The sequence below is a fragment of the Orbicella faveolata genome, unplaced genomic scaffold (genome assembly GCF_042242905.1).
Source record: "Orbicella faveolata isolate gen_17 unplaced genomic scaffold, um_ofav_v1 contig_13, whole genome shotgun sequence".
Classification (NCBI taxonomy): domain Eukaryota; kingdom Metazoa; phylum Cnidaria; class Anthozoa; order Scleractinia; family Merulinidae; genus Orbicella; species Orbicella faveolata.
Window position 1 is genome coordinate 32,781,076 of NW_028301540.1, and position 282,115 is coordinate 33,063,190.

General features: G+C 39.9%; 23 protein-coding genes, 1 long non-coding RNA gene, 2 other non-coding genes and 1 pseudogene across 36 annotated transcripts; 14 read left to right on the plus strand and 13 right to left on the minus strand.

Annotated features, from left to right (window-relative positions):
- Nucleotides 1-9,990: 9,990 nt before the first annotated feature.
- LOC110050029 (leucine-rich repeat flightless-interacting protein 2-like) lies at nt 9,991-21,872 on the minus strand. Of its 2 annotated transcripts, XM_020755895.2 has the most exons (14): nt 21,488-21,871; nt 18,994-19,089; nt 17,385-17,447; nt 16,705-16,821; nt 16,121-16,230; nt 15,855-15,915; nt 15,655-15,747; nt 14,822-14,939; nt 14,281-14,369; nt 13,765-13,855; nt 12,501-12,580; nt 11,411-11,464; nt 11,192-11,242; nt 9,991-11,030 (listed from the first exon to the last, which is right to left on the minus strand). In XM_020755895.2, the coding sequence occupies exons 1-14, from the start codon at nt 21,575-21,577 to the stop codon at nt 10,929-10,931; spliced, it is 1,215 nt and encodes a 404-aa protein (XP_020611554.2). In that variant the 5' UTR covers nt 21,578-21,871; the 3' UTR covers nt 9,991-10,928. The 2 variants fall into 2 exon arrangements, with proteins under 2 accessions (XP_020611554.2, XP_089141700.1); XM_089285574.1 differs by lacking the exon at nt 12,501-12,580 and having other exon boundaries at nt 21,488-21,872.
- Nucleotides 21,873-23,734: 1,862 nt separating this feature from the next.
- LOC110058691 (uncharacterized) lies at nt 23,735-29,511 on the plus strand. 4 transcript variants are annotated; one of them, XM_089285580.1, is made up of 4 exons: nt 23,735-23,861; nt 24,324-24,477; nt 26,050-26,805; nt 27,238-29,511. In XM_089285580.1, the coding sequence occupies exons 2-4, from the start codon at nt 24,463-24,465 to the stop codon at nt 27,697-27,699; spliced, it is 1,233 nt and encodes a 410-aa protein (XP_089141706.1). In that variant the 5' UTR covers nt 23,735-23,861; nt 24,324-24,462; the 3' UTR covers nt 27,700-29,511. The 4 variants fall into 4 exon arrangements, with proteins under 4 accessions (XP_089141706.1, XP_089141707.1, XP_089141708.1 ...); XM_089285581.1 differs by lacking the exon at nt 23,735-23,861 and adding an exon at nt 23,968-24,134; XM_089285582.1 differs by lacking the exons at nt 23,735-23,861; nt 24,324-24,477 and adding an exon at nt 24,654-24,726.
- A 1,404-nt stretch (nt 29,512-30,915) lies between these two features.
- Nucleotides 30,916-50,581, plus strand: LOC110049998 (telomere-associated protein RIF1-like). Its single transcript, XM_089285579.1, has 40 exons — nt 30,916-31,058; nt 31,237-31,394; nt 31,822-31,897; nt 32,788-32,873; nt 33,196-33,233; nt 34,354-34,457; nt 34,897-34,988; nt 35,126-35,219; nt 35,606-35,704; nt 35,877-35,969; nt 36,232-36,285; nt 36,840-36,924; nt 37,146-37,195; nt 37,303-37,410; nt 39,253-39,583; nt 39,697-39,810; nt 40,042-40,104; nt 40,210-40,304; nt 40,514-40,671; nt 41,090-41,194; nt 41,321-41,396; nt 41,785-41,889; nt 42,051-42,200; nt 42,374-42,604; nt 43,263-43,423; nt 43,775-43,835; nt 43,916-44,011; nt 44,159-44,265; nt 44,351-44,408; nt 44,605-44,637; nt 44,876-45,052; nt 45,475-45,576; nt 45,726-45,805; nt 46,195-46,284; nt 46,367-46,395; nt 46,731-47,737; nt 48,048-48,182; nt 48,356-48,559; nt 48,915-49,068; nt 49,388-50,581. Exons 2-40 carry the CDS (start codon nt 31,285-31,287, stop codon nt 50,242-50,244), a joined length of 5,868 nt encoding a protein of 1,955 aa, XP_089141705.1. The 5' UTR covers nt 30,916-31,058; nt 31,237-31,284; the 3' UTR covers nt 50,245-50,581.
- A 3,392-nt stretch (nt 50,582-53,973) lies between these two features.
- On the plus strand, nt 53,974-68,300 carry LOC110049973 (phosphatidylcholine translocator ABCB4-like). Its single transcript, XM_020755830.2, has 26 exons — nt 53,974-54,845; nt 55,758-55,956; nt 57,256-57,380; nt 57,460-57,576; nt 58,204-58,258; nt 58,774-58,887; nt 59,026-59,133; nt 59,387-59,512; nt 59,732-59,935; nt 60,141-60,311; nt 60,464-60,625; nt 61,190-61,235; nt 61,325-61,461; nt 62,157-62,297; nt 62,706-62,804; nt 63,029-63,106; nt 63,189-64,523; nt 64,818-64,895; nt 65,084-65,272; nt 65,616-65,716; nt 65,833-65,973; nt 66,491-66,635; nt 66,977-67,174; nt 67,275-67,481; nt 67,599-67,730; nt 68,097-68,300. The coding sequence occupies exons 1-26, from the start codon at nt 54,058-54,060 to the stop codon at nt 68,298-68,300; spliced, it is 5,400 nt and encodes a 1,799-aa protein (XP_020611489.2). The 5' UTR covers nt 53,974-54,057.
- On the plus strand, nt 55,492-55,564 carry Trnat-ugu (transfer RNA threonine (anticodon UGU)). Its single transcript has one exon. It is a non-coding gene; the product is annotated as a tRNA-Thr (tRNA).
- On the minus strand, nt 58,014-58,086 carry Trnat-ugu (transfer RNA threonine (anticodon UGU)). Its single transcript has one exon. It is a non-coding gene; the product is annotated as a tRNA-Thr (tRNA).
- Nucleotides 68,301-68,430: 130 nt separating the features above from the next.
- LOC110049974 (protein canopy 4-like) lies at nt 68,431-72,655 on the minus strand. The gene is made up of 6 exons (XM_020755831.2): nt 71,853-72,655; nt 71,160-71,256; nt 70,902-70,996; nt 70,186-70,313; nt 69,393-69,510; nt 68,431-68,846 (listed from the first exon to the last, which is right to left on the minus strand). Exons 1-6 carry the CDS (start codon nt 72,181-72,183, stop codon nt 68,737-68,739), a joined length of 879 nt encoding a protein of 292 aa, XP_020611490.2. The 5' UTR covers nt 72,184-72,655; the 3' UTR covers nt 68,431-68,736.
- Nucleotides 72,656-73,200: 545 nt separating this feature from the next.
- LOC110050059 (protein canopy 4-like) lies at nt 73,201-80,405 on the plus strand. The gene is made up of 6 exons (XM_089285589.1): nt 73,201-73,561; nt 74,590-74,716; nt 75,311-75,405; nt 75,916-76,040; nt 79,272-79,389; nt 79,881-80,405. The coding sequence occupies exons 1-6, from the start codon at nt 73,381-73,383 to the stop codon at nt 80,003-80,005; spliced, it is 771 nt and encodes a 256-aa protein (XP_089141715.1). The 5' UTR covers nt 73,201-73,380; the 3' UTR covers nt 80,006-80,405.
- Nucleotides 80,406-80,612: 207 nt separating this feature from the next.
- LOC149116002 (L-rhamnose-binding lectin ELEL-1-like) lies at nt 80,613-82,482 on the minus strand. Its single transcript, XM_089285591.1, has 2 exons — nt 82,293-82,482; nt 80,613-81,097 (listed from the first exon to the last, which is right to left on the minus strand). The coding sequence occupies exons 1-2, from the start codon at nt 82,399-82,401 to the stop codon at nt 80,778-80,780; spliced, it is 429 nt and encodes a 142-aa protein (XP_089141717.1). The 5' UTR covers nt 82,402-82,482; the 3' UTR covers nt 80,613-80,777.
- A 1,095-nt stretch (nt 82,483-83,577) lies between these two features.
- LOC149116003 (uncharacterized) lies at nt 83,578-98,067 on the minus strand. 3 transcript variants are annotated; one of them, XM_089285586.1, is made up of 13 exons: nt 97,885-98,067; nt 94,467-94,511; nt 92,752-93,039; nt 92,198-92,314; nt 89,645-89,932; nt 89,091-89,207; nt 88,627-88,743; nt 88,057-88,173; nt 87,292-87,417; nt 86,599-87,004; nt 86,022-86,201; nt 84,404-84,726; nt 83,578-84,119 (listed from the first exon to the last, which is right to left on the minus strand). In XM_089285586.1, the coding sequence occupies exons 1-13, from the start codon at nt 97,991-97,993 to the stop codon at nt 83,980-83,982; spliced, it is 2,373 nt and encodes a 790-aa protein (XP_089141712.1). In that variant the 5' UTR covers nt 97,994-98,067; the 3' UTR covers nt 83,578-83,979. The 3 variants fall into 3 exon arrangements, with proteins under 3 accessions (XP_089141712.1, XP_089141711.1, XP_089141713.1); XM_089285585.1 differs by having other exon boundaries at nt 88,627-88,746; XM_089285587.1 differs by lacking the exons at nt 92,198-92,314; nt 92,752-93,039 and having other exon boundaries at nt 88,627-88,746.
- A 1,036-nt stretch (nt 98,068-99,103) lies between these two features.
- Nucleotides 99,104-109,678, minus strand: LOC110049994 (uncharacterized). Of its 3 annotated transcripts, none has more exons than XM_020755857.2 (11): nt 109,399-109,678; nt 106,245-106,289; nt 105,946-105,990; nt 105,054-105,689; nt 104,484-104,600; nt 104,040-104,156; nt 103,034-103,159; nt 101,943-102,348; nt 101,049-101,228; nt 100,182-100,504; nt 99,104-99,861 (listed from the first exon to the last, which is right to left on the minus strand). In XM_020755857.2, the coding sequence occupies exons 1-11, from the start codon at nt 109,502-109,504 to the stop codon at nt 99,722-99,724; spliced, it is 2,241 nt and encodes a 746-aa protein (XP_020611516.2). In that variant the 5' UTR covers nt 109,505-109,678; the 3' UTR covers nt 99,104-99,721. The 3 variants fall into 3 exon arrangements, with proteins under 3 accessions (XP_020611516.2, XP_020611517.2, XP_089141714.1); XM_020755858.2 differs by lacking the exon at nt 109,399-109,678 and adding an exon at nt 107,481-107,587; XM_089285588.1 differs by lacking the exon at nt 109,399-109,678 and adding an exon at nt 106,465-107,156.
- A 7,074-nt stretch (nt 109,679-116,752) lies between these two features.
- On the minus strand, nt 116,753-135,799 carry LOC110049993 (uncharacterized). The gene is made up of 26 exons (XM_089285584.1): nt 135,677-135,799; nt 134,327-134,552; nt 131,581-131,634; nt 130,868-130,984; nt 129,556-129,675; nt 129,123-129,239; nt 128,730-128,852; nt 128,380-128,493; nt 127,451-127,567; nt 127,026-127,139; nt 126,048-126,373; nt 125,577-125,715; nt 124,971-125,296; nt 124,469-124,607; nt 123,863-124,188; nt 123,361-123,499; nt 122,755-123,080; nt 122,253-122,391; nt 121,647-121,972; nt 121,145-121,283; nt 120,539-120,864; nt 120,037-120,175; nt 119,431-119,756; nt 118,339-118,477; nt 117,527-118,098; nt 116,753-117,332 (listed from the first exon to the last, which is right to left on the minus strand). The coding sequence occupies exons 2-25, from the start codon at nt 134,445-134,447 to the stop codon at nt 117,527-117,529; spliced, it is 4,824 nt and encodes a 1,607-aa protein (XP_089141710.1). The 5' UTR covers nt 134,448-134,552; nt 135,677-135,799; the 3' UTR covers nt 116,753-117,332.
- Nucleotides 135,800-138,327: 2,528 nt separating this feature from the next.
- LOC110049935 (uncharacterized) lies at nt 138,328-146,567 on the plus strand. Its single transcript, XM_089285592.1, has 13 exons — nt 138,328-138,476; nt 138,640-138,718; nt 139,589-139,929; nt 140,551-140,689; nt 141,080-141,408; nt 142,109-142,274; nt 142,680-143,014; nt 143,315-143,453; nt 143,749-144,086; nt 144,276-144,414; nt 144,765-145,093; nt 145,600-145,738; nt 146,438-146,567. The coding sequence occupies exons 2-13, from the start codon at nt 138,646-138,648 to the stop codon at nt 146,455-146,457; spliced, it is 2,487 nt and encodes an 828-aa protein (XP_089141718.1). The 5' UTR covers nt 138,328-138,476; nt 138,640-138,645; the 3' UTR covers nt 146,458-146,567.
- A 1,799-nt stretch (nt 146,568-148,366) lies between these two features.
- On the plus strand, nt 148,367-151,239 carry LOC110050019 (uncharacterized). The gene is made up of 3 exons (XM_020755883.2): nt 148,367-148,623; nt 148,959-149,352; nt 150,267-151,239. The coding sequence occupies exons 1-3, from the start codon at nt 148,404-148,406 to the stop codon at nt 150,355-150,357; spliced, it is 705 nt and encodes a 234-aa protein (XP_020611542.2). The 5' UTR covers nt 148,367-148,403; the 3' UTR covers nt 150,358-151,239.
- Nucleotides 151,240-151,262: 23 nt separating this feature from the next.
- On the plus strand, nt 151,263-156,371 carry LOC149116004 (ZP domain-containing protein-like). Of its 2 annotated transcripts, none has more exons than XM_089285594.1 (6): nt 151,263-151,512; nt 152,125-152,166; nt 152,706-153,111; nt 153,792-153,971; nt 154,966-155,264; nt 155,749-156,371. In XM_089285594.1, the coding sequence occupies exons 1-6, from the start codon at nt 151,365-151,367 to the stop codon at nt 155,880-155,882; spliced, it is 1,209 nt and encodes a 402-aa protein (XP_089141720.1). In that variant the 5' UTR covers nt 151,263-151,364; the 3' UTR covers nt 155,883-156,371. The 2 variants fall into 2 exon arrangements, with proteins under 2 accessions (XP_089141720.1, XP_089141719.1); XM_089285593.1 differs by having other exon boundaries at nt 151,347-151,512; nt 152,128-152,166.
- A 1,591-nt stretch (nt 156,372-157,962) lies between these two features.
- Nucleotides 157,963-160,516, minus strand: LOC149116005 (ZP domain-containing protein-like). The gene is made up of 5 exons (XM_089283874.1): nt 160,326-160,516; nt 160,105-160,230; nt 159,349-159,931; nt 158,879-159,177; nt 157,963-158,683 (listed from the first exon to the last, which is right to left on the minus strand). The coding sequence occupies exons 1-5, from the start codon at nt 160,447-160,449 to the stop codon at nt 158,547-158,549; spliced, it is 1,269 nt and encodes a 422-aa protein (XP_089140000.1). The 5' UTR covers nt 160,450-160,516; the 3' UTR covers nt 157,963-158,546.
- A 9,505-nt stretch (nt 160,517-170,021) lies between these two features.
- Nucleotides 170,022-179,942, minus strand: LOC110050016 (ZP domain-containing protein-like). The gene is made up of 8 exons (XM_089285595.1): nt 174,533-179,942; nt 173,889-174,169; nt 173,276-173,476; nt 172,956-173,150; nt 172,717-172,842; nt 172,020-172,605; nt 171,609-171,907; nt 170,022-171,378 (listed from the first exon to the last, which is right to left on the minus strand). The coding sequence occupies exons 6-8, from the start codon at nt 172,568-172,570 to the stop codon at nt 171,242-171,244; spliced, it is 987 nt and encodes a 328-aa protein (XP_089141721.1). The 5' UTR covers nt 172,571-172,605; nt 172,717-172,842; nt 172,956-173,150; nt 173,276-173,476; nt 173,889-174,169; nt 174,533-179,942; the 3' UTR covers nt 170,022-171,241.
- LOC149116006 (uncharacterized) lies at nt 176,516-177,610 on the minus strand. The gene is made up of 3 exons (XM_089285738.1): nt 177,294-177,610; nt 176,916-177,133; nt 176,516-176,766 (listed from the first exon to the last, which is right to left on the minus strand). The coding sequence occupies exons 1-3, from the start codon at nt 177,608-177,610 to the stop codon at nt 176,516-176,518; spliced, it is 786 nt and encodes a 261-aa protein (XP_089141864.1).
- LOC149116007 (uncharacterized) lies at nt 179,157-179,823 on the minus strand. The gene is made up of 2 exons (XM_089285739.1): nt 179,611-179,823; nt 179,157-179,528 (listed from the first exon to the last, which is right to left on the minus strand). Exons 1-2 carry the CDS (start codon nt 179,821-179,823, stop codon nt 179,157-179,159), a joined length of 585 nt encoding a protein of 194 aa, XP_089141865.1.
- A 4,617-nt stretch (nt 179,943-184,559) lies between the features above and the next one.
- Nucleotides 184,560-192,358, plus strand: LOC110050017 (oncoprotein-induced transcript 3 protein-like). Its single transcript, XM_020755882.2, has 7 exons — nt 184,560-184,753; nt 186,304-186,495; nt 187,193-187,315; nt 188,269-188,635; nt 189,107-189,337; nt 189,860-190,275; nt 190,774-192,358. The coding sequence occupies exons 1-7, from the start codon at nt 184,660-184,662 to the stop codon at nt 190,905-190,907; spliced, it is 1,557 nt and encodes a 518-aa protein (XP_020611541.2). The 5' UTR covers nt 184,560-184,659; the 3' UTR covers nt 190,908-192,358.
- Nucleotides 192,359-193,529: 1,171 nt separating this feature from the next.
- LOC110050015 (uncharacterized) lies at nt 193,530-201,472 on the plus strand. Its single transcript, XM_089285597.1, has 6 exons — nt 193,530-193,673; nt 195,670-195,876; nt 196,771-196,896; nt 197,638-198,262; nt 199,355-200,007; nt 200,564-201,472. The coding sequence occupies exons 1-6, from the start codon at nt 193,613-193,615 to the stop codon at nt 200,713-200,715; spliced, it is 1,824 nt and encodes a 607-aa protein (XP_089141723.1). The 5' UTR covers nt 193,530-193,612; the 3' UTR covers nt 200,716-201,472.
- Nucleotides 201,373-212,245, minus strand: LOC110050021 (uncharacterized). The gene is made up of 8 exons (XM_089285599.1): nt 212,144-212,245; nt 211,911-211,973; nt 210,843-210,917; nt 209,366-209,467; nt 208,927-209,016; nt 206,133-206,254; nt 204,337-204,667; nt 201,373-202,670 (listed from the first exon to the last, which is right to left on the minus strand). Exons 1-8 carry the CDS (start codon nt 212,243-212,245, stop codon nt 202,560-202,562), a joined length of 996 nt encoding a protein of 331 aa, XP_089141725.1. The 3' UTR covers nt 201,373-202,559.
- Nucleotides 212,246-212,339: 94 nt separating this feature from the next.
- LOC149116008 (N-acyl-aromatic-L-amino acid amidohydrolase (carboxylate-forming) pseudogene) lies at nt 212,340-214,390 on the plus strand (annotated as a pseudogene).
- A 767-nt stretch (nt 214,391-215,157) lies between these two features.
- LOC149116009 (N-acyl-aromatic-L-amino acid amidohydrolase (carboxylate-forming)-like) lies at nt 215,158-216,690 on the plus strand. The gene has a single exon (XM_089285598.1). The coding sequence runs from the start codon at nt 215,211-215,213 to the stop codon at nt 216,222-216,224; it is 1,014 nt and encodes a 337-aa protein (XP_089141724.1). The 5' UTR covers nt 215,158-215,210; the 3' UTR covers nt 216,225-216,690.
- Nucleotides 216,691-219,993: 3,303 nt separating this feature from the next.
- Nucleotides 219,994-224,582, plus strand: LOC110047740 (sperm microtubule associated protein 1-like). The gene is made up of 4 exons (XM_089285601.1): nt 219,994-220,299; nt 221,032-221,131; nt 221,377-221,508; nt 223,721-224,582. The coding sequence occupies exons 1-4, from the start codon at nt 220,045-220,047 to the stop codon at nt 223,750-223,752; spliced, it is 519 nt and encodes a 172-aa protein (XP_089141727.1). The 5' UTR covers nt 219,994-220,044; the 3' UTR covers nt 223,753-224,582.
- Nucleotides 224,583-225,057: 475 nt separating this feature from the next.
- Nucleotides 225,058-236,222, minus strand: LOC110047741 (uncharacterized). Of its 2 annotated transcripts, none has more exons than XM_089285600.1 (6): nt 235,669-236,222; nt 234,046-235,546; nt 231,153-231,419; nt 230,606-230,770; nt 229,552-229,656; nt 225,058-228,493 (listed from the first exon to the last, which is right to left on the minus strand). In XM_089285600.1, the coding sequence occupies exons 2-6, from the start codon at nt 235,186-235,188 to the stop codon at nt 226,664-226,666; spliced, it is 3,510 nt and encodes a 1,169-aa protein (XP_089141726.1). In that variant the 5' UTR covers nt 235,189-235,546; nt 235,669-236,222; the 3' UTR covers nt 225,058-226,663. The 2 variants fall into 2 exon arrangements, with proteins under 2 accessions (XP_089141726.1, XP_020609143.2); XM_020753484.2 differs by having other exon boundaries at nt 231,153-231,422.
- Nucleotides 236,223-241,185: 4,963 nt separating this feature from the next.
- Nucleotides 241,186-242,461, plus strand: LOC149116010 (uncharacterized). Its single transcript, XR_016206182.1, has 2 exons — nt 241,186-242,134; nt 242,312-242,461. It is a non-coding gene; the product is annotated as an uncharacterized LOC149116010 (long non-coding RNA).
- Nucleotides 242,462-282,115: the final 39,654 nt, after the last annotated feature.

Genomic DNA, 282,115 nt, shown 5'->3' on the forward strand with positions numbered 1-282,115 from the left:
AACAAACTGCCCTGTCGAAAAACGTCTATTTTCGAAAATGGCGGAGGCTGGTAACATCGAAGCGTTTCAGAATCTTCCTCAACTCCTACCACTGCAAGAACATTTTAAACATTTCAGCCTGAGTGATTCAAAATCGGTGTATTTTTACGACATATATAAGAGATATTTAGAGGGTTTTTTTGAGATATTTAGAAAATTCTTTGTAATATTTAGAAGATTTTTTGAGAATTTCCGCAAAGATATTTAGGCGAGTTTACGTGATCACGTTTACATTTGCGTAAAACCGGAAATACGTATTTTAATGATTGAGAATGCAAAATGAGGTAAAATAAAATAATCAAATAATTTCCTGCTATTATCTTATTTCATTGTATTTTATTTTACCTTGTCGTTAATTTTCACCCCTTAAATATCACTTTTGTTTTACGTATTTTCGGTATTATGCAAATATCATGATCACGTAATAAAATTCCCATGGTACCTGACGAAGGCTGGTTTGGCCAGCCGAAATAAAGTGCACCTTTTAGAAAATCAAATAATAATCTTACATCATATCGGTCTCTCCTTTTTTTCTTTTTTTTTGCAATACCTTACATTACATTGCATACAAAAATTACCTACTACTTACAAAGTTAACGTAACTTACAATTTAACGATACTAACAAAACTTGCAATACTAACATTATTTACAATTTGTTAATATCTTACATTACAATAATGTCTTACATTACAATTTGTTAATAGCTGGTTTTCACATGACGTCACCAAAATTCAAAGTACAAAACTATTGATGTTTCTGAGATTTTACTTAAATGATGTATAAGAGCAGCTGAAAACTAATATTCATACAAATTTTCACTCCGAATGGGTTCTTGGTTTTGTGATACACTACGTTTGAATTTCTAAGCTTTTGCGTGACGCGGCATTTACATGACGACCTAGAGAGCTGTCATGATGGTTAAAAAAGTGACTTATTTCGGGGAACTTGGCTATCTGAACAGTTCATGTCTTAGAAAAAGTATTATTTTAACGTTTTAGAGTTCCTCGAGGGATAAATTCACGCTTTTGTAGCAAAACTCACTGACAGATGTTTCTCTTGGTTTCCGGCCGCCATGTTGGTGCCCATACGGATGGGCACCAACATGGCGTCTCCATACAAATCTCTATAAATTTGGGTAAAAAATTTCTCCGCATATCTCGCATAAGAAAAATTGCAGTGACCAGAATTTTGGCGAGAGTCTTTGCATATTCACCTTCTTTCATTTCCCAGATACTGGACTTTATCTATTGACCGGTTTTGATTTTTATTTTGATCTATTTTGAATTGCGTGACACTGAAAACCAGCAATATCTTTCATGTAGGTTAGCTACAATAGGAGGCTTTCTCACAAATAAATTTGTGACTTAGATTTATGTTTCTCAATTTTAATTTTGTTTGTCAAAATCGCTAGGAACGTATCGAAATAAAACTCTGCTTTTATATTCTTCATTATCTTATGATAAACCAGGAGCCCAGTGATGGGCTCTTGGATAAGTCCATTAGATTACTATTGATCCAGGTTTATGCGTGAAATCAACGTTGCTATGGTTACTTTAATACCATAAATAATTTCATTAGCCGACTTTCAACTCCTGTCTATTGCTAAAATCAGCATCATTATATCAACAAGCGACGTTTTGCAGACAGATATAACATAATGACAAAGTCCAGTATTTTCCTGTGATTTTATGGTCCCCTCTATAATTGTTGATTCGTTGCGTGACGGCGCCAGTTTCCGTTGACTCACAAATTTAATAGAACTAAAACATTTACACTGACTCAAAACTGCATGGTAAACATTTTCACACTCACTGGCATTAACGTTTAAGCGTAAAAACTAATTTGTAAAAGTATACAGTAAAACACCTATATTTAGAAGTGGCCACCCTCGTGGAAATGGGAGATGGCGTTTTCACTCACGTGGCCAGCACCCATGCAAATTTATTGAAACAAAAGAAAGTAGTTACATAAGAAAAGAGTTCATGTCCCACAGGACTGGTTTGGTACACCAACATGGCCGCCGTGTCATTTTTTTGAAAATGCTCTATTAGCACGAGGCTTAGTGGAAACGTCAATTTATTCAAATACAAACAATACTTGAAGGTTTGTGATTCCTAATGCACGCAATAAAGCCTATCACTGTTTTCCAGGTGCAATTGTCACGAAAAAACTATCTCCTTAAAACTCACCATCACAAACTTTCCGTAGCATGGGGTCATAGTTAGTAACTATGATGGGGTTAATTCCTAGATTGGAATCACGTCAAGACAATCTCTATAAATGTGTTTGATTGTTTTCATCACTCGTCTCTTTCTAGTAGGACTCTTACATTTCATCGCCTTTTCCAAAGCAAAGCCAAATTACGTACATGTATTCAAATTTTAGGTTGCCGCCTATAAATAGAAAACCTTTTTCGGGACGACAATAATTTCGGGACCAAGGTAACTGGCCAATTAATATCGGGTGGCCGCTTAATAGATGGATAATAGAGGTTCGACTGTTCTTTTTTTACTTGAGCTGGATACAGACTGAACTGTTTGCCAGTCGCCACTGGAACTAATCAACTGGATTTAATCAAAATACAGCCAATGAAATATAGCTGTTCTCACGGTTAACATCCCACAGCCAGGGCGATTAAAGTCGTGTTCGTGAACAGAGTAAATTGTCAAAAATCGGTAACAAAAGTCGTCAGTTTCGCGTTCAGACGGACGGAACAGACCACGTTTGTTTTGATTCATTGACGTCATTCAATTCCTTTACGTCAAGAAAATGCGACTTTATAATTATTCAACAGTCGTTCGTTCGTGCCCAAAATGTTCTCATGAACAGACGTTTTTAACACTAGCCATGAAGTAAAGTAAAGATCAACTATTGCCAAAAAGGCAAAAAAAGTTGTGCATGAGTTAACCGTGCTTGTTTTCGAGATAAGGCACAATGGAGATCATGCGTACAAAAAGCTTCCGAAGCTAATTTAGATCAGCTAAACGTACCCAATTCAACACAACCAAGTCTATTGTTTTGCAGCTAATATCTATCCTCATGGCAGAATAGGAACAATAGGCCTTGACAAAGAATACATATTTAGCGTCGCCCGTCCACATTCGGTCGCACAAGAGCAGAAAAGGCGAAATATTTGTCACTTCTCAAGTACAAACCTTTTCTCTTTTTAACCTGGAAAATATTTATATTTTCCAAGTTGTAGTGGTGGGACGATTTCACTCCATCACTCTTTCACTTCCTAATTCCTGTTAGACACTTGGAACCCAGAGGGATCTCCCATATGAGAACGTGAGGGATGCTAAAAGATACCACTTAAGGGACCGTTCATTTTTTATGAGGGAGGGGGGGCTGGTGGGATTTGGGAAGCACCATTTAAAAATCGCATGACCCCCCTCAGCTTACCAATTTTTTCACATGGCCCCCCCTTATAGCGGTCATTTTTTGGTATGACCCCCCCCCAAAAAAAAATTGAACAAACAATATTTAGATTTCAACTTTTTTAATATTTCTGTATTATCCCCCTACTTCACGTTATTGCGCTCACTATGAAGACAATATTTACAATCTCTATACGACAGAGAGCTGTTGTTTAAAAAACAAATCAAAAGAAAAAGAAGTCAATTTCGGATCTCGTAGTGATGGCTCGCCCTGAGCGTGTGGCATTTGGCCTCTCATTGGCATCTTCCTCATCTGAATTGATGAATGCAAGAATGACGTCACTTGAGTCATCTTCTCCCCCAGAGTCAATGGCATCACTGTCATACTCATCATTGTCACTTTCATCCGTTTCACTGCTGTCAGCACTTGCCCTGTTGTCATTTTGAGTCAATGTCCTGGCATTTCTCAGTGTTGGTTGGCCAGCTCTGAGAGAACTCTTCTGCTGCAAGCATGAATGTCTTACAATTGCCTTTACTTTCTCACTCTTGCTGCTTTTCAAATGCTGCTTCAGCCCGTGGTGGTTTGAGTACTTGTTTAGTTCTGGAACACGTAGCTTTTTAAGCTTGGTTAGATCTTCGCACAACTCAGTCCAAGGATAATCCTCCTCCCTACTTAACTTTGCCTTTTCTTCTGCTCTCTTTTTCCTTTTAAATTCCAGCACTTCGAGATGCTGAAGATAATCCACCACAAATTTCGATTTGACAATAAACTTATCTGCAAATAGAGAAACGCTCTCTGGGTCAGATAAAACCAGCCTGCCACTTCCATGCTCTTTCTTCTTTATATTGTTAATCCAATCGGGGAAAGAGCGCATTACTACATGAGCATCATGAAAGAGGCTCATTCCAAAATGCGCAATAATGGCGAAAGCGACGAGTAGTTTAAGAAAAGGTTTACAGCTGAACGATCCAGGCAGTTTGACATCTTACATGCAAAAGAAGCAATTTTTCTAGGTGCGGATGGCTGTTCAGAAAGGGCGAGTGAGTTTTCCATGCAAGGGTACCAGTTGAAGCCCAGTGATGGAAGAAAACTGAACTTCTCCATCAAAGAGCACAGAGCAATGGTGGAAAAGTTGAATGTCATATTGAAAGATGCAAAGGAACACGATTCCATGCACACTCTTTCAGTCCAATGGGCTTGCTTTAAAGCAGGGCGAAGAATTTGCGCACAGTTTTAATGTAAAACAGATCAAATGTACAGAAGCTAAGTTGACGAAGGTCACGCAGGACATGGAAGCACTAGAAAATAAGAAGAGCAATTATAACAGCATATTCAAAGGCATACTCAAACAGCACATCAACAAAAGGAGAAGGAAAAAAGAAAACTGCAGAAAGTCAAATGAAAGAAAGAGGAAGCGGACTGAAAACAACGTCCAACGAGTTTATGGAATCTGTGTTGGAAACACACTAGGAAATGATCTTCCACAATGCCTTGTGTACCCTCCTAGAACGGCCGTCCAGAAGAGTGTCTTAAAGTTGAGGATGTTGCCACGTCGATATTTGGAAGAGATGGGCCATACATCGCACAGCTCTTGGAAGGGAATTATTTCACCAATGCTGCAAGAAGCAGAATCACCACCAACCTTGAGCGGGAAGTGAGAGATTATGTTTACACCTTCATGTACCCTGAAGAGTACACTCTGACGGAAAGCATTGCTGCTTCTTGCAGCATTGGTGAAAGAGACTCCCATAGCAGCACAAGCGGCGACGAAGAACTCGACGACAACGGAGATGAAGATGAGTGCCAGTGAAAGTTGCATTCGAAAATAACAGTGTTAAATACTTCTTTTCAGTAGCTACAAATACTTTTTGTCGCCAAACGTTTTTTTAAAGCAGAAGGAAAGTTTGTAATAAATTTATATCCTGCCTTCTATGTTTATTCTATAGCAATTTTTTTGATATTCAAACATTATGCCATTTTAAAGTTTTACTAAAATATTTCACGTGACCCCCCCTTTTCCCTTATTTTTTTGGGATGGCCCCCCCTCAAAAGCCATTTTTTTTTCGCATGGCCCCCCCCGAAATCCCACCAGCCCCCCCTACCTTATAAAAAATGAACGGTCCCTAAACGGAATAGATTGGATTACTAGCCACTGTTCAAGAAAGGATCACGCGCGCACTTGTAGACTCGCGTACTCTAGAAATCAGCGGAAAAGAAATGAGAGCGTTTCTTTTATTGTTAGTTCTTCGAGTGCACCTTAAAGGATACTTTGACAGCTAAGAATGGTGACGTTTCGTCATCAACACCCTAAGTGAGATCAAGTCTCAATGTATAGTCAGACTCAATTCGTGCGAAAACTTTTAATCATTTTTAATTATGTTATTCTTGCATGTACTTTATTGTTCTTAAAACCATTTTTGACATTTTAATACTTAACATACTTTTACTTCTTTGTTTTATATTTATACTTATGCAAAATGTTAATCTTCACTCTTAAGCTTGATAATGACCGAAGTTCGGTCGAAACGTCGCGCGCTTTTACAGTTAGTTTTTACTTCAAACTGTTTTAAAAAACCTTTACATATCTACATGATTATACAAGAGAAAATGAGGTCTCTTGAATTATATCAATAGCTAATTTCCCGAAGGTGTCCTTATACAGGTTTAACCGTACTCGATTGCCGAAACCTGAGGAGATATTGAAAATCACAAAATTGATGAGCTGTATAAATATTAGAATTATGATTCAAGCCGTAATTAAAAATTTTGGACGATCAACAGACAAAAAAATTGAGAATTCGAACGAAGCGTTCGCCATGCATATGCATGGCGAAATGATTTGAACAAAATATTTGATAAAGAGAAAAAAAAAGACATTACACAAGACTGGGAATTCAGCAGTCTCTAATATCACTTTGGAAGGGGAAGAAACAAAAAAAGGGAAAAGAAAAAAGAAAACACAAGTTATTACAACACGGGGTTTACGTATTTGGTGACCCATCCAAGCATGAACCCCGCCGAGCAGGGCTTAACTTTGTTGAGCCACTTGAGCGGACGAGACGCAGTGCTGTTCTTGCGGTATTATGACTCTACGTTAGATATTTTTTTCCCTCTCAATAGGTAACAAAGAAAAGAAAAAAAAATCATTTTTATCGCCTGAGAAAATAAAAAAAACGAAAAAATAGAAATGAAAATGAGAATCCGATTATTCTTGCTTTGCTGATCGGACAAGAAGCGGTACTTTCTTTGTGTTAAAATGGAGAAAGTCGACAGTAAAGAAGCTAGTGATCTATGAGAAGAAAAGAGGGGGTCACCGACAATTAACTGAGAGTAAACTGCGAGTGAAGTTAACGCAACCGACCCCTGGAAAGAGTAGTGCTGTCTTAGATCTTTGCAGGACCCTTCTGAGGTAATGTTAGCACGTGATCAGCAGAACCAGGCGGAGGTCTAGCGGAGCACCATAACTACAGGAACAGAACCACATGCATGCATAGAAATAAAAACCATGCAACTCTTTTTTCATGGTTAACATGGCTAGCGGCATGGATCGCGGGCGCGTGTTCCCTACGACGACGAAAAGCGACGACATCGCGCAACGTGGCGGCCATTCTCCAGCTAATACCAAATCATGTAGCCTTGGTTTACAGCGTAAATCTTTAATATTGTTATGGTCAATTGACACCTGTCAAATCAAGGTATCCGCTGACCAGTATCACATGACCATATCGCGGGCTCAGGCTTAGAGCTGATTGAGGTCACATGTTTTTTAGGGCGATCGCTGACCGAGTATTGGGTTTCCATTGGATCGTGGGGTTAACTTCTTGTAATCAGGGCGGAGCCGGTCAGCGCTAACCCAAGATCAAAAATCAACCGACGTTAACAAATTTTTCTTGCTTTTCACTGCTTACGTTTTGTGTAGTTTGAAGTCATTCAAACTCAAAAGAGAAGGCCAAATATAATATTAACAGAAAAACTCATCCGGCAAAGTTACAAAACTCAAATCAAAATGCTCGCTGATCCTGGGTTGACTTAATCGATAATCTGGCTTTAAACAACCCGCCTCCGCTTTTAGGCTTGGCTAAATCTATGTATTATTGGATGTTAACACTGAAACCTGGCCTAGCTAGCAACTCCTGACCACTCCTCGACTTTCTCTTTCGGAGCGGTCTTGGTCCTGTCCATTTCTCTTCCACTGGATTTGTATCCGTGTGTAGTTTACAAAACTTGTCATCCGGATGTGCCTTAACTTTGACAAGCTGCAAGGTTGCGTCCGTTTTGTAAGTAATAGCGCGGTTTTCAACAGCGTTAGGTTTTTTCATCTTTAGAAGCTCTAACACAGCGTTTCCGAAGTGACGGTTCCTGAAGCAGTAAACAAGAGGATTCGCTACAGAATTCAACTGGAGGAAGACCTGCGTCCAGAGGAAGAATACACTTTGGCGTAATGTCGGGTCGCGGTGACCTCAAACTCCGATAATAATCGATGGAGTGCACGAAGACATCACGACTGAAGTCTTAGCAATTTTTCTCTCTTGCTGAACCTTAACAAGGGCAGACACCTTGCTGATTTGCTCCGTCTAATTTAAGACTAAAGACTTCGCGGAAGATCCTGATGTAAAAATATGCTATTAGGGTCAAGCAAATCGAAGATGGAAGGCAGAATATCATTATAGGCAATAACTCCGGGATCTTGTAGTCGATGCGGGGTGTTTCAAGCAAACAAAATTGCACTATTACAGTGAATATTGTTATCAGTAAAGCTATTCTCGCATATCTCTCGACACGGCTTTTCGTAACTGTAACTGTGTGTTCAATCTATTTTGTTACTGCCATATATCGTTCCCAAGCGATTACAGTCAAAAGGAATAAAGAATATGTACAAGTTAATTCTAAGAAGAGTGCAGATATCAAGAATAATGTACAAAAATTCATGACATATACCTTTTGGAGCACAATTACACCAAAAACGATCGTCAAAGGCATAGAAACAGTCCAAATTAACAGATCCGCTTCGGCTAAGCTACAGAACAGAATGTTGGAGCTCCTCTGCAACTCTTGCTTCTGTCGCATTGCGATGAGCACCAGGACGTTCAAAAGAATGGTAACCGGACAAGCAATGGATGTGACCACTACAGCGGACTGTAGAGCGGAAGTCGCCTGCGAACAGGCTCCCGGGGAGGACGGAAAAAATTTCGGCGAGCGCGAAACAGAAGAATTCGGAGCCTGTTCGCAGGCTAGAGCGAAGTGTCATTGAGGTGCAATATAAACCCTTGGGAGTATTGACACCTAAACTGCGTCGACGACGCCTGATGATCCTGCCTTGAAAAATTACCGGAGCTTGCATCGTTGTCTTCTAATCTCATTTTAATGCCGAATCTTCCGCTGAAATAATTAATTGCAGTTTCTCGAGGAGCTTTGGTCAAATTATTAACTTTCGCGCGTTTACTTTCTAGTTAACAAAAGTTCAACGAGCTCGAGCGACCCGCAGAGAAATACTGAGCTGAAGATGTACCCTTAAAACAGCTGCTGATTGGATATCGTTATCAAGACGCAAACTGCTTCCAATGTGCATGATAAACAGAACATTATTTGTTTTGCTCCGACGTACGCGCAACAGGTGTTTGTTTAGGACTTAGTTTTGTCGTCCGAAGACAGGAAAAGAGAACATTAACCCCTGACGTGACATAAAACAGGATGACGGAATCTCAGTTGGAAGGGACCAAGACAGAAACCGAAATCAAGCCGCTGGATTCCAATCGGGGTGTCATTTTACTTGCGTACTGATGAATTCTTTTCACGATTCCATGCGCGTAACAACGCAGCTGGAACTGGCTGTACGTTTTTCTCCCAATATTTACTATTTCACGGACCTAGGGCAAGATGAAATTCACTCTGTGGTATAAAAATTCATGAACTGTCCACCTCCTGTCCCCGTCAAAAAGGGAAAGGGGAAAGCGGCGCGGGCTCATTTTCCCCGAACAACGGTTGGTAAATCGAGCCCAACCTCAATCCAGGGTTAGAGACTGAAAAATTCCTTTTTACGTTGTCATCTCCAATTAATGCCCTAAGTTTGCGAGATTTCACCATCTTATTATCTGAAACGAGACCCTCAAGAAGAATTACATGTTCAATTTAACGTGACACAAATATAACGAGACCATACGCACGAAAATACGAAATAAACAAAAAACCTTTCCTGCGAAGTAATATATTCTAAAGAAACATCGTGCGTTTAGCCAGGCTGTGAAACAGTCTCTTTTTATTTTTTTTCTCGAGATGTCCGTGCGGGAATTCACGGTGACACGAAGCTCGCGTGGCAGGGGCACGAAATTCTCACACTCGTTCCAGATCCCATTGGGATCGTGGTTTGCCCAAAGATCCGAGACCATTCCTGTGTAGCTGTCAACAAACAAACAAACAAACAAACAAACAAGCAAACAAACAAACAAACAAACAAACAAACAAACAAACAATTTCCACGAGCAAAATCACTGATACACTAACACAATCAAGTTCCAGTGTTCATATCAAGCCCTCAACACTAACACTGTTTCGCGTGTATAATAACCCAGCGGTTCTCCTCACACCTTCTTTATTTATTAGTCCTAGGAAAATGAATTGACCACTACACGTTTTGTCAGTGTTCACCTTGTGAACAAGACGGTAGGAAAATTCCTGTCCGCTTTCAAGCCTTAAATACGGTTTATTGCCAGTTCCGCATTATCAAATAAGCGTCAACTTGGAAAGATAAACGGCAAGTACTTTTTGTGCTCTGAAATGACTGAAAGGGGAGCCTTTGAGAAAACGAGAAATTTACGAAACAAAAGCCCCGTCTAACACTTAGACAACTAAGGTCCTTTTTTTTTCACGATAGCTTCGAATGATGTTAAAGAAACATCACACGTGACTCGTCTAGAAAAAAACATTCGTTGTTCGTCATCCTTCTGAATCTTTCCCAATCTCATCCATTCTTGTTTCTTTTTGTTTTATTATTACTTCTTCGATGTTTTTCTACCTTAGTATAGTATTATTTTGAGGTGTCCTTCGATTTGAAACTAACTTTGTACATCGCAGAAAAGTGGCTTGATATATAGTGCCGGACATTGCTTCTTCTAAACCGAGCAAACACCGCATTGACAAAAATGCTATTCTTGTTCGAAAATATAAAATAAACTCGCGTATATAAAATTATCTTCTATAGTCCTTTTAACAGTTTAATTAAACAAATCAGCATCAGGGCTATTTTGGAAAATTGGTGAAGTTTTTTCGTATAAAGTTTTCGACCAATCAGAAGGCGCGTCATATCACTGCGACGCCATTAAGAGCAGTGGTTATCTGATAACGACTTTGAACCAATCAGGAAGAGCAAAAGATTCCTGCTGTTCTCTTAAATCAACTGGCCTGTGCGCCTGAGTTCAAACCATTTACTGAATATGTCAGGTCCTTTGATCTGAATTAGACATGGCAATCCTAACTGAATTAGAGTTTAGTAACTAGCGTGTATCTTGATTCACTACGTGTCGTCTTTTCTTTTACTCTTTAGTTTATCAAATCTCTTTTGGAGGTGATCGTTAACGGTTTGCAATTCGCCTATTTCGTCTTGTGCTTTACGAAGCTGCAAAAGTAAAAGAATAAATTTAAATTAAATAAATAGCTTAAAAATAAAATAAAGTTAATGTCAGAGTGAACGTCAGTCAGTCGGTCGGTCCGTGCGTCCGTCAGGTCAGTCAGTCAGACGAATGGACGAGACAAAAACGAAAAAAAGTTAGAACAAACCTCTCTTTGCAATTTTCTTTTTTCAGCCTTGAGTGAATCCTCCGTCGCTTCCTGTAAGAAGACAATTGTACTTGATTATCTTACTATGATAATCTATAAAAACCTAGGGTTTTTTGCATCTGAGCTTATTTGAAAATTAAGATAGCACTCTCGTTATCGACAGTTAAAGACACCTCTGACGTTTTAAAACAGTGAGTATATTGACAAGTCAATTCTTACCGCCGCCTCCGCCTGGGTTTTGTACCGCTTCACTTGACTTTCCACTCTCGCCACCTAAACAAGACAGTTATAAGCAAGTTGATAATTCACGTGCCATCAAGCTTGTCACGCAAACTACGTAACGCAACACGTTTACGGTAGCAAAAAAAGCAGGAAATGATCAGGAAAGTAAAATTGAACGCTTTTTAACATATAGGACTTCAAAGTTTCACAAAATATTAACTGAAGGGTATTTTCATTTGGTCAACAGTTATCACATTCTCTTGTTCCAGAATCTTAGATTTCTATGTTGTAAAGGAATTTTAAAGACGCTCACAAAAGTATGACAGATGAGTGTAAACACTCCAACAAAGCTGTCAGAGAGAGACGGGATGAAAACATTTGTTTGAGCAATTTAAAATTTGATCTTTTTTTCATTTGCAATGAAACATTTTCCTCCATGCTGTCAACAATAACACTTCAAAGAAGATTTTTGCTGAATAAATAATTTGTAACAGTTTACACTAAACTCTTCGCTGACCAAAACTTGCACAATTGAGATATGCTATGCCTTAAACAATAAGCATGTAAAACTGTATTTACATTAATCTGAAGAAGGCAACACATTTAATCAACCAGTCTCTCAAAATGTTTAGTGGATCAATCTTTCATATTGAACCTGATGTGACGGTATTTTGCTGTCATGCCAGCGCTAACCTGTTCCTCTGGTTACTGCACTCTTAAGAAAGATTGTTTAAGTTCCGTGACTTTATTTGTTAACTTGCCACTATAATGCAATAGATCAATAACTGAAGAGGTGATCAAGTTCCACGGACTGAAAAATTTGTATCAAGATTCATCATTCTCCCGTAGGAGAGAACCCAGTCCTGCAATGTCCTGCAGTTCTTTGACAACCCCTGCCCCCCCTCCCCCGTTTGTCTGTCTGACAGTGTGCACATCATCTCTTCCCTCAGATCTCCATTCATGAGAGATTTCAGTTGTCAGCAATTAGCGCTATTCAACTCATTGAATGACCGACTGAATAATAACTGATAATTGACTGAATCAGCGACATCTTTAACTATTATCTCAGTCCTTCAGTTCTACTTACAAGTCCTTCAAGTCGCGCATTGTCCTGCTCAGCTTTTTGTAGCTTTATTTTGAAATCATTTATTTGCCTACTAAATTCTCCTGGAAAGCAAACGGAAACATAGCATTACCAAACATGAGCCACCACGTTGCTGTAAAGGGATTTCATTAGGGGCCGGGCACTGGGCAAATTGCCCAGCTTGGAGGATGATTTTGCCCGCCTGGTTTGACCATCTTGCGGAAAGTTTTCCTTATAAAGAAGTTCAGTTCAAAAAGTTTTGTCCCACTGTGAAAACCAGTTGCTCTTCTGCTGAAAACATTAATGACACCCCTGACTACACTGCATGTGACTGATGGTTTAAATGTCTCAAGGTCTCCAGAGCAGTGCATGTTTAACACGGGTACAGAATGATCAAAGCTTTGGTTTGCTAGCACCAGGTGCACAATAAGGTTAGTAGTTAAACTGTTACAAATTTGTTACTCAGCACTCGGAAGATGTTGCATGATTATTTGTTATTTGACCACAGGTTTTAACATTAGTGGTTATTTTACACCTATTGAACTGCAACATGTGGTAAAGCATTATAGTGCATAATTTAAATATAAAATCTTGTGTCAGAGCTAAAAAAATGTGTAAAATAATATGATAAACAAGAAATGCTTTTAACAGAGCAATGAAGATGAAATGAGTGGGGTCAAAGAGTGGCGCCATTTTTTCTAGAAAATTGATGAAAATGAAAATTCTGAACAATAGTAATAATGATAATGATAATGATGACGATGATAATAATACAAAATAATGTAAACGCAATTTATTTTGCAAAGAGAGCTGTCACGAGCTTGTTATGAAGTGTTTATGAAAAGAGACTGATTTGGAGGGTGTTGGACTTTGTGGGGGACAGATAACTGGAGAACCCACTTACAAAGGTGGGTCCAGATAAAGCACTGTGACATGTAACTGTATAGTCACATAAATTGCCTGTTTTATTTCGTACATTTTTCTTTTACTTTTGCAATGACTTGTGGAATTGTGTATGTGTCTGGCCATAATAAGTCTGGTTCATGATGTAACGACATAAAAACTCCACAATATGACAGAAAAAAATAATTTTTCTAGTAATGTTGTTATGCTTACGCCATTACATGTATGTATTAACACAAGGTGTTTGTGTTAATGCTCTGACCCTGCTGTTATGTCACTAGTGTTGACCAGGAATTACAGACAAGATGTAATGTTCTTGAAAGGATAAAGGAAAAGAACAAACACAATCCAAGGTAACACATACTTCTAAGTTCTTCTAAATCAGCTGTAATTGCCTTGGGTGTTTCAGTATCTTCTCTCTTCAGTGACACTACTTCAGCTTGAAGATTCTTAATCTGCAGAAAAAAAGAAACGTTATTACTGTATATTGATTAGAAATAAAATTAAGAAAACCTTTGAACAAACTCGGAGGACTTGTTCTATTCAACGCTACAATAACTTACAATGAGCTTCAAAATGCAGAAAAACAAATGCCATAACATGACCTGTCTTTTAACACTTTGAGCTTCTAAATGGCATTTTTTTTTGGGGGGGGGGGGGTAGGCTTAACTAGATGCAGAACTTGTTACTAACTTTTTAACCAATAAACCATTGTGCATAAACTGAAAACATCATGAAATACAGAATGAAACTTCATGTTTTGCTTTGGACAAATTGTGCTGGCAAAAGAAAAGAGATATGCACACAGTGCCTCTAGGATGAATTCATAACCAAAAGTTAGGAGAGTGATGTAGAAAATAATAGTGAAAGATGTTCTCACCTGTAAAACTAATACATCCTTTTCATCTGATAAGGAAGGACGGCGACTGTTTGAACGACTCTTTGGTGGCTCTGACACACTGCTTCGGTCTAATATTATACAACAAGAAACAAAATACTCTCACATAAATTATACTGTTAAGTAAAAATTTATCTTCAAAACTATACCTGCTTTATAATACAACTTCTCCCACACTCAGATTTTAATTTATACAAACTTCTTCATTTCCCTCTTTTCACACAACTGCTTGGTAAATAGCCTAAGATGTTCTCATGATATGCCATGGATTGTCATCATCGATTCCTTCTCACCCCATGGGGAATAATGTTGTTGATGACTTAAATTTTTTAGATAGCTTCAGTTCTCGACTACTTTGAATTTGAATTGGGTGGGTTACCAGGGGTAGGACCATTCCATGGGCAGCACAACACCTGCTTAACAAAACCTCCAAGGAGTTTGTGAGCCAAAACCCCCATTGAGCATTTGTGTGTCGCATGTTGCAATGAGAACTGATGATGATGACAACATGACTTGTATGTACCTGAAGAAGTTTCATCAGGGACAGCCAAACTAATAGCATCTCTAAGTGAGACTGTGCTTGCTTCTCCATCTTCGTAATCCTTCAATTCCTGGTCTTCATAAAGGGAAAGACCTCGCTCCTGAGAGGACAAGATTAGTTACTAACTTAATATCAGAAATCCTCTGTTACACTCCAGGGAATAAAACAGTACAGCACAAGGAAGGGCTTCTTTCAATGTCCAAACTCTCTTTTCCTCAGCAAAAAAACAAAAAAACAAAAAAACAAAAACAAAAACAATTCTCTTCTGAATTTGTACATGCAAGGAAAAATAGCACTGTTGAAAAGAAGTGAGGGGGGATGAAAACTTTTTTTTTTAATGGTTCCCCTCTTGGCATTAAGGAGCAGTTGAAGTAAAAATTCAAAGACTTTTCAAGGACATTCCAGGCTAAATTCCAATTTTTCAAGGACTCCATCCAGTACAATACCGTTACAATGTGACACTAGATGTTCGGGTTTAAGGGATAACTGCCTCATTTGTTCAAGTATAAATCTTTTTTTTTAGTTCTTCCACAACGTGGAAACAGTCAAACAACAAATCTCAAGGTTTCTCAAGGACCCAAAGTACTTTCCATGGACTTTCAAGGCCATAAATTCTAATTTTCAACTTCAAGGACTTCCAGGGAATGCACGCAGACCCTGTATATAAAATATAATTCAATCTCTATTCTTATTTCAGTCCATATAGCATATTCTTTTAAACAACATTGGGACCCTAACCATCTGGACCTGGATCTGGATCTGGATCTGACACAGGGCTGACTGCAGTATTATTTTGTTCCTAAGCACAAACTTACCGCCAAGAAGTTATCTCTAAATTCAATGGCTTCATTTAGTCTCTTGATTTCTTCTTCATTCCCCTTTATGGTCTTTTGGTATTTACTGCATTCCTGAACAAACAAATTAATACAGGTCATTACTTGCTACCAGTCACTTATATGCTGTGCAAAATGGCAGTTTTTTTATCTTAATTTTTGGTCACGAAAACAGCATTTACCTTTGTTTTCTCTTTAAATTCAGCCTTAACTTCACTTGAGATTTCTTCCTCTTCAGCCAGCCTATGACATGAAAATTCAATGTCATTAAAAACAGGAAATGTTCACACTAGTGAGTCTGAGCAGCGGGCAAGAGTTCACGTAAGGACTTTTGATAATGCCTGTACCATAACTTGATAATTTTCTTCATTCTCATGGCATGCCTATTAGACTATGCGTTGATATTGCTAGGAGAAATTCCTGGTTGATCATGTTTGCTTCACTGTACCTGTCCTTCAGACAGTCCACTTGATACAACAGTGCCTGCTTCTCGTTGTCTAGTTGAGCAATTGATACCATTGCTTTCCTGTACTTTTCTTCTGTTTCTTTCAAATTGTCCTGAGAATTGAAAAAAATATCATGTCAGTCACACTTGAGACACTTACTTGACATCTGAATTGGTGCCAAATAATATTGCGTGGTTCCAGAAAATATCAATACCCTCACCACCGAGGGGATTGGAAATTCCAGAGGGAATTAGGGCTACTCCCTCCAGAGTTCCCACTAGTTTTTATAGTTGAGGGTCATTGTAACCCCCAGTGATTTGGGGGTTCTTATGGCTTTTCAGGGTTCCTTTACCTATTACTAAAATTTTTTAAACTCTTATCCTGTATCCTTGGGATGCACTTTGCCAAAAAACTGTCTTTTTTTTTGTGCGTACTAGACACATAAGATGCACACCAGTGCGTTAATGGGAACTCTGGCCTTGTGTGCCACTTTTTTTGTTCTTACCACACTTTGATGTCATCTGTGACCTATTACTGAACAGATGCACTGCAACATGGAATCTTTTGTTAAATAAATGACACAAACCTGAATGCTCTTCAAGACCTTTTCAGGCACCAGTGGTCCATTCATGTCAATGTTCTGATCCTTAGTGGTGGTATTTGTGCCTGATGATCCCGCAGAAATTGATCGTGCTACTGGAGCCTTCATGAAAACCACAAAGAAACTTGTGAATTTTTACAATAATATGGTACAGAATAGCTGCAATGACAAGATGTCTTAACCCAATAAAATGTTAAATACATACTTTTAACAGGAGCTGGGCACAAGGACATTATGGATACAACAGTATGCTGCATAACTACCTGCCAGTAAATTATCTGATACAATATCATACATATGGACTGGACAGTCATTCCAAACAATGATGTTTGGTCGAAGACATTGGTGCTTTCAATAAAGACTGACAGCAGAAGGTGCTCCAGTGGGTCACCTTTTGAGCATCATCAACTACATGTATACAACATTACTGGTTTTCACAAATTAGCCCTCAAGAGACCAAGTTGTTACGCTGCAGGAGTTATCATTAACATTTTAAGTTGGAGGGCAATGGGTTTTCACAGGCGAGCAAAACTTTTTGAACTGAACTTCCTTATAAGAAACATGGGCAAAATCATCCTCACAGCTGGTCAATTTGCCTTGTGCCTGGCCCTTGATGATACCCTGAGTTAACAATAATAAATAATGTCATCCAGTAGCCATCTTACCTTCTGCTTTCTTGCTGGTGGGATTGGTGGCTCATCATTTATGCTCTGGTCATCATCATCAACCTAAAATATGATACCAGTAGGCCATGTTCTATGTATATCGATATTCTAGCATGGCTCCGAGGTCTTCAGGACAAACTTCTATATTTATTGGTGTTGACTTTGTATCCAAGTCTCTTTTGGGAATTGAGCGACAAAAGAAACTTAAGAAATTGGCAATTTAACCTGAAAGCCTCAGAGCCATATTAGAATATTGATATATTGAACGTGGCCTATTTGAACTTTTAAATTTATATGTACATGTACCTTTAGTCAGATTTTGCTGGAACATTCTTATAGACAACAATAAAGTACTGCAGATAGGTTGACACAAGCCAGTCCAGAAAAAGCTATAATTTTATGGCCTTGCAGATGTACATTGCACACAATATTCATTTCGAATGTCCAATGTGTAGTTCCAGAAAATATCCAGACCTTCACCATGGCAGGGAGTTTCTCTAAGAACCCCCTCCCCTCCACGCCTCTTGAAATCCCAATTAAGCTTGATACATTTCTTAAAATGTTTTGGTCTTGGAGATCCCCCCAACTCCCAAGAAATTCCAAACCCTTCTGTAGGGAGGGGGGCAGAGTATGGATATTTTCTGGAAATGCACAATACAGAAATACAGAATACATGTGTAACAAGACATTTTTACAATTTTCCTACAAAATCAAGCTCAATAAAGGTGGTATGCTGAAATACTTATCGACTAAGTTACATGTAGATAACAGGACGATTAACGATGTTAGTCATTATGCGTGGACCATGGGGGTACTTTGTCTGTATGCCATGACGCAAAACCAAATGTTTGTCCATCAGCCTTAGCATAGCACATTTGTCTGAACTATTAATCACTCATATTGTGTGTGATATGAAAAAATTCAAGAATGCAGTACAGACAAATGTATGATCTGAAGCATATCCAATCTGCTACGTCTGTGCTTTAAAATTGATGCATTAACTTATATTTTTTTTCAAACTAGTGTATTTTCATCGAAGGGGAAGGGGGAGTCTAAAACCAATCGTTTATCCGACTAACAAATATGGGGAAATTTCTTGCATAGCCTAATGCAGGGCTGTCATTCAGTTTTGATTCACCGTTAGCCTTGATCTTCAAACCCGTAACAAATTTGTTACTTTATGGGTGAATTGTATCAACTACCAAGTTCACCCATAACAAAAGAGGGCCATCAAGCATGCTCAGCCGTAACAGATGCTACAGGTTATGGCCCTTATTGACAGCCCTGTAATGGAGATGAAGATGTACTATAAAGACAGAGACAGCAGGTATTTAAATCTAGGAGAGTACAAAATAGATAAAATCTTGTTGAAGTATGGTTAATGTGGGGGTAGTGAAGGGGTTGATACAGGATCCCGTTGGGGATATGGTAGGGTTAGAGACTGAGGGGAATGGGTATAAAGAGGTAACTTCATGAGTAACTCCCTGGGACTTGTGACTTGTACCTTCTTTGTAACTACTGGTTCTAGAGTGACCAAATTTACAGCATCTTTCTGCAGTAGATAATGTAAATAAAGCAACTAAACTCATTGTTGGCTATGTGGACATACATTTTCTCCTTCCTGTTGCTGGCGTTCAAGCTCTTTCAGACGAATACTTCTCGCCTCAGCTCTGGCTGCTCTCTTAGCGGCAAGACGTGCTTCAGCCTAAAGTACATAATTACAGCCATTATACACGACACAAACTTAAATCCAATCAAATCACATCTTTATTCACATTGTTTTAATCACAGAGGAAGAAAAAAATACAGAAAATAGTGGAAAACAAATGAAGCTTATATAACTAACAAATATATCAGTTTTAAATGTGTCTAGCATAATAAGAAGCGAGCTTCTGGGTTGGCTCAAAAGCCAACTCATCCAAACTGCTTAAATATTAATTTAGGCAAAGGAAACAGTTCACAGACAGGCAAAACAATTCAAAGACAAAGGACACAAGATTCATGCAGCAAGTTTGCATGTATGTGTGCTTCCATACACTGGCAGAAAATACAAAGGGGCAATATATTACACTTATTATTCTTTTTTTAAGAATTTGCCTATCAACAACTTCTCGAAAATCACAAGAAAATGAAATTACTGCCCATCAAAATACCATAGTTAAAGCACTGTGAAATATCTATGTCAGCCTATTTTGAAAATGACCAATCAATGAAGTGGTTTATGATAGCTTTCAGTTCCAGTTTGCAAACAGGCAAACATACTTTGCCTAACACCTAGAAAATACAAAGGGGCAATAGATTACAGTTAGTATTCTTATTTTAAGATTTGCTTAACAACAACTTCTCCAAAATCACAAGAAAATGAAATTGCCGCCCATCAAAATACCATAGTTAAAGCACTATGAAATATTTCTGCCTATTTTGAAAAAGACCGATCAATGAAGTGGTTTATGATAGCTTTCAGTTTGGGTTTGCAAACCGGCAAGAGTATTTTGTGGAACACCTAGCGCCGAATCCAGAACACCTAATGACAAATGTACTATTAACTTGCAATTACTTTCACTTATGTTTGCTTGTGATTAGTTTTTGTTTGTCAGAATGAGCCAAATACAGTATAATGCTGTCTTTTCCAACAAATAAAAGCTAACTACAAGCAAAAATGAGTGACTGCAAGTAAACAGTGCATTTGGCTTCTGTGTTATGCATTGAGCATTCAGCAATATACCCTTGCCATTTGCAAACACAGAATACTTCATTTTGTAACGACTTGTTTTCAAGAGATCATAATTCAAATAGGTTGGGTAAATCACTTTGATATTGAGTATATGTATCAATTATTGTCTGAAAATGAATTTTTAGCTCTAGCAGTTTGTACGAAACCATAAATAGACACAACCTTCAGATGAGATCAATGGCAAACTCAGAGATCTTATCCAGTTATCGGTAAAAATCAAAATTCATGGTTTATATTCTGAGAAACACTGCACTTGTACTTTGCTTCACAATATCTGAAGTTTAAACAATGAGAAATGTTGCAGAACTGAGATGTGTAGATATTAGGCAATATGATTATCTGCTATATTGTATTTTCCACCAAAGGGAGCAATAATTACTGAAAAGAGGTTAGTTAATAGTGGGACGGAAGTCTTATTTTAGAGGAGTAAAATTCTAGATGAGTAAACTTAAAATCTGACTCTGGTTTCAAAATTACTAAAATGACAAATAAGAAAATGAAAATAAGAAATAAGATAAAGTACGAAATAAAAGTAAATTGCACTGAGTGGATCTGGAATACTGCCTGTGATGGATAATCAAGAATGAATTATTTTCAGTAAAGTTTTACAAAATTAATTTCAGTGACACTGATTTTTCTTGCCAGTTATTTAAAACTTATTGTGTTCAACTGCAAACGAAGTTTCAGTGCTGCTTGGAACGAAAGTTAATGTTTTTTTAGTATTGTATAGTGAGTAAAGTGAAGATTATGGATTTTGGTGTTAATTGCCGTTAGAAGCAGCTGGAAGTCCCTCATAAACAGTTCAGAGACGCCGAAATTTAACAGGAAATGGTTTAGGTGGCCGCCCACTAGAAAAGTCAGTTTGGCAACAATCGTAAATTATAAACAACGACACACGCCCCGGCAAAACGTCTCGCGCTGAAAATACTATCGACGTAAAGGAAAAACTTAGTACAACTAATTAGACCTGCCTAATGAAAAAAATTGAAGACGAAGCAGCAAGAAAAAAACTCGACCTAAACTAATCCAAAATACGTGTTTATAAATTACTACCACAACATAAATCGTGACTTTGGCCCATTGATTGAAAAACTGCCACTAGAAATTGACAATTTGTACACGATATGTAACTTCCATCCAGAAATAGACTGACAAGAAGTTTGAACACGAAAATACAATGTTATCCAACGCAAGCAGAACTTTCCATTCTAATTCTTCATCCAGACAAATGAATGTAGCCAAAGCATTAAATCATTCAGCAGTATACGAAGGCTGTATTTCTCAATAGTAAAATTTCTGGTCCGGTAATTGGGAAGGTTGCGACGAATCAAAATTAACGATGTAAAGATTAACCACATGTACTGCTTACCTCACGAGCAATTTGATTTAAAGCTTGGTCTTCCGACGAAGAGGTTGTCCTGGTAAGCGGCCTTCTTCTTCCTCCGTGGGCCGAGCTCATTTTGAACGATGAAGTCGCACAAACACACACCTTACGATTTTCGAGCAATCAGCCTGTCTCGCCGCAGACTTGAGCTTACATCTGTTCTCACAAAACGTGCACAATGACTCCTAACGTTTTATATTTTTTCTACGAAGTAGCCCGCACAGCACAGACTGATTATCTGCTTTGCTTCGTTCAACACTGTTGGAATAATTCAAAAGCCAAGACAAATAATTTTCGCTTCGTAACACCACTTTTCCGCCATGGCCTGTAGCCCGTGGAATCTCCCGGATCAAAAGCAGCAGAAGACATGCGCGAGCATTTTGCAATGGTGTCTCCCGCTGACCGCTAGAAGGTTATGAAGATCAAGGGCGGGGCGTACCCCAGGAAAAGTGGTATGTAAGCGTTTTTTAGTAAGACAATCCAGTGATCCAGATTTCGCTATACGGGTATGGCTGCGCCTCGTGAGTCCACAACATTTTGAACACTGTGATGACGCGTATCGTTGTCGATAAGAGTACAGACCACGCTAAACCACATTCGATTTTTTAATTTAAGTCAGAGGAAAAGCGACGTCTTAAATTAGATTTGGAATAACAGGTATATAAAATAAAAATAAAGTCAGTATTCTTCACGTATTGGTGCCAAAGTGGTGTTGAAAATTAATGTATCCAGTCCCGTTGATAAACAAAAGAAATGCTTTCTTTCTTTTCATTCTTTCCAACAAAAATTCGTTTTGGGCTGCTACTTTATTCAAAATTACTATTATCTTCTTGGAGAGATTTTTGAGATGTGACAGGAAGAATTACTTTTTTCATCCACGACAACAATCGAAAGCACAACGTGTGTATAATCTGTTGATCAATCGTGAAAATTTCCCTCCACCTACCGAAAATCTCGGGTTGTAAGAGTATGGTTTTGACCCAGCGCCGTAAAGTGTAAAGCTGTCGGCTGTGTTTCAGTCCAAAATAATTTGCAATATGCTTCGCACCAGTAGTCTCCTTTATAAAATCAGTAAAATGAAACAACAACAACAACAACAATAAAACAAAACAAAAAAGGAAACAAAAAACAAAACCCTTCTTGTCCATTTTGCCCTAATTATTTCTCATTTCTATGTGCTACGGTTCTTTGGCTATATCTTTCTGAAATGAAGGCAAAATAGCAAGGAGTATGCGTCGATCACTACATGTATGTAACTGAAACACAATGCGGACAAACTTTATCCCGTAAACCTCTGAACGGCCCACGTTACTTTCGGACTGATGGCAGCCTTCGGGGCTCGTTACTTTCGAAGGGCCGTTACTTTCAGGGAGCAAAAGACGTTATGAAAAGTCGGTACGACTGGACTCTTCTTCCAGTTTAAATATACATTGCTGCCACATGAGTGAACTCCTCATGTCTAGACCATGTTGTCAGTGGTCGGCAGGAGAGCTAGTTAGATGTCCCCGGGGGGTCATCCCCGACGGTTGATTGATGTAACTAAATCACTATTGAGATAAAAAAAGAGACGAGAGTGGCCCTAAACGTCTCAATGGGTTGGTCTGTCACTTCAGTAGGAATTGAGTTCCACTCGGGTATAGTTATTGCATAAAAACTACAATCGGGATTTAATAGCGGCCACAGTTTTTGACGTTACTTTCGGGGGTCGCTACTTCCGGGGTGTAGTTACTTTCGGAAGTTTGCGGTAACAGAATATATAAATAATAGCCTCCAGCAAAAAGACTGCAAAAATGTTAAAACCGGACCTCTTGTTTTTTCTCTCCTGCCATTAATCCCAAAACCCGTTCTGACCGAGTTTCTTCGATCCTCAATTGTCGAGCCTGCTACTACATTTTCAAAAAACCATTTAAACACAATTTCTCCTGGATTTTCCCTTATTCACTTTGTTTATAAACCGCCCAGTTCTCAGCAGTACATGATATTGTGTGACAGGAGGTGGCCTTTTGATTCCTTTTCATTGCGCGCCTTTATGTCTCCTTTCGTTAATTCTTCCTGTTTGCCAGTTCACAGTTTCTGAAAGAGCTGGCCATGTTGAAAAACCATGTTGAAGTTTTCCCCACTACCCCTTTACCAATAACCAGGCGATATTATTTCTGCTGTGTGTATCTCTCTTTTCCGTTCGCGTGACCTGTACGTGACCACGGAAATACTTCTTGCATGACAATGTGGGAAGAGGGATGAACTGGGGCGAATGGATATGAAACATCGAAGTGCCCCATAATTGTCCTATTTTGTGCGTATTAGCGTGGGTTTCTCCAAACGTTGAATACCAGATCATAAACGAAGAGACAAGGAGAAGGTATTACTGTAGTTTCGCACTTAACATAGAGTAATCGAATGCTCGGGATTTTCATGTGACGCAGGGCACAGTTTCACCTGAGAATCCCGTGAACATCTTGTCAAAATATTTGTTCGCCATATTTGTGCATTAGCGTTCTTTTCTTCGGGTAAATTTTCGATCTGTAGTCATTTGCAAGAGAACGCGAGTGATAGATAAACATGATAAACAAGCTGACACGTTGTCTAAGTGTTAGAAAATGGTGTTTAACCGAATTTATCCATTGGATTTACGGTATGCGCAAGCTTTTATTATGCTTACAAGCTTGGTATTGAAGTATTGCTGTAAATTCATAAGCTCAAATGTCGTGGGCAGCTGATAAAATCGCTAACTTAGGCTTCCTGGCGACATCAACACAAACTTGACAGATGCCTGTCGTTTAATATCTGTTTTTGAATATTTCTCCCCTTCTATATCCTATAGGAAGTGGCTAGGACACTTAATCTTGTGAATTAACTTCAGCACGGACAGGCAGATATTTCTCAAAGGACTTGCTTGAACACCTATCTCGTGTGGAACACTTAATCACGAAGAAATATATATTGTGCTGACCTACACAACTATGGATTCAAAAACTGTAAGTTTTGGCCGAGAAATTCTGTTTGAAGTTTGAAGAAATGTTCTTTGACGGAGTGTTTACATGGACGAAAATAACTCCCTCTTGGTATTTAGGCATGCATTGTGTGCTGAAATTGATTATGCTTTGAAGCTCTCCTGCCTTTGTTCTGGTTAAACTAGTTGTCAAGTAACCGTTTCTTTTCCGGTAGAAAATATCTTCATTTGACGCTGGCGAAACTTCCCAAAAATTCAAGTGGTTTCGCTTCTGGTAAGGGAAATGTCCCGTTAATTAGATATCTACTGAGACAATCGAAAAATAAGAACGGAAGGCTAAGGTCGGGGGGTTAGACTGTATTTACCACATCATTGTGCTGGATAAGGTTTGACTTAGCGGGTTTCAGCGTATCAAACGAAACACGAACTGGTAGTGAAGAATTAATGCTAAATCATGATTATCAACAGGCTTTCTGCTCAATTTGCATGATATATAGCTACAACCTTGAATGAAATATAGCGCAATCAAAATTTAATTACGGTTCCTTAGTTCAGTGCGGAAACAAGTTCTAACAAATTGTACGAGTCTTTGGGAAGACTTGAACCTAGTGCGAAAGTATAGGAGATAAGAAAATTCGAAAAGGAGTATATCTGCAAAGTTCGATCCTTTCAGAAAATCATTGAATTCATTCAGTATTTTAACATGTATAAATGCCTCAATAATTATTATTACACATTAAACTAAAATTGCTTGTATTTCAGTTTTTCTGACCTATGTAGCTGTTGTTCTTGCAGGAATTTTTGTTTATTTCCTAACTACCTTTTTTCTGGATTTATACACCATTGGTTGATTTGTATTTGAAAAGTAGAGATTGAAGGGCAAATAAGATAACCATGTTGTGTTATTTCAGTTTTCAAATACTTCATGAAGGATAATTTGTTCTTGATGAGTCATTCTTTTATTCCTTTCAGCTCAAATTAGTGTTACTACTATTTTGATGATTAGGCTTTGTTCTTAATTTTTTTTTCAATGAATAGGAATTTAGTCCACACCCAGACCCATGCCACAATCTTGGACAGAATAAAATGGAACAATTATCCCCCATCCCCCCCAAAGCAATGATGAAGGCACGAAGGAGCAAAAGCGCGTCATTTTGGCATCATTGAAATGGGGGGAGGGGTGGTCCAGATGTTCCATTTATTTTGTCCAAGATTGCAGCCCTAAGGGTGTTTATTAAGGGCTGGGCACTGGGCAAATTGACTGGCTATGAGGATAATTTTGTCTGCTTGGTTTAACCATCTAGAAGAAAGTTTTTGTATAAAGATGTTCAGTTCAAAACATTTTTCCCACCTGTGAAAACCAGTTGCCACGCTGTTAATGAAATCCTTTAACCCTAATTGGGGCTGTATAGAATGTCAAGAAAATCCCATTTTATTTTAACTTCTGGTTTCGTAATCCAAGTTTTTGCTCTTGGTCTCCGAGGATGCTTATAAAATAACAAACGTTGAAATAGTATCGTCAGTATTTAATAACTTTCCTTGTCTTTGTTTTATCACCTTAAAGTAATTTTATTGTATTATGTCCTTTATTTTCCAGCTATCTGCTACAAGTTTGCCCTGTTTGAGCCCGAACAGTGTTATTAGTTCCTGTTCAACAAGACGCAGCCATTGCAATATTAGTAACAAACTTGGTATGGCCAGTGAACCGCTTTTACTGTCAACAGAATCAGATTCAGAAAAACTGGAAGCAGAAGATTTCAAATGTTCTAAGGACGTTCCGGAGAAAACTTCTGTCACTGAATGTCAAGGTCCTGGTATGTTAGTTATAGAGAGTGGTGCAAGTTCATTATCTGCAGGATACTGCTTCTTTTGCACGCAACAGGGGCCTGTCATAAAAGAGAATGTCAGTAACAGTCACAAGTCTAAAAAGAGAAAAAAGTCACAAAGTTTATTGGTATTGAATTCTGTTGGTTCAAAGAGCGAGAATACATCTCATTTATTACGTGACTCATGTAATAACTTGACCACGATCAGGAGTAGTTCAGCATCCATTCTAAGGAGTGCTATTTTAAAGGTTAAGCAGCCCAGCAGGAACAGTTCAAAAGATCAAAGCATTTGTTCGTCACTCAGCAAGCTTACTGAATTGCGAGAAAGTTGTGGCCTGATGTGTCGCATTTGTCACAGTGGTGATGAAGATGAGGAGCTCATAAGACCTTGCAAATGCACTGGAACTGTTAAGTATGCCCATCAGAGTTGTATATTGAACTGGGTTTCAAAATCTGGACATGAAAGCTGTGAGCTGTGCAAGTTCAAATTTAGGACAAAGAAGCATAGTGTGAAGTGCTTCTGGAAGGTTTGTTCTGATTCATTATAATCCATCAAATGCTTTTGCTCACATGTGACTAGTCTAAAAGTGTCACATAAGTAAATGTTCTCCGGCTAAAAGTGTGGAATATGTGAGTGTTGCAAAAAATATTTGAAGGATAATAAACACAATAGCCCCCATTTGACGTAACAAATATGCCCAGATATTTGTCCTGGGACATTATCATTCAGTGTTCCTTGAAGCTAGCAGTTTTCCTTGAGTATTTTCTCTCAGAAAGCTGTTCACTTCTCAGAATATGTCCTTTTGAGTGTCATTAACAGATGTACAAGTCAGAATCAACCATCTAGAATAGTAAATATTATATATTAACTGCTATTCATAAGCTTCTGTTCATATTAGTTCATAATAGTATGACAATTCCCTCACCTGCTGTTCTTTCCAAACTACTGATTTTTGCAGTGGAGTTTTCCTGAAGTAAGCACCAAAGGGTGGCTACACATTGGGCTTTTCATTGCTTTTGCAACAATGCTACTCACTTCCGTGACGTGGATTATCTGGTCACGTGTCAGTAGGACTCCATCAGCAATCGCTGAGCGAACCACTGAGGAAGTGAAGTTTGCTTACATGGTCAATGGTTTGTTCATCGCTTTGGCTGTTGGTGGTTTGTACTTTGACAGTTTGAAACATTTTAAACAGTATTCAAAGAGATGGGCAGCACTGAACCAGAATGTGGTGGTGGAGTGTTATGAAGAAAATGGCAAAGTCGAAGGGGTAGATGTTAACTTACCCCAAAGGGTGTGTCCCAGACAGTCCTCTGTCAGCAAAGCCATGGAGGAGAGTGAACCAGAGAGACTTTCAGTAGCTGTTCATACAGAGCCAGATGAATGTGTTGGCAGAAATGATTCTACAGACTGGGTTTAATAGTCTAGCCAACAAAATAATAAGTGTTACTCTCTATTATGTTACTTGTGTTTGTAGCTGATATGATGCCTGCTCTGATTGGCTAAGACTAGGGCATTATTCTCACGTAATGCCCATGGGCCAATTACGGACCTGTAAAACCCCCAAAAAAGCTATATAATAAACTGCTTATTAATCTCAAATGTTCGATCTGGATGGGGAGATCTTAAACCTCAGCCCTGCCGTATTGACCTCACTATCACTTGGTCACAAGGTTTCTGTTTGAGATTTTTCTGTTAAGACCTCACTCTCGGGTTAATAATAACTACGCAATAAATTGTTCATTGAATTATCTTGAGTATCAGTAATGGGAACTTTTAACACTGAGGTTTGTGTTATTGCTGGTGTGTTTTTAGCCTGCAGGTGCAGACGTATTTGACAGCTGGAAATACTTCTGTGTAATTTGCAGGCTAATTTTTTTTTAAAGAAAAACAAGTCCTTGACTGTTCATACGTAAACTGAACTCCATTATTTGTTTTGTTATAAAGTTAATAAACCTCTATTGTGGATAAATAATTTTGAGCTTAACTTTGCAGTGTTAAGTTATAACTTTTTTCCTGAGGAGTGTACATGGAATTTTGTAAATGTTTTACAGCAGATGCTGCCCTTCACTCAGGATCAGTAGATGAAGGCAGGGTTACAACATCAAGCAGAGAGTCTGCTTCACCTTCCCCTTCCACTACCTCTCAGAAACCTCATAAAGGGAGAGCATTGGTTAGTTTTAGCTGGTTTTCAAATAAATGTGTACAAAAGTGAGATTTATGTTCAAATTACTGTAACTATATTAGGTGCAGTGGTTGTAGACTAGTGTTAGACTTGCTTTTTTAGATAAAAGGTAAATTAATATAAAGTAGGTGGACATCAATATGTTGGTACTAGCAAATTATGAAAACATCCACATTATGACGTTTGCAGTTAGGGGAGAACTGTTCTCTTGGTCAAACTATGTTTAATTAAGCTAAATTTTCAATTGTAAGTCATTTGGGTTACAGTAGACTTTTTGCTTCAGTATTGGAAAGGTGTTCATAAAGGCAACAATGAGCATTAGAATCAACTGCATTCACAGCTTACTGCAGAGAATAATGCTTGCTAAGTGGAACGTAACATTGATGAATGCCAGACAAAGACCACATGCTGTTATGCTGTGTCTGAGTGTTTTTGATCATTTTTGCCATGACTTTTTTGGCATGGGTTATTAGTTTGGCTGAGGTAAAGACATCTTTTTGTGTCACGAAGTACATTTTTTTTGTTAAATAAAGATATGCCAGAAACCTCAAGAAATAATCAGCCTTAATATTTAGTCTTTGCTTTACAAAGTATATCTGAAATGTTATTCTGGACATTTTCAGTTTGTAGTGAAGGTATTTATGAACAGTTGCTTCCTATGCACAAGGGAATGGCATGTTAGAGTGAGAAAACAAAATATATTTGTTTGTCAAGAAACATAGACATTTAATCAGACAGTGACGAGAGCTTCTTGGAAAAAAGTTTTTTTGAGTAGCAGATCTTTTCTTTCCTGCAGGGATACAATATGCTCTTTCCAAAACCACAAGAATATCTAGTACTCAGCAGCAACTTAATGAATACCAGTGCTACAGATTGGAAATGCATAATTTTGTAAATAAGAGTATTTTAAGTACTAAATTACTAAATATTGTTCAAAATTACACATGCTTGCTGATGTTGAAATATCAAAAGTCTGATTTTCAGTCTTGATCATGATCAATCAGGAAGCTGAAACAACTATCCAGTAAAGGGAAATTATATCTGTTACGTGGCTGGTTCACTGGTTATATCATTACAAAGAAAGCTTCCCGTTGACTTCATTTACCCCTTCTCCACCATGTCCTTGCCTTATACAAAATTTATTTTATAACGAGGATGAGATCGTTTGGTAATAAATCTTAGCCATCATTGGTTGAAGGTTTCTTATGGTAACCGTAATGAATTATAACTGGCTTTTGCCCAAAGGATCCTAGAAATCCTACACTATTGAGAGCTATTGGTCAATCCTAAAAGTTTCTGGAACGGCAACTTGTTCCTTTGCCGGTAAATTTTGGCGGGGAACAATGCTTAATTGTAATCCAAAGAATATCTAGAAGAGAGAATGAAGAGAAAAGTGACTTGGTAGGTTGGGCTCTCGCTCCTGTTTAGAGTTTGTCGCGTATTGAGTGATCCTTAAAACCTGACGTTACTAATCGAACCAAATCGAACGTAATCACGCGATTGGGTTCGATTGAGTTCGGTAATCGAACAAAGTCGAACTCTCACAAAAAAATTTGACCAATCGAACGCAATCGAATGTTCGAGTGAGTTCGATTGGGCTCGATCAAGTTCGATTAGTACGATTGGGTTCGATTAGGTTCGATTTTACAGACAGTTTATTCTTTCAATGTATTTTCCATGCCAAAAGTCTATACATCAATAAAAATATCACTAGTTAATTATTCATTTGTAACTCTTACTTAGACAGACTGTCCAATTATCTGGTTGTAATAGGATGAATTTAAGATTTTCCTATTGTGTTCGATTGGGTTCGATTAGTTCGGAAATCGAACGCAATCGAACTCTCTCACACAAATTTTTGGATTCGATTTTGTTCGATTATCGAACTAATCGAACCCAATCGTTCGATTTATTTCGGTTGAGTTCGATTGAACGGTCCAATTAGTAACGTCAGGTTAAAAAGAATAAAAAATCCTAGTGGTACGTGGGATTTATGATCAAGGTTTCGAACAACCCACCCTCAAGAAGAAGAGACACATTGTTACGAATGTTATCTACCGGTATCTACCGGTATCTACCGGCATCTACCGGTATCGCGAAAGTATAAGCCCTCCGAAGGTAATAAACGAGGCTGTGAAAGTTGCGACCTCAGCGTAACCTGCCTGTTCCCGTAACCTCATTTTTGAGAGAGACAATGGTATTAATAGCAGAACATTATCAATCTTTAACGTGCGTGTCGCACTTAATAAAGACCGCAGTAACAGAACTACTGAATAAATGGTTTTCTCCTGCGCAAAATCGTATCAAAAACGATTTGTTTTGAATTAAAAAAAGCTTTTGTAATCACTAGCAGATGTCACGAATTTTTCGGTGCTCTACGTATTTGGGAACTAGCTACCGAACGATATCGAGAAAACCTGGGAAGGAAAATCAGCAACCAATCAGAGAACTGATTCATAAATTTGGCGCGATTTGCAGAGAATCCTTCGCGGCAGAACTGACCTGAAGACTCTTGAAAGTAGATTGGGAGGTGAAGAGTTTGACAATTTTCCTAGAATTTTCCTAGAATCTTATGAAGCAATCGCAGTATTAAGGTAAGAAGACGATTCACATTGAAGTCCGTGCGTGTTGTGGCTGTGCACGATCTAAATATTAGACTCGGTTTGCAGTTGAGATTCTCGACGCACGCAGCGTGCTGATCACTGTAAATTTCTGTGTAATATTGCATACATAAACAGAAGACTTATGCCTGTTCCTTCATTATTTTCGCAGAATTTGATGAACTGATCGTTTGAAGACCATTCAGGGAAATAAAAAAAGATGGTAACAATACCAGAATGCGAGGGACTAGTCGAACCTCTTCTTCGCGTTCTCGAAGACAACATGGCGGCTGGTGATGATCAAGTCGACGCGTATCTCAGAATGACCGAGTAAGTGGCAAGGAAAACTGCGTTAAACATATTTAGAGGGTTCAAAAGTGAAATCAGTAAGGTGGAATATAATTTCAACCGTTAGTTTTCTTTTCAAGAGCAGATTTTCTTTAGGTCCATGATCAGACCTATGAAGTCGAGATGATTATAATTGGCGTAGCACCTGCATGGAAAGTGTGCTATGATTCGAATACTGTCTAGATAATTATAATAATTGTTCTTCTACATAATTTCATGCCCCATTTTTTAGCTTGGTACGTTTAATATTTTCACCAAGCAATCGAGCAAAGCCCAGCTTTCAAGCTCAGTATAATGTGATTTCTTGACAGAGCATTGGGTGTTAGGTCTTAGGTCTTCATTTTAGAATCACCCCAATGCAATTAAGAGTGAGGAGAGGCCTAATTATACACTTCTTTATTTTTTTCAGCCGATTAAGAGAGGAAGAGGATGTATTTGTAAATGAACTCCTAAATTTTCTTACAAGGGTTGTCGTAGTCCTAAAGGTGAGTTAATCCTGTAATTTCCAAAAGTGAAAACTGTACTCTCCTGTACAAATTACAGCAGTAAATAAATTCAGCAACCTGCCAGAGGGGATAGAGAATTTATGATTGTGTATGAATTTAGTGTCCCAGATTAGTGCATGTACACTGAAAGACTTACATTATCAAGAATCAAGTTTGACCCATTAATTGATATTGTTGTGACATAGCTCCCAAATTAATAAGTTTATTCTCAAAACAGACATGGTATGGAATGAGCATAATATTTTGTAAGATAAAGTTGTACAGATTTACAGGTTAGAGGTTATGAGTGAGGTTTTGAGCAGGGCTCGAAAAAAAGTGCTGTCCATTCATCGGGGACAAGTAGATTTTCTTGCTGGATGAGTTACATTTCATTCTCATTTGCCTAATGGGCATGGGCCCAGGCAAGTTGTCCAACAACTAAAAAGAAATGATAAGCTAAGACTTGCCCAGGACAAGTAATATTTGAGAACTACTTGTCAGAAGGGCAAGTGGAAGCTGGAATTCAAGACTTTTTTGAGCTCTGGACTGGAGGATGGACATCAGAAACCCCAGTACATGATGAGTCATGAATGCCCCTCAGTCTCGAGTTTTCAAGTTAGGGTCTCGCTGTCATGGAGAATCATGGATTTTTCTTCCAATTGTCATGCTCTTGACTGGATGGCTGGCAGTTTTTTGCAAATGTCCACTGTCCATTCATTTATACACCAAAGTTTATTTGGCACTGAAGGGGGATGGATATTCTGAGCTTAGAGGGAGAAGGTTCAGGGGGGTGTAGGGGGCTAGAATAATTATTATTATGGGTTGACAGTCATTGCTAAGTAGTAAATGTTGCAACATCATTTAGATGTGTAATATTCCTTTTTCTACAGAGAGATATTCAGTCTGATAAGTCAGATCTCTGCCAAGCATCTTTACAGACTCTTGGGCATTGTCTGTATCAAGAGCAGATAGCTAGGTTGGTATACGGGAGCAATTAGTATGTATTTAATGACTGGATGGAAATGAATGTAAAAGCTTCAATTTGCAATGTCTCTAGTTTTAATGAACCCTACATGTACATAAGTTGCTGCTATTTTTGTGCCATATTATTAGAAGGCAATTTAGCTCTGTTATCTTAGATCGATTTGTTGCTATTAGTTATCTTATGGAACTGTGATTTCTCACATAGTATTGTCAAATTAATGTTAATACCATTTGAATCCTTGTTTTTGGTTGAGATATTTGTCAGTTAATTAAATTGGTAGAAACACTAATTCAATTGCAAATGTCTTTCACAGTTCAATTTGTCTCTCAGATGGTCAGGACCTCCTTCAAGGTAAGATGTTTCTTGTCTTTTACTTGCTTAAGAATTCTTAACTTCAAAATTAAAAGGTGGGCATATTCGCAAATTCTAAAAATTTAATTATTTGGTTTCTAAAATGTTCATGAACGCATTACCAAATAGAAAACTTTGGCTGAAGGAGCTCACTTTAGGGCACTTTTTTGGAAAACTGGAATACTTGCTAGAATTGTAGTTTAACCACCAGTTGTGCTTTGATGAAGTTCAGTATTATGCTGGATGATGCATTGTTCTGATGGTAAGTGGAATAACCTGTGCTCTGCTCTTGGACAAGACTCTTCACCTTCACATTGCTTTTCTACCCCAGGGTATATTATTTAACAAATAAAGAAGCCTCGACTGTGCTCTGTTCTGTTCTAAAGCACGCAGGAAGCGATAGAGCACGAAAGAAGTGTAGGGGAAAACACGAGACGTAGTCAAGTGTTTTGTCGGCGGGAATCTAGCAAAACTTGTTATTTTAGTATAGTTTTAACACTACTGTTGCTAACATTGGTCTCTGTGAGCCATATTTACTGCAGACAAATAGCTTGTTTCCATTGCGTTTGTCTGAATCACAGAGGATGTTTAATTTGGGCCAAATTTGTCAAAATTCCGAAGCAAAAATTTGAAAGCCAACTTACCATCATCAACCCGTGCTCTGCTCTCTGATAAAGCACACTCTTTCAGCCAATCAGAGTGCGCGTTATATGGAAACTTTATTATAATCAAATATAATTTTGTAATTCAGATTTGAACAAATGATTTTAATTAGGTTACTAGGTAGGTGTCCACGATTAGTAGAGGGGACTTCTCCCCTTGGCTACTGCCTTTTGACAATAATAAAGTTATTATTATTATTATTATTATTATTATTATTATTATTATTATTATTATTATTATGGATACTGAAAAGTTATTAAATAGTGAACTGACAAAACATGCCAAGGAGTAATGCAATGAACTACATATACCATGCCATCCAGGAACTTTCATGTTACGGAGAAACCAGTGTCATGTTCTGGTAATGATGAGTCACCAGTAGTCCCAGTGATGGATACCTCATTAATTTAACCTCGATCATGGCTAAATTCCTTGTCAAATATTTTATCCCCTGTAGGTCTTCTGACAAGAATTCAAGAGTCTGAAGATAAAGGAGTTTGTACTCGGGCATTATGGTGTCTTGCTAAGCAGAATTTAGACAGGGCAATAATAAACACCAAGGTATGGTAATATAGTAATGTTAATGTTTCATTTGTGAATTGCAGGGTGGGTGTTCTTGTATTAAGCCAAACTTAGCTTGTGGATAAGCTTTATTGAAAATTATATTCAAATTTTGAAAAAAATTAAAAAAAGTTACAATGAAGCTTGTAGTCCCATTTGTAAACAAGCATAACTGGTGAAGTTTCAAAACACTGAATGTTGCAGTTGTCATAGGAGGGAATAGACCTTTCCTGCATTCCAACAAACAATGGAGCCCAGTCTAGGTCAGGGTGGAGAAAATACTTGACGTCTATGAAAATACCCAGCCTGACCTCATTCTGGTGCTGTTTCTTGAATGCACCAAAGTGAAATATTTGAATATGTTTAACCAATTGATAATAGTTAGTCATCTCAAATTGCCAGGTGACTTCTCTGTTACAAGTTTTTATTTTATCCTCAGCTGGAATCCATTCTTATCACATTGGAATCAGTTCTCACCAAGGATCTACAGTCGGTAACTGTTGACCATGAGGCTCTCAGTGTGATTGAAAGGTAGCAATTCTGCACTGTATATCATAGTTCTATTTCATTTTGTTGTGTAATGGTCGTTGTACACATGGAAGGTGCACAGGCCTAATGGTTAGGGTTGAGGGTTTCTAGGATGCTTATTTTTCTTATTATTTATTTAGGTTACTACAGCAACTTCCCAAATCTGAAATGATCAAGAGAGTTGAATGCTGGGCAAAGTTGGTGTTTCCTCTGCTTGTTAGCTCAGCCATCAAGGTACAATGTAAATGTAGTTATAAGATTTTTTAAAGAGAAAAAACAAATGTCAGGGAATCTTTGTACACATTGAGTACACATTGAGTATTCCATCCAATCCAAGAAAATCAGCTGCAACCAAGTTGGGATTACCTTGGTGGTATGGGGCAGGGAGGAAGTTCTGTTGGGTGGAGGGGAAGAGGGACTTGAGAGGTATGTTGGTTGAAATTCATGTAGCTGAAGTGAAATTTATTACTCTGTGTAATTTAGTAATTACATCAACAATTTGTCATAACAGGACCTATTAAACAGTTCATTCTTGCAGTAAATAGACATATACTGTAGATTGTGGGTCGTCAGAAAGTTGTTTACTATGCATTTTTAAGGATTCACTTTTCATTTTGTAGGTGCGAGAGAGGGCCTTAGCTGTAATGTCTGCTGGACTGGAACACATGATGTCTTCTCAAGAAAAAGTTGTAAAACTTCTTGTTCCACTTCTGAAAGGAGTAAGTTGGACAGTTAAAATCTCCTAACTGATCCCTTATATTCTCTTTATTGATAGCTCTGAAAATCTGGTGTTGCATCAAAACAGCATTCCCAATATTCTTGAGTTTTCTTATTTGAAAAGTATTCTAATCAGGAGGTTCTCATGACTTAATGAATATATTAATCTTTCAGTGCTTGTTGAAGGAGTTTCCAAAATTGTTTTCTGAAAAGAAGGAGTTGTTTGTGCTCAAATGCTGGTGTTGCATTGTTCCTGTTTTAGGAGAGGTAAATGATATTTGGTTTTTGATGTGCTGACGCCAAGGTCGTATTACGATGTAATTTCCTTGTCCTCTGCTGTAGTCCACTCCAGTTTACTTGTCCAACTTTGTTTTGTTTGTCATCCCTACATTATGCACACTACCGTTCCCTAGGAACAGCAGTGTGCACGTGCATTGCAGTGTGCGGTGTAGTGTGCATTTAATAAATAAAATTAAGATAAATATATCAGTAACAGGCTTGGTATTTGACATCAGTTTCTCTTTTGCAGACTCTACACCGAGGAGGAAGTTTGATTAATGACTTATTAAAGCTTGTAGAGCAGGTACCCTCCAACATTGCACTTTGGTTATTATAAAAAGGCACGAGGCTCTATCTGAGAAACTTTGTTGACAAACAGTTAAGATACCATGAAATTATTCCTATTTAATAGGCTTGAGTGCTTGCTTTTTGTATAGACGGCTGAAATGTTTTATTGACTTGGTTCAAGTTAAGGGCTTTGACAGCAGGATTTTGTGTACATGTACATGTATCTGGGGTGGATCTAGGAGGATTTGATCAAACCCCCTCAATTAAATATAATTAGACATTAGAACATGGTGACTTGACCTCAGAATGTTGGAAATCCCAGTTCCGAGGACCTCAATTTTAAAAATTTTCCAGGGGAGGATGCCCTCAGACCCTCCCACAGGGGACAGCCTTCAGCATTCCATGTTTTGAACCCCCGTCTCTAAAATCCTGTATCCACCCTAGATGTATGGAACTTGTCTTATCGAGCTTCCAGATCAAACGGCACTACTTAGAGTGCTGATTTGAATGTCTGACTCAAAATCAAAATCAGTTTTGATCTCTTAATTTACATTGTTTTATTGTGTTTAGGGATTCTGCAACCCTTCACCAGAGGTCCAAGTGATGTCCTTTTCTGCATGGAATATCTTGATTGACAACTTTGCCCTCTCACCAGGTACATGTCTATGTAAAGACAGCTTCAGTTTCTGCCATGATTTTCCCGGGTGTCCAGGCCAGTGGCTAGTCTCACTGCACTTACAGTATGATATGTGCCTATGCCTAGGTTCCATTAAAGAGCCTAGTAGCTTAAGGGTCATCACTGAGCTCTGGTTTCCATAGCTACAATAATACAATGAATCCAATGTGACCACTCTCATAATATAATTATTATTTTAGATGTCCTTTGCAGTCCGAGGAGGGTCAAACTCATTATGACTCCATTAAGGGTATGTTACATAATTTCTATTTTCACATTTATTTGCAGACTCTAGGTATCCTGAGAGTTGAAGCACAAAATTGAATTCAATATTATGACATTTGTGTGTCATTTCAGAACCTTGCAGTCAAAGAGAGGAATGAGTCAGTTGAAGCAGCAAGACTTTCTGCTTGGTGGCATTTTGTCTGTTTGTTAGGCTCCAGAGTTCAAGAGCTATTTGATCAGGTATTATTTGTCACTACATGTAGTAACTGTCAGTTGCGGCAATTTTTTTTTCAATTGTGGCAATTGATACCACTACCGTCATCATAATAGTATTGTCAGTGTAGTCACTATTATCATCATCATTATCATGGATGTCAAAAACCCTATTATTGTATATTTTCCAAGGCTGCTGCCTAACGGGCGCCCAGTCGCCTGAGGCGCCTAACTTACGAGTGCGGGCGACTAAAGTTTTGTTCAAGGAGCCCGAGTGGGCGCCTAAACATGGAGTTTTTGTTTCCCATGTAATATGTCCGATGACTTAAATCTTCTCATGAAATTGGTCAAAAAATCGTTCACACAATAAATTAAACGGAAAACAACAGTTACTCTGGTCCTGTTTTGCTTTTATCACGAGAAATCTGGGCAAAAGCACGGCAACAAAGTCTCTGTCCGCTCACGAAACAGCCGAAAACAGCCATGTTTGAAAGTCGCCCTATACTGCATTGCAAGCTCAGTATTGAATAACTGTACATCATGTATGCCAATGGATTGTGTCTCTGTTGATGCCTTACTGATTCCAAGTTGCAAATTAACTACTTTGATAGCAAATATTTTTGGAATTGGAGTGATGATCCTGCTGACATTATATTTACAGTTGAAAAAAGATAAATGTGTCTAAATATTTGTCTGATACTTCAGAAAACTTCACTTAGATGTACTGAATGAATTTCTTTAGGTTCTGAAAGGATAATTCAAGTAACTAGCCACCAAAAAGAACACATCATTGCAATTCTCTTTGCATACTAGGGTTCTATATTTTAAATTATCAAATCAATTGTCGCGACTCCACCCAATATACAAGAATTTATTTTCTCCAAAGAAGTGGCCAATATTGCTGTAATGCTGCCTCAAAATCACCTTTAGTTTATACTAATGTCCCAAGCCCGGGGAAGGAACGCACATTTCAGTGAGGCCAAATTCAACCCCCCCCCCCCCCAAAAGCCTCTTTCATTTTTGTTTGTTTTCATTTGTGGCTTGCATTTCATGATTTGTACAATGTATTTCGTCTTTTTAAAATAGAATTGTAAAACTCAAAAACAAAAGCAGCAATATAAACGTTTATAAAAAAAGCTGTAGCACCTGCATGGATACACCAATAATTGAGTTTGACCAGAAATAGTATTCTTTCTCAGTCATGACCTGATCACTTTGCTAAATGCTTTATTTATAAAATTTGATTGATATTAGACCATATTAGTGTCTCATGGAAAATCTCTGCCCCAGGACCCCTCCCGAAAATTTACACAATTAACCCCCCCGCCATCTTCCTCAACCTCCTCAACCCCCCCCCCCCCCGGATTGACCACAGAGAATTTTACTTGGGCTCCTAAAAAAGTGGCTTGGGCTCCTAACTTTTGGTGGAAGAAGCCCAAAGGGCTCCTTAAAAATTTCCTTAGGCAACAGCCTTGTTTTCCATATCCACTGGTGAAGATACATGTATTGATGACAACATTTCCTGTCTTTTCGTAGTTGTTAGTGCAAACAGTCAGTTTGGTCAGTTTGTCTATGTATAAAACAAGTGGCTTGAAAACACGAACATGATTTTCTTATGTAAAAAAAAAAAAAAATTGACCACTTGAAAATAAAATTCATATCTTCATGCCACTGTGTAATATCCTGTAGTTATCTTTGTTGTGGTCATCATTTTGATAATTTATAACTGCCATCATCACCATTATCATTAATTAGTATTGCACTTGAGGAATTAACCTTGAGGCAAACGACACTGAAGTTGGATTTCATCCTGCAATAATATTGTTGTATCCACATAATTTCTTTTTTCCACTATTTTGTAAATTCCAGGTTTGTACCCCACTGCTTCAGTTTATATTTGGAACAGCCATTGATCAAGTTAGCGTACTGAAGACCAAAGAAGGACTTGGTGATCTCAAATGTCCTCCAACACCAACGAACAGCAAACTCTTGGCAGACATGATGGCAGAAACACCCAAATCAACCATCCGTAGATCTCTCAAGGAAATGGGTACCCCTAGAACTCCTACTGTGTTAAATGCAAGCTTTGCCAAAACAGCTAAACAGAAACTCCTTGCGCAAGGATGTGAAATATTGCTAGAATTGCTTATGACAGATGACCAGGAGATCAATGGAAACTCGAGTTTAATAGTCACACTAGGTAGGAGATTTCTCTGTTACTGTTGGACATTCGTGGAAAAATTTGACTGGTTTTTTTTTAATTTCTCCTTCCGCTAAAACTGATCGACTTATAACTTATAACTCATATCCTAGCTGAAAGACTGCAGACAGTGATTTTCAAGAGACCAGAAGATTTTAAGAGATATGCTTGCTTATTGACAAATGCTACAAGAGAAGGATTCAGAGCTCTGAGTACTGACCTTGCAGGTAAGAAACAGGATAACAGTTACCTGTACATGCAAGTCACAGCATAGCCAACACAATAAGAGTGTGATGCCACGACATCCCTAACAGGTATATGGTCGAGTATGTGAGTCACAGTCTACCCACACCTTAAGGGTGTGATGCCACAGGTTTACCAATAGGAAGGTCATTCTCCTTTGTTTTATGCATGCACACTTCTATATCTTACTTGCATTTCATTCTTTTCAACTGCAGAAGCTTTGGGAGTGAAAGTGTGGACCCTGCTTACTAAGAGAATACATGAACTACTAGAAAAAGGTGATAAAAGTTAAATGCAGTTGTTTAATCCTTTCGTGAGGCATTATCATAGAAATGCTTTTCTTTCCAAACTGACGACAATGAACTTTCAATTTTCTATGAAAGGCTCCTCGTCAGACTATGGAGAAACCTTACTGCCCTTGCTTGCCGTCATGCAGGACTTTGTGGACAATAGTCTATTGGCACCAAGTCTAGTACTTGTAAGTTTTCAGTTAATTTTTAGCAATAAACAATAAGTAATAATACCATCTTGTATGGGAGATGCTTATATGGTTAGTACACTGGTCAGACGTTTTTACTTGTTCTAGTTATAACCCAAGTTCTACTAAACAACCAGTGTTTATGATAAACATGCAACAAGCTATTAATTTAGATGGAAAGTGCTACAAGATTGATTGTATTCCCACAGAAAATGCTACAAGAGCTGTGCAGTCTGCCTCCTGAAGTATTAAGCCATCACATGGCATCACTGCATTCTAAAGACAATCCACAAGGGTCGCCAGCTCTTCTTCTTCTTCAGCTGTTGTTGACACCACACTTGCTGTCAAATATCTGGCAAAATGAAAGGTTTGAAGAATTAATACGTCACAATAAATTCATAAGCTTTCCCGTATTCAGTTAGATAATAATGGAATATCTATAGTTTTCAATCATCTAGCTTTTTTGTTCCCCAAATTACCTTCAGATGCTTGTAATAATTATTTTTCTTATGCGACATGAAACAAAGGGGTCTTGACAATTGCTTAATACATGTATGTAACACACAATTTTTCCCAGAATTGGGTCCAGATTGGGGCTCAAACAAAGATTCAGAATGGTGTCCAGAATGGAACTTAGATTGGAGTCCTGATTGGGTTCTAGATAAGAGAGTACCCAGAATGAAGGCTGCTTTTTGCACCTGGATTAAACAGAGTAGTGGCTTCATCTTATTTTTCAGCAGCCTCACTTTGCAGTTAACTTATCATGACTATTGCTTCATCTACAGGTTTCATGTGGCATTTGAACATCTCACTGCTTGTGGAATGTCAACAGCCTCTGGACAGTTGTTCTTCTTGCAGACTGTTTTAAATCTCCTTGCGAAAGCATCAAGGTACAGTGCAAGCAAAATTCAGGACACATGTGCTTACATTAAGGGTTCCAAAATTACTTGCCATGTAGTATGATTGTTAATATTTTATAGTAATAGCTCAAAGGATTTTTTTGTGTTGCTTTTCAGTGTTGTCTTGAGCAAAGATGCTTTGTGGAGATTGTGGTGTTGTATTGTGGATCACCTCAATGAGCACATCCAAAAGGTATCATCACTCTTATCTTGTACATTGAATGTCATTTGTCTGTGGCATGATATCTACAGTATTTAATGACTATGTTACATGCTCTACTGGTGTACGAACTACTGAACTAAATGGAAGATATGTCATCAAAAAAATCTGTGTGTGTGTGAACTGCAACCTAGTGGAGGGGTGGGGGTAGGTGAAAGATTTTGTTACCAGTGCTTGTCAGAAACTGTTTGGGGGTCTCCAACTTGGATCACATGACCTTCTGTAGGCTTCCATGTAAATTCAATCTAATTTACCTGCCACGTACAGTAATTGCCATTTTTGTCATTGATCAATATACCTTGATAATTTTAGTCATCAATATGACTGTTTTGTTCATGTTGGTCATCATTGCTTATTTCAGACCAATGATGTCAACCAAGGAGATGCTCTAGAACATGACTTCAGTACTCTATACTCAGCTCTAACATTTCCTGTTAAACATCTTCTGGATGCAAAGTTACCTCAGGTATTCTTAAACTACGCTGGTACACATGTCCTGACCTTACTTCGTTTAGTTCTAACCCTCTCAATAGAGAGATCTCTCCCAATAGAGAGATCTCTCCCAATAGTGTAGCATTGCGTGACAGGAAGAGCATATTTTTGTTTAATATTTTTTGTCTCCTACAGGAACTAGGCAAAGAGGTGAACAAGACTCTTGTGGAGTTGTACCGATCGTTCTCCCGAGCGGCTGCTCTTGTGCCCACAGCAGAAGCTAACATTTGCTGCGAGGAGCTGTGTACCAGAATTCTTTCTGTAGGCAGTGACTGGAAAAATAAGGTGAGCACAAATGTGGCAGACATGAGTATTTAATAAATTATAATAATTTTGTCCTTACTTCAATCCAATAAAAATAAGAAGAAACAATGGACATAAGCTAATAAAAGTCAACTGAGTACATAACTGTATTTCTTGCTTTTTAAAGAGAGAACAAATTCCTCTTTTTTCCCTAGGATCTCATCTTTGTTGACACCCTAGTGAATCTTATAGTAGTGGCTATTGAATGCCTTGACTTCTCAATCCCTGGTTTATTTGCTATGGCAACCACAGTGGCAGGAAAATCACCCAACACCACCCCTACTAAGTGGAATAAACGACTTCAAAAGCCCATGGGAAATTTCACCAGTGTGGTAAACTTGGCAGCTAAGTTGCTCTCAGCATGCGAGAGAACAAGCGACAGTAAGGTAACCGTGTTGACATGTCACATAACCTCATGTTCCTTTTTTAAACTGCTTCCTCCAGTGCTCTACTCCTATAAAGAAGTGCCGTGGGAACACAGTGCAAAAATTTATTGGAGGTTTCTGAAAACTCAACGTTTTAATCTTGACCTTTACCTCAAAATTCCACAGCGTCATACAATTTTTCTTAGCCTTAATATGCATTTCTATGCATCACATCTCAATCTACATTTGCTTCGAAATTCTCTGAACTTTCTTACGAAACTTTCTTCGTGAACTTCGCGAACTAACTTACATGCACACACTAATTCTCAAAAGAGTAAAGTTGAACGTACTTATTCAAAACAAAATGTCACGAGCACGCGAAACTTATCACATCAGTCAGATTCTATTGATATTCTATTCGATGGATGTTCATTTGGCTTGTCAATTATTCGAATTCACATGTTAGCAGGCATTCTTAAAATATTTTCGGTCGACACGCATGCAAAAGACACAACAGTTTCCTTGCCTTATCTAAAATGTTTGTTATTGTATATATGTTTGTTTTTATTGTGGTAAATAAATGATGTTGATGCTGATGATGATGAAGTGCCAGTTTTCATAGCAGTAACACTAAACACTGTCAATATTATGCCAGTTACATATTTTGTTATTATAACAGGAGTCGATGCAGACGCTCGGTATCCTGACAGCTGTTCTTACAAACCTGATTGACAAGCTTTCATACCTGTTTGTTCATGTTAATGGGGCCATAACAATAACTGCTGTTCTCAAGGCGCTTGCCCCAGCTCTTGTACGTTTCATAGAGAATGCGCACACGAGGTACTGTAACTACAAGTTTGTCATACAATATTTGAGTAAACTGTCAACTGACTGATTGATTTAATTAGTGATAATTAATTTAGTACACATGTTACTTCACCGTGATTGGCTGAGAGTAGGAAAATATATCTAAAGGTTTAAAATTTGCACTACGGTGCAAATTAAAACAGACATGTTCATTATAATAATTTTCTTTGGGAAATATTAAATGTACATCACATGAAAGCGCAAGCAATTTAAGGATTTATAGTACTTGTGATAATCATAATTTTTTGAAAATTCTTTCAAAATTCACTTGCCTAATCTGTAATTGCACTTGCATTTTGTTTTCAATTTTTTTTCTTTAAACAGTATAAAGATCACTAAAACCACTTTGGACAAGAGGCTTTTTACAACAAGGCTTATTCAAAAGGTAAATCACAATCAAAGATGATTCTGAGTGCCAATATTTTCATTCATATACTGAGTGTGGTCTCATGTTTTGAATTTCAGCTTGAGAAGCTGTGGGCAGACATTCTCACTTGTATTCAAAGTCGTCACTGTGGACCTTACAACTCTGATCTGTTGACCATCATGTCTCCACTTTTGGTAAGGTGTAACACATTGCATTCTGGCCTCAGCCACTTTTTACAAACCTCTTAACACCCCCACCCCTCTCCTTCGATATCCACATTATTTTTATTGTTGAATTCTACAACTGAGTCCTTAACTTGACAAATTATTTCCTTTTTACAGGAGGTGACGTTAGGTCATCCAAAAAGAAATATAAAGAACCATGCTGTCATGTTCTGGAATGCCACGTTTGCTCACTCGCAAACCTTGAAGTACCCAGAAAATCTGAGGTACGTTTTAATTTATTTTCTTCTGCAATTGGCTTTTCTGGATGTACTTTTCAAGTTATAACCGGTTCACTATTTCCTTTTGCAGACCAGTTCTTCAGATTGCTAAAGACAAAGTGCCACTTACTCTGCCAGGCTGGGAAAACGTAAGGGTGTGATTGTTCACGCAGTTTTTTTCAAAGCAATCTTGTCCTTGTTGTTACTTGGTTAACTGGTACCTCATGCCTAATGTTTCCTTCAGCGAACACGTTTGTCTCAAACTTCAGCTTAACAAATCCAGGTCAGAAGTTTCAGGGTGTGTTCTTTCACTCTTGATCACTGTTTAATTATTATTTTTTTCAGATCTCAGTTAAAGAAACACAGCTGGACCTTGAGGCAAGTTACTTCATATAAGATATTTCTGATCTTTAAGAGAGTTCAGTATGTCTGTTCAATACGTGAATCATTGCCTAGCATTAGCACTATGAACCTCTTGAAACAAACAATGCGTTCATAATTGATCAGTTTTTCATCAATTTTTGTTAATCTCCTAATGTAAAAAGTTTTGCTGCAAAATTATTTTAAATATACCAACAATTTTTTTTAGAAAAATCAATTTTTCGTTTTTTCTCAGTCTGAGGAACTCACTCAGCATGATAACCTCGTTAAACCGCTGCCATACGGTATCCTGGGCTCTCCTCAGAGGCGCAAGCAAATGGCTATTTCAGGGGGTTCCCCTCAGTTGAAAGGAAGTTTCTTACACAAAGCAGTGAGTGCCGAGAAAGCCGTGGAAAACGCGTCACCAAAAATGGTAAGAACTGCTGCGCATGTCACAGTTTGGCAGGCTTATGCAGGGGTGCCACAGGCCAGGAAATGGTCAGAGAAAAAAAAATTCTTCAAGGTCAGGGAAAAATCAGGTAATGTTATTTTGAGTGAGGGAAAATTGACATTTTGAAGAAAAGTCTGGAAAAATTGAAATAGTTTAAAACGGCTGATTTAATACCATTAAAGGCTGGGGTCATTGTGATCTCAACGATATTTTCCCTTAATGAAGAAGGAAAATTTGTTGAAAATTATCACTCTTAATGAACGAGGGGAAGAAGAAGCCGCTTCTAGACCTGACATTTTGCATTTCGTTGGTCAGGGAAATTTTATTTTTATCACGGAAAAGTCAGGGAATTTTGAAAGGGATGTCTGTGGCAACCATGTAATGGCACCTCTTTTTTTTTTCAGATTACACGATCACCAAAACTTGGACGTCCTAGAAATTCCCCAGCTAATATGCACGTCAGGAGAAAATTACCACTGTCCAAGTTTGACGATGACGACGACCAGGTTAGTGCATTGTTTCGTAGGGTTAGGACGGGCGGAACTGATGCCTGGTGGTATGAAACAAGTTGTTAAAAAATGTCATTGAATTATTCTTTCAGCAAGAACTAGTTTGCTTAAGTGTATTTTTTTTATATTAATTTTCTTGTTTGCAGGAATACGTTATGATCGCACCGTCACCGAAAAAGAAGAGAGTGTTGACGGAACATCAGAAAGAGATCATGCGCAGTAGAAGGTCAGTAAATCAACCTGTACTGCCTTTTCTTGTTTTTCCTGTTTGTTATTTTGGCCTGAAAGGAAAGGACTTTATAAACAATGTCGCTCATTAGCATACATAGAAGAGTTTAGAAAGCTAAAACCCAAAAAAAAAGTTTGAAAATCACCGAATGTTTTCGACTGTTGAGTCATCAAGGAGAATATAAAGAAGATGAATCAGTAGTCGAAAACGATTGGCGTTTTTTCAAACTTGTTTTAGGTTCAGTCTGTTAAATTGTCAGATAAAAATAGAGAAAGTTGACTAGGATTTTGAACTGTGAAGGAACGTGAACTTATAAATTAACCCTAATTTACATGTTTCTGTTTACCGTGTGATAACTGATTCTCGTGTCTTGTTTCCTATTGCAGTGTTGTTCCTGCATTGTATAACGCGCTCGACCAATCACAAGACTGCACTCAGTTTTCTCAGTTCACTCTGACGTCACAAGGAGAAGTCACGTGAGTTTTCACGGTTTTTTTTATGTGTAAACTACTGTCATCTGTCCTTGCTAGTTAACCACGATTTTTTTCCTTTTCACAGCCCGGACACGACACCAACCAGTACCCCTGGTGAGTTCTTTGTCAAGTCACTTCAAAGACAACGTTGATTTTTAAAAGAAGTGTCTTTATTTCATTTCGTAAACACATTCTCACGCGTAGCCTTCTCAGAAAGCGGAAAATCTTGAAAACTAAGCATAAATTATGCAGCTTATTTTATACAATATATCTTAACATTCCTCTTCATAACCGTTGCCGAGTTTAATAAATCGTTATTTCATGTTCGTTAAATGAACGAGAAATTATCTGTTTAGTAACTTGTTTATTTCCTGTTGATATCTGCTCCTTTCAGTGGAACTGGTGTCATTCAAATTAGTTTTATGTTTGCTTTCTCATTGTTATTTTAGAAGAAGAAAAGGATCTCTCCCTGGTACGAAACAACAATGGCGACGAGTTAACGTTGAAGAACAAGAAAGAGCTTGAGGCTGACCCAGTTTCGTCAGGTGTAGAGAAGAGTGAAGTTAAAGATAGCAACGAAACAACAAAGAAGACAGTTAAAGAACTTAAAACTGTAGACAGTGAAAAGGAAGTTGAGGAGGTGATGGAGTACGGTGCTGGCGAAATATCGCATGACGAAAGTGAAGACGATGCTGAAGAAAAAGTAAACGCTGCTACCAATAAAACAGCAGAAACGGTTGAAGATGTAACCACAATTGAGAAAGAAATGCAGTGCGGTGATGACGAATGCGAAGTGACGTCACCTGACGTCATACCTTCGTCACAGACGCCAAGTTTTGAGTCTCCGTTCCAGTCCCTTAGACGAATGATGATTCCGCTCGAGGCCATTTTGCCCAGTTCATTGGAAACAATGAGAAACAAAGGGAATTCAGAAAGAAAGCAACTTGAAAAAACGGAAGGGATTAAAGAAGATGAAGCAGTGCTGGAAACAAAGATGGATGTATTAGAGACAAATGAGGTTGACGAATTGTCATCTGTGAAACCAGAGGAACCACCCGCTACTAAAATGAAGGTGTCCCCAATCGCCAGGCGAACAAGGAGAAGATTGCAACGGAAAACCAACGTCGAAAAGAACCCTTCCCGCGAGGAACCCGAAGACGAACCCGGAGAACAAGAGGTCAGCGGACTTATGCACAAAGATCCTGAAAAGTCAAATGAACCAACCGTCACAATGAAACCCGCTGAACTAACTATCGCGGGCGTAACCAGAGATGCAACGTCGTCTCCAGTCCTCAGCGCCAAGAACAAGTTTCTGCGTCCGTTTGCAGCAGGTGGAAGTCCTTGTCGTGTGACATTACGCGGGAGAAATTCACCAGGCGTTTCACCGACAACTGGAATTTTAAAGAAGTGGCCTGGTAGTAAGCAGGCAATTGATTCGCCCTCTCCTCCTGGAAAGGTATTTTTGCCGTTCTTGATTTAGAAAATCAAAAGTTCATTGCACGATTTGCAAAGAATCAATGCATGAGCTCATTAGCGCTTTTGCCACCCAGAAATTTTACAGTTTTTGAAAGCCTTGAATAATATACCCAAAGATCCAAGAATTTCAACTATCACTAAGTTTCACAAGCTCTTTAAATTCGTACCTAGCATGATTCTTTCTCAGCTGCGCAAAGTGGTGTGTCAACTTAAACCATAACTTAAGCAACGATCGCTCCATGTCGTCATCTCTATGGCAGTTGGTTCATGAACATTGGTTTTCTTTTCAGGTGCGGAGAGTGTCGTTTGCTCTTCCTGAAAAAGATGGCAGTTCTGAAGAGTCACAAGAAAAGTCCTTAGAAACAAATACCACTGCTTTTCAATTGAAGACGTCCAGCTCTTCTCCTTTTACGGCTATTAAGCAGGTATAAAAAATCAAATAATTACACTGCTAGGTCTCCTAACCGAGCTAGTGAAAACCAGTCTTAAGCCACGTTAGTTTTAATTCCGGGAGCTGATGGGCGAAATAAAGTCTTTGTGGTCCGGAGAGTAAGATGTTTGACACTGAAGGAAGTTTGTTTTTCCCTTTACATTTCAGCGGCGACCTGTGCCTGTAAGCAGTGACCTTTGTACTCAAGACCTGACTGACTGTATGTTCCCGGATCTTGTGTCTTGCACTGCACCAGTTGAACAGATACTTCCTTCCATTCTCACCATGTCCTGGTCACGTGGTATGGGTCACTTGGTACGCGCGCAGAATATTCACACCATTGGAAGCTTGTCAGCTCTCAAAGAGGAACAGGTAACTAGGGGCGATGGGATGTTTGGTGACTTTTGTCTAGGGCCAATTCTTCAATTAAAACAGGTTTTCGTTGAAAATATTGTGTTTATTCATTAAAGCAATTGTTTCCAAACGCAATAACAGATAGACGCTGATATCTAGTTTATAAAATTCAACAAAAGATCCTTTCATGAGACGGGCTTTAGTCGTTTTAGTTTCAGTAGGAAGGCTCATTGCGTGCCGCGAATATTTAGTCACGAAATTTCAAATCGCCACAGTATTTTAACCGTTTTGGTAAATATACACCTCATGATACACAAACCTTTCTAGTTGTGAAAATACTAATAATTTGTTTTAAAAAAACTGTTGTTTTTAGGTGAGGAATTTGCCCATTAAATCGCCCAAGGTACCAACTCTGAAGAAGGCCTTAAGAAGATTTCACCAAAGTCAAAGAGGCAGAAATTCAAAACCACTCGCTGCGAAACTAACGGCGGAAGCTTCGCTGAAAGAGGAGAATAAAAATATAGAAGGTACGGTTGGTCATGTGACCTTTCCAATCAAAAGAAGAAAGTTAGCACTGAAATGGGTTGCCGGAAATAAAAAGAACGGGACCATTTTAGAAATCAATTTCGCCGTGTGTTCCAAAACTTGTTACAGAATGACATCATTTCTCGATAATTTCCGTAACGTTTCTGTAACTGACCGTAAAATTTTGGGTACGCTCTTTCTCGTTTTACTTCAATGTCGCCGAACCTTACTCCTTTCTCGACCTGAGTGTAATTTGTCCTCCAAAAAAAGGTTTCAAATTTGAGTGTGAATTGCTGACCCGCTTGCTTTCTTTTATCACAGAGATTGATGCCTCTTCTGAGCGTGCCCAGCTCCCAAGCGAGGCCCACGTGGTGATGGAGCCAATCAGCATGAAGGATTCTGTTGGAGATAACCTGGAAGCGACATCCACGGGTGAAGAGTGCTTAGAGACAGCCGAGGAGTTGAGGGGTGAAGAAACTGGGTCTACTGACGAGTGCGACTCGAATGAACCCGACATTGAAAGCGTCGTTGATGACGAGAAAGTGGGGTGCAACAAGGCCTTAGAGTCAAATGAACCCGAGATTATCACTATCACAGAGGGGGTGAATGTTTCTGGTGACGCCATGTGGGGCAGTAGTGAGGGAGGATCAGCGGACCATGTGAATGAACGCTCGGGCGATGAGGAGTCAGCCAGTCAAAACCGTACTACGCATGACTCCGACGCTATGGAAACATCCGCTGACATCGCCACCCCACAGCGTGAAACTTGCGCCCAGCCGACTAAATTATTCTCATGCGAGAAATCGGTCGAGCAGAGTGCGAGAATTGATGAAACGTCGACTCACGAAGAGGATTTATCAGGAGAGGTCAATGACAAATCCAAGCAAAACGAACTTACTGAATCAACGAAGGCGGCCCAAGTTACTAGTGAAGAATCTGCTACGCTCCCCTCGACTGCAGGCACCGAAAGTAATTTAGCTGTCGAAGAAGAAGGCTGCAGGGAAAAGGAGAAATTCTGTGACTGTTTACGTTCCCTAAAGGATCTTGCGTTACCTGACGTCTTGCGTGATTTGTCCAGTGAGGAGATTTTCGAAGCGCATCACAACCTGACGGAAATTATGTCAGAGGTTGTCCAAGCTTTGAGGGGCCGCTGGCAATCTCCGAGATCCAAGAAATAAAGAGACTAAGCGTTAAAAACTACCATGTCAAATTATTTGTCGGTAGCTCTTAAAAACAGCGGGAGAGTGATTGAGAATTATTTCTACTGGATTTGAATTCTCAAGAGCAGGTCGTTTGAAAGAATACTTCACCATTTTGGATTATGTTGGATTTAAGATATTTTAAAAACAATGTCTGGCAGTGTAAAAATGTTGAAAGACTACGTATTTGTTTAGAAAAAGTTCAAGATTAGTTTTGAAACATGCATATGTACAAAGAAATCTGCCAATGAGTTTTTCATTCCTATCAAATTGTAAAGTCGGGTTTAAGTAAGTTGTAATAAATGTCTTAGTCAAATATTTGTAAGTTGTCTTTCTGCGAAGCTCGGAAAAACTCGTGTACGACAGAAGAGCTTGAGGCGGCGGTATTCGAAGGGACGTTGCTAGACAACATGACGTAATGACGAAAACCTGACGAAGAGGTTTCCGGGTGGTTGGCGATTCTTATAATCCAATCAGAAACAGAGCGAGTACTCGGAAAATTAGAATTTAATGTCGCAGAGCAACGATCTTGCCCGATGCTGCGAGAGAAATCCATTGAAAACGAGTTTTTGAGCCTGCTGATATGGGAGCTGTGAAGAAGATAATGGAGGCTTCGACCGAAATGTAAAGTTTATTTTTATATCTCAATTACTACGCGCGCTGTGATTGGTCAGTTTAGTGGGCCGTTTTCTACTGTATACGGCCAGCTAAATTTTAAAGCTGTTTTTGTTGCCAAAATGTTTCGTGATTTATCGCTAGGTGTTCTTAAAACTCTCTATTCAAATTGTGTATTAAAACGTTCTAAGAACTCCACAACGGTTTCAAATTGACTCGTGGACGTGCGTTAGAAATTTGAAGCTGTTCCGCATGAATAGAAATCACCCTCGAACCCGTCTGACACACTGGAGAGATACAGTAAATATCTTATTAATCTCATCTGCTCGGTCTATACTGTAAGTTACCGATCCGCACTCTTCCCCTTTCGATATTTGGCCCGCTCGCTTCGCGCTTGGGCCATAAATCGAAGGTGGAAAAACTCGGTCCGTAGCTTACACTACGAACCGAGAAGACGAGGTTAGTAAGAGGTGTATAAATGAATTTTTGGAGTGGTGCCAAAACTTGGAATTTTGGGACATGGATGTTGCCCATCAAACGAGCTGAGCTTGCCGAAAACAAGTGAGAGTTGACGTCGTCTGTTGTATGAAACGGGAGACAACTCTCGTATCCTGCTCTTGTTGAATCACGTGAACATTACATCAGCTTTAACTTCGTTGATACCTCACAAGATTCTGAGAGAGCGCCACACTTGAATACAAAACGACAGTGCGAGTTTGAACTGTCGGGAGGTCGAAGCCGGGAACTTGGATTTTCAAAAGCCCACTTCAAGTGTAAAACGGTATCAAGATTGAACATTTAGGTCATTTAGCTCCTTGCGTCTGCACAAGCGCGCCAAGCTTTTACGCCGCTCTCGCGCTCTCAGAAACGCCACTGCTACACAGCCTGAAAAAATAAAGGGGCTGTCAGTAAGATATGTGTAATGTTGAGGATCAGATAGCTTATTTACAAAATGTTGAAAGTGCAAAGACCAGCAATGATACCAAAGCAAATTCTAAGGACTACCAGCTGAGGAGAAATATGACAATTTTCATAAACTCCTCTGATTAAAATTTTGAACGATTGAAATCTGTCAGATGTTTTTTTTTTTTACTTCTTGTTGTGAGTTAAGGCTTCCAACAGATTTTCTTGACAGCCACCACCGGAGAAAAACTACGGGTAAAATGAAAAAATTCCTGGCGGGGGACGAGAATTGCACAGCGGGCTGCCAGATCAACAATACATTTGTCTCTCAGACGAATCCGACTTTAAATTCTTTTCACTACAAAGCTGACTTAAGATTTTAAGAAGACAAAAGATATTTTACATCGGTTTTTTAATTTTTTTTAAAAAAAGCTCAAAATGTGGCGAGCTTCTGATGTAAAGTTCAAGCAATAATTTGATTGTAAATATCGGTTAATATTGAAGCAAGTTGATCTTCCTGGATTTTCTGAGGATTTTAAAGTAGCAAGGGACATTTCACATGTCTGAATTAAACCACGCGTCTGAGGACATAGGTCTGCTGGTTCGGGTAAGTACAGCGCCCCTTTTACTAATTAGTTCATTAGTCAACCTCCAAATCTCGGTGATTTGGTTGTCTAACCAAAACAATGAATGAGTTATAACCTGCTTGATGAAAGGGATTTTTGCCTATGTTTATTTCTTATGTTTTCATTACAGTCCGAGGCGTCAAAACCTGTCAAAAAATTTGACTAGCAATTAGAGAAAATATTCGCGTCCGTGTTGGGAATGTACAGTTTTGTTCCTTTCGCGTTGAAATTTACCAAGCCAGATAGGTCGAGGTCTGTAAGTGGTTGGCCCTTGATAACAACGAGCTGGGCTCCCTGAACTCAAGGTTAACAAGATCAAAATAATATGTTGAGGTTTGGCAGCGGATTCAGGGCATTTGTATTTAGGTCATAATGCTTGAAGACGATAGAAACGAGCCAGGGAAGGTGAGAACTTGTTTTTAATTCAGCCTTCTAATTTTGATTCCAACTCCAAGGAAATCAGTCACTTAGAATGATGGTGTAAGCTATGTCGCAGACGGTAGTTTCATGAGGTAAAATTAATTAGATTAGATGTTAATCTAATCTTAAATTAAACGGAGGTAAACTTTGCAGTTATGCGACTAAAACTAATCCCCAGGTTGAAGTTATTTTATTTTAATTTGCATTACACTTATCTGACGACCCGCCTGTCAATTTTCTCGTTCAACGTAACGTTTTTTTAAAAAAAAAAAAAACCTTGAACAAGAAAATTGACAGGCGAAGCTTCTAATTATTACGCCAGAAATTGTTCAATCAATAACCGGCTAATTCCACAATTGACATGTGTTTAGCTTGAAACCTGACCTAGTATCTAAACAATAAACTGTTAGTGAGCTTATCTTAAAAAATTTAACGCGCATTTTTAGTGATAAACTCGTCCGTAATCTGTCTCTATAGGTCTCAATCTTAATCACCTTTGTTTCTTTGCTATTTTTTCAGCTTACTTAACTGTAATTTAAAGATTACCTTAACTTTTCTCTAATTGTGTTGCATCGCAAAAGTGTCTTTAAAATATCTCAAGGCATATCTCATCGATTCTCACGTGATAAGGACGGAAGTTCGCGAAAGGACTAAAATTAGTGCCTGTCTCCGAAATTTACATGAGCGTGCGGTAGTTGCTAGCGTGGTTGCTATGTGCCAGAACCTCAAAAGAGAGTTTAAAAATACGTGTGGCAGTGTCTTGTCTCTATAATTTATTTAAGAACAACCAATTATCAAATTGCATATTTGAATATAATAACAAACGAAATTAACCAGTTGCAGTTTGTTCCATTGGAAAACAACAACATCAACAATTTATTTAAATATAAGTTAAGTGGATGTCGAGCAGATGCCATTATCTTGTATCATTGAGCTTCATTGAGAGAGCGTCCAGAAAGTTTCCTTTAAATTTCTCATTTCCTCTTGTAAACTGTGTATTTAACTCAGTTTGAAGTTTGCACAGTTTCAGTATTTTTTTGCACAAAACCAGCAGCAAACACTATTTCCCTTACTTCATTGATTCCCTCTGACTAGTTTTAAGGGAGACGAGGGTGCATTTTGATTTCAAAGTTCACGATTTAAAAGGAAGGGACTCTAATCGACGAAATACAGTATTTACCTGTTGGTGTTGATTTAGTTTGTTTCAGATGTGGTCTCTCGTGTTTTAATGATTTGTGGGTCCCTCATGGCAATAGCTAATGGGCTGATTCCATCTCTGGGAGCCATGATCTACGGCAAGATGACGGATGAGCTTGTTATCCATGAAAACTACAGCTGTACGCTTAACGAGAGTATTACTTCTGTTAGATTAAGAAACCTGGTGACACTGGAGATGATTCATCCCCGGTTAGAAGGAATAAACGTTACGGAAACAAAATCGCTTGAAGTTACGGTAAACGAAACTGGAATACAGGTGAAAGTTGTCGGCTTGAACGGTGAGCTGCTAAACCAAACAGTTTTCGAGGGAAGGAACTCAACTCGTTATAATACAACATCAGTGTTTCTTAACGGGACAACTCTGAACGGAACAGAATTAACTGGAATTGAGGTAAACGGGACTCGTGTTGACACGGTGAAGTCAAAGGAGAGAATTTCTGTAAAGCAAAAAGATAGCATAGGTCCTGTTCAGAGTATTAAAATGTTACCTGTGACACCAACATCCAAAGTTCTGCCCGAAACAAATAATGTAAATTACACGCTGCGAAACATCACGGAAAACTGCCGCTTATCTCAAAACAGAATTGAGGAAAAGATGAGCAAATATGCCCTTTATTATGTGTATGCGGCCATTGGAACATTGCTTTTTGCGCTCGGACAGAATGTGATGTGGAACATTGCTTCAGAGAGGGCAGTTAAAAACTTGAGCGAAAATTTAACAGATGCAATGCTGGACAAAGATCCCGGATTTTACGACACCAAGATACATGAGGGTGTGGTTAACTTGGAAAGTATTACGTAAGTATGACAAAAAAATTGTTGGTGAATAGAAACATGTTGCTTTGCTACGAACAAATAAAGTAAACATTTCAATAGACAAAACGAAGCAAATAAATAAATAAATAAATAAATAAATAAAAATAGCATTTGTGTATCAATCGGGACAAAAAGAAAAATAGAACTTCTTGCAGATTTGAGATTTGAGATTTGAACTCTCGACCCCTGGTTTACAAGACCAGTGCTCTAACCACTGAGCTAACGAGGCTGGTACACTGGCCGTTGTCGTTTATTTTTATTGTTTTTAACGTACCTGTTTTTACGCGTCTGTGCAGTATTTTTTAACGCGCAAATATAAGACTCATCACATACTTGAGTGAGAACATAGGATAAATGTGTAATATGTGATAGTTCCCCTGGAAATGAACCAAAAGTTCAAAGTCTCATCCCAGAGAAGAAAAGTTTTAGGTGTAGTAAGATGTTATTGTCTCTGTGAGCCATGGTACACGTCCAACAAGGTGGACAACTTTTCACGGCTTTTTACGGCTTGCAGTGTGACCTGAAATAAACTACTTCTATCATTTTTTCGTACAATGATTTGAGACCCTTAATTTTAATTTTAGTTACACAGATAAAACTGTTAAAAGTTGTGCGTAATAGCATGTCAGCCTCGTTAGCTCAGTGGATAGAGCACTGGTCTTGTAAACCAGGGGTCGAGAGTTCAAATCTCTCACGGGGCTTTTGCATTTTTTTGTAATTGTTTTTCTGCTTGATGCGAACTCCAATTCTCAGTTATACATCCTTAAATTGTATGCTATACATTTTATAGAGAATTTGTTGGTCCTTTTTTATTATAAATATCTACCTGTCTAATGGTGTAATGATCACCATTATCTCTTCTACCAAATCAAAACGTCTTTTTTTGTGTGTCAGAGATCCTCGAGAAGCTATCAGCCAACACGACCTCGACGCGCTGAGCGGGGGCCTGGGCGGAGAGATAGCGTACTTGATACAGAGTGTATCAAATGTGATGTCTGGATTTCTTGTCAGCTTCATTGAAAACTGGAAAATCACGCTACTAATGATGGCTGCTGGGCCTGTCCTAGCGGTTGTTCAAGGTATCGCGCACAAGGTAAAGGTACAGCAGTTTTATCGTCTTTTAGAAATTAAGCAGGATAAAAAACAACAACAACAACAACAACAACAAAACAAAAAAAACAAAAAACAAAAAAACATTGCAATCCCGTGAGAGATTTGAACTCTCGACCCCTGGTTTAAAAGACCAGTGCTCTAACCACTGAGTCAACGAGGCTGATACAATACTCTTTTTGTTTTTTTATTCTTTTATTCCGTTACGACACGTCTCAGTTTTATTTTTCAAAGTAGGATTTTTGATACTGGTCGATGACATTCTGGTCGTACCTGCACGTGTAAATTAAAATTAATGATATGATGCCTCTGATCACTAAAGCTGTTTAGTGATTCTGCGCTCTTTCTAGCTTCACTTGCTCTTAAGCGACTGCGGAAAAAGTAAAGGTATACGTTTTTTCATCCATTTTACAGCGTTCAGGTGGTTCTCGCCACTATTTGTTGTAAACGTCATAGCCTCCAGGGCCGGAATGTTCGAAAGCCGGTTAACGCTAACCTAGGATAAAAAGTTAATCGAAGTATTCATTTTTCTTGTGTAAAAATGTTTTTCATTGCTTATGTTTTGTGTAGTTTGTGATTTTTCAAACTCAAACCTGAAGGGCAAACAATATAAACAGAAAACAGCACCCAAAAGTTACAAAACTCAAATAAAAATTTTCTCTAATCTAGGGTTAGCTTAATCGGGCTTTGAACAACCCGGCCAGTTGCTTCCCGCCATTTTTTCTTACCTACGTCATAGCTTCCAGTTGTTTCCCGGCTTTTTTTCTTGAGTGCGTCATAGTTTCTAGTTTCTCAGCTTTACGTGGTCCATACGTTACGTCTTCGCCACAATTTGCTGCGTAAGATACACTTTCTAGTTTTTGTTTCTAACTGACTAAGATTAAAATAATTCTGCATTGCCTTATGAGGATATTGATGATAAATCATGTGCGAACTCGCCTAAATATACCATGATGTGCAAACAAAATTACGAGTGCAACTGAAATTGACAACACTGGTAGCAACATACTCTATGTTACATGTAAACTCCTTCTCTATGCATATAATTATTTTTTACAGTTTGAACAAACATTTACACAAAAAAATCTCTTGACTTCTCAAATGGTGTATATTCTTCTGTGATTGTTGTCAGGTGCATGGCTTGTCAAGCAGCTCCTAAACGTGTACAATATTAACAAACAAACAACAACAAAACTTTATTCCTTTTTCATTAATTTACAGCCATGAATTTTACGTTAATGATTTGTCTTACATCTACACTTTGTTGTAATATTCTTGTTAGGTTGAAAAATTTGTTATGAAGCAAAAAGAGGAGTTGAAAAAGCGAGCCAGTGCAATGGCAAAAAAGAGCCTGGGATCGATAAAAACCGTGGCGTCATATGCTGGAGAGAAAATTGAGAAAGCACGGTAAGTCAGAAGTTTTCTTTTCACTTTGCTTAATTCGCTTTAATAACAGTAACTTTGATCAGACCTCTTTCATCAACAGATACGCTAGCAAGATAGAGGCGAGCAACAATCTAAACAAACTAAGGAGCCTTGTTCTCGGCATACAGAGTGGAATCTCTACTGTCGTCACCTTCGGCTTCCTTGGTTTGGGCTTTTGGTGAGTTAACGTACATTTTATCTTCAATAATGGTTAAGGTTTGTTTCAACGCCAGTTTGAACCTTTGCTGTTCTTGATATCCAATCAGAAACTATCACGGGAAGTCGTTCACAACTCCTGTGAACAGCAATCTAGGGGCATCTCTGAAAATCTTGCTGAACCACTAAGGAACTTTTAAATTCTTCCCTGTTATCTTTATGATTGCGGTTACTCAGACTACAGAAATTCCTGACGAAAAAATTACCCTCAACCAATTCTCTGAGACTTGTTTTCATCTAGACCGGCAGTTCATTATACGAAGTCGCTAATCAGTTCAGAGGTGAAAATAGCATGAAGTAAATGAGTGAATGCATGAATGGGTGAAAGAATAAGAGATATATCTGAGAATTGGAGTTCGCATCAAGCACAAAAAAAAGAGAAAATACAAAAATTACAGCAGCCCCGTGAGAGATTTGAACTCTCGACCCCTGGTTTACAAGACCAGTGCTCTAACCACTGAGCTAACGAGGCTGCCATGCCACATTAGTTAACTTTTAATAATGTTGTTCTGTAACTATGTTTCACAGTTCAATTCTCTAACGTTTATGTGTTAGATACTAATGGAATCTCCGCTAAAATCTCATCTAGGTACAGTTCCACTCTATTACCAGGAGGAAATGTGACTCCAGGAGCTTTGATGACGGTCAGTTCTTTTGCATGTTTGTTTTCTCTTTCGTTTGCTACTTTTGTTTTTTCGCTTATTCAAGTTTTAATGATGAAGTACACATAGTATACCTCAAGTACTCTTTTTTCGCTGATTATTATACGCCAGACGTTGTTTTATCTCCCTAATTATATTGCTAAGTCATTTTAAATTCGGCACGGTCAAAGACGGATTTTTTCCGACATATTAGAGGAAACGATGTATTCGGTTAAGTCCGTGTTCTGGTAAAGTGGCGCAACAGGTTGGCGGTTATTTCCTGTATCTCTACTCCCTCTTGGATGGGTGCTAGTCCATAAGAGGGTTACTTACGTTATACCCTGTATCAAATTCGCCGGTACCCATCTATACACCTGGGTGGAGAGAGGCACTTGTGTGTGAAAATGTCTTGCCCAAGAACAAAACAAAATATCCCCGGCCAGGGCGATGTCTTGAAGTGTTTAATGCGCACTGCGGTCCTTATATTTCTGTTGACTTGTCCCTTTTGTTCAATGAAGATATTTATGGCGATCATTTCTGGAGTGATGCAAATGGCAGGAACCGGAGAGCAAGTGGAAGACGTCGGTGACGCCAGAACAGCGCTTTCATCTCTGCTCGGAGTCTCAGAGTCGGTAAGATCTTTTGTTTTATGGTATATTTTTTGATTCGAAATGCTACTCTCCTGAGCGTTGTGTGGCAACCCGAAAACAGCAATGATGGAGCCAAAGATGCAACAGAGGCAACAAAGATATACATTTTTTTTCTCGTAGACTGATGAAGACCCATTTGACAAGGCTACCAGTCAACTTGACACAGTGTTTGGTAAACTGGATGTTTTCAATGTTTACTTCCATTATCCCTCCCGACCCGAATATCAGGTATGATGTTTAGACGCACAGTGGCACGTTTGGCTGCTTCACTTTACTTCCTATTGTTCAACTAAATGTTAAAGTTCGTCCTAATTTTGGTCTGTAATGAGGAACTTAAATATTGTAGTTTTTCTAGACAAGAAAACACTCATAAGAATTAAATCAATTTTGTTCTTATTTAGGCGAACTTTGAATAGAGAATAATTCAGTCCTCTTTGTCTTTTTAACGAAATCAATACGTTGTATGTTTTCCATCTCACAGGTGTTGAAGTCGATTAACTTCACGGTAGAAGAAGGTCAGACGATTGCCTTGTTGGGTGACAAGGGTAGCGGGAAAAGTGCACTTATAAAATTGCTGCAGAGAATTTATGATCCACAGACTGGGAAAGTAAGACTGTAAAACTATAATGTATTCTCAACGGCTCTCTGCACGCATTGCATGCCTATGTCACGAGTTCACAAAAAAAAGACTAAATTTCTCCTGACTTCAACCTTTCTTCCATGCGGTGGCCTGATGCATCATTCCTATTTAATTTTCTCAGGGTATCGTGAATTTCTTTATTTTAAAGCACATGTACTTATGTTTGTCTTTATTTTTGACACAAAGGTGAGGCTCGATGGACAAGACTTACGTTTCCTTGACCAGCGCTGGTTTCGTCAACAAACTGGGATAGTACACAAGAAACCCGAGTTCTTCAACACTTCAATAGCAGATAACATTGCATACGGAAAGGGTGACGCGACTTTTAAGGAAATAGTGCGTGCCGCAAAGGCTGCTGGGGCGCACGAGTTCATCACAGCATTTCCAAAAGTAAGCTACAGTAGGAATTTTTGAATATTTTTACAGCAATCAACCAGCAGTGGAAATTCCTTTTTCTACGAGGCCTTACGACCTGCAGGGTAAATAACTTATATGGGTTGAAACTAAATATCTTGAAGGCTGTCTGTTTCATTGTCATGAAATAACGAAGTCGCAAATTTGAGGTGTAAATCTATAAGTATCTCCTACACTTTAGGGATACGCTACCGTGCTTTACGACGACGGATCGCCGCTGACATCCTACCAGAAACATTTGCTAGCGCTGGCGCGGGCAATGATCAGAAAGCCCCGGATACTGCTGTGGGAGGAAGACCTGTCAATCATGGACAACTCTGCTTTAAATGCTCTTACGAACTACTTAGATCAGGTGCGTGTCAAAAAAAGAAAACGCTTTTATGACGGTGTAACCTTGAGAAGGCGATTTTACCTTTTGCTAAAGGATAATCGTAAGCTAAATACACTGATTAATCAATGCAAAGTTTTAAACTGCATCTGCTCCGTAACCATATTGTGTTTCAGGCTCGCCGAGGTCGCACCACAGTCATTTCAACTAGTCACGTGTCAGTAGCTCGTATTGCTGACGTCATTATTGTTCTTCACAATGGTGAAATAATTGAACAGGGGAGTCCTGAGGAACTGATGTTATCAGGAAGGGCATTCAGATACTTAGCTACACTTCAAGTGAGTTAAACCTGATTTCAAATAAGTAAGACTACGTCTATTCGTTCTTGACCTTGGGTTGGTTTAAATAGCAATAATTTTCGTCACATGATCTGAAACTTAAAGCAGCTAGCTCACACTTTGCCGATGAAGACTTCGAGAGCAGGCCACGTGCTTCGTTTACTTTGAATTTTAGACCCTGTGGGGAGAATTGTTTCATTTCAAATGATTTCTGGTTTTCTGCCGCCTTGGCAGGTGCCAACGTCTTCAGCGCTATCTAGTTAATTGTGGGAATTGCGGTGGCCTCTTGGTAAGCGTGCTGGACGTCGGACGAGGTGATCCCAGTTTAAGCCCTTGCATGAACAAGGTTTATAAATAGAAAGCGACGAATTAGATGTTGGAGATCACTCTGTGGTGGTCTAGCATGCCATCCAAGGGGACTGGAAACACTCTTAGCTGCTTCATGCTACTGAGACCTGAGATAAGAGCCGACCGGATGAGCCATTAAGTTCAAGAACAGACTTCACTTACCTGCCGTTTCCTCACAGAAAGAGTTTATAATCGCTTGTTTTGTTTTTGTTTCAGTATTTTGAGTCTCAGACTGTACACCAAGAGAGGTTAATGAAAACTGGTGAGATTGACGGCTAGTATTGTACACTATAAATTTCTTAAAACAAAGTACTTTTAAGATCTTTATTGAAATTATTTGCTTTAATTCAGTTTCAGTCTTATTAGAGCCACCGCCGGTCAAAGACGGCATCGAAGAACTGGAGGCTAGTTTAAATCAGAGTCAGGAACAGACTAAAGAGCAAGTAAAAGGCTTCATATCAAAAATCCGTCAGATAATCCAAGACAAGGTGACAAAAGCATTCAGCAATTGCTTGTTACTTGAACTAACACGACCATGAAGCATCATATGCATATAGTTAAATTTCGAAAAGGGTGGAAGAAATCAATTACATAACGCATAAGACTACTCTTCAGTGAGAGTACGATGGTCTCATGGTTAGTGCGCGCGACTCCGGCTCGAGTGGACCGGGTTCGGGGACATTGTGTTATGTTCTTGGGCAAGACACTTTACTCTCACAGTGCCTCTCTCCACCCAAGTGTATAAATGGGTACCGGCGAATTTCACTAACATTCCATGCACGGGGGAGTAGAGAAATTCCTAGTCGCTTCACGCCACGGAAACCGGGATATGCTCCGGCCTAATGGGCCACTTGGCTCGTATGCAGACTTAACTTACAGTGAGAGTGTTGGGTTTGCAAGCTTATCGGTAATTTGACATAATATATACTTACGGATAGTGGGAATACCTTCGGCCGTATATATTTTTGTGGCGCTTTCCTTAGCCTCAATCAATGCTTTTTCAGGCATGATTAGCGGCAGCTGTCTGAAAACATTTCTCTGATAATCAGATATTCATGGAATGGCTAGGAGGGAAATGTAGTTAGCATGAAAATGGTGTTGTGATACAATTTGTCCAGACATAACGTTTTAGTTACTTTTAAAAGTATTTCAAGGGATTTTTGAAACATTTAATTGATTCCAGTTGAATGACGGAAAGTCCGCATACAACATGATAAGGATGCAGCTTCAGGACTTACCATTGTTGTTAACAGGAGCTCTGGGAGCTGCTATCACTGGAATGGTCGCCCCAGGTCTCTCTTTTCTTTTCGGCGAAATACAAAAGGTAACAACATTTATCAATTAAATTACATAAATGGGGCTTTTCGCTCCGTGTACAGAAGAGTTTTCATTGCTATAAGAAAAACAAACTTCTGTAACGCAAGGACCAGTTCTTGCAAGTGTTTTCGTTAATAACTAAACGGGGAAGGTTGACGAAAATAAATTCATGCTCAGAATAAAACATGACTGTTACTTGGTTGCCATAATTAATAAATATGCCCTGAAGAGTCAACATCGTATGAGTTCATGATTCACAAGTTATTCCCCGAACATCTTTCTCAGGTTTCAGTCCGCTAGGAAGATTAATCGTAGAGTTTATTCCTTGCGCAAAACGACAGTAAAGTAGGTTTCCTTTCTTCTTCACTACTGCTTCACAAAAGGTAGTAACTATATGGAATGTTTGTCTTCTTAGTTTATGAATGATCCTCTGAGGGTTGCACGTGAAGGGCCATTCTGGGCAAGCATGTTTGTTGTGTTAGGAGCCGTAGTTGGATTTGGTGGCACCATTGAGGTAAGAATTTATTTCCTCAGTGGAAGGCCCAGATGCATGCTGCGAGCCATCGTTTGTGTTTGCGACTGTATACTCAGCCGACTTTATGATCTCCATACTTAATGCGATCGATCTTCTAGAAATATGGAGTCTATCGCCAGTTCATTTATAGGATATGTCTTGTTTTTGAATGCTATAGGTGATTTAGGCTAAAAAAATAGATGTGGATATTTATTATATTTTAGAAATTTATGCTCAGTTTCGCCACTGAGAAGTTGAGAACAAGACTGCAAAAAATGGCCTTTGATACATCAATAAACAAGGTTAGTGTCATTTTATTTCAATTGTCTTCATGGACAGATCTCATTAAAAGTTTAACTGATAAATTATATTGCGTTCAATCAGAACTCAGTTCCTCAAATTCCAGGGATAGGCGACTCACTTACCGTATTCCCTGGAGCCGGAGGACAATTTCCTGGTGTACCTCACTCGATGAGGATGGGACTACCCACTGTTCCTGGTGCACCCACCGCGCAGTTACCATCCATAGGTAATGCCCCTTCTCAAATGTTCCCTGCAGGAGTCACAGGGCTACCATCTGAACAAATACCAGCTTCTGGTCTGCACGCAGTTGGAAATTTAACACCGCATTTGCCATCTGAAATTCCATCTTCTCCAGGATTTCCTAAAATGGTCTCAACAGGGTTACCAGAAATTGGAGCCATTTCCGCTGCACCTCAAACACCAGGCTTTCCCTCGGGTAGCTTTTCAGCAGGGATATCTACACCGGGATTAGCGCAACATGGTTTACCATCAAACATGGAAACGGCACAAGGCCTTCCCAGAATGCCAACTAGTTTAACTCCATTGAACCTAGCAGGAACAGGGCAGATGTCATTGCCGGGATTTGCTGCCGGTCAAGTCCCATCTAATAGCGGATCTTTATCTTTGGGATTACCCTCTAATTCAGAAACTACTCCAGGAATGACAGGGATATCTGTTGCTGGTCTACCTTCGGGTGTACCGTCAGTCCCTGGTCTGCCACAAATACCCGGTAGCGTTCCCACCGGAATCACCCCATCAGGTTTGAGAGCTGGAATAAGCCTTCCTAGTCTTCCAACACAGTCTAGTCAATCTGGAATAGCAGTATTTAGATTGAACCCTGGTCAATTACCAACTGGAACTCATGATTCATCATTTGGGGAAAGCGGAGGCAGTATGCCCCAGATTCCCGGACTGGGAACCAGAGTTCCTCTAGCAGTTCCTGAAATCAATTCTGGTATGTCACCACAGGTTTTAGGAATGCCTACAGATATAACATCAGCTGCGAGAATGGTGCCCCCTTCCACAGCGATAGATTTTCCTGGTACAGCTGGCCTTGGAATGGGAGGTTATGGGGCGGTGATTCCTGACCCACAAGTAAATTCTGGTACGTTGCCACCAGGGTCATCAGAGGTTGCAGGAATGCCTACAGATTTAACTCCAGCTGCTGGAATGGTGCCAACTTCCACGTCGATAGGTTTTTCCGGTAGGGCAATGATACCTGGCTCACAAGTTAATTTTGGTATGGTACCACAAGACGGATTATTTCCCAGCTCCACTGCAATACCGACTGGAGCACAACGCTTGGGTGATACCGTGATTCCTACCAATCCATATGCAGGATCAGTTGATAAAGTGGGAGTTACAAAGCTGCAGGAAATGGGACTCCCGACAAATATGCCGAACCAGGACCTTTTGGTAAGAATAGATCTATGCGAATCGACACTGTAAAGCGATAAACTAAGTGTTGACGAGTTCTGGCTGCAAAAATCCTTGTGAATATAACTAAGGAAAAACCCTCAATTATTCTTCTTCTTGCAAGTCACGTTGGATAGCAAGCGATTGTATTGAAGACTCCAACCTCGCTTTAAGATTTGATATCTTTGGTTTGATATGGCTTTTTTTGTCTCAGGACTCTTTTAGGATTCTGAAATTGAACGCATATAGAAACAATTTTATGATTTTGAACTAAGAAGTTTTGCTTTACTTAAGGTTTTACCAGATCCACAAAAACAGCCGGACCTACTCATGAGCCAAGTTGAAAAGGATGTAGAAGCAGCTTTGCAAAACGTGAGTAGTGTTTATTTCCAGATTCGCTTTGTAGCTGGCTTATTCGTATATATCATAGCTCTCTCATCCTGTATGGAAATTGAACCTAACTCATTTTAGCATTAGAAGAATTGTTTTTAAGAGATAACTGATGTGCGCACGTTTTAAACGATTCTACTCCCTCAGTTTGCTTTTTCCTTACCAATCAGTCCATAGGCAAATATCTTGGCACCAGAGTCCAGGAGACCTTTTCGTCCGTATCCACACTTGGTATGGCTTTGTACAATGGGTGGAAGATGACACTTGTCGTGTTAGCTGGACTTCCAGTCATTGGGCTGGCTAATCGTATTCAGCAGAATGAAGCCGATGCTACTGTTGAATCAGAAGGAGTTGAAGAAGTGAGTGTTTAATACATGTAACATGTAGCAGTGTAGCCATCGCTAACGCGTCACACGACGCTTTTTCGAATTAGTAGAGAGAATCGTCATTACAACAAATCGGTTCTGCCGTTTTGAAATTGTAATTTAATATTAATACAATTCTTTTCTGTTCATGCTAAGACACTTACCCTGTTCTAATTACACATTAAATTTTTGAGAGGCAAAAAGGTTAAGATAAGAGGTGATGTCCAAGAAAAAAATTATTCGGCTATTAATAGATCGGCCAGCTTAAAAGCAATCATATTTTGGCTCTTTTTAGAAACAGCAGTTCTGTTAATGACCTTTACTACATTAATTATAGCTGCTCAAAACAAGCTTCAAGAAAATGGAAACAATTTCAGCCCTTGGAATGGAAAACAAGTTCGCCAAGAAGTATAAGGATGCTATCTTCGAAAAATACAAGTAAGAATTTATATTTGTTTTATAATTAATTTCTACGTTAAATCTGGGAAAGCAACCACGTTTTTAGCAGATCTTATACTTAATGTATTATACATTTGTTATGCTCTTTTTTACAGGCATGCGTTGAAGAAAGTCATCGCCAGTGGTTTTGCCTTCGCTGTTGGACAAGCTATGGTGTTTTTCATTTACGCAGGCGCACTGAGGTTCGGTTGCTACCTTATCAGCATAGGAGACATGGCAGCTATTGAAGTCTTGGGGTAGGCAGCAGATTTCGTTTCCACTGTAGTTGGCCATTATGCATCCATTGCAGGAAAAAGAATCCTTCTTTGAAATTGAAATACAGTCGTACTTCCTATAATTAATGGTCCTAGTCAGGAAACCAATTGTGAAAAGAGAAGCTTTGTTGCAGACGGACGCAAAGTGGACCAGGGTATCTAGCATTCAGCAACATTGAAGCCGGCCCATACCCAGTCGGTCGTATTAACGGAATATATTTGAATTATTACAGTAACCTAATCTTTCTTTAAAATGATGTCATTATGATTGATCCCAATCGATTCAAAACACAACTGACACACGATGTCCGCTGTCCCAACTGGTGATCGTTAGTTGTATATTATGGGGTATTTTGGACGTAGTCGTGTTAACCGAGGTTTTCAGAAAATTGACTGAGCCGTCTTCGGGTCAAAAAAGAAATAACCGTAACGCAAGGTTCTCCGATTTACAAAGAAATAATTTAGTAGGCTTACAGCATAATTTATTTTCTTGTTTCAGTGTGTTAATGACAGTGTTGTTCGGTTCTTATGCTACGGCCAACTCGCGAGCACCGCCGCACGCGCATGAAGACACCGAAGAATCGCTGAACAGATTGTTCGAGTACGAGGCAGCAAACGTGGAAGATCACATAGGTGATAAGATGGTGAGCGACAATCTCCTCCTGGCTCTGTTCCACCAGCAGTAAAAGAAAAATTAATTACATTTAGAATTATTTTATGGCAACGTACACGATTAAACGGCGCTCAGGGTCATCTCGAACTTGTTTTGAAGCCCTCATTGCACACAGTGGTAAACGTAAAATGGACGTGGAAACAAATAACAACTTAGTGACCCAGATTCCTGCAAAAGTAGTTAGTTTTGTTGGATAACATTGCCATGTATCTCTCTCGGTCGATTTTCCTGCAGCCGGGCAATAAGAAAATTCCTAATATGAATACGTCTCTAAATATTTGAAGTCACCATGTTGTAATTTATTTCTCAAAGGACGAAGTCGAAGGAAGCTTGGAATTTAAACATGTGGAACTGCCAGACCCTCTACACAATGGCGCTCCATTGTTGAGCCAGTTAAACGTGAAGGTCAACAGTGGACAAACATTAGCCATTGTACCGCTGGACAACGAAAAAATCAATCCATTTGAACTTTTGTTGGAACGTTTCTTTGATCCTTTCAAGGGTGCATTGGTAAGTAATGTAATTTCATTTTGCTTCAGGTTTTGAAAAAATAAAACCTGTTTATGAAACGCTAAAATTTGAACGCATATAACTTTGCATCACATTTCAGTTCTTGGATGGTGTGGACATACGCAGTTTGGAACTTTCTTGGTTGCGATCCCGGCATGCAGTGGTGTCCCATCGCTCGTTTCTTCCACATTGTAGTATTGCCGAGAACATCGCTTATGGTGACAACAGCAGAGAAATAACGAGGCGCGAGATTGAAGACGCCGCGTACTCAGCTTATGCACATGAATTTATAACGGATCTAACAAAGGTGAGAAACTGGACCTTTGCTGCGGTCATAAAGGCTCTGCTACAATCTTAGGCAGTTTGCTGAAGCATTCAGGAATATTATTCCAGGGATATTTATGCTTTTGAATGTTTGTTTCAGGGCTATGACACAGTCCCCAATGAAGATCAAATCCAGTTGACCGACAGTCAGAAACTCAGGATCGCTACAGCACGGGCTATTATCCGTGGACCAGCAATCGTTGTGATTGACGAGTTGGAACAGGAAGATCAGGTGAGTCTGTCAGTCAGTCGGTCAGCCGGATGGTCAGTCAATCATGTCGGTCAGTGAGTCAGTGAGTCAGTCAGTCAGTTGGTCCGACAATCAGTCAGACGGAAATTCATAGATGTAGTGATCCATGCTATGCAGTGATTCATATAAATGAACTATTATTATTATTACTATTATTATTATTAAATGTTGACCTTAAGATTCGTGCCGCCATTGATTGATTACGCTACTTTTACACAATTTAATACGATAGCAAGTTCTGTTGTATGACAGACTCTAGATGTTGCCGGCTAATATTGACGGGGTAACTCAACATTAAAAATATGGACGTACACTATTTTATGAAATTAACTGTTTTTTTGTCCGCAGGCTGTAAATGACGCCATACACATCCTTTCTCGGAACAGAACTTGTCTTATACTCACTCGACGGCGACAAACAGTTGAAGCAGCTGACCAGATAGTTCTCATGTATCGCGGACGTGTTATTGAACAGGGAACTCTTGATGAACTTCTGGAACAAGGACGCCTGTATCACTTGTTAACGAATTTAGAAGACGTGGAGGACCTTTAGCTTTCTTTTATAATAAGTAATTTTCGAAGCCATTTTCGGAAAGCATTTGTTATATTTTGGTTTCAGTTTTTGTACTTTTTGTTTATAAATATTTCTCTTTTATTTGTTATATATTCCTCTTTTTCTGAAATAAAACTCCCCTTGATTTTTATTGCTCTTTGATATCAGTTTAAAGTTTTAGTACTCAGTGTTACGGCCATTTTGAATCGGGTGATGGTAGAAATCTGCTAAGAGCATAATTTATACTTCAGGTGACCGCATGGATTTGCGTCTCGCTCCCTCGCTACTAGCTGATGAAGTAGTTGAAAAAGTAGTTTCTGTACAACTACCTCCTTCCCTTCTTAAAAAGCTTTAAAAATAACGAAAACGAAACTGGTAATTCAGAAATCAGTACTTGTTCATATTTGCGAAAGTGTTCTAACTAACACTATCTAAATCAAAGTTCCTCGTGAGAGGCAATGTTCGTCTTGTTGTTTTCTGCCTTTGGTTTCTTTTGTCTCAATGACGGGACTCTGTTGCTTCTTGGCATCTCAATTTTAAGGCAGTCTGTGAACAAACAAGGCGGTATTGTTTTTAAAGAAGGGAACTGCTTACAATGTAAATAGAACGGGGTGGTCCTATATAGCTAGTCCTTTAAGAGTTTGTAAAGGTTAAGCATGGTGCGTTTACCGAGGGTCTAGATGGTGTTTAATTGATAGTTGAGAATTGGTCAGAAATGTCTACGGAGAGACCACCAATGGAAGCTTTTAGCTGATTGTCCAGTTCTGAGTTTGGCAAACTTTACGCATAGCTGGTGGAAATGGGCTGAACCTTAAACTGTTTTCCGATAGCTGAGAAATTGCCAGAAATGTAACGGATTCTAGCATCCCCATTTAGACCTCCCTTGCATGGTTGCCAGTGACCTGCAACTGTGACTTGTAAAAGAAACCGTTCTGTGTCATATAGATCTTGGAGCCCCTAAAAGCAAATAACACTTTTTTTTTTTTTACTACCGTGTATAAACTATTACAGATAAAACGAGGGGAACTGATAAGTGACTGACTGAAAAGAAACTTCATAACAGATAGAGAAAAGCAAAAATAAGGCAGATACCTTGATTGTCCTCAAGCAGTACTCTCTTAGCACAAAGCCACTTGGTTAGATCGCGTGACTGCGCTTTCATGAACCAATGAATGAGAAGTTTCTGTGTCTCCACCAGCATATCGTGACACTAAAATTACGAAAAAGCAGGTTGCTGATGATGTCATTCTGTCAACAACTTAATTATTTTTTCCATGAGAACTTTAAATACACATTTGCGCAGCATTAAAATTGCTTGGGAATCCACCGTAGGAAAAAGATGGTGGCTGTACATTTTACCACAATGCCTTGCGAACCTAACAGAGCCTTCAAGGCACAAAGAAAGCCAAATATTTACAATATTTGTTCCTGCACTAAGTTCATTACGTAGCCTAGGGTTGAAGATTTTATAACGTTTCTGTACGTTTTTATGAACGTTGTTACGGTTTTCGTGCGCTGAGAACTACGGGTAAATGTACCAGTCGCCATCTTTTTTCCTACGGAGGATTAACATTTGGACGGTGAGAAGAGAAGAGACGAGAGAATTGTGGTAACCACGGCAACTCTTTTGCCCTTACGGTAACGGCTGACGCTCAAAATATCGGCTTCCGGCCTGCTCACTAAGGCGGTTATTATACCTTTATCAACTTCAAGTTGATAAAATAGCAACTTTTACTTGCCTGCCAATGTAGCTCAGTAGTTTCTTTAGAAAACTGATATCTTCGTCAAATTTATTTTTTGTTGAGTCTGGTAGTAGGATAACAGTTTTTCGCTCTTCTCCGTCCTCAACCGGACTAGAGTTGACTGATAGAGAGGTCTTGTTTACCTGTTTTTTGAGTCTTCTTATTTCACCAGTTGGATCATCAATCTCCACTTCCGGTGTCGCAAACACCCATTTCTGAATGCGAGAATCTTTTGTGAGTTCATCAATCTGTTTACGGTAAAGACTTTTCACTACGAAAAAAAACGGAAACATTTTCAACAAGTTTGTCTTTGAGACTTTAGTTTAAGAGGGCATATTATACGCGGTTTGGCGGCTTAAGCCAAGTTTGAGTGCCGGTTTTCGGACTATTCGCATTTTTCTGGCGGTTTACGGTCAAGAAATTAACGCGCAGTCGCAGGCCATCATAAATTTTGTTCTTGGTTTTGGGTTTTAGCGTGTTTTTGTGGCAGTCATTCAAACATCTTTAGCTATCTTTGTGTTTGTGAAGAGCTCATTAGACTACAAAACGCTTTGTTCGCTGGTTAGTGACGTCACTGAATGAAGTTAGAAACAACTTGCTTAGAAAAAAATTGGTCTTTCTGAGGAGAAACACGATTATTGAGCTGACAGATGGAATAAAAAAATTTGCTACGCACTGCTAAAAGATCGGTTATGATGATAATCGTCCCAATATTAGGATGGGGTTCGGGTTTTAGGAGAAAACGAAAGCGGTCTGCGGTTTCGAATGAGCAAAATATGGCAGTTTGCGGAAAGTATGACCCTCTATAATAGACCCTGGTTTAACGCACTATGGCGCTTCTCCAGGTAGCTATACGTACCTCCTCGTTTATATCTGAAGGGAAGCTTTGGTCTGATGTTATATTTTGTCATGGCGTCACATAGGTCTTCAGTTACCTTCAGCATAACTATCTCCCTGACAAATAAACGGTTAGAAAAGATGAAGCACTCAGGAGTTGAAGTGAAAAAATAAAACTTGAATTGAAAACCATTTAAATTATACTGAATCATATTTTGCCAAGGTATATGGTACAAAAAAAATTTTCAGTTCTAAGGAAAAATCGACGAAAATTACTTACTCTTTGTAATAAATCGGACTATTGTTTTCGCGTGGTTTCCTTATTCTCGCAATATTTGCCAGTTTATTCTCAACTTCTACGGCCAGGAGCCTGCAAACTAGAAAAGTATTTAGTATTATTACTATTCAAGTTATTTGGGAGCAAAACTTAAAGTCAACCACGAACTAACAGCACTTGATTTTACAAGTGAGTATATGAAAGATCATATATTTGAACTGCGGAGAACTCATATGAAGATATAATTGATCATCCCGTTATACACACAATTTAAGTAGTGTATATAACTGCGATGAACAATCATATCTTCATATCTTTCTCCGCAGTTCAAATATATGATCTTTCATATATTCACTTGTATTCTTCACCATCTACGGGTATATTGCGAACTCACAATGGGACCAGCTCCCAGTTGGCTTGACAGTTCAGTTGGTAGAGCACTTCACCGGTATCCCAGAGGTCATGGGTTCGAATCCCTTTCAGGCCTGAACATTTTTCATGCTTAATTTCACGACTGCTTAAGTTGTGTGTATAACTGTGACGATCAATCATATCCTCAGCACTTGAATTTACTCTAAAGATAAGCTGAGTTTCCAAAAAAAACAAAATTTCGTTTTGAAAAATACTCAAGTAATAAACAGTCACCTTATATTGCAATGAATAATCAGCTGCCCTTATCCGTTTTTACCAGCTTACCATGACATTTTGTTGGAAGATGCTTTGTGGATTCTAAGTCGTCCTCTTCACTATCATCTCCACTAACATCATCATCATCATCATCATCGTCATCATCATTATCATCATCAACTTGATCGTCTTCAATAACCTCATTTCCATCCTCGTCCGTTTCCCGCTTTCCCTCTGTTTTACCTTTTTTGCCCACATCGTTCATGTCAATGTTGATTGAGTCTTTTCTCACTCTTATCCCATCCATTATTTCAAATTCGTCGTCGATCTCTTCCGCACATATAATGTTCCAAAATAATAACAGAGCTAAAACGACACCATATCTTGACAATATGCGCATTGTACTTCAAATAATCTGCAATTAAATTCGCTTCTCCAACAGTGATGATTTACTTATGACGGGAAGAAAATTTTCCGGCCTTGTAAGCACTAATATCGCTAGCCGTTGTTACTAAACAGTGATTCACGACCTAGGCCAACCTTGTATGATAAAGATAGAAACTGAATCGGCCGCTCGTTATTTGCCGTGGCACAGCGCTATTGAATAGCGTTTGTCAACCGTAATAATTGCTAATGTATTCCACGGTACGCTAATCTACAATGTACACGTGGGGAGATTATAAGTCTGCCACAATGCGAAAGTTGTCTCTGTTTGCTTGTCAAGTGATCAGATCTCTGTTAAAAGACGTTTGAAAGCGAAGATTTCCTTGTTGCTCAGTGTTTAGACAACTTCGTATACATTTGTTCATACACAGGAGAAAAATAAGCCACGTTTAAAGACTGTTACTTTTTCGCGTTCGCTAAAACGTCGACGTAAACTGAACCATTTTTCCCTACAGTTACATGTGCTTTCCTCTCAGCTGCTTGAGTCAGCTGAATCAACAAAAAGAGCTGACTCTCTCACAAGAAAAGAAACGAATTCCGTTCATAAATGGCATCGAGTAGACCAAATGGCTCATTTATTCATTTCTTTTAATGTATTGTAGATAAAATAAATGAACATAATTAACTTGAAATAGAGGGAGAGAGTTTGAATTTCCCTTTAAGCTATGTCCTCTGTTTTTTTTTTCGGAATATATTAAAACTAAAATCAGATATTTTTTATCTTTATGCTCCACTACACTTTCTTTGTTTCACGGTATACAATTCAAGTTATTACCATTTTCATGTTATTTTATAGCTAAATTTGGTGTAACAGGTGTTTTCATCATTAAAATGTTACCGAAATCGTGTTGAACTCAACACGTCCTATTTAGAATTGTTAATTTACTCTCCTATGACTAAAATGACTAAAAATCTTATTAATAAATGAATATTACAAAGAAGCAATGTTGTGTTTGTTTAGCTGCTGTTTTGGTCTGAACCTCGCCTCGAGCAACCAATTGCCGAGTCACAGATAATCACCATTGCAACTGAGAAACAAGGTTGTAAGTATAGAACGAATATAATCATTATATTTTTATAAGAATTTACGCGATCTAAAGCGACAAAATAGTATAGGAACTGCCTGGAAAAATTCATATTTTTACGTTATACCATGCAGTTAGGAAGAATATTATTAGTTTTTTCCAGTTTACATTTGTTAGTAATTACACCAATCGTATTTTGCCGCGAAGAGAGGATCAAAGTTGGACCTGATCCTAATAAAGATAAAAAGATCAATCCGTACATTACCAAGTTTCACCAGGCCGCCGGCTTAAGACCTACAAAATGCCAAGGTAAGTAACCATAAGTAATAATTCATGATTTATCCTTAAGCTGTAAAAGGGTGAAAGGAACAGCTGATTTGTGATTTGTGATACGAGCTGATCACTCGCCGGTTCCTGTACTATTTTTTGGTCTTGCTAACACTTTTGTAAAATCTGAAAAAAATTTTATTGCGTGGAGAAAATCGCATGGATAAATTGATCTGTGCATTTTCATACTAAAGAATAGCTCTGTTATCGATTGTCGTGGTGAAGTTAATTGGTCGGGTGAGTTTTTGCTATTGCTGAAGAAAAATTATACAAAAATGACGTTTGATAGTGGAAGAACGTTTGCATTGTCTTTAATCAAGAGACCATAATCTGAACTCATTTTCTCTTGCTCTAATTTAACCATTTCCATTCCAGGCAAGAGCTATATTTGCGCCACATTGATATTTAGCGCTCAGGATAGCAATCACCTGTCTTAAGGTTCCGATGAGTTTCTACTCTCTCCTGGTTTCTACAAAAACTTACGGGTTCCACTGAGCTTATTTGAAACCCTATTCGATGTTCCGTGACAGTTTTCTTGAGCTGTAACTGAAAATATATTTTCAGTTGTTAACGCTGTTTTTAAAAGGCGACTTTTAAAATAAGCGACTTCAGGGAACTGGATACTTGGCGTTTAAAATAGTTCTGAGTCAAGTAGCTAAAAAAAAAAAAAAAATTAACAGTCGCTTTAAACATCAACCAAATAATTTTACATAAACGTCAAAATTTCACGGAGTCTTCTAACTAGCCTGCGTACAGCCGTCCGAAGATTGCTGTGTAAAGAATACTAGAATCCAGGTTAATTAACTGAGGTACGGTAGGTCAAGGGAAAACTCAAGTATATGTTGCAAGTTTTGATCCCTGATTCAGTTCACAGTCAGAGTGCACCGAAATTTAAGAATACTACAATCGAACCTCTCCACGACGGCCACGTTGGGGACAGACGAAAGTGGCCGTTGTAGAGAGGTGGCTGTTAGTGGAGGTTCAACTTTATTACACTCTTGTTTTTTTAGTATGCCGCCTTATGGTGACAGAGTTTTTAGAGCAAATGAAGAAAACGGATCGTCGAGAAGATGTACCTCGAGGATATGCTCTTGAAGATCTGGAGAATCCTGACAAGAGCATTCATTATGAAAAATCGTAAGTAGATCTTTCACTAAGTAAATGATGTAGTTTCTTTCACTAAGTAAATGATGTAGTTTACGATTCCAACATGCTCTAAAGCTGCTTTTGGGCCTTTCAGATTATGGATGGATGAATAAGTCAAAATGTCTATGAGTAATAACGAAGAGGCAAGATTTGCTGTTACTCCGAGTTTCGTGCTTACGCACTCATCAGACAGTATTAAATACTGTCTGATGAGTGCGTAAGCACGAAACTCGGAGTAACAGCAAATCTTGCCTCTTCGTTATTACTCATATACTCAGCTCTACACTATATGTGTATTGAGCACTATTTTAATGGGATCTGCTACTTCCTCATATGGTTAAGTCAAAATGTCTTATGTTTCACTTTTCACTTGCTTAGCTAGATAACTGGTCAGAAAAAGTACTTATGCACCGTAGAGTCTTGGCTTCGTGTTCTTCCTGGTGGAAGTTCGCACCTAAGACGTTTTTTATTGTCTCCCTTCATGATCGTAGGAAGCATATTGAAGCTTGAAAAATTAAAAGCGCAGACTTTTTTCGGTATTTCTATATTCATTCTTAATTCTCGATTTCATGTTTTATTTTCAAGGGAACTACGTCTTATGGATGTCCTGGACAACTTGTGCGAGAGAATGAAACTCTACCGCGCAAGGCCTGGACCCGAATTCCCCTACATCAAAGGAGGTTCGTAGAGTTAAATGCTAAATTCACAGCCTTGTGCGAAGGACATTACTTCGTTGTTTAAATGGTGGACAGCGTTATTCACTTTCCATCATCTAATTGCGTATTTGGCTTGTCAACACTTATCCACTGTAGACAACTGGGGAGGAAATATTAGACTTTGCCGGTATATGGTATTTAACAAATAGATTCCATGTTTCTGTGCGTCTGTTCAGTAAAAGATCATAGATGACGTGAAAATGTGGTGAGAACAAAAGAGTGGTATAAAAGCGCGTACAAAAAAATGCTTATGAAGTAATCAATACTCCATTCACCAATCAAAATGCGAGAATGATTTGACTTATTATATAAAAAGTGATTGCTCTATCATTAGGGAGAAAGCACTAAAGAGTTGACAACAAAACAAAAAGAAACAAAGATGGCTAAAAGTGGGTAAAATTAAAATTGAAGAACCTGTAAACTGAAGAATACTTTTCAAGAGAGGAAACTTAAAACCTTCCCTTTACCTTTCAGCTAAGAGTCAACTTCGTGAAGTATTGGACGATATGGCAGCGAAATCCAAAGTAAAACTTAACTATGAGCTGCCAGACGAGGTCGTCGAAGACTACACTTACGAAATGGGCCGACTAAAATTCAAGGTAACTAAGAACTTAGATTTATGTAAAAGTATATGCTTTGTAAGTAGCCGGTGCCTTATCGACTAGGCCTAACCAGGGTACGTTGAAGCACTTTTGCAACATTCCAGGAGCCATAATCGGGGACGGAGACCGTAAGTCTTGGGATCCGCGCGTACCTATGATATGGGACAATTTTTCTATTTTTAGAACAAATTGCGCCATCCTGACGTCATATACCCGCGCGGATCCACGCACATGTCCGGGGTTCTCGCGTGGATGTTGTCACGTTGCATGATCAAATGGTGAGAGTTGAGAGATTCTCTTGCGTATTTTTCACAGCGATGGCAGGGAATAAGGCAGGGACTAAGAACCAGGGCGCTTATATGTAGTTTTATGCTCTGAGCCCACGGAAAAGGTGGGTTTTTCAGGGTCGAAAACAAGACTTCAATCTCGCGCTGGGAATGAATAATAAGATCTGCTCGCGCTAGTTGTAAGCTTACGCGTATGTTTTTGCGTTTGTTCTGACTTAAGAATATAGCAAGAAAACTCTCTACTCTGGTATCGAGTTAATTTGTGAGTTTCTCGGACAATGGTTAATCATAACCAAAACCTGTTTTGATGGTTTCTTATTGTTTCTGCTTCTTTGGTGAGTTTGCAAAAGTTTTTGAAAGGAAAGTCTGACGCGTACAATTAGCTCATTTGCATACTGCAGCTCGTGCACTTTCAAGTCCGAGTCGGTTTTTCAATTGTCAGCAAATCTTGACAAAGATTTCTTTCGTTATCTTTTGTGCTGAGATGCTGTAACAAATTTCACGAACGCAAAAAAGGCTACTAACATCATGTGTGTTTCTTCAGCATAAGCATAGTGAAGTTTTACATTGCGAAAATGAAAATAGACAAGGAGTTTTGATATTTTAAACTCGATCAACAAAGTCGAAATCGTTATTCGAAGTTGATTAAAGAAAGCGTCATCGTAACTTTGCTGATTTTTTTTGCTTTATTCGCATATTTTCAGCTTAGCTTTTAATATGTTCTCAAACATTTATCAATCTTAAACATATTTAAAACTATACAGTCATTGTTTGAGTTCGATGTACGTTTTCACACGAAAGTGCGGCGGAAGTACAATTTGTCATGTTTACTGACTGTACAAAAACAAAACATGCATCGGCGGGCGCTCTCATTCATCGACAACAGAAAATTTACTGGATTTTTACACGAATAAAACTGAGCAGTCTCTACGGACGTAAAGTTTTTGGGCCTTGATGAAACGTCAAGCGTTGCTCACAATTCAGGCGAAACTCAAACTAGCAATTATTTTGTTTTACCTATCGGTCGTGATAGACTGGCAAATTCCTCGCAAGCGTGTGGCAAGTGGAGCTAGGAAACTATGAAGTCCTGAAGCTCTGCTATATCTCAACATATCCAGCTGTTTTTTGCTGTGTAATGGAAAAGCTGTTAATCTTCAACGTATGTGAGATTTAAAGTGGAGTAATGTACAGCTCATGTAAAAGAAGCATCCGTCAGAACACAACTTGGTCAGCGATATATATCTAAGCTTAAAGCGGAACATACCTAAATTCGACACTGTCTTACTTCACTCAAACTGGAGCAGCTTACGACGAAAATACTTAAGCAAAATTCCAACAGACGTAAACGCGTTGAGTCGTGGGCCAAAAACATGAAAAATTTCAGGAATTTCGGACGCCATTTCTTCCGCGCGACATCCGCAAAAATCCTCGCAGTATGTACGCGCGTGTGCCTCCGGCGATGGCGCAATTTGTTCTAAAAATAGAATTATTGTCCCTTATTATATGGCTAGCTCCGTGAGCGGGCAAGATGAATCAAATCCTGCGCTGTGATTGGCTACCCGAGCGGGCAAGATGGAGCTATCTTGCCCGCTCGGGACTACCCGCCATGTCCCGCAAGAAAAATTTTCCCGAAAGCCATATAATAAATCCTTTATTGACCAAGCTTGTTCGGCCAAGATGGCTGGATATTGGCCTCGTTCTTTTTTTGCGTGTTTATGGACCTTGACGCCGTCTCGGTCCATAAACACGCAAAAAAAGAACTTGGCCAATATCCAGCCATCTTGACCTCACACTTGGTCAATAACCCATATATATCATGGGAAATGGCGCGCGCTTACGGTCTCCGTCCCCGATTATGGCTCCTGAACATTCTTAATAGGGAACAATTCAGGCAATGGATGCTGTGTGAAGCCAGATAGAGGGCTTATTCAATGATAAAGCCACAGTCCCGGTCAAACCGTATCTCACCTTTTCAATAACCGGCCCACTTTCTACTTCACCGTCAATTTAGTATGTGATGTCTTTCTTTGGCTGATGCGGGGCGCAGTGGCCTAATGGCTTGTGCACTGGACTCCGGATCGAGTGAGCGATCGAGCGGCCGCCTGGGGCCCGTTTCTCGAAGGTCCCGAAAAGTTTCCGCACCCGGAAAGCCACAGCAAAATCTCAAACCTTATTATTATTATTATTATTATTATTATTATTGCAGGGTCCGTTTCATTCACGTATTCTAAATGTGAACAGAAGTTCCCTTTATACAAAAAGTTTCAGACGTATACAACTCTTTGTTTTTAAATACCGATTAACTAAAAATGGATCTGAAGGCCCGAAAAGTTTCCGGGACTTTTGAGAAATGGGGCCCTGATTCGAGCCCTGGCCGGAGTCATTACGTTGTGGTTTTTGGCAGGACAATTTGCTCTTATCGTGTCTCTCTCCACCCAGGCATGTAAATGAGTCCCGCCTGGCGAATTGCTTGGTCAAAATGACAGAATGCTGAGGGGTAGCCTGCGTCATACTAGCATCCCATTCAGGGGGAAGTAACAATACTCCTAGCCGCGTCATTTTACTGAAACCGGGATAAGCGTCTACAGCTATGAGACAGTTGGGACCGAAGGAGCTACGTCACTGCTTGCGCATTTTGAAAAATTCAGCCTAAATTTGTCAAGTTCGGTTTATTATTATTTCTTTGTTGTTTTTTTTTTAACTTAGTAAACTACTATTTTCTGGTTACCTTTAATTTAAAGCTAATTTTGTACGTGGCCGAAATAACTTAAAATACCGTGATTGCGCTCCTTCAAGAGGCCATACTTCTTTGAGTGGGTTTCAATGCTCGTTTTCCAGTTCAGTGCGGATAGTTAGCTTTCGACCTCTACGTCTTTCGAGCGGCTGATGATTTCTAACCTCACTTAAAACAGTGAAGCTAATTTTAGTGTTCATTTCATAGTGTATTCACATGCTGGAGATCCACGAGGATGACATCACACATTGGTATTTCGGTGATCAAAAAGAAAATCTACTCGACTGGCTGTGTGTTGAGAGAATTCTGGACGAAGATGAACAAGGTACAATTCACATCACCACATAACAAGAAAAATACAAATTGTTTTTCATGTAATTTCAATAAAAAGTCCCAATCAATCTTATGGTTGCCGGACCTCACGCATTTTATGCAGGGGCTAAGAATATGACAAGAATACGCGCTTTAAAGAACTTGCTTATTTTTAAATAATTAGGTGTGTCACCAAGACATATCCGGCATTAAGAAGAAAAAAGAGTCGAAAAAAATATGAATTAGTAAATGAATGAATAAAGGAATGAATGACTGAACTTGGGAATGTATAAATGAGTAATTGAATGTTGGAGATTGGCTTTTCCGGAAGTAGATCTTAGAGATGATTATATTGATTTTAGAACGTGGATAATACAGAAGGGGAAAGCGAAGAGACAAATTAAAATAAACCGTGTTAAGATTTATCCAAATCAGCCATAATTGTTGTAAATTTAACGTAGGTATCTAGAAAATTTCGAAAAACCAATCGATTTTCTCCTTCAGATTGCCTCAATGCTTCAACGGAGATGCCCGAGGATTACTATGCCTTTATGCAAGAAAACAACTCAAGTAAACCAGCGGGCAAACCGACCATTCCACAGAGAGAAGATAGACATTGGGAATTGTAGAGAAACAAAATATGAAATATAATGAAATCAAAACAGCACTGCTGTCAGGCAGAATTACTGAGTTAAAGTAAAATAATTGAAAGAAACCTTAAAATAACACGATGCAAACTGAGCATTGGTTATAATATACGAGAAGCAAACAAAAGAAGACACAAACAACGAACGCGCATTAAGACACTGGAATTTGTGGAGAGATATACCAATGATAAAATGGAAAGATTAAGGCCATTAGAAATTTCAAGATGCATTGTTCATGAAGTGTTAAGAATCGGAAGAAATGAGCGTACAAAGAACTGCGTATCACCAATAACTGATACGCATTTAAAAAGGAAATTGTGGGAAAAATAAGATGTTTTGTATTGGTGTTTCAAACATATATAAAGTAAATTTGTGATGATGATTCTTTGTCACTGTTTCTTTTAGTTTGCGAGATACTTTGGTCCGAATTTGATTTTTCCCCTCTTTAAGGTTGCCCCATGAGTTCGTGGTAACTGTCAGCGGGTATATGCAGTAGGAAGCTACGTATGATATATGGGTGGGTGGTATTTTGCAGTGCGAATTGTTCCTCTTATCAGAGATAAACGTTTCAGAGAGAAAGTCAAAACGATTTGTTAAAAACCTAAAAATTTACTCATTTAACTATTATTTTATAACACCAAGGCTAACAAAGATTGACGTGTTCGTAGATTACAGCGTGATTTCAGAGTAAAATCAGCGTACAACATTCTTCAGGCTTGGTTTTTAGCAACAACAAATGAAATCAAAGTTGTTGTCATTCAATGCACCTGTATTTGACCTCCAGATATTTGTATGTTCCGGGACAGGGATCACCAAATACTCGGTTGTTTGCACGTAGCCTACAGCGGGCTTTGTTGTTGCATTTGCCTTGCACAATAGAAAGTGAATTTCCAGCATGGCAATTGGTGTCCATTTTATGCTTACGTGGCACGCCAGTACGCGAGAGGTACCTGCACTTCTCAACATCATTTCTGCCATAGGACGCTTGCATCACGCTGATTATTTCTCCATCTTCGCAGCTGATGGCATTTCTGTTTCCGCGGCTTTCACAAATCACGATGGACATTGCATTCTCTAAATCGAAACATTACATTAACACATATGAAAAAATAATTGAATGAGGTCTTTCGCAATATCCACAATAATCAATAGCGAGGTAAGTGCTATTAGGCGAAGCTGAGTCTAAAAATATATGAAATCAAGGACTGCTCTGTATTCACTTGAAACTCATGGAATTTCTTTCCTTTTTTATACACTTTTCCCGTTAAAGCATTTGTCAAAACACTTGCTAAATCTGCGTGGCGGTACATTGCGGGGCAACCCTCCCCTCTCAGCTCTCCACACACACCAGGTAAAGAGAGGCACTTTGAGAAATTTAAAACCACCTCCTATCGTTTTCGCGTGGACAGAAAACATTTTGAAAACGAAGCTTTTCGAAAACAGTCTTCAAACCGGAGAAATTTAAAAGCGCCGTCCGAAAACAGTTTGAAAACGGAGCTTTTCGAAAACTATGGCGTCACCATAATCATGTGATTTTTCTGACTCGGTTTTCCTAAAACCCAAATCCAAAATGACCGGTGATTGTTGTGTTTTTAAATTCTTATGGCTTAGTGTGGATGGAAAACATTTCATGCGTTTTAAACCCTTGGGGCCTTGAAGTCTGAATAGACTGTAATTAATCCTGATAACATAATTGAAATCATTGTCAACGAGACCTCAAATCCAGCTTTAGGGACAATCACCAAAATAGAACATAGCGAATAGACAAGTTTTAAGAAAATCGATTCCTTACCTAATCAAAGCTTTAAAGTGGCTGGTGTATTTATCGTAAACTAAAGAGGTCAGTTCGATTCACCATTCCTTACTTGAGTTTAGGTTCATGTATCAAGATAAAATGGCTCTTATTAGAGATATTTCTAATTGTTCAGATCATAAGCCGATTTGACAGTTTTGGCTCTGAAGATTCTATTAAGTGTGGCGTCTGTAGCAGTCAAGATTTCTGACACTGTGGAATTTTTCGACTTCGATAATTTTGTTTCTTAAACAACAGTCCAAATAGTCCAAGAAGTATATACATATAAGTTCAACAGATTGCATCATGACGCAACGAATCATTGATCTTTAGGTTTTCTCTCATTTTCCAATGTTTTATTAAAAGCTACATGAAATCTCAGTTGGACTCTTTCGCGTTCACTATTTAGTTGACGCTAATGTGTTAAGCCAGCGCAACTCGTTGGAAAACTGTGATTAATATTTAATAAGCTCTTACCTTCAATACCGAGGAAGTCATGTTTCTCGTTTGCAGTGTCCTCCCATGATTTTGCAGCAGGTGTAAAAAGCAGAAAAATGGCATAAAATAGTAGACTTTGCTTCTTCATGTTGTTAGCCTGCCAGAATTCACAGCAATAGATAAAATACTAGAGACCATAGAGACCTTTTTAACTGGGTGGGAAGGAAGTTGCCCTGTTGTCGTAATCAAAATGTTTCGAATTTTTTTCTTCCTCCACTTCCGGTGAGGTCGATCTCTCAACCACGCAACTACTTATATTGGCTAAAAGTTTACTGCGCTTAAAATGCAAAACCACAAGCTTCTTATGTGATCGTTATTCTTTTGGTTTTGAAGTTTTATCTTAATGTCATGAAGTTTTATTTTGAACTGCAGCAACATTATTATTTAGAATATAGCTACTGTGTCCCTATTTAATATATTGGAGCCAGTGAGCGAGCATTACTTTTTAATAGATGCACGGCGGGAGATTATAGAGCACGTATGTCCCGGATGTTTTGTTGCCAGCGCAAACACTGCCCCTTCTACGATATAAATACTTTCGTTTTTTTGTGCGATATTCTTAGTAAAATAGAAGATGGTGTTCCTTGTTTTCTAAGAACATAACGCACTTTTGAGGTGCGTAAAAGCTGTTGAACGCACTCACTTTCCCTTCGTGCGACGACTAGCGGTTTTCCAAGACCTCAAGTGTGCAATATTTTCTTAAGGAACATGGAACCTCATCTTCTATTAGGTAAGTGTTTGGTTTTCTCATTTTGTGGTGAGGGTTTCAGTCTCTATGTTGTGTTGTAGATGGACGGAAGGAAATGACTTTGCTGTCGTAGTGCAAAATGTATCGAATTTTGTATTCGGTGAGGACGATCCTTATATTGGCGCAAATTTTTACAAGCTGGCTTTGACATGGAAAGCCATAACTTTCTTATATGATCACTAATCAGTTTATCTTGATATTATGGAGTTTTATCACGATGCACTACAATATTATGTGGTGAGTTTTTGTTGTTAAGCTGCGTTTTTGTATACGTGACGAGGTCTCATGGTTACGTGTTGTGTTTCCATTACGATCTGTTGAGGTCTCTCTATTATGTGGTGTGTGTATTATGGAGTGTGGTTTTCCGCTTTAACAGCTCGGATGCTGGGAAATAAGTTATCTACAGTACAATCGAAAACACTAGAATGCTGGCATCTCTCCCAGTCACGTACCCGGTTTTCCTCGTGGGAAGGAGTACTATTTAAAATTTATCAAATGAGTGAAAGTACTAGCGAATACCTCAGGTAGTTTACCTTTATTGTTTCTAAGAGATGAAAACGGTTAGCGAGAATTACAACAAACCAATTAATTAAAAAAAGTGGAGTTAAATTACATGAAAAACAGACCTACGTGTTCTAAGAGAACTTGGTGAAATATACGGCATTCTAATTTAAAAACGTTTTTAAAGTCAGCTTAAAAACGCTTACTTAGTGTCTAGTAAAAAGCGATTGTCTTATTGTTTAGTTTCTTAAATCAGAATGAATTTGATCGAGGAAATCTCTAACATAAAATTATTATGCCGCTGTGTCTTTACATAAAGCTCTGAACTGAGTATGCCAATTCGTAGCTTGAGGTAAAAAATCAAACAGAAAAAAACTACAATGAACACACAAAGCAAGCAAATTGCTTATGACGCCTTCAGTTCTGTAGGTCTTCGTAAAGCGGTATGTACTTGCGTGCAGATATCTCCTTTTTCTTTTGCCACGCCATGTAACCCATTCCCACAACACACGCGCCAATGAACACAGCCAGGGCAGCAACGACAGAAAAGTTCATTCCTACAAAATGAAAATCAGAACCAAATCAATCGAGGTAGCCAACCTAACAACCAGTGAAAAGTGACAGCAAAATAATAAAAGTTGCCAACGCAAAGTGAGGGAAAACACAAAGAAAGAGTCGTGGTTTTAGTTTTTCACTCGATTGCTTGAATAGGTTGCGCAAATAATCTTGAGGCTAACAAGGCTAAAAGAAAGCTATTTTGAATGTCTTGGAGACTCCATTGAAAACGATGTCTTGGGCGGAGTGCATCATTAAAAAACGCCGCCTCTACTTTGCCTCTTACCATTGCTTGCCACGCGCGTGCTCTGATCGGCTTCATCCGCTTCCGCCTCCCTCTTCTCGCGGTTCAGTGTGAAAGGACCCTGGGCAAGAGCATAGGTGTTATCCGCACTTTCAGGAAGCGGCTTTGCGCTTCGCCGCCTTCGCGTCACGCAGCCTTGCGCGCATCTAGAGTTAGGATCGGAGGCGTTGCAGATCTTGACCTTGCAGTGGAAAAACACATAAGGGTGCTTGTTGACATATTGAAAGGCTTCCAGGCTAAACCGCTGACATTGGTCGCTAGGGCTGGGATGGAACCTAAGTGTGTCATCTTCGTCCACTGAGCATCTGTGGGAAGAAAATTTCACCGTGATGTATAACCACTACGCAAACTCAATTTGAATTGGTATTTGCTACCCTGGGAATTATTAAAATGACAGCATAAAAGAATTTATACGTTTTCCACTTCTTCACTTTATTTGAGGCTGCGAAGAGGCTAAGAGGTTGGCGACCCACTAGCAAGTCGGGCTTCACCTAGCTGCCCACTTCACTGGTCTTGCCGCCGCTTGTCCCAGGCCATTCATGAACAGCAATACCCAGGGTAGAATATTACACTATTTGATTCTCAGGAATCACTTACTTGAGTTTCTTAATTTCTTGTTGCATTGGAAATGTTTGCAAAACAAACAACGCCATGTTAAGGTACTGCCTATTGGCCCATAGCTCTTACTTGAAGGGTTGTACATTATGGCTTTACCTATAGGCTTAGAACTAACCTTAAACTGCATAATATGCAGTACCACATGGAAGTATTTCTGATTGACCTTAATGGAATGATTTTAATGATGAAACAAAGCTAGTAATCCTTGACGAACGCCTTTGAGAACCAAGAGCTAACTCATTCCATGCACAATTCCCCACATAAATATAACCTGGACAGGCGAACATAATACTAGCGGCATAGCTATCAAATACTTTTCTACTAGGCTGCAAGAAGAGCATTCTCTTGATCTTTCTGGGAAATTAATCTCATAAAAGGAAAGATGTAATGTGATCATGAGTGAGTGAGAACTTTATTAAAGTGTCAAAAACCTTGTAGCCTGGAAATAATACACCATACTAACTTGGGGACACTGCTAAAAAACTATAGTAATACTAATATTAATACAATAAAAAAAATAAATGATTTGAAGGGCATTATGTGCAGCATAGGATGCAGCCCTTACAGCCGGTGTGATGAAGAAATAGCTCACCAAAGAGTTACCAGGCCACTATTTTACTGTTGTGTGCTCAGTTACCTGGCCTATAAATGCGTGTGAGGTCGGAGGTGACCTTGCTTTGATGCAAACCTTTGCTTTTCTCCTTTAAATGCCATCTAGTTAGCATTATAACAACTTGATTTACACAAAAAAGCAGAGAGGTCTGTATTAAAACAAGGTCACCTCCAGCCTCGCTGCCATTCAGAGGCCAGGTCACTGAGTAGACAACTGTAAAATGGTCTATTGTGTGGAAGACTTATGGTTTGGAAAACCTGCAGGCATAATCCTACCATCACAAAATTTCATGATTTTTGTTCCTCACTGGAAAGCGGGGTCAATGGAGAAAATCTGCTAAGATGGGAGACTTCTCCAGGTGACACTTACCCGTCGCTTATGACGTCATATCTGGGTTGTGAATCTCTGTCTTGGGAAGGAGTGGCATAGCAGTCCAAGGCCAGAATTGTCAACCGGTCGTCCTCAGTATCGACGCACGTCTCAAGGTATATTCGCTCTCGGATGTAAAACTCAACGGGGAAATCATCTTGGGTGAAAGGCGAGATAAAACTGCGGAAATAGAAGATTCATCGCTTATCACACTTGAATGTTAATAATGTGCATTAGAGAAAGAAATTATTTCTCTGGCTGACAAAGCAAGCAAAGATAATTTCATACCGTGCAATTAATACAATGATTGCGTTATTATTTAAGGTTAATTTTATTTCTGGTCCAAGCATACACACTGGCATGCTAACCTAGCGTAATGCTAAATGTCTGGACAAAATAGTCTAACCACTTCAAGGACGCACTTCTGAGAAAACCCCAGCTGACTATGTCGTGCGCGGGAGTAAATGGGATAGTGGGAAGTGAGAGGGCCGGGAGAGGGGTGGAGGGGGGGAGGGGGGGTGGGGGGGGGAGGGGAGAAAGGTGAAATTATACTAGTTCATGTTTAGGTTCGACTTACCTGGGATTGTTGAACACATCCAGTGTTATGGTGAACTCTCCAAAACCTCTAGATGACAGTATAACCTTCTTGCTTATCGGCTTGATTCCAATTGAAGACACCACGCCATATTTGGAGTAGAAACAGTGGAACGGGATCATAGCCTCGCGCACACGGGTCACAATTTGATTTTCCTGGATGGGAATCTCTGACACCATGTTACTGTAAATAGCGTGATCGTTGTTGTGCTTGAGTAATGTACCACACTCAGTGGTACTTGTTGTGAGAAAGAAGTGAGTTTCATTTTCAGTGGCCGTGCACTGTTCATCGATTAGCCTCAGGTGATCAACGTCAAAACCCCTGAGGAGGGACTTGGGCAGAGTAATGGTCATTTCATCCTGGCCACAGTCAAGATCCACTCCCTCGGCTGTTGAAAATGTACAAAACAGAGAGCCAAAATATTACTGCCTGATAACTACGACAGCAACGCAAATAAGATAACATAAGATAACATAAGATAACATAAGATAACGCTTGCGTTAACACCAAATTACTAGCGATTTTACTGAATTCATAACAAAGTATATTTGAGCAGAAATGCCAGCAAATCGCTCGATGGACTACGTAATTCTCAGAGCGCACACTAATAGTAATGTATTGTAATGAATAATGAGATTTTCCCTTTTGAGCTTGTAATATATTAGCGCTACTTACCAATACAGTGGAGTCCGTCTGATGCGACGCTAAACTCTGGATCAGCACATGTGCAGTAGTAACTTCCGATTGTATTGACACAGATATCTTGACAATCGCTGTTGTTGTGAGCACACTCATTCACATCTGCGGAAGACAGTGAATTCAACGTAAAGAAAAGTGGGTCTGTTTTCTTGTTCCAAAATCTGTTCTTTTACCTTTTTAATAATTTATGGGAAATACATGCGATGCTTGACAGCGTGACATAATTTTGCTTTGACCAACTGATTTGCACGAAGCAATTGGTGTCGTAGATTTGTGATCGCTAGTCGTAAGATTCACTTACAACAAAGTTCCACCGTCTGAATCGATCCTAACGAGATTTACACAGCTCGTGCGCCTGCCAAAGGCAAGCAACTACAACAACAAAAGTATAAAAGAACAAAACAACGACAGCAACAACCTTAAGTTTTTTTCGAAGTGTTTTTAATAGAGCTTTATCTGAGGCAAATGGCGTCGACATGCACAATCTATCACGTAAACATTTTCGGATCCATGAATTGGTGGATTAGACAGATGGCTTATCAGTTCATCACCAACTTAGCTTCAATAAAATTTCAGAAGCATGAAGTGGTTAGCAGCATTTCTTCAGCAGTTCCAACAATTTGCCTGTAACATTTATACAACTCAGTGGATTGCAAGAGGTACTGTGAGAGTAAAGTGGAGTCTACTGGCCACAGCGTCAATCAGTGCATTATCGAAACAAACAGAAAATACGTTTTTTACCTTGTTGGCAACGTGGTCCAGTGTAGCCCTTAGCACACTTGCATTCAAAGACATTAGATCCAAGGTTAATGCATGTTCCTCCATTGCGGCAAGGATAGCTTGAACATGGATCTAGCTCTTTGTGTTTGATAGCAAAACAACAAAAATGGAATTAGGTTTTTTCAAGATTCTAAACTTGCACCAGTCATTATTCTTTTAGCTAGGACCAAGGTAGTTTGCAAAAATATGAGAACAGTTTCTATCTATTTCTTTCCAAAAGAACCAACATCGATTCTCTTTCTAGTGTAAGGTGCAAAGTTTCTAAAGTGTGCCTCCGAAAAAAAAAAAAAAAAGTCAGATGACATCAGGAAGCAGAGTGGGAAGCAGAGTCCCTGAGGCAATTTGAACGCCTACTCAAAGGAGATGTCTAAGGCACGGCATTAGTGGAAAGCAACTTTTTTATTTAATCATTCCCATTATATTAGACATTAGGGATTAATTATATATCAGGTTTTTTAAGCTGACGAATTTTTAAACCGTGTTTACATAAAGACTAAATAAATAAATAAATAAATAATGTAGGTGTGTTACCTTCTTCACAAGTGTCTCCTCCAAAACCTGTGGCACACTCGCATTTAAAAGCGTTGTCTCCCAAGTTGGTGCACGTGCCTCCATTGAGGCAAGGATCACTATCACAAGGTTCAGGAGCTACTGGATTTACAAGGAAACAAAAAAGTAATTTATCAATTGTTTCTCTTGACGAAGTTCCTTAGTGAAGACGTTAAGAGGAGAAGATGGAAGATGATAGGGCATGTCCTACGACAAAACAGAAACAGCCATACCAACATAGCCCTATCATGGACACCTGAAGGAAAAAGGAAGAGAGGAAGGCCTAAGACCACCTGGCGAAGAACAGTTGAGAGAGAGAGGAACAGCGCAGGATGGCGTACATGGGATGAGGCAAGAGCTGCTGCAGCCAACAGAGAAAATCGGAGGCATTCTGTGGAGGCCTTATGTGCCACGAGGCACAAAGGAGCTAAGTGAAGTGAAGTTACCTTCTTCACAAGTGTCTCCTCCAAAACCTGTGGCACACTCGCATTTAAAAGCGTTGTCTCCCAAGTTGGTGCACGTGCCTCCATTGAGGCAAGGATCACTATCACAAGGTTCAGGAGCTATTGGATTTACAAGGAAACAAAAAAGTAATTTATCAATTGTTTCTCTTGATGCTTGCCTGAGACTCTCATTCGGTAACTCTGTGTAGGATTAGGTGTTGCAGAAAAGACTCCTTGGTTTCATGTGATGTGTTGTGTGTTGTGGTTGTAAGCACCAGGCCTTGTAAGATTCTGTTATGCAGCTTGTTGTCTTTGTCGCCCTCCCTGTCTCCCTGTGCCCACGTTTAATTTGGGTAAAGGGGTGCCACTGAGGGATTGAAACCCTGAGCCTATTTAGGATTCACGAATCCGATGGCACAAGACCCAACAACAAAGTGTAGAATTCCTTTTGAAATCATCTTTTTCTTTACTAAATTTTTGCTTTCTCTTCAGCCAATCAGTTGTACTACCAAAACAAACGAACTTTGCCCGCGGATATTACCGATGAGTTACAGTACCTCCAATGCACTCGTATTTGACCTGCAGATATTTGAATGTTCCGACACATGGATCCCCAAATACCGAGTTACTTGCAAACAGGCTGCAGCTGGCTTGGTCGTTGCAACTGCCCTGCACAACAGAAAGTGAACTCCCAGCATTACAGCTGGTGGTGAGAATGAATGAACTTGGACATGTTTGACCGTCATGTCTACCATAGGACGCTTCCACCACACTGATTGTCGTTCCACCTCCACAGCTGATGGTTTTACGTTGGTGCTCGCAAATGGTGACAGACATAGCATTCTCTAAATCGAAACAATACATTAATAAATGTTACTAATATCATCAATGATTTTTGAAAATTTACTGTCGAATTATTGGGTAGGTCTTTCGCGATATTCACAACAATAAAGACGAAGTAAATGCTATTAGTCGAAGCTGGATCTAAAAGTTAGTATAGGGCAAGAGCATACTCTTTATGCCTTTCAAGACTATGAAAATGAAACCACATGTGACATCTCAATCTCTGATGAGTATTTATTATGCACTTGAATACTCCTATCTAACTTATGGTTGCGTACTGTGGGGTAATAATTACGAAGCTCCATTATCTCAATTAGTGAGACTACTAAACAAAGTTGCTAGTTGCTATCAACAATATGCCACTTCGGGGTCACGTTAGCCCCCATTATGTAAACCTTGGTTTCATTAAGCTTCCTGACATTGTTACATTATGTACCGGCCAACTATTTTATGATCAATCACCTAATTAATGAAAGGTCTCATCCTGTCTCTAATATCTGAGCAACATAATTACGCTACTCACATTGTGTTCTTACAACACATGAATTCAAAATACTTTAGAATAGATATAAGAACACTTTGCCCAGCTATAATTGGATGCTATTATTGAAATGACATTCCTTTATCTATTCGTAATAAGCCAACTAGGAAACTATTTTAAAAAGCACTTTACCAGTTTATTTTGCTCGGTATTAATAATTTTAACATTATATATTTATTTACTATGTGTTTTCTCTTTCCTCTCTTATACCAGTTTTCTTTTAACCTAACATAAATGTATGTAATTTTATATTAAAGGGCATATAATTATTTTACTATATTTCCCCTTTCCACTTCTTTTTGACTGCACTTGTTTTGTTAACAATATTGTATTCCTGTCGTCAAGTGGAAAAATAAAAAATGCAAATGCAAATACAAGCCTATGACACTTCCTTCTCTTGTATAGTTGTGCCGCTCAGAGGTGGCGACTAACTGCGAATAGTATTTGCAGTATACCACAGCTACCGAATCACATAGTAATCAGGCGTCCTGAACACATAGGTTTAATCATTTTCCTATATCTGCAACGGGTCAAAAGGCACCATTCCATAGTGCCAGCACTTACCCCTGTTACCGCAACATTAAGTGACTTTGTGTATTTCTTAATTTTTTGTGTATGAGATGCTAGTCCATCCCAAAGAGATGCCACCGTTTTCCCGCGCCCATTTATGCACTTGGATGGATTGAAACACTGAGAGAGAGTAACGCTTTTTGCATAAGAACACAACGCAGTGACCCAGGCCAAGGCTCGAAACCTTGCTTCCCTCATTTTCCTACAGTGAGATTTACACAGCTCGCGCGCCTGCCAAAGGCAAGCAACTACAACAACAAAAGTATAAAAGAACAAAACAACAACAGCAACAACCTTGACATGACATGCACAATCTATCACGTAAACATGTTCGGATCCATGAATTGGTGGATTAGACAGATGGCTTATCAGTTCATCAGCAACTTAGCTTCACTAAAATTTCAGAAGCATGAAGTGGTTAGCAGCATTTCTTCAGCAGTTCCAACAATTTGCCTGTAACATTTATACAACTCAGTGGATTGCAAGAGGTACTGTGAGAGTAAAGTGGAGTCTACTGGCCACAGCGTCAATCAGTGCATTATCGAAACAAACAGAAAATACGTTTTTTGCCTTGTTGGCAACGTGGTCCAGTGTAGCCCTTAGCACACTTGCATTCAAAGACATTAGATCCAAGGTTAATGCATGTTCCTCCATTGCGGCAAGGATAGCTTGAACATGGATCTAGCTCTTTGTGTTTGATAGCAAAACAACAAAAATGGAATTAGGTTTTTTCAAGATTCTAAACTTGCATCAGTCATTATTCTTTTAGCTAGGACCAAGGTAGTTTGCAAAAATATGAGAACAGTTTCTATCTATTTCTTTCCAAAAGAACCAACATCGATTCTCTTTCTAGTGTAAGGTGCAAAGTTTCTAAAGTGTGCCTCCGAAAAAAAAAAAAAAAAAAAAGTCAGATGACATCAGGAAGCAGAGTCGGAAGCAGAGTCCCTGAGGCAATTTGAACGCCTACTCAAAGGAGATGTCTAAGGCACGGCATTAGTGGAAAGCAACTTTTTTATTTAATCATTCCCATTATATTAGACATTAGGGATTAATTATATATCAGGTTTTTTAAGCTGACGAATTTTTAAACCGTGTTTACATAAAGACTAAATAAATAAATAAATAAATAAATAAATAAATAATGTAGGTGTGTTACCTTCTTCACAAGTGTCTCCTCCAAAACCTGTGGCACACTCGCATTTAAAAGCGTTGTCTCCCAAGTTGGTGCACGTGCCTCCATTGAGGCAAGGATCACTATCACAAGGTTCAGGAGCTATTGGATTTACAAGGAAACAAAAAAGTAATTTATCAATTGTTTCTCTTGATGCTTGCCTGAGACTCTCATTCGGTAACTCTGTGTAGGATTAGGTGTTGCAGAAAAGACTCCTTGGTTTCATGTGATGTGTTGTGTGTTGTGGTTGTAAGCACCAGGCCTTGTAAGATTCTGTTATGCAGCTTGTTGTCTTTGTCGCCCTCCCTGTCTCCCTGTGCCCACGTTTAATTTGGGTAAAGGGGTGCCACTGAGGGATTGAAACCCTGAGCCTATTTAGGATTCACGAATCCGATGGCACAAGACCCAACAACAAAGTGTAGAATTCCTTTTGAAATCATCTTTTTCTTTACTAAATTTTTGCTTTCTCTTCAGCCAATCAGTTGTACTACCAAAACAAACGAACTTTGCCCGCGGATATTACCGATGAGTTACAGTACCTCCAATGCACTCGTATTTGACCTGCAGATATTTGAATGTTCCGACACATGGATCCCCAAATACCGAGTTACTTGCAAACAGGCTGCAGCTGGCTTGGTCGTTGCAACTGCCCTGCACAACAGAAAGTGAACTCCCAGCATTACAGCTGGTGGTGAGAATGAATGAACTTGGACATGTTTGACCGTCATGTCTACCATAGGACGCTTCCACCACACTGATTGTCGTTCCACCTCCACAGCTGATGGTTTGACGTTGGTGCTCGCAAATGGTGACAGACATAACATTCTCTAAATCGAAACAATACATTAATAAATGTTACTAATATCATCAATGATTTTTGAAAATTTACTGTCGAATTATTGGGTAGGTCTTTCGCGATATTCACAACAATAAAGACGAAGTAAATGCTATTAGTCGAAGCTGGATCTAAAAGTTAGTATAGGGCAAGAGCATACTCTTTATGCCTTTCAAGACTATGAAAATGAAACCACATGTGACATCTCAATCTCTGATGAGTATTTATTATGCACTTGAATACTCCTATCTAACTTATGGTTGCGTACTGTGGGGTAATAATTACGAAGCTCCATTATCTCAATTAGTGAGACTACTAAACAAAGTTGCTAGTTGCTATCAACAATATGCCACTTCGGGGTCACGTTAGCCCCCATTATGTAAACCTTGGTCTCATTAAGCTTCCTGACATTGTTACATTATGTACCGGCCAACTATTTTATGATCAATCACCTAACTGATGAAAGGTCTCATCCTGTCTCTAATATCTGAGCAACATAATTACGCTACTCACATTGTGTTCTTACAACACATGAATTCAAAATACTTTAGAGTAGATATAAGAACACTTTGCCCAGCTATAATTGGATGCTATTATTGAAATGACATTCCTTTATCTATTCGTAATAAGCCAACTAGGAAACTATTTTAAAAAGCACTTTACCAGTTTATTTTGCTCGGTATTAATAATTTTAACATTATATATTTATTTACTATGTGTTTTCTCTTTCCTCTCTTATACCAGTTTTCTTTTATCCTAACATAAATGTATGTAATTTTATATTAAAGGGCATATAATTATTTTACTATATTTCCCCTTTCCACTTCTTTTTGACTACACTTGTTTTGTTAACAATATTGTATTCCTGTCGTCAAGTGGAAAAATAAAAAATACAAATGCAAATACAAGCCTATGAAACTTCCTTCTCTTGTATAGTTGTCTCGCTCAGAGGTGGCGACTAACTGCGAATGGTATTTGCAGTATACAACAGCTACCGAATCACATAGTAATCAGGCGTCCTGAACACATAGGGTTAATCATTTTCCTATATCTGCAACGGGTCAAAAGGCACCATTTCATACTGCCAGCACTTACCCCTGTTACCGCAACATTAAGTGACTTTGTGTATTTCTTAATTTTTTGTGTATGAGATGCTAGTCCATCCCAAAGAGATGCCACCGTTTTCCCGCGCCCATTTATGCACTTGGATGGATTGAAACACTGAGAGAGTAACGTTTTTTGCATAAGAACACTGCTTCCCTCATTTTCCTACAGTGATTTAGCAGCAATGGCTCCATTTCAGGCCCCAATTAATGCCTAGCCGTTTGCAAGTTGTTCACTGACAGGCGTCACAGTAAATAATGCATGCTCGGTTGTGTCGATAGCGAACAGTACAGGATCGACTGTTGGTTTACTTACCGTCCTCACGTTTTACCATCAAGGCATCTTCTTGGTTTGTGTCACCTATATAAATACATAATAAACAAAGAGAAAAATCAGCTTCATTGAGTTCGCACTGATGATCAAGACCTCTGATTAGCGAGGCTCAAAACATCTGTTCTTCTTACGTACTGCGGGTCACTGCAAGGTGCTTATATTATTAGACTAATTCAAGTTATGTCTATTGTATACTTCGCGCGTTCTCATTATGGTGCAACGAGGACAAACTGAACTATCTTGAAATTCTTTAACGTTCTATATTATATTGATATTCGCCAAATTAATTTCCTCTACATATGTAGTACTGTAAAAAAAAAAAAAAAAAAAATCGCAAACAGACCGAAAAAAGGAGCGAGGCAAAAGTTAGTGTGAATGAGCACAATAGAACTTGGCCTTGGTTAGACGAATCAAACCTAAGAATTTGTTCTTGGAAATTGAAGAAAAATCACGATATCCCCCAGCGATGACATTCATTGGCTTACATACGAATACTTTTCCACCCCGCGCAACCAAAATGCAATATATAACTATTTTTAACTTGTCTAGAAGGCCACTAGTTGTCCTGTCCCCGAATTAAACTGCCTTTCCCTTTTTAAATAAATTTATTATTATTATTATTATTATTAAACCGCCTAAAAAGAAAAAAAAAAAAAAAAAAAAAAAAAACACTGCTATAGCTGCTGTGTTCTTTTTTGTCTCAACATTTTTGTGTCTCTGCATCCCTCAATAGAAAGACTAACATGAGCGCCTCAAATGGAAGGGAATGTAATTGTGCACGTTCAAATGAGAAATTCCAGAGTTTCGCGAAAGTCTCTCCAGAGTATAGCCAAATTCAGATATCTCTAGCATTTGATTTTTTCTGTTTTGATTAAATCCAGCCATTGCTGGGTTAATTTCAGTCACCGTAATGGCCTAGCTTTTCCTCTTCTCGAGACAAAGTTGTCTATTCCTAAATGAACTTTTCTCCAGGCCTTGATCGCGAAACCGTTTCAGTGAGGTCACTGGTCTGAGACGAACGTAAGAGGTCTGGTACACTGCATAAGAAAGAGACAAAAGCTCGGATTTGTTCTGAAAAGCCAAAATGGACCTGATAATGCAGGCTAACCACATGCAATATCGGTAAGATACGAATGATCGGAGAACCTGGCCTTTCGTTGTAACTTTTTTAATTTCTAATCGATCTTTGATTGCATAAAAGCAGTTGAAGTGTCCTCAAAATGGAAGCGGACGAGTTGCCATGGCAAGACGGTTTGTGGTTTTCTAAATGGAAATTTAAAAACCTGACCTTTTGAATGAATTGTTCCAAACAGGAAAAAATTCCTTTGATGACGCGTATCTTAGATTTTGCGATAGTCATAACAAACTGACCAGCCTTTATGTTTCTTTTGTTCGAGAAAACAACAAGAAAACCCACTGACGTATTTTTAAATGAAAGCCGACCTTGACAGCATCACTCTTGAATTCATTGCGTCAAGGGAATTTAACTGTGTTACGACTCACTAATTAAGTTAATTTTGAACATTAAACAATTTTGCTACGGGTAACTGAAAAAACACTAGAGAGCTTAAGCAAACCACGACGGTAACGGCTACGAGAACGCCCCAAACAGATGGCTCAATGAGTAGACAATGTCTGTGCACGTGCGTTATAAATCTTTGTACATTTCTTTGCCGCCTTCTGCACAACAACAACGTGAAATGACTAAGATCTGTGTATTTTAGAGAACGCGAACGACGGCGGCTAATTTTTCGTATTTTCATTTGGAATTGAATGCTGGCGTTACATATTTAGCTTGAGCAGGTTTTGAGACCCATGGGCGCACAAAACAGGTCTAGACAATTGCGAAAAATTGAAGGTAAAATATAAATTCCCTTTTTATCAGGCGTTGTCCTCGGGGCCGCTGTCGTCATTACTTAAGCTTTCTACTAAGACTAAGAACTAAGAACAAGCGGTAATTTTTTCTCATGATATAATATTCCAGTTTGCCCATCTTAATTGCTTTTTAGCCAAATTAATCATTCACTTCTTTTGAGCTTGGAAATCCGGAATTTTGTATGATCAGAATCAAGATTTATTGTTTTATCTGGGTTTTGTTTTCGTAAGTAGAGTTATTCAATAGCTTTTACAATAATTTTACTTTTGAATTGATTCATTCACTACGTGAGTCTGAAAGGTTAACATCCACTAAGTATTTTAACCTTTTTTCTTTATAACAAAAGAGACCCAGTGGCTACGCAGAGCTATTCACCAAGTTTCTAAAAATTATAGGGAGATCAACAAAGAAATTAATTTTCTCATTTAAAACTAAAAAGGTGTTTTAACCTTTATTCAGACTTCGCTGGAAACATTGATTCAAAATTTCTCTTGTTTCCAAAGGCGGAACAAAAATAATATATTCTTTACACATAAAGGAATGAATTAGTAGCCGATTGAATGTAAATACTTTCCGTGTTTAAACTGTGAAGTATTAGGATAGTAATTCCCTTTATTGATTCTTGCATTCTTTCCATGCGTGTTGGAGAACTTGATGATGATGTAAGGAGAATTTGCAACATGGTCCTCTACATTCTCGGGACATTGACATAATTTTTGTATATTGACCGACCACGCAAGGGCGTACTTTCACTGGAAACAGACAAACAAACGGAACACTTAACACTATTCGCCTTTCCTTGGAGTAGGTAACAAATCAATGCGTAACTTGCCACGAGGAAAACAAGACTTTATTTAATTTCTTTCAAATTTCTCACTGACACGGTGGGTAGTTCTCCCTAGAAAGCTTGGAATCTGTACCGATCGATCGAGGCCCCAAAACTCAGTTTGACTGACTATCACTAAAATAAAACACAGCGTGTGGACAACTTTTACATTAAGAATTCGATTTCGGACTAAAGTACTAAAGAGAATGGTGTATTGATACTAAACTGAAGAGATCAGCTTAATCCACCATTCCAAGCTTGGGTCTAGGTATCAACGTAATGATTTTCCTAAATTGTACAGTTCACAAGCCAGTCTGAGCAGAAGATTTCGGTTCAGGAAAGTCTTCTAAGTTTGGTGCTACTAGCAGTCAATATTTGTGACACTTAAGGAAGTTTGCCGACTTCGATAATTTGTTTTTAAAGCAACAGTCCAAACAGGAAAATATGAAAACCTCTGAACGGACTTTAATTCCTTGAACAAGTTTCAGTTGAGCAAATTGCACCAAGACGCAACGAATAATTGCAAGATTAACGCAACTTCCTCGTCTTTCAATTTTCTCTCAGTTTCTGATGAAGTTTTAATTGAAAGCTATACATGAAAGCTCATTTGAGTTCTGTCGTGTCCACTGATTCAGTCGGCGCTATTATGCTTGGCCAACTCGTTGGAAAATAATTATTAACATTCAAGCAGCTCGTACCTTTAATACCGAGGAAGTCATGTTCGTCGTATGCAGTGTCCTCCCATGCCTCTGCAGCAAGTGTAAAAAGTAGAAAAATGCCATAAAAACGTAGACCTTGCTTCTTCATGCTGCTGGCTGTACAGCAATAAACGGCTACTAGAGTTGCTCGTAACCGCACACCTTAGCAGCAATGAAATTTTCCGCATTAGTTTATCACACTATATGGAATAATAAATTATACGCTTTTATTGGTACGTTGAAAAGGGAACGCGGAAAAAATTTCTGATCGAAAGTTCTCTTTTGTTTCTCCATAATGACCGCACTAGGCGAAGCTTACAAAACAAGGCAATTAAAAAAAAACCGGAAAATAAGTCAGGCGTTGCAGTACTGAATCCTTTGCTGAGCAAAAGATCTGAAATGTAGAGTATTGGAATTAGCAGTTCCATAGCGCTTTTGCGGTTTGACATCAATTTTGATGCTTAGATTGCTTTTCTAAGCCACCAAGTCTTCATTTCGACAAACATAATTAATTTCTCGCTTGCTGAACATGATTACTATAATTCCCGACCTGGTCTTCTGCAATTGCGTCTCTATATCCTCTATCTTTTCGAGAAGTTCTTTTGGTTAACAGCCATCATGTTATAGTTTGTAAGACGACGCTTTTGCTGCCCTAAGGAGAAGCTTGCCCTGGCCTTGACTACGAATTAGTTGCGGTGACCTTTCTGAGACGGACAGATTGACCGTGGCGAAATATGCTCGGATGCTTGGAAAACATTCAGTCGCAGTACGAGATAGTACCAAGATCTTAGGAAATCTCCCAAAGTTACAAGTTTCTCACTCTAGAAGGAGAGTTACCTAATATGAAATCAGCTAGACTGCAAGCAGTCTCTCTTTCATTCGTAAATCCTTGAGGAGGAACGCAGAGAAGAACGAAAAACAAGTGAGTGGTCGTGACCGTGTCACGCTCGTAGTCACGTTAGCACGCTCACTTGTATTACGTTCTTCTTCACGGATTTTCGAGCTGAAGAGAGACTGGTCGCCGTCTAGTTTAAAACGCCCGCGTGTAACGTTCCCAAGGCAGTGCCTATAAAAGATTAACTTGACTTCATTTACTCCTCTTCGCAACAAGGAGGACAGCCCGTAAGTCATCATGGGGCGCCCACTGTTGTTCACCAGCTCAATCGGCTCTACGCCCTCTTCGTTGCAAAAATAGTTAGAGATAATTACAACGTAACTATTAATTGAAAAAGTGGAATTTAATTCCACGAAAGACAAAGGCTTACATGTTTTACATCTTCTAAGATAACACTATGAAATATACGCACGATCGCCCTAAAGCAATTATCTCCGAGAGTCATCTAACTAAACTTCAAGGGACGACAATACTGTAGAAGCTTTTGCGAGCGACCACCACAGAATATCAAAAAATGGTCTTAATTAGAGAGGGTCGTTTCCAGAGCCTTTAGCTTAAAGCTTCTACATTAATCTCAGGGTAACACTCTATCTCAAACAAGGATTCGAGATATTTGTCACTGAACGTTATTTAGCGATGTTATACTGCGGTACATTAGATATTTAATACTTTAAAGCGTTGACTTAAAAAGAATCGAAGTCTTTAAGTGGTGGCTTAATTGCGTGGGTTTAAAAACAAAAGAAGAGAACAGTTAGTATTCCCCAAGTGTGGGTACCGGTCCACAGGGGTGGTCGATTAAGAAATCTTCAAATTATAGTGCCATACAGTGCCAGTGAGGAACAATTCAAACAGGATTTCACTATGTTCACGCTGAATGGAATATGAGTTAAAATGACAGGTCTGCACCAAACCAACAAAACAAACAAGTTGCTTATGACATCATCAGTTCTGCAGGTCTTCAAAAAGCGGTATGTACTTGCGTGCGGATATCTCCTTTTTCTTCTGCCAAGCCATGTAACCCATTCCCACCGCGCAGGCGCCAATGACCACTGCCAGCGCAGCAACGACAGAAAGGTTGGTACCTGAAAATTGTAAGAATGCGCAGAACATTAGCGTGAACATCTTTAAGATTCACTGTCACAATGGTTTAACATGTTTTCCCGCTCTTATCATTGGTTACAAGGTTTTATTTGTTCACTGGTTGATATCATCTGGTCGCTTGTCGTGACTGCCAAGGTAAAGTTCATTTGGGTTTGGTCCCCCACCAGTTGATAGCAAATGGTTCATCAACAACTACTAAGTTAACCGTTTGAGTCGTCATACCAAAATAAAACCAGTATTCATTTGAGAACCACTTTATAGCAGAATTAACAAAACATAACTTCATCGTTTTATTACGTACCTTTGTTGGCCACGCGCGTGCTCTGATCAACTTCATTCGCTTCCGCCTCCCTCTTCTCGCGGTTCAGTGTGAAAGGACCCTGGGCAAGAGCATAGGTATCATCCACACTTTCAGGAAGCGGCTTCGCGCTTCGTCGCCTTCGCGTCACGCAGCCTTGCGCGCATCTAGAGTTAGGATCGGAGGCATTGCAGATCTTGACCTTGCAGTGGAAAAACACATAAGGGTGCTTGTTGACATATTGGAAGGCTTCCAGGCTAAACCGCTGACATTGGTCGCTGGGGCTGGGATGGAACCTAAGTGTGTCGTCTTCGTCCACAGAGCATCTGTCGTAAGAAAATATCATCATGACGGGTATTTAACATTTGACGTCCAAGACTGATTAGAAAAAGTATTTAATTAGTATTTAAAAAAGTGCCTAACTTTTTATGGCAAACTGTTACAAAGCTAATAGCGCCATGTCAAGCCACTTAGCACAATAACTGTTACTTAAATTGACATAGCTAGCATTCAACGTTCGCCTGAAAACTATCCCAGGTCAGAGAAATTGGAGGCTTTCGCTGGAATGAGCAACACTAACATATGTCCAAACCAACAAGATGTGAGTGCGTCAAAAATTATCCTACCTAATGAGATTATCCATGAGATAAAATATTTGCACCAATAGGTTACTCGAGTGTGTATATGAACCAATTCCCGCCTGTTGGAAGAACTGTGTGCAAAACTTTATTCTGGCTTGAACTAAGGTACTTGGACCTGGCACCACACTCGTACCAAAGAAAGATTTTTTAAATACCTCTCTCCCAGCGAAGTCGATGAGAATGTCCGCTAAGAACAGAGAAAGAGACACCTATCTAGGGAGAGACTTACCCGTCGCTTATGACGTCATATCTGGGTTGTGAATCCCTGTCTTGGAAAGGAGTGGCATAACAGTCCAAGGCCAGAATTGTCAACCGGTCGTCCTCAGTATCGACGCACGTCTCAAGGAATATTCGCTCTCGGATGTAAAACTCAACGGGGAAATCATCTTGAGAGTAGGGCGAGGTGAAGCTGCGGACAAAACAAAAACACTCATCACACTTGGATTCTACTAATGTGCACTAAAGAAAGCAATTCTTGAGACTTTCATGCTTGGCTCTGGCTGACAAAACAAGCAAAAAAAATTTCATGCCGTGCAATAAATAGAATGATTGCTTTATGATCCAGCGTTTTAAAATAATTTTATATCTGGCCCAAACATTAACATTTGCATGCATGTTAACCTAGTGTAACCTGACGTAAGACCAGTCAATTACTTGGATCACAATAGGCATGATAGTCTGACCGCACTTGAGTTGAGTATTTCTGTAAATACAGGTGACTTCACATCACGTAACACATCTACTCAGGCATGAGCAATATGGGTCGAAATATGGGTAGAAAAAGTTATACTTTTGTTAGGAACATTTGATAACTAAAAGGACTAAAAGCGCTAACATCACCTCAATGCGCCTGCACATGTTGTGTTTGCTTATTTAATGTTATGCACCAGTGAAAAACGGCCTTGACCCGTGTGACCAATAGAACACTCTAATAGAGTGCACATTCTCTAACTAATTTTCAATAGTTTTGTATGTGCTTTCACATACGTTTGAACAATAAATGCCTAGTCATGGTTGGAAACTAGACTTGATCAATGGTGGGCGTTAGAGGGATGTAAAGTGACGGTGGGGGGAGGGGAGAGAGAGGAGAAGTTATTCTAATTCACGTTAAGGTTTGACTTACCTGGGATTCCTGAACACGTCCAGTGTAATGGTGAACTCTCCATAACCTTTAGATGACAGAACAACCTTCTTGCTTATCGGCTTGATTCCTATTGAAGACGCCACGCCAAATTTAGAGTAGAAACAGTAGAACGGGATCGTAGCCTCGCGCACACGGGTCACAATTTGATTTTCCTCGAGTGGAATTTCTGACACCATGTTACTGTAAATAGCGTGATCGTTGTTGTGCTTGAGTAATGTACCACACTCGGTGGTCCTTGTTGTGAGAAAGAAGTGAGTTTCATTTTCAGTGGCCGTGCACTGTTCATCGATTAGCCTCAGGTGTTCACGGTCAAGACCCATGAGGAGCGACTTGGGCAGAGTAATGGTCATTTCATCCTGGCCGCAGTCAAGATCCACTCCCTCGGCTGTTGGGATTTTACAAAGGAACAAATTAATAAGGTATTTTTATTTTAGATGAAATTAACAATAATATAGATTAAAAATACACACTTATGCAATGTCTATCATATTCATCAGTGACCACTAAATCAGAATTTTTGCATATCCAGATAGGTGAGCTCACACTAAGTCAACGATTAATATCAACGCGGAATTAGTGCCTTCATCATTTAATTAACATCATAACAAAGGCTGGATTCGCTGTTGCGAATGTAAGTCCCATTTTAGGAAGAAAACGAGTAGTTGACTGTGCGCGTGTGCAAATTAAAGACAATGCACACGAACAGGTCCAAGAACGGCTTTTGAGAAAAGCTGAAGCTTATTAATTTAAAACGTTTACAGAACTGTGCTGAAAGTCATTTGTATTTTATTGAGAATACTAATTCAGACCTTTGAACGATTGCATGTCATCTTCGTATCACCTATACAACTGTTCAGCTATCGGCCCATTCCCAGCCTTTCCCATCCCCGCTTCGGTAGCTTAAGGCTTAAAGTCAGATGTGAGACATGTGCCACAAGGATTTAGAACGCGACCGACTCCAAATTTCTTCGATGAACAAGTCAGTTCTCAGTATTTTCACTAACAGTGATGCATTGCAACCAATAAGGAGGTTTTTTATAATGAACCTGTAATATATCAGCGCTACTTACCAATACAGTGGAGTCCGTCTGGTGCGACGCTAAACTCTGGATCAGAGCATGCGCAGAAGTGGCTTCCGATAGTATTGACACAAATATCTTGACAATCGCCATTGTTGTCGTTACATTCGTCGACATCTGCACAATGAAAGCGATTTCAACTAAAACAAAGTTTTGTCAGTTCTTTACGAAGGGATAATACCAAAATCCGCACGCTGACCGTGTGAAAATGAGAAGGTGTTGTATGGCAACCCAGCGATCTGTTGCTTGACAACCCAATAAGTATTTACCAAGAAGTTATTGAATCAACGCTAAGTTTTAAGTGTAAATGATACATTTACATGATGGTCTCTATTCAAGGTATTTCTCAAGTCATGGGTCTTAGTTTTCAAGGGTCCTTATTTTCGTGACTCCCTCCCATGCATGCCTCCAATTCTCATCTGACAAGACGCCATAATGGTTTTACCAGCGGAAGGCTCTATGGTATATGGCGTTGATGAGCTAAGAAAACATTTTTGTATAAAAAATGAAAGGAAACAAGAAAGAAAGAAAAAAGGAAAGAAGGAAAGAAAGAAAGAAAGAAAGAAAGAAAGGAAAGAGCTAAAAGGAAAAAGACATAAAAATCAGAAGAAAATTACTAGAAATGATTAACTCAATACGAAAAGAAAGAAAAAAAGGAAAGAAAACCAGAACCATTAACAAGCCAAAAGTCACTATGGCACTAATGGATCGCCATACAGGTGAGAGAACTAGTCTAGAAGTCAGGTCATACAGAATTCTGGATCTATGTGTCTGTCTCATTATTTACCGATAGGTGGATAAGGACGGCCCATCAGCAACCGAGTTTATGAGTTTCATAAGTTTATGCGAGCCAATCCCATTATTTAGATAGCTTAATTTTCCCAACAAACTTGGATGGCTGGAAGAAATGCAAGGGAGAAGTGGCTGGCGGCGCTGAGTTACTAGCCATAGCGTCAATTGGTATATAACTGTAACAAACAGAGAATAAACATCTTACCTTTTCGGCAGCGATCTCCAGTGTAGCCCGTAGCGCACTCGCATTCAAAGGTTGAATTTCCAAGATCAGTACATGTTCCTCCATTTTTGCAAGGGTTGTTTGCGCATGGATCGAGCTCTTGAGTGGGTTTAATAGCAAAACAACCAAGAAATAGTTACCAATCATCGAGACGTTAAACTAAGGATTGTCTGAATTGTTGTTAAGTTATTCTGAAACATTTCGCACTCTTTTAGGAACTAAGGGCCTTAACTTTTTCCAAATTAATTCAGCCAGAATCTATTTCTAGTTTATGGCTAAGTGTATTTTAAGGGAAAGCGTATGATGACGTCAAGACGTGTAATCTTTTTGCAGTGTAGGGTGAAAAATATTAATGTTTTATTTTGTCTCTTTGAGGAAACACGTGAGATTATGTCATATTAAAGTCAACAGAAAGAGCCCTGTTACCTCCTTCACAAGTGTCTCCCTCGAAGCCTGGAGCACATTCGCATTCAAAAGTGTTGTATCCCTTGTTGGTGCATGTGCCTCCATTTTTGCAAGGTGTGCTTAAGCATGGATCAGGAACTATTGAGTTAAAAATAATGTTATAGGTCATTATTCAGTTTTCACGACGTCTGCTTCACATCGCGAAGTTTTAGACGCTTCGATTTTCAGCTTGGGTAGCAAAACCCCTTTGAAAAATGATTTGACTTCAGGACTGTCAGACGGTGGTTGTTCTAAAATTGCATTCTTAGACCGGGTAAGCGAACATAGTATAAGTCTAGCCGGGGGTTTACCAGTGTGCTGTCTAGCATTATTAAGCTAGAAAGGGTTTACTCAACCTTCAGAATGACACTGGTGCAAGTTATGTTAGTTATAATTAAAAGACACCTCAACTGGCCCAAGTAATTCATAAACTTTTCCCTTGTTTGTTCAAAATGATAATTTAAGAGTGCACGTCCTTGTTCGATACTTCCCATCGTTTTCGAGGTGATCTCAAAATAACCACATGCCTAGGACAAACTATTTGTTGGTTACCTTCTGCGTTCATCGCAGCCTTTATTTGGTCAACATTCAGAGCAAAGTCATAAACTTTCATTTGAGTGATTTTGCCTTTGAAGTATCTACCATCGCCGTCCTTGACTCCCATACGCACTTTATCATCGTTTGTTGAAATCTCGTAGCCTGTGCCAATGTTAAGGGAATTGTCTGGATTTCCATCAATGTAGAGGAAGTTGACTCCGGTGTTATGATCGTAGGTTGCAGCAACGTGGTACCATTGTCCCTCTGTAAGCTCCTCAAATGACGAAATAGCCGTCCTGAAAGCGTGGTTTGGAAATTCTGTGATCCGATTAAAGAACTTCCCAAAGTTAATCCATATATGAACTCCCCAGGGTCCAGATTCCCTGTAGTTGAACAGCGGTCCGTCTTGACCTCCTGGTTGAACCCAGCACATCAGGGTAATAGATTGACGGGTGTCCAGGCCTCCGTCGTTCGGGAACTCGATGTAACTGTCGCTGGTGCCAGGGAACTCGTAGGCTCCGTTTGGCTCGTTGTGTGGTCCGGATGCAAGCGTCACCGATCCATGGATTACCCCACTTGGCTGCTTGAGGTCTTTTTCTCGAGCGCCATATTCAAGGTTAAGGGGATAGTGTGCGATGGGCACAGCTAAAGCTGAAAACATATGAGTAAACGAATTTATGAATGAGTGAACGAATGCTGTAGTGAATAATTGAATGAATGAATAAACGAATGAATGAATAGGCGACAAAAGAAGTTAATAATAAATGAATCATTAAATAATTAATAAATGAATGAATAATTGAATGAATGTGTAGATGAATGAATTAATGAATTGAATATAACGCTAATTTAGCGTTTCTCATATCGATAACGAATAACGTACATTATATTTCGTGGCTTTACTTACGTATTATACGTTTTGCTATCGAGGCATCTTGTTGGATTGCTTTATCTGCAAACAACAAAGTGGAAGATGAATAAACGAATTTATGGATGAGTGAATGAATGATGGTTTGAATGAATAATTGGATGCGTGGATAAACGAATGAATGAATAAACGAATAAATGAATGAAAGAATGAATGAATTATTAAATAAATAAATGAATGAATGAAGAAATGAATGAATAATTGTATAATTAATTGAATTTATGAATATATCGCAAATTTAGTTGTTCTCATATATAATATTTCATGACTTTACTTACGTTCTGCACGTTTTGCCATCGAGGCATCTTGTTCTCTTGCTACATCTGGAAACAACAAAGAAGAAAATTCAGTCCCGAGCGCGTGTTCCTACACGTCTCCCAGCGGACAGTAACGTCAAGCGAGTGCTTAAAAACGTTATATATAAAGAAAAGCTGTTGCGCTTCATTGGCAGCCAACTGATTAGCTAACTTTGAGCTAGTCTCACGGTCGAGACGCTACCTTTTCGAATTAGCAATAGCAGTTAACCTTGAGATGATCATGATAGATACTTCCAATGCTAACCGAGTTCGAGGTCCTCTCTGGATGTCGCGGACCGAGTTTATTTTTCCTTTTGATTTATGCTACAGCAAAATACGGCTCGCTAAATTATCTGCATAAACTACAGAGGAGAAAATAAACACACGGCCTAGGGGGTTGTTACAACAAAGGAAAGACATTTTGGTACTGATAGGTGGCTCACTGAACTGCAGTTAAACGACAGGAAAAACAAAAATCCGTGTTGTAAAACAGGCGCTTTGTATAAACAATGCCATGTAACATTCTCCAGTAATCCAGGAGTAATCTACATGCCGAACTGATTGAAGTTACAGTTTGAAAGATTCATTTTTACATCTTCGAATACGTGGCAAAGAAAAATTGGAAAAATAGAAGCATGAAAAACTACAGTACAACGAAAATTAAAATCGAAGACGTTTGATTTGCTCAAAACGACTAATAGAAGCCAGCTTGAGTAGGCGCATGCTTTCCAATATCATAACCGGACTATAATAATCATAATAAGCCTGGTAATGCATGGTAATTATGAGATGTTTTGTACGTTGAATACTGAGGTGTTCAAGGACAAAAAAACAAAAAAGAGGAGTGTACTCTTGACTGCGGTTTTCTGTATTGTCACTTTGAAATCAGACCGCTTGTAAACAGGAAAACTCTTCCACGCAATCAGTGACGCATTTTGTTTCTTAGTTGTCATAACAAACTGACCAGTCATTGTTTCTTTTTTGTTCTTACAAACAGGAAAAAATGTGTCCATGATGCAAATTTTATTTTACATTTCAATGGACTCTGAGCTGATAGCATCACACTTGAATTAACTACGTCTGACGAGGGCTTTCATTATTTGAATGTCTTTTCTTTCAGTCTTGTTCTAAAGTAAACTGAAAAGAAATACGGAATTAATCTAACAATGAATCGGCAATCATGGAACTCCATGTTGCCACTTGGTAAGGTCAACTTACTTTCATGTTAACTCTCAGCCGTCCTTAGCGAAGGTCGTGTGCACTTACTTTAGCGGTGTTGGCGTGTAGTTATTCTAAGAGCACAGCTCCCAAATAGACCACTCCATCCCCCCCCCCCCCCCCCCCCACTGACGTCCCGGCCTTTAAGAATACAGTATTTAAAATTCTTAACATACGATTTGAGAAAATCAGTGATGAAATTAATCTTGAAAAGTACTACCAAGGGAACAGAACTTCGGAAAGACAATTTGTTCTAGACATTAAATCAAATCTCTTTTGAAATATATGAACACGATTTGAAATAATCTGGTTCAGGTGCAGTTTTTATCACGGGTTTGCTCCTCTAAAGTTAACGTTACAGTATTCAGTTTGTTTTAACAGTTATGAATATTTTTCCAAACAGATAGATAAGAAAATGAAGTAATCCATCACTTTAACTTCGAAGTATATCGAAGCGACAAGACAGCCCGGATTCCGTTTCCTCAGGCAAAATTCCTTTAGTGGCTTTCACTCAAACGTAACTTTTAAATTAGCTTGTTCATTGCGTGAGTTTAAAGACTGAAACAAAAGAAAGACAATGAACACCGTTATCATTGTTCGAATTTCGAAGGCTATAAATTACGAGGGCGTCAATAAAGTATTTTTTCCTGTTAGCAACAAATAGGTTGCCTTTTATTCTTTGTCAGACTCGCAGCACTGGAAATGTTAATACTAAATCCTTTGATTTTCGTCAGGCTTTTGTTTTCGAAGGCCAAGAAAAAATGAAATGATATTCTTTAATGACGCAGTGAATAATCGGTCAATTGAAAGTAATTTCTGTATGAGTGAAACCTGAGTGAACTGGCCCTATGCTCAAGATATCTGTACGGACTCTCAAACTATCCTTAAGATGCTTTTATTTTATGCTTTCTCACAAAATTTGGTGGAAAATAAAAACGACATCCCGTCCACGGTCATCCGCTTTCTTTTTCTCGTCTGGCTGCTATGCCATAATCATGCCAGGTTCTTACATCAGAACAGGGCACTAATACTTTTGCTTTCATTTCACATGTAAACAAACACAGTCTAAAAAATGATAAAAACTTCTTCGACCCTATAGGGAATTTGTAAATACACTTGAATTTGTAAATTTCGCCATCTGAGAGAGGTTAGGTGGCAGGGGAGGAGGCGAAGGGGTTATTATGTTCCACTACTGTTGGAGAAGGGTGGAAAAGGGGTTACTGAGAACATCTGGGGAAAATGTCAAATGTCAAAAATGTGCAAATCACCGGTCATAACCTCCTCCCAGTACAAAATAAATTACGAACTCTCACCTAACGCCGTGCACCTTTCCTGTTGTAGCCGGAACAAATAAAACTTATTTCTAGAGAAACAGCAATTTTATTACTATCCTCTTTGATCACTGTTCATAGTAAGGTTTGAAGGCGGATTGAAAATGAAAGTAATTGCGCCATGTTAAAGGACTGCGCATTGGTTTTTGTACGCTCTGACCGTGGGAACATTGGAATTGTCAGTCGAGAAAAAACATCTCTGTAAACGAAGTCTAAAGTGTTTTCAATCACTGAGGTGGAATACATAATGAAAGTAGGCTGTTGTGCTAATTGGTAATAATTAAAAAGATGCGGTTTGATTCACCGTTCCCACATGCCTCGACTGAGTTAAGAATCAAGGCACGAAATATTTCATCTGTACAAATTACAGCCTCATATTACTTTTTGGGTGCTAAAAGGACTAGTTTTTTGGTCTTTTCCAATGCCTTGTTTCTCTTTTATTTCCTCGTGTTTTGATCATAATTTGTATTAAATCTTAGTTAAACTCTCTGGCGACCTCTACCCGTTTCCACCAGAGCGTCATGCACTGTTTCAGGTTACCAACTAGTTGGCAAGTTGTTCGCTAGACATATTGACAAAGTTCTTACCATGAAAAGTGAGGGAGTCTGGAACATACGCAGTGTACTTCGATGCCTTTGCACCAAGTGCAAAAAGGAGACAGATGGCATAAAAAAGTAAAGTTTGCTTCTCCATGTTGCTGGTGTTACAGCAATGAAGGACTGATGGCTTTACAGCAACGAATGTTTGCTCTAGAGTTGTTTTGATTTTAACTGATTAACCTATGAATTTTTTCCGCATTGCTTTATCTTTATATGGAATCGAAACATTGTTTTAGGCACACGTTGCCAATGGTAAAGCGGAAAAAAGGTCAGCTTAATGCCTTCTATTGTATTTTTACAACTACCCCTCTCGAACAGCTTTTCAAACTAACCCTAACTATCAACTCAAATGCCTTCTCACCTACAGTCTTTGTCTAGCTCAGATATTTATGTGAAAAATAAAACATTTTGTATGCAAAGCGTAGCAAAGAGTTACTATTACCGTGAAAAATGGTATGTAGCTGAAGTCTACCAGAATAAAACATCGTTGACTAACCCACCCTCCCACGGGCCTGTGCTTGTCTCTATGGTTGTGCTTGTGCTGTTTATGATAATGTAACAAAGTGACAAAATGGCTTCCCAATTTGATGATCTATACTTTTAATCTTTTAACACTGAACTCAGTAGCTCGGAGGTCAGTGTCTATAGCAAAAATAAACAGGAGTATTATTTCTGTTAGTAGGTTTTGCTTGAAGAAAATCAAAGCTGAAGTTATGGTCGAACTCTACGTGACAAAATAATGGACTTGGTCAAAGGTTATGAAACCAGGGAAATTGCCATTTGAATTTAAAATTCCTGATTTATTGTAGTGGGAGTTAGTTTCTTTGATTTCAAAAGGTCAAAACCTGAAAAAAAAAAACATTGTTGATGTCCTCATTGGACTAGAGGGTTTCCTCTTTATTATTAGATGATTTTTTATTAATTACTGAGTTTGATACTTTCAAATACGAGTGAGTTTAGGGAGGAGTATAATGGATTTTGTCGCTCCTTTTATGATTTTGTTCAGTCAGTAGTTTGTTTTCGTTTAGGCTTGATTAACTGTGCGACGCTCGTGGAAATTAAAAAATCGCTCAGCTCACGTGTAGAGCGATTCGAAGAAAAGTCACGAAAGTTAATTTTATCTTGATATGACTGATAAAGCCAGAGTATGACTAAAGAACGAGTTCAAAATATAACAAATACTAAGTTGAACATGTTTTTAGGGACAAGCAAGGGTCGGGGTGTTGCGTAGATCTTATGTGACTTACAGAATGTGGTCAACTCTAAGATCAAAGTTTGCTGATGATTTGATTTGCCTGGCCGGTGTTGTCATGGGATGCGGTTTGTGTAAGGAGTGCACAATTTGAGTCTTTAGGGAGGGGTGGGTGAATTTGCAAACAAAATCTTGTTATCATACTTGCTCTACAAAACGTTCATGCACACGACCATTGAGGGAAAAAAAGTTCACGCACGCTCAGTGAGCCGCAAAAAGCTTGTTACACGGAGGAAAAATATCTTGCATACAGACGTCAAAGAAAAGAATGTCCTTCTTTATAAAAAAGTTTGAAAAAAAAATCGTGCCCGTACCAAATCACTCACCTCCCATTAAATTTAAGTGGTCCACCCCTGAAGAAAACTCTCGAATTTTTAATGGTACTTGTTTACTCAATGGAGTGTTAAAGTGGTCTTCATTTGATTGTCGAAAAGTAATTAGTTTTGCACTTACTACGCTACACGATTGGCTAAAAAACTCAGGCCACTTTGTCATCCAATCAGAAGTGAAACCAAAACCAATCGTGACTCGTTGCACACGTTTCCCGCACTCTATATACAGAATCAAACCATTGTTTTGTGCACACGTTCCCAATGGTAAAGCGGAAAAAATGTCGGCTTAATGCCTTCTATTGTATTTTTACAATTACCCCTCTGGAACAGCTTTTCAAACCTGACGTGATTATAATAAAATGAGGAAAAATAATTGGGGCAGAACATGAGGCGCCTCTAGAACTGGAAGAAACGGTTTCATATAACGTTTTCAGCGTTAACGTTTTGGAATCTCTTGTTGAGATTCAATCAGAAGAGTTTATTTTTACTGAATGTTCATTTTGACAAATAAACGAAGGCTTGGTTACATGCATGAGACATGCAGGGCATATATATACAGTGTATTTATGCAACGTTTGATTGCTTTCATTCGTATAACAATGTACGTACTTAGTGAAAAATTTTTGAAGCGTAAACATCGATTGTTAGTTTATGATGAGCGCTGACTGTCTAGTAACTAACTTTAGTTAGTTTTTCTTAAATTGCTCATGACAGTGGGTAGAGCATACATGCAAACAAGTGTCAGTAACCTGACTGCTTGGACTATGGGTATTCTGAAATATCGACACGAAAACTGACAGGCAACTGAGTTATACCAATGGCATGCTATTGATCAGCACTCGGAACAGTACTCGTAGACCTACTCTCTATAGCAGGACTTACGAGGCCACTGCACCTGGTAGGGATAGCTTTTTCACGCTGCAGGGATATAAAAGGGCAGAGAGTTCACGGTTTTGAAAAGGTCTTCAAAAATATCTCAAACAAACGTAATCAACGGTTGATTAATCCAAGTGTTTTTGAGAAGGGTTACCCATATGAAAAGCTTATTAAAATTTGATCAAGTATCAATTCAAATACCTTTTCACCTACAGTCTTCGTCCAGCTCAGCTATATATGTGAAAAAGAAAACACTTTGTATGCAAGGCGTAACAAAGATTTACTATTACTGTGAAATATGGTGTGTAGCTGAAGCCTACCAGGATAAAACAGCGTCGACTAACCCAGGAGTGAAAGTTCGACTATAACTTCAACGTCGATTTTCTTTAAGGAAAACCTAATAATAGAAATAATACTCCTGTTTTTGTTTTTTGTTTTTTGTTTTTTGCTATATACCCTGAACTCCCAGCTACTGAGTTCAGTGTTGAAAGATTAAAAGTATAGATCGTTAAATTAGGAAACCATTTTTGTTCCTTTGTTTTGTTATCATAAACAGCACAAGCGCAACCATGGAGACCAGTACAGGCCCGTGGGAGAGTAGTCGTCTACCTGACAAAATAATGGGGAAGTTAGTTTCTTTGATTTTAAAGGTCAAAACCTGTAGAAAAACGTAGTTGATATCCTGGGTCTTATGTGATTTACATAATGTGGTCAACTCTAAAGCCTGGTTTCCACTAACGACGCAAGCACAAGCGCAAGCACAATAATTCTTATTTCACCGTGAAAACGGCCTTGACGCAGGCATAAGTACAAGCGCAAGCATAAGCACAAGGATCAAAATTATTCCTTTTTCTTGTGCTTGCGCTTATGCTTGCGATTGTGCTGCAACAAGTGAAAACGAAATACTGCTCAGGCATAACACAAACACAAAGATATTTACCACACCTGATTATGTTTATAGGAGGTTGCGTGGCCGACTGGTTAGGGTGCCGGACTTGAAATCCAGAAGTCGCGGGTTCAAGTCCCGCTCTGACCACTAAGCTGGAGTTGTTTCTCGGTAGACCATAGGTCAACTCCTCGGTCATGCTTGTAAGTAGCAAACTGGTCTGCCTCCTGCCAGTTGGGATTTTTAAGCCTATTATGTTTAGTTGATATATTTGTTTCTTTCAGTTTAAGTGGCATGTCTGTGAACTAGCTAGGTGTAGCTAAGCACATTGCCCACTATAAACAACAACATTTGAACATTTGAACATTTGAGCAATGAAAACACTGTATCCAGACTACCTCGCACCTGAACAGCTTGGAACGTTCGGATGATTTTGCTTGTGCTTGTGTTTGCGTCGAATTTCGTTTTCGCTTGGGTCATCCCTATTGCTTGCGTTTGTGCTTACGCTTGTGCTTGCGCTGGTTTAGCGTTTGGCATCGTATGAAAGCGAGTGTAATGAGGGATTTAGACTGCGAGTCATATTGTAGAATTTTCCCAGAATTGCTCCAGCCTTTATGTAGCAATTTGAAATAATTATTAAATAGAGCGAGTTTTCACTCGATTAGTTATTATTCTATGACTGAGAAAGTTAGGAACGCGTGTCCGTTAATTTGCACTGCAGTGTAAATTAAAAATTTCCCCAAAATTTGCCTGCTCTCAACCAATTACAAAAAAGGAATTTTCTCAGTCATGTAATAAATACCTTAGATTACGAAATTGAGCGCTGTGCTTATATTTGTTTAAAAGACTGTTTTGGTGCGCTTGTTATTTGCATTTTTTAAGAGTATTTTAAGCTTTTTCTCTGAATGGATCGATGTGAGTACCCGTGAAGCGTCAGTTTCAAGCAGTTTAAGGCGAATACAGGACGAATTTATGGTAAAGCTTTCCAAATATAGGAAATCAAATTAAAAGCAAGTTCTGCAGGCATCTAAGGGAGCTCACGCCCGGTCCAAACGCCACTCCGCTCATGTGCCGAACCAAACTTGATTAAGTTCGACTTTAGAGCGACTTTGGAGCGACGGCTGGTTCAGACGGTGTACTTGCGTCGAACTTAATTCGGGAAGCCGATGGTAACAATTTTCGACGAGAAAATATGCGTTCTGAATTCACGAGCTCTGTCCAAATAGAAAAGCTGTGACTAACATTTCGCTGTTATCATGCTGTTATAGCAATATTTAGGGAAGCAAATTCAAACTCAAGGTTCAGTGTCTGTATTTAGACAGGTTTTCTCCCGGTTAAATCGACTTGTTAAAGGGAAGTCTAAAGTAAGCTGGGCTATTATCACGAAGAAAAAGCAAAAAATGAATTTGCGCCAAAAAAACTCGCTTACACAGTCCCGTTTCTCATAAATCGAAGGCATACTGGTATTTTGTTGTCTTTATTTTTTAGCGACGACTTTGAGCTTCATGCATGACTGGTCACGCCACTCAATTTTGAGCCAATCACGAGTCCCGTTATATGAAAAATAAATTACAGTAATCTATGCATTAGGTTCGACACATGAGGAGAACGCCGTATGAATCAGCTGCCGCTCCAACGTCGCATAGTGCGACAGACCCTGCCGAATTTAATGTTGTTTACCGCACCAAACTTAAGGTGATTCCTCACATTTGCATTGCGCATCCTTACTGCGCATAATTTATGGCGTCATTCGCGCGCGCTCATGCACGTGCACATTGAAAACATAGCGGATTTGCCTTGACATTGAGTTCTGTCAGTTGAAAAAAATGCTATAGCTCACTACCGAGCTCGGGCACCCCAAATTTTTTTCCAGTCATTTTAATCAACTAATCATTAGCTTTGTATGAGAAAAGACTGATCTGATTTCTATTGTTGAAAATTGAATAAATAAGGAAAATAGCAGCTGCACTGTAGTCTTTTCTATTTTGCAGGTTGATAGCCGTGGCAAACGATTTGGTTCCAATATTTTAACAAGGATTCAGCTGTCTGTCAAAATCAAACTTAAAAAGTTTATTTGTTTCCGGCACAAGTATTGACTGTAGTTTGAGGCGTGTTTTCATGAGTCCGGGCTCACAAAGAGTATACAATAACTTGGAATGGGTTCTTGTAATAAGCATTAAATAATGCTAAAATGGGACGTTTTCAATGCCTCACTGCTCCTTAACGAGCATGGGCACCCCCCGTTTTTATTTTATAATTAAAGTTCTCATATGATAAATATTCAGTGGACAAAGTTTGAACGAAAATCTATTGACAGTTTTATTTCAGGGGAATTACCTTAACCTGCCGAACCAAACTGATTCAAACGCCGCTCCTCTGCCATACTTAACTCATCAGTTAGGTTCGGCGCATGAATGGAGCGGCGTTTGGAACGGGCCTCAGTCAGTTATTTTGGCCACGCACAAAAGTACCTTTAAATGGAAAGAAACTTGAAAATAATAGTTTACCAAGATACTATCAGATCTATCATAATCTCTTACTAAGCTGTTAAAAAGCCAAAGAGATAATTTTAAACCATAAAGGAACAAGGATGGTTAAGGATGAAGACGACTAACACAAATTAACAAAAGCCCGCTGAGAGGACCTGTGGTTACTGGATAGTGAATAACCACAATGGTACAAAAAAGAGTTGCAGAGTTTAGTTTTATTGTAAAATATTTGTTTTCAAATGTAAATGCTCAACACATATGTTCTCTGCATAACTGTGCGCAGTATTAGGTACCACTTTACGATGCAAGGATGGGAAGGCCAGGACGGGAACGGCAGTGGACGCGGTAAACTTTCGCTAGCCCGTCGAGTAGCCAAAGACAAAATGCTTTTTCGTGTAGGACGGTGACGTCAATTACTCGATCTACATAAAAGCTTTTCATAAAATCAATGACATCCTTTAGAGATGGTGGAAATCTTATCCTATTAAGCTTAAACGATGGTGGACAGACGACGCTGAAATTATCTTTGTATAATCTTTTATAAAGCAAACATTCCTGATCTGTCAGTATTTTAATAGTATTCCGTATGAAGAGATCTTATCTGGTTCGGATGGCGTTTTGCCAGCAGAGCTTCTTATGACCCTATCGAGGAATCCTGACTTAGGTAGATATTTCAATTTGAATTTTTAAGTATTTATAATGAAGTATTTATAATGAAACAAACATAACATCTAATTCCGGGTAGTATGAGAAAACACAATTTGAGAATGAGCATTTATTTTCTCAATAGATGATGCTTTCAAGGCACGTAACAATCGTATTTCCATTCAAAACCTTTCGAAAACCGCTCAAAATCCCGCAGGATTCTTCGAGAAAAATACTTTGGCACATTCGGTGAAAGTTGTGCCTTGGTTATATGAGAAAGAAAGGTAGAATACTGAGAAAACATTGCGGCTACTCACCAACATATGTGATTATCCAAAGGATGTCGCGTCAAGTCGAAGACCGTGGGAAAACGAGTCTGTAATGTTCTTCGTGCGGTCAGGTTTAGAGATCGTAGTCATTCGTAATGCTCCATAACGTTCCCGTAACGCTATGCTTCTGCTAGTAAATTCGCAATTTTCTCACTCCAATAGTGATATCAATTTAAACGGCGCCAATTTTGAACAGTAAAAGTTGTTATTTTCATCAATACTCGCGTTTTAAAGGTGAAAATCGATCAGAATAACTCGAGCAAATCTCGAGGTATTTTCGAGCTCGCTTGGTGAGATGTGAAAAGTCACGTACTATCTTACTTACTTACTAACGGATCCGATGACAGTACGGTTACTGGCTTCCAGTAACCACAAAAACGAGGAACTTGAAAAATTAAGTCTATACGTTTGAAGATGTGCAAAACTTGGCATAGCTCCTTTAATGCAAAGATCTATGGCTGGGGTTCACTATTCGTCCCTTGGCTGTTTATCTGTTTCCTTGGGAACAACAACTTTATTAACAACCTCCGGCACACTTTGAAAACCTTTTCTTTATTTTTAAGTGAATAAATGAATTATCTTTGGACAAAATTGGCAGTTAGTCTACAATTGTAACAAATAACGAGGCCGGCCAAACTCATGTTTGATACAAAAATACAGCCGGAAACCACGAACTTTCTAAATTTTTCAAGTGCTCTTAAATATATCGCTGAAAAAAAGAACTTAATAGGTTACCGGTTATAATTCCTCGTGAAAGAATACCCAGGTCTACTTACTCACCATGAAACTGACAAGTAAATAACTCTTCAGGCTTTCTGGATGGGATTACAATCCATCCTGGGCTAATAACGCGGATATCTATTGTCCTGTTGTAACAGCAGTGTGTCATTAACATTGATATACAGCTCCTGTCTACTGCAACAGACTTATTACTTTCATTGTGGCCTAGGCATTATTCTAACATGGCAATACAATGATTTATACTTAATAATTAACAATGGCGTGATCTACTACTTGTCGAGTGTAGGTTCGGATGTTATTCATGTGCACTATTTAATCTATAAGACTTGCTTGTGTCCTGCCTCCTGTCATTATTCAGTTGCGGGAATTGATCTGCAAATTAAAATAGATTTTCCCTTTAGTACGGACGTATTATACTTTGCTTGTAGCTCGGAGTAATCTAGTAACAAGGTATAGCCTCTCTCTCGATAAAATTCCCCGTTTACGATAAAACGAATTCACGTCCTAATTTACCGCACCGAAAATAGGAATTGGCTACTGCGAACGAGCAATTTTTTTCTACTCACCTAGCGAATGCACCGATATTTGACTTCAAGATATTTGTATGTTCCGAAACATGGATCACCAAACACTGAATTGCTGGAATCCAGCTCGCAGCTGGCTTGGTCGTTGCAATTGCCCTGCACAATACCAAGGGAATTTCCAGCATTACAGTTGGTGGTGAGAATACTTGGATGGGGACATGTTTGACCGTCATGTCTGCCGTATGAAGCTTCCAGCACGCTGATTTTCCTTCCATCGTTGCAGCTTATGGCGGCTTTGTTGCCTTCACAAATGGTAACGGCTGGAACACGAATGCACTGGTATTGGACCTGTAGATATTTGAATGTTCCAACACATGGATCCCCGAACACAGAGTTGCTTGAATCTAGCTCACAGCTGGCCTGGTTGTCACAACTGCTCTGCACAACAGCAAGAGAACTCCCGGCATGGCAGTTGGTGGTTTGGATACTCGGATGGGGACATGTCTGTCCGTCATGCCTTCCATAAGACGCATCCACGATCTTGATGACTCCTCCGTTTAGGCACGCGATACTTGCTTTGAAGTTCTCACAAATGTTTATGGACAAGACATTCTCTAAATCGGAGAAATGTTAACAAATACTAATCAACTACAACAAATTCTTGTATTCACGATGAAATCTGGCAGATTCTATGGCTCGAGGAGACCTTTGGGTCATTGATTTTAATTGTTACACTCGACAATTTTTGTGATACCATGTTTTCTTGATAACATTTTTCGACCTTTTGAGCTATGACCTATCGATTCGAATCCGGCACAGCTTACTAACCATTTTTGAATTTGAATAAATAATACCTTCACACCCATAGAGCTCCATTCTCATTGATATGTGATTGTGCCAAGCTGTTGGGTTAACTCTTACGTAGCGTGTGCTGATTGCAGGACTTAACTGGTGGGGCACAGGAGTGTCGCTATCATGATTTGCATCGAACACCTAGAGACAAAACCCAAAGCTGGCATGTTACTCATTGGTAATAATACAGTACAGCCCAAGAATAATGCACGCGCAAGAAGTTGCGCAAGAACTCGCAAGCCGCCGCAAGAAGTAAAAATGTCGTGTTTTTGCGGTTTACCCGTGCATAACAGATAAAGAAAAGAAACGTTATTTTAATATAAAATAGGATAATAACGCAGTTCCAGACCGAAGTAACAGGAAAATAATCAATCAGTCATCTCTAAGCCTCGCTACATGGCTTCTCCTGAGTGCGAGCATCTTTAAACTACGTTTTCTTAGTAAGTGGCGTTAGGCGACAAATAGTGTAGCTGCCCCCTGTACAAAGTAGTATCAGCAGCCAAAGGCTATATTTCAAGCAATTGAATTATTTTAGCCGAACAATTCTACTCCTTACGCTGTACATCTATTTACTTGGATCAAAGAGGGCCTAAAGGGCAGGATACATACATACATACATACATACATACATACATACATACATACATATATACATACACACATACATACATACACACATACATACATACTTTATTGGAACTCCCTTTAACAGGGCTTTTCAGTCACAATAAACTAACTATTAAAAAATGCTGGAAATTAAAAAACTTATTTACAATAACAATTTAAATTAAAAATTCAATTATTTCTTATCAAACATATTTTTAAAAAGAGTCTTCTCAAAACTATTAATTTCTTTTATATTCTGTATTAATTTCTTTCATATACTGTATACAGGACGCCTTGATCATGAAAACAACATTCATGCGCGCACAGAGTTGCTGGAGTCCAACTTCCAGCTGGTTTGGTTGTTGCATTTGCTTCCTAAAACAGCAGTGGGTTTTCCAGTATGTCAGTTCACGTCTTAAACTCTCTTCAAGGAGATAATGGTCGCTATGCATGGACTGTATACAGTATTAGCGTTATTATAGCAATACCTTGGGTGAACTATGGCCTGGTGGCTGATAATAGTAGAAGGTGATTCCGTCTCCACTGTATTGCAGCTTGTATTTGGTTACCCACTGGTTAAATGCGTTTCTTCCTTGTGTCACTATCTGTGTTACTTTGGTGTAACTATCAAGATCGACTTCAATCCATTGATTGGCATCATTTGTTCGAGATGACCATCCTCCTGCTTTGCCTCCACCTGCCAGGAAGTGCAGCCTACCCTGGACTGCGGCATGATTGTCATCGAATTGTGAAGAGGCGGTGATTTGAGAATCTTCGATGAGACCACTTTCCATCCCCAGGGGTTTCAGGCACGCTGTGTTTTGAAACAAAAACAACCATATCACTGAAAGCGACCGAAAATAGTTCTTGTACAAACAAATACTTGGCTTACGAAATAAAAGATTAGATTTGTTTTTTACGACTTTGTACGAAAATCCTATTACACGCTGGCAGCTACCAAAATGAATTCATGATAAGCCAGTCTTCTCTCTGTATCCTGCTAATCTCCCCATCCTGAGACTTTGTAGAGGAAGGGATGCAAATTCATACTGTTTCTATACGTGGAAGTACTTAATGAGTAATCATTGAGATACCTGGACAGCCATAAAGCTCCATTCTCATTGAAATATGATTGTGCCACACTGTTGGCCGAAGTCGTATGTAGCGGGCTGAGATGGGTGGGCTGAGTTGGTGGGATACAGGTGTGTCGCTGTCTTGATTTGCATGGAATTCCTGAAATTCAGTCAATGAACAATTGCATAAATGAGTGTACTAGAACATTTCCAGCGACTTAGAAGAAGAATTAAGTATTCCAAGGTCCAAAAGGAAGCACTACTGTTTGTTAAACGCTTGAGACAGTTAATTGGATCACATACTTTCTATGTCACATAACCTTCTCGGTTACTGAGAAAGTCTGCACCCCAATGCCCTAATAAGAGCAACATGCATGCCGTGTTAGCTCTATTTTTCACACAAAATGTAAATGCGACATACTGGTTTGCAGCCATGTCGCTGAACTAGTTGTCAGCCCTCTATTATAGGTTAACTATATAGTCAAGAAGATAGACAATTACAAGATAAAGAAATGTTTAATACCTCAGGTGAATTTTGGCCTGGTAGTTGATAAAAGTGGAAGTTGACTCCATCATCGCTGTATTGCAGCTTGTATTTGGTTACCCACTGGTTAAATGCGTTTCTTCCTTGTGTCACTATCTGTGTTACTTTGGTATAACTAACAAGATCGACTTCAATCCATTGTTTGGCATCATTTGTTCGAGATGACCATCCTCCTGCTTTAGCTCCAGCAGCCAGGAAGTTCAGCCTACCCTGGATTGCTGCATGATTGTCATCGAATTGTGAAGAGGCGGTGATTTGAGAATCTTCGATGAGACCACTTTCCATCCCCAGGGGTTTCAGGCACGCTGTGTTTTGAAACAAAAACAACCATATCACTGAAAGCGACCGAAAATAGTTCTTGTACAAACAAATACTTGGCTTACGAAATAAAAGATTAGATTTGTTTTTTACGACTTTGTACGAAAATCCTATTACCCGCTGGCAGCTACCAAAATGAATTCATGATAAGCCTGTCTTCTCTCTGTATCCTGCTAATCTCCCCATCCTGAGACTTTGTAGAGGAAGGGATGCAAATTCATACTGTTTCTATACGTGGAAGTACTTAATGAGTAATCATTGAGATACCTGGACAGCCATAAAGCTCCATTCTCATTGAAATATGATTGTGCCACACTGTTGGCCGAAGTCGTATGTAGCGGGCTGAGATGGGTGGGCTGAGTTGGTGGGATACAGGTGTGTCGCTGTCTTGATTTGCATGGAATTCCTGAAATTCAGTCAATGAACAATTGCATAAATGAGTGTACTAGAACATTTCCAGCGACTTAGAAGAAGAATTAAGTATTCCAAGGTCCAAAAGGAAGCACTACTGTTTGTTAAACGCTTGAGGCAGTTAATTGGATCACATACTTTCTATGTCACATAACCTTCTCGGTTACTGAGAAAGTCTGCACCCCAATGCCCTAATAAGAGCAACATGCATGCCGTGTTAGCTCTATTTTTCACACAAAATGTAAATGCGACATACTGGTTTGCAGCCATGTCGCTGAACTAGTTGTCAGCCCTCTATTATAGGTTAACTATATAGTCAAGAAGATAGACAATTACAAGATAAAGAAATGTTTAATACCTCAGGTGAATTTTGGCCTGGTAGTTGATAAAAGTGGAAGTTGACTCCATCATCGCTGTATTGCAGCTTGTATTTGGTTACCCACTGGTTAAATGCGTTTCTTCCTTGTGTCACTATCTGTGTTACTTTGGTATAACTAACAAGATCGACTTCAATCCATTGTTTGGCATCATTTGTTCGAGATGACCATCCTCCTGCTTTAGCTCCAGCAGCCAGGAAGTTCAGCCTACCCTGGATTGCTGCATGATTGTCATCGAATTGTGAAGAGGCGGTGATTTGAGAATCTTCGATGAGACCACTTTCCATCCCCAGGGGTTTCAGGCACGCTGTGTTTTGAAACAAAAACAACCATATCACTGAAAGCGACCGAAAATAGTTCTTGTACAAACAAATACTTGGCTTACGAAATAAAAGATTAGATTTGTTTTTTACGACTTTGTACGAAAATCCTATTACACGCTGGCAGCTACCAAAATGAATTCATGATAAGCCAGTCTTCTCTCTGTATCCTGCTAATCTCCCCATCCTGAGACTTTGTAGAGGAAGGGATGCAAATTCATACTGTTTCTATACGTGGAAGTACTTAATGAGTAATCATTGAGATACCTGGACAGCCATAAAGCTCCATTCTCATTGAAATATGATTGTGCCACACTGTTGGCCGAAGTCGTATGTAGCGGGCTGAGATGGGTGGGCTGAGTTGGTGGGATACAGGTGTGTCGCTGTCTTGATTTGCATGGAATTCCTGAAATTCAGTCAATGAACAATTGCATAAATGAGTGTACTAGAACATTTCCAGCGACTTAGAAGAAGAATTAAGTATTCCAAGGTCCAAAAGGAAGCACTACTGTTTGTTAAACGCTTGAGGCAGTTAATTGGATCACATACTTTCTATGTCACATAACCTTCTCGGTTACTGAGAAAGTCTGCACCCCAATGCCCTAATAAGAGCAACATGCATGCCGTGTTAGCTCTATTTTTCACACAAAATGTAAATGCGACATACTGGTTTGCAGCCATGTCGCTGAACTAGTTGTCAGCCCTCTATTATAGGTTAACTATATAGTCAAGAAGATAGACAATTACAAGATAAAGAAATGTTTAATACCTCAGGTGAATTTTGGCCTGGTAGTTGATAAAAGTGGAAGTTGACTCCATCATCGCTGTATTGCAGCTTGTATTTGGTTACCCACTGGTTAAATGCGTTTCTTCCTTGTGTCACTATCTGTGTTACTTTGGTATAACTAACAAGATCGACTTCAATCCATTGTTTGGCATCATTTGTTCGAGATGACCATCCTCCTGCTTTAGCTCCAGCAGCCAGGAAGTTCAGCCTACCCTGGATTGCTGCATGATTGTCATCGAATTGTGAAGAGGCGGTGATTTGAGAATCTTCGATGAGACCACTTTCCATCCCCAGGGGTTTCAGGCACGCTGTGTTTTGAAACAAAAACAACCATATCACTGAAAGCGACCGAAAATAGTTCTTGTACAAACAAATACTTGGCTTACGAAATAAAAGATTAGATTTGTTTTTTACGACTTTGTACGAAAATCCTATTACCCGCTGGCAGCTACCAAAATGAATTCATGATAAGCCAGTCTTCTCTCTGTATCCTGCTAATCTCCCCATCCTGAGACTTTGTAGAGGAAGGGATGCAAATTCATACTGTTTCTATACGTGGAAGTACTTAATGAGTAATCATTGAGATACCTGGACAGCCATAAAGCTCCATTCTCATTGAAATATGATTGTGCCACACTGTTGGCCGAAGTCGTATGTAGCGGGCTGAGATGGGTGGGCTGAGTTGGTGGGATACAGGTGTGTCGCTGTCTTGATTTGCATGGAATTCCTGAAATTCAGTCAATGAACAATTGCATAAATGAGTGTACTAGAACATTTCCAGCGACTTAGAAGAAGAATTAAGTATTCCAAGGTCCAAAAGGAAGCACTACTGTTTGTTAAACGCTTGAGGCAGTTAATTGGATCACATACTTTCTATGTCACATAACCTTCTCGGTTACTGAGAAAGTCTGCACCCCAATGCCCTAATAAGAGCAACATGCATGCCGTGTTAGCTCTATTTTTCACACAAAATGTAAATGCGACATACTGGTTTGCAGCCATGTCGCTGAACTAGTTGTCAGCCCTCTATTATAGGTTAACTATATAGTCAAGAAGATAGACAATTACAAGATAAAGAAATGTTTAATACCTCAGGTGAATTTTGGCCTGGTAGTTGATAAAAGTGGAAGTTGACTCCATCATCGCTGTATTGCAGCTTGTATTTGGTTACCCACTGGTTAAATGCGTTTCTTCCTTGTGTCACTATCTGTGTTACTTTGGTATAACTAACAAGATCGACTTCAATCCATTGTTTGGCATCATTTGTTCGAGATGACCATCCTCCTGCTTTAGCTCCAGCAGCCAGGAAGTTCAGCCTACCCTGGATTGCTGCATGATTGTCATCGAATTGTGAAGAGGCGGTGATTTGAGAATCTTCGATGAGACCACTTTCCATCCCCAGGGGTTTCAGGCACGCTGTGTTTTGAAACAAAAACAACCATATCACTGAAAGCGACCGAAAATAGTTCTTGTACAAACAAATACTTGGCTTACGAAATAAAAGATTAGATTTGTTTTTTACGACTTTGTACGAAAATCCTATTACCCGCTGGCAGCTACCAAAATGAATTCATGATAAGCCAGTCTTCTCTCTGTATCCTGCTAATCTCCCCATCCTGAGACTTTGTAGAGGAAGGGATGCAAATTCATACTGTTTCTATACGTGGAAGTACTTAATGAGTAATCATTGAGATACCTGGACAGCCATAAAGCTCCATTCTCATTGAAATATGATTGTGCCACACTGTTGGCCGAAGTCGTATGTAGCGGGCTGAGATGGGTGGGCTGAGTTGGTGGGATACAGGTGTGTCGCTGTCTTGATTTGCATGGAATTCCTGAAATTCAGTCAATGAACAATTGCATAAATGAGTGTACTAGAACATTTCCAGCGACTTAGAAGAAGAATTAAGTATTCCAAGGTCCAAAAGGAAGCACTACTGTTTGTTAAACGCTTGAGGCAGTTAATTGGATCACATACTTTCTATGTCACATAACCTTCTCGGTTACTGAGAAAGTCTGCACCCCAATGCCCTAATAAGAGCAACATGCATGCCGTGTTAGCTCTATTTTTCACACAAAATGTAAATGCGACATACTGGTTTGCAGCCATGTCGCTGAACTAGTTGTCAGCCCTCTATTATAGGTTAACTATATAGTCAAGAAGATAGACAATTACAAGATAAAGAAATGTTTAATACCTCAGGTGAATTTTGGCCTGGTAGTTGATAAAAGTGAAAGTTGACTCCATCATCGCTGTATTGCAGCTTGTATTTGGTTACCCACTGGTTAAATGCGTTTCTTCCTTGTGTCACTATCTGTGTTACTTTGGTATAACTAACAAGATCGACTTCAATCCATTGTTTGGCATCATTTGTTCGAGATGACCATCCTCCTGCTTTAGCTCCAGCAGCCAGGAAGTTCAGCCTACCCTGGATTGCTGCATGATTGTCATCGAATTGTGAAGAGGCGGTGATTTGAGAATCTTCGATGAGACCACTTTCCATCCCCAGGGGTTTCAGGCACGCTGTGTTTTGAAACAAAAACAACCATATCACTGAAAGCGACCGAAAATAGTTCTTGTACAAACAAATACTTGGCTTACGAAATAAAAGATTAGATTTGTTTTTTACGACTTTGTACGAAAATCCTATTACCCGCTGGCAGCTACCAAAATGAATTCATGATAAGCCAGTCTTCTCTCTGTATCCTGCTAATCTCCCCATCCTGAGACTTTGTAGAGGAAGGGATGCAAATTCATACTGTTTCTATACGTGGAAGTACTTAATGAGTAATCATTGAGATACCTGGACAGCCATAAAGCTCCATTCTCATTGAAATATGATTGTGCCACACTGTTGGCCGAAGTCGTATGTAGCGGGCTGAGATGGGTGGGCTGAGTTGGTGGGATACAGGTGTGTCGCTGTCTTGATTTGCATGGAATTCCTGAAATTCAGTCAATAAATAATTTCATAACTTGGGGTACATGAAAATGTTCAATGACGTGAATGCGGAAAAATAATTAGATATCTGGACGGCAATTAGGAATAAAGCCTGTTTGACAATCTTTCAATGTGATTAGGTTTATTAAATTTTTTTATTTCAAAGAACTTCGTCGTTTGCCAAGTAAGTCTTCCCCGCACTGCTGAAAAACGTTAACTTGCATGTTGTGATGATGCATCCATGTCACTAAATAAGTAGTGAGACATATAATATAGCTTAACTATGTTGTGAATAAAATAGAAAATAATGAGATAAACAAATGTTTTATACAGTACCTTAGGAGAATCGTGACCTGGTAATTTGTAGAAGTGAAAGTTGACTCCATCATCGCTGTACTGCAGCTTGTATTTGGTTACCCACTGGTTAAATGCGTTTCTTCCTTGTGTTACTATTTGTGATACTTTTGTGTAACTAGCAAGATCGACTTGAATCCATTGTTTGACATTATTTGTTCGAGATGACCATCCTCCTGCTCTACCTCCACCTGCCTGAAAGTTTAACCTTGCCTGGATTGCGGCATGATTGCCATCGTATTGTGAAGAGGCGGTGATTTGTACATCTTTGATAAGGCCACTCTCCATGCCAAGAGGCGATGTACATGCTGCATAATTGGTAAAACGAACAGTTGCCAACAGTGCATTGGATAATTAATTGGCAATGCCATACCGCCGTAATTTTGCGTTCCAAAGGAACCAGTGCGAAAAGTTGTCTTATTTTATCTCTGCCATTTTATTTGGCATCGCTTGAAGAATGGATTGTTGACAACATTACTAATATCATTAACATTAAGAGTGTCGCCAACCCTAAAATACCAATAATATGGTAAACATTTAAACTTACTCAACCCTAGGTCTTCTTAAATGGTGATTTACATATAAACATTGCCTTTGTTTACATCACAGTCGTCATGGGGCGCTTTCCATTTATATTGTACCCAAAATTCCGCAACTTTCGAAATAAAAGATCTCTCAAAACAACCGCAAAATACAAAAGTTGTGGAATTCCTGAATAGCGAACCGTTCAACCGAACAATACAGGATTTTCCGGCAGCAAAACTGGAACGGATATTCACGGTAAGAAATTTTCAAACATTTGGGTATACCCTGCGGTGTTTTCCTCTTTTGCGGAAATTCTAGAAAATGCTGCTCTATTCGCCATTGCATGGAATTGCCGGAAATGCGAAGCTGAATTTTTATCGAATGGAAAGCCCCCATGTACTGGTGTTTGCAGTATTTATAAAGAGGTCAACTTACTTTGGTCGCAAAGTGCTCCAGTGGAATTGTATCCGCAGAGACATTGAAATGTGCCTATTAAGTTCATGCAGGTACCACCATTCAGACAGGGGTTGGAATGACATTCGTTGATATCTGGAAATACGAGAAAAGATTCCCAATTACAGACCGACACAAGAATACTCAGGAAGCTGAAAATAAGTCCGAAAGATTTTAAAAGTCGAATTTATCTTTTCCATTGATCAATTCGGACATTCTCCCCCTGGAAACTAAATTCAATTAAATTATCCTAAAATGTAACTACCTTAGTAGATGATATTTAACTGCAAAGATCTTATACTCTTTCTATCTGAATTTGATTCGTCCTCTATCAGCAAGGTGGTAAGAGTAATAGGTAAATCAACCTAGATGGATATCTAAGATAAACCACGTGATTTGTGAGTTACCTTCGTCGCAGTTTTTCCCTTCAAAGCCATTTGGACAAGAACACTGATAATCTCCAGGTAAGTTGGTACACGTTGCTCCATTCTGACATGGGTTGTTTTTGACACATTCATCTGCATCTATGGAGAAGAAAATTGTTTCGGAGACTAATGGCTTATCATTGCTGTTACCTTATGAAGCTTTCTCTCGGTTTTTGTGGTTCGAAGCTATTGACAAGCATTGCTATTTCTTCGTTATAGGATGTACGCTGCGTAGTTGAAGTTGCTGTCGCCAGCAACGCATTTTTTCTCTATCACTGTCATAACCCGTCTTCATCAATGCTCTAAACGCAACTATACAACTTTTCAACTATTCCCAGATAACAAATCAAGCTGCCCGACTTTACAGCCTAATTTCAGCGCATAACTCGCGTTGAAAATGGATTGCACAGGATCATTTCCTACTCTGGGCCACTAGGCATTGCACATGGGGTAAAGTCAAAGTTTGAATTGCTGTCCGTTTGTTTTGACTCGTACATCCTAGCTTGAACTTTATATTGAAGCCATGTTTGCCTAAACTTTACAGCAGAATGGTTGAAATCCAATGGTCCATATATACAGCTGGAGATAAACCCACTTTTTGAATCATTAATCCACTAGGAGTATTTTTACTCCCCCCTTGATGGAATGCTAGTCCTTCGCAGGGTTATGCCCTCCCCCCCTCCCCTCTGAGTGGAGAGAGGCACTGCAAGAGCAAACGTTCTTGCCTAACACAATGACCGCGGCCGTAAGGGCTCGAACCAGAACAGCTCGATCCAGATTCCAACCCACTAGCCACCACGCTTCAACATACTCTACAGCGAGTCTTAACTAGTCTCGAACCATGCCGGTTGCACTCTCCTCGTCGCTGAAGGTCAACTTAATGAACTGCCTTGACAATTTTAGTGTATTACCTTGGTCGCAACGCTTTCCCTCGTAGGCGTCTGTGCATGAGCATCGATAGCTTCCTTTAGTGTTGATGCATGTGGCGCCATTCTTACAGGGATTGTAAGAACATTCATCTAAATCTAGAAATCGAAAGAAAGAATGACGATTTTAATTAAAAAATATTGGAATTGGAACCATCATAAAAAGGATTGGGCCGAGCATTGTTCAAATAAGGAGCTGTATCATCATTATTCGAAGGATGGTTATTACTGCTTTACCCTGACATCATAAAGGGTGATATTTACATGTATGCAATACGGGCCTCGATACCACCATATATATACGTTGCGTAACCACAAAAAAGCGAACTCTTTACCTTGTTCACACTGTTTTCCAACAAAGCCCATGGTACATGCGCATCTGTAGCTACCATAGGTGTTGTAACAAGACCCGCCGTTTTCACACGGATAGTAGTGTAAGAAACCACACTCGTCTATATCTAAAACAATAAAAAGGATTATTTAAAGAATGGATCGAAATAGACCCGGAATCAATAAGAATTGAGACAAATACTGTAAGGAAAGTCTGAAAGTTAAGTCGTCTTTAACAAACCACAATCCATGTGCATTGCAAACGTGACAGTAGTGACTTTGCCTTATTATATATTTTCTTTTCATTGCTTACTTTGCTACTTTTCGCTGCTATTTCAGCTTCTGTTACGCAGTTATGCAGCTGTTCTCATGCATACATTTCGGTCTAAACTACTTACCATCACAACACCTTCGCCCTTCAAATCCTGGTCTGCATTCACATTTGTAACTGCCAATAGTGTTGATGCAAGTAGCCCCGTTATCGCATGCCAAACCACTGGCGCATTCATCGATGTCTAGATTCGAGGGGTATGTTAAGAAGTCAGCTTGTTAATACTAAGGTTGTTTTCGGGGGAAGGCTATCAGTATCTGATATCAACGTGATCTATGTGCTCGATGGCACCAGATTTTATTGTTAGATTCATTCAATGAGAAGTGACACAATTTGTGTGCAGCGTGTACAAACCCCTACAATTAACTGGGAGAAATCTTTCAATAAGGTGTTTTTTATAACTACATAACTACATCAGTATTAACGTATAACTTACTATTTGCTTGTTTGTTTCTTCAGTTTGCTGTGTCCTTTGACAAGCTGAAAATATTTTTACTCACCATATTCACAATGTTCCCCTCTAAAACCGCAACGGCATTTGCATTCATACTGGTCTTCTCCAAGATCGATACAGGTCGAATTATGCTCACATGGATTTTCGTTTTTACATTCCTTGACAACTGAAAATCAATGAACTTTTTATTGTTGGAGAGGTTCTAACAAACCCTTCGAGGATTCATATTCAAAAGAAAAATAATTGCTTGCATGGAAAAGGTTTATGATTGCATAAGCAGAAAATTTATCAAGCAGCAAATTTCGTCCGCACTTCTCAGGTGTTCGTAAAAATTTTCGTCTGATTGGACAACTCAACAGTCCAATTGGGCGCCTCAACTGGTCCCTTAACAACGGCGGCGAGATGGGGAATAATCGAATTGGGTAGCAGGTAAATAGAAAATCCTATTTTCTACAGTTATTGGAATTTTAGCATCAACCGTGGTCTACGATTTTGGTTTTCATCCAAACAAATGGACATAGTGCTCGAGTAATTATATCAGCTCGCCCAAAAATAGATCGGCCTTACATTTTTAACATTTACAAAATTAAAGCAGGTCTGTAAAATAAAGTGCACGCGGGCACTACTCAATTTCACTTGAAAGAACTTATTGTCCAATCAGAACAAGTGCTGTAATCTTTCCCCTGCGTATATACATAGACGTTTGAATTCTCCCAAGCTACTCACGTTTTTGCTCCGGAGTAATGACTGTGGACTGCTCACGGTTCATTCTAATTACACTTAGTAGAATTCCTCTAGTATACTAATGCAGATGCTGTAGTCTGATTGGCTGAGCCATTGAACACTATCAGCCATTAGTGTGCAGTGGCTGGAGGTCGACGTCTAGGAAATGGCGACGTTTTTTTCGTTTTTCCATAGTTTTGAAGGAAAATTTTGATGCAAATGGATCATTAAATTCCTGAGAAGTCTAAACGAAGGACATTTAGGGTTTCTTGACTTTTAAAAAAGTTGACATTATTGAAAAACTAATGCGCGCACACACACAACTTCAATCCGATTCAATCCGAGCGATCTTTTTCAGGCGCAAAGTTTAATAATACGTCAAGAAATAATTGGAAACCGTTATTTGGAATAAATTTTGGTAAGAATTCTCGCTCTCGATTTCTATGAGGTGATAGTTGATTCGGCCTTCGGCCTCATCAACTATCACCTCATAGAAATCGAGAGCGAATTCGAATAATCTAATTGTTAAATAGAGGACCCGAAATGTTGGGTCCTCATCAAACGAGGATTTGCTTTGGTTTTTCCCCTTAATTTAATAACGTTGTAACTAAAATCGCAAATAGCCTTTAACTCACCACAATCACAGCGTTTTCCGCGAAATCCCGGTCGACAGCTACACTTGAATCCACGTTTGGTGTCAATACATGTTCCACCGTACATACACGGATCACTGTCACATCCCTCGTCTTTTTCTTTTGTACGCATGTAATACAGCATTGAGAAGTTAACATTCAGCAAAAGAAGGTGAAGATATATAGTTAAGAAATTTTTCTCAGTGTAATATTCTACTACTACTCATGAGACGACTTGAAGGAAATATGAGCTGAAGTGTTTTTTTTTTCAGTATTTCTGAATTGCTAGTTCGAAAGACGCATTTAACTTGAGAAACTGTAATATTGCTTAACATCTGTGGTCCCAGTTTCTGTGCTCCCAGTCCCAGTTTCAGCTTTTTTAGTGGTGCTAGATTATGAAAACGGACCAGGAGCCCGGATCGCGAAGGTTCAGAAAAGGTTTCGTACCAGAAAACCATAGTAAAATCTCAAGCCTTATTTTTACGGGCTGTTTTATTCACAGATTATTAAAATGAACAGAGGTTCCCTTCATACAAGAAGTTTCAGGTGTATACATCTCTCTGGTTTTAGATACAGATTACTAAAAATGGCTTTTTGGGCCCGAAGATGTTCCGGGGCTTTCGGGAAACGGGCCCCTGTTCTCATTTCAGTCGATAGGAACGTATATACGTAGTACTATTCCTAATTAACAATAGACCGTTGATCTGTTCACTCACCCTCTATGAGGTCGGGATCTGCACGCTTAAGGGACCCGAATCGAAGTGGTTCATCTGCGATAAGAAAAGATGTGTTGTTGGGTAATTAACCGAAAGATGTTATAACTTAATCGATATTTAGCAATTTGAAAGACAGATAACGATAAAAACAGAAAATGCAACAAAGTCCGCACGATGATTGCCTGCATGTATAGCCGCTTTGCATTGAAGTTATGTGAACCCCGTATATATCACTAACTGCCATTGTATTTTGCAACTGTTGACTCTACTTTCGAAAAGAGATGATGGAAAAGGGTCTCTTTTTCTTTATATGGAGTTTAGGGAAATTCTTAAGTATTTGCAGAACCACGCCAGGGGCTCGACTTACCTTTCAACCTACTCCCAATTTTTTTCTCGGGGTTTGCCTTGCTATGTCAGCAACGCCAGCGAGAGTGCCATTTTCGTTTATTCTCTATTAATTTATTAAGAGGGCAACGCTATCTTAGGTTTTTTCTTTAATTAAGAGGCGACACAAGCAAATCTGTGCGGCCTGGATGGGGAAGTTTGAATCACAGTTATGAGTTAAGGCATCGTCCACACTTCACCGTAAAAATTTGAAAACGCAGCACGCGGTTACGCCCACCGTCAACAATAATCCGTTATGAAAACGAAGCTTTTCGGAAACATTCTTTTAGCCCGAGGAATTTGATAACTCCGGCTTCTCGTTTTCGTGTGGACGAAAAACGATAGCTTCGCGATAATCATGTGTTTTTCCTGACGGTTTTTCCCAGACACAAATCTAAAATGATTGTTGACTGTGATTGTTATGTTCCGTTTTTAAATTCCTCCAGCATAGTCTGGACGGAAAACATTTGATGCGTTTTCAGAGTGAAACCTGCGTTTTCAAATTCCTCCGGCCTCGTGTGGACAGAGCCTATAAATTTTAGGCTACTTATCAGCTATCAGCAAATTTTGCAGGAACCAGATCTCAGCTGCCAGTTTTTAAAAACGCGTCATTCTTATCTGACTGTTAAAATGTTGACAATTCTCTACAGATAAAGCCCCGCATTAGTTCAGGACCCCATGTAGACCCTCATCTAAACGGGTGGCGGATAAAAGCTCTCTAACACTGCGACCTATGCCTTCGGCTTATGACCGCGTTTTATCTGGCATTAGTGTTACTTGAGTCAATATCAGACCGTTATTCATCCGTATACTGCTGCTATGCGTGACCTGGTTATGAGTTACTTGGCTTTACGTGACTAAGGCGATTGATTTCTATTTTGGTTATGAGATTGGTATCAAAATTACCATAAAAGCGTTCGCTGGCTAAAAAATGTCAGAAAAGAATATGAGCTTTCGGCTGTCAGTCTGCAGCTTTCGACAGATAAACACTGGGATGCAAAATGATGAAATATATGCAAGAAAAGGCGAGATAAAAATAATAAGAGGAACAAAAGCGAAGGAAAAATGTGTAAATTACGTGACTATTGTTTAAAAAGAATACTATACTGGTTTGGAATCGGCTTAGAATTATTGTCAGCATGCTTGGTAGCAGAGGTGTGCCAAGCTTCCAAAGTTTTTCTAATGCCAAAAGAGCTTTTGTCGATGACACTAGAATTATCAAAATCTATGCGATGGTCCAATGACTACGCATGTTTTGCAATGTTTGACCATTAGCATGTGCTTTGACATTCCTGATATGTTATTTCTTACGAGTTTCAAAACACCGGCTAGTTTCGCCTACATAACACCAATTATAATCGGCACTTTCTCAATTTGCATTCCATTTTTCCTCCGTCGAAGGCTGCAGATTGACAGCCGAAAGCTTGTGTTCTTTTTTGACATATTTTAGCCAGCGAGGGTTTTTATCGTGTGTAATTTTGATTATGTCTCATCCTGGCTGCGCTTCATTCTTTGATAAGATTGCTATCAATGAGTATAACCAGAAGCATATAACGTGATGGCATAATATTGACAAACAATAATTGACATTGCCTCGTTCAGAACAACTAGACAAGCTATCACACACAGCTGCAATCTTTAGAGAAAGAGACATGAGCAAAATATTTTAGGCTGTAAGGTTTTCTATAAACCAAACTTGAAGTAAACAGCGTTATACTATTTCATTAAGTTCAAAGCATATTTATGGTTGGTTGAACTAGTACTGATATAAAATCTACCGGTCAATATTCTCAACGAGGAAAAAGTAAACGCACAAAACAAACAGCTTCAGCTTTCACGTGCAGAGAAAAGTAGGCCATACGATCGATTATTACCGAATGTTTACGAAACATGACAGTTGTTAAACCTTTTTACAGCTACACGTAAGAGATAAAAATCTTGAAAAAAAATCGATTGGCGACACTATAGCCCTGGCGATAGCTCTGATACAGCAATGTAGCTATGACTTATGTCGCGAAATTGCCTGCGAACCGCATTGGCAGCTACCTGATCCTAAAAAGTAGGACTAATTCTGAACTGACAACTGAAAAAATTTCGTTGTCCACTCTCATGACCAAAATTGAACTGTTGAAAAACAGAGGCAATCAGAGCTAAAACGACGAACAAGGGCACCCAAGAAAATTTAGCCCTTCCTTATTTCCTTGCTCAGTGCTTCCCTCGAAATGAACTCTGAAAGCCAGGCACAGGCTAATTTTGATAGATTTCTTATGAGAGAGCAATTCTGTGACGGCCATCTTAGTCCCTGAATTAATGTTGCCAGTAGACACAGAGAATAGGAGGAGCAAGAAAGATATTTACGTACCGTGAATAAAGCTGTATGATCGTGTATGACCAGTTTTCGCAGCAGTGCGCTGTTCAGATCCACTCACAGAGATCACAAAAGCTAAAAGAGCAAAGCTAGAAACATGCAGACGGAGCTCCATGATTCAACCAGAGAAAATGGCTATCACATAACCTCCCTTGCTCATGATCAAAGGAATCAACTTACGTCAACTGGGCAGATTTTCCGCATTGCTTTCCTCAATCACCTAATGAGAACAATGGAAGAACACTTACACACTTAAATTAAACACTTACAATGCACTGAAAAGATCAAAAAAGGGAAGATGGACACAACGATGATCTATTTTAATCAGTGAGTTCAAAAATCAAAGCAGCAAAAAAAGAATGAAGCTAAAAGTCTTCAGATTTGAGAATGATACCAGTGCATTCTGAGGTCATGGACGACTTCTCTTAAGCAATATAGCCTGTTCATTCGATTCGCATGCATCACTGTTCTGAAAGGGATACCAATATATAAATGATATTTTGCGGTCGTTAATACATTCAGATATGTTAGTACTGATCATATTGGCCGTCGTAAACAAATCGGTCTTCAGAATAATCTGAGCGTCAAGTCAGCCCTAACATAAATACCAAGACAATTCTACCTGTTATTTTCTTTTGTAAAGAACAACGAAGGAAACAATACCAACTGGTAGTTTACTTAATTATACACAGAGACGCAAAAACATTCGGTGCATTGACTCGCTTCGTTTCTGTAATGAACTGAACAATGTGCTCGAAAGACCTTTCAATGACTATTATTCGAAATTAAGCCTCACTCCTAATGACAGTTAATGAAATTTGCAATCTCGTTTATTTATGTCTCGACCGCCTGATCACGACGGTCAATTATCATAAAAACTTCGGTAAAATAATATTGTAAGGGCTGATTCTCACCAGCGACATAAACTTAATCGTTTATGGCGATAATGTGTACATCGACATGAAGAGACGGAAAGACAGGAAAAGATCAGTTTTTTTTTCGTTAAGTCGTTATGTCGTTATGGCGCTAGTGTGAACTAGGCGTAATATCGCTGTGAAATTCTGGAAGAATTCGGGAAGAATACAATGATAGATAACATAAACACAGCTGCGTAGTTTATGGTTTTGTCTTGATGTAGAACACACAGAACCAAGTTTACTAGGGGGTGTACTGATTCCATACTAACGCGTGTAACTCAACACAAAATGCATGGAGGCCTGCACTGCAACCCGCTGTGTAAAGACGTTTCTTTCAACGACGGCTCTGCGTTCTAGTGTGTGCGGAAAACATTTTGAAAACGGAGCCTTTCGGAAGCGATGGCGTCACGACTATCATGTTATTTACCTGACCCAGATTTCCTGAAACACAAATCCAAAATTACCGGTGATTGTTGCGTTTTTAAGTTCCTCCGGAGTAGTGTCGACGGAAACATTTGATGCGTTTTCAGACTGAAACCCCCTGCTCCCGACAAAAAGTTTCTGGGAGGACCCCCTCCAACGAAGTTTCTACACATGTTATCAACATTTAATTTCCCTTTCCAATATCATTTCCTCGTAAAGCAAGGAGTGGTTATTATAAATAAATCGAATCATAAATTAAGAGATCTTGTCTTTACTAATGACCGCAGGGTAATTTTCCCCCAATCTATGAAAGTATATCTTTAAAATTATCGAGAGGATTCATCTTTTAAGCTACACTTGTTGCTAAATACTTCTTTCTCCGATTCGTGGCTGATCGTCTTATCGTCACCACACCATGCTTGATCGTAGAGCGGTCATCTCAAATGGCCCTGGGAGCAAGAACTTGCAATTGGTTTATCTTTACTACTTTCCAAGTTTGACGGTCGACAAATGAAAAATAAGGACTGTTTACAGTCCAAACGACCATTTGTCGCGGCGCCTTCTTTAAAGTACTCATTATATATATTGCAGGTGGGCATTTTTTTCCACACGTTTATTGTTGCAAAGACAACAAACATTATCATACGACCCCATGCCTGATATAAGCAATTCAATAAACAGGAAAAACTAAAGGGCACGAAAGGCATAGAAGTACGATTTCAAAATGAAACTCACTCTCTCGTGTAACCGCAATTGCAATTTTAAAAGCTATAACTTCAAAACAGCTGATTTGAATATGCGGGGGAGAGGAAGCTTGACTGTCCGTGTTCGCCGAACTAATTATTTAACGTTCACGTTTCCTAACAGCACTATTGACGCTTTTCCGTGGATTTAAGCCAGTATAGAATAAATCATTTACTTCCTTAACAGTACACTGCTGGTGAAACATCGAGTGTGATGGCTTGACGTATTTGAGTGATCTTTTTTTTTTATTGGCTATTTAGTAAACTTAGTTAACAGGAGACTGGCAAGCAGGCGCCAGTGCACGTCTGGCAATCTGAACGCGAGAAACAGCTTCCCAAATAGCAGATTTGCACGTTGTCATTTGACTACAACTACCACAACTCCTTTCGATTTTTTTCATTACTTAAATTTTGAATTCCCAGTGGGGTTTAAATAACAATTTTCCTAATTAGCGTAAGAAACAGAAAAAGTGAAGGATTCTGGTAGTTGTAGTCAAATGACGCTATCTTGCAAAACGCCTATTCCTTCCTTTCTTGTGGGATGATTTAAGGTGTGAGAAGGTGTGGGGGGAGGGGGGAGGCTCTTGACTTACCGTTTTCCTTCCCTCTTTGCGTTCTTTCGCAGCAATTTTATGCAATATGGCTAACTGCTTTTCTGTCGGTGAGTTTTAATCTATGTTGTGGACAACTTATATCGTAACATTCTTTCGTCAACTGTCTGTTACACGAGACGAACTCAAATCAGTTCAACTCAACTTCTCAGTGTTTACATTAGTAAGAATAATAGCCTATGATAAACCTTGGGAAATATATGGCCAGGGCAAAGACTAAACTGATCTGTGCCTGGTAACCATGCAGAGTAACCTTTAAAGCAACAATAAAAATTCCTACAAATATGTTTACGGGTCTTCGAGAGCAGCACCCGAGGAGCTGTATCGTGAAAATCACTGTTAAAAAATGACTGGTGTAACATCATACAGCTTTCGAGTTTTAATACAGTATTGCTATTTTCCTAGTCTAAACAATTGAGTTTAATTAACAGTACAAATTTTGCGATTGCGTCATTTTGACTAAAGTATTACATAACTTTTAACTCCTGCACTATACACGATGTCAACTGATTATGTCCCAGGAGCAATTTGCAATAGCCCTTTCTTTTCTTTTTATAGTTTTCTTTCATTACTGTTTTCGCCAACTGCCAATATTTGCTACCTTTTCTTTTTCTCTTCAGAGACTTGTTTCATGAATCTTTTCTATATATGACAGAGTCTTACACGTGTTGTAAGGAAATATTTCATGGATAATTCTCACAAGCCTAGTACTTTGCATCGATCTTTGCAAGTTCCTTTGTGTAACTGTGTTGTCCAAAAAATGAAGTATAACACATTCTACTAAATTTGTGAAAACACGACTATTATTTTAATTCTGTTTTTACTCCAGGCTCTCCTTTCAGGAGCATGAACGTAAAAAACAAAACTTTTAGTAATGAATTTGAATCAAATAATACTTCCGATTAGATTTTTATCGTTAACAACATTCTAACGTAAACAAATTTATATTGGGACAAGAGAACAATGGAGACTTATTAGACCACTTGGCTATTTCACCTCGTTTCACCTTGATTCTGGACATAACATCACATTGAGTTTTGTTTGAATTTTTTTTACAACTGCGTCCTTTTACGTGAATGCACGAAAGTCGCTAATTAACGAATATTCTTTGTGCTTTCAAAATCCTTCAAAAAACTGACATACGTATGGCTAGAAATTAGACCTCGTTAAAGGTAGATTTTTCAGGTAATAATGTGAAGCAACGCCTTGAAATTTTTGTCACATAATTAGCGAGAATACAAAACCCATTATTACCAGCAGAAAACAAATATCAGGGGACAAACTGAGCAATCAGACAGTTTTCTTCTTCGTGGAACGAGAGAGTACGCTACTTCGGTTCAAGAAAAAGTCTCCGTTATAGATCAATTGAGGGTTGGATATTTCTTCCGAAAGGATTTCTGATTTTAAACTGAAATCGACTTCAACATTATCCAGTATCGGCCAAACTTACGTGGGTACAGCGTAAAGCAATTTGAATACATGTAGTACAACTGTTGAAACTAATAATCCGTAGTGAATTAAATTGAAAGAATGATTATGACGAAATTAAAAAGTGTATGTGCAAAAGACAAATACTACTTTACACTAAGAATATATTTTCTATCTCCTTGTAGTTGAGAATGATTTCAGTGCTAACCATCTTGCTGTTGATTTGTTGTTATGTTGTGGAAAGTCAGTCTGTACCTTCTGCGGGTAAGTATGTGCACTGTAATCGTTACAGCAGTTTGTAGACATTTCAACAAAAACGCCGCCCGCTTTACTGAATGCATGCCAAGGTTCGGTCATTCTGGGTACTCTTAAGCTTGAAACAAGTTGAGTGCAGTATAAATGAAGCTCACTTTTGACTTTGACTTAACTCGGAAAACGTTTCATTATGAGATGGGTTTTTTGTAATCAAGGATCAGGGTCAACCAGCTTTGGAACTTCATTCCGAAGCAAGGACAACAGCAAAGGCAAATTTATTTTTAGCCGTTTTATTAACTTTTCTTAACTGTTTTGGTTCAGTTCTCAGTTGGTTTAAAGATGCTCGGTACTTTTTTAACTGACTTGTTTTGCATTACGTGCGGACCTTATTGTTGTTCAATGGGGCGTTGTTACGGTCCAGATTGTGCCCTTCATCGCACTAATGAGGAATTATGGGTTTCATATTTAGCCATTTGTTTCTTAAGACTGATTTTTGTCACAATTATGTATGCCTAAGACTTATTAGACCAATCGATGTGAGTTTGAAATATTAGACAGTACGTACAACGGGTAAGATTTTCGAAGTCTCGAAGAGTGGATCTTTTGCGTTGTATTTCGCTCTTCCCGATTATGAAACGAAAAAAGTGTTCAAATTTTGTCTTTTCATCTTGGTCTCTTAAATATTATTAGTGTAAAGTTATTCGTGTCGTCTTTGCATAAGTGATATGTTTAATGTTGGTGTAAGCTCCCTAGATGAACCCTGTCACCTCCTTGGGCAAACATGTGTTAAATATGCTGAAATGAAAAAAATATATAAGACAGTACATTACCACGAAGTGAGTGTCCTATCAACCTTTTGTTTTCCTCAATTATCTCTAGAACCTTGTGGGTGTAATGAAGCCGCGCTCGGAATGGAAAGCGGTGCAATCTCAGATGGCCAGATCACGTCTTCGTCACAGTGGGATGGCAATCATGCTGCTATCCAAGGAAGGCTACACTTTGAGGCCGGTGGTGGCAAAGCAGGAGGGTGGACAGCTGGAAAAAATGACGCCAACCAATGGTTGCAAGTTGACCTGGGTAGTGAGTACTGTAAAGTAACACGAGTGGCAACGCAAGGAAGAAATAATTATGAACAGTGGGTGACAAAATACAAACTCCAATATAGTAACGACGGAGTGCACTTCCAGTACTACAGGGAACCAGAACAAACTGCGAACAAGGTATCATAAATTTCCCTCTCTATATTGACGGAGATATATCGTACAGTTGTAAGATGTATCATGAGCCAAGAGACGGAGATATATCGTACAGTTATAAGATGTATCCAAGCCAAGAAACAGATATATATCGTACAGTTAAAAGATGTATTTAAGCCAAGAGACAGAGATATATCATACAGTTATGAGAGGCATCTGAGCCAAGAGACAGAGATATATCGTACTTTTTACCTTAACTTGTAGTAAAAGTCACCGGTTTATACCAGCGTCTTTATATTGAATTCGCTGACCGGTTTTTCAGTGTAAATAAAACTTTTATTATTATTATTATCATTATCATTATCATTATCATTATCATTATCATTCACATTATCATTATCGTAAAGTGATAAGATGTATCTCAACCAAAAGAGCATGACGGGGAAAGAGTCCATCCATTCCTTAAAAGGAAACAAATTAATGGCCGAAATCTTTGACCACAGTTACAGTTGTAACATTCTTTTAGCATTCGACCTCTCTTGGATATAATTTGTTGCATAGTACTACGTATGATGATGTTTATCAACTCCTTGTGAAGAAATTAAAACAGCGAATTTCTCTCTCTATATTCATGATTTTTTTTAGGAGTTTGCTGGAAACACTGACCAGGAAACTGTTGTGTTTCATCCATTAAACCCACCAATCAGGGCACGTTACATCCGTTTTCGACCAGTGGCTTGGCATAGACTCATATCGATGAGGGTAGAGCTTTTCGGCTGTGAAGGTAATAAAAAGAGTTAGAATTAGAAAATCCATCCAGAATGCTTGAATACAAACTGCAGATAGTTTTGTAAAGTATGGCCAAATCAATAAGTCCTCGATGTTACAAAGTTTAATTTCTGTAGATAGTAGGTAGTTTTATTCATTAAGCAATGCTCATGCCGTGAGTGCAGTCTATCAGTGATCACTTTCATGAAAATCTCTACCACAGAAATCGTACAAAGTTAAGACGTCAAATAATATATAGACTTATCCTCGTTACACTGACAAAATTGAGAGGCATAGCGGTTCAACCCGACCAGATTATCGGAAACTCAATTTGGTTACACCGTGCTACAGGTGACAGACTTGATAAAAAAATCTTTGACACAATGTTATTCACACTTCTGTTCAGGATGTCAGGAGCCTCTGGGCATGAAGAGCGGGAAAATCTCTGACGGGCAAATAACTGCCTCATCACAATGGGATGGCAATCATGCCGCCATCCAAGGAAGGCTACACTTCAAGGCAGGTGGAGGTAAAGCAGGGGGATGGTCAGCTCGAACAAATGATGTCAACCAGTGGCTCCAAGTTGACCTGAAGAGTAGGGACACCCGAGTGACGCATGTAGCCACGCAAGGTAGAAATGCTTATGGTCAGTGGGTGACAAAGTACAAACTGCAGTATAGTAACAATGGTGTGCACTTCCAGTACTACCGAGAACAAGGACGAAGCGCAGTGAAGGTAAAGAGAGAGATGGTTTGAATCCAGTCCTGTGAGACTGAATAACATAAGGCCATGATGGGGGTTTAAACAATACAAGATGATTAGAAATCTTATGTTAATTACATGGTGGTAAGAAAATCACATGAACATCAAGAATAAATCTAACGAAATAAATCTACCGAAATGTTCATTGTGTTAACATTTATTTCTTCTAAAATCTATAATTATAAATTAAGTCAGAGAAACAACACACAGGCGATAACTAAATCATATCATTTACAATAATAACAAAATTGAAATCAATAAAACGTCCTGTAGTGTTAAAACTCCGTTTATAGAAGTTACGATTTCTCACTTTTTTCGCAGCAGGGCTTAATTACTTCTTGAAATTCAAACAATAATACATCACAAGATATAAACGGAAGACCATCATTATTAATATCCACACAGGAAAAGTTTTAGTTCGAATATTTCGATAGTTCAAGGCTAACAATCTCAGCTCACTGTATGTGGGAAAACCCTACAAACGACCAATTCAAAACAGTAAAGAGCCTTGAATTCTTTCAAACGATACAGGTCTGATCTTCTATGTTTTGGAACTGTTGCTGAGTTATCAACCTGAACTGAATTTCCCAGTTGGGAGTTTACGGTCCGAAATGCATAACCTCTTCGAAGCATTAACACCCACGTTTCGCAAAATTATAATTAATGCATGTAGGAATTTGCTGGGAACGCCGACCAAGACACTGTTGTTTATCATGAACTGAACCCACCAATCACAGCGCGTTATATCCGTTTTCGACCAGTGGCTTGGCAAGGACACATATCGATGAGAGCGGAAGTCTACGGCTGCAACAATGCTGAAGAAAAGTTAAAAAATCCAGGTATTTAGTCAATACCTTGTGAATAAAAATTTCTGCCAGATCGTTTAATTAATTTTGAAAACCATGATCGTGTTGTTCACAGGAAGTCGTCGTCTAAAAGCCATAATTTGATGTAACTTCTCCATAGACATTCGCATGACAGTATGAACCTTTCGCGAAAGACACAACTCTTATACATACCCCTAGACTGAAGAAATTTACCTTTAGCAAGTTGCATAATAAGAAACGTATGTGCACCCATGTCCATATCTGCATGCAAGAGCCACTTTAACATAGAGATTCCTATCCATGCACTGTATATTGCAAAAGAGGCAGCCGGATGATACAAGGCATCGTTTCATTGTGATACAACGTATTGAAAAGTGGTTAATAGTACTTTTCTTTCATTTTCTTTCATTTTGCAAGTGATAGAATGTCATGAATCTCTCGGCTTGGAAAGCGGTGCAATATCCGACGGGCAAGTCACTGCCTCTTCACAATGGGATGACGATCATGCCGCCATCCAAGGAAGACTGCACTTCGAGGCAGGCAGAGGCAAAGCAGGAGGGTGGTCAGCTCGTAGAAATGATGTCAATCAATGGCTGCAGGTTGATCTGGGTAGTAGGACCACAAAGGTGACAGGTATAGCAACGCAAGGAAGAAGAGCTTATAGCCAGTGGGTGACCAAATACATGCTTCAGTTTAGTAAGGATGGTGTACACTTTCAATACTACAGGGAACCAGGAAAAAAGGCAAAAAAGGTGAAACGTTTTAAACAACCTAATATTTTTATTTCATCAAAGTAAGTCATGTTCAGGATTCAGGTAGAAATTCATTTAAAGAAATGAGTGTGAACCTCTCTCCCAGACGTGACGTTTAATTATTTCTACAGAAATCTAAAATTATTAGCTGCTGTTAGCTCTCCAGCAACTTTTTAGTTCGAGTTAATAGTTCCAAAATAACTTTAGGTTGGGTGATTTATAGCTGATAGGAACCCAGCTTTAGTTTGGGAGGAAACTCTGCAATGATCGGCTAAAGTAATTCTTCAATTCTTGTTTTAGCAATTTCCTGGAAACGCAGACCGGGACACTGTTGTTTATCATGAGCTCAACCCGCCAATCAGGGCACGTTATATCCGTTTCCGACCTGTAGCTTGGCATGGCCACATATCAATGAGAGCAGAACTCTACGGTTGCAAAGGTATTGAGCAAAGTATAAACTTTGAGATAAGAACACACAGTTTTAAGTTTGCAAAACATGTTTCGGATGGCCAACATCCATCTTCAGTTGCAAATATTAATAATATTAATAATATTAACAATATTAATTAACACCAGAAGTTACAAGATCATGTGTAAATTCAACTTGAAACACCAGCGCCGATCCCAACAAAATAGAAATCAACTATAGGATGTTGAATTGTATAATTCATTAAGGGGGAGATGATGCTTTATAAATTAAATTTTCCCATTAATTTTTTTCAACACAATCCTAGAATGTCGCCGTTGTCATCGTACTCTCGGTATGGAAACCCGTGCAATTTCTGACAGGCAAATCAGTGCCTCGTCACAGTGGGATGCTAATCATGCTGCCATCCAAGGACGACTAAACTTTCAGGCAGGTGGAGGCAAAGCAGGAGGATGGTCAGCTGGAAGTAATAACGCCAATCAGTGGCTCCTAGTTGACCTGGGTAGCGAGTTCACCAAAGTAACTGGAGTGGCAACACAAGGAAGAAATAATCATGGTCAGTGGGTGACAAAGTACAAGTTGGAGTACAGTAAGGATGGAGTGCACTTCCAATACTACAGGGAACAAGGAAGAAATGAAAACAAGGTAAAAGAACTTTTCGAAAATTGTTCTTCTATCAGGATTTATAGACTGCCCACACTTTCAGTCTGAAAAGACTGGTTTTTCATTCTGCAATCTGGTTAAAATATGGAAATGACGGGAAGCTGGTTCAAGTTACAATAATATTTCAGACAGTTCAACTCTGACCCGCAACATGCTTTCTTACTTTTTCAGAACTTTGTTGGAAACTTGGATCAAGACACTGTTGTTTCTCATGACCTGAATCCGCCAATCAAGGCACGCTATATCCGTTTTCGACCAGTGGCTTGGCATGGTCACATATCAATGAGAGTGGAACTCTACGGCTGTAAAGGTATACAAATTTCAATATAGTAATAACAGTCCACAATATTTAATTGAAACGTACAACCACCTCCCAGAACATAGGAGTAATATTCATAAGGAAGCTAATAATTATAACCAACAACCGCATTCTAACGAACGTTTTAGTGATCATTAAAACCAAAGAATTCATTAAATAATTCCCCGTGTAGTTCTCAAAACATTGACTGAAAGGAATAATTTTCAAAGCATAAAAAAGGTGTTCTCTTTCGATCGAAAATGGTCTAATTTCAATTGCATCACGGTTGTAGCTTTGCACAGCTATGCCACAGATACTTCCATATAAATCTTTAGTAAGCCCACAAATTATTGTATCTCTAGAATGCCAAGAAGCTCTCGGAATGGAAAATGGTGTAATCTCTGACGGACAAATCAGCGCCTCTTCACAAATGGATGCCAATCATGCTGCAATCCAGGCGAGATTACACTTTGAAACAGGTAGTGGCAAACAAGGAGCCTGGTCAGCCAAAAGCAATGATGTCAACCAATGGCTACAAGTTGACATGGATTGTGAGAATACCGCGGTTACCAAAGTAGCAACGCAAGGAAGAAATTCTTATGGCCAATGGGTGACCAAGTATATGTTACAATACAGTAATGATGGAGTGACCTTTCAGTACTACAAAGCACGAGGACAAACGGCGGATAAGGTGAAGACTGACCCATTGAAGAATTGATTAGCATTGCCAAAGTTATTTTATTCACTTCAAAGAACATACACATTATAACAAAACATATTCGAATAAAATATTTTCAGGAAAAAAATACATTGTATTTTTATCGTTTTTTAATATTGTATTTTTAACGCATATTTTTTAAGATATTAATAGTATGATAATTTTGTATTTTTTAATATATAGTTTTTAAATCTTTCTTTTAACATGTATGTCAAACACTTTTATCATGAGCCCCAGGAAATTAAAGTCTCATTAGCAGTAGATCCTGTCTAACATCTACCACGTTATTACAATCCAATTCCTTTTAGCCTGTGCAAGTCAGTCTTTTTTTACTATAAAACAACCGAATACCATCTTCCAGCAGATTTTTTAAACTGGGTTCCACTAGGTTCCTGTTGTTCAGTTACTCAGTAATGATCCCGTCTACCTTTAGTAGATCTTGTTTCGTAGTGTTCATTTTTAATCGTCTTATCGTTTAGGAATTTCCTGGAAACAACGATCAGGACACTGTTATTTCCCATCAACTCGACCCACCAATCAGAGCCCGTTATATTCGCTTTGGACCAGTGGCTTGGCATAGACATATATCAATGAGAGTGGAACTGTACGGCTGTGAAGGTAATAAAAAGCATTGAGCCACTTCACATTCCCTGAAGAATTTTTGCTTTTTACGTCACTAAATTGTCCTAAAATGTGCACACGTGAAGAGAAGTGGACAATGAAGACGTTAAGAGACAGCTACCATTTAAACACGCACTTTATAACTTCTTAAAAAGATACAGTAATGGTTTTATCGGTCGCCAATTATGAACAATTATCTGTATTATTTCCTCCTCTATTTCTCCTTTGTAATAAAATAAGCAGCTTACGTTAATCTGTATTTGAAAGCTTTTTACGTAATTAATAAGAAAATGCTGGCGAATCGAATAACTGGTAAACAGCATTTTAATCGTTTCGTTCATTTATTAATTTTATTTCCATTCATTTCCAAACAACCGAAATGGCGGACTGATTAATTTTTTGGAAGAAACTTGACATACAGCTTGATTTCTCAGGGTTTTTCCTTAAGCGCTTTAGTGAAGGGTGAAGCTTGACGTTCTTCCAGGGTTATACGATCAGTTTTGGGTGGTTTGAAATCTGTTGAAAGGGATAGTGGAAATAAATGTTGTCCATGAATTTTAAATTTTTGGTAGATATTACCCCACATTTAATATATAATAGTTTTAAAGACTAACATTTCCTCTGGAAGCTACTTAAAAGAAACACTAATCTCAAAACATTCAATGTTATTAATATATTTCTCCATACGTCCTGCAGATGCTGACGCAGTGATCTAAAGAAGAAGAAAAAGACATTTGACGCTCACTGGTCCTAGTTAATAATATTAATAACTCATTCAATTTTTGTAAAAGAAATAACACGAATAAAATAAATTAATTGCTGTCTACGTCTGCTTGAGTTTCAATGATATATTGCCTTGATATCTCGCTAACATTGATGCTGAGGCACTCTCTTTGCCTTCCCCCGGCGGAGACGAAACTGGCCCAACTCGAAAACGTTTAGATCAGCTTCTGCTACGTAGACTATCTCCGGTCCCAGTTGCAGTAACACGACTATAGTTCATAATAACTCCGATAATAAAAAATGTCAGAGCCTGAAATTTTTTCAGGTCATTTTTCCAGTAGTGTTATGGCCGCATTCGCATCTTTCATTCTTTCATTATTTAATTGCTACTGTTGGACATCTATTACCATGGAACTCCGATAATATTTACAAACCAAGTCCAAAATAAATTGACTCTTGAGTCTGGTTGAATTACTTTTGCAGAGGAAAGCGTGAAATCTCTCAATTATTTCACTCCTGAAAAACTTCACTTCTAAATCGGATATTGTTCACCCTGATCTAGACGGTTCTTGCAAGTACAGTACAGCTACTACTAATTTTATAGAAAGAACTGGGGCCCGTTTCTCGAAAAGCCCCGGAAACGTTTCGAGTCCGTAAAGCCATTTTTAGTTCATCTGTATCTAAAAACGGAGGAGTGTATACGCCTGAAACTTCTTGTATATGAAGGGAACCTCTCTTCATTTTAAGAACATGTGAATAAAACAGCTCTGCGATCGTGAGGTTCGAGATTTTGCTATGGCTTTACGGGCCCGAAGAGTTTTCGGGGCTTTCGAGAAACGGGCCCCTGGGCCGATATTATACATAGGCATATCAACTTTTCTCTTTAATATGTCTTGAATCCTGGCTACGACGTCTAGATAAAGGATAAACATTTTTGGCAGAGTAAAAAGTCAACTATTCAAGAAACAGCTTAATGAAGAAAACTTCTTGGTGTTCCCTTTCTTTGAAAAACAATACAACTAAAAACAACACAGCAATCTTCGATAACACCGAGAAAAACATGAATTTTACCTTGAGGTCAGTGTATAGTACCCTGGGTCCAGAGATTTTTCTTGATTTTTCTAGAAAAACCTCTGGGACCAGGATAAGTGTATAGAGTCATCTTGTACTTTTGTTCTAGCTCTGACTCGTCAAAAGTAAATAAAAGAACCATGCATTTTTTTAATGAGATGGGAGAGAGGTGGGGGATGGGTTTGGCTGCCGGGATCTAGTACGTGGCCTCTGCAAACTGTAGCATCAAGCCTATGCGACAAGAACGAATGGTAGTCTGGGTATTCATGCATTGCAATTTTGCATATCGGTGTAGAGGGAATCTACACATATATATTTTTGCACGTGAAGTATTAGCAAGGATCCATTACATTTTTCAACCTGTCTATTCTTTCACTGTTACATGACTTTTTAGTTAAATTCTAAAATTAAAATGGCGAAAAGAAACTTGTTTCCACAACTCTGAGGAAAACTTTAACATCTGAAATGACGTTTGCCGTGTTGTCATATCTGTTTAAGCATTCAGCGCGTGCCTACTTGTACCCATTCTACCCATACTAACTTTCGGGGTTGTCGCGTGCACTTTTACGCTTTATTCCGACAACTCTCTCCAAATAGCTGTTTAATTACGCCCAATGAGGCTCCTCATTATCAGAAATTTCTACCCTGAACCCCCTTAGTAATCCTAAACTTTTGAAATGATCATAAACCCCCAAGAAAATGATAAAGTAAAATTCGATTTAACACTAAAAATAAACCTATTTGCTTTTTCTTGTTTGTACACGTTACCTTTTCCGGTTTTTAAATGAGCACAACTTAATTATGCGCGTGATCACTTGTCACAACACGCAAAAGCCCTCAAGCGTTCTCTATCTCGCATAAATTAGGTATGAAGGAATTGAGTCTGCCAACGATTATAACATCAATGAAGACCAGAAGTGTTCAAATGCACTTGTCAATGGCATTTTTGATGGTCTTCGCTCTTAGAATCGGGAACTCTTGTCAAAATATTAACAGTGACGAAGATCATGACGGCAAATACACGATGCACGTTTCAGACGTTTACCAAACGGCCGTGGAACGGGATTACGAGAGCGAAAACCCCAAAGGTACAAAAACATCGCGAAAATTGCTTTCCAAAAGTAGTTGCAAATGCTATTTAAACTAGTTTGAGATGAATTATGCGACGGTGCTCAATTATGCGGCGATTATATAACAATTCATACAATGTTCTAATATAATTCTCTATGACTGAAGTTGTATTAAATAGCTAATAACATGAATGCCGTGCGTGTGTGACATCAATCGTAGCGAGAAATAATGTCACTAGCACTTGGAGTTAGTCTGTACGCTTTCTTCGGCATTTTTTTACACTTGTATTACCATAATGTTCAACTCTTAATCTTTATTTTTCCAATAAACCTATTTCTACCACTTTTCACAGTTTGTGGGGCAGATGTGAAATGTCACACCAACGAAATGTCAATATCTCTTCCTAAGTCCTTACTTGTTAGCATCGACCGAGAAAACCTTCAGCTCCTGGATCCAACCTGTACGGCAACGGAAAATAGTACGCATTTTGTTCTAACAACGACTCTGATTGGATGCGGGACCTCCAGCAGTCAGACTGAGAACAGCCTGGTATACAGTAACAGGGTTCGTCATGTTCCTCCGGGGACAGCAGTTATCACGCGAGCACCAGAGGTTCAAATTTCTTTCAGCTGCCATTACTCTAAATATGGTTTTGTGTCAACTGGAGCTCTACGCAGTGAAAAAAGAACAAATATAAACAGGGCGGCAGAAAGAGTATTCGATGAAGATATCTGCTGGAATAACAGGTGTGGTGTGCTTGCTAGATTTTAAACTGCAACCATTTTCTCCGGGGTATTAGAGCCATGTCCAGTGCTGGCCTTGGAATCCCGAGTTTCCGCATCGGAGTCGACTCAATATCACAACTGTGCACGTGTGGAAGTGTAGAATAATGTGACAAACTGGAAATTTAAACCGGCCTTTTTCCCCAGCCATTCCACACTTGTCATTCTTTACTTAGTTCCACATTCCTCTATGCGTAGAAGTGACTAGCTGTGAAAAACTTTGGATTTCAGCAGCCTTTTCCTTGGCCATTTCACATTTGTCATTCTTTGCTTAATTCTACACTTCTCTATATGTGGAAGTGCAGAATGCTGTGCCAAACTAGGGATTTTAACGCCTTTAGGCCATGATCAATCCACAATTGTTGTTAAAAGAATAAATAATAAATAAAAAACTTTATTTTTACGTCAAATATATTTAGCACTGTTGTGTTAAAATGATGACCCTGTAATTGAAAATTAACTAAGCAAACTGATTGCAAATGGAACATAAACTAGACAGCAATCACTTTGTGTAGATTTTTGAACTGAAAACAACGTTATAAGACCTTATAAACTGTGTTATAATGTAGTGTTATGGCTGCATTCGCATCTATTATCATGTCTATATTTCATTGCTACTGTTTTTCATCTATTACTATGGTAGTACCGTATATTGCTGTCTGCCATGTACAAAATAGCTTAATAAGACGAGGAAAAACTACGAAGAGTTAGAAGTAAACATTAATGGAACAAGCACCAGGATAATTTGGATATATGATACCTATACTGAATGCAACACCAAATGTGTTATAAAGACAATGGTGGTGATAACCTGCTTTAAACTTTGAAGAGTAAATGGAGTAACTATTGGCGGTTTTCTTTTCTCATTCTCATTTTAGGTTTCTGCTGTATCGTCGCAGCTTTACATGTCCGAGGGAATTGACAGCATATACCCTTGATTTACATGACCAGAACAGAGAAGACAAATGACAGTTCAGGAGACTCAACCGGGCCTACAAAGGCAACTCGATACTCAGCAGATGGAATTCGGAGCTAACTTTATTTGGCTCATTTGGGGTCTGTAGGGTTTTGGTGTGTGTGGAAGCTCAATATTTAATCGCCTATAAATAGGTCTTGGGCTGGAGACGAGAACCTTCTAACAGTAAGCTCCACACCAGATACACCAAATGGGGCTCATCAAGGTTACCAGAGTGGCGGAGTCACAAATTACCATGTCGATTATTTAATACCTTATGAACTAAAAGCATTTTTTTTTTGATGTTTTCACTTGCCCAATGCGATAAGGTCGAATCCACCTATTTGGGAAACTTTTTTTGTAGCTAGTAATTTACCTCAAAGAGATTTTTCTAGCTCGAAGTCAACCAAAGGCTTCGTCCATTACTCATTACATTTATGTGTGTAAATTACTCTCATGATATGATTTGTGTTCATGTGTAATTGTATATCTGTATTTATGCCAGTTTAGACTATTTACCAATAAAAATACAATTATTGGCCAACCTTTCCTCAGCAAATTTTAAACACTGGAATTTTTGAAGTTGAACGAGCTTTGTAACTCTTTAACACATAATCTATGCATCCTGATCTTACTGTCTTGAAAGTTCCCATAATAAGTGCGATCTTGTCAAAATTTGTCTCATTTATTTGTTTGTAACCGTATTGCTGGTCACGAATGCGGTAGTCTGCAGTCGTTATGCTACAGAGCGGTTTGACAACAAACACCTTAATTTTATGTGTAGTCGAATTCTTTAATCACAATGAAGTACGTAACTTCATGGTTCAAAAATCAAAATTTTCCGTGTTAGCATTGTGATGAGAGCTTTGACATAATAAAAGAGAACAATAAAAGAACCTCTATGCTTAGTGGTCTCAATGAATAAATTAAACTGAATGCGGAAAATTGTTCTTGACTCCAATATATACGACGCTATGGCGCTTATAAATGGAACTGTTTCAACATGAAAACTTGAAGCAAGATGCTAGTCATTTTGGTGTTTCAGCTCTGTTTTATGCTAGCCAACTGTCGTCATGAGATTCTTTCTTATGACAAACCGCAAGACGCAACGCGAGACGAAAGAGCAGACACTGAAATAAGTGATAATACACACGATATTCTTGTTATAGGTAAGAACCTAACTTAGTCGATTTTGACTTCGACAATATTTTAGATATTTCAAAATTCCTTTCACCTTGAGTACGCTAGCCCTAGCTTAGTAAATTAGTACACTGGATCGTTGTCATGTTTTGCCGCAATCTGCGGTGTTTACCGGAGAGTGTTAGAAGTCAAACATACTATGCAATCACTCATCCTTAACTTTAAGTGCGCCATAATTAATTCTGGCAAATTCGTATGCTTGGATGAATGTTACATCTTTTTCTCAAACAGTTAAAATGATGGGTAAACTTTATTTAGAAACAAACATTTTAGGAAGTCGTTGTTACTTCAAAATCCTTAATTTTAGCCTCGATATTCTTATAAAATATATTCTTATAAAAAGAATAGTGTACTAGAACTCCAAATGAGCGTACTTTAGACTTACATTGAAGCTCAAGTATAAAACCAGTCTTACTTGTTTTACTGGTCCTTTACAATAAAGTAACACGCCAATAAAGTGCGATGCACGTCGTATAAAGACGCAGTGAATTTCGTCGAAAAGTTCAACTATTTTATGGTCCTAATATATATAAACAAACACAGATATCCCTATACTTTACTGTTATTATGACTTTTTTAAGCAGACGATGACACCGTGTTTGATTATTCAGATGAAGTGCAAGGTCAGTATATTCGTTTTATAACCTTTATATCCATCATTTGTCTGTGATAACCATAAAAAGGAATAAGACGTCTAATGGCACTGAATTTACTTAATTTTTTTCTCCAGCTTCTGAGCGGTCCGGAATCCTAAATCGTTTCGTCGGATTGGCTAATTGCGCGCTCTAGTGATACGGATTTTCCCATCAGGACCACGAGTACGGACCGCTCCGAAATTTCCAACACTGTTTTAGGCCAAAAACCAATCTTGTTGAACATAATATCTCCCTAGTCAGTGTGACAGATAAAATCAGCCCTACAAATTTTGCAAACAGTATCGAATTTTGTGGCCGAAATGTCAATGAATGAGAATTCTTGGGATTCGAATACTTGTGAGTGCAATTGTAGCGAATGTATACGTGTAGACATAACCCTTGACTTCTTAAAAAAAAAACAGTTGTTAAACTAATTTAGTCAAGCTATAGCTCAAATGGCCGACAATATTAAATTTGCTGTTTAATAGATATCTAATATAATTTTTGTCATTCGACTTTTTTCTTAGATGACAAAGTAACCGTGGATTGCTTACAAAACAACATGGTTATTGCTATTCCCAAGACCCTGCTCCGAGGTGCAGACCGTGAGCACATAAGAGCCCTGGACGTGGACTGCCAGGCTTCTGAAAATCTCACTCACTTTTTTCTCGACGTTCCGCTGACCGGTTGTGGGACCAAAAGCAGGCACGCAAACTCGTCGGTTATTTACAGTAACGAAGCGCTTCCGGTTCCCGCAATGGCCGAGGATGTTGTCTCTCATGTGCCTGATTTTAGAATTCCATTTCACTGTTATTACGACAGTGAGGGACTGGTGACTGGCGTGGGACTCATGCCGCGTAGCAAGAAAGTAGTTTTATCCCAAAAGGGTTTTGGGAAGTTTACTTTGAAGCTCGACTTGTACCCGGATATCAGGTTTGTGGTGTTTAAACCAGATATAAACATCAATCGGCAAATTCCATATATTTAGGTTCTCTTAGACGCATAGAAAAACTATACTACTGCCGTTATAATAGGCAATTTTTCTCGAAAACTGCCACGCAATTTTGTCGCGTCTTTGCAAGGGGACTTGTAAAAAACCTAGAATAACTCGCTTGTCAACCTTATTGCTGCAGTGAGCTTGTCAGATCCGTAACTGAACGGCTGCTGTATTGTTAAACTGAAGATTAGCTTTTATAACTGATCACGTTGATTAAGGCATACACTTCATGGGTAAATATTATAAGCCGAATACATCACCTGTTGTTGAGCCAAATTATTTTTCTTGCCTAATGCACTTTACTGCTTGATTTACTCAACTTTCAAGCTGATAAAGTGCATTAGGCAAGAAAAGTAAATTTAGTTCAACAACAGGTGATGTACAACTTGATGGACAAATGATATTCACATTATAGACATTATATGATGAGCGCCTTGCCTTATTTTCTCACAGATCATGTTCTTACGGACGTATTTCCTATTTATTTTGCTTATTTTAGTTTGTTTATTAATATTTTTGCCACATTTTAAGCCCGGGAAGCCAATAAGGCTTACTTAAAGAACATTCTTTAGATATACCTAAAACTTGACAATACATTTGCTATTTCTATTTGCAGGTTCGTTGGTCCATACACCCAAGACGACTTTCCTGTTACCAAGAAATTAAGCGAAAGGATTTACTTTGAAGCATCTGTTGACACGATTGATCATCGGTTGACCATCCTCGCCAGGGACTGTTATGCCACGCCCAATCCAGAGACGAACAGCTCGCCAAAGTACTGGATCATTCAAAACGGGTAAGGAAGACCCCTTTATAGAATAAATAAAATACTGCTAAATGAAATCATCCATCCATGTCACGCAATGGGATACATAACGCCTCCGCTAAATGAAATGCTGTATTTTAATTGAAACAAACTTGGTCATGAATGATCAAAAGTACTGGATCATTCAGAATAGGCAAGTAAGAACCCTTAAGGCTCTTTACAAGAATAAAATACTGCTAAATGAAATCATCCATCCTCGTTACCTCGTTACATAACGCCTCCGTTAAATGAACCGCTATATTTGAATAAAAAATTGAACTTAAGCACTCTGGTGCTACTTGACAATTATGAAGTTTCTTTTAATTAAGTGTTCATATAAATATAACTGCGTGCCTTTATTTTGTAAATAGAGTTCAGACTTCGATTTGATTGAGTTCTTGGGAATTTTTGTTAGACGCGACTTCGCTTGACTTCAATTCAAGATTTAAATTGAATGAACATTTTTCAGACTCTCAGGGGCACCTAACGAGGTACGTTATCATAACTCATTTGGGACAATCACGACCACGAAGTAAATGATTGAGAAATAAATATTTCTAAAACAATATTAATTTTTCCATTTGCTGAAAAATTTACAACTGTTTTTACCCTTAGCAGAAATTTCTGATATTTCGTAATGTACTTGTTGACTCCTGTCGCATTTCTTTGTTTATTATATTTCACTGCGATTGGTTGAAAGCAGGTCAACCAATCGTTGATATTTAATTTGCCCTACAGTGCAAGGTGGAAATTAACGCACGGGTCCGTAATTTCTCAATCATGTAACAAATGAGTAATCGTATGAAAGCTCGAGCAATTAAGGATTACACTACTACTCCTTTCAGAGTTTTGAAAATTCTTTCAAATTGCATTTGCCTAGAGGCTCACGCAATTTTGAGAGAATTTTCAAATATTACTCGTAGTTTACAGCCTTAAGTGCACTCTTAACTTATTCATACGATTTTTTATACATCTTTCTGTGTAGCTGCAAACTGGATGAGACGCTTGAGTATCACCCGGCCAACAAGAAGTCCGAGAGATTCAGTTTGAAAAGTTTCACTTTCATTGGCGAACACGCATTTGTTTTCGTACATTGCCATGTGAGGATTTGCAATGTCTCAGATCCAGATTCCAAATGCGTGCGTGTTTGTGAGGATCGACGCAAACGTGACGTCAGTTTTGCGTCTGAAGATCTTGGTGACGTATATCCTCTTGCTCAGGGCCCTCTCGCACTGCAAAAGGAAGAGGCTACCAGGGAAAAGAAGGCAAAAACTTCCGACCCTGGTAAGATGTTATTTTTCAATTGATGGAGACTACACTTAAAAGAAGTAACAGTCATCTGTAATGCTTTAATTTCAGCATGGGCCAGAAAGTGATCGTTGCTAGAATATACTCTTTCTCTTTTAACGATCTTTCGTCTATGTATAGCTTCGAGTTACATCTTTTTAATACATTTTAATACATTTAAAATATCCTTTGTCTCTTTACTCTCCGCTATATTTCAAATTCCAGTTCGATGATAAAACATTTTTCAAAATAAATGTTCAAATGTTGTTGTTTATGGTGGTCAATGGGCTTAGCTACACCTAGCTAGTTCACCGGCCGATGCCACTTAAACTGAAAGAAAGAAATACTTTAAATAAACATAATAGGCTGAAAAATCCCAGCTGACGGGAGAAAGAGCAGTTCCCCTATTAAATAAGAATTGTAGGCCGTCTACGATGTGTCACATAAAGTAAACTATTGTTATTTTTAATTTTATTTTCAGGTCTCAATGTACCTGTCATCGCCACGTTAGCTGCTGTAATAGCGCTATGTTTAATTTGTGCGTCTTACATGATTTGGCAGAGGAAGAAGTTGGTGGACAACTACACAACGCTTGCCCAAGAAATTCAAAACTAGAGACGCAATATAATTTTGTTCTCATTTGCTTCACAAAAAAGTGATGTGTATGTTAGACATGTCCTGTCGGAACAGATTCGGGGACTTTATTGGTTATCGGCAATCGGCAAATCTTGAAACTGAAAGAAAGTCAGTTGCTCGTTCGCTAAGTTCGTGAAGTCAATGAAGACAGCTGATACATATAAGCGAATGAAGGTGAGAGTTGGTCTTCTACTGCATCAATAGGTCTTTGAGCCCTTGGAGACCTAAATTCATGATTCATTTATTAGATGTATTTTATTTCTAGAAAATATGAATTAGAATACGCTCCGACGAACAGTGCAAACTTCGCCACATCTTGCATTGGGTGTAATAAGGGACGGAGGGGGTGAGCGGGTGGACCGGGGGAACTGTTCTGGGCCCGGTTGTTCGAAAGCCGATTAACGCTAATCCAGGATTAAAAGTTAATCAGAGTTCTAATTTCTCTTGAATAAAAGTGTTTTCACTGTCCATGCTCTCTGGAGTTTGACATTGGTGAAAGCCAGACTGATTATATTTTCGAAATATTCTAATGTCGAGATCAGAGAACACTAGTAGTCGTGACAAAAGATCTTTCTCTAGCTGATGAGGTCGTTTTTGGAAACTTCGCGAGCATAAGCCATGATCTACTCAAACGTTTTTCCATTGCATGAACTGCAATTGGATGTTTTATTGATTTCATTTTTTTTAACAGCACCAAGCTTCTAATACCACAACTTATTCAATATCACATTTACCACAGATTGATTAAATAAGCCATGAACATCAACCTTCCCGTTTCTTTCCTCAAGTACGTTATTGATCCCTCTCATTAGAAAAATCCGAACCCTTATTTCTAGCAATTATCCTCCGTCCCGATATAATTAGCCTTAGCCATTTGGCTATAAAGGCATGCAGAATGATGTCGCTCCAGCTGAAGTGGTTGTTGAAATGGACGCGATATTTCCTTGTTGTTCTATCTTATTTTGACAACAAAATGAAGGCTTCCAATTACACTAAACTTGATAAAATCAGTGTTATCCAAGTTTAAGTATTCCTGATGCTTCACGGACTCCCTGGTGAGTAGAATAGATTAAATTCAACGCAATTCGCCCGCGTTTAAGTTATCCTTACATAAGCTACAGGGATATGATCGACGGAATTTTCTACCTTCCTTTCTCCCCTCCCCTCTTGCTGTTTCCTGTCCTCTGTCTTCTCTGTCTTCTGTTGAATCCTGAAAATTGCTGCCGAACATTTCTATGTTGCCCTGGAGACTAAACTAAATTTATGGTAAACGTGCTTAGTCTTAAAATTGATTAATATAAAAACCTAACAAAGCACCGCACCCTTCATTAATCAAATAAAATCGTTTTTGATCATCCGGTTTAAAGGGAAAGCAATTGGTGGAATTTGGAGAAGCCTCGGAAACTAAACTAAACATTTGACTGAAAGGCATTAGAGCAGTTTTCGACTGATAGTCGACTGACTGCATGTCAATAGCGGCCGCAAGGAATGTTTTACTTCGAGCCGGTAATTTGTTTAATTTGTTATTTTTTGGCGTACAGTGAAAGGCAGAGATCGGTGTGATTCACAGGTTTACTTCGGTATGATAACAGTCACGATAAAACGGCCGCAACATAAAATTAAATGTGCATAGCTTATTTTTAGAGACCTCTCTAAATCCACACATTGAGGGTAGAATCGAGCATGAGATATAAAAATTATCTCCGTTTACCAGGAGAATTTCCGAGCATCATTTGATCAAGGAAGTCAAACTTTCAATTGATTTTATAAAAACACGTGGTATTATCAAAGTGAAAATTTAGTCCAAACATCTTTTCGATACCAGACTACTTTTCAGATTGGACGAAGTTACGTTACCGGGTTTCAAAGAACGTCTTTAAAAATGAAAAGCTTTCGTGTATTTAGGGGCTGAAAGTTTTCCAGCGATTGAAATATTTAATACATTCTAAGTTCTACTTGTGACCACTCTCGTAAGTTTAGTTACGACCACTATTGTAAAACCCCTTTTGAAAAGTACCTCAAAAGATCTTGTGATCGATCGCTCCTCTAAGTGCCTGCACCAACCTTTGGGCATTGGGCATTGTTTTTAACCCTATTTAGCCCGGGGTTAATGCCCTCTTGAACGATACTAACCTGTTAATCATGACGTCACCTGCTACCTAAATGACGTCATAGTTTAAAATGTCTGACATGATGTTCGGCAGAAACATATACGACGCCGATTCGAAAAAATCATTAAAATATGATCACTAAGTCTATTTTACGTGTCGTTAACGTAAGAAAAGTATGAATTCAGTTTTGGCCCGTTAAGCTTCCCCAGGCTAAATAGGATTAAGCTGTCGTGAGCTACCTCTCAAAGATTCTGATTCGTTTGAGGTTTAACTAAAACGATGCACAATATGGTTCAAAGCTTTATTCTAAAAGCTTTGGTAAGCAACCAGGTTCTGTAACCAGGTTCTGTAATTATTTTTTACGACAGCTTACGTTATCACGTTTTGAAAACTGCCGAGGTGGTCGCTTAACAGAGCTTCGAATGTATTTGCTAAAGATTTGCTGCGACTTTCAACTGGTACTATACTTGTACATCTCATGCTCTAATACTCTTTAAATCTGTACAGTTCAGTTGTTTTCACCCAGCATGCTTCACTTCGGATCTCCACTGACAAGCAGAGCATACCCAGAAGGCTTGTCGCGTGACTTCTTGAATATCATCAACACCGTTCCGGCCAAGCAAGCAAGGCACATGACAAACAAAGACATCAGCAAGACAGGACTGGAACCTAGAAAAAAATCACAAATGGCAAGACGACGTCATAGAATTAAAGTCAAAGCTTCTAAATTCTATGCAGTTCTCCGAATATACAGATCATCTAACGATTACAACAAGCAAGAATAGACACAAACATTGCATTTTGCTTTCAGCGTATAATTGAATGCTTTTAAGAATTTTAAATATATCTTATAATTTTACATACCCCTTTTATTGAGTACATTCTCATACTTTTCCTTTCGTTTCTCCCGTGCCAAGTGGAGTGGGCCTTGGGCCAAATAGTAGGTACGAGTAGCTTGATCGCTCACTTCACGTCTTCCTCGGCCGCTTGATTGACATTTCTTTGTGCACTTGGAGCCTGGGTCTGTTGCGTTGCATACTATCACGTGACAGTGAACGAAAATAAACGGATGGTCAGCAATGAACTTGAAAGCTTCCAAGCTAAACCGCTGAGCACTGACCGAGGGCGCTGGATGGTATTTTACAGTGGCGTCGTTTGGGCATCTAAGAGAAAAACAATTATTTCAAACTTCACTCCCTATAGCTAAAATGGGCGATGACCGTAGTTGAGATACTTTTTAAAATTTGAATATTTAACCCCTAATCTAGGAATAATTCTCTGATACCATCCTTTCCCCCGGCGCGGTCTTAGCAAGGAATGAACCAGTCACATACCCTTTTCTAATAAACTCATACTTCAAGGAATTTTTCTGATCCTGAGTGGGGGTGGCAAAACATTGATCAGCTATGATTGAGAGCTGCTTGTCACTTGATATCACTGATATTTCAAAGAACAAAAGTTTACGCAGCACCACGGCAACAGAGAAATCATCCTTCGTGTAAGGACTCACGAATCTCTTGTCAGGAAACATGTTCAGAGAAAGTGTAAAGTTTCCTTTGCCTTCATCACTGAACACAAGTTTCCTGTTACTTGGCTTCCAACCAACCGATGATACCACGCCATACTTGGAATAAAAACAGCTGAACTGTATTTCTATTTCACGCACGCGTGTTATGGCATCCTCAGCAGCCACAGGGATTTCCAAAACCGTGTTGGAGTAAACAATAGCTGTAGGTGTCTGCCTGCGTGTTGTGTTACAGCCAGTCAGCGGTGTTGTTAGAGAGAAGTCAGCCCTCGTTTCTTTAGCTTTGCATGCGGTGTCCAGGAGTCGAATATGATCGCGGTCAATACCACGGAGGAGGGACTTGGGGATGATGATGGTCATATTGTCGCTTTTGCACTGAACAACACCCGGAGCTGAAGTGATACAGGGGAAACGCGAAAGAAACATGTACTTTAGTATTTGAAAATGATAGGACTGTGCACATGTTGTATTGCACATGTAGAGCGACCTGAAAAGGTAGAAATTGTACACAAAAAGGTGTAATCCGTTTTTGTGGTAATACTATGAGTTTTCAATGGACATTTACCCTGGCACGTCTTGTTGTCCAATCCTAAGCTCAGTTCCGGGTCTGGACATTCACATTTGTAGCCTCCAACAGTATTAAGACACTTGTGACTGCAACCGCCATTTGATACCGTGCACTCGTTGATATCTACAGAAAGACATTGTCCATGTTATTACGTTTTCAAAAAGATAAACAGAACTCTAGTGGTAGTCATGCGGTAACACCTGCGATCTGAAGCTCACCTTTGCATGAAACTGATTTAGCACTTTCCGTCCACTGACCATTTGCGCCACACTGCTTATAAGATGGACCTTGTAGCTGGTATCCTTGCGGGCATGCGAACGAGCAAGTGGTGTTGAAGTACATCTGTGACGTCAGGCATTTGTCCGGGGATGTATTGACAAGGCGGCCGACGCTTAGAACTGTACAGTGTACAACTGAAAACACTATACAACATAAACTGACGATCGAGATACGATAGTTTGTTTATCAGTGTTAAGATAAATTTCTATGGACTCCATCAATTCAAAAATGTGATGAAGTTAACTGCAATGATTTCCTTTGACCATGCCTATTGAACATCTCCCTGCTATCAGGCCTAGAATAGTTTTGGAGTAGAGTGTCCTGATATTTTAAATTACAAAAATAAAAATAGAATAAACAGTTATATTTAATGAGAGGTTTATAGTTAGGACTCAAACGAGTTCTGCAGATAGTACTACTATCTACAGCAGAAATTCTTGAAGGGGATTTTTCAATATACCACAGCATTTGGTTTGAAGGGATCACTATTAATATTAAAGATGATTTCCAGTCCGTGGGATGTCTTGACGAGGCGGTCAACACTTACAACTGAACAGTTTACAACTGAAATCACAGTACAACATAAACTGACGAGGTACAACACATTAATGACGCTAAAATAATTTTAATGGCACATTTGAAAGGTTTACATTTTAGCCACAACTAAAGGGAATCTTGGCTTAAAAACAGTTTTTCTTCCAAATCACAGGCATATGCAACGTTGTGGCAGCAATTTATCAACATCATTCCACAGTAAATGACAGGAAAGACGAGGCCAATTTCAAATTGAGTTGTTTTTATTGTTTCAGACAAAAATCTTATATGCAGTCGAGATTAATGTTAAACTAAAGATGTTAATAAAATATTACATGAACCACAGCAGTCATACCTTTACAACTGACCAGGTTCACTTGTGCGCTCCAGGCCCCACCTCCTCCGCACTGAGTAGACGAAGGACCGCTGAGCTGATATCCGTGGGCGCAAGAAAAAGAACAGACGGATCCATACTTTTGAATGGAAGACAGACAATGCGATGGAGAAACTTGCACACCACTCCTCAAAGAAAGCTTTTGGCACGTGTTAGCTGACAATTAAATCAAAGTAGCTATGAGCCACTCAACTTGGAAAAAGGATCGTCTGTGGCAATTTTGAGGCCACTGACTTGAGGTTTTAATCCGTAGGTTAAGTTGAAATTAAAGCCCAGTAGCATTGCTAAGAAAAAGTGCAAAACGCAACAGTGAGAGAATAATGTGACACTGTTGAAAACATTCATGAAGTTATCGATGATCCTCGTCCAAGGCAAGTATAAAGAAAATATCGCTTCTTGTCCAATCACCAAGGCAAGTAATCATACTCATTTTCATTCCTATTTTTTTTCGTTCTGTATTTTCCCGGCCAATATCAGTGATTTGTTTTTCTTTTTTTGTTACCTTTGCGATATCTTAGAAATTGAAAAAAATGTTGCCAACGTAGATTCGTAATACCACAAGGGCAGCACCGCATCTCGTCCGCTCAACAAAGTTGAACCCTGCTTGGCAGGGTTCCTTCTTAGCCGGGTGACCAAATACGAATACCCCGTGTTGTAATAACCTTTTTTTTTTTTTCTTTTTTTTTCTTCCCTTTCCAAGGCGATATTACTTACTGCAGAACTCCCATTCTTGTGTAATGTTTTTTCTTCTATTTATCAAATATTTGTTCATATCATTTCGCCATGTCCGTATTTATTTATTTACAAGACCGCATAAATAATAGCGAAACGCGTCGTTCGAATTCTCCTCAATCCTCTTGTCTGTTGATCATCTAAAACTTTTAATCACCGCTTGAATCATTCGAAAATTCATACAGCTCATCAATTTTGTGATTTTCAATATCTTCCTTTGGGGCAATCGAGTACAGTTAAACCTGATAAGCGGACCCCGTTGGGTAATGAGCTCGTTATATAGTTAGCATCTATGAGCCTTCTTTATATAAAAACGTTCCTTCGAAAATCTATTCAATGTAGATCATTTATATTGAGTACTTGCGTCAGAAATTCAAAGAATACCTAACTTGACACGGTGCAAGCGACTGTAAAACGGCCTTAGACTGCGACTGTTCGAACCCCGGGGGATGGGGGGTGGGGGGATTCCCATATGAAAAGGTCGGGCACGCTCGTCGTCTCGGGGACAGATCAAGGATTCTGGGCTCACTTGGAGTGTTGATGACGAAACGTCATCAGTTTTAGCTGTCAAAGTACCCTTTAGGGTGCACTCGAAGAAATAATGATAATAAAAGACACGCTCTCATTTAATTTCTGTTTTTAGGCTTGATTTCCGCTGCCCAAGTACGCGAGTCGGGTCTACAAGTGCGCGCGGGACTGCCTTTCTTTCACAAAATTGATGAACTGTATGATTTTCGAATGATTTAAGCCGTGATGAAAAGTTCAGAAGATCAACAGACAAAAGAATTGAGGAGAATTCGCGTTTCGCTATTTATTTATTTATTTATTTGTTTATATGGTATTGTAAATAAATACACATAAATATGGACATAGCGAAATGATATGAACAAATAGCTAATAAATAGAAGAAAAGACATTACACAAGGCTGGGAGTTCTGTAGTCTTTAATATCACCTTGGAGAGGGAAGGAATAAAACAAAAAAGAAAAGAAAAGAAAAGAAGTTATTACAACACGGGGTATTCGTATTTTCCCGCCGAACAGGGCTTACCATTGTTGAACGAACTAGACGTGTTGCTGTCCTTGTTATATAGTGGCTCTACGTTAGACACATGTTTTTTTAATTTCTAAGATATCTTAAAAGGTAACAAAGAAAAACAAAAAAATCACTGATACTGGCTGGGAAAATAAAGAACGAAAAAAGTAGGAATGAAAATGGGAATTATTACTTGCTGAATGTTTTCAACAGTGTCACATTTCCTCATGTATTCTCTTACCGTTGCGTTTTGCACTATTTGTTGACAATGCCCGTGGGCTTTAACTAAACGTAAGGATTAGAACCTCAAGTCAGTGGCATCAAAATTGCCACTGTTTACAGACGATCGACTTTCCAAGTTAAGTGGCTCATCATGAGCCACTTTGATTTGTGATTAAGAGTGTTTTAGTCTTTTCTTTTCCCGGATATGAAGGAAATACTTAAAATGGAGCCTCCTGAATGGAACGAGAACACAAGATTTATGACTGAAAAGAACTATGTAAGTAAACTAGTTTTAACACCCAAATGCCATAGACATACCTCTGGTTTCACAAACGTACGGGGATGCAAATGAGCACGAGTAGTCATTTCATTTCCATCCATGTAACTTGGGAAAAATTTCTGCACACTCCTCATGAAGACCATTAGGTTCTCCTTTATACCAGTGAGTGTTCGTTGGACGTGATCCGTCAACCCACAGCCAGCGAGACTTGTCCTTGGGATTCCTGTGCATGCCAATCCACGTTCTCTGACTTTCTGGTATTTGTGAGATAACTGCTTGTTGTTCAGTTTGTGAATTTATCACCACAAGATCGGAACCGAGTGCTTCACAGGCGGATTTTGCTGCATTCCAATTCAAAGCCTTTGAAGAGAATTTGTAGCACGACCCTTGCATGTGAATCCAGTTATCAGGACATACTCCTAAATAAATCGATTGAATGCACAATATCGTCATTGTCCGTTGAAAAAAAGAAGTGTGCTTTTTTAGTGATATGAACTAAAGCCAGTTAATCTATTTAAGAGAAGTGTTTTCCTCTACTCTCGCTTCACTGCTTTCATAGATTAGTCAGTTGTTTTTAATAATGGCGAGGCGGCGTGAAACAAGAGCCGGAAATTCGTCTCTGCTCGCAAGTCTCTCTGCATGGTGTTTAATATCGTTATATGTTTGGAGAATTTTATCATGCGACATTCTTGTAAATAGCTTAAGATTTTCAGACCTGGCATCCCCTACAAATATAATCCTAAACATGCTTGAAGCTTAAAAGTTGTATTTCCAAATTAAACCCTGAAATAAAATCCACCGAAAAACGGGACTAACCTACTTCTTAACTTCGTGTTGCACATACTTTCTTATTAAATTAAACATATTCTTCAGACAACGGATACAAAAAAAAGAGTCAGTGAAAACGATCCACTCGCATCAAACTTCTTTTTCCGAGTTCACCACACCAGTATTCAGGTGTGCCTTACGTACACTTATGGTATGTTTATCGTGGAAAGTTTATCAGGTATACGATCATGGTGATATTAGGCGCTCAAGCTTAACCACTCCGAAATTTCAATCTTTTACATCCTAGTCTTTGTCCAATCAACCCGCCTTGAGAATAACACCATCACTGAGAATCCCACGAGTAAAACAAATATTATAGACAACCGGTTAGAAACAGCCATGTCAGAAAGAGCCACATGATTTAAGGCTTTAAAAACAGTCTCTTGGGAGTGTAAATTCGACTTCTCTGCGAACCGTGTAAAAGTATTGCGAAAAAGGTGAGTGCAGTAAGTTTATAGATATCATTTCCGTCTTGATTAATAAAGCGGTCAATAATAAATACGTCTATGTGTTATGAGGTTGATGAATCCAAGGCCGTAACGGGTTATTTTCTCGAGTTAGCTTGTTCAAATAAGCCACGTACGAAACGGTTTTATTGCCTCAAATAACTCATGCAGTGGATCATCGTGACAAACTTTAGTTGTCAAACTTTAATAAAAATGTTTTATTTAACCTGAAAAACTTTTGCCTGTATGGACCCTAAATTATTTTAAAAACTTCTTCTTTGTAACAAGCCTATAGAAACTAGAACTGTGCGCAAGGAATGGAAAATAAAACCTCTTAATTTGGAGTGACACTGCTGTTAATATTTCTCTGTACTGACTTAATTTAACATGCAACTTGGCCGCATCTGCGCAAAAGCCACGGAATTTTCAGGAAGTAATAATACGAAAATAATAATACGAACACACTACTATTTATAGGATTATTTTACTAGAAATTGCACTATTCACACTTACAAGACAAGACAAAGGAACGACATTTACTTACCGAACCCTAAGTTACCGCTAGGGAAAAACACATTTCGATTTTCAGGCGCGATTCTTTGTAATGAGTTACCCACATCAGTAAAAGAAGCCACGTCGCTTTCCATTTTAAAGAACTCTCTTAGTTTTCATTTTAGCCATTACTTTTCTAGAAATATAATACTTAGATATACTTTGATTGTCCTCTTATGTTGTATTGATCTAGAAAAATTGTATTTCATAGATATATAATTTCCTTTTTAATCAATTTTTAAACTCAATTTAGCTTTGTCGCGTGACTTCATGTGAGACCGGTAAACGAACCCAAAATAAATTGGTCACTGCCGATATTTTTGGGTCTTGGGACCGACCAGAAAAAAAATTCCTTCTAGTGCGACCCATGCAACTGAATAACGAACAAAATCATACGAATAGCGCGATCTCACTGGAAGTTAATAATAATCAGGTTAATAAAATGTTTAGAAATAGAGATGATATGTTTATCAAACCTAATGCTGACGCAAGGTCTCAAAATACTTGTGAGCAGGGCGATATGGCTGATTAATTAGGAGACTAGATTGTGTCTATTTACAGTGAGTATTTGGCAATCGGAGTTGATTCAGAGCAACAAAACTAACGTTTATTGACAATAAAGTCAAACAGATACATTCTAGTGCCCAGCATTGCAACCCTAGAAGCCTAGGTAATGGTAATTGAACTGATATAAACTCAAATTCAATTTTGCTGTTTAACATTCTCAACAGGAAAAAGTTAAAGACCAAAATAAACAACTTCAGCCTGGATCACACTGGCTGGTGATATGTTCTGCCTAGGGTTGATAAATTCGTTGTTACTTGTGGGACACAATTTTGCCAGTCCTTAGTCCTTCGGTCCCGCCCAGAAAGCTCAGATATATAAAAAAAACTTAGACTGTGACTGCCGACGAAATCAAGGTTTCTTTCTGAGGATTATAGTAAATAGCCGCGAGTAAGAACTTGCATTTTGCCGAGTTGAAAAGGCTAGACAGGTTTTTACATAAATGGTATCTAACAGCTGAACATTTAGGCTACTTAGGTTATTAAATGGGTTCTTATTTTCTTAAGAAAATAATTTTAGGTAAGCATTCAAATTTAGTGGTTTTCACCCTATTCCTTACTTAAAATTAGCATAAAACGTATTCATTAATGCAAGAATGACTTTTATTGAAAAAAGAAGTGCTTACTACATAAATGGTCATGTGGAAGTCTTACTTTTGTACATAACATTACATGCTTTCTCAACATTAACAGTGTATAAAGGATGGCAAAATGCTATTTGTCCAATTTAGTGAATTTTTTCCTATGATTCAGAAAATAAGAACCTTTTTGTAGTTTTAGGCTTAACAGGTTCTTGTACAGAGGGGGTCTAGCAGGTTCTTTAAATCTAGTTTCTTACTCGTGGGTTTTTACTGTATTCCTCGCGGCGCGGCACGGGCGAAAATTTTTAAAACGTCAAAGGTAACTCACAGGGCGCACGCGATAGGCAGTTTTAAAGAAGCAACATACATCATGGCCACCGCACAGTGAATTCAATCTTAGAGTTTAAACAGTGATGAAATTCTCAACTAGGAGGTATGTGGCCTACCTTGATTCATTCTTCCTTCCCAAGTTAGAACAATGAAACAATTCCAGCTTCCACAAACTTTTAATATAAAGACAGTTTTGCCTAGCTAGTAACATTCGAAACGGACTACTGTACGTTAAAGTTTTCTCACTGTTCCTGAACGACTTTATCATTCACGGTAAATTCTGCCAAGTGCGCCATACTTCGTTTGTTGTCAGGACTGGAGTGTGAGTAGAACATTCTTAACTTGGCTCCCACTGAGAACACTAGTGAGTGTCCACCCAGGGGAAGAGACTCCCATATAAAGAGGTCGGGGATGCTCGTCGTTTCGCTTAGGCGTGTAACAAGGCCTGTCCTGGTCTCACTTAGGGTGTTCCTGACTATTAGATGTCAAAGTGTCTTTTACAGCGCACTCGAAGAAATAACAATGAAAAAACCGCTATCGTTTCCGTATTTAGACTCGATTTCCGCCGCTCTCTCGAGTCCGGTCTACTAGCGCGGGTTTCTTTCCCGAACAGCAGATGGTAATCAAGCCTATTCTGTTTTAAGTGGTATCTTTCAGGGGTCAAATAAAGCTTGAGCCACGCCTAGATTGATCTTCTTTAGGGGTTTAATTCAAATTTTACGAAAAGTATAACCGACCTTTTCATATGGGAGTCCTCCCCCCCCCCCCCCCACCCACCACTCGGTGTCCACATTGCTCACTTTGTAAAGCTCACACTCCAGCGCTTTATAAAGTGATCGAAAATATTGTGTCTTACAAGTTGTTTTCGTGGTTCCAAACACAATTTAATATCGGTTAAAACAACTTTTTTTTCTGAGCCCGTGACATCTGGAAATGCCGACAATTCGGGAAATGAAGGCCGATCACTAAACCTTTTCATCGAAGTAAACATCGGCCGCCATTTTTAAAGTTTCAGTTTACGTTCAGCGTACATAACAGGTTCGAGTTTTAACTTGGAAGTCCGCTGTGCTGCTTGGCTAGAAGTTTCGGGCTTATTTATTGACGTGACAATAAGGCTTTTGATTGCGCAATGATGTAATTATGTAATGACAAGTTTTTGAACACGGGTCAAATACCATATTTTCATCACTTATAGATAGAAAATTTCGAGGTTTTTCTCCAAAAAAGTATCAAGAGAAAAGAAAAATCGCGTGAGCCCACAGCCTCAATGGTTCACACTTGTGAGATCACATAACACTAGTGAAATAAGCACAAGCGCAAGCACAAGAAAAACGGACATGCTTCTTTTTTTTGCTCATGCTTGTGATTGTGCTTATTTCACTATTACGAAGATCTATTGTTATTTGGGAAGAGGATCAATGTATGGAAGGCACTAGATCGAATCATCAGATACGCTCACGAAATTACAAGTTAGCCCTTGATCTCAGGAAAAAATCGAAAAAGGAAGAGCGGAATTTTCAAAGGAACAACAAGACACTGGTTGAAAAGCTTTTCTTCATACCTCTCTGCAAGAGACAATGATCTAAGCTTAGACCATCGTCTCTTGCTCTCAATCAGTGAAATATGCCAGGTTTCAGTCATAGGCTTGCCAAGACGAGGAGAGAAAAGAAAGAAAGTGGGACGAGAGGGATATTTCCGTACAAACAGCAATGCAACCTATAACGAGAACGAACAAAGTAAAAAAAGAAAACGAAAGGTCAGTATCTGAACTCTCAGCACCTTCTCCCTCTAGACGTCTCAATGAGCACTAATGAACTGCTAAGGAATCCTGTCAAAATGTTCTGGGGAGGAGTGGGTGGGGAAAGAAAGATAGACTGATATCTTATTCAGGTGGAATGGAGGGGGGAGACTCCTAGTCTCTTCACGCTATAGAAACCTGGATACTTCTGACAGTTTTGGCCACTTGGCTTGTGAAGACTTTCTTTTATTGATATCTTTTTTCCAGGTTGTGAAGAGGAACTCGAGGGTCTAACTCTTGACTGGGTCTTACTCAACAAATGCAGGGCTGCACTTGTCAGCAGGAAACGAGATCTTGAAACCCTGTAAGTAAAAATTATTTTCTGCTTTCTAACTCCATTTTTGTTTAATTCATACTCCTTCTCCTTAATGGTAAAACAGACGATAGACAATCCATAGTTTATTTTGTGGTTAACAATTTCAACCTTAAAAGAAAGTGAAGAATGATCATCGCAGTTAATTTTCCAATTTAAGCAACTGGAAAGAAGAAGCCTGAAAAAAATCAGGGCTTCAACGGGATTCGAACCCGTGACCTCCGCGATACCGGTGCGATGCTCTTTCTTTCCAGTTGCTTAAATTGGAAAATTAACTGCGCGGATCATTCTTCACTTTCATCTATAACCGCAGTTCATATATGAAACATTTCATATAAACCTTACATCATTTCACTCCTCACGGGAAGACATGAACTCAATTAATTGACCTCGCTCCCAATGTGTGACTTCATAGCTCAGTTGGTAGAGCATCGCACCGGTATCGCGGAGGTCACGGGTTCGAATCCCGTTGAAGCCCTGATTTTTTTCAGGCTTCTTCTTTCCAGTTGCTTAAATTGGAAAATTAACTGCGAGGATCATTCTTCACTTTCATCTATAACCGCAGTTCATATATGAAATATTTCATATAAACCTTACATAATTTCAACCTTAATTTGTAGGTGTAGAGAAAAGAATTTAAAAGAATGTATTACTGGGATTAGGCTGGAACTGATGCTGGCTTTCAAAGTTTTGCTCCGGAATCTTGACAAATTTGACCCAAATTAAGCATCACCTGTGACTCAGACAAACGCAATGGAAACGAGCTCTGATCTATGCCTGCAGTAAATATGGCTTGTACGCTCCTAGTGATGGGCTCCTGTGAACACGGTTTCGCCGATCATTTCACGCCACAATAGCCCACCGGAACATCCAGCTACGCCGCCAGCATTTTCCACAAACGTACAGCTGATAAAATGAAAAACACAATTCAGGTCTTTATATATTTTCTTTATATACAAAATTAATAAAATGGTCCAATAAAATTTACTCCAGGAAGCACGCCGCGCAGGATACCACGATGCAAATACTTTTCCATGGCATGAAATGCAATTGAATGTTTTATTGATCTTATTTTAAACAGCACCAAGCTTCCAACACCACACCTGACTATTACAGTTAACAACTAAATATCTCATCAGTCACTGGCATGAAATCTTCCTCCGCCTGATTTGTTCCCGTCTAGAATTGGAAACAACCATTTATGTTCCCGCTACAAAATTTCTGTTTCCCACACAGAAAGATGGATATGTCGTCAAAGCTGAACACCAATTTTGACTTTTTTAAAATTTACTTTTGGCTACCTGTAAACAAATATTATTAATTCTATACCCAGGGAAGACGTCAAGGTGTTACTTAAATACTCCTTTAACAAATGTATGACAGCACATGCATGATAGCAATTTATACCAGAACCTTCCATTCATCTTTCTGTTGCCGATCTCTGAACCAACACAGGCAACAAAGGGTGACGTAAATAAACTCTGGTCTCCGTCAGAATCCTACAAGACGAACCAACAATAGTTCTGGAGTCTCATTTTTTTCTCCACGAATAGCGACAACCTTTTATAAGTGGTGTAAAACAAAGGTTGCAGAATCTTATTGGTTCTTTCAAAATTGCTCTCCATTTCTGTTTCCCTTTGGTTATTAAGAGGTAGTTATCCGTTTCTACACCTTCCAAAATACGTAAAAAAAAGCGTAGCACCCTTAATTAAATCTTTTTTTTTTCGACAATCCGGTAAAGTGTAAAGATTGTGAGTAAACTCGAAAACTAAAGGTTTTTAACTAGGAAGACTAAAGCATTTAGCTTTCAAGACCACTCAGAATCTAGACATTAAGGATAAATTTGAACTTAAGATATGCAGTCACTGACATTTAGCAGAGATAAACGCGAAGAAAAACGATGGTGGGAAGATTTTGTTTTAAAAATTTCTAAGTATGGTAAATCTGCTTCTTGTTAAATTTCATTTACCTCAGAATATTATATTGTTTTACAGGCATTTTTCAAGATTTACCACGTCTTATTCTTCAATCAAAGGAAATGCAGCCTTGCCTGACAAGCTTAAGGGCTATATCCAGAAATGGCCAACGATGGGTGAATCTGTCAAGCAGCAAAAAATATGATTCTTTTTGTTACAAAAAGGTTAATTCATAGGGAGTATTAACCAGTTTAAACACGCAATGCATATCTCAAGCTCGAGTAGCCTTAAAGTATCTTAAGTCCAGTTCAGTTTAAGTCAGTGAACATGTTTCACTCCTTTTCACCGCTGGCAAGCATAGCATAGCCAGCGGACTTGTCACGTGACTTCTTGTAGATCATCGCCGCTGTACCGACCAAGCAAGCCACGCACATCACAAGCAGAGCCATCAGGAAGACAGGACTGGAACCTAAAAAGAAAGAGAGAAAAAATGTGTGATTCCTGAGAGGAAATTTTAATCAGGCTTCTACTATGAATCGAACTGCATAGCGAGGAAAGATCTAATCGACAAAACAAAACAAAAACACTTCACATGAAAAAATTTCATCAAAACGTAATTTACTACGCTTTTAAAGTTTGAAGATTTTAAACTACTTATGTTATCTTACAGTTTTAGAATTCCACGCTTGGCTTACATACCACTTTTTTCCTGGACATTCCCGCGCTTTTCCTCTCGTTTCTCTCGTGCCAGATGGAGTGGGCCCTGAGCCAAATAGTACGCGCCAGTAGCGTGATCACTGACTTCACGTCTTCTTCGGCCACTTGATGGACATTTCTTTGCGCACTTAGAGTCTCTGTCGGTTCCGTTACATACAATCACGTGACAGTGAACGAACACAAATGGATGGTCAGCAATGAACTTGAAGGCTTCCAGGCTAAACCGCTGTGCACTGACTGAAGGCGCAGAATGGTACTTCACAGTAATGTCATTTGGGCATCTAATAAATGTAAAATCAAAAATTAGTCGCCGCACAGCACCGCCGTCTTATGTTAAACCACATTGTAAGTAACAGACAGATGCGGAGAGAGAACTAATGATTCTGAACATACCCTTTCGTTATAAATTCGTATTTCAAGGAATTCTTCTGATCCTGAGTGGGCGTGGCATAGCATCTATTCGCTATGATTGACAGCTGGTTGTCACCTGATGTCACTGATGCCTCAAAGAACAGAAGTTTACATAGCACCACAGGAACAGGAAAATCATCCTTCGTGTAAGGACTCACGAATCTCTTGTCAGGAAACATGTTCAGAGAAAGTGTAAAGTTTCCTTTGCCTTCATCACTGAACACAAGTTTCCTGTTACTTGGCTTCCAACCAACCGATGATACCACGCCATACTTGGAATAAAAACAGCTGAACTGTATTTCTATTTCACGCACGCGTGTCACGACATCTTCAGCAGCCACAGGGATTTCCAAGACTGTGTTGGAGTAGACAATAGCTGAAGCTGTTTGCTTGCGTCTTGTATTACAGCCAGTTAGCGGTGTTGTTAGAGAGAAGTCAGCGCTTGTTTCTTTTGCTTTGCATGTAGTGTCCAGCAGTCGAATATGCTCGCGGTCAATACCACGGAGAAGGGACTTGGGAATGGTGATTGTCATGTTGTCGCTGTTGCACTGAACGTCAACACCTGGTGCTAAAAGGATACGAATTAAAATAAGTTACAAACAGAGCTTACAAGTTTCAACCTAAAACCATTTATTTTCTTAGTTTTGTCTTGCATTAAAAATTCACATCAGTTGATTACCATGACATGTACTGTTGTCCAATGCTAAGCTCAATTCCGGATCTGGACATTCACATTTGTAGCCTCCTGCAGTATTAACACACTTGTGACTGCAGCCGCCATTTGACACCGTGCACTCGTCAATATCTGAACGGAATATTGTTCATGTATTATTCACAGAATCAGAGAAAATGAGAAAAAAGGGAACTAGCGGTGAGTAGTAGCAGTCGTTACGATAACACCTGTGATCTTAAGCTCACCTTTGCACGAGACTGACTTAGCACTATCGGTCCACTGAGCATTTGCCCCACACTGTTTATAAGATGGACCTTGTAGATGTTATCCCTCTGGGCATGAGAACGAGCAATTACTGGTGATTTTCATTTGTGACGTCATACAGCTTTTCGGTGTAGCTCTGACAAGTCGGCCAACAGTAAGAACTGGACACTGTACAACTAAAAATTGAAGAAAAACTTAGTCAAATATACAGCGAGGCGCGCGCATCAAAATAAATTAGAATTGCTGTTTATGTATATCTTAACTCGGTAAAAAAATATGACTATTGAAGCAATACACTAACCAATGCATGAAACCGATTTAGCTCTGTCCGTCCACTGACCATTTGCTCCACACTGCTTATAAGATGGACCTTGTAGCTGGTATCTCTGTGGACACGAGAACGAACATTTCGTGTTGGTTTTCACCTGTGACGTCAGACAACTGTTCGGTGATGCTTTGACAAGGCGGCCAACGGTAAGAGCTGGACAACTCGGTACTGTAACTGGAAATGCATCATATACATTTCAAAGACAGTTCTTTGGTTTGTTGTTTGTTTGTGTATTGTGATGGAATTAGACTTCAGTGTGATTATCTCGTAAAAAGTTCCATTTTTGAAGTGATATAAATTTGAAATTTGTTTTGTTGAATTTTTTGAAAGTGGTTGAGTTTTGGTAGTTTTACACGGTGCAAAACAAGAGACAGGAAGTTGCCTTACTTAATTGCCCAACCAGCAAGCAAGACTCGCCTATTCCGACTTTCGTCACTCGAGTCCTTTGACCTAGTCCATTATCCTGTTTAAACTTATTTCCTTTGATTTAATCGTGCCAATCTGATTGCTCAATAGATTATTTTTGGAAACTCAGATACCAATTTTGCCCATAAATAAATGTGATAAACTTTTTATTTTTTATTACCTTGAAAACTGTCGCCCTTTATCGGAGTTTTGTTGTGACACCATATTCCCACATAATTGTTGCTTTTATCATCAGCTCCGCTTCCTGACATTGTTATTTCCTTGGCCAAGTTGTCATTGACGTATATTTTTACGTTAGCACCTCTGACTACGGACTTAAGTTTATACCAGACACCAGAAGATACTGGAAATTTGATTTTTGGACTGCTCTCTGGTCCAGAACTTGTTATGTACATAGAATCACCGCCCCAAAAGAAATATCCCCATGCTTTTGTTACCTGGCTGTTAAAAGAAAAAAAGCGGAAAATGTTTTGCCCTCGATTGATGTAACTGAAAAATCAGAAATTAAATTAATTTCATTCATAAGACCCGAAAAACACCCTGCCATCGACTTATAATGACTCTAATTTCTACGGACTAGAAGAATGTTTAGTGAATGGATGAATGGAATAATAAATGAATGGATTGGATTGGATTAGAGCTAGTTACCAAACCCAACCTAGAAAAGGAAAGGATTGTTAAGTAATAGCACGAATCAAGAGAAGAAGAAGGGTAACTTACTTTTCGTCTTTTCTTGTAAAAAAAATTTGACTCCCGAGCTATAGCTAATCTCTGAATGATTGAAAAATGTTACAAAATACTTACGATTGTGTCCTCGCACTTCCTGGTTTGTATTTAAAGATGTGACCACAAGCCTTGCCACTTAACACTTGTACACGACTAGTGATCACTTAAAATAAGAAAATCGATCGTCATTAGAAACTTATGAATCACAAAATGGTTAGTTATGGTTCAAAAGCACAGAGACACCTTCAGCTCTCGTTTCACGCCGCTACTGTCGCAAAGGAACTACTAAAATATTAACATTTAGCAGCATTCAAGGGGATATGAACACCCAAAGCGAGTTTTTTTTCACGCAAAGCAAGTCTAATATTTAGCTCTCTTTAACCAGCAGGAGGTCTGTATAAGAGAATCTTGACCGAGATCGTGTGTACAGACCTCACATTCTCCCATACAGACCAACTGAGCTTGGTTAATAAGATGTTTATTATATGGTAAGCAAGAACAATTTAATTCGTTTAATATAACTGGTTTGTACTAACATTACAAACATTTTGTTTGCGAACGGCGATAGCCTGAATTTAATTCTGCCAAAGTTTGCTCGTGCTCTTTCCTTTTTTTTTCATCAGGCTTTTTGGCACTTCCCGAAATAAATATTGTTAGAAGAAAATAGTCAATGATTTTGCATTTTAGTTTGCAACTTTTTCACTGCCAAAAAATTACCGGTCTAGCTGCCGGTCTGGATGGGAAAATCTAGACCGCTTTCATGTCGATTTTAGCTGGTCAAATTTGTGAATTAGGTAGTTCCCAGTACTTGAGACAGAGCCATATAATAATAGGGAAATATTGCCTTTGAACATTTTTACGCTTAGGTATGAATAGACTGCTATGCGATTCCCTGTTAACAAAAAGTTGGAATATCTGAAGCCTGGTCCGAAGTGCCATTGAGCGCTATTGTAGGGAATACTTCCTGTCCATGATAAGCCTTTGTCGGTCCAAGTACCAATCAGATTCTTCCACGCTCCTAGTAGAAAAGATTAATAAAACAGTTATTACAATGGATCCTGTAGTATTCTGGGGCCAATAAACCAGCCAAAACTCGAGAACTCAACTCCTTCTAATTCCAGCGACTAACAACGTGTTTCATCCAAACTGAACTCTGGAAAATTACTGGAGGAGCGGCCACACAGCTCACAACATGCCACACTCCCCCACTAAGCCGTGAAAACTATTAGAACAAATCACTACAAAACTTAGCCCGCAGTTCTTAAGTGTTTCTGTCCCAATAACCTAATAATTCACTTAGCAACAAAATCAGCCAAGTATTGAGGGGCGTGTCTGTTCCTAGTAGGATAGCGCTTTCCTGGGATGCCTTTAGGAGGTGATTGAACAGGCTCGGCTGGCTCCATTGGGACTTCTACCAGCTGCAATTATGACTGTTCAGTTGCATGCGATACTGGAATGGGGTCTGCAGGAACCTCTTGATCAGCAGTACGCACTTGCGGAACGCTGGACTGCGGTGTCAGGTGGTCTTGGTGTCCTCGCGACGGTCTCCATCTTCCAGTTTTTCTCGCAAGCGACGTTGGAACGGTCGACTCAGGGGCCCGTTTCTCGAATGTCCCGAAAGGTTTACGCACTCGGAGAGCTATAGCAAAATCTCAAATCTTCTGATTACAGAGCTGTTTTATTCACATATGCCAAACGGAGGTACCCTTCATACAAGACGTTTCAGACGCATAAACCTCTCTGTTTTTAGATACAGATGAACTAAAAATGGCTTTGCGGTTTCCGGGCCTTTCGAGAAATGGGCCTCAGGTATTCATTTTGGTCCTCTTCTGCGGTTGCTTGCGTAAACTGCTTCTCCTTCCCACATGGTACGTTCTTTATCGTGCCAGTCCTGTGCCTGTTTCTGAGAAGAATAGCTTCCCCGGACTTTCCTTCAACTTCCGGGTAGACTAGGTCTAGTCGTAATTTGCGTTTCCTTCCTAGGAGCAATTCTGCAGCCAAGACTTCTCTCTGAGTCTTAGGGGTGATTCTGTAACGAGCTATAACTCTTGAAGCTTGCTTCTACACATTTCCTCCATTCATCTTCTTCATTCCCTCCTTGAGTGTTTGTACCGCTCTCTCAGTCACTCCATTAGATGCTGGGTGATTTGGCTCGGTTCTGATGCGATGGATCCCGTTCTGTCTGAGAAAATCTTCAAACTCTTTGCTGGCGAACTTGGTGTCATTGTCTGTGAAGACAACGTTTGTCTTAAACGTTCCTAGATGATAGGACGTCGACGTGTTCATTGGAAAAGCCTCCTTGAAGTGATTAACTATCAATGATGAGAAACATTCTTCCAAAAAACGAACCTACATAGTCTAGGTGAAGTCGAATCCAGGGTTTATGAGATCATTCCCAGAGATGTAAAAGAGGTTCTGGCGGCAACTTTCTGTTTTCTTGGCAGGGACTACACTGGCACACATTCTGCTCCAAGTCTGTATCCATTGTTGGCCACCACGCATAACTTATCGCCAATGCCTTCATACGGCAAATTCCAGGGTGACTCGTGTAACTCTTCTACCACTCTTGCTCTTTTTTTAGGGGGATCACCACTCGATTGCACCATAGCAAACATCCATCTTGAACACTTAATTAATCTTCCCTGTTGAAATAGGGCTTCTTGCAATGCTTCATCTGAGCTGTGATTGGGCCAACCTTGCTGAACATACTTGATCACTTCTGACAGTATCGGATCACATCTAGTTCCGGTTCTTATCTCAATCACGCTCAGTGGCGTCGAATTGAGAAGTTCCATTGCAACACAGTTTCTGTAGGCAACGGAGTATTCGGACGACTAACCGGCATTTCCTTCGGCTAAGGGCATGAGCATTGGCATGTTCTAGTCCTGGTTTGTACTCAATGGAGTATCGGTAGGCAGCCAGAGTCAGGGTCCAACGCTGAATTCCAGCTGCTGCCATAGTTGGTGTGGCCATATTCTCATTAAACAATGATTCCGATGGTTTGTAGTCGGTCAATAAGTTAAAATGTCTACCATAAATGTATTTCTTCACGCTGAACGTCAGGGCGAAGGCTTCTCTCTCAAGATTAAACATACTTTTTGCATTGGACAGGGTCCTGGCAGCATACGCAATTTCGTGCTCTGAGCCATCATCCATTCGACGCGAGAGGACAGCTCCTAAGCAATGTTGTGATGCATCACATGCCAAGGTTAACTCCTGACTGTCGTAGTGGACTAGGAGTCTAGAGGACTTTAGGAATTCTTTCGACTTCTGGAATTCTTCCTTTTGCTCTTCACCCCAATATCAGCGGGTCCCTTTACGCGGCAACTCATTCAATGGAGCCAACACGCTTGACAAGTTAGATAGAATTTTCTGGTTGTTTTTGATCATTCCTAGGTACCATTTTAGCTCTGACACGTTCTTGGGCGCTGGTGCATTGGAGATGACGTCGACCTTGTCTTCCAACGATTTAATACCTTCCTTGCTGACCTTGTGACCCAGGCAGGTTAGTTGAGGTTCTATGAACACACACTTGTTTTTCCAAAGTCTTAAGCCAGCGCTTGCTAGTTGTTTCAAGACTACTTTCAGGTTGTTTTAGTGATCTTTGTCACTGGCTCCAGACACTAGGACATCGTCCACCCATACGACTGCGTAAGAAATGTTTTGCAGTAGATTCTCCATGTTCCGCTGAAATATGCCTGGTGCTGATGATATACACAGGATAGGTGAGTGCACTGGAATAACCCTGTGCATGTTGATGGTGGTGTGTTGTTTCGATTCATCATCTAAGCGTAACTGCTGGTAGGCTTGGCTCATATCCAATTTAGTGACTTTTTCACCTCCTCCTAGTGTTGCTAGGAGATCTTCAACCTTCGGGATAGGATAACTGTACAGCTTCGACACTTGATTGACAGTTGATTTGTAGTCTCCGCAGATGCGAATTGAGTCCTCTGGTTTCAAAATAGGTACAATGGGAGCTGCCCATTCCGAGAACTGAACGGGTTAAATTGTTCCCTCATCTTTAGCCTCTTGAGTTCAACTTCAGACTTCACTGTGATGGCGCATGTCATCGGTATTGCTTTTAAAAACTTTGATGTGCCTCTGGTTCCACTTGGATCTTTACCTTTGGACATTTGAATGTGCCAAGTCCTTCTTTAAACACTTCCGAGTACTGGTCTATCATTTTCCAAGTGAAGACGCTTGGTTGTTTTTGTCCACTTCCATTTTGAACAACTCCTTGTAGTTGAGTGTAAGAACTCTCAACCATTGCCCTCCCAGTAAATTGGGCCCGGATCTTTCCCTACGAGTGTTTGCAGTTCAACTTCTTGTTTCTCATGTTTCACAATAACGTTCAAAGTTGACTAACTCACCAGTCTACGTTTAGAGTTTCATTTTAGCAGTTTCCATTTGGGGTCGGTTCCTCACCAGATTCCCTTCAATCTGATTCTCTTGTAGGTTTTTCATTGATGATTTAGCAACGGCTCCGGTGTCCACTCTCATACTCGTCCGAACTCCATTTAGTTGTAACTGAACTTGATACGGTTCTCTCTTCTTAGCGGTCATGTGAAACATCAATCAATCTTTATTACATCGTATACATCGTGTAGTTTCTTCATTCTTCCTCTCCCGCTTCTTCTGTTGTCTCCATGTGATGCGTGTTTCCAGATTTTCTACCATTTCGAAAGGTTATTGCGACATTTGTTCACTTTGTGACCCTTGTTACGGCATTTATAGCACTGCACTCCTCGTCTGTATACCTGCACTTATCGGCATCGTGAGACCGAGTTCCACAACCTAAGGATTCTTTCGGTCGGTCCTTAGTCACGCGCTTAACTGGGGGTTTCCCATTCTTCAAATCACGTGTATTCTTGTCGGTCGTTTTCATCCCGATGGCTAATTCTATTGTCTTCTTAACGTCCAGTTGACTTTCGGCGAGCAATCTCCGCTGTCCGCGTTCGTTTTTCACACCGCAAACCACTTGATCGAGAAGAATTTTTTTGCAACTGGTCACAAATTCGCAGTGCTCCGATAAATTCCTCAGTTCGGCGACGTACTGTTGTATTGTTTCTCCTTGCTGACGAAAAGAGGCTGTTAAATTTGAAGCGATACGCGATTGTCGATGGTCTATGATTCAAATGATTCTTTACCAGATTTACCAGCTCTGCAAACGACTTGTTCGTTGGCTTCCTTGAATTAACCAAATTCCTGATGGGTTTGTACGTTTTCCCTCCACATACGCCGAGCAGAACCGCCCGTTTCTTGTTGTTGTCCCTAATCTCGCTCGCCGCGAAGTAGTATTCGAGTCGTTCGGTATACTCAATCCAGCTGTCGTTCTCGTTGTATTCCTCCATCTTCCCGATCAATGCCATGTTTTTGTCCGTACCTCGTCGCCAATGTAATATTCTGGGGCCAAAACTCGAGAACGCAACTCCTTTTGATCCAGCGATTAACAACGTGTTTCATCCAAACTGAACTCTGAAAAACGACTGGTGGAGAGGTTACACAGCTCACAACATTCCACAGATCCACAAACTACACAAGAGCTATACAATATCTGTTCCTCAAAGCTCACAGGTTTCCCTCTCCTCGGAACAGATAATGTCTGCGGACAAATATCCAAGCATATTTTCAAGCCAAATGGAAGGTATTGTTTATGTATTGCCTATCCCAAGTTCTCGTGATACAAGGTCAACTTTAAAAATATTCTGTTCACCACCTAGTTACTATTTAGAGCGTGGAGGGCGCGAGCAAACTGAAACCCGCCAGGGGATTGAAGAAGAGCGAATGAAAAGGGCTAAGGGTGCGTAAAGAGCTTTTTATCCTGCTCCTCGCTCATTCTTGCTCGCTTGTTAAGCTTAGAATTAGGGGCAAGGGCTGCAGACTGCAGAGCCGAAGAAAACATAGTCTGTAATAAATATAACAGATCAAAAATTAAGACTTCCGTCAGATGACTTTCTCTCGGTCGACTCCTGTTTTAGTTGATCCGTTAACGGCCTAGCTAGCTTACAAGAAAACGTCTGGCTGAAAAATGTTCGGCTCAATCACTGTCGACTCAGATTGTTCGCTTATCGCACAGAAAAAAAAACAGGACCTACCCTCAACTGACCCTGAAATGGCGAATGCCAGGACAAGTCTCAGTAAAAAGCCATTTGTGAGAAATTTACAAGCCACCCAGTCTTTGAATTTTCTTTTTTTGTCTGAAAGCTTGCTATTCAAGGTTTATTTTAATTACCGAGAAAACCGTAAATTGAAAACTTTTCACTCTGAAAGTACAAGGCAAGTTAAAGAGACAAGAGCCAATCTCTTACTTGAAACTAGAAAAAAACTTCTTTTTAATAGCGACAACCTTTATTGGAGAAAAGGTGCTCATCAGAGGAATGGAGGTAAATTGAATCCGTACATTTTAATTAAGCAATATGAAGCCACAAAATCAACGGACATCTGTCATTCTAGGTTGTGTTTGGCGAAACACGTTTGCTTAAGAAATGATGAATCTTCTTTCAGTTTCTGAGGCTTCTGACGCAGAAAGGATAATCAAGAGATTTTTTTTGTATTTGCGACGTCCCGTAGTGAAATTCAACACCACTATACAATACTCCATGACTATAACACGGTAAGATATACATAACGTGAAACAGATCACTAATCTGAACTTTCGAATTCATAATAACCATGTAGCCATACACCACTCAAATGGTGGAAGCTAATCGTAAATACAAGTTATTCGTTTCTTCCCATGCATTGAATCTACATCTTTGACAATTTTTGTTGCATTTTATAACAGAATGTTGTCGCTATAGTAGGGATCTAACATATATGGCAAAGTGACTGGAATGCTCGGTACTGATTGCTTGGTATTTTGCTGACATAAAAGTCGCTACCTTTCACTAATGCCCACTGTATATTTCTCGATCGAGGCATGTCCTCTTTTTTTGAAATGGACATCATTATATTTCCGCGATGATTTACGCTCAGTTAAGTGCGACTGGAATCCAACGAGTGTACTGCAAGGGATAACGAAAATCTTGATTTAATTCTGTGGTAAAATTTTCGCAGGCAAGACGACGGAGTAAGGCCTCAGGAATAGAGCTTTAAGATATTCTGGGTCGTTCTTCATTCGTTTTACAGAGTGGACGGAGCTTACCTTCAGATTTTGTTTTTGCAACACCAGTGTAGAGAACTGATCCCTTTTAAGGAACACGGTAGAAAGCTCGAGGAACAAACCCATGCCAATATAGCAATCAAAAATGTAAAACAAATCAGGTACTCGACAAAGATGGTTAGTTATGTGCAAGAATTAAGCCTAATTGAAACCAAAACGGTTTCATTAGGTTTGATAACTTCTCGCAAACGGGATTTTTTTCAGTTACTTTCCCCAAATATTTAAGCTACTAAACAATGAAGACCATTCTTTCTCTGCGAAAGAATATTTAGAAAACGACGGCACTGACAATAAGATAACTAAATATTATGACAAATTCCCGTCGAACGTCCGACAAATATTTGACGTTACCTTTCAATGAGAAATATTAAATATGCTATTTCAGTTTTAGTTCGTGGTCTAAATCCCCCTGAGGCCAAAGATAAGGAAACTGAAGATGAGCAATGTAAGCAGACTCAGTAATGCGCTGTTTAGTAGCATTTGCCCGTTTACAAAAGGCGCTATAGCTGTTACCAACATCTTCTGTCCTCTCCACACACTGAACCCAAGGAAGCAGTAACTTAGTGAAATCAGCGGTTACTGCGCTTTTAAATATACTTGCGTATGGTACCTTTCTTCCAAGAGCCAAACAAGAAAGCATAATTATGTGTGCCCGTTGTCCATTGCTGCAATACTGTCGTTGTCGTTTGCTACAAAGTGAATTCACGAAAAATTCAATGTGAATGAATGGCCAAATAAACTTGAAGCCGAGATTGTTTTGAAATCTATTAATCTAGGAGGCCATCGTATAGTGCTATAGACTTACTACCTTGAGCGAGAGATCAATGCCGATAGCAACTGATATAACTGCTTCAATTTAACTCAATACTGAATAAGGAACATTTATTGAACAATTTCACAACTTTCATATGTGTAAACGGTTTTAAAATATTCGCGCTCTACAGTTTTTATGTTCTCGACCGTTCGTGAATCAAGAGCGGTGATCGTTAAAAAAGATAAGCACACACGGTTTTAAGAGATGAGGTGGAATTATTATATTATAATCTTTTCGTTAAAAGAAAAAAACGTCAAGATGAGAGCTTTCCAAATCACTGATGGCAATTGCTAGAGCGCCTAAAGCGAGAACATAAACTTCCCGTTAAGGTCAGTGGCTCAAAAACGTGCGTGTTAACTCCCTAGTCTATCCTACTCCGGCGCGAATTCGCACTAAATATTCCCTCTCAGGCTCATTCACCGGCAAATCAATCAGCCAAGATTGACTTCTTTTTCGCACTATTTGCTTTTGTTATATGCCACAGAGAATTGTTCAAAACGTTGTTCATTTATTTAATTATTTTTTCATGTAAATTTGCAGTTAAACTATTGTGACTTTCTTCGTTCATGGGGATTTCACTCGAAATTGTGGGCGAACAGTCACTGAGGTGGCCAGTGATAATTGGTCTCAGAAGAACCTCAAGGCCACCATGTATATTTTGATGTAAACAAAAACCATTCAATCAAAATCCTCAAACAGAACAACGATCTTAAGAGATGATCTTACAGTGACTGAGAAGAAGAACGCATTCCAAATGGTTTAAATTTTGCCAAAGTCTTTTCTGCTCGGAAAAAAGTTCACAAAATATAAAATCAGCGATATTTTAAGTCAACTGATTTACCAGCGAAAATGGCACTAAGCCTAGACTAAAATCGACTTGGCCCACGGTTTTTGCTAAAATAGCTGGATAGACAAAATTCTGTGTAATAGACAAAATACACAACTTGAAAAGCTTTCCTCTCACTCAATAACTGTTTGTGTGTTATACTGTACAACTGTTAGCAATCTGAAAGGTTCCGTTGCTTTTCAGTAAACCTAGACGTGTATAGAGGCATTCGCAAATGCAACATTACAGTATCAAGGCGGTGTTACACGGGGCAACTTGTTAAGAGGATTTCTGGGCTCCCTGTAAAGGTCATGTTGCAAGGTACAATTTTTAACGCAACATTCTAAATTCGGGAAACAACGTTGCAGTGTTTTGAATCACTTTCAAAAACCTACATCATGTTGCCGCAACGAAATCAGGTTGCGTTAAAAGTCGCCCTAGGCGCCATGTTGCACGACATCGATTTTTAAAGCAACAATGATCGGCGTCGACGATCGGCTCGTGTAGCATCACTTTTATATTTCCAGTGTGGCGAGTACAAATAGAATGTTTGAATTCTTATCTCTTCACCACTTTCTACGAGCCAAAGAAATGTCTCTACCACTCTATATCATCCGCCCCGATCTCTAGTTATGACTTTAGACAAGGTCCCTTGTGGTTTCCCATTACTCCCCCCTCCCAAAGGACACTATTGTCGGCTATTCGTAGTCAACCATTACCAGCTAGAACCTTGGCTTGTTCTGCAGTGAGGTGGTAGGGTGAGAGTTGTACTGTTATGTTTCGAACGAGGGGGAATGGAAGGTTTTCGTACACCAAAGAACAAAGTTATGGTAAAATACTCACGAGCCTCATGAGGCTTAAATGTTTGTTTGGTTACTATGTTTTTACCAGCTATTCAGTTCAAAGATGGAAATATCAATTCTCGTTACTTGTTTCCATGATTTCTTTTAGTCCTAAGAATCTAGCAAAACACCATGAAATTTTCATTAATTATATTACTTAATGGCTATCGCTGTTCGCATCATTTGTCTGCTTGAAAATTTGTGATATTTTAACGAAAGTTAAGACGCTGGTCATCAAAGGATGTGACGCGAAATTTAGCAAACTATATATACGTTAGATGCAAAGGAATTTTCCATTATTTAATAATGTTGACTCAAGCTGACAACTAACGATGAGGTTTGTTTGCGGAATTTTGACTTTCTTTGCACAGTAAAATCGCTCAGGAATGTATTAATGATTGTCAATCCCTTACTTTGTTTTCATTCAAGTGTGTGGGAAGCTTTGTTATGATAATCATGTCAAGTTAAATCTCCCAGTTTAATATTACATTTGCCCGGAGCTTGCACGAGAAAGACATTTGCGGAGAAGAGGGGCTTTCTCTTTTCTCTACGCATCCAAAAATGAGGCATTATTTAGTTCTGACGTCTCTGATCCTCTTTACTGCCGCAGAGGATCCGATCATAAATGGCGATGTTCCGGATGTTGGTCAGCTTGGTAAGTGAGCTGAGCTCCTGTGTCTGATAGCTACAAGTGTAGAACACCATACTCCGAGTCAGAGCCACCGAACACTTCCAAATGTCAAAACCAGGAGTAATGCATAGAAAAATCTAATTCGAACTTTAAGAAGTTTGGAAAATCGTGTCTTTCTAAAAGGTTACAGAGGTTGCGCTAAGCTATCAAAACATTTTTTTCCTCACGCTGAGTTGGCTTATGGGTAGTTCCTTGCAGTGCATCAAGGTCTCAGAAAAGCGCGTCGAGTTCACATCGATACGTGTTATCAACTTTTGATACTTTTGGTTAAACATGAACTGGAGTATAAAGTTCATCACTTTGAAGGCATTTTATTTGGGAACCATTTTTTACATACATCTCCAGAAAAATAAACAATGTATTAACAAACGAGCCAAGGCATCCAAAGAATTATGGCTCAAACGACAGAACTTATACCTTAAATCAAGAAGATGTAGCAATACTCATTAAATCTCGTTTGGTACACTTACTCTACAAGCAGGTTCCTTCCATTCTCGTATGCGTTTGGTATTTGGCGTAATTTTAACAGAATGAAAGTACAGTATAAAAGAATTAGAACAAAGAGTTACTCTTACAGTGTAATACTAGGTTTGCAGTCCGTTAATACAGTCGTGTGGTTACTAAACTTCAAGTAGAAAATTAAGGAAAATGTTACAAGTTGGTTTAGTTCTCAAAGAATCATTTCATTCAAGCAATCGTTTCTCATGTTAGATGTAGTTAAATTCTTGCTGTCAATTGAAATGGAACTCGGCTTCTGCGTATAAAGAAGCTACATGTAAAAACTGTTCTTTCGTCTTTCCTTTTAAATGATTTCAGACATTAGTTGCTCTTCTTTCAATTTAGGATGATCTTTATAATCTTCACAGTTAAGAACATTTGAAAAGAATGCTTTAATTTTTACCGGCAAATTAATTCTTACGTGTGATGTTTAGTTTGCATTGCCTCGTAGTTAGTTAAAGAGTTTAAATGGACGAAAATGAAAATATTCATATAAATATGTTTACTCACGTATAATTAACTCGACAAAACCGACACCAAGGAATTAAGTGTACGATCAATCCCGATTGGTTAGATCCACTGGATTGAGAGTGATTTTATCATGAAAGCGGATTGGTAAAACTCAGTTAGAAAGTTTGTGCCGTTTGATCATGCGATCAGTAAACCGAAATAAGCATTCAACGTTGAAACATGCTTTAAAATGTGTTGTAGTGAGTGTTTAAATATTACAGAACAAGACTCAGACGTTCTGCTGTAATATCCTAGGCTTAAAACTTCAGTCTTGTTCACATCAGTAGAACTTCTATGGAAGTAAAGGGAGTAAAAAGTAGAAAAACATCCTACCTTTCGTTGACATTTTGTTTATTTTAAACAAGCTAATTTAGGATTGAGGAATTTAACTCGTGGACTCCAAAATGATTAAAAAAAGCAAGCGCCTATTTTCCCTGATATTAAGATGACTCCTTTTCTTTTATTGATATTAACTGTCATTTTCCCTGTACTTTCTGTCCCTTAAGGTAGCTCCTGTAGTCCTCTTGTTGTTGGCAAGGATGTTATTATAAAGGAGAGCTGCAAGCAAGGACCGAGCCCTTCTGGGACTGTGTGTGACCTCTCCTGTCCACCAGGCTTCAAACTTGTTGGTCCGCCATTCAAACAATGTGGAAATGCTGGGGTCTGGACGCCTTCCAGTGGACCAATCAGTTGCCAAGGTAATGATGTTGGAGAAGTCAAGACTTCTGTTAAGACCTGTACTTGTAGATCGTTGTAGGTTATGACTATTGTTTAATTTCTCCCTACAAGATCACTACATTTCTAGCAGACAGATGTTGAGAATATAGAAATCATTAATCAGTGAAGGGGACGATAAACGGTGCTAAGAAATTCTGAAAACTACAACTAAGAGGGTTGTATCGCATTTTGTTCAGAAGGTTAAAGTTTCTTTTTAATTCTGTCCTCTACTAATTCTTTGAAATTATTTGGAAGGTGATAACATGACTGGGAAAACTTTTTGTAGATGCCACCAAATATTCGATTACAAACATAAAACGAATGCCAATCAGGATGCAGGACTAACCTTGAAAATTACAGACTTTTTGTCTCTCCATTCAAATGGACGCTTTTATCCTTAAAAGTGGTTTTCAACTGGGTCACTTAAGACCAAAACTAAAGCAATCGCTCTGGCCAATCACAAAGAACACAGACAGTCCAAAGAAGCAATCAAAACTCGAAGTAAATACATGCAGCTGACGCGAACAGCGGGAAAACGTGTGCAAGCGCGTCACGATTGGTTGATTGGCTGAAAAAGTGGCGCGAGTTTTTTCAGCCAATCGTGCACCGTGGTAATGAAAAACAAATTACTTTTCGACACTCAAGTGAAAACAGCTCTAACCTACCCTTTCTCCTCAGATATTGATGAGTGCAAAAACAATAAAGGAGGCTGCAGTCATGAATGTGTGAATGTCGATGGTGGCTTTAACTGCACTTGTCCTGAGCCTCTGAAGCTGTCTGATGATAATCGTAATTGTAGAGGTGAGTAAAATACAAAATAAATCAAATATTATGGAATTCATCCTAAGTAATCAAGAAAATCATACACTTATTTCTTAGTTAAATTCGAGAAAGGGCAATTTAAAGTAGCTTACATTTTCAAAGGGTTTAAAACAACAACAACAATTTTATTTGTACTCAGCTAGAAATTAGAAATAAGATGAACAAAAATAAGTTAAAATAAAAAGAGTACATGGTTGCCCGAAATAACCTTAATGGGCTAACAAGACTGGGCAGCCATCCTTAGTGGTTTAAAGTGATTATTTATTTGGGTCAAATAAGAAGAGAAATTAAGAAAAAGACATGCAAGAGCACACACACAAAAAAGACTAATTATACATACAGATTTAGTGAAAAATAGTTGGATAAGACAGTGTACTAGTTACATACAGAGTTACAGATATTCAATATGTACTAATAACTTGCAATGATGTTTGATTTGATCTTTTTCCTAAAATGTTTAAGTGGCAGTATCATCACTAGTATCATTCAAGATCTTTGCACGTTGATATCTAATGTTAAAGATTCCATAGTTTGTTCTGGTTTTTGGAAGAGCATAAGTCATTCTAGATGAAAGCCTTGTTTTGTAGTTATGGGTATTTTTTTACCGAAGTGAAAAAAAACCTCAAAATTTGTAGAAAGAAGATGATTTTGAAATTTGTACATGAAAACAGCATTGTGAAAAGTAACTGTATCCAATAATTTGAGAACATTTAATTGTTTAAAGGTGGACTAGAAAAGTGGACGATAAAGTTAGCCAAACACAAAATGACATCATTCAAGGACAGAAAATTTTTTTAAGTGGTGAAAATGTCTCTCCCTTAAAGTGAAGATTATGTACCGCCTCTGAACAACTTTCTTAAACTGAGCTTGTTACAACAAAAAATCTAATTAAATATGACACCAAATTTCAACACTCAACACTTGTTTTTCAGCTCCTGGCCTACTCCTGAACTGCAGCACGCACGCTATTGAAGTAACTGTCCCTAAAACAGCTCTGCGTGACTTACAAGGAGACTTCCTGCGTCTGATGGATCCCACTTGTCCCGTCATCGAGACACCAACCCACTACATCTTCAGAACTGCTTTGGACAAATGTCAGACTAAGCGACGCAGCACGCCGAACTTTATCGTCTACAGCAACAGAATAGTGGAAAGAAACGTTGCACCTGGGAGTATCATCACTCGGGTCGGGGACGACGAGTTCGATATACCATTCTGCTGTTACTACCTGAACAACGGGATCACTTCTGCCGTAGGTATAAAACCGGAAGTGAAGCAGCTCTACATTGAAGAGGATGGGTAAGGATAATCATCTTTCTTTCTTTGTTCTTGCTCTTTTTTATATTTTCTTCTCCTTTTGGAAATACTCTATTTGTGGAGAAATCCTAACTATTCCACTCCTTACCTTTTTGTGCCAAGAAGAGCAATGGCAATGAAACGAAACATGACAAAACTTTCTGTATGACCTTATATACTGAAAACAAAAATCTTCTGCCAAGAACTTATTGTTGTTAAGTCTGATTTGAAAAGCAGTAAGTAAGTATGAAACATCTGTGGCTTTTGACAGAATTAAGCAGAATCAGATCGCGGCAGTTACAAAGCCACGATAAGCGATTATAAGAGAAAGCTCACAGAAAAATTAGGTTTACGATTTGGCGTAAATTCACATCATTCTTTCGTTAGTCATTAGGATCATAAATCCAGACGTGACTCAAGTTCTGTACCTTCTTAAAACACCTCATTTTCTCGCAATTAATATTTATGACACAGGTTTGGCCGCTTCTCAATCCGCATGGATTTTTTTCACGGCCAAGACTATCAAACTGCCTACTCGTGGGGAGATTTTCCAATAGAAACACCGTACCGAGAGCGGCTGTTCTTTGAAGTGTCCATCGCTACCTTAGACCAAAGTCTGGAAGTCATGGCAGCAAACTGCTGCTCCACTCCTACTGCTGACCACAACAAGGAACACAGGTTCAGACACGAGTTAATTCATGAAGGGTACGTAGTGTTTCGATCCACTAAGTTTCCAAGGATATTTCCTTTTCATTTGGTCAATGATGGGTGTGCTTTAGCATTGCAACTTTTGACTGTAACTTTCTCATTACTCTGCTTACTTCGGCGATGTGAAAGTAAAAAACTAACAAACAGACAGACAAATAAATCTAGAAAGTCAGGAAAGAGGAGAAAACACGAAGCATTTTTGAAGAAGTTTTGAACACTTCCCGGTGGAAACAACCTACCTTGGGAAGTTCCAAGGAATACCAAAGCTACAACATTTTTGAACACACGGCATTCATGGAAATCAGGTTTATAGGTAGAATATTGTTGTGAATTAACATAATATTAGGATTAGAATTATAGGTTTAATTAGGATCTTAGACATTTCATTGGAATTTATTTTACCTGATGAATTTTACCGTGTATAAATAATAATAATTAAAAATTAAAGATTAAAAAAAGATCCATAGCGATGTAAATTCTTAAATTAATAAATTCCAAGTTAATTTGTTTTCGTATCAGGTGTATCGTGGATGACACAGTTCAGATGGAAGCTTCTCCTTCTCCTCAAAAGAAACGTTTCAGTGTGGAAGCCTACAAGTTTGTGGGAGAATTCCCGTTCGTGTACTTGCACTGCAGTGTGGTTGTGTGCAGAGCGAGTGATCCTGATTCCAGGTGCTCCAAGGGGTGCATCCCGGGGCTACACGTTAATCCGCCCTACAGTGTCATGGAGAAACTTAAGGAGGAAGCTGCGAAAGAGCACCGAACCAAGCGAGCCCTTGATTATAAAGAGCCTAGGTATCTAATCTCCAAAGGACCCTTTTCTTTGAATGACGAAACTGCTAATGATGGGCCTGTGATCGCTCTAAAAGGACCTCAACAGGACCAATCAAAGCTGGAAGAGAAAGATCAAGACGAAACAGTGGAAAGGAGAGAAGGTCAATGACAAACGTTAAATTAAAGTATGGTCGTTTAAGGTTGTTTTGTTGGTGGCACTGCATGCTTTCGTGGTTGACAGTGTTGCCGTTGCTAAATCTTCTGAAACTTTTGGAAGTATAAACGATGTTTGAAATCCCTCTGCCTTTTCTTTAATTTTCCTTTTTGTTTTTTGGATAGGGAAGGAGTCAGAAACTAACTAAAGAACTTCGAATCGTTAATTTCCATTCAGTGGAGAGTCTGCGTCAATTTAAAAACCATTCTATTGACATTATTTCCATGGTTTTTCGGTATCGTAAACCAAGACTTGAATAGGAATAACATCAAAGAGGTTTACAAAGTGGTTTATTGAGCTAAAATCCTTTGAATGCGTGGAATGTTGCTTTATATTATATCATGTGGCTAAAAGTAAAACCATTGGTAGCTATTGACTAATCAGAGCTCGTATAGCATCTATAATTTTTACCAAAAAGAAGCTCATTGTGAATTTTTATTTCCAGGGTGGAGCCCAGGCGTGACAAACGGTCTCATGGTAGTTATCGCTGCAGCCAGTGTTCTTGCTCTCGTGGGTGTTATACACGTCACGCGCGTGATGAAACGCGGCCGGGGCTACAAGGTGGTCAACCAATCATGAGCGATAAAGTACTCTTCAATCACTCTTTTTAAGCAAGGATTTCTTCGGTTTTTGTGTTTTGCTGTTAAGGGATGTGTTTTTAAAATGCTCTTGTTTTCGTAAAACAGTACTAATTGTCCAAAATATTCTTTTTTTTATTTGTGCAAAGTGGGTGGTATTGGGTAGCAATACCTGTCTTTAAATTTGTTCAAACCCACCATAGAAAATAGAATTTCTTGCAGATCCTCTTCATAAAGGGCGCGTTCCATTCAACCAAAATTTCCGTAAATCGAATGGAACAGAAAGTTTCCGGAAACTCATTTCGAAAATTTTGGTTAACCTCTCGAGATTGTCCTTTCTTTCGGAAATTTGGAAATTCCGGAAATTTCCTGTTTCATTTGGCATACATTTCTACCCGGTATAAATCGGCCCTAGTTCCTCCAGCCGTAAATATTGCCTCGACCAAAGCTACAAGATGACGACGAGTCGATATTACACTGAATGCAAAACGATCTGCCACAGTTCGAGCATTTACTGATTGCCTATCCTCCACAAAAACGTTAGGATCTGCTTTTCTGGAAAATTGTGGACTGGTCGTTCCGAATTTCCTGTGGGTATTTGCCCGGTTTGCATAACATCCCGCGAGAAAAGTTTGCAAGTCTCTTATCACGCGAAAATAATTCTTGAGTCGGTTAGGTAAATCTCTCGGAAGAGTTTACTTAAAACAATCGTGAATGCGTGTAAAATTTCTTCGCATGAAGCAGCTTACTGCACTTACGACTGCCAATTCATCATTATCCTTCGCCATTTTGTCGAGGAAATCATTGTGGCGGGAAATGTGCCCAACGGGAACAAAACGAGATCGATCTGGCCTGGTGGAAAATACCATTCCATTCGGCAAACGAAAATTTGGGCAATTCAAACCGGAATTTTTGGTCGAATGGAACGCGCCCAAAGAGTTCCTAAAAAGATAAAAATTGGCTGATTTTTGGAGAAAGGGAGTTAATAAGCTCCTGACATGCACTCTGTCTTGTTATTTGTATTTTTCTATAGTTAAAGCTTATTTATTCCTGTAGAGCGACAACCTTTTGCAAAGTACAAACTATTTTCTTGTTTCTGTGAGGAATGACAGTAACTGATTTGAAAGAAAGTTAATATCATTAGGCTGGACTAGCCCGCTCTTTAAAAGAACAAAACCAGCTCCCGCCATTGCGGTCTTTCACAATTTAATTTTCTAATTTCGAAGGCTCACTGTATCAAAATATGTCCATACCCCTTTGTTCTTTACAATTGTATTCAAGCTCTAGTTTAGGATTATAGTCATTTTTAGATGGACATCTACTTTTCCAGTCGGTTAGGAATGTAATGAACTTTGTTGCGGTTTCTGGTGATATATACCCGAGTAGACAGCTGTATTGTGTAAAACTGCATCATATAGTAACACCCTAAATAAAATTTTGTTTCTTTTTAAACCGCTGTGTGTATTAGTATATATGGACTTTTCAACAATTGATACACTTTTACCTTGCATTAATCTGGACATCAACCCGCGTCACATGCGTTCAAAGGGGGTGGAAAAAGAGAAGCGAGAACAATGCCGACAAAAAGAGTAAGTCGAGGAAAGAAATTTCAACATTAAGCTACGTGAACTTAGTGCCCTGAAACAAGCTCAAAACGATCGTCTCATTGCAACAGCACTTGCTGACATTCATTTAAATACTATGCGTAGTGGTGGATTATCACCCCTTCAAACTTTAGTAGAAACATCATGAGATGGTGAAACCGGTCATCTCAGGAAAGATCCTTTCCAAATCTGAATTCATCCAAGAAAGTGATTAAAAAGGCATGAACGAAGAAAAGGACAGTTAGTGAAGTTCTGACATTGATTTAAGTGAAATAAGTCGAATCAGCTAAGGTTTCGTCGCGCTCTTTGTCTTGCAATCCTGATTTCTGGGCCCTTGGAAAGTCTACAAATACGTACAACATTCAAGTTGTTGTTGTGCGCCCTATGCCTAAAAAACGCAGTCATATCAACGAAGGTACTGGGTCCAACGTTAACAATGAAGATTATGACGTCAGCGCCTTGCTCTCAATCCACGTGCCTATAAGTTTTATTCTTTCAATCCAGATCACCGGCTTGGCAGAATTTAAAAGGCCCAGAGTATATCTTTTAAATGTCCGGCACCTAATCAAAGAGCGGCTTTCTATTTGCATTCGTCTTTAAGCTGTCACTTCTCTGTTGTTGCCGCAGTAAACTTTCGTATACTTTATCGCATACTTTCGCGCCATAGCTATTGTCAAGATAACTTAAGATCACGAACAACCCAAGGAATGCTGCCTTCGCGTAATGAAGTGAGCTTTAAAACAAAAATAGCCCTTAAGTTCTAAGATAGTCACTTATAAAGGCGTTGTCCGACTTTTTTACTGCAATGAAAAACTTCGCCCATCAAGCCGGCTACTATATAATGTTAAAACAAATGCTTGAAAGCTTGCCTTCGATGGAATTTTCATTATGTTCCGGATTTTAACATGCTTACATAAGCTTGACACTCCGGTCTCTTCTCTGGTATTATCTTTAAGTTTAATGTGGGAGTAATTGTTATGTTAATTCAGGTTCAATTTAATCTCTTCAAGAAATTCTTTTAAAGTCCAAAAGTTTGTTGACTTTAGTTAGGTTTTGCTGGGTGTGGGAAAGAAAATTCTTTCCCGCTCTCCAACTAGAAAAAATGATTCGTTCCTTTTTGCTTATATTTCTTGCCCTGTTGGTCGATGTGGCTGCCGAGCAACGTAAGTGTAAAATCTTTTTATTTTAGAGTGTGTAATAAGGACTGTAGATAGTATGAATTGAGATTGGGCTGAAATTTTCATGCGCGAGGGCATATTCTTCTTTACCGGAGCTCGTTATTCCAACACTGTGTAATGCATTATACTTTCAACTTCATGTATTTAAAACGACCTAACAATCTAACCACCTAACAAAGATCAGAATAATAAAATTTCAGCTTCAAACTATGTTAAATTCTTAGTCACAAGAACTAAAATGGCTCTTACTTCAAAAGGTTCCAAACGCACATTAGAACGCGTGGACGAAGCTTATTTCCAACAACGAAAAACATTCGAAATCTGTTCATTATATTTCCTTTTCCTGTGACAAAAACATGTCGTAAATGTTATTCAGATGTTCCTTTGATTTCGCCAATTTTACTGCGATCCCTGGGAATTTTGGAAGTGAATTACAACTGCAGGAAGGCATGTACATTTACTATTCAAACAGTGAACCTGAAAATTTTTCAACATTCGAAGAAAAGCGTTTAGTGTGAATGTTACCGCCATAAAATCTCCATATGACACACACGATATATATAATTCAAAACAGGTAAAATACCAAGGCCGGGTTCCGAGATTATTTGCTCAGTTACTAAGATATGCAGCCTTTTAAGCAATTTAATTTTCTCTAGTTTTCTTTTATTAAATGAAGTCTACCTCAGTCTACACATTAGGTGCATGAGCAGCCAACCCTGCTAATCTTCAATTGGCTACGTTCTTTCGCATTCTAAACAATGTGTGTTGCTTCCCTACAGTTTTCCTCTTAAAAGTTTAAATCAAGTGAATGAAAGAATGTCTTTCAAGTGTCAGAGCAAGGGCCACTAAAAGTAAATAAGACAGATTCCGTGACACGCAACCAGCCCTTTCTCATGAAAACCAAATCACTTTTGCGTGCAACGATAAGTGGTGCTTATATATTAAGCTACGTTAGCTCAATGAGCTTTTTTAAAATAATTCTGCATCGGGCCATGATATTCGGCAAAAATGAGGGACTCCCATCCGGGTATTCATGTCCTCCCTGATCCCTTAAAAATTTCCCTTGCTAACTATTAATAAATTCCGTCAATCCCATCAAAGTTCGCATTAATACTAGAGATTTAAATTTCTCGTTCCCTCAAGTTAATCCAAAAGTATCCCTTAGCTTTTCGCTCGAAATAACCGACCATGGATGTTTTCTAGCTTGTTTCCCATAACCTCTTGGAGACGCTCAACAATATAACAGAGTGCAAAGATATGAGAATACAGCTCGACTAAATAAAACGATCAAAGCTTCTCCAAAATTGAACCAGTAGAAATCAAGAAGAACTGTGTAAAACAGAACGAAAGTTAAAGTTAAATGATGATTCGTAGCATTTTGAATTAGGTACAATTTACTTATCTTATTTAAGACTGATTCCCTTCCCAAATTCCTCCCTTTTTATACACATTACAATGATGTTTTAATTATTTTCAGCTTAGCTACGATCTAACTCTATGACTGCAAAATTAATCAAGTTTCAATTTGTACTATGATAATTTGGCGAGAAATGATTGTTTTGGGAACTGTTTACAAATCAGGGGGGTCAAGGTTTTACCACCTACACATAACATTCCTCTCGTAACTTACAAAGAAGCAACAAATCCTTAAGCCAGTTTGATACATTAAACTTGATCATTGATTGGAGCTGATATAATAAACCTTCGACGAGGTGGAAGAAAATGATATGTCCTACACAATCAGCGCACTTTGTTTATTATGTGTCAACGATCAGTTTGAAATTCTCAATAGTGAGTGATAAAAAGATAATTTCTCCTGACAAAAATAAACAAATCAATACCAAAGGCAACAAGAGTGAATACAGCAGCCAACAAGAAAAAAATATCCAGTAATAAATTCTCAGAGAAAGATCGAGAAATCAGATATTGAATTTTTATAAAGAAAAAACATTGATCCAGATTTTACTATATATTGTTTCAGTTAATGCACCAGGAGAACTGAACTGTCCCGCCCTTCTCGTTGGAGCACATGTTATCACCCCACATTCCTGTACAAGCGCCCCGAGTGTTGCGGAGACAATTTGTTCCTTCAAGTGCCCCAAGGGTTACACGCTCAGTGGTCCATCTTATAAAACCTGCCAGTTAGACGGTACTTGGACCGATCAAGCTGTTCCTGTTGAATGTGATGGTAAGTTTAGGCTTCAAAAGACTTCCGCCTCCAAGCGCGTAGCGGTTCTAAATTGGAACTGAATGAATACGCAATTTTCGTTAATCAGAATATTTAAAATATTTCATTTGAATGGTCTACACACGATCAATGTTCACTAGGGTTTCATCCATAGACTTAATTAACAGATAGAACTACCTTTTGCAGCAGCATCTGAAACACAGTATTTCTGCAAGAATTGCACCATATGAAAGTGCTACTGACTAACTCATTATCATTTGCATAGTCAAACACTAGGGTTTCTTTCACAGATTGAAAAACTAGAACCTTCTTTTGACTAAAAAATTAAACAGCGTCACCTGAAAGAACTATTCAATAGCACGCACTATGTTTAATCCGCAGACTCGAAAGTTATGACATAATAAACATTACCAAATGAAAGTATTGCTCAGTAGCTTTCATGTGAATGGCCACACACAAGAGCTTTACGACAGAACCATCTTGTACATCAGACTCGAGCAATACTACAGGGAGTAACGTTTCACAGCTACATTATTTGAATAGTCAACCACTAATGTTTCATACTGTTTCATACTAGTCTAGATACATTTACCGACACAACAAGAACATAATATTTAACTTGAACTGGACTGAGCCATATGAAAAACCATATATGAACCATCATTGTATTCTATTTTATCAGTTACTGAAGAAAGATTTAAATACACGAGAGATCAACGCAATTACTTACACAGCATAGACATGCAGTTAAGAAAATAAATCCTGAAAAAAATTCAAGCTTGGACAGGATTCGAATCCAGGACCTCTGCTGTAGTTGCGTACACTGAACTGGGCTGATCTCTGATCCTTAAATTAAACCGAATTACTCATCCACTTGATATTTATGTTACACAGATGTGAATGAATGTGACCTTGATAATGGCTTCTGCAGTCACATCTGCGAGAACACACCAGGAAGTTTTCACTGCAAATGTCCACATCCACTGTTCTTAGATCCGGAAAATAAAAGGAAATGCAAAGGTGAGTCGCTTCTTGACAAATCTGTTACTGGCTTTCCCCTCCGAAACCTCTTCCATAAGCTTATACATCATTTCTTAGATCATTTTCTTGGTAATGAATTGCCATTGCAAGGGTTCGATAGCATTACATACACGCGTTATATAAGCACGCTTGTATCAAACAAAATAAAAGTGTCGAATCAGTACGACAATGCTAAGAACATGAAATATTAGGAACATTCAGTTTCGGCTCAGGGGCCTGTTTCTCGAAGGTCCCGAAAAGTTTTCGCATTAGAAAAGCCGTAGCAAAATCTCAAACTTATGACTTCAAGCTGTTTTATGTACATATTCTCAATATAAACAGAGGTTCTCTTCATACAAGAAATTTCAGGCGTATACACCTTTAAATACCGATTAAATAAAAATGGCTTTTCGGGCCCGAAAAGTTTCCGGGGCTTTCGAGAAACGGGCCTCAGCTTCGAATCGAAAATTAGATGTCGATGTTCTTAAGGACACTCGAACCGTGAACACTTAGCATTTTTCTGTACATTTTTTAGATCACTATAAAATAAAGATTCTTCGTGTTATGAGTAATGTTAGTATTTTTGAAGTGTAAAAACATTATACCCTCTTGTTAAAAGGAAGGGCTTTGCATTCTATGGTCACTAAAAAATGTACAAAAAATAATAAGTGTTCACGGTTCGAGTGTCCTCACTGTAAAAAGAGTGTAGTCGGCTAACTGTCAGTTCCTGTATTTCTACAGCAAAAGGCGTTCAGCTTAACTGCGAACCAAATCACATGGAAATCGTCCTTCCCAAAAACCTTATTCACAATCTTGAGCATGAGCACTTAAGCCTGACAGACCCAGAATGCCGAGCGCATGGCAATTCTACTCACTACAGCTTGTCGACCGACATCACTAATTGCAGCACCACATCGCACGTGTACAAAAACTTTATCGTCTATACAAACAGGGTAATGGAGTCTCCTAACGAAAACTCAGACGTCATCACTCACGTAGGTGTAAACGAGATCCTCGTCCCGTTCAGTTGTTATTACAACGATTTGGAAATTGTTTCCGCTGTCGGTTACAAGCCGGTGGCGCAGAAAATCCACGTGAACGTCCAAGGGCGTGGCGAGTACGCATTGAGCCTCGATATCTTTAAAGACGGGACTTATGGGGAGCAAAGATCCGTGGCATCATCGTCAGCCAAGTACACCCAGGCAGACTTCCCGATCCTTAAACATCTTCGTGAGAGGATATACGTGCAGGCTTCGTTGGACACTCGCGAGACGGACCTCAAGATATTTGCGTCTAATTGCTGCTCAACACCTATGCAGGATCACGAGGCTACAATAAAATTCAGGCATGCCTTGATTGTGGAAGGGTAAGAGAGAGAATCATGTTCTTGTTTTTGGTTTCATTTTACAACGAAGTCTTGTCCTGCATCCATGACTCATCTTGACCCGAAATTTATGCACTCGACTCCTAATAAAATTTAAATAGTATCTCAAAAGAATTGTTTAATGACAAGAAGTAAGGAAGGATTAAGGTTAGTTACAGTACAAGCCTGACTCATAGACAGGCTTAATTCTCAAGAAAGCAGCAGCCATGACATAGCCCCTTCAAAAGTAAAAAAATAACTAAGCACCTCCAAAGACTGCTTCTGTATATTGAACTTGAATCTAGTCTAGCCGCAGACGTCGTCGACGGACTTGTGTCTGAAACACGGACAGGCAAAAGTTTTACCAGAAGTTGAAGTCGAAGAACAAGATTAATAATATACATGAAAAAATTACTCGATTCTGATTGGCTAACAGCAGTGCAGTTCAAGTGTAACACCAGTGCAAAAAGTGTAACACCAGTGTAAACTGTACACATCGTAATTCTGGATTATGATTGGCTGAAAGAAAATAGGCAATTTTCTAAGCCAATGATGTTACGTAAAATGATGACAAAAATTTACACGGAAACTAAGAAAAAAGTTTTCTCGAATGAGAAAAAATGGCTTGCAGAAAGATCTTCCGGTACTTCCTCCACGCAAATTTTTTCATAGTCATATTCATATTGATTGATAAGTAATCATACGGTTACTCTCATTCAGTTTGGAATTAATTGGCACTTGTGAGTTTTTCAAAAAGCTGAAATTGCATTCGCCGAAGAGGCTCCTGCAATTTCAGCATTTTTGAAAAACTCACTCGCGCAAATTAATTCCAAATTGAATTCGAAACTGTATGTTTACCTATACTAATAAACATCATCCACAGGAAACTGGAAAGTGCATTAAAACCGAAGCCGCATCACTCTCGAGATCCATTTGTCGAGAATAAACAAGAATATGAACAATTTTTTGTCGGGATGTTACAACAAATGCTTGGAAATCAAATTAAAACAAATATTTAGCACTTATCTAGCCGGAAAATTGGATGATGAGAAAGTCAGTGAAGAACAGTTCTAACAGATATATTTTTGTCTTTAGTTGTCCGAGGGATCCAAGTGTTAGGTTTCATGCCTCGTCTGATCCCAGGAAAGTTCGCTTCAGTTTCGAATTATTCAAGTTTCTTGGAAACCATGATTATGTCTTTATTCACTGCCGAGTCCATGTATGTGACGTAAATGATACCAATTCGCGATGCGCAAAGGGATGCCTGCCCGGCAACAGTCCGGCAAAGAGAGATCAAGACAAGCATGGTAACAGAGCTCAACAATCGAACAAGCGCGCTAAAACCGTAACACAACCGATCGAGAGGCACATCAAGAAAGTCGTGGCTCCAGCTAGCGAGAAGGCGACAAAGCTTCATGCTGCTGCCAAGAAAATCGCTGGGAAAACTGCATCGCAACCAAATGCGAAACGTGCTAAAGCGCCTCTTGCAAGCGAGAAAAAGGCTCAAGATCACCCTAAAGCGCCAGAGATAAAGGCTGTCAAGACTGCAGTGCATCGCATCATGAAACGCGCAGTAGAGGGCTCTCGCAAGAGAGGAGTTCTAGGCTCAGCTGACCTTAGCAGCAAGGGACCGATCATCCTTGACATTGATGGGAGAAAGGATGTCAAAAGAGATCCCAGGCCAAAAAAGGTGTTCGCTCAATCTAAAGGGAGTGCTATCGAACGAGATGTCAATGACAAGAACAAACGTAAGTTGTTATTACCTTTTTATTGTTTCACCTTGAGTCAAATACCTGAAATAATCTAACCTGCATAAGCATAGGAAGAAGATGTGGGAAGAGTCACAAGAGCAGAGCTCTGAGCCGTCTTGTTGAGCAGTTCATGTTTCTTAAGAGTGTCGTGTATAGCTCCAACTAATTCGATTATTACTACTCTGACAAATTAGGTTTGTGAACTAAACAAAAACTGGTGTAAAAAACACCCTGCTTTCCTACGACAAATGTACGAGTCAATTAGAGACTCTGGAATTCTTATGCGAAAACTGAGCCGCGAAGAGGTGTTTTTCCTAGAGGGTACTGAAATGGAGTGGGGCATGCAGGCGGAGATAAGTCCCATTTCCCAGCCACAGTTCCCAGTGAAAATATACGCAAATCCCAGTTTCCATAGACAGTCCCCTGCCCCCCACCCCTACTCTTCCCCAGTTTAGTTAACGGTTAAGCTGAAATAAAAGCGTGTTTCCCGAAGGTTGTGTTCCCAACTTAATGCTAATTTTCTCTCTTACGCGTTTGTTTTTCTCCGTTATAGGTTCAAGCGTTGCCCCTAGTGCAACCAACATATTTTTAGTGGCGATGACTGTGGCTTCCATCATGGCGCTTGTAGGAGTCGTGTACCTCGGTCGGAAAGCGATGAAAGTGGTCAACAATCCATACAATTATGAACCTTTATTAGTCAATTAGTAACGCTTATTTCGGATTCGCTTTACAATATACTTGTTGAAAAACGCAATCAGTTTTTAACCCTTTTTTTTTTTTAAATGTAATACGTTGCCAAAGTAGAATTTAGCATGAACAATCTTTTACCTTGTGTATACAGGTTTCATGAGGGATTGCACCCGACCCAGTCCATGCTAATTCACAACGTTCAAACTTAGAGCGGCTTTATCCTCAGTTTTTCCAGTGGTATCACAAATCCAAGTAGTGTGTTCAAGCCATTATTAAAAAGGATAGACTTCAGCCTTTTTAGTCTATTGTTTTCATCTTGGTTGCTTGGAGGCACGAGTATAGCAGACTGGCGTTGGATGGGGACATTAAGCAACACCAACTTTTCTCGTGTCTCAACAATAGGGAGGTTAAGCGGACTACGACGACGACGGCAACGAGAACGTCCCCAAACAAAAGGTTTAATGAGCAAAACAATAGCTGTGCATGAGCGTTATAAATCTTTGTATATTGCTTTGACGTCCTGTGTTCTTCTCTGCTCCCTAGTTTTACAGAGAGGCGACCTCTTCGCTCTTATTGGTGTATTGAGTTGTCGCTTCATTTTCACTTGACAAATTATGACGCACTTAAGCCACTGGAAAAACTACTCTATTTCAATGTTTTATAACGACAACGTTGAATGTAACCATGTTTAATAGCTAGTGTTTTCAAATAATGTTCAGGTTGACAGTTGTATATCTCTTTCATTGAAAATAAACTGGCATTTATAACCACAGCTCACTGATCGGTTTACTTTCTGCAGCACGCGTGGGGATACTATAGGTAATGCAGGGAAACGGTCTAACGTCCCATGGTCAGACCGTTCTACAATATAGTCAGATCGTTCCACCTGTAAATAGTTTGATAAAAAAAAATCCTTAAAATTGATAATATAGATCCCACACGAGAGTAATTCAAGTGTAAGTTCTTAGTATTGACCACATAATCATTCGATGTAACGGCATCAAATTTGTGTGACAACAACTAAACATCACGCAACACGTTTCTTTTTCCATTATCATCGAGCGCGAACATTTTCTTGACTTTTTCTGCGAGGAACAATCCGACCATAATCCACTCCGTAAACGTCTTCTCGACTTCACAAATAATTTTTTTGAGGCCATTCGTTAAGCTTCAGCGTTAATCATTCAACTAGTCGACAATAATACTTCTTCGTAACAGAAGCAGGCTTCTTTCATGGTTTAGTCAAAGAAACGAATGTCAAAACTATAATAACATGAATGAGAGACCTTTCCAGATTGGGTGGTTTGTTTTCCCGTTACAGACAACGTCATATTCTCTTGAGAATTGTTATTTTGTTCATCTAAAAATTATTCTTACTATGAAGTTTCTTTGATAAAAATTTGGTAATAAAACAAACGACTTTTCGACCTCTCCTGTAGGTCATTTTCAAGTTCAAGTAAAATATAAAATAGCATACAAATATAAAAATAAATGGGAATGTAAAAACCTATATAATAATTACCAAATTTACATAATTACGTAATTGCATAATTACCGTATTTACTCGATTAAACGCTGCCCTCGAATAAAACGCCGCATTTTAGAGCAGAAATGTTAATAAGCGCCGCATCACGGGCAACAAACCGCCCAGGCTAAAAAGGTCTATTGAGTCAGCAGCTTTCGGCAGGGATGTTACTAGGCAAAATTGGGAGCTACTCGGAAACTTAACGAGAATAAGCTGATACGACTCTGTATCTAGCGACTGAGTTGAGTCTGAAGTTCTCTTTCGTTGTTTACTTCAGATTTTTTCAACTGCCTTTCTATCTCAAAGCGATGGAACTCCACAAGAGCTCATCATGTCAATCAAGTTTCATGACAGGTAAGGAGCGCCTCTTTTTGCCAAGTTTCACTTTTCCAGCCGAATTATTCTTCCTCTTCTCGGATAAAACAAGACGTTTCCTCGCTGTTCTCTGCAAAAGAGTTTCAAAAAGTAACTTAAATCTCATTTCTTAGTAATCGAGAAACGTACTAATTGGCTAGCCTTGTTTCTTCCTAATATTCTCCAATCGGTTCGCACACACACATTTCTCGTTTTTAAATAGTTAAAAATTTAGGGCGCGCGGTCACCAGGACCCGCAAACGTTCCGTGTGGCGTGATATTTGTTTTTTGCGTGACATCCATCCATCACAACAGTAGTACACAATGTACTTTTCAAACGGACTCACAGCTCGACCTTAGATCGGGGTTAACACCCTTGCGTAACAATGGACCAATCAGAGCTCGACATCAGGTCGAGGTTTTGGGCTCTAGTTGAGCGTATGACTACTCCCATACTCAACATTGGATATTTGTACAGACATAATTTACCTCACTTTACACAGACATAATTTATCTCACTGTACACAGACATAATTTACCTCACTGTACACAGACATGATTTACCTCACTGTACACAGACATAATTTACCACACTGTACACAGACATAATTTACCACAATGTACACAGACATAATTTATCTCCCTGTACAAAGCCATAATTTACTTTTGACTTTACTTTTGACTTTTAAATGAATTTATGGCCTTGCCCCAACTTATCTTCGTGATCTCATTAGTATAAAATCGAATTTATCATATAATCTTAGGTCTACTGGTAAGCTCTTATTGGACCATCCCAAGGGTAAGATGCTTCCAACATTGGGGGCCAGATCACTTTCAGCAGCAGCTCCGAAACTCTGGAATGGCCTACCTGAAGAGCTTTGTCAAGCAACATCACTTGACAGTTTTAAATCTCAACTTAAGACTTATCTTTTTAAGAAGTATTTTTATAATTTATAATTTTATTTGTATGGTGATTGTTACGTGTTATTGATCAGAATATGTAAATATGCGCTATATAAATTGGTAAATTATTATTATTATCATTATTATTATTATTACTTCACTGTGCAGAGACATAATTTATCTTACTGTACAAAGACATAATTTACCTCACTGTGCACAGAGATAATTTACCACACTGTACAGAGACACAATTTACCACACTGTACACAGAAATAAATTACCTCATTGTACACAGACATAATTTACCTCACTGTGCACAGACATAATTTACCTCACTGTGCACAGACAGAATTTACCACACTATACATAGGCATAATTTACTACACTGTACACAGACATAAATTACCTCACTATACACAGACATAATTTACCTCACTGTACACAGATATAATTTACCTCACTGTACACAGACATAATTTACCACACTATACACAGACATAATTTATCTCACTGTACACAGACATCATTTATCTCACTATGCATAGACATCATTTATCTCACTGTACACATACATAATTTACCTCACTGTGTACAGACATAATTTACCACACTATACACAGACATAATTTACCTCACTGTACACAGACATAATTTTCCACACTATACACGGACATGATTTATCTCACTGTACACAGACATCATTTACCTCACTTTATTCAGACGATGAGCTCACACTCAAAACATCAATGTCACAAATGTGCTATGGTGGTTAATTTACCAATTTAAAAGTATATCATGAAATGATGTTTCATTTGCCGGTTTCACAGCCCAACAATTTCCCATTCATGATCTACCTCTGATCTGTCCATGAAGACACCACTTTCTTCAAGTTCCTCATTGTTGCTTGTGTGATGTGCATTAGCAAGACATCCCTGGGCCATTCCCTTTGTTTTCTTCTTCCTACTGTTCAGTTTGACCTCCGTCAGAGTGTCATATACTTGCTGGGTGGTGTTTGCTTGCCCCATCAAGTTTGTATTTTTAGTTTTCGTTTGTTCTACTTTTGATGTAGAACTTTGAACTGAATTAGGAACTAGGGCTTGAAGTAGATATTCCACAACCTCATCCACAGACTCTAATCTCACTGATTTGCCATTTGGCCCGAGAATAGTCAAATCAGGCATGTTTCTAAACAGTTTGAAAGAAAACAAAACAGGCAAGTTTCATGTGCATGTTTGTATACAAATATTACAAGCTAAATGTTAGCGTGGATACAGTATTCTCTGTGTTATACAATACACTAATTGCAGGCCCCAAGGGAAATAGTTAGCTTTGTTTTCCCGAGAATCTTGATGTTTCCTGAGACGAGATTGAGGGAAAGATCAAGACTCGAGGGGTTAAGTGTAAAGTAATACATTAGGAGGTCAAAGTAATCCTCTGGTTTATAGTGGGAGAGCAGGAAACAATTTGCACAATAGGCCATTTTCAACGAAGTCGACTCCCGATAACTTGAACCCTCGCTAACTTGAACCTCATGCTAACTTGAACCAAAATCAATTTCCTCTGGATTTCCGTCTTACATTTACTGTAATTTTACCCTCACTAACTTGAACCCTCAATAACTCAAACCTAACGCTAACTCGAAGCAATTTTCGTTTCCCTTCCGTTCATTTTCTGTCTAATTTTACCCTCCATAACCCAAACCATGTCTGTCAAGACGTGACAAGTCAAAACAAACAGTGTACTGTAGTCTAAAACATTATTTTGAAGCAGCCATGTGAAAAAACCTGTACAGTTCACAGTTCCTGGACTTCTCCCTGCTGCTTTCCTTTGTTACAGTATTTTTCACATTACACTATGTTCTGATTTATACCATAATTTAGAGATGTATTGTTTTATTTTCACTCAACTTCTCTATTCTGTAATTACATTTGATTAAAATGTACACTGCCTAAATAGAAAAACAATAAAGACCATTTTCCCTTTTTCCAGTCATTTGTGCTCTGAACTCCAGATAACTCGAACTCCTGATAACTCGAACCTTTCTCAATTTCCCTTGAAGGTTCAAGTTATCAGGAGTCAACTGTATATTAAAATATTCTATCTTGGCTCCAAGGCCTGGGAAGTAATACAACAGAAATTGCATCAAGGTTGAGGGATGAATAATCAATTTCCCTTGTTTTGCTCCCCAAGCCTTGAGGCAAAGTTAGAATTATAATACTATGTCAAAAATGGCCCATTGCTGCCTGCTGGGGCAACATGTAAATTTAACCACTGTCACGCGACCATAAATCAACCAATACGAGCACACATTAGATTCAACTAAACTACAGCTAAATAGCAGTACAAAATATTACATATGTGAAAACTAAACAAACCTGGGCCCTTAATTAGGTAAAAGTTCATGCAAAACAAATGTGAATGTGATGTTGACGATATACCTGTAGACTTGAGTTCTTTGAACTTATCTTTCTCAACTTCATGATAACATCAAATAGTTGTCAGAAGTGACTAGATTTAGTATAAGTGTACAACTGGCAACAGGTGATCAAGCAACTGGCACAACTACTTGTTTTGAATCAACTGCCAGTCCTATTATTCTAAGCAGTAATTTTGCAAGCAGTACAGTGAAAGATTCTGCAGGAACACTTACTTTGTTAGCACGTGAAGTGAATGAGTCATAGACACAGCTTGCTGAAGTAACCTGAAATCATCTTCCCCTGACTGTGATGAGTATCCATTTATTTGACAGAAGTGAGAAGCTAGAGAATAAAGCTAAGAAAACAAAGGAAAAGAAAGGGACATTGAAACAAGCAGCAAGAGGTAGATTAATCAGTGAGCTAGGATTAGTTAAACATCATCTGCTTGCCGGTTTCTTCGGCACTGGGGGGAGGGACTAAGGGTGTAGTGATAGAGGCCACACACCCAGGACTAGAAAAAACTTGAATTCCAGCTTGCCCTCAGGACAAGTAGCCCTTAAGGTTACAAAGTACCTTCATTAGTGCCCTTCAGAAAAAAATCATACCTTCGTTGTTTTTAGGGAAACTACCACAAACTATTATAATTATAAACAATAGATTATGAGCTTGAGATTTCTATCGCATGATAGTAGACAAGGGTGTGGCCCGAGTCAACTATCACACGATAGAAATCAAGAGCAAATAATCTAATAATTATTGTTTTAGTATAGAAATCTACTAATCGTTCAAAACTTAATCTAAAGCCTCTTCAGAGACACTTCGAAAAAGCGAAGAAGCGGCCTTCATTTTGTTAACAAGGGCACACTGTTACGCTATTCACTATTCATCACAGAATAGATAGTGAGTAGCATAGCCAATCAGAGAATGGCATTTGTGATAGAATGCTAGTAGAGTCACACTAAATATCGATAGAAAGGTTATGAACTGTAGAATTTGGAAAAAAATATCCATTGTTTTGCTCGTGCCTTTGTTGAGAAGAAAGAAGCCGAGAAATGGAAAACGACCGACTGTCATTCCACCGAATTAATCAGGTATCAAATGCAAGAAGGGATGTTTAAGTACTCCACAGTGTTAATAAACAAGCATCAATCTCTCAAAGGGTGTCGGGGTTTTCTAGTATTCTTATTGGTTATCTTTTTATAGACCAGTAAGGTTATAGCATAGAATAATTTGCCAACCATCTTGTGTTTGCAGCCGTCACAAGATAAATAACCATGATATAAAAAATGCCTGACACCCTTTTGTTCCTCGATACTTAGGGAATGTCCTGGCCAAATTTCATGAAAATCTGCCGATTCTACATACCTTATTAATTCATTTAAAGAGATAATATTCTCACAAAAAACTATTGTGAGTTATCACCATTTGAAAAGTTGTAAACATGTCATGCCTTTACTTGGATTTATGTCAACAGCATATGCTGTCAGCCAATGAGTATGCACAATTCCTTGCTGCTGTCGGTCAAAGTTTTCTTCTTGTCCTCGAAAAATTCTGCTTTTGTCTTCTTCTTAGGACCTGGCTTTTATTTTTTTGCTGCCCAAGGACTTTTCTCTTCCTTTTTTAGCATGTATCATGACCTCAATGAGGAGTGATAGGTGGCATGGAGTAGCGATTTAATTTGAGAACACAACTGTGACTGCATATAAACAAGAAAATGCTAATGAGACTGATGTAATAAGAGCTACCGGAGGCAGTCGTTTTACGCAAAAATTGATGCACTACTGTATGAGGACTATGACACCTAACTGTTTCATTAACTTTTATTAAAAAAACCTTTTTTTCTAACTAACTCAGTGTGTTTTTAGATTTTACTTTCATTTTTCGGAAATGTTAGATTTGATAGCGACCTTTCTGTTTTGCTTAAAAAGAAAAATGCAACAAAAGTGGCACTCTCAAGGTATTGTGTAACCTTAAATTTTGCATGCCCTGAGCAACTCTTAGTTTGCAGGGGTTTCAGTAAGGGCCGCATGCAATTGACCAGCTGTGAGGACAATTTTGCCCAGCTGGTTTGAACATCGATCTAGTCCTAGAGGAAAGTTCTTCTTACAATGAAGTTCAGTTCTAATATTTTTGCCCACCTGTGAAAACCAGTTGCCTCCTGCTGAAAACATTAATGAAAACCCTGAGTTTGCTCTTTTAACGATTTAGTTGGTAGACAAGTTGCCTGATCCCTTGGCAACAGGCAAGTGAGAATTAAAAATTACTAGCCCAGAAGGAAAATCTACTGTTCCAGAGAACCGCATCGCACTTCTTTTTTAAGCCTTTGACACTTCTTCGAGACATACAAGTTATTTCATTGTGTGCTGTTCAAACACCTCTATTGTTTTAAAGACTATGTTCATTGTTTCTGTAGTTTGTTCTAGAGCTGAACCTCCGCTAATGGCCACCTCTCTACAACACTAACAGCTACCTCTCTACAAAGGCCACCTTTCTTAGTCCCGGTGGATGGTCTATATTACGTGTATTACATGTAGTCAAATCATTCTTATTTTAAAATCTCTACAATGGCCACTTCTCCACAAACGCAAAGGCTACTAAAGCATGCCACAATTTATATCTATTTATTTATTTTTTATTCAAACATTTGTCAATATTACCTATTGAAAATGGTCACTTAATCAATGACTGTTGAATGCTGTATACAAAACACAATTTTTTTTGTACATAATAGGTCAAAACTTGATCCACACCACACATCGTTGGTCTGTTTCTGTATTCTTTCTGTTTTATTGATTTTCCTTTGATTTTGCCACATATTTAGATGTTACATTAAGCATTTTTTTGTTGAAAAAATGTTGCAGCCCTGAAAAAACAAGTGTCATATTAGACCCTTACAACCTCCTTTCTCCTGCATCCCCATGGTGGCCATTGTGGAGTGGTTCAACTGTATTTTTTTTGTTGCAAAGGATTTTAATTGAATGACTGAAATGTTTAATGAACATACTACTGGATTTTTCAGCACAATACCTTAGTGTTGTCTGTTGATTTATCTAACATCAAAAAGAAGTTGAGCAATCTTGACAGATTCAACAGCAACTGACATTCATGACAAGAAAACTGCAAAATTAGAGGATGTAAGTTTTTAGATTGAGTAGGAACATGACAGCAGTAGCTAAACTTCAATATTAATAACACTAATGACAACAACAACTACAACCACAACTACTGTACCAACCACAACTAACATCCATCACATTTGCCTTAATCATGCATCACCCTGCTAATTTTGAGGCCATCATGCATCACGCAAAAACCCTTTGCCACCCTCCTAGCATATAAGATTAACTGAGCTTTGAGCAACCCAGCCTAGGACTGTACTGGGAGAAAATCACCCTTGGCCTTTCTTGTAAGGACCAGTCTTAATTTTGTGGCTCCACACAAATTAGTTTTTGGTCTGAAAACTTACCTCTGCTCCTTCAATCTTCAGAACTTTTTTTGTCCAATCCAAATGCCATGTTATCACTGGTACCCTTTCTTCAGGGTAAGGGTTAGGATGATCTGATGATGACTGAATGATTAACAAACAAGAAATAAACATCGTTGTTTTTGTTTGTTTCTCTCTGCAAGGAATCAGTGCATTAATTGGAGCAACGTGATCATATAATGACATGTTTATATAACAATATGCCACCTACATGTATATTACCAGTAGTCCTTTGCAGGTTTCATAATAGGGGTATCAAATAGTCCCATTCAATTTAAAAGTGCTCGCAAAATTTGGCCTTTGCTCGAATTGCTCGTAAGAAATTAATTAGATAAGTGCTCACTTGCTCAAACTTGCTTGCTTGTTCTTGCAAATTTTTGCAAGTGCTCGCATGCTCAGATTCTCATTAAAATGTACTTGATTCCTGTATGGCGAAACTAGGAAGCATTGGAGAAACATGCACATGTTTTGCTGACGTTTTTATATTGAGGCTGATGCACATAAGAATCCTTCGCGAAAGTCACCTGCAAAGGTAGAAAGTAATCTTGAGATATTTATAAAGGCTATTACTATTACTATGTATTTGACCCTTCGAGCTTGTCTAAGCTGTACGGTTTCAATTGGTTAGATCCTAGAAGCCTCCAAATGAAGTTTCATTGCATTGAATATTTTTTGAGTCAATCAATGAGAAACCAGTTTATTGATCATTGAAAACCGAAACTCAATATGCTTGTTAGACTAAAATGCCACATTGTTTACATTACCTAAGAATTTTATAACCGAAAGAAACCTTCCATGTCACAACACTTCAAAGTCTGGTAACTTTTAGCTTCTCCTCGTGGTTGCTCACAACGTCGGGTTAGAAAGCACTAGATCTTCTTGGGCATCCACCCACTGAAACTCCCTGACTCATGTGAAGCTTCATGACATACTGTAATTTGGCATCAAGCAAGGCATAATTGGCTATAAGCTGCTGGGATTGGTTGAACCACGATGTGCACCTATTGTCCTGTTTTGGAGGTGTCAGCCAGATCACCTGGTGCAAAACAACCTAACTTTTTAACAAAAGAGAGATTCCGGCTAGTGGAAATATTACTATTTCTCGTTGCTCGCCATCTGCATTTTCTTAAATTATTCGCTTCTAGCATGAGAAATTTGATCACTGCTTGTGCACACAAAACTAAAAGCACTGCTCACATGCTCACAAATGCTCACAAAGAATCATTCACTCATATTCTCAATTTTAGACTTGTTATAGACCTTTTTCATAAATGGCTGCCAATTTAAAATTCTTTTGTATGCATTTAAATTAGCCTCACTAAACTTGTTTGGGAGTAAAAATTCTTTTGAATTATGGACTAAAAAACGAGGTTAGTCAGGCTAATTTTAATACTTACAAAAGAATTTATAATTGGCAGCCATTTATGAAAAGGGTCTATACACTTGCCTAATTAATTACCTTGGATTTACCAGGAATATCACAGAATGTCTCACTATGACTGGAAACTACTTGACCACACCATTTACAATGAACCTTGGAGTAATAACAAAAAATATATTACTATTAATACAAATTAGTCTAAATATATTTTTATACAATAAAAACGGACTGCTGTCATCTCCTAAAGAGAGCAAATTAAAAGGAAAATGTTCCAACTTATTTAAGGATTACAGTCCTTGTCTTCTCCCTTCCTGGGGCTATGTGTAGTTACTATGTGTACTTCAGTCTTGTCTTGCATTAGGTTGCCACCGGGCTATTCAATTTACTGGTAATATCCGTCCCCACCCCCCCTCCTCTCCCCCTATTGATGAGGTGTTTTTTTCCTGAGCCATTCAGAAATGTTTTCCTGGAGTTACCCTTTTTCCCCCTCAGAAAAGAACCTATTTAACAGTAGGGCTTCAGAAATTTAGTGTTTTGCAGTATCCTCATCAGAAAAAGTACATCCCACCATCCCTGTTGATGACGTAACTTCCCCTACTCCCCCTCAGAAATTTTACTCTTGGTATTGTACTCCGTCAGAAATAAACATTTTGAATAATAGCCCCTCAGCGAGTCTTGTCTATGGGTGACTCCCTCAGAAAATGTCATGTATAAAGTGGGGGAGGGGGGGGGGGGTGGATATAAAACAGAATGGCCTACAGGTAGTCTAGGATACCAATATTATTCTAAGAACAATTATTGTTGTCCAAGTTGTTGTTGATACAGACCAACCCAAGATATATGCAAAGAATAAAGGGGGCTTTAAGTAAAAGGCTGAAGTAATAATAAAATAAAACCGGCCAACACAACCCTTGTTTCCTGGATAACTAAACGAGACTTGCACATACATGCACATGTACTATCATGCATACTTCTTGAAACTCTCCTTTTTAATTTAGCTTCCCTGGTTCAATCCTGTCGCCCTACCACCCTAACATAAACAATCAGCCATTCAATGTACGACGAACTTACTAGAATCACAGCAAAATAAGATTTTGTTCTACTAGTGCATTTTAAAATTTGATTTTCCAAGAATTATTTGTTTACCTGCGACTGTATTCTTCTTTTCTCATGATAATCCTTCAAACTAGTCCGGATAGCTTCCAGGACCTCGAACAGGCAGAAACATGTCAGGAAAAAGAATAAGTTTAACTTTACGCGGCGCAACTTAAGCGCTTAGTGATGCTCTGTTTCCAGATAAACAACCCGGTTTGACAGCCTTGCATTTCGCAAAATGAGAAATGTCAGTATTTTGAATAAACTTTGAATAGCTAGGCTACCGTTTTGGCTTGATAAGCTCCTGGCACGATCTGGGGCGACATATTCGGGAAGAGTTTCTCCAAAGTCTTTACCAAAGGTTCCCATGTGCTTCGATCCGCCATATTGAATCGCTTTGATGAAAAGACTGGTGCCTAGAGCAAAAGTCCCCCTTTCAGGGGCTAGGAGCGGAAGCTACCATTTTCGGCAAAGTAGAAAATGGAAGCTAAATTCCACGAGCCAGTCCGTTCTCTATGCATCAGCGGTGGAACACACGGGAATGAACTGAATGGCGTTTATTTGGTAAAAAATTGGCAAAAAAGTGATTCCTGTCGGCGTGAGGTAGAAAGGAATTCCTTTCAAACTCATGTTGTGCTGACGAATTTACGAGCAACAGAGCAATGTGTTCGCTTTACAGATGTCGATCTCAACAGGCAGATAACGCCAGAAAATCTATTTTCAACTGAAGAGAAGGGCAGTTGTCCCTACGAAATACAGAGAGCTCGAGACTTGTATTCGCAGTTTCAAGATGAAGCCGGAGAAAAAGCAATGGATTTCTGGTTTGATTTGCATAACGCGAATGGCAATACAGGGCCCTTTTTCATTATGAACCACACTCAGGGTCCATTTCCTTTGCACCTGGCATCGCACTTGCAGATCAAGTTCCCTGAGATCCGTATCATGCTCTTGACGCCAGGTCATTTTGAGAAACTCCATTTTGGCAAGAGCCAAGACAAGGAAGGGGAACAAGACCAGGCCATTTCCAAATTCCCCACAGGGAGTGTATCGAATATTGGTAAAGAGGGCTTTACCCTAGAAATGGGCCCCCTTGCTAATGGCACATTAAATGCATCCATGTTTAACTTGGCAAAGGATATAATTGGTGGTGTGCTTGACACAGTGGATGAATTCAACAATGGAAAAGAATTTGAAGAAAAGGAAATAGAAGTGTTCAGATTTCTCGGTGTCGTCCACTATCCCACAGATGAAAACAGTGAAATAACAGCCATGATTTCCCCTGATTTGGATGGAAATGACTGGAAGCCACTTCACCCAGGTGATGCTCTCTTCATGGCATTTAACGGAGAGACCATAGTTTACAAAGAACACAAGGTAGTGTGGCCGGTATTTATAAACGAGGCTGCATATTTCCGCAACAACATAGCAATGGCTGTTACCAGAAAAGAAAAGATTGTTGTTCCAGCTCTAAAACTGAAGGCAACTCAGCCTTGAACTGTTCATGGGTCTCCATATTACAATGCAGATATAAAGATTAGAAAGGTTGCAGTTTTCTAAACCGATGAGAAAATGAAACAAATTCTATCAAGCCGTCGGTTATGTATCTAAAGCAATACTAGGATTTGCTCCATAAAGGAATCTACATAAAGCGTTAGAGCTACTTCACAGTTTTATTCTGTTCTGCAAGTATTTCAGATGGCTAAAATTCTGGACGGTTTAATTTTCGAACATTTTTTTGCCAAATTTAAAATCTTCCGAATTTTTTTCAAGTAATGTAAGAACTTTGTCAATCTATTACGTGCATAAAGCTTACTAATCACGGCGAGAGGAAGTTTTGTTCCAATCGGCCCATTTTTAAAATTTAGTTTTTTCTTTCACCTGTGACTGTATTTTTTTCATGATAATCCTTAAAAAAGATCTGGATAGCTTACAGGGCCTTGAAAAGTTAGGAAACATTTGGGGGGAAAGAGGAAGCTTAAATTTTGACTGCCATTTCTCCACCAATCAGTGTAAAACGAAGAGTGTGGATTACAGGGTAAAATGCAGACTGAGGGTAAAATGTAGATTGAGGGTAAAATGCAGACTGAGGGTAAAATGCACACTGCAGACTTTTGAACTTTTTAGCTGTTACCATGATTTCCATCAGTGAGCTAACCATGAGTAAGCTAACTAGGGCGTTATTCAGGCTAACCTGAAGTTATTTTCAGGCTAACCAGTGATATTCAGGCTAAGTACTGAAAGCAGTGCTGACATTTACTACGGTTTGGTCACTCTAAAACGCAGATCATGCAGACTGCAGCCAATGTCGGCAGACTGAGTACTTTTTTCTTATGCTAGTTTTCGCATTTACTAAAAAACTATACCCACATTGTTTTGGTTCTCGTTTCAAAAGAGTGTTCAATATATGCGAATGATTTTTTTTCTTAATCCACAGGCCACAAAAACTCAGCATCTGACTGCCGATTACTGGACGAACGCGTTTAACAGACTATCAAAATAAAGCATAGAAATAAACTTCACTTACCTCAGTATAGGGTGTAGTGTGTCTTTCATACATTTAAGGCGCAAATTACGTTTTTTTGACCGGTTCGAGGCTTGCATTTCTTTTTGGCTTTTTTTTTTTTTCTTTTTTTCGGTTTCCTTGGTCTCCGTACTTCCTCATAAGTGATTTATAGAGCAAAGCAAATCGCTTAATCATTAGACCGTCACGAAACTATGAATAGACCCTCTTTCGCTCAGTCCGTCAAGCGTATACCTTAAAGATAAACCTCGAGAAAAAATGGGCGCAAGAAAACTCTTCCTGGAGGTTTTCTCGTAGTCTAAATCGCTATAAAAACACTACCTTGCCATAAAGGCCTGATAAGTTTACCATCACATCAACTCAAACCGTATTGCGCTGAGAATGTCAAATGATATTCGGTTTCCTGTGATCTTTCCCATATGAGGGCAGCGGAGACGGGGGAGGGACGACAGATGGGGATATAACCTCATCCAAACCTACGAAAATTTTGAGGGCTCAGCTAACCACGTTTCGGTGCCGAAAATATCGCTAGCGCGGCATAAAATTGGTTTGACAAAATAATTCCGTCTCGTGATCTGCCCGAGGTACGTCACTTAAAAATATAAGAACTATTTGCTAAGTCTCAACAAAATTCCTGCCACCAAAACGCTCCCATAGATCCACAAACAGTAAGGATTGCAGTTGACATTACCTGTGGCATCAGTGATCAGGTGATATTGAACCATCACAATGAGAAGACTGGTGCCTAGCAAAAGCCACCCTTTCAGGGGCCAAGAGGGGTAGAATTTAGACGAAAGATTGCGTGTGAGCCTTCGAACAAGTACAGTAACATGGAAGCTAAATTCCACGATCCAGTCCGTTCTCTATGCATCAGCGGTGGAACACACGGGAATGAACTGAATGGCGTTTATTTGGTGAAAAATTGGCTAAAAAGTGATTCCCATCGGCGTGAGATAGAAAGGAAATCCTTTCAAACTCATGTTGTGCTGACGAATTTACGAGCAACAGAGCAATGTGTTCGCTTTACAGATGTCGATCTCAACAGGCAGATAACGCCAGAAAATCTATTTTCAACTGAAGAGAAGGGCAGTTGTCCCTACGAAATACAGAGAGCTCGAGACTTGTATTCACAGTTTCAAGATGAAGCCGGAGAAAAAGCAGTGGATTTCTGGTTTGATTTGCATAACACGACTGCAAATACAGGGCCCTTTTTCATCATGAACCACACACAGGGTCCATTTCCTTTGCACCTGGCATCGCACTTGCAGATTAAGTTCCCTGAGATCCGTATCATGCTCTTGACGCCAGGTCATTTTGAGAAACTCCATTTTGGCAAGAGCCAAGACAAGGAAGGGGAACAAGACCAGGCCATTTCCAAATTCCCCACAGGGAGTGTATCGAATATTGGTAAAGAGGGCTTTACCCTAGAAATGGGCCCCCTTGCTAATGGCACATTAAATGCATCCATGTTTAACTTGGCAAAGGATATAATTGGTGGTGTGCTTGACACAGTGGATGAATTTAACAATGGAAAAGAATTTGAAGAAAAGGAAATAGAAGTGTTCAGATTTCTCGGTGTCGTCCACTATCCCACAGATGAAAACAGTGAAATAACAGCCATGATTTCCCCTGATTTGGATGGAAATGACTGGAAGCCACTTCACCCAGGTGATGCTCTCTTCATGGCATTTAACGGAGAGACCATAGTTTACAAAGAACACAATGTAGTGTGGCCGGTATTTATAAACGAGGCTGCATATTTCCGCAACAACATAGCAATGGCTGTTACCAGAAAAGAAAAGATTGTTGTTCCAGTTCTAAAGCTGAAGGCAACTCAGCCTTGAACTGTTCATGGGTCTCCATATTACTCCATATTCCATTATTCAATGCACAATGTTACCCTCAAATCAAAGATGTGCAAACTGCAACCATCAAATCAAAGATGTGCAAACTGCAACCATCAAATCAAAGATGTGCAAACTGCAACCATTCAAATATTAAATTTTCATAATGAAATAGCAAAAATGTGTGTAAGAGACTATTGTAACTATGGGAAAATAGAAAATATACAACTGTAAATATGAAATAAATTTTGTCTGAGAGATGAATTAGGTCATAGGCTTGTGCTGTTTTAGCAGTTTTAAGTTATAGTCCACCGCAGTAAAATTTATTAGTCATGAGGTGTGCAAGGGACAATTAAAATTTTAAAAAAATATACATAGTTATAATTTTACATGAGGTCATATGGAAATATTTCTGCAATTTAAATAAAATGAATAAAATTGAAAATGAAGTTTTTCTTTGAAATTACTCATGATGCCTTAGTCCTGGTAATTTTTTCTGTCTTTAGGATTTTGGTGTTGAAGGGTTTTTGCAAGTTAATGTTTATCATGCCACTTGGACATGCTATAGACCCTTTTCATAAATGGCTGCTAAATTATAAATTCTTTTGTAAGTATTAAAATTAGCCTAACTAACCTCGTGTTTAAGTTGATAATTCAAAAGAATTTTTACTCTCAAATGACTCAGGTTAGAGAGGCTAATTCAAATGCATACAAAAAGTTTTTAAATTAGCATCCATTTATGAAAAGGGTCTTTAAAACACTGCTAAAGAAACAGTAAGACTACATGGATGGATTCCATCCATTTGGCTCTAAGTTGAGGCACTTTTCCTATAGTAATCACTTCCATAATTCATGTGTCCTGTTTAGCTTTAAGGGTGTGCTTAGTGGTAGTGACATAGTTGCCCGTGGGGTGGGGGGAGGGGGCTAATCCCTTATACGGGCTTTATAGGTATGTGCAGCCCCAACGGGTATGGTTTTTCAGCCATTTTGGTCATAAATAGGGTATCAATTTTGGCCATTTCAGTCTTTAATAGGGTATGGTTTTAGCTGACTCGAGTCTTAAATTGAGTATGTTTCTTGGAAGAAGCTTCTTTTTCTTCATTATCAATAAGACCATTATCAAAAGCCCTTCATAACTTATGTTTAGGGCAACTGTACCAGCCGACACTTGGCAAACAATCAGCTGGAAGAAGTTAGAACATAAACGATTGTGTCTACAGAATGTTTGGTCTGTTACTATTTTCTTGCACTCTGCCCTTGATCTCATGCCTCGTGCTTAAACATCACACAAGAAAAAAACTGATCTACAGGTTAATTCCACCTTGCCTACACTGAAGATCTTTTGCTCAGGTTTCATAAGGATCCAGCTCACTGGCATACAATGATAGCCTTTAGCATATAGCAGTATAGCAGTTAAGTACATGTAGGATGGTGTGCAGCAGGCCCACTTTGCCACGGGATTTTGAAATTTCAGCATGAGATGAACACATCTTCTTCTTCTTCTTAAAACCTTTCACCCCATGGGGGTGGGGGGGGGGAATTAGGCCCTTAGGGAAGTCTCTCCATCCCTCGCTGTCGTGAGATGAAAACATAGTGCAACTAAAAAAATTAGACATTCATCACTCTTGAAACACAAAAAGGTTAACATTGCTGTTATGAGCCAAAGCCATCCACATGATATGGTCACTTAACTTTTTTTACAGATCACAATTTGTTTGTAGTACTTGTGAGATCAAGTCATACAACCGTAAGGTAATATAAGCTTGTATGTAGCTGGCCAAATCAATATTATAAATGTATGAACGTACATTTCAGACGGAACTGATCATCCAACTGTTAGGAGGTGAAATGGATTAAATATCTTGGCTTCAGTCTTGCAGAGATAATGGTAAAAATATTCCTTTGATCATTCTCACCAATGGGTCCAGTGGTTCTGGCCACACTCATCATCATTGACTCAGTGGGATTGACTTTATTGCTCTGAAGTGCTACTTGCATCCCAGAATCTCCACGAAGTGAAATTTTAAATCCTTTTATCCAGACTCCAGTGCAGAAGTAAACTTCTATGATTTTCAGGCGTGCGGTCAAAATCTTGAATCAATCTTGAATCAATACCCAATCTTAGCCTTTTTGAATTGCTTCTGTTTGTGAGTGTTGTTCAACTTACAAATGACTCGAAGGACTCCTTTCCTTTTCACAAACCGGCAACCGGGACACATAAGCTTCAGAGCAACTCGTACCTTGTACATTCGCACAGCCATTAAAGTGTAAGCAAGGCCGAACTGGCGAAAGTTACTCGAGATTCCCCTTACTAAAGGAAACATATTCTCAACTCTTCACACTAAAATGGTGGAAATTTAATATGGCGGATACTTATTGTGTTCCAGTTCCTTCGCATATTTAGTGCGCACTGGTTTTAGTCCTTCTGACCGCGCTACTGTATTAAACCGTCATTGCATTTTAAATATTCCTGGATATTTAAGGGATATTTTAAATATTTTTAGTCTCATTTTTTTTCTTCAATTTTATTCATAGTTCATTCATTGCAAGTTCATTAGCTTAGTACTGCAGGACTTGGTCTTCCATACAAAGATGCTCAGTCGCTCTCAAAGATCTAAACTAGTATCTGCTAGTATACAAATTAAAGTTAGTTGTTGGGACTGTGATTCCTTCCACGTCGGTAAAATATGTAGGCATCTCTCTAATTATGATTCTGCGCCAGCCCAGGGTGGCCTTTATAATTGGCCTTTATAGGGCTTGAGAGAGCCTGGGGATCAACTTAGGGCCCAACCGCCTGCAGTCTTCCCGTGACGGTCAAGAACGACATGTTACGTCTTGCAGCCCATATTGACTTATTGTGTATACTTTCTCAAAGTCCTTCTCCTCTTAGCTTCCTCAAACTCTTCGCACAGTCACACTTGGGTTTTTAGTAGAGGACATTTTTTCTTGTCACGCCGAGCTCGGCTTTCGCAGTTCGACTGCGCGGACCCGAGTCAAAGGCTCAAGTCTAGGCTTATTCGATTTCGCGAAAGGGTGATTGCCTATCACACGGTAAAAATCTGGGGTCCTGAAACAATTCAAATACCTCTAATTCACGTAGTCGTTCTTTTGAGGAGGGCGGGGGGTGTTCTTTGAAATAGATGACGCGCCAAGTGGTGACCGCCGTCATTAGAATTAATTACATAGTGATGTCACAGAACTATTTGCACTCCATTATCTAACCGGGGTATTGGATGGATTCATATGTGGATTCATTGTACAGTGACTTAAGAATAAAATGCCGGATGATACTGGTGGCGAGGACCCCAACGTAATAGACGTGTTTCTAGGCGGAGACAAGTCAGCTAGTCAAAGTGGGAATCTAGATAAAGACGGAACAGATGCAGACTTCTCGGGGTAATTTTCTTTCGAAAATGCAGCAGCATTAGCACAACCTTTTTTGTTTCCTTTTCTTGTTCGTGTTTATTTTAGTGCAAATGGATCGTAAGAAAAGGTGAGAGAACTGCATGAAGGAGAGATCGAGAAGAAAAATCAAGAACCCGAAAATTCGTCTGCTTTCATAAGTTTTGAGGCAGCTGAAGCATTTTGCAAACAAGCCTGATTATAGTAAACAAGAAAGAAAGAAAGAAAAAAACAGGTTAATTAAACGGTGGTATAAAAAGTCGCTAAAAACTTTCATTGCTCATTTCGATTCCCATTCTTTCTTGCACTTGTTTACATTCATGTACTAGTGAGTCACGTGATTTACCTTGACAACCAGAATCGTCTCTCTTGGTTACCTTGCAGGAAGAAACGGATCACTTTGGCGGTAAACTTCAAGATGTCTCAACAGCAGTATAAACTTGCACGATTTGCTAAATATGGCCCACCGCCTTTGTCTCAAGAAGACAAGCTTAAGGCAGAGAAAGGATTCGTACTCGATGCCGTAGCAGTTAGCACTCTTTCGGACGACTCAGGCCGCGCAAACCCGAAGATGGCGACCGCCATTCCACCGTACAATGGTCAAAACGACAAACATTCGAAAGGGTATTTTGAGAAACCCGTCGTCAAGAAACTTCTGAAAAAGACAGAGCAGGTACGAATAAGGGGTAGACTGTAATTTTGAATTGATTTGTTGGAAATGTGTTGCACATGTACGCGGGGATTGTTTATAATGTTTAGGCAAACATCAGCTGATCTCTGCAGCGCTTCATAACATTGTAAGCTTATATGTGCGAAAACACGAGAAAAATTTCGCCAATCATGACTATAAGGACTATAAGTAAATCATTGTTAATTTCTTCGAATTGCAGTTCCCTTTCTTCCTTTAGATATAGCTTAAGCGTATATACAGTAACCGCGCCATCTCGAATCTCGAGCTCCCCGGCCGGCGTTTACTTTTAGTAGTGCTTTTAGTCAGATACTCTTGGCTCTCTTCTGTCTCAGGGGGTGGTACAGTGGTACAGTGCCATGACAATCGTGTCATGAAGGCACCAAAATGTACAATGTAGTTGTCTGGGGCGGAACTAGAGAGGAGTTCTGGGGCTTCGGTCGCAATGCCGCCGGAAATACCGTTTCCGAGGACGTCAATTTGAAAAATGTTCCAGGGAAGGATGCTGCCCGGATCTCCCTACAGCGGTCGATAGCTTTAACCCCTTCTCTAAAATCCTCTATCTTCCCCAGGTTGTATTTGTAAATCCTTAAAGATATTTTATTACACTAAGTACTTTACATTAGTACTTAATTGTAGAATTATAACATAGCTTTTACAGTGTGCTAATTGCACTGTCATTAGTAGGCACACAAAAACAAAATAAATATTTTTTAGATCCCACCAGGCGATTCAATAACTGGGAAGCAAATGGACAAATTTTACGACAAAGGAATGATGGGTACTTACATCAAGCTTCGCAACAGTGCAGGTGCAGGTTAGTGACTTGGAAAGCAATCAATTTAATATAAATCACTGTCTTCCAAATTTACAAATTCACAGTTCCAGAAAATATCCATACCCTCAACCCGTGCCCCCCCCCCCCCCCGCCACCCCCTTGGAAATTCTGTCTGAGGGGTTGAGGGGTCTGACAAACACCCAAATTTTTGTCTTGTATTTTTTCACCACACAGTCAGGTTATTACCAGTATATTATTGCATTTTTATTTTTTTCCCATTTTAGGACATTCCACAAGTCAGGTTGGTGGTCATGGCTTGTTCATGGAGAACATCCATCCTCTCAATGGATTCAATGGTTCATTTGGTTTTCGAAGAAACACTCCTTGGCTTCGAAACCAGCCATCAGTCTTCACAGGTAAGTTACATGCTCATGTAAATGTGTGATGTAAGGTCAAACTGTCATACCAACTGTGCTAATCATTGAGTTATTTTGTTTTGTTTTGTTTTTTTTTGTTGTAAAAATACCTTATAGTTGGCATGTCAGGTGTTTGTATTGAATAGTTTTTGGTTTTTGGGTGGACTGATGTATATGTCTCAGACCAAACAGATTGAAGCTTCTGTGAACAACCAATCTAATTGCAACTTGTTTAAGTTTGGATGAGCCGATACTTGTTGACGTTAGCTAAACACGCCTGGGCAAGATGTTGGAGAAACTAGTATCAATTCATGTTGTTTCACGCAAGATTACGATCAGGGGAATTGAAACTATGATGCAACATATAATTTTGTTGAGAAAAGGTGTTTTCAAATATGGATTTCTACTGTGGAAATACGAATAGAAATCACTGAAACAAGTGAAAACGTTACCTTGAGGTTGAAGTAGTTTTTGTTGCAGGTGAATGTAACAAGATATTTTTATTTGTTAGTCTCAAACGGTAACTTGACACTTCTGTTTTTCACGTATGAGTGGTTACAATTAAAATTGATGAATCAGTGACTCTTGTTCACACAGTCAGAATAAACAAACAAGAAGCCAATTTAGCGGCATGTCCAGAAACTTTTACTTGCTATAAATTTTTGGACGTCTCTTTTTGTTAGTATTTTAATATCTTGCGGTAATGGCAATTCTTTAAAACAGGAATTTTTAAGAGAGATTTGTGGCAGGTAAACTCTTTAAATATTCCTGAGGACTTCATGGCGGCAAGTTAAACTGCAAATTAATTAGAGTAGACTTTCAGTTTGAGGTGACAAATTAGTGGTTCGTTTGTTTTGAAACAGATTCCTTGTGCGATTCAAAGAGGTAAACTTACGTCTCTCATGAAGTGACAAAACTTTTTCTGTAACTGACTTTTTGTCACCTAAAAGGCTCTCAGGCATTTGGAAGGGTAATGTGAGAAGGAAACGTCCTTAAATCTTTCGATTTCATGGCATCTTAAAAGAACTTATACTGTTTTTCATGTGTCTGGTTTCAGTTAGGTCAGGCTGTTTACTTTCAATTATGTCTTCTCTTTTACATGGGTTTTGAAATCAATATAATTAATTTGACATGGTTTTGTGGAATAGAGAACCGAAAAAGTACAATCATGCCTGGCAACAGAATAAGACCATGCTATTGTGTGACGATGTTATAATTAAATCGGTTCTTGTTGTAGAATGAGTCATTAAAGTTATCCAAAATCAACACCAATCTGCCGTTTACCATTAGCTACTATTACAGACTCTATGATGTTTAGCTGTCTGGTTGGGAACAGTTCCATGTAGTTCTTATAAACAAAGCCACTGATCGACTGTTAAAACTTAACCTTGATAAATGTAATGTTAGCTTGATATCACAGTTCCTAAGGTGAAACAAATTCTTTTTTTTCACTGTATATGGTAACCAAACAAACTTGTTAGATTAACCTTATCATAACTGTTAGGAGTCCACTGAGTGCTGCTACCTCCAGGGGCTTCTAATTCACAAAAAAACAACTCTTGCATGCCTTGCGTGCCTATGTTTGGACACGTCAGTGTATTGCTAGACTATGAGTAGTCCCTCTTTCGCTTAGGCCATTAATTGAGACTGTAAATAAACCATGAGGGGAAAAAATGACCGCGTGAAATCCTGGGGGTGAGATGCACAGAAAGGAGGGACTACCACCTAAACCAGAGAGTTTGAATTGTGTTGCTCTCACAATGCAAAAATATGATTGGCTTATGTTAGGGCGTCCACAACATGTTGTCAACATTTGAGATAATTTTGTGTGACGTCTTGCAGGAATGTTTATCTCGCTCTCTGAAAGTAGTTTTCTTTCGCGTCACACGATGGACTAAGTAAAAGAGGGACTACTCGTAGTCTAGTGTATTGTGTGTACATGTATATTTCAGCGCTGTAGCTTAAAATTGTTATCAGCATACAGTTGCTAACTACAAAATGTAGCAAAATACCAAACAAAGACTTTGGTATTAATGCCAAATTTTATTCCAAACATTTATAATTTAACTCACCCAAGAAACTATTCACACCTCACCTGTGTTTGTAGACAAAAAACAAAACTTTGCTGTCATTTTTAATTCTGATGTCAAGATGACATTGAAACATCATTTTTTAGCAGTGATATTCACTGATAAATGTTTTATTTCTGCAGGAAAAATTGACAGTCGTTCCTTGGTTCCATAAGTGACAAGTCTATTACAAACCTCCAAGCATCAAGAATTACCAAACCTCTGGTGTATTCCCGGCAGAACTGGTACAGATTTAATGCAAGTGTGTGAATAAAATCATATTGAATAGTAATATATTTTAATATATTCTTTACTGGATAACTGTCATTAATTTTGAAGAAAGCATTTGTGCATGGTGTTATGCTTTACTAAGCTAGTCAAGAGTAAATGATACAAGTAGCAAATGGCTCTAAGGGTCATATAGACAGTGTTAATAAAGTTACAGCTATATTAAGCCATCAAAACTGAACTGTGTTCAAAGAGGTCTGGTACACTTGTCATTCTAAAAGTATCATGAAGAACTCAATCAGAGGCGACTGTCATTTATCATGTGGACCAGTTACTACTTGATCTTCTCTGTCCATCTCTGGATCACACACACAGGCACAGAGGGAACAGAATACAACATATTGACAGTAATTCATACTGTGCTTTCACAGTGTAAAGGTGTTAGTAGTGCAATAGTGAACTTTGTCCGACAATGGAAAACTTCCACAACTGTGGACAAGTAAAGTACTCTGGACTCCACCAAGCTATGCTAAACTGCTTTAAAACCCGAATGTCCTGGGTTGTTATCTCTCTAGTGAGAGTATGTAATATAATGTATCTGTAACACTAGTGTCAACCTTACATTCATATCTTTTGAAGCCATGAAGTGAACTCTGTTTTTAATGAAGTATGCATGCTCAAGGGAGTCATAACTTGTTGTTAATAAACGTATTCAGGCTACAATGAAGGGTTTGAGAGGTTTCTTAAAAAAGTGTGCAAATAAAGTACTGAAATTTACATATGTCTCCTGAAGTTTTATCGAATGTATACTTTGTTGACCATACGGTTATGGTATTTTTCATGAAACATCAGCATTTGTTAGCCCCACAGCTGCCTTTAACAACTTATTTGATTGCAATGTTCTTTTTTTGTTCTCATATTTTCTTTCATTTACATAAAAAATATTATCTGTATTTATTGATGATCTAGCCAGTAAATTCATCCATGACTGAGTAGCAAGTCAAGTTTGAGCCTTCATTCGGCTGAAGACTACATGTGGCATATTTTTTCATGACACATTGTGCCACAGATTGTTGCATGCAAAAGAACATGCAACACCCAAAGGATCCAACTCCAGACAGTTTGGGAGAAAGAAAAGAAAAAGGCCACTGAACCCCACCCAAGGGTAAGAAAGGCATATTGGAATTTTATTGAGAGCTAGGGCTGGGGGAAAGAGGATACGGTATTGCACAAATTAACACACTGAAAAAAGTGGGAAACAAAACATTGTGTTTTACATGTATAAAAATAAAATAATACATACCGCAATGCATACTATTGCGCCTTTCACACAAACTCTAAAGTACAAAACCTAATTAATGATTGTGTTTTTGGCTGCTGCCAATCATGATTTTGATGGCAACCGGTGAACTTTGAAAAAAAGGAAACAACATGTATTGAAATTTACCAATCAAAACCTGCAGATGTGACCATTTGAACTGGTTGAAGTAAATTTTTGCTTCCTGAGTGCTCTGTTAACATGACTGGCAGCAGTAAAACACAAAACGGTTAGGTAAGGTAAGGTTGATAGCTAGAGCAGCATTAACGTATTACTAAAAGCCATAGTAACATGTTCTTCTTGCATGTCTGTTATACACTATAAAATATCTAATACGAATTGTTCAGTGGCATCTTCGGGACTTCTTTACATTTGCATGCTGATAAAATTGTGGTAAATATTTAACACCGGCAGCACAGGCATACTTGCTCTACCTGAAGGTTTATTTGCTGTTGATAACAAGTCTTTCAAGGCAGTTGAATTACCTTACGTCAAAAACAAGTTTTGTTACCTGTTTTGGTAGCTAGTGCTAGCCTGTGATTGACTCTGGGTGATTTCAAATGTGTTCTTTGAAAAACAAAATATTATTCTATATTAACTGCAAGATTTATTTAGCGGTAACCAAAACAAAAATGGTCAGGAGTAATTTTTTCATGGTAAATTGTTATTTTTGATAAAAAAGTGATTTTTTTTCCCAGTTATGATTACCATGCCTGATTAAGTTGTGCAGTTGAACCCCCAAATCTCAAACTCCCTAAGGAAAAAACAGTTTAAGATGGCGGGTGGTTTGGGACAGCCAATAATAAATTACTGAAAAGGTATATGCAAGTTAAGAGAGAATGATTTGAATTTTAGGGGATAATTCGAGATATCCAAGTCTGAGATAGTGAAGTTCAACTGTATATCCAAAGTCATCTACATTAATAAAGCATTCTTGATTCTCATTCTTATCATTGTCATTATTGTTATTCTCATGTCCTCATTATTATCATTATCATTATTCTCTCTCCTTCTTAGAGGCTCCCAAGTGGATGGCACCCTCATGCGGTGTACTAATTTCACTACAATATTACAATCCTGTAATTAATAATTATGTGATATTGCTAAAAAAATTAATCAATATTAATTGGACCATGATGATAGTGTCATGCTGGCTGGATGATTTGAAGGACTCTGCACTAGAATTCAGCAAAAAGAGTTATTCTGAAACAATGAGCACAGATTGTTTGTCGTTCATAAACTGTCACAATCATCTTCATTGACATAGATATGTCAGGGAAACAATTGTATAAAATTAATTGTGACATTGCTCCTGTAATTATTATTCAATAGTAGCATACCAACATGTACTGCTTGCCCAAAGTCTTTGATAATGTGTGCCCCTAGTTAAGTTACACTCCAATTCATGAGAAGATGCACCAGATGATTCTGGTAATTGTTTTGGTAGATTGGCAAATCATTCTACTCTACCTACCCACCTCTACATAAATTTGTTTCTAGCTGAGTATAGGTCATCGACTGAAAAACCAGAAGACTGGATTTAAAAGATGGACATAGCACTTCCAGCTGCTTGACCTCTTGAATTTTGACACATCTCAAGGTATCTTTCTTCTTCACGAAGAGAATTCAACAGAGTGTTCATGTCGTTAACAACCATGTTGCCATTCCCAACAAAGTCTGATACACCACCATTTTCAGTGGATAGTGAACCAATACCTGACACCATCAGATCCTCATAATTTCCCATGTCAAACTGGCTCCTCTGGCTAGAGGTCTGCATTGCAGTATCGTAAGTTACATTTTCTGATGGTGGGTAGAAACCATTATAGACTTCAGTTGTACTAAATTGCTGACCAGTTCTGTACCTTGGTGGAGGCCAGTTCCCTTCTTGAGGCTTTCTCAAGTCACAAGACTGTGGATCTTGTTGGATTGTAGGGTTGGGTGGTGATGGGAAGAGTGATTGAGGTCGGTGATGCACAGTCTGTAAACTAGGTTGCTGTTCATGCTGCGACTGCTGAGCTGTCTGCTCTTCCTCAGGATATGGATAGTGACACAATCTTTGTGTTTGCCTCATGTCTTGACTCCCAGGTGGAGGGTGCATACGGGGAGTTGACTCGAGATTCTTTTCCTCTTGTGGATTTAAGTATGCATCAAACTCTTTTGGATCTAACTCACCACAAATCAGTTCTGTTTCATTCACATTTGCCATAGATGTTGCTTGTCTATTAACTGGCACACCTTGGGGCTCAAGCCTAGCAACAGGTACTCTTGCTTGTCTGATGGGTTCACTACTACGACGCTGCTCACCCTTGCCATTTTTTGGAAGGTAGTTTCCAGAACTATCTGCCTCACAAATTACTGTGTCACTTTTCCTTCTGTTAGTGGCATCGGCACATGTACTGGTAATTCTCTGAGGTAGCAAGTGTGATGAAGGTGGGATCTTGTGGAACATGGGGCTTCGTATGACTGCCAAGTTTGACTGACTTCCATAACCACTGCTATTACGGCTCAATCTGTTGTGAGGTGCACTCTGGTTGCTGCAAGTGCTTGTCTCACTGGTACGACGGAGAGTATCATCATTTCCATCAAGTGGGTGTAAATGTGGTCTACGATGTGGAGGGGTCATCCCTTTTGGTATTGGAGGAACACTGTAGCCATTGGGGAAATGGGGTATAACCTCTTGAGGTTGAATATTTGTGGTTGGAAAGGGGCTAGCCTGACTGGATCGACGACTTCCATAAGAAGACCAACCACTTTCTTGGCTGGATCTTCTACTTGCGTTACCAGCAAGGTCCACAGATAAATGGCTGCCTTCACTTGATCTGCGTGATGTTTGGCTCATTCGCCTGGAAACATCATTCACCCAATCTTCTACATCTCTCTTGTGGACATCAATCTTTGGAAGGTTGAAGCTCTGGGATTGAGGTCTGGCTTCAACAGATTGTGCTACCGTCACAGCACCATTTTCTGCAGGCTCCCAGTCTCCTTCCAAAATATCTGGAAGATGGCTTACAAATTGGGGACTCCTTGGAGATATGCCCAATGTGGACTGTCCCACACTTCTTGGACTGTCTTGGCTGGATGGAATATTAAGCACACCTGGGGTCCTGTCACAGCTTGAAGAAACTGCATCGCCCTCAAAACTGCTACCTACAAATGTTTGAGAACAACTTCCACCTTGGACCACACTGCTAGCACTGCTTGATCCCTCCATTCCTGGTGATAAAGGTTCTGCAACATGGTTGCCTGCTGGCTCTGCAGCTTGTGAGGTACTGGAAGACATTTGGTTTCCTTGGCCTTTCTCAGGAGCTGCGCTTTCGTTTTTATCTGGGTTTGATGGCGGTTTCTCTCTGCCTCCTTCTGCTTTCAGCTGTTATAAACAAAATGGTACATTACTCTTTATATTGAGGTAATAAGAGTGAATTAATTTAATAATTTAAATCAATTTGGTAAACTGCTCTGAAGTGAGTTTTCAAAAAGAGAAATGTAGCAGTAAAATACAGGCCAAAGGGATTGCAGCACCTTCAGGCAATTAAAATGTGTGTAAAATGCGTGAAGTATATGCATAAAATGTGTGTAAGGTGCGTGTAATTACATGTGTGAAATAGTTACTATGCTTGTAATTACACGCATTTGTGTAATTTCATGCGTCTAATACTTGGGTGTACTTAAATTGGAAGAGGAAATCCTTTTTTATTCATACACACATTTGCATGTATTTTTGCAAAACAAAAAGCCAGTACTAACTTGTTACCTTAAACCTGTAAGCCGGTTCAAGAAAACTTAGTCGATCCTATTGGAATATGTTTAATGACAGAAAGCAAGAAGGCAATGAAGGTGTCGCAATGAAGTCCAGTATGGTAAATGAATTGTTTTCATTACACACACTTAATAATTTCCAGTTAAGTGACTGCACATTTTACATGCAATATCAAGTCCACTAGTTCATTTAATCAGTTACACGCATTGCTGTGTATTAATTTGCGTGTTTGCTGCATGTTAAGTGCATGGTCACTGTGCATAATATGCATGTAGTACACACACTGTAATGCTGCAATCCCTTTGGCCTGTACTATAGGTGCTTAAAAGCTTTCTTTTTTAGTGATACAATAAACTCTTGTAAGTACATAAGGCCTGGGTGAGTGAGCTTTAACAGGCTTTTTATGTAAGGCTTATTCTTACTGGAAAGGAAGTTGTGAAGACATTCTGTTGTAGGTTTTTTTATAATTGCTAAGTTTTATAATGGTGACTTTACTAATAGTACAGTTAACAAGGCTGATAAGTTCTCGCAGGACACCAAAACTCTGAAGATAATTAGGCATTTGGAAATGCAAAACAGGATGTCTACAGTTTGACTGACTGGGGAAAATTGTATCATTCCTAAAAGCCCTTGTAAAAGGTACTGACAGCTATGTATTCCTAACTTACCCTCTTGATTCCTTGTTCCCCATGAACTGTTTTGGTGTGCTTTCTCAGTGAGCTAGGATCTGTATACCTTTTTGGGCAGCCAGGCACTTTACAGACATAAGGTTTCTGAAAGGAAAGGACGACTGGTTGAGCCAAATGTACCTTTATTTCCTTAAAGTGCCATGCCTAGGTGATCGCTATAAGTTAGAATTTTAGAATTTGTACTAAGCTTGTACAAGCGAAGTGGAATTAACAAGTTTTGAGGCCATGTATATAATTATATAATTAGGATATCTACAGTACTGCAAATCTATAAACACGTACATATACGGTATCAACATTGTACATCATATAGTCTGCACTCAGTACAAAGCAGTCGACACCTTTAGAGCCTATATCCAAGTTTCTACAGTATGGATGGGATACCAGTAGTGGATCTAGGGGATGGGCTCAGAGGGGGCCAGGGACCCCCTCCTTATTTTGGGTAAAAAAAGAAAAAAATGACAGAGGGAAGAAAAGCCGGCAGGGCAAGCACAACACCCCCACCCCCCCCCCCCCCCAATGCCTTAGCTCAAGGTCTTGATCTGCCTCTGAATACTAGTCATTGCAAGGTTACCACCCATTTCCTGCAATGACTGTCAGGTTGTTCAAAATGTTAGCCAGTACCCAGTAGTCCCAGTGCTGTTCAATCTGCAATCCAATGCTCCTACAACCCCATTCAAGTAACCACTTGAGATATTCCCAAAACTGGGGGGGGGGGGGGAGGGGAATTGTGGCCCAATAGTCAGTGCACTAGGACAGGTTCAAGTACTCACTAGGGTTATTGTACTGTGTTCTTAACAGCAAGACACTTTACTCTCATAGTGGCTCTCTCCATACCACCCAGGTACATAATTATAAATGGGTACTGGAGAATTTAACTCCTGTGATTGACCCTGCAATAGACTAGCATCCCATTCAGCAGAACGCACACCTTCATGCTAAAGAAGCTGGAGGAAATCAGCAGTTCTCTCGGTCTGGCCCACTAAAACTCTAACACTGACATAACCATACCTTTCCCTTAAACTCTACTTACCACTGAGGAGTGTGTCCTGTTTTGGTGTTTTGCTCTGTCTGATGCATTAGAGAAGGCTTTATTACACCCTTCCACCTCGCATACATATGGTCGCTCTCCAGTATGTGACCTGAGATGGGTCTTGAGGTTCTCAAGTCTGGAGTAAGCCTTGGTACATCCATCATACTAGACAAAAGAAACACAAGATGAAGACAATGACTGCAGAGATTCTGCTCCTTGTCTGCTGCAGTACTTTTTAAAGGGTAAGCCTTGTTACAGCAGATCATGCAACCTTCAATATTTCCAAAACATTGTGAGGCAGACAGGTAACAAGAGGAAAGTAAATAAGGTTAACTGGGGGGACTAGATTGACTTGTGACAACTTATTCTCAATAGTAGCATTAAAAAGGCAATTATGGCAATCATTACTAGAAATTGATTTTTGACCTGGGGAATTAGGTTATCTCACTGATGATAAGTTAGTTTTGAACTAACTGGAAGTATGACAGTTGCAGAGTATGACTCACAAAAAAAAAAAAAAAATGACGTGCTGGACATTTTGACTTACAGTACATTTATGGGGCTTCTCTCCAGTATGACGGCGCATGTGTACAACCAACATATATTGAGCCTTAAAGGGCTTCTTCTCTCTAGTGCAGCCATCCCAGTAACAAGTGAAGTCCTTGCGATCTTTTTTGATGTGATCACTGTTGACATGCTTGACAAGATCATCTTGTGATTCACACTGCATTTGACATTCTTTCCAGTGACATGTCATATCATGCTCTTGATCTTGCTCAGCTTGATTCTCCTCACCTTCATTATCTGAACCTTCCTGCTGTAGATGGAGGGAACATTTTTTTTGATAAACGTGATTAGTTTCCTGGTTTGGGTAAACTCTAGACCCTTCATCAGCCTCCTTTCAGGACAATGATTGTCTTGGTTTAGTCAAAGGTTCAGCTGGTGACAATAATGAGACAATGCAAAGGCTGACCATTGATATTTACAGACTGTGAAAGGCTAATTTACACATGCCTGTCAGGTGAGCCATGGTTAATCCAGTCAACATCTCAGTTTACAGTGACTCACAATATTTTTGATATTTGTACTCTTTCTTTGCAGAGTGCAAGTGTATTTGAATGCACTAGCTATTAACATTTCACAATGTGGTTTTGTTAAAGATGCTATCTCTTGTAAACTTATACCTTGTTATATACATGATAATTCTCCCACCCAAAGGATTTAATAAATAAGAGGCTAATATTGTCAGTTATCTAAAGAAAATACTGCCACAGGTCAGGCCTGTAAACAAAATTAAGGTAAAATATCAATAAACACAGAAACTAAATTTTCTGCATGAGTCATAAATTTCAGTTATTACAAACAATAATTGATGAATGGAACTGCAGACTTCAGGTATGTTTTATGTTTATTAATTTGTCCTAATCCCTGCAGAAAGGCTTTTTTATCTTTCTGTTTTCAATTTTCTGCCAGTGGGTGGACATCATCATTGTGGAGTGAAGTTTTACATTTGACTCAAGATTATGTGTAACAGTAATGTTAATATTTTATTATCTTTCAAAACTTTCAAAATTGGCAAACCCACATTAAAAAAGTAAATCTTCCATCTAATCTTCTTTTCATTGCCTAACAGCACATATTAATCACCTACGAACAATAGACAGGCTAGTTAATCCGATCAGTTAAAGGTTATCAATGTTATTTGCCAGCTGAGAGAGGGATAACAGTGTAGACATAACACTGCGTTTCCCCTTGCAGATCAACTACAGAAACTTAAAGCAACACCTGACTTCTTGCACATATTTCTTTTCCCCTACTTGTATGTATTGAAAAGCTATCATACAGATTGAGAAGTAATCACTACCCCTCGGAAAGCCAGAATTGACAGCTAGTAGAGGGTGTGATGTAACACTGCACTCTATTCAGTCCAGTGGCCTGTGTTGGAAAAAGCAATTGATGACATGAACTTTCCATTTTGTTTTGCTTCGTATTGTGATAGATTATCAGTAATTAATCCATTGTGAAAAGACATATGGCAATTTTTCTCTTCTTTTTTTTTTCTTAGGGATTGCAAAAGCTGTTTGTTTGCTTTATGAGGCTAAAAAGAGTGACTGACATCATTATTGTGTATCATTTTGTAAAACATCATCAAACAGACCACCCCATCTAAAGAATTATGTTTTTACACTGATCATGAAGAGCCATGGCTCTATTAATCCATTAGATTGGAACAGATATGTAAACCTTATTTCAAAAGTGATATGTAAACAGCCATATACTGTGCTACGGCTTTTTGGAGCTCAGAACTAGAGACCTCAAAAGGATCATTAAACACTAGATATGAATATTATTTATAATAAGCTTATTCCCATTGCATGTGATTTACAGTCTGGTTAGCACAGTAGGATATGCCAAGGTGATTGAAGTCCAGCCAAAAATACTTCAAGAAGTGGTTCACATATAACCACAAGTATTCTAACAATGTCATCAATCTTTTAATGCTATATAAATGACTGTGAATGACTATACAAAATGTTTACTTATGTCTGGCTTGGAGAAGGATAAAAATTTCAAAAATCTTTTAGTAATAAATGAAAGGTTTCTGTTCTGTACTTGTAAGTACATATCTTTCAAACCAGGGTTTAAAACACTTCAAGTACTTAAGAACCATGCTGATTCCTTTTCAATCTCTTTCCCACACCCATAGGGCAGAACATTTTTCAAATTCTACAACAATTATTACTAACCTGCCTAAAAATCCCAGTACAATCCACTTAAATAAACAGACCATTGTAATTCTATTGTTTAAAATTCTAAAAGGAGTATCTATAGTATAAATTTTCAAGGGTTTTTTTCAGTGCAAAACAACCAACACATGTTATTCATATAAATCAATACAGCTTCAATATAGGGAAGTATTCAAAACCAAATTAAATGGCAATTAACACTGGCAAAGTTATGTCATCTTTTTCACCTGCTAGGTTGACATAAGTTACCAGTAAAATGGAAAGAAAAAATAATATTGGCTAATCAAGTAGAGCAAATAGGAAAAAAGTAAATAGTGAATAAGACATGGTAAATAACTCTAGAATTATTCTTTATAACACAAGAAGGTTGGTGTAACAGTGAATTTTCAGCTTGACCCACTCTCTTCTGCCTGGAAATAATACAATATTGTTCCCACACAGAATTCCCTTGCCTATAGTATTTGCAGTATAGATGTCTATCCATACTTTTCAAAGATATAGGCTTGCAGATCACCATCCTCATTGTGTGATTATAATTATGCATGATAGTAGTTGGGTTTTCTGTAGGGAGAGGGAACAGGTTCTGACTGTATAGAGTTCAAATTAATATCATTGCACAGTATGTTGATGCATTATTATTCCAGGTATACTATTAATTTGACAGTGATCTAAATGCAAAACAAAACATGCTACCTTTATTTCTGAAGTTCCAGGTGAGGTTGTGGAGTCAAGGGGGCAAATGTCCATTCTTTCCTCTTTGCAGTTGGCAGTTTCTGACTCTTTAATGCTTGACACTTTAGGCGATTCAGCACAACTCATGCTCTCTGGTGCTTCTTCCTTTGTCCCATCAGCACCAGTCGTCGAACTTGGAACTGCATCTCTCATGGAAGCTGGTGTTGGTAATCGGGGAGGGGCAATGGGCGGAGGGGTAATGAACACATTTCTGACAGTGGGATAGCGAGATGCCTGGCGTGAACCAGGAGAGGTGCAAAATCCAATGGGGCTCAAATGTCCAAAGGACCCTGCTGAAGACACTCTGGTTGGTCCAAGGTACCCTGACAAGGAATCTGGTGAACCCCTTATCAGTGCGTTCAAGTCAATCGACTCAACAGATGATGGGGTATTAGAAAGCGCACGCTTTCGACTCATTCTTGCTGACAGTCTTGGGCTTGGAAAGTTGGAATGTGGAAGATCTATAACTGTTGACCTCAGTGATGTTGCGGTTGATGGTGGTTCTCCATAATCAGATCCTGCATTTCTGTGCAGAGATGCCAAGTAGTTTGATGGTATGAGAGGTTTAACAAAGGGCTGATATCCAGGTGGCCATTCTGCTTTGGGACGGGCAATTTCTGAGTCTGTGTGCCTTCTCTCGCGAGAAATGGGCATTGGAGGGACCACTCCAGGTATTGGTGGTGGACGTGAATAAAATCCGTCCGGGTGGTGATATTGATAGTGAGGGTATGGAGAATGGGAATGAGATACTGGGGATAAATGTGGTGGTAGAACAGGGCTTTGAGGATTATGCCAATGTGGTGTCCGACCAGGATAATAGTGGTTGGTGTGATGCTGGGCTGGCATGGAAGGTGGTGGAATGTGAGGAGGTGGGTAGTGAAGTTCATAAGGGTAGTATTCAGGATATGGTGATGAACGATAGGAGTGGTTTGTACCCCATGATGGTCCATGTCTATGGCTGTATGCATAACCATGTGGCCGTCTGCTCTCTAAAGAAGCCGTCCTATTATTCGATGGCTCCCTGTGGCTCACATCAAAGTTTGTTTGGGTTTCCCGATCATGAGCGCGATTCACGGAATTTATCTCCGGTTTGGACTCATCCATGCCTCTTCACTAACAGTCCAAACAGCTTCCTGAAGATACGCTGCTTTTACAACACAAAAAGTTCTTTGACCTTGGTCGATTTAATCGGGTTTTGTTTAGGACGCGACTGTGGTAGTTGCGTTTCCGCTGTATGTCCTGCTATAGAATGGGTCACGATGCGGATCACGGCAATCTGCCCAAAGATGAACTTTTTATCACGTAGCAAAACGCATGAAATCCAGTTCGTATTATCCCCAAGTGTTTCAATGGGTTTCTTGCGTGAATACACTGTACCACAGCTCTCCACAACCTTGGCAGTTGTACAACCACATCCAATCAAGTCCTACATAGTAATTGTCGATTGTAGAGTTCAAACATCCTGAAACATACATACACAGAGGATGGTGTTGGTGTTCATAAAGTTCCTACTTACATGTTTAATAAGAGTGGGAGCGAAATCTAACTAAACGGCCACAGCAACGAAACAGCGCCAGCACTCACCTCGAAATACAGACTGCTGTTATGAATACTTGGCGGGCAAATGAATAACAACACAGTGTGGAGCGGAGATCGCACTGAAAAAATAATTTTGTGATTCTTTTAGCAGAGACAGTGAAATCGGAACAGTGACCGCTCTTTGCGCGCGGCAAAATTTTAAGGGTCACGAAAAATCAAGACGGAATATAAATTCCCTAAATGCATTCCCTTTGATTTGGAAACACGAGTATCACTTTTCCTCAACCACAGGAGACCGTCGTCATAGAGAAATCGGGTTTTCTTCGCAGTATTTGACAGATGTTTGTATCATCTTACTGGTTTGGCTAATACAAAGAGCATTCAAACAGTACTTGGCCAATCGTTTCGGCGGAATTCCGCAACACGAAACTCCTTCGGGTCAACAATGATGTCGGAGAGCTGTTTGATTGGCGTCAATAACGCCCTCAAGTTTACAGATAAGAACGAAATCAACAAGATGTTTATTACGGTAAACGCGACTGCCTCACGGGCTGCCATAGAGTGGACATTTGTGTCGTTTACGCTCGGAAGAGGCGGAATTTCGTGTCGTAATGGTGTTTTTGTTTGATGATCGCGTCGCTCTTGGTTTGATACTGCGTGGGAATTCGGGATGAAATGTTTAGTATCACTTGAAAAGGTATCGAAAATATTAGCTGTAGAGTTAAGTTACGAACGTAACAATCTGGCGTGTTGTTGGTTTAAAATAGCTCTGCTCAGATGGGTTTTTTGAGTGAGTGAAACCCAAATACTCTCAAGATTAAAGATTGTTGACTCTGACATTCCAAAGCAACAAGACTGTACGTATTTCCGTTCTTGTACGTGGCAGATTTAAATTTACGCCTGAGTTAGAAAAACTATTTTGGCGAACTTAGGAAACTTATTTAGTTCTCGTTGAGTTCAAGGTTTTCCCGTGAGATCATTTTATCGCTCTTAACAGCAGCACATTGTACTTTCATTGTGGTTTTAGTTCTTTTGCCCGGATCAAATATCAAATAGTACCCCGCGAATCTATATCACCCGGCCGCGAGAGAGGAAGAAATTGAGCTCTTCCTGTTGTAGTGGGATTAATTTGATGACGTCCCTCGTTTCTGATGTTAAACAGAGAAAAAAGTCGCCAAGTTCTTCAACTGAAAGTCGTGAACAATTTGAAATCAAATGAAGGCGGTAACAAATAATCTGTAGAAATTAGAAAATCTCAGGTAGAGTGAATTCGATACTTGTCTAGAAAGGACCAAAGTCACCAAACTATAACTAAAATAAAACCCAAAATACAAAGATAACAAAGCCTAAAACGGGAAGTGATTGCGATTTTCGCCATGTAATTGTTTGCTTTGATTCTTTTGTTAGCTTCAATCAGCATCAGTCCTCAGTGGTGACGGGATGGGTGTTGGCAGGCGCGATATCGTGCAAATTAGACCCGGGGGGTACTCCGAGAAAAATTGGGTCAGGGTGTGTGGCCCAAAACCCTTATACTTAGTTCCCTAGTTCAAACCGATGTTAACGGCATCGCGAAGGGCTTTGGCTGATGGTCTTATCGATAATGATGAAAAAGTAGCTTCTTCTAAAAAACATATCCAATTCAAGACTAGAGTGCAAAAACCATGCCCTATTTATGATCAAAATGGCTAAAGTCGATACCCTATTTTTGTCTATTGGGACCGCACATACCTATATAGCTCATATAAGGGAGTACCCCCGGAAATTAGATTCCAACAGTGAGAAAACGTGTTTTGTTTTTGTTTTGTTTTTTGCAAACAAGCTATTCCGTTAAATAAAGGCAGCTTGATAGTTATAAAACGTGAGCTTTTCTGATCCCCGAAGAGTCACAATCTCCTCCAAAATTTCGTGACTTTGATCTAATCAGTGATCTCTAGGCTGTTCACAGCCCTCTATTTTCTCGTATTTTTATTCGATCGTTGAACGCGCGGATAGAATATGCGAGATAACTGTGAAGTCTTTATTTAGGCCGGAAGGTTTTATTCAAAGTCAAATGTGAAACCTTGGAAAGCACCACTTCATCTTAAATACATGTAGATCACGGACTGGTTTTCCGCTTTAAAAAACAAAATCAAAAAGCTGTAAGTCATTAGCCTGACTTTGAGAGTCGACCGGCTTTCAGGCGGAAGCGGGCTAGCAGGTAACGATGGATGGAGATGGGACAAAACAATTTCACTGTATGCAACTTTCCATATATTCATTATAAACCAAAGGAAAGTATAACTTTGCTAACTTTTCTGAAAAAGAGTGATCAAAATCTAATTCTGGTCAATTCTCTCCAGTAATTGCATTTAGCAATTCGAAAGTATTGCTGCATGTTCAAATCTTCAAACCAGCTCTAAATAAAATCAAGAATTTGTGGGATGACCTCATGACCCGGCTACAAAAGGTTGCTGTTTAGTGGCAGCTTTATTGTGTTTTTGGTCTCGTGGTTTTCTACTGAACTGATGGTCCGCTCTTCCCCTGTAATGTTCCTGTAGTTTACACAATTATCTAATTTTTACACGTATTTCAATGTTCCCGCATTCCGCTCGGGATTAGGCCCGGTTCTCGTGTAAATGGATTAAATGGGCAAATCAACTTCCGTTGTCTCGATTACCAGCCGCTGTTCGTAGGACGGACTCGGGGGAAGGGTGGGGTGGGAGGGGGAGGAGGAGGACTCGAGTGACCGTTGGAAATCGAGCCTATTATATCCATAACGTTTCCTTTTCTTTTTCTCTTTTAGGTGCATTTGTAAATACAATTTAAAAGCTAAGAAAAAACGTATCACTTATTATGCCCCACGTTTAATTGTCTAAAGTCATATTTAGAGAATCGTACTCAAATGTGCTCCATTAACGGGTCGCTCTCTAAAAGCTGTTCATTAAGTTGTGGTGTTCCCCAGGGGACCATTTTAGGGCTACTACTATTTCTGTTATACATCAACGAGCTTCCAAATTTCCAAATTTTCAAATTGTGAGCCGAGGATGTACGCTGATGACACTCACCATACATACGCGGGTGATAATGCAGACAATGTTCAGTTGCGCCTAAATCAAGATTTGGAAAATGTTCAAATTGGCTGAGAGCAAACATACTCACTCTAAATATGACTAAAACCGAATTCATGTTTATCAGATCTAGGCAGAGGCTTAGTACTCGCACAGAGTCCCCGAGATTTGCAATTAATGATTTTCAAGTTAGCCAAGTCACTACCGCAAAATCACTTGGAGTGACCATCGATGACAGACTCAATTGGAGTGGCGATATCGAGAAAGTAACTAAGAAAGTCGCTTCTGGTATTGCGGCCATAAAACGAGGCACCTTGTCCCTCAGGCGACCTTACATCTAATATACCGAGCTTTGATACAGCCGGCACTTTGACTATTGCAATATTGTTTGGGGAAACTGTGGGATAACTTTACGGAATAAGGTACAAAAGCTACAAAATAGAGAAGCCCGTGTTTTGTCCTACTCAATCTATGACGTAGACGCTGGTCACCTGTTCAAACTTCTAGGGTGGAAAAATCTAGCTTGCCAGCGGCAAATTCAAAGAGCTACCATGGTTTACAGGTCTCTGCACGGGTGGGCTCCAAACTATCTCAGTTCTAAATTTTAAATCTTGGTCCAACCGGCTTTAGCGTTGGCGAGTTGCAAATCTTAAATGGTGAACTTGGAACATGTATAAAGCGATGGCTGAGTTTTTTGGGGAAGCTTCAGTTCTCGCTAGCGAGTTTTTAGATTTCTCGCTAGCGAGTTTTCAATTTCTTGCAAGCGAGTTTTTAAGAGTGATTTTCTGAGAGTGTCGAGAATCGGAAGACAGTCAAGAAAAATCGATTTTCCTTTTATTTCGCCAAAACATACCTTTGGGTTAACTTATTCATGGAAAAATAGTTTAAAGTTCCAACGATTTATTTTACGGCCAAAATTTAAGCAAGTTCGAAATTTGCATATAATGGCGGTTTTCGCGGCTTAAAAAGTTCAGAATTTCACGCTTCTTTACGAGAACAGCGGGGGCTTAAAAACAGTCCTATGAAAACAAAATTTGGCACAAATATTATTTCATTCTTATACTTTAAAATCGTGTAATAAGTTTCTTGAAGTTTTGTTTGTAGCTTTGTAACGAAGGGTATTTGTATAGCCGCCATTTGTGTCTCTTGGCAATGAACAAACGATTTCACATTACACTCATAACGCCGTATTTAAGGACGCTCGCGCGAAAATTTTCCAGTCGATAGATTTTTTTCTTAATTTTTAGGGCAGTCAGATAATGAGTTACTTGTATCAGAAATGCAACAAAAAAATGGGGGTCACCGACTTCGTCTCAGAGATATAGCGTGTAGAAAACTACCTGATTTTGAAAATTCAGCATGGTCTACAAGGGTTTATAGTTAAAAATATCGAATGTGAGTCAAAGGAGGCAAACGATCTTACTGGATAGCACCACCGCCTGTGGTTTTTAAAGCAGCGACTATCCGGGTCAGATCTCCAGACATCGTCAGTTACACGGACTAATAAGTGGAGATAAATAATGCCCTTGGCAGTAAATGCGTTATTTAGAGGCACGAAAGGAACGAGCTGAGTACGCGAATCTCACGCGAAAAAAAATAAGCTTTGCTCTCGCTGCTCGTATATCACCAGCCTTTGCTAACTGAAACGGCACAGCCTGTGTTTCTGTGTTTTAGTCATTTCAGTCACTTATGACGCTCAATTTTGCTGTTATGATTAGCCTAATCATAACAGCAAAATTGAGCGTCATAAAAGTAGCGCTAATCCACCCCCACCCCACCCACAGGAAAAGTAATTTCAAAAGTCGATCGTGACGGCTAATACTCCCGAAAGCAGAATGCAATCTGAATTTGTATTGAGAAGCACTAGCCTGCGAGCAGGCATATATTGCAGAAGAGAAAGTAGGAACGGAAAAAGGGAATTAGAACTGCCACCCAAGCCTGTTCGCCTTAAAAGAAATAAGAATCTACCTGGACTTACTTAAAAAAACCATATTACCATTAAAACGGTTAACTCTGTGCTGCTGTAACTGAGGATCATTTAATTTTTCACACAAAATGTCCTGCTGCTCTTTACAGACTTCGCAATAACTTTATAAGGAAGTGAACATGTTTGATTTGCATTAACAAGCGCAACTTAAAACCATTAAGAGTACAACTTCAACAAGTAAATAATAAATGTCTGACACTTTTTTTTGACGCCTTCAACGACACAGGCAAATATTGAACCTCCTCAAGATATGTTTTACAAGTTTTACAGTGATCAAATGAGAAGGAATGTTTTCAAATATGGCCGGGATAGGAAATTGAACGGTAAATTTGGAAAGATAATCTCAAGCCTATATAATAGAAATTTCAGATTAGAAAAATAAGGGATAGGAAATTGAACGGTAAATTTGGAAAGATAATCTTAAGCCTATATAATAGAAATTTCAGATTAGAAAAATAAAAGAATGAAACAAATGTAAATAAGCCTTTATTTTCATAGAGTAAGTTTGTCACTTTTGGTAAGCGAAACGAAGCGTTACTGAAAGCAGGTAGCTTGCGGCTCGAATAAATAATATGCAGAATTTCAAACATTATTATCTTCGGCGGTCCAGCTTTTCCTGCAGATAAACGGTTTCTTATTTTTGAGTATTTACCTTTGCGCACATTTAGATGTGTGCCAAATGTTGTTAAGCGCAAAACTATGAACCACGTCGACATCGAAGAGATCAATCTAGTGTTGAAATTATGTCAGGGTATCATGCATCTATGAACGATATCTGAGAAGCTAACAGTTATGTCAAAATGCTGCTTTTTTAATTTTCTTCTTTTTAAATCGAAATGTCTTTAAGGAAATTTTGAATACCGTAATTCAACTAAATACTGTGATGTTCAATACGGCGTTACGCGTGTAATGTGAAACCGGGGAAAAGTAACATAATGACATATCAGTTGACCTCCTGACCTCAGAGGTCAGTCGAGTCGTTAATTCAATGTACGGGGACTGATTTATTTACTCATGAGTCGACATGAGGCATATGGATATGAGAAACTAATTTTCTACGGTTTGAAGCGAATATTCTATGATGATGTAGTGTTTTTTTGATTTAGTGTTGTTTTTTTTTATTATTTTTAAATTTTATTGTAGATTTTTAATACTTGTATAGTTTTAGGTTATTTATTGTTGTAATGCGCTTTTGATCACCTGGTATGTTAAAAAGCGCACTATAAATCAATAAATTATTATTATTATTATTATTATTATTATTATTATTATTATTATTATTATTATTATTTTTAAAGGACTCTCGACCGAGCAAGACAATAGGCACCTTAAGATACCAGGACGGGACGAGCTAGGACGGCTACCGGAGGTAAATTAACTCAACGGGGCATGCGCACGAGAACTCTCGACTCATGTCTCTACCGTCCTCATCTCGTCGAGGACGCCATTTCGCCCGACGAGCCGTCGTAACGAAAACGTGAGTATTTTGCTCTTGTTTTGCCTCGATAACTGTTCCAATTGACTTTATTTTCAGTTATATTGATAGGAATGTTTATAAGGTTCACAGTTTTCGTGATTGTAGTGTAGAACACTACGTTGAGATACGAAAATGTGAATAAAAATATTCCTTGTCTGTTGGTTTGTGTTTCTGCAGTCACTGTTCAGACGCTATCACGAGTGTGCAAGCTCAATACAAACTGTATGCATTGAGAATACATCAGTGTAAGTGCAGTCGATAAAATGTTGTAAGAATGAATGACATGGAGCATCTATCGAGCAAATAAAATACACATTTTCAAACTGATGTTTAGCTTTTTTATGCTACCCGGAACTTGAAGCAACGTTTGTTTGATTTTTATGATGCTTGTTACTGACAATTACAGATGGTAATGGATCTCATTGCTTCTGTGAATAGCTTGTACGAGGTTCGAATTACTGACGTCACCGTCCTTTGCGAAAATGCACATCTTAAGCATTTTGTTTTTGGCGACACGACGGGACCCTCGAAAGTTTCCCGCGTCCACTGCCGTTGCCGTCCTGGCCTTCCCGTCCTCGTATCTTAAGGTCCCTAATGAAAACAGCCAGGACTGTGTGTGTGCCACTCAGTGTCTCATCTTAAATATAAACATTGTCGGCCTTGTCGAATTTTATGGCCGTTTATGCTTGCTGTTTTACTGGAAATATTCTACAGAACAGCTCACAAGGACACTGGGAAGTTAAAAGCTTTTGTATAGCAGCAGAAGGAACGTAAGTAACGGTGAGTCGTTGTTTCTGTTTTAAACCGTTGACTTCCAAAGAATAACCTTGTGATTTGCATAAAATTGAACTCGCTTACATGCCGTAACATTTTATTTTACTGACGGAGAACATTTTAATTCCCAGAGCTATAACTTTCCGGGTGAAAAAAACAATAACCAAGGTTTCCTAAAATGTAGATATTTTGACCAAATGATATATACCAGGGGCTATTTATACTAGTCAAAGTTGGCCTTTATTTGTTCCTTGCCAAGAGACACAAATGGCGGCTGTACAAATACCCTTCGTTACAAAGCTACAAACAAAACTTCAAGAAACTTGTTACACGACTTTAAAGTATAAGAATGAAATAATGTTTGCGCCAAGTTTTGTGTTCATAGGATTGTTTTTACGCTCTCGCTGTTTTCGTAAAGGAGCGTGAAATTCTGAACTTTTTAAGCCGCGAAAACCGCTATTATATGCAAATTTCGAACTTGCTTAAATTTTGGCCGTAAAATAAATCGTTGGAACTTTAAACTATTTTTCCATGAATAAGTTAACCCAAAGGTATGTTTTGGCGAAATAAAAGGAAAATCGATTTTTCGTGACTGTCTTCCGATTCTCGACACTCGCAGAAAATCACTCTTAATTTCTCGGCTAGCGAGTTTTAAATTTCTCGCTAGCGAGTTAACAATTTACCACTAGTGAGTTTTTAAAGACTATCAAGTTTCTCGCTAGCGAGTTTTCAATTTTGTCGCTAGTGAGTTTTCAAAAGTTCACAGGTGGGAGCGTAGGGAACTGTGGGACATTTTCCCACCTTCTCCCCCGAACCCTCGAGGTGTCAGGTTTTCGATTGAAGCGAAAGTGAAGCCCAAGTGAAGCAACAGAGGCTTATTGTAAGCTAAAAATTGTGAATCCTATCGTAAGATAGATCCTTGATAACATCGGTAGATTGGGCAGAGAGCTAGGTAACAGCCAGCCAAATCCACCTCAGACGAACGGTGGAACCATGAGCAACAAACGAACAGTTTCTGTCGAAGGTGAAGTGTCGCGAATTTTCAGGCGAAGCACAGCACAGCCCTCTCCCAGCATTTGTACCGGTAATGCTAACTTTACTAGCACTGTTAGCAATGTCATCACTACTGGTATTTCCACAGCTGCTCAGCAAGGACCAAGTAACGGCACAAATTCTACGTTGACTCCGCGCTTCAGGCTCTCATATAATTTCAATAATTCAAGGACTGGTCAAAACACTCGCAGGAAAGGCAAAGCAAAAAGTGATAAAGCACCGAATTCCAGTTTCCTTTCCAGGTATTCAGTCACAAAATTGTCAGCAAAATTGTTCTAAAAGGTCATTAAAACCAGTAAAAAACTCACAAGTTCTTCTTGGCCTTCATTGGTTGAGATTTGAACATTAGCCATATTGAATGATCACAACCTTTTAATCCCCAGGACTAATAATAATCGCCTTCTAAGTGAAGGCCTGGGAAACAGGCCTGACTCGCTAGCAAGAAATTGGAAACTCGCTAGCGAGAAATTGAAAACTCGCTGGCGATTTTCCAATTTCTTCAAGGCTAACGAGTTTTCTACATCTCGCTAGCGAGTTTCCAATTTCTCGCTAGCGAGTTTCCAATTTCTCGCTAGCGAGTTTTCAATTTCTCGCTAGCGAGTTTCCAATTTCTTGCTAGCGAGAAATTAAAAACTCGCTGGCGAGAAATTGAAAACTCGCTAGCGAGAAATGGGAAACTCGCTAGCCTTGAAGAAATTGGAAACTCGCTAGCGAGAAATTGGAAACTCGCTAGCGAGAAATTAAAAACTCGCTGGCGAGAATTTGAAAACTCGCTTGCGAGAAATTAAAAACTCGCTAGCCAGAACTGGAGCTCCCCCCCCCCCCCCAAAAAAAAAAAAACTCAACCATCACTTTAATAATTCACCCATACATGTTCTAAGCTCACCATTTAAGATTTGCAACTCGCCAAGGCTAAAAGCCGGTTGGAGCAAGACTTAAAACTCGATTGGCTTTTTGCAGTAACGGCTTGCCATAGTATTTAATATCATCGACATGCCACTGAAACAAATTATGACGCCTTCCCTGACCGCAAGACGAAAAACCCTAATAAAAGTATGTAGGGAATGTTACAAAAATTTACTACCATTTCTCTGCGGTACATACAATAGAAGCCCTGAGCGTCCCGTCATGGTCGATTTTCAGGAATTTGGGCGATATTTCTGAGTCTCAGGGACTCTAAACTAATTTGACAAGACTTTGGTTTTCAGTGAAATGGACAGAGGAAAAATTTTTGAAAGCTTGGTTATCAGCAGAATGGCCGAAATATAGCCCGTCTTTAACCCACTGAGCTAGTGACTAGAAAGTCGCCAAGACCGGGCTACGCGCAGCGTGATTTTGACTGTTTGGGTCGATTTCGAAAAACTTAAGCGATATTTCCAAGTCCCAGCGATTCTAAAGTAAATCAAATAGATTATGGTTTTAAGTGAAATGGAGAGAGGAAAAATTTTAGAACGCTTGGTTATGAGCAGTCTAGCCGAAATATAGCCCCCCTTTAACTCACTTAGTGACTAGAAATCGCTAAGACCGGGCTACGCGCAGCGTGATTTTGACCAACTTTGGGTCGATTTCCAGGAACTTGGGCGATATTTCATAGCCCTAAGGACTGTAAACTAATTCGAGAAGACTTTGGTTTTCAGTGAAATGGATAGAGGAAAAATTTTTAAACGCTTACTTTAGAGCAATCTGGCCGAAATATTAACTCACTTAGTGACTATGACAAGAAAGTCGTCGAGTCCGGCCTACGCGCTGCGTGATTTTCACCAACTTTGGGTGGATTTCCAGGAACTTGGGCGATATTTCCCGGCCCAGAGACTCTAAAATAATTCCAGAAGACTTTGGTTTTCAGTGAAATGGACAGAGGAAAAATGTTTGAACGCTTACTTAGGAGCAATCTACCCAAAATATTAACTCCCTTAGTGATTATGACTAGAAATTGGCCGACACCGGCCTACGCGCAACGTGATTTTCACCAACTTTGGGCCGATTTTCAGGAACTTGGGCGATATTTCCAGCCGTAGAGACTCTAAACTAGTTCCAGAAGACTTTGGTTTTCAGTGAAATGGACAGAGGAAAAATTTTTGAACGCTTACTTAGGAGCAATCTGCCCGAAATCTTAACTCTCTTAGTGACTATGACTGGAAATTTGCCGAGACTGGCCTACGCGAAACGTGATTTTGGCCAACTTTGGATCGATTTCCAGGAACTTGGGCGATATTTACCAGCCCTAGAGACTCTAAACTAATTCCAGAAGACTTTGGTTATCAGTGAAATGGACAGAGGAAAAATGTTTGAACACTTACTTGGGAGCAATCCGCCCAAAATATTAACTCCCATAGTGACTATAACTAGAAAGTGGCTTAGACCGGCGTACGCACAACGTGATTTTCACCAACTTTGGGCCGATTTCCAGCAACTTTGGCAATATTTCTCAGCCCAAGGGACTGTAAACTAATTTCAGAAGACTTTGGTTTTCAGTGAAATGGAGAGAGGAAACGTTTTTGAACGCTTACTTAGGAGCAATCTGCCCGAAATATTAACTCCCTTAGTGCCTATGACTAGAAAGTGGCCGAGACTGGCCTACGCGCAACGTGATTTTGGCCAACTTTGGATCGATTTCCAGGAACTTGGGCGATATTTCCCAGCCCTAATGACTCTAAACTAACCCCAGAAGACTTTGGTTTCCAGTGAAATGGACAGAGGAAAATTTTTGAACGTTTACTTAGGAACAATCTGCCCAAAATATTTACTCCCTTAGTGACTACGACTGGAAAGTGGTGGAGACCGAGCTAAGCGCAACGTGATTTTAACCAACTTTGGGTCGATTTCCAGGAACTTGGGCGATATTTTCCAGACCTAGTAACTCTAACCTAATTCAAGAAGACTTTGGTTGCAGTGAAATAGACAGAGGAACAATTTTTGAACCTTCGGTTTCGAGCTTCTAGGACAAAATGTAGTCCCACTTCATTTTAAGACTGAAAAAGTAGCCGAGACCGCCTTACGTGCAGCGTGGTTTTGACAACCTTTGGGTCGATTTCCAGGAGCTTGAGGGATATTTTCCAGTCCTGTAGACTATGAACTAACTCGTTATGGTCTTGGTTTTAAGTAAAATGGACAGAGGTAAAACCATGATCGCACGCTCGGTTTCGAGCTTCCAGGCCGAAATATAGCCCCACTTCATTTTAAAACTGAAAAAGTAGCCGAGACCGCCGTATATGCAGCTTGATTTTGACCAACTTTGGGTCGATTTCCAGGAGCTTGGGAAATATTTTCCACTCCCGGGAAGTCTGAACTAACTCCTCATGGCCCTGGTTTTGAGTGCTATGTACAGAGGTAAAACGATCGCACGCTCGGTTTCGAGCTTCTAGGCCGAAATATACCCCACTTCATTTTAAGACTGAAAAAGTAGCCGAGATCGCCTTACGCGCACTGTGATTTTGACCAACTTTGGGTCGATTTCCAGGAGCTTGGGGGATACTTCCCAGTCCCGAGGACTCTAACTAACTCGTGATGGCCTTGGTTTTCAGTGAAATGGACAGAGATAAAACGATCGCACGTTCGGTTTGGAGCTTCTAGGCGGAAATATACTGCCCCACTTCATTTTAAGACTGAAAGTCGCCGAGACCGCCTTACGCGCACCGTGATTTTAACCAGGTTTGGTTCGATTTCCAGGAAGTTGGGGGATATTTTCTTGTGCCAGTTACTCTAAACTAAGTCGTCATGGCCTTGGTTTTCAGTGAAATTGAGGGAGGTAAGACTATCGCACACTCCGTTTCGAGCTTCTAGGCCGAAATATAGCCCTACTTTATTTAAGACTCAAAAAGTAGCCCGGCCGCCTTACGCGCAGCGTGATTTAGACTAAGTTTGGGTCGATTTCTAGGAACTTGGGGGATACTTTCCAGTCTCAGGGACTCTAAAGCCGAAGTAACTCGTGATGACGTTGGTTTTCGTTAAAATGGACGGTGGTAAAACGATCGCACGCTCGGTTTTGAGATTCTAGGCCGAAATATAGCCCCACTTTATTTTAAGACTGAAAAAGTAGTCCAGACCGCATTACGCGGATCATGATTTTGAGGAAGTTTGGGTCGATTTCCAAAAACTTGGGGAATATTTTCCAGTCCCGGGGACTCTAAACTAACTCGTGATGGCCTTGATTTTCAGTGAAATTGACAGAGGAGAAATATTTGAACGCTCGGTTTCGAGCGTCTAGGCCGAAATATAGTCCCACTTCATTTTAAGATTTTAAAGGTAGCCCGAACAGCTCTACGCGCAGGGTGATTTTGACCAACTTTGGGTCTATTTCCAGGAACTTGGGGGATATTTTACAGTCCAGGGAGCTCTAAACTAACTCGTGATGGCCTTCCGGGAAATGGACAGAAAAAAAAAATACATTTAAACGCTCGGTTTCGAGCTTCGAGGCCGAAATATAGCCCCACTTCATTTTAAGACTGTAAAGGCAGCCGAGACTGCCTTACGCGCAGCCTGGTTTTGACCGACTTGGGGTCTTTTTTTTAGGAACTTTGGGGATATTTTCCAGTTCCGGGGATTCTAAACTAACTCGTGATGGTTTTGGTTTTCAGTAAAACTGACCGAGGAAAAAGATTTGAACGCTCGGTTTCGAGCTTCTAGGCCGAAATATAGCCCCACTTTATTGTAAGACTAAAAAGGTAGCCAAGAACGTCTTACGCGTAGCGTGATTTTGACCAACTTTGAATCGATTTCCAGGAACTTGGGGGATATTTTCCAGTCCCGGGTACTCTAAACTAACTCGTGATGGCCTTGGTTTTCAGTGAAATGGAGAAAGGAAAAATATTTGAACGCTCGGGTTCGAGATTCTATGCCGAAATATAGCCCCACTTGATCTTAAGACTGAAAAGGTAGCCAAAGGCGCCAAAGGTAGCCAAAAGCGCCTTACGGTTGCGAGCTTAAAATCACACTGCCCGCGCGTCGGGCAGTGTGATTTTGAGCAACTTTGGGTCGATTTCCAGGAACTTAGGGGATATTTTGCAGGCCGGGGGACTCTGAACGAACTCTTGATGGCCTTGGTTTTCAGTGAAATGGACAGAGGAAATATATTTGAACGCTCGGTTTCGAGCTTCTAGGCCGAAATATAGCCCCACTTTATTTAAGACTGAAAAGATACCCAAGATCGACTAACCCGCAGCGTGATTTTGACCACTTTTGGGTCGATTTCCTGGAACTTGGGAGATATTTTCTAGTCCCGAGGACTCTGAACTACTTTGTGATGGCCTTTAATTTCAGTGAAATGGAGAGAGGAAAAATATTTGAACGCTCGGGTTCGAGATTCTATGCCGAAATATAGCCCCACTTGATCTTAAGACTGAAAAGGTAGCCAAAAGCGCCTTACGCGCAGCGTGATTTTTAAGAACTTTGGGTCGATTTCCAAGAGCTTGGGGGATATTTTCCAGTCCAGGGGACTCTAAAAAAACTCGTGACGGCCTTGGTTTTCTGTGATATGGACAGAAAAAATATTTGAACGCTCGGTTTCGAGCTTCTAGGCCAAAATATAGCCCAACTTCATTTTAAGACTGAAAAGGTAGCCGAGTCAGCGTTACGCGCAACGTGATTTTGACCAACGTTGTGTCAAACTCTAGGAACTTGGGGGATCTTTTCCAGTCCCAGGGACTCTAAAATAACTCGTGATAGCCTTGCTTTCGGTGAGATAGACAGAGGAAAAATATTTGAACGCGCCGTTTCGAGCTTCTAGGCCGAAATATAGCCCCACTTTATTTTGACTGAAAAGATACTCAAGAGCGACTTACGCGCAGCGTGATTTTGACCAACTTTTTGTCGATTTCCAGGAACTTGGGGTATATTTTCCAGTTCTGAGCACTCTAAAGTAACTCGTGAAGGCCTTGGTTTTAAGTTGAATGGACAGAGGAAAAATATTTGATGGCTCGATTTCGAGCGTCTAGACCTAAATATATCCCTAATCCATTTTATGACATCAAAGTTAGGCCAGACCGCTCTATGCGCAGCGTGATTTTGACCAACTTTGGGTCGATTTCCAGGAACTTGGGGGATATTTTCTAGTACCGGAGACTCTGAACTAACACGTGATGGCCTTGGATTTCAGTGAAATGGAGAGAGGGAAAATATTTGAACGCTTGGTTTCGAGCTTCTAGGCCAAAATATAGCTCCACTTCATCTTAAAACTCAAAAGGTAGGCAAAACCGCCTTACGCGCAGGGTGATTTTCAACAACTTTGGGTCGATTTGCAGGCACTAGGGGGATCTTTTGCAGTCCCGCGGACTCTAAAATAGCTCGTGATGGCCCTGGTTTTTTGTGAAATGGACAGAGGAAAAATATTTGAACGCTCGGTTTCGAGCTTTTAGGCCGAAATATAGCCCCACTTCATTTTAAGACTGAAAAGGTAGCCGAGTCCGCCTTACGCGTAGCGTGATTTTGACCAACTTTGTGTCGAGTTCCAGGAACTTGGGGGATATTTTCCAGTCTCAAGGACTCTAAACTAACTCGTGATAGCCTTGGTTTTCGGTGAAATAGACAGAGGAAAAGTATTTGAACGCTCGGTTTAGAGCTTCTAGGCCGAAATATAGCTCCACCTCATTTTAAAACTCAAAAGTTAGCCCAGTCCGCCTTACGCGTAGCGTAATTTTGACCAACTTTGGGTCGATTTCCAGTAACTTGGAGGATATTTTCTAGTCCCCGGGACTCTAAACTAACCCGTGATGGCCTTGGTTTTCAGGAAAATTGACAGAGAAAAAAGATTTACACGTTCGGTTTCAAGCTTCTAGGCGAAAATATAGCCCCACTTCCTTTTAAGACTGAAAAGGTATCCGAGACGACGTTACACGCAGCTTGATTTTGATCAACTTTGGGTCGATATCCAGGAACTTGGGGGACAGTTTCCAGTCCCGGGGACTCTAAGCCAACTCGTAATTGCCTTGGTTTTCAGTGAAATGGAGAGAGGAAAATAATTCAACGCCCGGTTTCGAGCTTCTAGGCCAAAATACAGCGCAACTTTATTTTAGGACTATAAAGGTAGCCGAGACCGCCATACGCGCAGCGTGATTTTAAACAACTTTGGGTTGATTTCCAAGAACTTGGGGGATATTCTCCAATCTCAGGGACTCTAAACTAACTCGTGATGCCCTTGGTTTTCAATGAAATGGAGAGAGGGAAAATATTTGAACGCTTGGTTTCGAGCTTCTAGGCCAAAATATAGCTCCACTTCATCTTAAAACTCAAAAGGTAGGCAAAACCGCCTTACGCGCAGGGTGATTTTCAACAACTTTGGGTCGATTTGCAGGCACTAGGGGGATCTTTTGCAGTCCCGCGGACTCTAAAATAGCTCGTGATGGCCCTGGTTTTTTGTGAAATGGACAGAGGAAAAATATTTGAACGCTCGGTTTCGAGCTTTTAGGCCGAAATATAGCCCCACTTCATTTTAAGACTGAAAAGGTAGCCGAGTCCGCCTTACGCGTAGCGTGATTTTGACCAACTTTGTGTCGAGTTCCAGGAACTTGGGGGATATTTTCCAGTCTCAAGGACTCTAAACTAACTCGTGATAGCCTTGGTTTTCGGTGAAATAGACAGAGGAAAAGTATTTGAACGCTCGGTTTAGAGCTTCTAGGCCGAAATATAGCTCCACCTCATTTTAAAACTCAAAAGTTAGCCCAGTCCGCCTTACGCGTAGCGTGATTTTGACCAACTTTGGGTCGATTTCCAGTAACTTGGAGGATATTTTCTAGTCCCCGGGACTCTAAACTAACCCGTGATGGCCTTGGTTTTCAGGAAAATTGACAGAGAAAAAAGATTTACACGTTCGGTTTCAAGCTTCTAGGCGAAAATATAGCCCCACTTCCTTTTAAGACTGAAAAGGTATCCGAGATGACGTTACACGCAGCTTGATTTTGATCAACTTTGGGTCGATATCCAGGAACTTGGGGGACAGTTTCCAGTCCCGGGGACTCTAAGCCAACTCGTAATTGCCTTGGTTTTCAGTGAAATGGAGAGAGGAAAATAATTCAACGCCCGGTTTCGAGCTTCTAGGCCAAAATATAGCGCAACTTTATTTTAGGACTATAAAGGTAGCCGAGACCGCCATACGCGCAGCGTGATTTTAAACAACTTTGGGTTGATTTCCAAGAACTTGGGGGATATTCTCCAATCCCAGGGACTCTAAACTAACTCGTGATGCCCTTGGTTTTCAATGAAATGGACAGAGGGAAAATATTTGAACGCTTGGTTTCGAGCGTCTAGGGCGAAATATAGCCCCACTTCACGTTAAGAGTGAGAAAAGGTAGCCGAGACCGACTTACGCGCACAGTGATTTTCACCAAGTTTAGGTCGATTTCCAGGAACTTGCGGGATATTTTCCAGTCCTGGGGACTCTAAACTAACTCGTGATGGCTTGGTTTTCAGTCAAATGGAGAGAGGAAAAATATTTGAACGCTCAATCTCGAGCTTTTAGGCCGAAATATAGCCCCACTTCATTTTAAGAATGCGAAAGAGTAGCTGAGACCGCCTTACGCGCAGGGCGATTTTCACCAAATTTCGGTCGATTCCCAGGAACTTGCGGGATATTTTCCAGTCCCGGGGACTCTAAACTAAGTTGTGATGCGCTTGGTTTTCAGTGAAATGGACACAGAGGAAAAATATTTGAACGCTCGGTTTGGAGCTTCTAGTCCGAAATATAGCCCCACTTCACTTTAAACGGGAGAAAAGGTAGCCTAGACCGCCCTACGCGTAGGGCGATTTTCACCAACTTTGGGTCGATTTCCAAGAACTCTCGCGATATTTTTCAGTCCCGGGGACTCTAAACTAACTCGTGATGGCCTTGGTTTTCAGTAAAATGGAGAGAGGAGAAAGATTTGAAGTCTCGGTTTCGAGCTTCTAGGCCGAAATATAGCCCCACTTCATTTTAAGAGTGAAAAAAGGTAGCCGAGACCGCCTTACGCGGAGCGCAATTTTTACCAACTTTGGGCCCTTTTGCAGGAACTTGCGGGACAATTTCCAGTCCTGGTGTCTCTAAACTAACTCGTGAACGCCTTAATTTTCAGTGAAATGGACAGAGGAAAAATATTTGAACTCTCGGTTTCGAGCTCCTGGGCCGAAATATACCCCAATTTTACTTAAACAGTGAGAAAAGGTAGCCGAGACCGGCTTACCCGCAGGGCGATTTTCACCAACTTTGGGTCGGTTTACATAGCCCCACTTCACTTTAAGTCTGATACAGTAGCCGAGACCGCCTTACGCCCTTCGTGATTTTCACGAACTTCGGCTCGATTTCCCGGAACTTGGGGAATATTTTCCAGTCGCGAGGACTCTAAACTAACTACTGATGGCCTTTGTTTGCAGTGAAATTGACACAGCAAAACTTTTTGAACGCTTACTTTCGAGCCTCTGGCCGAAATATAGCCCCACTTCACTTTAAGACTGATAGAGTAGCCGAGACCGTCTTACGCGCATCGCGATTTTCACCAACTTTGCCTCGATTTCCTGAAACTTGGGGGATATTCTCCAGTCCCGGGGACTCTAAAGTAACTCCTGATGGTCTTGGTTTGTAGTGAATTGACCACAGCAAAACTTTTTGAACGCTAACTTTCTAGCTTCAGGGCCGAAATATAGCCCCACTTCAGTTTAAGACTGATAGAGTAGCCGAGACCGCCGTACGCGCGTCGTGATGTTCACCAACTTCGGCTCGATTTCCCGGAACTTGCGGGATATTTTCCAGTCCCGAGGACTCTAAACTAACTCCTGATGCCCTTGGTTACCAGTGAAATTGACACAGCAAAACTTTTTTGAACGCTCACTTTCGAGCTTCTGGGCCGAAATATAGCCCTACTTCACCTTAAGAGTGATAGAGTAGCCGAGAGCGCCTTGCGCGCATCGTGATTTTCACCAACTTGGGCTCGATTTTCCGGAACTTGGGGGATATTTCCCAGTCCCGGGGACTCTAAACTAACTTTTGATGGCCTTGGTTACCAGTAAAATGGACACAGCAAAACTTTTTGAACGCTCACTTTCGAGCTTCTGGGCCGAAATATAGCCCCACTTGACTTTACGACTCATAGAGTAGCCGAGACCGCCTTCCACGCATCGTGATTTTCACCAACTTCGGCTCGATTTCCTCGAACTTGGGGGATGTTTTTTACTCGCGGGGACTCTAAACTAACTTCTGATAGCCTTGGTTTGCAGTGAAATGGACACAGCAAAACTATTTAAACGCTCACTTTCGAGTTTTTGGGCCGAAATATAGCTCCACTTCATTCTAAGACTCAGAGTAGCCGAGACCGCCTTGCGTGCATCGTGATTTTGACCAACTTCGGTCAAAGAGTAGCAGTCTCGGCTACTCTGAGTCTTAGAATGAAGTGGAGCTATATTTCGGCCCAAAAACTCGAAAGTGAGCGTTTAAATAGTTTTGCTGTGTCCATTTCACTGCAAACCAAGGTTATTAGGAGTTAGTTTAGAGTCCCCGGGACTGGAAAATATCCCCCAAGGTTCGGGAAATCGAGCCGAAGTTGGTCAAAATCACGAGGCGCGTAAGGCGATCTCGGCTACTCTATCACTCTTAATGTGAAGTGGGGCTATATTTCGGCTCAGAAGCGCGAAAGTGAGCATTCCAAATGTTTTCCTGCGTCCATTTAACTGCAAACCAAGGTCATCAGGAGTTAGTTTAGAGTCCCCGGGAATGGAGAGTATCCCCCATGTTCCGGGGAATCGAGCCAAAGTTGGGTAAAATCACGATGCGCGTAAAGCGGTCTCGGCTACTCTATCAGTCTTAAAGTGATGTGGGGCTATCTTTCGGCCCAGAAGCTCGAAAGACTGCAAGCCAAGACATTGCAAGCCAAGGCCATTAGGAGTTTGTTTAGAGACTCCGGGACTGCAAAATATCCCCCAAGTGCCGGGAAATCGAGCCGAAGTTGGTCAAAATTACGACGCGCGTAAGGCGGTCTCGCCTACTCTATCAGTCTTAAAGTGAAGTGGGGCTATATTTCGGCCCAGAAGCTCGAAAGTGAGCTTTAAAAAGTTTTGCTGGGTCCATTTCACTGGTAACCAAGGCCATCAGGAGTTAGTTTAGAGGCCCCAAGACTGGAAAATATCCCCCAAGTTCCGGGAAATCGAGCCGAAGTTGGTGAAAATCACGAGGCGCGTAAAGCGGTCTTGGCTACTCCATCAGTCTTAAAGTGAAATTGGGCTATATTTCTGCCCAGAAGCGCGAAAGTGAGCGTTCAAAAAGTTTTGCTGTGTCCATTTCACATTAAACAAACGCCATCAGGAGTTAGTTTAGAGTCCTCGGGACTGGAAAATATCCCCCAAGTTTCGGGAAGTCGAGCAGAACTTGGTCAAAATCACCATGCGCGCAAGGTGTTCTCGGGTACTCTATCAGTCTTAAAGTGAAGTGGGGCTGTATTTCGACCTAGAAGCTCGAAACCGAGCGTTCAAAAAGTTTTGCTGTGTCCATTTTACTGCAAACCGAGGGCATCAAAGCTACTTTGGAGTCCCCGGGACTGGAAAATATCCCCCAAGTTCCGGGAAATCGAGCTGAAGATAGTCAAAATCACGATGCGCGCAACGCGGTCTCCGCAACTCTATCAGTTTTACATTGAAGTGGGGCTTTGTATCGGCCGAGAGGCTCGAAAGTGAGCGTTCAAAAAGTTTTCCTGTGTCCGTTTCACTGCAAACCAAGGCCAACAGGAGTTAGTTTAGTGTCCTCAGGACTGGAAATTATCCCCCCAAGTTCTGGGAAATCGAGGCGAAGTTGGTCAAAATCATGATGCGCGTAACGCGGTCTGGGCTAGTCTTTCAGTCTTAAAGTGAAGCGAGGCTATATTTCGGGCCAGAAGGTCGAAAATGAATGTTAAAAAAGTTTTGCTGTGTCCATTTCACTGTAAACCAAGGCCATCAGGATTTAGTTTAGAGTCCCCGGGACTGGAAAATATCCCCCAAATTCCGGTAAAATCCAACCGAAGTTGGTCAAAATCAGGATGCGCGCAAGGCGGTCTCGGCTACTCTATGAGTCTTAAAGTTAAGTGGGTCTATATTTCGACCGAGAAGCTCGAAACCAACCGTTCAAAAAGTTTTGTTGTGTCCATTTCACTGCAAACCAAGGCCATCAGGAGTTAGTTTAGAGTCCGCGGGACTGGAAAATATCCCCCAAGTTCCGGGAAATGAAACCGAAGTTGGTGAAAATCACGATACGCGCAAGGCGGTCTGGGCTATTCTCTGAGTCTTAAAATGAACTGGGGCTATACTTTGGGCGAGAAGCTCAAACCGAGCGATCAAAAAGTTTTGCTGTGTCCATTTCACTGCAAACCAAAACCATCAGGAGTAAGTTTAGGGTCCCTGGGACTGGAAAATATCCTCCAAGTTCCGGGAAATCGAACCGAAGTTGGTCAAAATCACGATGCGGCCAAGGCGGTGTCGGCTACTCTACGGATCTTAAAGTGAAGTGGGGCTATATTTCGGCCCAGAGGCTCGAAAGTAAGCGTTCAAAAAATTTTGCACTGTCCATTTCACATCAAACCAAGGTCATCAGGAGTTAGTTTAGAGTCCCCGGGACTGGAAAATATCCCCCAAGTTCTGGGAAATCGAGCCGAAACTGGTCAAAATCACGATGCCCGGAAGGCGGTCTCACCTACTCTATGAGTCTTAGCGCGAAGTGGGGCTATATTACGGCCCAGAAGCTCGAATCCGAGCGTTCAAAAAGGATTTGCTGTGTCCATTCCACTCCAAACCAAGGCCATCAGGGGTTAGTTTAGAGTCCCTTGGACTGAAATATATCCACCAAGTTCCGGGAAATCGAGCCGAAGTTGATCAAAATCACGATGCGCGTAAGGCGGTCTCAGGTACTCTATGAATCTTTAAGTAAAGTGGGGCTATATTTCAGCCCTAAAGCTCGAAAGTGAGCGTTTAGCAAGTTTTGCTGTGTCCTTTTTACTCCAAACCAAGACCATCAGGAGTTAGTTTAGATTCCCCGAAACTGGAAAATATCCCCCAAGTTCCGGGAAATCGAGCCGAAGTTGGTCAAAATCACGATGCGCGCAAGGCGGTCTCGGCTACTTTATGAGTGTTAAAGTAAAGTGGGGCTGTATTTCGGCCCAGAAGCTCGAAAGTAAGCGTTCAAAATGTTTTTCTGTGTCCATTTCACTGCAAACCAACGCCATCAGGAATTAGTTTAGATTCCCGGGGATTGGAAAATAGCCCTTCAGTTCCGGGAAATCGAGCAAAACTTGGTCAAAAATCACGATGCACGGAAGGTGGTCTCGCCTAGTCTATGAACCTTAAAACAAGGTGGGGGTATATTTCGGTGATGAAGGTCGAGACCGAGCGTTCAAAAAAGTTTTACGGTGTCCATTTCACGGTAAACCAAGGCCCTGAGGAGTTAGTTTAGAGTCCGCGGGACTGGAAAATATCCCCTAAGTTCCGGGAAATCGAGTCGAAGTTGGTCAAAATTACAATGCGCGCAAGGCGGTCTCGGTTACTCTATCAGTCTTAAAGTGACGTGGGGCTGTATTTCGACCTAGAAGCTCCAAACCAAGCATTCAAAAAGTTTTGCTCTGTGCATTTTACTGCAAACCAAGGCCATCAGGAGTTAGTTTAGAGTCCCCGAGACTGGAAAATATGACCTAAGTTCCGGGAAATCGAGCAGAAGTTGGTCAAAATCACGATGCGCTCAAGGCGGTCTCTGCTACTCTATGAGTCTTAAAGTGAAGTGGGGCTATATTTCGGCCAGAAGCTCGAAAGTGAGCGTTAAAAACGTTTTGCTGTGTCCATTTCACTACAAACCACGGAAATCAGGGGTTAGTTTAGAGTCCCCAGGACTGGAAAATATCCCCCAAGTTCCTGGAAATCGAGCCGAAGTTGGTCAAAATCACGATGCGCGTAAGGCGCTCTCGCCTACTCTTTCAGTCTTAAAGTGAAGTGGGGCTACATTTTTGCCCAGACGCTCGAAAGTGAGCGTTCAAAAAGTTTTGCTTTATTCATTTCACTGCTGGAACTGGAGAATTTCCTCCAAGGTCTGAAAAATCGAGCCGTAGTTGGTGAAAATCACTAGGCGCGTAAGGCGGTCTCGGCCACTCTATCAGTCTAAGTGTAGTCGGGCTATATTTCGGCCCAGAAGCTCAAAAGTGAGCGTTCATAAAAGTTTTGCTGTGTCCATTTCACTGCAAACCAAGGCCATCAGGAGTTAGTTTAGAGTCCCCGGGACTGGAAAATATCCTTCAAGTTCCAGGAAATTGAGCCGAAGTTTGTCAAAATCCCGATGCGCGTAAGACGGTCTCGGGTACTCTATGATTCCTAAAGTGAAGTGGGTTTCAAGCTTCCAGGCCGAAATATAGCCACACTTCACTTTAAGACTCATTGAGTCGCCGGAACTTGTGGGATATTTTGCAGTCCCGGGGACTCTAAACTAACTCGTGATGGTCTTAGTTTTCAGTGAAATGGACACAGGTAAAAGGAGCGCACGCTCGGTGTCGAGCTTTTAGGCTGAAATATAGCCCCACTTCATTTAAAGACTGAAAGAGTAAACGAAACCGCCTTACGCGGATCGTGATTTTGAGTAAGTTTGGCTCGATCTGCTGGAACTTGGGGAATATTTTCTAGTCCCGGGGACTCTAAACTACCTCACGATGGCCTAAGATTTCAGTGAAATGGACAGAGATTAAAGGAGCGCATGCACGGTCTCGATCTTCTAGGCGGAAATATAGCCCCACTTTATTTTAAGACTGAAAGAAAAGCCGAGACCGCCTTACGCGCATCGTGATATTGCGCCACTTTGGCTCAATTTGCAGGAACTTTTAAGACTGAAAGAGTAGCCAAGACCGCCTTACGTGCATCGTGATTTTCACCAAGTTCGGCTCGATTTCCCGGAACTTGGGGGATATTTTCCAGTTTCGGGGACTCTAAACTAACTCCTGATGGCCTTGGTTTGCAGTGAAATGGACACAGCAAAAGTTTTTGAACACTCATTTTCGAGCTTCTAGGCCGAAATACAGCCCTACTTTACTTTAAGACTGAAAGAGTAGCCGAGACCGCCTTACGCGCATCGTGATTTTGACCAAATTGGGCTCGATTTCCCGGAACTTTTGGACCACTTTCCAGTGCCCGGGACTATAAACTAACTCCTGATGGCCTTGGTTTGCAGTGAAATGGACACAGCAAAACTTTTTGAACGCTCACTTTCGAGCTTCAGGGCCCAAAAGGGCCCCACTTTACTTTAAGACTGAAAGAGTAGCCGAGACCGCCTTACGCGCATGGTAATTTTTAACCTCTTCGGCTCGACTTGCCAGAACTTGGGGGATACTTTCCAGTCTCGGGACTCTAAACTACCTCCTGATGGCTTTAGTTTTTAGTGAAATTGAATAAGGTAAAAGGAGCGCACGCTCCGTGTCGAGTTTCTACGCCAAAATATAGCCCACCTAATTTTAAGAGTGAAAGAGTAGCTGAGACCGCCTTACGCGAATCGTGATTTTCAGCAACTTCGGCTTGATTTCCCGAAACTTAGGGGATATTTTCCAGTCGCGGGAGTTCTTAACTAACTCCTGATGGTCTTTGTTTGCAGTGAAATGGACACAGCAAAACTTTTTAAACGCTCACTTTTGAGTTTCTGGGCCAAAATCTAGCCCAACTTTCCTTTAAGACTTATAGAGTAGCCGAGACCCGATTACGCGCATGTTGATTTTGACCAACTTTGGCTCGATTTCCCGGAGCTTGGGGGATATTTTCCTGCCCGGGGACTCTAAAATCACTCCTGATGGCTTTGGTTTGCAGTGAAATGGACACAGCAAAACGTTTTGAACTCTCATTCTCGAGCTTCTCTGCCAAAATAGAGCCCCACTTCACTTTAAGACTGAAAGAGTAGCCGAGAGCGTCTTACGCACGTCGTGATTTTCACCCTTTTTGGCTCGAGTTTCCGGAAATTGGGGCATATTTTCCAGTCCTGGTGACTCTAAACTAACTCCTGATTGCCTTGGTTTGCAGTTAAACGGACACAGCAAAACTTTTTGAAGGCTCAGTTTCGAGCTTCTGGGCCGAAATATAGCCCACTTCACTTTAAGACTGAAAGAGTAGCCGAGACCACCTTACGCGTATCGTGATTTTGAGCAACTTTGGCTTGATTTGCCAAAACTTGGCGGATATTTTGTAGTCCCGGGGACTCTAAACCAACTCCTAATGGCGTTAGTTTTCAGTGACATGGACAAAACTGAAAGAGCGCACGCTCGGTCTCGAGCTTCTAGGCCGAAGTATAGCTTTTTATTTTAAGTTAAAAGAGTAGCCAAGACCGCCTTACGCGCATCGTGATTTTGGGCAACTTTGGCTTCATTTGCCAAAACTTGGGGGATATTTTGTAGTCCCGGGGACTATAAACTACCTCCTGATGGCCTTAGTTTTAAGTGGAATGGACACAGGTAAAAAGAGCGCACGCTCGCCATTAAGCTTCTAGACCGAAATATAGCCCCACTTCATTTTAAGTTAAAAGACTAGCCAAGGCTTACGCGCATCGTGATTCTGAGCAAGTTTCTCTTGATTCGCTTGAACTTGGGGGATCTTTTCCAGTCCCGAAGACTATCAACTAACTTCTGATGGCCTTAGTTTTCACTGAAATCGACACAGGTAAAAGGAGGGCACGGTCAGTGTCAAGCTTCCAGGCCGAAATATAGCCCCACTTCACTTTAAGACTTAAAGAGTAGCCGAGACCGCCTTACGCGCATCGTGATTTTGAGCAATTTGGGCTCCATTTAACCGAACTTGGGTGATATTTTCCAGTCCCGGGAACTCTAAACTAACTCTTGATGCCCTTAGTTTTCAGTGAAATGGACACAGGTAAAAGGAGTGTACGCTCGGTGTCGAGCTTGTAGGCCAAAATATAGCCCCACTTCATTTTAAGACTGAAAGAGTAGTGGAGACCGCCTTACGTGCATGGTTATTTTGAGCTACTTTGGCTCCATTTTGCCGAAACTTGGGGGATATTTTCCAGTACCGGGGACAGACCCGGTGACTCTAAACTAACTCCTGATGGCCTTGGTTTGATGTGAAATAGACACAGCAAGACTGTTTGAACGCTCACTTTTGAGCTTCTGGGCCGAAATATAGCCCCACTTCACTTTAAGACTGAAAGAGTAGCCGAGACCGCCTTACGATCGTGATTTTAACAAACTTCGGCTCGATTGCCCGAAATTCGGGAGATATGTTCCCGTCCAGGATGGCCTTGGTTTGCAGTAAAATAAACACAGCAAAACTTTTTGAACGCTCACTGTGTCCACTTCACTCCAAACCAAGGCCGTCCGGAATTAGTTTAGAATCCCCGGGAGTGGAAAATATCTCCTAAGTTCCAGGAAATCGAGCCGAAGTTGATCAAAATCACGATGCGCGTAACGCGCTCTCGGCTACTCTCTCAGTCTTAAACTTAAGTAGGGCTATATTTCGGCCCATAAGCTCGAAAGTGAGCGTTTGAAATCTTTTGCTGCGTTTATTTTACTGCAAACCAAGGCCATCAGGACATAGTTTAGAGTCCCCGATACTGGAAAATATCCCCCAAGTTCCGGGAAATTGAGCCGAATTTGGTCAAAATCCCGATGCGCGTAAGGCTATCTCGGCTACTCTTTTAGTCTTAAAGTGAAGTGGGGCTATATTTCGGCGAAGAAGCTCGAAAGTGACCGCTCAAAAAGTTTTGCTTTCTCCATTTCACTGCAAACCAAGGATATCAGGAGTTAGTGTAGTGTCCCCGGCACTGGCAAATATCCCCCAAGCACCAGGAAATAGAGCCGAAGTTGAACAGAATCACTATGCGCGTAAGGCCGTTTCGGCTACTCTTTCAGTCTTAAAGTGAAGTGGGGCTATATTTCGGCCTGGAAGCTTGACACTGACCGTGCCCTCCTTTTACCTGTGTCGATTTCAGTGAAAACTAAGGCCATCAGAAGTTAGTTGATAGTCTTCGGGACTGGAAAATATCCCCCAAGTGCCGGCGTATTAAGAGAAACTTGCTCAAAATCACGATGCGGGTAAGGTGGTCTTGGCTAGTCTTTTAACTTTAAATGAAGTGGGGCTATATTTCGGCCTAGAAGCTTAATGCCGACCGTGCGCTCTTTTTACCTGTGTCCATTTCACTTAAAACTAAGGCCATCAGGAGTTAGTTTATAGTCCCCGGGACTACAAAATATCCCCCAAGTTTTGGCAAATCAAGCCAAAGTTGCTCAAAATCACGATGCGCGTAAGGCGGTCTCGGCTACTCTTTCAGTCTTAAAATGAAGTGTGGCCATATTTCGGCCTAGAAGGTCGACACCAAGCGTGCGCTCCTTTTACCTGTGTCCATTTCACTGAAAACTAAGGCCATCACTAGTTAGTTTAGAGTCCCTTGGACCGGAAAGTATCCCCCAGGTTCCGGCAAATCAAGCCAAAGTGGCTCAAAATCACGATGCCCGAAGGCGGTCTCGGCTACTCTTTAAGTCTTAAAGTAAAGTGGGGCTATATTTCGGCCTAGAAGCTTGACACTGACCGTGCGCTCCTTTTACCTGTGTCGATTTCAGTGAAAAATAAGGCCATCAGAAGTTAGTTTATAGTCTTCGGGACTGGAAAATATCCCCCAAGTTCCGGCGAATCAAGCCAAACTTGCTCAGAATCACGATGCGCGTAAAATGGTCTTGGCTACTCTTTTAACTTAAAATGAAGTGGGGCTATATTTCGGCCTAGAAGCTCAATACCGAGCGTGCTCTCTTTTTACCTGTGGCCATTTCACTTAAGACTAAGGCCATCAGGAATTAGTTTATAGTCCCCGGGACTGCAAAATATCCCCCAAGTTTTGACAGATCAAGCCAACGTTGCTCAAAATCACGATGCGCGTAAGGCGGTCTTGGATACTCTTTTAACTTAAAATAAAACGCTATACTTCGGCCTAGAAGCTCGACACCGAGCGTGCGCTCTTTCACCTTTGTCCATTTCACTGAAAACTAAGGCCATCAGGAGTTAGTTTAGAGTCCTCGGGACTGGAAAATAAACCCAAGTTGCGGCAAATGCAGCCAAAGTAGCTCAAAATCACGATGGGCGTAAGGGAATCTTCGCTACTCTTTTAACTCAAAGTAAAGCGGACCTCTATTTTGGCCTAGAAGCACGACACCGAGCGTGCGCTCCTTTTACCTGTGTCCATTTCACTAAAAACTAAGTCGACGAGGAGTTACTTTCGAGTCCCCGGGACTGGAAAATATCCCCCAAGTTCCACCAAATCGAGCCAAAGTTGCTCAAAATCACGATGCGCGTAAGGCGGTCACGGCTACTCTTTCAGTCTTAAAATGAAGTGGGGCTATATTTCTGCCTAGAAGCTCGACACCGGGCGAGGGCCCCTTTTACTTGTGTCCATTTCATTGAAAACTAAGGCCATCAGAAGTTAGTTTAAAGTCCCCGGGCCTGGAAAATACCGCCCAAGTTCCGGCAAATCGAGGAAAAGCTGCTCAAAATCACGATGCGCGTGCGAAGGTCTCGGCTACTCGTTCAGTCTTGAAATAAAGCTGGGCTATATTTCGGCCTATTAGCTCGAAACCGACCGTGCGCTCCTTTTATCTCAGTCCGTTTCAGTGGAAACTAAGGCCATCAGGAGTTACTTTAGAGTCCCTTGGTGTGGAAAATATCCCCCAACTTCCGGAAATCGAGCCAAAGTTGCTCAAAATCACGATGCGCAAAAGGCGGTCTCCGCTACTCTTTCAGTCTTAAAATGAGGCAAGGCTACGTTTCGGCCTAGAAGCTTGACACCGAGCGTGCGCTACTTTTACGTGTGTCCATTTCACTGAAAACTACGGCAATCAGGAGTTAGTTTAGAGTTCCCAAAACTGGAAAATATCGCCCAAGTTCCGACAAATCGAGCCATAGTGGCTCAAAATCACGATGCGCGTAAGGCGGTCTCGTCTACTCTTTCAGCGTTAACATGAAATGGGCTATATTTCGGTCCAGAAGCTCGAAAGTGGACGTTCAAATGTTTTGCTGTGTTCATTTCACTGCAAACCAAGGCCAACAGGAAATAGCTTACAGTCCCCGGGACTGGAAAATATCATCCAAGTTCCGGGAAATCCAGTCGAAGTAGGTGAAAACCACGTTTCGCGCAAGGCGGTTTCGGCTACTCTTTCAGTCTTAAAGTGAATTGGGGCTATATTTCGACTAAGAAGCTCCAAAGTGAGCGTTCAAAAAGTTTTGCTCTGTCCATTTCACTCGAAACCAAGACCATCAGGAGTTAGTGTGGAGTCCCCGAGACTGGAAAATATCACTCCGGTTCCGGATAATCAAGCCGAAATTGGTCAAAATTACGATGCGCGTAAGGCCGTCTCGGCTACTCTTTCAGTCTTAAAGTGGAGTGGGGCTATATTTCGGCCCAAAAGCTCGAAAGTGAGCATTCAAAAAGTTTTGCATTGTCCATTTCACTGCAAACCAAGGCTGTCAGGAGTTAGCTTAGAGTCCGGAGATTTGGAAATTATTCCCCAAGTCCCGGGAAATCGAGCGTAAGTTGGTCAAAATCACGATGCGGGCAAGGACGTTTTGCCTACTCTTTCAGTCTTAAAGTGAAGTGGGGCTATATTTCGTCCCAGAAGCTTGAAAGTGAGCGTTCAAAAAGTTTTGCTGTGTCCATATCACTGCAAACCAAGGTAATCAGGAGTTAGTTTAGAGTCCCCGGGACTGGAAAATATCCCCCCAGCTCGGGAAATCGAGCTGAACTTGGTCAAAATAACGATGCGCGGAAGCCGGTCTCGGCTACTCTTTCAGTGTTAAAGTGGAGTGGGGCTATATTTTGGCCCAGAAGCTCGAAAGAGAACGTTGAAAAAGTTTTGCTGTGTCCATGTCACTCCAAACCAAGGCTATCAGGAGTTCGTTTAGAGTCCCCTGGACTGGAAAATATTTCCTAATTTCCAGGAATTCGAGCCGAAGTTGGTTAAAATCACGATGGGCGTAGGGCGGTCTTGGCTACTCTTTTAGTCTTAAAGTGAAGTGGTGCTCTATTTCGGCCGAGAAGCTCGAAAGTGAGCGTTCAAAAAGTTTTCGTCTATCCATTTCACTGCAAACCGAGGCCATCAGGACTTAGTTTCGAGTCCCCGGGACTGGAAAATATCCCCAAAAATCCGGGAAATCGAGCCGAAGTTGCTCAAATCCACGATGCGCGTAGCCCGTCTCAGCTACTCTCTCAGTTTTAAAGAGGTGTGGCTATATTTTTGCAAAGAAGCTCGAAAGTAAGCCTTCAAAACGTTTTTCTGTGTCCATTTCACTGCAAACCAAGGCTATCAGGAGTTAGTTTAGATTCCGCGGGACTGGAAAATATCCCTAAAGTTGCGGGAAATCGAACTAACGTTGGCCAAAATCATAATGCGCGTAAGGCAGTCTCGGTTACTTTTTCAGTCTTAACGTGAAGTGGGGCTATATTTCGGCCCAGGAGCTCGAAAGTGAGCGTTCGAAAAGTTTTGCTCTGTCCATTTCACTTCAAACCAAGGCCATCAGGAGTTAGTTTCGAGTCCCCGGGTCTGGAAAATATCCCCCCAGTTCCGGGAAATCGAGCCGAGGTTAGTCAAAATCACGATGCGCGTAAGGCCGTCTCGGCTACTCTTTTAGTCTTAAAGTAGAGTGGGGCTATATTTCGGCCCAAAAGGTCGAAAGTGAGCGTTCAAAAAGTTTTGCTATGTCCATTTCTCTGCAAACCAAGGCCATCGGGAGTTAGTTTAGAGTCCCCGGGACTGGAAAATTTTCCTTCATTTCCGGGAAATCGAGCCAACTTCGTCAAAATCACGATGCGCGTAAGGCGGTTTTGGCTAGTCTTTCAGTCTTAAAGTGAAGTGGGGCTCTATGTCGTCCCAGAAGCTCGAAAGTAAGCGTTCAAAAAGTTTTGCTCTGTCCATTTCACTGCAAACCAACGCCATTAGGAGTTATTTTATAGTCCCCGACATTGGAAAATATCCTTCAAGTTCCGGGAAATCAAGCAAAAGCTGGTCAAAATCACGATGCATGCGAGGCGGTTTCGCCTACTCATTCAGTCTTAAAGTGAAGTGAAGCTATATTTCAGCCCAGAGGCTCGAAAGTGAATGTCGAAAGAGAGCGTTCAAAAAGTTTTGCTATGTCCATTTCTCTGCAAACCAAGTCCTTCAGGAGATATTTTAGAGTCCCCGCGATTGGAAAATTTCCTCCAGTTCCGGGAAATCGAACCGAACGTCGTCAAAATTACGATGCGCGTATGGCGGTCTCGGCTACTCTTTTAGTTTTAAAGTGAAGTGGGGCTCTATTTCGGCCCAAAAGCTCGAAAGTGAGCGTTCGAAAAGTTTTACTGTGCCCATTTCACTGCAAACCAAGGCAATCAGGACTTAGTTTAGAGTCCCCGGGACTAAGAAACATCCGCAAGTTCCTGGAAATCAAGCCGAAGTTGGTCAAAATCACGATGCGTGTGAGGCGGACTCGGCTACTCTTTCAGTCTTAAAGGGAAGTGGGGCTACATATCGGCCCAGAGGCTCAAAAGTGAGCATTTAAAAAGTTTTGCTGTGTCCATTTCACTGCAAACCAAGGCGATCACCAGTTAGTTTAGTGTGCGCGGGAATGGAAAATATCCCCCAAGTTCTGGGGAATCAAGTTAAAGTTGGTCAAAAGGACGATGCGCTCAAGGCGGTCTCGGCTACTCTATCAGTTTTAACGTAAAGTGGGGTTATATTTCGGCCCAGAAGTTCGAAAGTGAGCGTTCAAAAAGTTTTGCTACTTCCATTTCACTGCAAACCAAGACGATCACGAGTTAGTTTAGAGTGCCCGTGACTGGAAAATATCCGCCAAGTTCCGGGAAATCAAGCCGAAGTTGGTCAAAATCACGATGCGCGTAAGGCGGTCTCGGCTACTCTTTCAGTCTTAAAGTGAAGTGGGGCTATATTCCGACTCAGACGTTCGAAAGTGAGCGTTCAAAGCGTTTTGCTGCGTCCATTTCACTGCATATCAAGGCCATCAGGAGATAGCTTAAAATCCGCGGCATTGGAAAATATCCCCAAGTTTCGCGAAATCGAGCCGAAGTTGGTGAAAATAACGATGCGCGCAAGGCGGTCTCGGCTACTCTTTAAGTCTTAAAATGAAGTGGGGCTATATTTCTCCCCAGAACCTGGAAAGTGAGCGTGCGATCGTTTTACCTGTGTCCATTTCTCTGAAAACCAAGGCCATCAGGAGTTAGTTTAGAGTCCCCGGGCCTCAAAAATATCCCTCAAGTTCCGGGAAATCCAGCCAAAGTTGCTAAAACTCGAGATACACGCAGGGCGGTCTCGGCTACCTTTTCAGTCTAAACTGAATTGGGGCTATATTTTGGCCTACTAGCTGAAAACCGAGCGTGCGATCGTTGTACCTATGTCCATTTCTCTGCAAACCAAGGCCATCAGGAGTTAGTTTATAGTCCCTGTGACTGGAAAATATCCCCCAAGTTCCGGGAAATATAGCCAAAGTTGCTTAAAATCACGATGCGCGCAATGCGGTCTAGGCTACTCTTTCAGTCTTAAAATAAGGTGGGGCTATATTTCGATCTAGAAGCTGGAAACCGAGCGTGCGATCGTTTTACCGGTGTCCATTTCTCTGCAAACCAAGGCCATCACGAGTTAGTTTAGAGTCCCCGGGTCTGAAAAATATCCCCCAAGTTTCGGGAAATCCAACCAAAGTCGCTCAAAATAACCATGTGCGGAAGGCGGTTTCAGCTACTCTTTTAATCTTAAAATGAGGTGGCGCTATATTTTGGTCCAGAAGCTGGAAACCGAGCGTGCGATCGTTTTACCTGTGTCCATTTCTCTCCACACCAAGGCCATCAGGAGTTAGTTTAGTGTCCCCAAAAATGGAAAATATCCCCCAAGTTCCGGGAAATCCAGCCAAAGCTGTTCAAAATCACGATGCGCGGAAGCCGGTCTCGGCTACTCTTTCAGTCTTAAAATGAACTGGCGCTATATTTTGGCCTAGAAGCTCGACAGCGAGTGTGCGCTCCTTTTACCTGTGTCCATTTTACTGAAAAGTAAGGCAATCAGGAGGTAGTTTAGAGTCCCCGGGTCTGGAAAATATCCCTCAAACTCCGCGAAATCGAGCCAAAGTTGGTGAAAATCACGATGCGCGTAAGACGGTCTCGGCTACTCTTGCACTCTTAAAATAAATTGGGGTTATATTTCGACCTAGAAGCTCGACACGAAGCGTTCGCTCCTTTTACCTCTGTCCATTTCACTGAAAACTAAGGCAATCAGGAGTTAGTTTAAAGTCCCCGAGATTGTAAAATATCAACCAAAATCCGGCAAATCAACCAAAGTTGCTTAAAGTCAAGATGCGCGTCAAGCGCTATCAGCTACTCTTTCAGTCTTAAAATGAAGTCGGCCGATATTTCGGCCTAGAAGCTCGACACCGAGCGTGCGCTCCTTTTACCTGTGTCCATTTCAGTGAAAATTAAGGCCATCAGGAGTTCGTTTAGAGTCCCCGGGACTGTAAAATATCAACCAAAATCCGGCAAATCAACCAAAGTTGCTTAAAGTCAAGATGCGCGTAAGGCGCTATCAGCTACTCTTTCAGTCTTAAAATGAAGTGGGGCTATATTTCGACCTAGAAGCTCGAGACCTAACGTCCGCTTCTTTTACCTCTGTCCTTTTCACTCAATAATACGGCAATCAGGATTTAGTTTACAGTCCCCGGGACTGGAAAATATCACCCAAGTCCCCGCAAATCGAGCCCAAGTTGCTGAAAATCACGATACGCGTAAGGCGGTCTCGGCTACTCTTTCAGTCTTAAAATGAAGTGAGGCTATATTTCGGCCTAGAAGCTCGAAACCTAGCGTGCGCTTCTGTTACCTGTGTCCAATTCACCCAAAAATAAAGACATGAGGAGCTAATTTAGAGTCTCCGTAACTGGAAAATATCCCCCAATTTCCGAAAAATCGAGCCGAAGTTGGTCAAAATCACGATACGCGTAAGGCGGTCTCGCCTAAACTTTCAGTCTTAAAGTGAAGTGGGGCTCTAATTCAGACCGGGAGCTAGAAAGTGAGCGATCAAAAAGTTTTGTTCTGTCTATTTTACTTCAAACCAAGGCCATCAGGGGTTAGTTTAGAGTTCTCGGGACTGGAAAATATCCCCCAAGATTCGGGAAATCGAGCAGAAGTTGATAAAAATCTCCATGTGCGCAAAGCGGTCTCGGCTACGCTTTCAACCTTAAAGTGAAGTGGGGCTCTCTTTCGGCCCAGAAGCTCGAAAGTGAGCGTTCAAAAAGTTTTGCTTTGTCCATTTCACTGTAAACCAAGGCCGTCAGAAGTTTGTTTAGAGTCCCCGGGTCTGGAATATATCCCCCAAGTTCCGGGAAATTGAGCCGAAGTTGGTCAAAATCACGATGGGAGTAAGACGGTCTAAGCTACTCTTTCAGTCTTAAAGTAAAGTGGGGCTCTATTTCGGCCAAGAAGCTCGAAAGTGAGCATTCAAAAAGTCTTGCTGTGTCCATTTCACACCAAACCAAGGCCATCAGGGGTTAATTTAGAGCCCCGGAACTGGAAAATATCCCCAAAGTTCCGGCAAATCGAGCCGAATTGGTCAAAATCACGATGCGCGTAAGGCGGTCTCGGCTATTCTTTTAGTCTTAAAATCAAGTGGGGCTATATTTCGGCCTAGAACCTTGACAGCTAGCGTGCGCTTCTTTTACCTCTGTCCTTTTCACTCAATAATACATCCAGCAGGAGTTAGTTTAGAGTCCCCAGGACTGGAAAATATCAACCAAGTCCCCGCAAATCGAGCCAAAGTTGCTCAAATTCACGATGCGCGTCACGCGCTCTCGCCTACTCTTTGAGTCTTAAAGTAAAGTTGGGCTATATTTCGGCCCAGAAGCTCGAAAGTGCGCGTTCAAAAAGTTTTGCTGTGTCCATTTAACATTAAACCAAGGCCATTGGGAGTTAGTTTAGCATCTCCGAGACTGGAAAATATCCACCAAGTTTGGTTAAATCGATCCAAAGTTGCTCAAAATCACGATGCGCGTAAGGCGGTCTCGGCTACTCTTTCGGTCTTAAAAGGAAGCGGGCCTATATTTTGGCCTAGAAGTTCGACACCGAGCGTTCGCTCCTTTTACCTGTCTTAATTTTACTAAAAATTAAACCCATCAGGAGTTAGTTTGGAGTCCCCGATAGTGGAAAATATCCCCCAAGTTCCGGCAAATCGAGTTAAAGCTGCTTAAAATCACCATGCACATAAGGCGGTCTCGGCAACTCTCGCAGTTTAAAATGAAGTGGGGCTATATTTCGGCCTAGAAGCTCGACACCGAAAGTGCGCTCCTTTTACCTCTGCCCATTTCACTGAAAACTAAGGCCATCAGGAGTTAGGTTAAAGTCTCCGGGACTGATAAATATTTCCTAAGTTCCGGCAAATCGAGCCAAACTTGCTTAAAATCACGATGCGTGTAAGGCGGTTTCGGCTACTCTTTCAGTCTTAAAATGAAGTGGGGCTATATTTCGACCTAGAAGCTCGACATCGAACGTACGCTCCTTTTACCTGTGTCTATTTTACTAAAACGTAAGGCCATCAGGAGTTAGTTTAGAGTCCCTTGGCGTGGAAAACATCCCCCAAATTACGGAAAATCGAGCCAAAGCTGCTCAAAATAACCATTCGCATAAGGCGGTCTCGTCTACTCTTTCAGTCTTAAAATGAAGTGGAGCTATATTTCGGCCTAGAAGCTCGACACCGAGCGTGCGCTCCTTTTACCTGGTCAATTTAACTAAAAACTAAGGCCATTAGGAATTAGTTTAGAGTCCCCCAGACTGGAAAATATCCCGCAAGTTCCGGCAAATCCAGTCAAATTTGCTCAAAATCACGATGCGCGTAACGCGGTCTTCGCCACTTTTTCAGTCTTAAAATGAAGTGGGGCAATATGTCGGCCAAGAAGCTCAATATTGAGCGTGCGGTTCTTTTCGCTGTGTCCATTTCACTAAAAACTAAAGCCATCAGGAGGTAGTATAGAGTCTCCGGGACTGGAAAATATCTTCAAGTTCCGCCAAATCAAGCCAAAGTTGCTTAAAATCACGATGCTTGTTATGTGGTCTCGCCTAATTTTTCAGTCTTAAAATGAACTGGGGCTATATTTTTGGCTACAACCTCGAAGCCGAGCCTGCGTTCCTTTTCCCTGTGTCCATTTCACTAAAAACTAAGGCAATTAGAAGCTAGTTTAGAGTGCTCGGGACTTAAAAAATATCCCCTAACTTTAGCCTAATCAAGGCTAAGTTGGTCAAAATCATGACGCGCGGAAGGCGGTCTTGGCTACTTTTTCAGTCCTAAAATGAAATGGGGCTATATTTCGGCCTAGAAGCTCGACACCGAGCGTGCGCTCCTTTTGCCTGTGACCATTTAACTGAAAACTAAGGCCATCAGGAGTTAGCTTAAGGTCCCGGGGACTGGAAAATATCCCCCCAGTTCCGGCATATCCAGCCAAAGCTGCTCAAAATCACGGTGCGTGTAGGGCAGTCCTGGCTACTCTTTCACTCTTAAAATGAAGTGCGGCTATATTTCATCCCAGAAGCTCGACACCGTGCGTGTCCTGATTTTGTTGTCCATTTCACTGAAAACTAAGGCCATCAGGAGTTAATTTACAGTAACTGGGACTGAAAAATATCCCCCAGGTTGCCGGAAATCGAGCCGAAACGGGTCAAAACCACGAGGCGCGCAAGACAGTCTTTACCACTCTTTCGGTCTTAAAGTAAAGTGGGGCTATATTTCGGTCCAGAAGCTCGAGACTCAGGGTTAAAAAAGTTTTGGTGTGTCCAATTTACTGCAAACCAGGGCCATCAGGAGTTAGTTTAGAGTCCCCGGGACTGGAAAATATCCCCCAGGGTCCGGGAAATTGAGCCGAAGCTGGTTAAAATCACGATGCGCGTAAGGCGGTCTCGGCTACTCTTTCAGTCTTGAAGTGAAGTGGGGCTATATTTTGGCCCAGAAGCTTGTAAGTGAGCGTTCAAAAAGCTATGCTGTGTCCATTTCACTGCAAACAAAGTACATCAGGAGTTAGTTTAGACTCTTAGGGACTGGAAAATATTTCCCAAATTGCAGGAAATTGAGCCGAAGTTGGTCAAAATCACGATGCGCGCAAGGCGGTCCCCGCTACTCTTTCAGTCTTAAAGTGAAGTGAGGCTATATTTCGGCCCAGAAGCTCGAAAATGCGCGTTCAAAAAGTTTTGCTGTGTTCATTTCACCGCAGACCAAGGCCAAAAGGAGTTAGTTAGTTAGTTAGTTTTAAGTGATATGGACGCAGGTAAAAGGAGCGCACGCTCGTTTTCGGGCTTCTCGGCCAAAATATAACCCCACTTCATTTTAAGACTGAAAGAGTAGCCGAGACCGCCTTACGCGCATCGTGATTTTGACCAACTTTGGCTCGATTTCTCGGAACTTAGGAGATATTTTCCGGTCTCGGGGACTCTAACCTAACTCCTGATGGTCTTGGTTTGCAGTGAAATGGACACAGCAAAACTTTTTGAATGCTCACTTTGAAGCTTCTGGGCCAAAATATAGCCCCACTTCACTTCAAGACTGAAAGAATAGCCGAGACTGCCTTACGCGCATCGTGATTTTGACCAGCTTCTGCTCGATTTCCCGGACCTTGGGGGATATTTTCCAGTCGCGTGGTCTCTAAACTAAAAGCCTATGGCCTTGTTTTCCAGTAAAACTGGACACAGAAAAAGTTTTTGAACGCACACTTTCGAGCTTCTTGCCCGAAATAAAGCCCCACTTCACTTGAACACTGAAAGAGTATTCGAGACAGCCTTACGCGCATCGTGATTTTGACCAATTTCGGTTCGATTACCCGGGAGTTCGGGAATATTTTCCAGTCCCGGGGTCTCTAAACTAATTCCTGATGGCCTTCGTTTCCAGTGAAATGGACACGGCAAAACTTTTTGAACGCTCACTTTCGAGCTTCTGGGCCAAAATATAGCCTCACTTCACTTTAAGACTAAAAGAGTAGCCGAGAACGCCTTAACCGCACCGTGATTTTGACCAACTTCGGGTCGATTTGCCGGAACTTGGGGGATATTTTCCAGTCCCGGGGACTCTAAACTAACTCCTGATTGTCTTGGTTTGCAGTGAAATGGACACAGCGCAAAATTTTGAACACTTACTTTCGAGCTTCTGGGCCGAAATATAGCCCCACTTTACTTTAAGACTCAAAGAGTAGCCGAGACCGTCTTGCGCAAATCGTGATTTTGACCAACTTCGGATCGGTTTCCTGGAACTTGGGGGATATATTCCAGTCCCGCGGGGTCTAAACTAGCTCCTGATGGCCTTGGTTTTCAGTGAAATGGACAGAGCAAAACTTTTTGAACACTCACCTTGTAGCTTCTGGGCCGAAATAGAATCCCACTTCACTTTCAGACTGAAATAGTAGCCGAGACCGCCTTACGCGCATCGTGAGTTTGACCAAGTTCAGCTCGGTTTCACGCGACTTTTTGGATATTTTCCAGTCCGAGGGACTCTAAACTAACTCCTGATGGCCTTGCTTTGCAGTGAAATGCACACAGCATAACTTTTCGAACGCTCACTTTGGAGCTGCTGGGCCGAAATATAGCCCCACTTCACTTTAAGACTGAAAGAGTAGCCGAGATCACCTTACACGCATCGTGATTTTGACCAACTTCGAATCGATTTCCCGGAACTTGGGGGATATTTTCCAGTCCCGCGAACTCTAAGCTAACTCCTGATCGCCTTGCTTTGCATTGAAATTCACAGAGCAACACATTGTGAACGCTCACCTTCGACCTTCTGGGCCGAAATATAGCCCCACTTCTTTCTAAGATTGAAAGAGTAGCCGAGTACGTCTTACGCGAATCGTGATTTTGACTAACTTCGACTCGATTTCCCGGAATTTCGGGGATATATCCCAGTCCCGGGAACACTAAATTACCTCCCGATGGAATTGGTTTGCAGTCAAATGGACACAGCAAATTTTTTTGAAGGCTTACGTTGGAGCTTCTGGGCCGAAATAGAGCCCCACTTCACTTTAAGACTGAAAGAGTAGCCGGGACCACCTTACGCGCATCGTAATTGACAAACGTCGGCTCGATTTCCCGGAACTTGAGGGATATTTTCCACTCCCGCGGACTCTAAACTGACTACTGATGACCTTGGTTTAAAGTGAAATGGACACAGGAAAACTTTTTGAACGCTCACTTTCGAGGTTTTGGAGCGAAATATAGCCCCACTTAACTTTAAGACTGAAAGAGTAGCCGAGACCGCCTTACGCGCATCGTGATTTTTACAAACTTTGGCTCGATTTTCCAGAACTTCGGGGATATATTCCAGTCCCAAAGACTCTAAACTAACTCCTGATAGCCTTGGTTTGCAGTGAAATGGATAAAGCAAAACTTTTTTAAGGCTGACTTTCGAGCTTCTGGGCCGAAATATAGCCCCACTTCACTTTAAGAGGCAAATAGTAGCCGAGACCGCGTTACAAGCATCGTAATTTTGACCAACTTCGTCTCGATTCCCCGAAACTTGGGGGATATTTTCCTGTCCCGCGGACTCTAAACTAACTCCTGATGGCCTTGGGTTGCATCAAAAGGGACACAGGAAAACTTTTTGAACGCTCACTTTCGAGCTTCTGGGCGGAAATATAGGCCCACTTCACTTTGAGACTGAAAGAGTAGCCGAGATCGCCATACGCGCATCGTGATTTTGACCGACTTCGTTGCGATTTCCCGGAACTTGGGGGATATTTTCCTCTTCCGGGAACTCTAAACTAACTCCTGATCGCCTTGCTTCTCATTGAAATGGACAAAGCAAAACATTGTGAACGCTCACCTTCGAGCTTCTGGGACGAAATATAGCCAAACTTCACTTTAGGACTGAAAGAGTAGCCGAGACCGTCTTACGCGAATCGTGATTTTGACTAAGTTTGGCTCGATTTCCCGGAACTTCGGGAATATATTCCAATCCGGCGAACACTAAACTAACTCCTGATGGGCTTGGTTTACAGTGAAATAGACACAGCAAATTATTTTGAAAGCTTCCTTTGGATCTTCTAGGCCGAAATAGAGCCCCACTTCACTTTAAGACTGAAAGAGTAGCCGAGACGGCCTTACGCGCATCGTGATTTTCACCAACTGCGGCTCGATTTGCTGGAACTTCAGGGATCTTTTCCAGTCCCGCTGACTCTAAACTAACTCCTGATGGCCTTGGTGTGCAGTGAAATGGTTACAGCAAAACTTTTGAACCTTCACTTTCGAGCTTTTGGGCCGAAATATAGCCCCACTTCACTTTAAGACTGAAAGAGTAGCCGTGACCGCCTTACGCGCATGGTAACTTTGTCCTACTTCGTCTCGATTTCCCGGGATTTGGGGGATATATTCCAGTCCCGGAAACTTTAATTTAAGTGCTGATCGCCCTGGTTTTTAAAGAAATGGACACAGCTAAAAGGAGCGCACGCTCGGTGTCCAGGTTCTAGGCCGAAATATAGCCTCACTTTATTTTAAGACTGAAAGTGTAGACGAAACCGCCTTACGGGCATTGTAAATTTTAGCCACTATGGCTTGATCTTCCAAAACTTGAGGGATATTTTCCAGTCCCGGGGACTCTAAGCTAACTCGTGATGACCTTAGTTTTCACTGAACTGGACACAGATAAAAGGAGCGCACGCTCGGTGTCGAGCTTCTCGGGCCAAATGTATCCCACTTCATTTTAAGACTGAAAGAGTAAACGAAACTGCCGTACGCTTATCGTAATTTTAAGAAACTATAGCTCAATTTGCCGAAACTTGGAGGATAGCTTGCAGTCCCGAGGACTCTAAACTATCTCCTGATCGACTTAGTTTTTAGTGAAATGGACACAGGTAACAGGAGCGCACGCTCGGAGTCGAGCTTGTAGGCCGAAATATAGCCCCACTTCATTTTCAGACTAAAAGAGTAGCCGAGACCGCCTTACGCGCATCGTGATTTTGAGCAACTTTGGCTCGATCTGCCAGAACTTGTAAAATATTTTCCAGTCCCAGGGACTCTGAACTAACTCCTGTTGGCCTATGATCAGCGAAATGGACACAGGGAAAATTACCGCACGCCCGGTCTCGAGCTTCTAGGTCGAAATATAGGCCCCCTTAATTTTAAGACTGAAAGAGTAGCCGAGACAGCCTTACGCGCATCGTGATTTTGAGCCACTTTGGCTCGATTTCCCGGAAGTTGGCGGATATTTTAGAGTCCCGTGGACTCTAAACTAACTTCTGATGGCCTTTGTTTGCAGTGAAATGGACACAGCAAAACATTTTGAACAATCACCTTCGAGCTTCTGGGCCGAAATATAGCCGTACTTAACTTTAAGACTGAAAGAGTAGCCGAGAGCGCGTTACGCGCATCGTGATATTGATCAACTTTGGGTCGATGTCCTGGAACTTGGAGAATATTTTCCAGTGCCGGGGATTCTAAACTAACTCTTTTTGGCCTTGGTCTGCGGTGAAATGAACACAGCAAAACTTTTTGAACCCGTACTTTCGAGCTTCTGGGCCGAAATATAACCCAACTTCACTTTAAGACTGAAAGAGTGGGCGAGACCGCCTTACGCGCATCGTGATTTTGAGCAACTTCGGCTCGATCTGGCGGAAATTGGGAAATATTTTCCATTCCCGGGGACTCTAAACTAACTCCTGATGGTCTACGATGTCAGTGCAATAGACACACAAAACTTTTTGAACGCTTACTTTGGAACTTCTTCCAGTCCCAGGGACGCTAAAGTCACTTGTGATAGCCTTCCTTTACAGTGAAATGGATACAGCAAAATTTTTTGAACGCTCACTTTCGAGCTTCTGGGCCAAAATATAGCCCTACTTCACTTTAAGACTGAAAGAGTAGCCGAGACTGCGTTTCGCGCATCGTCATTTTGATCAACTTTGGCTCGATTTCCCGCAACATGGGGAATATTTTTTGGTCCCCGGGAACTCTAACTCCTGATGGGCTTGGTTTGCAGTGAAATGGACACAGCAAAACTTTTCGAACGTTCCCTTTCGAGCTTCTGGGCCGAAATATAGCCCCACTCCAGCTGAAGACTGAAAGAGTAGCAGAGACCGCCTCACGCGCAACGTGATTTTGACCAACTTCGGCTCGATTTCACGGAACTTAGAGGATATTTTCCAGTTTTAAGGATTCTAAACTATTTCTTGGTGGCCTTGATTTGCAGTGAAATGAAGACATTCAACGCTCCCTTTTGAGCTTCTGGGCCAAAATATAGCCCCACTTCACTTTAAGACTAAAAGAGTAGCCGAGACCGCCTTTGGCGCATCGTGATTTTGACCAACTTCGGGTCGATTTCTCGGAACTTGGGGGATATTTTCCAGTCCCGGGGACGCTAAACTAACTCTTGATGGTCTTGGTTTGCAGTGAAATGAACACAACAAAACTTTTTGAACGCTCACTTTCGAGCTTCTGGGCCGAAATATAGCCCACTTCAATTTAAGACTAAAAGAGTAGCCGACACCGCCTTACGCGAATCGTGATTTTGACTAACTTCGGATGATTTACCGGAAGTTGAGGGATATTTTCTAGTCCCGGGGAATGTAAGTTAACTCCTGATGGCCTTCGTTTGCAGTAAAATGGATACAGCAAAGCTTTTTGAACGCTCATTTTGAGCTTCTGGGTCGAAATATTGCCTCACTTCATTTTAACACTGAAAGAGTAGCCGAGACCACCTTAGGGCATCGTGATTTTGACCAACTTCGGCTCGATTTTCCGGAAGGTGGGGGATATTTTCCAGTCCCGGGCACTCTAAACTAAGCCCTGATGTCCTTGGTTTGGAGTGAAATGAACACAGCAAAACACTTTGAACACTCACTTTCGAGCTTGTGGGCCCAAATATAGCCCCATTTCACTTAAACACTGAAAGAGTAGCCGAGATCGCCTTACGCGTATCGTAATTTTGAGCAACTTCGGCCCGATTTCCAACAACTTGGGGGATATTTTCCAGTCCCAGGAACTCTAAACTAACTCCTGATGGCTTTTTTTTGCAGTGAAATGGAAACAACAAAACTTTTTGAACCCTCGCTTTCGAGCTTCTGGGCGAAATATAGCCCCACTTTAGTTTAAGCCTGAAAGAGTAGCGGACACAGCCTTACGCGCATCGTGATTTTGAGCCACTTCGGCTCGATTTCCCGGAAGTTGGCGGATATTTTCCAGTCCTGGGGAAACTAAACTAACACACGATGGCATTGGTTTGCAGTGAAATGGACACAGCAAAACTTTTTGAATGCTCACTTTCGAGCCTCTGGGCCGATATATAGCCCCACTTCCCTTTAAGACTGAAAGAGTAGCCGAGACCGCCTTACATGCATCGTGATTTTGACCAACTTCGGCTTGATTTCCAGGAACTTGCGGATGTTTCTTAGTCACGGGGACTTTAAACTAAGTCCTGATGGCCTTGGTTTGCAGTGAAATGGGCACAGCAAAACTTTTCGCACGCTCACTTTCGAGCTTTTGGGCCGAAATAGAGCCCCACTTCACTTTAAGACTAAAAGAGTAGCCGAGACCGCCATACGCGCATCGTAATTTTGACGACGTTCGGTTCGATTTCCCGGAACTGGAGGAATTTTTCAAATCGCGGGGACTCTAAACTATCTCCTGATGGACTTGGTTTGCAGTGAAATGGACACAGCAAAACCTTTTGAACATTCACTTTCGAGCCTCTGGGCCGAAATATAGCTTCACTTCACTTTAAGACTGAATGAGTTTGCGAAACCTCCTCGCATGCATCGTGATTTTGACCAGCTTTGCCTTGATTTCCCGGAATTTGGGGGATATTTTCCAATGCCGGGGACTATAAACTAACTCGTAATGGCGTTGGTTTGCAGTGAAATGGACACAGCAAAACCTTTTGAACGCTCCCTTTTGAGCTTGTGGGCCAAAATAGAACCCCACTTTACTTTAAAACTCAAAGAGTAGCCGAGATGGCCTTACGCGCATCGAGGTCTTAAGAAACTTCGGCTCGATTTACCGGAACTTGGAGGATATTTTCCAGTCACGGGGACACTAAAGTACCTCCTAATGGCCTTGGTTTGCAGTGAAATGGACAGAGCAAAACTTTTTGAACGCTAACTTTCGAGCTTCTGGAACGACATAGAGCCCCACTTCACTTTAAGATTGCAAGAGTAGCCAAAACCGCCTTACGCGAATCGTGATTTTGACGAAGTTGGCTCAATTTCCCGGAACTGGGGGGTTATTTTCCAGTCCCGGGGACTCTAAACTAACTCCCGATGGCCTTGGTTTGCAGAGAAATGGACACAGCAAAACTTTTTAAACGCTCACTTTCGACCTCTGGGACGAAATATAGCCCCACTTCACTTTAAGACTGAAAGAGTAGCCAAAAACTCCTTGTGCGCATCGTGATTTTGACCAACTTCGGCTCGATTTCCCGGAACTTGGGGAATAATTTCCAGTTCTCGGGACTCTAAACTAACTCCTGACGGCCTTGCTTTGCAGTGAAATTGAGGATGCAAAACTTTTTGAATGCTCACTTTCGAGCTTTTGGGCCGAAATATAGCCCCACTCCACTTTAAGACTAAAAGAGTAGCCGAGACCGCCTTCCGCGCATCGTGATTTGGACTAATCTCGGCTCGATTTCCCGGAACTGGGGGGATATTTTCCAGACCCGGGGACTCGAAACTAACCCATAATGGCCTTGGTTTGCAGTGAAATGGACACAGCAAAACTTTTTGAACGCTCACTTTCAAGGTTGCGGGCCGGAATAAAGCCCCACTTCACGTTAAGACTGAAAAAGTAGCCGAGACTGCCTTACGGGCATTATGATTTTGGCCAACTTTAGTTCGATTTCCCGCAAATTTAAGGATATTTTCCACTCCCGCGGAATCTAAACTAACTCCTGATAGCCTTGGTTTGTAGTGAAAGGGACACAGAAAAACTTTTTGAAGGCTTACTTTCGAGCTTCTTTGAAAAAACATAGCGACACTTCTCTTTAAAACTGAGAGAGTAGCTGAGACGGCCCTACGCGCATCGTGGATTTGAGCAACTTCGGCTTGATTTCCCGGACCTTTGGGGATATTTTCCAATCCCGGGGACTCGAAACTAAGTCCTGATGGCCTTGGTTTGCAGTGAAATGGATAGAGGAAAACTTTTTGAACACTCACTTTCGAGCTTCTGGGCCGAAATAGAGCCCCACTTCACTTTAAGACTAAAAGAGTAGCCAAGACCCCCTTACGCGCATCTTTATTTTGCCCAACTTTGTCTCGATTTTTCGGCACTTACGGGATATTTTCCAGTCCCTGGGACACTAAACTAACTCCTGATGGCCTTGGTTTCCAGTTAAATTAACCAAAAAAACTTTTTAAACACTCAGTTTCGAGCTTCTGGGCCGAAATATTGCCCCATTTCACTTTAAGACTGAAAGAGTAGCCGAAACCGCCGTACGCGTGTCGTGATTTTGACCAACTTCGGCTAAATTTCCCGGAACTTGGCGGATATTTTCCAGTCCCGGGAACCCTAAACTGACCCCCGACTTCCTTGGTGCGCAGTAAAATGGACACAGCAAAACTTTTTGAACGCTCACCTTCGAGCTTCTGGGCCGAAATATACCTCCACTTCACTTTAAGAGTGAAAGAGTAGCCGAGACCGCCTTACGCGCATCGTGATTTTGACCAACTTCGGCTGGATTTGCCGGAACTTGGGGGATATTTTCCAGTCCCGCGGACTCTAAAGTAACTCCTGATGGCCTTGCTTTGGAGTGAAATGGACACAGCAAAACTTTTTGAACGTTCACTTTCGAGCTTCTTGGCCCAAATGTAGCCCCACTTCACTTAAAGACTGAAAGAGTAAGCGAGAGCGCCTTACGCGCATCGTGATTTTGACCAAGTTCGGCTCGATTTCCCGCAACTTGGGGGATATTTTCTTAGTCCCGGGGACTCTAAACTAACTACTGATGGCCTTGGTTTGCATTGAAATGGAGATAGGAAAACATTTTGAACGCTCACCTTCGAGCTTCTGGGTACAAATATAGCCCCACTTCACTTTAAGACTTTAAGAGTAGCCGAGACCACCTTACGCGCCTCGTGATTTTGACCAGCGTAGACTCGATTTCCCGGAACTTGGGGGATATTTTCAAATCCGGCGGACTCTAAACTAACACCTGATTACCTTCCTTTGCAGTGAATTGGACACAGCATAACTTTTTCAACGCTCACTTTCGACCTTCTTTGCCGAAATATAGCCACACTTCACTTTAAGACTTAAAGAGTAGCCGAGACCGCCTTACGCGCATCGTGATTTTGACCAAAAATTGGATCGATTTCTAGGAACTTGGGGGGTATTTTCCAGTCCCGAGTACTCTAAACTAACCCCTGATCGCCTTGGTTTGTATTGAAATGGACAGAGGAAAACATTTTGACCGCTCACCTTCGAGCTTCTGGGCCGAAATATAGCCCCACTCTACTTTAAGATTGAAAGAGTAGCCGAGTCCGTCCTACGCGCATCGTGAGTTTGACAAACTTTGACTCGATTTCCCGGAACTTAGGAGACATATTAGAGTCTCGGGGACTCTAAACTATCTCCTGATTGCCTTGGTTTGCGGTGAAATGGACACAGCAATTTTTGTTGAACGCTCACTTTGGACCTTCGGGGCCGAAGTAGAGCCTCACTTCACTTTAAGACTGAACGAATAGCCGAGACGGCCTTACGCGTATCTTCATTTTGACAACCTTTGTCCCTATTTTCCCGCACCTACAGGATATTTTCCAGTCCCTGGGACTCTAACCTAACTTCTGCTCGCCTTTGCTTGCAGTGAAATTGACACAGGAAGACCTTTTGAACGGTCACTTTCGAGCTTCTGGGCAGAAATATAGCCCCACTTCACTTTAAGACTTAAAGATTAGCCGACACCGCCTTACGCACATGGTGATTTTGACCAACTTCGGCTAAATTTCCCGGAATTTGGGGGATATTTTCCACTCCCTGGGTCTCTAAACTAACTCCTGCTTGTCTTGGTTTGGAGTGAAATGGAAACAGCAAAACTTTTTGAACGCTTATCTTCGAGCTTCTGGCCTAAAATATAGCCCAACTTCACTTTAAGACTGAAATAGTAGCCGAGACCGCCTTACACAAATCGTGATTTTGACCAAGTTGAGCTCGATTTCCCGGAACTTGGGGGATATTTTCCAGTCCGGGGGACTCTAAACTAACTCCCGATGGCCTTGGTTTGCAGTGAAATGCACAGAGCATAA

Bases quoted from the DNA above. Each gene is read 5' to 3' on its own strand.
- LOC110050029 (XM_020755895.2), bottom strand. From the start codon at position 21,577: ATGAGCTCGGCCCACGGAGGAAGAAGAAGGCCGCTTACCAGGACAACC. The intron at 19,090-21,487 runs GTAAGCAGTACA...TATGTACTTTAG, and splicing joins TAAATCAAATTGCTCGTGAG to GCTGAAGCACGTCTTGCCGC. The intron at 16,822-17,384 runs GTAAGATGGCTA...GTTTTCATGAAG, and splicing joins CACCAGCAAGAAAGCAGAAG to GCTCCAGTAGCACGATCAAT.
- LOC110058691 (XM_020765347.2), top strand. From the start codon at position 26,032: ATGTCCTTTATTTTCCAGCTATCTGCTACAAGTTTGCCCTGTTTGAGC. The intron at 26,806-27,237 runs GTTTGTTCTGAT...TGATTTTTGCAG, and splicing joins GTGTGAAGTGCTTCTGGAAG to TGGAGTTTTCCTGAAGTAAG.
- LOC110049998 (XM_089285579.1), top strand. From the start codon at position 31,285: ATGGTAACAATACCAGAATGCGAGGGACTAGTCGAACCTCTTCTTCGC. The intron at 43,424-43,774 runs GTACTGTAACTA...TTCTTTAAACAG, and splicing joins ATAGAGAATGCGCACACGAG to TATAAAGATCACTAAAACCA. The intron at 49,069-49,387 runs GTACGGTTGGTC...CTTTTATCACAG, and splicing joins GGAGAATAAAAATATAGAAG to AGATTGATGCCTCTTCTGAG.
- LOC110049973 (XM_020755830.2), top strand. From the start codon at position 54,058: ATGATTTGTGGGTCCCTCATGGCAATAGCTAATGGGCTGATTCCATCT. The intron at 57,381-57,459 runs GTAAGTCAGAAG...TTTCATCAACAG, and splicing joins GAGAAAATTGAGAAAGCACG to ATACGCTAGCAAGATAGAGG. The intron at 61,236-61,324 runs GTGAGATTGACG...GCTTTAATTCAG, and splicing joins AGAGAGGTTAATGAAAACTG to TTTCAGTCTTATTAGAGCCA.
- LOC110049974 (XM_020755831.2), bottom strand. From the start codon at position 72,183: ATGCGCATATTGTCAAGATATGGTGTCGTTTTAGCTCTGTTATTATTT. The intron at 71,257-71,852 runs GTAAGCTGGTAA...ATACTTTTCTAG, and splicing joins TCTTCCAACAAAATGTCATG to TTTGCAGGCTCCTGGCCGTA. The intron at 70,997-71,159 runs GTAAGTAATTTT...TTTATTTGTCAG, and splicing joins AGTCCGATTTATTACAAAGA to GGAGATAGTTATGCTGAAGG.
- LOC110050059 (XM_089285589.1), top strand. From the start codon at position 73,381: ATGCAGTTAGGAAGAATATTATTAGTTTTTTCCAGTTTACATTTGTTA. The intron at 73,562-74,589 runs GTAAGTAACCAT...TTGTTTTTTTAG, and splicing joins AAGACCTACAAAATGCCAAG to TATGCCGCCTTATGGTGACA. The intron at 74,717-75,310 runs GTAAGTAGATCT...TTTATTTTCAAG, and splicing joins AGCATTCATTATGAAAAATC to GGAACTACGTCTTATGGATG.
- LOC149116002 (XM_089285591.1), bottom strand. From the start codon at position 82,401: ATGAAGAAGCAAAGTCTACTATTTTATGCCATTTTTCTGCTTTTTACA. The intron at 81,098-82,292 runs GTAAGAGCTTAT...GTTTCGATTTAG, and splicing joins TGACTTCCTCGGTATTGAAG to AGAATGCAATGTCCATCGTG.
- LOC149116003 (XM_089285585.1), bottom strand. From the start codon at position 97,993: ATGAAGAAGCAAGGTCTACGTTTTTATGGCATTTTTCTACTTTTTACA. The intron at 92,315-92,751 runs GTACTGTAACTC...TAAATCCAATAG, and splicing joins CAAATACGAGTGCATTGGAG to CTCCTGAACCTTGTGATAGT. The intron at 88,174-88,626 runs GTAACACACCTA...TCAAACACAAAG, and splicing joins AGGAGACACTTGTGAAGAAG to AGCTAGATCCATGTTCAAGC.
- LOC110049994 (XM_020755857.2), bottom strand. From the start codon at position 109,504: ATGGAGAAGCAAACTTTACTTTTTTATGCCATCTGTCTCCTTTTTGCA. The intron at 106,290-109,398 runs GTAAGAACTTTG...TGTTGTTTCCAG, and splicing joins AGACTCCCTCACTTTTCATG to ATGTAGCAAGAGAACAAGAT. The intron at 101,229-101,942 runs GTAAGTCAAACC...TTTTGTCCGCAG, and splicing joins GACGTGTTCAGGAATCCCAG to CTTCACCTCGCCCTACTCTC.
- LOC110049993 (XM_089285584.1), bottom strand. From the start codon at position 134,447: ATGGAGCTCCGTCTGCATGTTTCTAGCTTTGCTCTTTTAGCTTTTGTG. The intron at 125,716-126,047 runs GTACTGTATAAA...ACTGAATTTCAG, and splicing joins CAGGTCACGATTCTCCTAAG to GAATTCCATGCAAATCAAGA. The intron at 120,176-120,538 runs GTATTAAACATT...ACTGAATTTCAG, and splicing joins CAGGCCAAAATTCACCTGAG to GAATTCCATGCAAATCAAGA.
- LOC110049935 (XM_089285592.1), top strand. From the start codon at position 138,646: ATGATTTCAGTGCTAACCATCTTGCTGTTGATTTGTTGTTATGTTGTG. The intron at 141,409-142,108 runs GTAAAGAGAGAG...TAATGCATGTAG, and splicing joins AAGGACGAAGCGCAGTGAAG to GAATTTGCTGGGAACGCCGA. The intron at 143,454-143,748 runs GTATTGAGCAAA...ACACAATCCTAG, and splicing joins AGAACTCTACGGTTGCAAAG to AATGTCGCCGTTGTCATCGT.
- LOC110050019 (XM_020755883.2), top strand. From the start codon at position 148,404: ATGAAGGAATTGAGTCTGCCAACGATTATAACATCAATGAAGACCAGA. The intron at 148,624-148,958 runs GTACAAAAACAT...CACTTTTCACAG, and splicing joins CGAGAGCGAAAACCCCAAAG to TTTGTGGGGCAGATGTGAAA. The intron at 149,353-150,266 runs GTGTGGTGTGCT...TTCTCATTTTAG, and splicing joins GATATCTGCTGGAATAACAG to GTTTCTGCTGTATCGTCGCA.
- LOC149116004 (XM_089285594.1), top strand. From the start codon at position 151,365: ATGCTAGTCATTTTGGTGTTTCAGCTCTGTTTTATGCTAGCCAACTGT. The intron at 153,112-153,791 runs GTTTGTGGTGTT...TTCTATTTGCAG, and splicing joins GACTTGTACCCGGATATCAG to GTTCGTTGGTCCATACACCC. The intron at 155,265-155,748 runs GTAAGATGTTAT...TTTTATTTTCAG, and splicing joins GGCAAAAACTTCCGACCCTG to GTCTCAATGTACCTGTCATC.
- LOC149116005 (XM_089283874.1), bottom strand. From the start codon at position 160,449: ATGTACTTCAACACCACTTGCTCGTTCGCATGCCCGCAAGGATACCAG. The intron at 159,932-160,104 runs GTAAATGTCCAT...GTATCACTTCAG, and splicing joins GGACAACAAGACGTGCCAGG to CTCCGGGTGTTGTTCAGTGC. The intron at 158,684-158,878 runs GTATGTAAAATT...ATTTTTTTCTAG, and splicing joins GAATGTACTCAATAAAAGGG to GTTCCAGTCCTGTCTTGCTG.
- LOC110050016 (XM_089285595.1), bottom strand. From the start codon at position 172,570: ATGACAATCACCATTCCCAAGTCCCTTCTCCGTGGTATTGACCGCGAG. The intron at 171,908-172,019 runs GTATGTTCAGAA...TACATTTATTAG, and splicing joins TACGAATTTATAACGAAAGG to ATGCCCAAATGACATTACTG. The intron at 171,379-171,608 runs GTATGTAAGCCA...CTTTCTTTTTAG, and splicing joins GAATGTCCAGGAAAAAAGTG to GTTCCAGTCCTGTCTTCCTG.
- LOC149116006 (XM_089285738.1), bottom strand. From the start codon at position 177,610: ATGGATGATGGCTCAGAGCACGAAATTGCGTATGCTGCCAGGACCCTG. The intron at 177,134-177,293 runs GTTAGTCGTCCG...GCCCAATCACAG, and splicing joins CTTAGCCGAAGGAAATGCCG to CTCAGATGAAGCATTGCAAG. The intron at 176,767-176,915 runs GTGTGCCAGTGT...CATCATTGATAG, and splicing joins ATACAGACTTGGAGCAGAAT to TTAATCACTTCAAGGAGGCT.
- LOC149116007 (XM_089285739.1), bottom strand. From the start codon at position 179,823: ATGGCATTGATCGGGAAGATGGAGGAATACAACGAGAACGACAGCTGG. The intron at 179,529-179,610 runs GTAAATCTGGTA...TCTTTTCGTCAG, and splicing joins ACAAGTCGTTTGCAGAGCTG to CAAGGAGAAACAATACAACA.
- LOC110050017 (XM_020755882.2), top strand. From the start codon at position 184,660: ATGAGGCATTATTTAGTTCTGACGTCTCTGATCCTCTTTACTGCCGCA. The intron at 188,636-189,106 runs GTAAGGATAATC...TTTATGACACAG, and splicing joins CTCTACATTGAAGAGGATGG to GTTTGGCCGCTTCTCAATCC. The intron at 190,276-190,773 runs GTCAATGACAAA...TTTTATTTCCAG, and splicing joins AACAGTGGAAAGGAGAGAAG to GGTGGAGCCCAGGCGTGACA.
- LOC110050015 (XM_089285597.1), top strand. From the start codon at position 193,613: ATGATTCGTTCCTTTTTGCTTATATTTCTTGCCCTGTTGGTCGATGTG. The intron at 195,877-196,770 runs GTAAGTTTAGGC...TATGTTACACAG, and splicing joins TGTTCCTGTTGAATGTGATG to ATGTGAATGAATGTGACCTT. The intron at 196,897-197,637 runs GTGAGTCGCTTC...GTATTTCTACAG, and splicing joins AAATAAAAGGAAATGCAAAG to CAAAAGGCGTTCAGCTTAAC.
- LOC110050021 (XM_089285599.1), bottom strand. From the start codon at position 212,245: ATGGCGGATCGAAGCACATGGGAACCTTTGGTAAAGACTTTGGAGAAA. The intron at 209,468-210,842 runs GTAATTAATTAG...TTAATCATTCAG, and splicing joins ATATTCCTGGTAAATCCAAG to TCATCATCAGATCATCCTAA. The intron at 204,668-206,132 runs GTAAGTGTTCCT...CAAACTGTTTAG, and splicing joins TCACTTCACGTGCTAACAAA to AAACATGCCTGATTTGACTA.
- LOC149116009 (XM_089285598.1), top strand. From the start codon at position 215,211: ATGGAAGCTAAATTCCACGATCCAGTCCGTTCTCTATGCATCAGCGGT.
- LOC110047740 (XM_089285601.1), top strand. From the start codon at position 220,045: ATGTCTCAACAGCAGTATAAACTTGCACGATTTGCTAAATATGGCCCA. The intron at 220,300-221,031 runs GTACGAATAAGG...AATATTTTTTAG, and splicing joins TTCTGAAAAAGACAGAGCAG to ATCCCACCAGGCGATTCAAT. The intron at 221,132-221,376 runs GTTAGTGACTTG...TTCCCATTTTAG, and splicing joins TCGCAACAGTGCAGGTGCAG to GACATTCCACAAGTCAGGTT.
- LOC110047741 (XM_020753484.2), bottom strand. From the start codon at position 235,188: ATGGATGAGTCCAAACCGGAGATAAATTCCGTGAATCGCGCTCATGAT. The intron at 230,771-231,152 runs GTAAGTCAAAAT...TCTTTTGTCTAG, and splicing joins AGAAGCCCCATAAATGTACT to TATGATGGATGTACCAAGGC. The intron at 229,657-230,605 runs GTAAGTAGAGTT...CTTTCCTTTCAG, and splicing joins ACAGGACACACTCCTCAGTG to AAACCTTATGTCTGTAAAGT.